This window comes from Xenopus tropicalis, chromosome 1 (genome assembly GCF_000004195.4).
Source record: "Xenopus tropicalis strain Nigerian chromosome 1, UCB_Xtro_10.0, whole genome shotgun sequence".
NCBI lineage: Eukaryota > Metazoa > Chordata > Amphibia > Anura > Pipidae > Xenopus > Xenopus tropicalis.
The window spans coordinates 26,125,852-26,414,209 of record NC_030677.2 but is presented as its reverse complement, the minus strand read 5'-3'; the positions used below and the strand labels follow the sequence as shown (position 1 = coordinate 26,414,209).

Sequence of the window (288,358 nt, the reverse complement as noted above, 5' to 3'; positions counted from 1 at the left end):
TACACTTGGGTACAAATTAAATTAAACATTTAAAGAGAAAGTAAGCCTTTAAAATAAGTTGATGTAAAATTGATGAGAGAGCTATGCTAAGCAATTTACATTCATTATTATTTTTTTTATTCCAAGATATTAAGGGTTAAGTAGTTAATATGAATGCATTTTGTCACAATAGCACCACCTGCTGGTCACAACATGAAGTAGTAGAGGACGTTGTCGAGGAAATTGTCCCATAGTGTTTATACGTTAAGGCCTTTTATTGATGATAAAATGTTATTTTCTTGGATATGCTATGATTTGCAATATTTGAAGGTGATTTTAAACAATTATTTTATCCTTTTTGCCAAGGAAAACTGACCCCGGCGAGCGTCCCTGTCTGTACCCATGGCAACAGAGCTGTCCAGAGCTAGCCAATTGCTGCAATTACAGGTCAGGAGGAAAGAAGGAGTGATCTTCTGTCACCTGATCTCCTTCTCTCCTCCCTTTCACTCTCTCTCTCCTAAACTTCCCACGCAGGCTTTTCTGTTGCTGAAGTAAAAATTATTTTGGAGCTTTTCTAGAAAAATATACTAAGATCAAAATATGTAGCTGTGATATTGCTTGGGAGTACAGTGATGGGGGAGTGGCCAAAAAGTGGGCATGGCATTGGATATCACATTGGAAATCTGGTAACCTTAGTCTGGAAGTGTTGACAAACCCTTGAGATCCCTAAATAACTATCTAATCTATGGAAAGGGTCAGGATGGGTGGAGAATTACATTTAATATCAGAAATTAATGAAAAAAGAGACAGAAAGACTGACTGTGGGGTTAAATCAAGGGAGAAACAGGAGAGATATAGGGAGGCTGGATCAAGGTGCATATTTACCAGCAGGGTTAGACTGGGGTGTGCGAGGCCCCCGCCTGCCTGCTTGCTCATCCACTACCTGCCCCTTCACCCCGCACATATACCTTTTACTTTGTTTAGTGTTATTGGGGGAGAGAGGGTTTTGGGGAAATGATAGCACAGGAGAATTGACCAGCAGCAGAGCAGGTGGAATGGTTCTGGGTCGTCAGGGCCCACTGGTGTCCCGCCGGTCCAGTCCAACCCTGTTTATCAGGGGGTGAGAGTGAGAGATTCCCTCTGTTGAACTGTGGGGAGTTCTATTTTCAGCCACCTATAAACATGATCAGTGACTGAAATGCCCTAAATGGAAACCTGCAGAATGGTAACATGGAAGAGGAAATGTCACTGATCTACATACAATGTGCCCAATGGGCTTGCACTATGGTTTATTGGCATCAAGTCAGTGCTCAGTATAGATACACAGAGCTATGAGCCATGCCAGGCACACTGCTTATGCACACAGTACAATGACAAACAAGACCCAGTGCCAAGGACTCAATGAGAGGCCATCAGGCCAGTTGCAGAGAAGCTGTGGTGGCCATCAAAGCCCTTCCTTGTTCTTGCAGCCTTATTTCCACTGTACCTTATAGATATGGTTATTATTACATTTATTTATATAGCGCCAATATTTTCCACAGTGCTGTACACAAGGATACTGATTGACTGCATAGTTGATGAACATAATATATATGTATATTTACACGTGTATGTATATGCTGGATTTCAAGTCATCAATAAAACTGGACAAAATCAAACCTTGCAAACAAAGGCTGAAAATCAAATATAAAAGTCAGATGCAAATGTTGAGATTCTCAGTTCTCAAACATAAAGTTTTACAGCAAATCCGCTTTACTTGCTAACATGTAGAATTCCAGCTGATTCAGAGCCACAAGCGCCGGAATGCCCTAAATATCGGTGGATCATTAGTTTCAGTGCCTGAAGTCTCTTCACCTGCAGGAAGGCATTGCAGTATGGTTTTTGTATTTCCTATGAACACAAAGCACCTTGTAATAACGTTTGTTCATGTTGTGTTTAGTCTGAGAGCACAGGGGGCACAGCAGGATCCCAAATGTAATGGGAAGTGCACCGGTAACACTGAATGTTGGGCTTCAGGTGTGACCTAAAGTTAGTGCACAAAGCTCTGCCCAGGTGTTACCCTATGAGCCTAACAGACTAACTAGTGCTCAGTGGCAGACTATTTCAGCACTTTTGGAGTAGGTTGATCCCAAGGCAGCTGGGAGGCAAATGCCTGCCTGAGCTCCAGTGTCCCAACCCCACAATCCCTTGTATGGACTCACCTTGAGTATGCAGTGCAGTTTTGGGCTCCAGTCCTTAAGGATGTTAATGAGCTGGAGAGAGTGCAGAGACTGCAACTAAACTGGTAAAGGGGATGGAAGATTTAAACTATGAGGTTAGACTGTCGAGGTTGGGGTTGTTTTCTCTGGAAAAGAGGCGCTTCTGAGGGGACATGATTACTCTGTACAAGTACATTAGAGGGGATTATAGGGGTTGTTCTTTTTTCCCCAGAGGCCACCCCTTTAGACCAAGGAACGGAACTTTCATTTTAAGGGGGTTCCTCACGGTGAGGGCAGTGAGGTTGGGGAATGCCCTTCCTAGTCATGTTGTAATGGCAGATTCTGTTAATGCCTTGTTGCTTGGATGACTTACTGGGGAAGCATAATATCCAAGGCTATTGTGATATAAACATCTACAGTTAGTTTTGTAGTTTAAGAAAGACAATGGGGCAAATTTACAAATGAACCCTGAAAGGATTCCTTGCAGTTCCAATGATCATAATCACAAAACCCTTTCCTGACAATAAAAAAGTACCTAGGAAAACCAAGCAAATCAGTGTGTCTGTGCATCAGATATGTTCAGTTGCCATCAAACACCAGTAGGTTTTATGGGTGCTCTGGAATTAACTACAATTCCTGATAGAGCAGGAACCACCAGTAAATCTGACCCAGTATTAAAATACTATGGGTTATTGGACTGACTCCATTAAGGTTAGATAAGTGGCTCAAACATTAGAATGAATTAATACTCATATGACATGTGAATTACACGTTCCTTGTCCTTTCTCCTTACAGTAGATATTCAATGTGACCATTCCAAGTGAACATTCATAGAAAAAAGCATATGACACACAGAGAAAATACATTTGCAATTCACTAGCAGAATAATAAATACAAATAGCAAACAATAAATATTTGTTGAAAGGAGCATCTATTAGCTTCAATTGTGGAATCACTTAGTAGGGATTAGTGATGTGGGGGTCGACAAGAAGTCAATCCGTGGCTGACCCCAACCCCGTCTGCTGCCAACCCTCACCCATGCCCAACCTGGACCAATCCAGCTCTATTTATAGACCCCTGCCCACTCCATCTCCGATTCCATGAAGGGGGCGGGGCAGGTGCGCCTATAAATAGAGGTTGCCAGGGACCCAAGTGGGGAACAGTAAAGTCGCGGGCAGGGACTTAGCAAGGAAGAGCTTGGCTCAAACCCATCAGCTACCCACAAATATTGTGTGAATGTCGGCCCCAATCCGCTTGACCCGTGGGATGTTCAACTTGTGCCCTCTAGTGGGTTTTGACCATACAAATAACTGGACAGAGACGGATCTGTTGCATGTGATTAAGAGGGAAATTGATTGAAAGAGAGCTGCTATATACAATAAACTATTACGTTCATATAGATGGCTGTCATTGTAAAAGTAATAAAATTAATGTATTATAATTGCATATAATTAAAAATAATAATGGTGGCTTAATGATTTATTATAAACTGCACCTATAGAACTGTCTGAAATAATGACATGTGATATGTTGGAACTGTCTTAAATATTGAAGTATAATGGGGAATATTATGAGTCTTTAGAAAAATACATACGGTGGGATTTATACCCTCAATGGGAACATGAGACCTACAAATGGCTGCATACAGGCAGCAAGAACGCGGATATTGAAAGGCACTTTCCAGCACACAAATGTACCATTCATTGTCTGCCTGTAAACGTTACACCGCATTATTATTATTATTATTATTAGCCATCAATAAGGTCCCAAAATCCTCTTTTTTCCTCTGTTTTATTCATGTTTCAGGCTTTGCAATAAACCTCAAACAGCGAAGATGCAGAATGCATTCGGTAGAAGATGGAGAAAGGCATCGCCAGGTTGACGACTGTAATCCAGGGCTCAAAACCAAAAACAATTTCCTCCAATCCATTGTCATACTGAGGCCGGCATCCAAATGCTGGTGGGATCCAGAGCTAGGGGGAAAAAAGGAAAAAATAAGGGAGCAGTTCAGCTTTCAGTTCAGTCATTTGGCACCGGTCACACCTCTGACCAAGTAACCTAAATACTAGTCTAATAGAACAGAGTAAAGCATTGCTCAATAGGGACCACAGCCCCAGTACAGTAATGTGATATTTGCCCAGGATGCACCAGTTTCCCTTTAGCAACGACGGAACCTCCTACATTCCATGTGCAATGTATACCCTTCAGACCTTTTAAAGATATTTTTAGACTGAAAACATTACCTTTGTCACGAGCCAACCTATATATGTGTATTATCATATCCACTATTAAATGTCTTAGTTGTCATGCTGGAAACAAAGACGCCAGATACCTCTCCCCACACTGGCGTAACCATAGACGAAGCAGACTTCATGGTCTCAGGGGAAGGGGGGGGCAGGGGAACCTGCTTCCCCTATAGTTGTTAGAATTTACCCTGTCCCAGCCGCTTGCTGTGCACACTGATCCCCAGAAAAAAAAATGTTTTGTAGTGGGGTCCGGCATACTGTTGTAACACCAATACTAGTGGTGGTTTTTGGTCTTAAAATGCTTATGCCCCTTAGGGCCAGGGTACAAGGAATGTTGGCTCCACTGCTCTCAGCAAGGGGACGGGCAGAAAAAAAAAAGACACAGGCTGAGAACAGCAGAGCCAACTCCCAGTGTGCCTTTAGCCTTAGTGCTCCTGTACTTCTGCCCCTTGTGTCTTCTTGCGCCAGAACTACAATACTCGTGGTAGTCTACAGATAGCCTTGATTATTTTCCATTGTTATTTGGATTATTCATAAAAACTATACACCCTATGTGCTCTTTGAGCCAACAAAAGACATGTGTCAGTGGCTTAATTCTATATATATATATTTATCCATTGGCACTAGGCAAGGGTGACTCCTGTGCTGGGAATCTATGCACTAGTGCTCTTACTTCACATAATCCATGGCAGGCTGTCTAGTCTCTTCCCAGTATTTAAGGGATTCTCCGGATTGTTAGACTTGTATAAAGTGTGCATAAATGTGAGAATTCCCATCCTACAACATTTAGAATAGACCCTAAAAACATTGCGTTTCTGTAAATATGTTTCTGGAAGGAAAGTTTTACTGCCAAACTTACTGTACAGAATAACAGTGGGCAGAAAATCTCTCATTAGTCTCACTGCCGTGCGTAACATGGGAGAAAGGGTAAAGGTTAAGGGGCTTGTGCCTTTATTATCTGGTAACTTGCACCAATGTACAGATCAATAATAATGAGGCACAGGGCAGAGCAGGCAGAGGATCAAGGGTGCCATGTCTGTCAAATCTGCCAGGCTGTGAATATATTGTCCCAGCTGTAAGGGAACAATGCAGACTAAGCCCAGACTAAAGGTGGCCATACACGTACCGATATTATCGTACAAAACCTCGTTTCGTACGATAATCGGTGCGTGTATGGTATATCGGCGAGTCGACCGATATCGCAGGAACCTGCTAATATCGGACGACTCGCCGATCGGACCAGTTTGAAAATTTTGATTGGGCGCCATAGAAGGCGTCTGACCAAAATTCTCCCTTCAGATCTGAATCGGCAGAAGGAGGTAGAAATCCTATTGTTTCTACCTCCTTACCTGCCGATTCAGCCCTGAATGGTGTGTGGCGGATCTTACGATGTTTCGTGCGACCGATGGTCGTACGAAACATCGTCAGATCGCCACGTGTATGGCCACCTTTAGCTGACAATAAACCCACAAGGCATTGCATAGCGGCAACCAATTCCTTCCTTAATGGAGATCTTACCCCAAACTGACATAAACTCAGGGTGCCTTTTAAATGCTTTTGCAATTTCTGTTCATTTTCTATTTTTAGCAGTTTCCGAGATACTTCCAGGTAAGACTTTTAATCCTGGGTTTTGGCTCAACTGAGAACCAACAATCCAGGAAGTGCACAGAAAATACACAGACAGTTGCTGACACTCTCAGCTGTTGAACTAAAGCCTAGCTGCATAATATGGTCTAAAACCAATATCTCGGAATCCGAGATCACGTCAATTCATTTATTTTCAATATAGATTTACCTTCCTTGTCTTTTTAGGGTGAAGACAGATGGTGCAATTAGTCGCTGTAACTTTTAAAAATCCGATCGTGACGAATCCCAGTGACACAGAGTTCCACTCTGTACAAGTCACCGTGACGTAAATATGTGGTGTGGGACAAACTGCTATTGTACTCGCCATGGCAAATAATTGCCGCAATCGGAAGTTAAAATTTTTTAGCAACTAATCGCCCTGTTTGTCTTCACCCTTAGACTGCAAGCTCTAAGAAGCAGCAGTGTCCCCCCCTATATTTGTAGTGCTCTGTGCTTTGAACTATATAAACTTCTCTTATACATCATTTCAGAATATCTTGCTTCAGTGTGTGCCCCTCATGCACCAAGCAAGGATTAAATAGAGAAGTGGTACATGGCACTAGTGCAGATATGGGCTCCATTATCCGGAATATTCCAAATTACAGAAAGATCATCTCCCATAGACTCCATTATAAGCAAATAATTCGAATTTTTAAAACTGATTACCTTTTTCTCTGTAATAATAAAACAGTACCTGTACTTGATCCCAACTAAGATATAATTACCCCTTATTGGGGGCAGAACAGCCCTATTGGGTTTATTTAATGGTTAAATGATTCCCTTTTCTCTGTAATAATAAAACAGTACCTGTACTTGATCCCAACTAAGATATAATTACCCCTTATTGGGGGCAGAACAGCCCTATTGGGTTTATTTAATGGTTAAATGATTCCCTTTTCTCTGTAATAATAAAACAGTACCTGTACTTGATCCCAACTAAGATATAATTACCCCTTATTGGGGGCAGAACAGCCCTATTGGGTTTATTTAATGGTTAAATGATTCCCTTTTCTCTGTAATAATAAAACAGTACCTGTACTTGATCCCAACTAAGATATAATTACCCCTTATTGGGGGCAGAACAGCCCTATTGGATTTATTTAATGGTTAAATGATTCCCTTTTCTCTGTAATAATAAAACAGTACCTGTACTTGATCCCAACTAAGATATAATTACCCCTTATTGGGGGCAGAACAGTCCTATTGGGTTTATTTAATGGTTAAATGATTCCCTTTTCTCTGTAATAATAAAACAGTACCTGTACTTGATCCCAACTAAGATATAATTACCCCTTATTGGGGGCAGAACAGTCCTATTGGGTTTATTTAATGGTTAAATGATTCCCTTTTCTCTGTAATAATAAAACAGTACCTTGTACTTGATCCCAACTAAGATATAATTACCCCTTATTGGGGGCAGAACAGTCCTATTGGGTTTATTTAATGGTTAAATGATTCCCTTTTCTCTGTAATAATAAAACAGTACTTGTACTTGATCCCAACTAAGATATAATTACCCCTTATTGGAGGCAAAACACTCCTGTTGGGTTAATTTAATGTTTAAATGATTTTTCAGTAGACAGAGATCCAAATTACAGAAAGACCCCTTATCTGGAAAACCCCAGGTCCCGAGCATTCTGCATAACAGGTCCCATACCTGCATAGGTAGGCACGAGTACATATGTGTATGAAAATTATCATAAAGGATAAGTAAACCTTTAAAATAAGCTGATGTAAAATTAATGAGAGTGATATTCTAAACCCTTTTGCAATTTACTTTCATTATTTATTTTTATTTATTCCAAGGGTTGAATTACTGTTAATATGAATGCATTTTGTTACAAAAGCGCCACCTGCTGGTCACTTTCCAAACACGGCAATCAAGCACAGTGTCGACATTACTTCAACCTTTTATTATCTTGGAATAAAACTAAATAATGCATGTAAATTGTAAAAGTGCTTAGAATAGCAGTCACCAATTTTACATAAACTTATTTTACAGGTTGACTTATCTTTTAATAGGCATGATCCTGCACCCATTTTAACTGTGTAAACGAATAGCTACTACTTATTTGGAGAACTGCCTCACATCTGGGAGAAAAACAGAAGCTGAAAAAGTTTGATCACCGATTTGTCAACATTGGTAATTTCCTTGTTCGGAAAGACATTACTTGTTATTTTAGGGGAGTAAGGATTTGGGTGGGAATTAGCGCACAGTGCTGCTGCTGAGATATAATGTATACTAATACCCCATAGGCATTAGCAGTTGAACACTGCTAATCTGACAAACAGATAACTTTACCAGCTTTGATAAATGATAGTGATCAGCTTTTGTGATGATCTAACTTGGGGCTGTCCAACTGGAGGTCCGTGTGCCGGATGTGGCCCTCCAAAGGATTTTTATGGCCCCCAGTTTGCTCTAGGGCTCTATAGACTTCATTGTGTGACATCAATATTTTATTATAATATGGCCCTTGAACATGTATGAGAACCTATTACCCCACAAAATGTAATAAGTTGGACTGCACTGATCTAACTGATGAAGGTGGCAATTCTCAACTTGTATATTTTTTGTCCTGAAGAAGCCACCAAGTTCCCTGTGATAATATAGCTACTGAAACCATTGTTTAAGGAAGCCCTATGGTGTAAGCGATACATACATTCATAAGAAGACTATGCTTTTTAAAATACTTACTGAAATATTGCAAAGGAACAAAAAGGCTGCAATGTTTTTCAAGACTCTCCTTTTTTTGTTGAGTTTTGCTGGTCTGGTGGCGTGAATTGAAACCTTGCATGGCGTGAGTCTAATGGAGTTATTATTATCTTGATTCCTTTGTTCCTCTGCACAGTCTTCACCAATGGGTACTTCTGAATTGGAAATGTAAGGAAACTCTTTGTTGCAGATGGTCACAGAGTCGCTGAAAACATCATACGAAGAGGAGGCGAGGGAAATAGTGCTTCTTGCGGACACAGAGAAGATTCTTTCAACAGAATGGTCGTCTGTTGGTTCTTCCTCTTTGCGATGTATGCATTCGATTATGAACAAATTCTGAATGTATTTCTCTATAATAACCAGTATGGAGTAGGGCAAGTTATACCATGTGTAGTCCGGATGGGTCTCTGCACAGATTATAGCTAATATGGATCCCCAAGATATAAGCCAAGAGCCACATGCAGAGCCAACTAAAAGATCTGAGTCCAGTTTTTTAGCAGGACTCTCACTGTCATCCAGTGACTTGTTTTCTATTCGGTATATGATGAGGCCAATGATAGCTGATGTGCACATAAGAGTTAACACCGTAATGGCATAGAGGTAAAACATATTAAGAGCCAGCTCGCTCTTGCTCTTTGAACGTCCAATCTGGATGAGGTATACCACCAGAACTGCAACAGTCGTCGTAAGGACAATCAGACCCAAAATTGTGCCAATGGTTATGCCATGAAATTTAAAATGGATTTTCTGCTGCTGATGGTGCTTTACTGTACGTCCAATATTTTTCCATAAGACATATAGCATGGTGGAGGCCAGGATATGGTACTCGATTGTAAAAGGATAGAGGTAGTATATTCCTTGTGAAAATATGGAACACACGCTTGAGGTGCAGTTGCATTCTGGAGTGTGGTGGTCTACAAAAGAGGGAGATTAGAAACCAGTAAGGGATAATATATAATTATATAGCTCAAATCAATGAAAAAATTGTTGGATGTGGTAACGGCTCATATATAAGAAACTTATATTCAGTAAAAAACATCAAAATAAAAGGAAAGCTCTTTTTCAGCAATTGTGTGGGGTAGATGGTCCCATAACATTATCATTGCATCTTATTTCATCAACTGAAACCTTCTGATATGCCTCTCTGTCTTACCATTTTAACCTGATCCACTCAATTCTTTTGGAGCTCTTTCCCACCTCTCTCTAGAGGAGACCTCTCTGACTAAATGTATTTACAGTTATACAGTCCCCATACACTCTGTGGCCAAAAGTAGCTAGATACCTGACTGTACAACATCTAATTCCCAAGACATTAAGTTGCCCCTTCCTTTGCTGCTAGCACAGCTTCAGCTATATGGGAAGGTTTATACTAAATTTTGTAACAATCTTGATGGGATCTGCTTCAATTTAGCCACAAAAACATTAGTGAGGTTGGTCACTGAGATTCAGAATCAGGCCTGGGTTGCACATGGTGATGTGCCAACATTATACAGGCCTTCAGGTTGGGGCAGCACTTTCCGGTAGATTACATTTCTGGTAGATTTGTAATACCGGCCCCGGTCCTAGCCGGCAACTTTTCGGCTAGACCAGTCATAAATACCCCATAGCTCCTAAAAACAATTATTTTGCTTACATTTCTTCCAGAGACAGTCTGGAACTGAGTAGCAGGTGTTGGAGCTGAAGGAAGAGGACAGAGATGTCAGGACACGTTTGTCTGTGTATTGTACATCTAACTGCAAAAAGAAACTGCTTAAACTAAATAGATAAAAGTAAAATTTTATTCTGGATGTAGCCCTTCTCCTTAAGTCACACTGACCAAATCACATTCTCTAACTATTCACACTGTGACACAATGCATCTACACCCAACACTTGACAACCAGTAACAAAATATTAGTCCCTAGCTCACCCAAATATGTCTGATCCAGGAAGCTACCACTAAGGAATATGATTCCAGGAACACTGTATACTGTGCTGACTGATACCATTGACTATGCCGGGGATCCTCCATGAAGTTTCCAGCAAGCTACCACTAGGGGAAGCAGCAAAAAATCTAATCCATGTTGAATACCCTTAGTGAGTACTAGGTCAGCTGGAAGTCCTGCAGTTATGAGAAGACTATAATTAGAGGGAGAACTAACAAAAATAAGTGAGAGTGAGAGTATGGAGAAGAGGAAAGCAGAATAAATTGGGAATAGAGAGAAAAGTGGAGAGAAGTCTAGTAGAGAGAGAACAGGGTTAGAAAATTGGGAAAGGGGAAAGAAGAGAAGGAAAGTGGTAGACAAGTGTAGAATAGGGTATAAAATGCTAGGCTATAATTGAATTAGAGACAAAAAAATACGAAGAATCCCTTCTATTTGCCTATTTATTAAAAGGGGCACAATGGCTAATAACAATTATGCACCCAGTTCCCATCCATACCCATTGTAATGTTGGAAAATCCAAGGGTGATCAGCCTCTCCTTGTGTTCATTAAGCTCGTGCTTGGATTCCGTTAGAATTCCATTTGCCCAGAGAAGGAGGTTTGTAAACACAGCATGGATCAAACCAAACCTGAAACACAGATGAGGCACAACATTAAGCGAAATAATGACTAGAATATGATGGGATTATGATATGGATGTGCAAAGTCTTTAACTGGATATATATATATATATATATATATATTACAAATACATGATTAATTTACTATATGAATATTACTGGAGTGCAATTTATATATGTTACACATGGTCTGACAGGTAAGAGATACAAATGTACTTTCAAGTTCAACCCCATAATTGTGACCCGAATTGACTGAACCGGTTTGCAACAGTCTTTTAATTTACTGGCATTATAAGGCTTACATGGTAAACTTTATGTAGGAAGTTTGTGCTTATTTGGGTTTAAGTTTAGAATGGAAATGTGATAATTGTGATAATTAGAATGGAAATGATTCATAGTGATAATTTACAACTGATTTATAAAGATCCTGGTTGATCTGGTAATCCCTAAAGCAAGATGTGTAACAATAACTAATCATATACACACAAAAGAAATAAACAGGGGCAGAATAATGCTGGCATAAGTAGGCAGAATAAAGAATAGGCATTGCAAAACTGCAAGCAAATAAGGGTTTCTTGCGAGTTTTCAGACTAAGCAGCTTATACAGCACAGTCCAGGTAAAGTTTTGTGTTCTAAGAATGGGGCTTAGTTAAAAGAACCAAAACACATTTCCAATAAAGTGAAGTGAAGAAGTAATATATGTAATCTTCATAGGTGCTAAACTGCACAAGTAATGTTGCCAATAGCAACCAGCCTGGTCTTTGTTGTCATTTTCTAACTTGTACTATACTGTACAAAATCAATTATTGATTCTCGTGTGCAGTTTAGCAAATATGGTGTAATTCAGCCTCCTTTTTGATATAATGGAAAACTATATTTATTGTCCAAAGAGTATTTTATAAATCACTAGTAGTTAGGCAGGTTATATATAGGCATTATGGTTGAACGTGATGGACGTATGTAACTTACTATGTTACTATGTTACTTGAATACAATATCAACATTAGACCTTTTTGAATGGGTTTGCAAAGTCATGTCAAACCCATGGGCTTGCAAAGTCACAGTACACTGTCTAAATCCCATTCCTAGACTGATGGCTGTTTTGGCAAAGGATTTTTTTCAGCCATTAAACCTATGGGCAAACACTGAACTGCCAAAGGACCTTCTCACCCCTTCTAACTGTAATTAAGGACAAACCCTAGCTGGCCAAGAACCCTTCTGGGGAAGCTAAATAATTAAATATAGGTAAAACTTTTAACCTCCTACATAGATATCCCTGCTGTTGTACAGGAGAACTCATGAGTTGTTAAGCTACCCTTAAGAATTTGCCAATGGGAAGGTACCATGGCCAGAGCTAGGGGTCACCACCCACGCGCTCATTTGCATGGGGGGAATGGCTTGCTGGGTTGACTAGGGTGCCCAGTCAACTAGTCCTGGCATTGGAAGGTACACATGAAATGGCTCTACATCCAGCTTCCTGTGACATCTCCTGGCCATTAGATCCATTCTATATCTAAGTTTTTGATGGACATCTTGTTCTTCTTTATATTTGCTGCCCATTCTCATCAACATCTCCTCAGACAACATGTTGCCTCATGCAGGTATTTGCTGGTCACTATTAGAAGTATATGCAGATAAGATCAGAATGGACTGCATGACACATGACCGAAAAATTGAAGTTCAGAAGTCACAGTAAGGGCTTCTCTAATCTGTACCGCAGGCAGAATGGTGTAGCTATTACAGACTTACAAAAAAGATCTATGTAGCTTAAGAGAGTTTACAATGACACAATAATAGTCGTGTTGCATCTCTAGAGGTATCCTTAGGGAACCCCTGGGAGCAGCATGATCTGGGCACGGATTGCTTGTAGCATACCAGCTGGTACAAGCATGGAAATAAATCTGGCATTGTGCAAATTCTTACAACACACAACCCATCCTACATATGCAACCCTTGGCATTAGACAACTGATCCACCAGGCTTTAGTTTTAACCTGGTAACCAGTCAATATTTGGTCTCCCTCCCTGTTTTGATTCCTCTCACTACCTGTTGTACTGACATCAGTTGCCAGGGAGGCAATAACACTTGGCATCTCTTAAGATGCATAACAAATATTTGAAAAATAATGTTTTTCTTGCATTTCCATTCTTGACCAAGTCTGGGTCTAAAAGTGACCAGCAGATGGCGCTGTTGTAACAAAATGCATTCGTCTTAGCACTAATTTAACTCTTAATATCTTGGAATTAAAAAAAAATCATCAATTTCACATCGACTTATTTTAAAGGTATACTTATCTTTTAATGATAAGGAACCTGTTTTGGCTTTCACTATCAGAGAGAAACGATCAACGTGACCTAGAGGTAACTTTTCATGCATCATATTTTAGCAGTATTTTAGTGTATTACTTTAAGAAATGAGCTAGTGTTACTGTACCTTTCGAGTGTTTTAAAAGACTGAATGATATCCTTGGCGTGAAACCACAAGAAATAAACCTAGGATAAAGAACAACACAAGTATATGTTATTTAAAAAGATACAGACTATACTGCGAGAGTAGCTGAACAATTTACTGTAGAACAACAAATGCAGTCCACTATACCTGCCCTGTCCATAGCTCACTGGCCTCCAATTTGTTGGGCCCATTGCAGTGCTTGCCGATTACTGTACCGTTGTACAAAATTGTGTTGAATTTCATGTTTCGCTGTGTATGGAAGAGCATGCCCACTTGGAGCTCCAAATGTTGCAAAGGACAGTCACAGTGTGTCTGGGTATGCTTTGTAAAGGTTTCCAGCTGTGTACCTTTTCATATGTCACTTGATATCTCTATATATTAATTATCTCTGCTTTCCACAGTGTACGCAACAAGAAGGTGGCGAGGCACCACTGGGTGCCACATAGTCATAAAGTGCTTCATTCTAGTAATGATGATGTACAAGAACTTATTTTCCGTTTAAGGCCCAAATTTAATCAGGCCGCTTGGGTGATTTTTAATATTGTGCCCGACAGAACATCTTGCAAGAGGGATGGTGGCCCCTGCTAACTTCAACTCCTACTTACTCAAGTTATTACACGTTGCACCTGTTTTTTCCACTTTGCACCTTGCTCAGTTTTTTTATTGTAAATCAGTCCAGATGTCTGGATGATCTGGGTGCCCTGATTTCATGTTAAGGTCCCCATACACGGGCCGATAGAAGCTGCCGATATCGGTCCCTTGGACCGACTCGGCAGCTTATCTTCCCGTGGAGGGGCAGAAACGAGCGGGCTGGCCGACCAATATCTGGCCTAAAATTACCCAGATATCGATCGGCAAGGTTAAAAGATTCAGTCGGATCAGGGGCCGCATCGGCTCGTTGATGCGGTCCCTGAACCGACTGCCCCATTGCCGCCTACATAATGCGGTCGTTTGGCCCCAGGGCCAAACGATCGGATTATTTTTTTTTTTTAACTTCAAGCTCCCCGATATCGCCCACCCGTAGGTGGGGATATCGGGGGAAGATCCGCTCGCTTGGCGATCTCTCTTACCGTGTATGGGCACCTTAATTCCATGGGTATTCAAATATGTTTAAGCATGGGAGCTGATATAATTGTCTGTGAATACCGAAACGTAGGGGCACATTTACTAAAATGTGCTTTTTTCTGGCCTTGAAACTCAATATGGTATAAATTCGAAGTAACCACAATAATTTCTGTAGTTCTAAAATGTCTCAACAATGCTTTTATCGTTCGTACGAAAACATTGCAATTGTGTTCCAAAAGTCACAAAATTTTCAGCCCAAAAAGTTTGTACACACCACGAAAACAGTTCTGGCTTTGGAAGCCTTCCATGGGACTCAATGGCACTCAACAGATCAAACCTGGCGAAAATATAGTCCCGATGAAAGTGTAACCTTTGCAGAAAATACGTTTTTTTTTGTGGAAATCTACTGAAAACCATGAAAAACTTTTTGCATTCATTCCGAAATGTTTTATAATTTAGAAAAAATATGAATTTATCTCAAAATTGTTTAGTAAATGGGCCCCTTAGTGTGTAATCTCTAGGGAACCATGCAGTGCAGCTTTAAAGGTAGCTACAGTATGTGACCCATCAGAAGGCTAAAACACAAGGATACTGTACAATTATCAATATATGTTCAGGCCATAGTAATCAGAGTTGTGTTTATTCATATGTCGATGGACCATAAAGCCACCAACAAGGCGTAATAAAACATAAAACAGTGAAAACTGTGACAGCCTAACTGTGGCGTAACAATAACTGCCAGCGTTCCCTACAAGGACATCTAATATACCAAAATGCTTGTGTAAGCTAAAAAACACAACATCTACTGGCTTGTGAGACTATCCTGACCCCCTGCAGGGCTACAACATTTACAAGCAATACAATAACTCGCTACCCAGTATTCTACTGTTGGCAGTGTCTCAGACAAATGTTTCCTCTGTGACATTAGCCCGAGTCATTTGCAATTATTCTTCTAACTCATTCAACTCATAGTCTTGCTTATTCTCCATAGGGGCAATACATGTGCTGCACCACTATATTTATCCATTCAGGGCCCCTGTGCGGGTGGTTATCACCATATTATAGACCAGGGGTCCCCAATCTTTTTTTAGCCCTGAGCAACATAAAAATATAATAACAGTTGGGGAGCAATGTAAGCATGAAAAAAGTTCCTAGGGGATGACCAATAAGGGCTGTGATTGGTTATTTGGTAGCCCAATGTGGATTTGCACTCTATAGGAGGCTCTGTTTGGCAGTCTTTATACCTCCAAAACATGCATTCAAGTCGATAATTCAAAAATGAGCACCTGCTTTGAGGCCATGGGGAGCAACTTGTTACCACTGGTTGGGGATCACTATTATCGACAATATTGCTGATCCTTATCAGAACACTGATTGCTCTTGTTACACTGGCCATCCTGCCTTTTCCAGCTAAAGCACGTAACTGACAAGACAGATAAAGAATATAGCTCCCCCCCAATCACCATTACAAACTAGGGCAGGAATAAACAATGTGCATGTTCTCAGGGTTCATTCAAGCTTCCAAATGTGGCCCTTGATCACTTAAAAGAGCCAAAATACAATACATTTTGGTAAAAGAGCCATACTTAGTGACTGGCGAAATGTTTTGCCAGGCATGGATTCGCGGCAAATTTCCGCGTTTCGCCATTGGCGGATTGTTTCGCAAAACGGATGAAAAAATTCGCTGCACATCCAAAAATTGTCACCCGCGTCAAAAGAATAGTCGCGGGCATCAAAAGAATAGTTGCACGACAAAAGAATAGCCACAGATGACAAAAGAATAGCCATGTGACAAAAGAATAGCCGCGGATGACAAAAGAATAGCCGCGGATGACAAAAGAATAGCCACGTGACAAAAGAATAGCCGCGGATGACAAAAGAATAGCCACGTGACAAAAGAATAGCTGCGGATGACAAAAGAATAGACATGTGACAAAAGAATAGCCGCGCGCGACATTTTCGCAGTTTCGTGAATCTTTTGAAAGATTTGCGAATTTTTTGGCAAAGCGAAACAGGACAGATTCGCTCATCACTAGACATAATCAACTTTACTTTTGTGCAACATTAAGAAAATGTAGTTGTAATTAATGGTAGCAATGGCCACTATGCTGTAGGAAGCATCTGCTGTGTAAACATCATAGGGCCATCATAGGGCCTTTCAGAACAATTATGTAGAAAAAATATAAATGGATGGACAACACAAAATGAAGTGAGTCTTTTGAGTGTAAAAGCCTTCTGCTTATTAAATCAATCAATGCCATTCAGCACTATGGGGTGCGAGAGTAAATAAACTGTTTGTAAAGTAATTACAAATGCTCTTATTGTTTTTTTTTTCTTATAGGTTTTACTTCCACTTCAAGAATAACCGGAGTGATTATATCGCTTATGTGGCCTTACCCTATAGGAAGGTGCACCAGCTCTGTCAAGCAGGTAAATGTTAGAAAAACAGCTTTAATTGTCCTCTAATTGGCAGATATCTGGATAACATTTCAAAACTACTTGAAACCGGAAAAGACTTTGTATGAAAACAAGATCACACTAGTCAAGCTACAATACAAATTCTCTCTCCCACTGACCTAATATGTCTATGTATTTCAGAAAATGTGATTAGTCCAAAAAGATACACGCAAAAGCAATAATGTTCCAAAATTCATCAATTACCCAACATTTAGGTAAAGTGGGAAGTATCAGGGGTACAGACTCCGATCTCAGATTCATCTGCAAAAAGGTGTATTTTACACTTCTGCACATACCGCAATTGCTATTTCCTTTGTTCCTAGGTTTTAAAGTCTGTAAAATAAACTTTGATGCAAAAGTTTGGAAAATGACATATGCATCATCTATCATGTTCCTGAGTTGTTTCCTGCTTTTCACTTGCAAAATTAAATAAATATGTAATTTGAAACCAAATTATTTTGCAGCACGTGCTTTGTAAAGAATAACTGGGTCCACTGGACAGTGAAACCAAACTGGGCCACTTGACTTTTGGAAACCATACCAGTTCTCCCAGATTTGAAGGATATCTGAACAGTATTTTGTCAATCTCTCCACCAGAGTCCAATGGGATGTCAATATTGGCTCATTGCTAGTTACTACAGAACAGTCTAGTATTTTGTCTTTATCTATTCCAAGCCCAAGTCTGTGCCTTTTGAAGTGCGGTTAAGATCATTGTCCTACTGGAAGACACACGATTGGTTACGTAGAGCCGGCATTTTGACACTGGGCACAATATAGTTTTCCAAAATGGCTTGGTAATCACATGTTCTCTTTTCTTTGAAGCATTTACTCTATAAATAAAGACATTGCTCTGTACCCAGATAATTTTACCAGAAGGATTGTGACTTGTAGGGTGTGTTTTGGAAACTCCAGTTCGGCTTTCTTATATTTCCATGATATAGTGAGGTCTTTCTGGGTCTTCTACTGTACAGACTCCTTTCACTGAGTTGGTGACAGATGGCAGAAGTTGAAATTATTGCACCTTGTGTCCAAAAGGCAGCTTGCATCTGCTTGGAAGCTGACTGAGGTTCACTTACCACAATCCATCTTTGCAATCTGATTAACTTTCTCTTGCATTAATGTTCCAGGAAGGTTGGCGACAGTGCCATGGCCCTCAAAAATGTTTATAACATTTCTTACAGCGGACACTGTTGAGAATGTCCATGTTTTTTTTTTTTTTTTCAGTTTTCTGTCTCGTACCTCTGACATCAACAGGTTAATAGGAGCTCAGTAAGACCATATAGATTCAGGGTTTAAGTGGGTGTATGAGTTTAGTAATTTGTGATTTGAATTCTTTTGACAAGCAGATTGTTACTCAAGTCATATGCAATTTTCCTTAAATAGCATTAGGTACCAGTAGGTAAATACTAACTTAAGTATTTTGCACTGAGTTGACAGAACCTTCTTTTTAGATTTCTTAATGCTCTTAATGGACACAGAGAAGAGCTTAAACAGAAACCTTCAGGAGAATACAACTGCTAGCAGAAAGATTATCCCTAGAGAAGGACTCATTTTCATTGACCTTTTTAGTCTTTTCCCAGGTACCAGAGTGCAAATTCAGGAAGCAACTTAGCTTTGAGTAGTCCAGGAACAAATCTGAGACTTCATTACCGGAAATCAGGCCATCGAGATTAGTATAAGAGGGTTGAGAAAAATTTGCCTTGTAGTAACTCTAAAATCAATCATTTGATTGGTTGCCATGGGTTACTGTCCAGATGCAGATTTGCCCATTGTTTATAAATGACCCTCAGTAAGTGGTAATACTAGCATGTAATGAGTAATAACATTTATTTTGGGACACAACAAATATGTTATAAAAATTAATATAAGACTCTGCCAACCCTCTCTTCACTCTTGTTTCCTACACATAATACTTAAGAGCAGACTGTGTGCATAACCTGCTTGAAGGGATTCCGTTATGATTTTTATAATGCAGTTTCTATTACTAAATTACACTGTGTACATTGCAAATAATTAATTATACCATTTAAAATGTTACTCTTTTAACCGATAAATGTATTTTCTGTTGTTGAAATATTGGTGTGTAGGCAGTCATCTCGGGTCATAAGTGTCTGATTCTGTTATTTCAGAAAGAGCCATCACTTCCCAATGCAATGGCTTTCAGATAAGCTATTGTTTCTCCATAGTCAATGTAACTGGAGGAGTCATGGCCAGACTTGGGTGTTTTACTATATATTTACCACTAGGTGGGGCATGGGAGCATTTTTAGCAATGCAGGTGTCAGGGAGCTGTTATGTTGTTACCTGCCGATTGTTCTGCTGATTGGCTGCTGGGGCGAAGTGAGGGCAGGTAGAATCACGCCAACCTGCAGCGCAGCAGTAAAGAGTGACTGATTTTTTTTAGAGCACAAGTTACATGGCCGTGTAAAAATTGATTCAGTAAGATTCTGCTGAAGCAGCACTATTAACCGATGCATTTTGTGTAAAATGTGTTCCTGTGATAGAATACCTTTATGGTCTGTCTATGTCTAGGCAAGGAAGCACAGGTAAGAGATTCCAAGCAGAAGTCTATAATTAAAAGTATATAATAAAAAAAACAACTTAAACACAAGCATTCCTTATAACCAAAATGGAAAATAAATCCTGTTTAATCCTGGGTTATATTTTTCCTTTAAACTGAAAGGTGTAACGTGTCTCTTCTCTTGGGTCTCCTGGCATTTCTGCGCACTTGGATAACGAGCCCATCACAATGAGCAGCTACATGGAAATAATAGCAGGTCTCGTCCTTAATGAAAGGAGCTTCTATATGAATATACACTACCTAACAATTTAGATAAAGAGACTTTTTTGACCGAACAATGGGCAATTCATTTTGAAAAGGACATCGGAAAAAACACACAATGCAAGTTACTTTAAATGTCGCATACACTTAATGGCCCCCAATTAAATGTACAAGAGGATTGTAAATGAATGTGAACTGTATGTTATTTGTAAATCTCTAGCAAAATATACAATTGTAATCCATGAAATCTTGAATGAATTGCACAGGGCTGGTTCCTACCTGCAGAAGGGTGTGTATCGTGTGCGTGACGGGAAAGATCCCTTCAGTTATGGAGAGGCACTCCGAATAGCCAATATAATAGCCAATTTTGAAAGAATCCAATATAAGGGTGATAACCGCAAACAGGGTGATGCCACCTTCATTATGGATGAAAAAGAGAAATATTTACTTACAATTAATAGAAAATAAACAATTGAATTTGTACAACTTTTACACACTCCAAACAGGTTTTATATGTCACACCACAAGATTTGTTACTGATTTGTTGTGGAAACTTTTCTCTAGATTAGAACATAAGAGCAGACAAAATACACAGAACTGGCAATATATCTATTGTGGGCAGCGTAACAGTAACAAGGTACAGTGCGGAACGTGTAGATCTCTCAACTAAGAATGTTGCCATTTCTGCAGTGACTGTAGACTATCAATTTTCAAATTGTGGGATAAAAATTGCATTTAAATTTAATCAAGCTTTTCCTCAATTGCATTTTTTCTTGATTGTTAGCATTTTATATATTAAAATATTTGAAAACATAGATTTGTAAACATTCAATTGTTAAAAAATGTGAAAAATAAAACTTTAATGCTGGAAATACACTTCTCACTGAGTTCTATAAAAAAAAAGTGGCGTTTTTCAGCCTAGTACTGATGACGTAGCAAATCCCGTTTCCCATGGTGCTAATAGTGCGAAATAGCAAAAAACGCTGCGTATTTCCGCTAGGTCTGGCAGCTGCCTTTGTGTATACATAGGAATAGCTTGCTGTGCAAATACTGGCGTATTTCAGCCAACGCTTGAAAAATCCGTGCTAAGGTGTTTTCTAGCGTATTTACGCTTTGTGTGGTTTGCTACGAGTCTTTTCAAGTTATTTCTATGGATGATGATATCGGGCGTTTTTCAGCCGCTGAGAGAATTAGAAAATACGCAGCGTTAAAACGCCTCGTGTGGCATCAGCCTAAAATTGCAAGAAAAACACATTTCTCTGCAACAGGGTATACTACACTGACATCATTAAGAATTCATTTACACACATTTGTGCAATTATTTATAATATAGCTGTTTGTACCATTAAGGCTTCTAGGAACCTGGTATTTGACCAGAAATGGGGGTATATTTTAGTTTCTTCAATAAAATATTGAATTAAATATTGCTCTAATATGTCTCTCTGTCTGCTCTTTCAGTGGGCTAATAAATGATTTTAACAGTTTCATATATTTACATGCCTCACATTTGTGGTAGTGGAACAAACCTACTGTAGTGGATATTATAACTGCTATATCCTAGTGGGGCGGAGCTAATGAAATGACATATATGCTGGGACTCAAGCTCAGTGAAATGTGGGCTGTTAAATAAAAAATGCAACTCAGTTTTACAAAAAATGTATATATAGGATAGCTTATAAGTGCAGATAGTTTGGGCGCTTGAAAAGTGAAAGAAAATATTTTTAGGGCACATTAGGGCTAATTTCACACCAGCGAAGAAACCACTCATTTGAACCACTACCGACCCATGTGAAACTGCAGTGGCAGAAATACAATCCACCTATCACTAGACACAAGGGGCGGAGTGCATTCTTGTCCTTGCAGCCTAGGATTGGTTCAAGAGCAATGACATCACTGAGGCATGTGACTGCAAGTCTTACAACATATAGCACCATCCAACTGCTGGTATCAGTGTGGATTACTATCAGGTCTTCTTCCTTAAGGGAAATGGCAGACGATAAGATTTGTCACCCACAGAAAATCTGTACTACTCCTGGAAATATCTCTTGCTGCACTAACATTCATATTGCCACATGTAAAACACTTTACATAAAGCAATCTTGCATAATCCGGAAAATAATTAGGCCATGCAAAGCGCTTTACACACATAGATCCAAATGTTAGTGAAGGGAGATGTATTTTCAGGAGACTGTAGCAGTATGGTAGCAGATTTCCCATGCATGACGAATCTTCTTGTCTGCCATTTGAGCACTAAAATTGCTCAGAAGAGCTAATTTATAAACCTAGATGCTAAATAGTACAAGTAGTAGCAACCAATTAGGTTGGGGATTGTCATGATTCACTGCGCTCACCCTAATGCCTCCCCCCTCCCAGCTCTTCATTGCGCTCCTCCATCTGCACGTGCACCCTTATGCAGGGGGGAGGGGCAGGCGCGAACATGGACAGGTTACCTTGGGCCACCTCCCTCATTTTATATTTTTATAACTAACATAGTACAATGCTTTACTTTGGACTCCTCAAACACTCTGCCAGCTTTAACTGCCAGCTAATAAAACTGATCCTAGGGTTTGTATGCTTGTGTTATGAAAATTTGATTGTAAGCTCTACTGGGACAGGGACAAATGTAAATAATTAAACATTTTCCATATACTGCTTTGTAAATGGCACAGAAATAGCAATAAAGTGCACATAAAAGATAAATAAAATCAGATGCATGGGAGGCGCCCAGTTGAGCATGGAGAATATTATTGGTTCTCTAAAAAATATTCCTTCTCAGCTGATCATGCGGATAGTTTGCCCAACCCCTTTTTGCTTTAACTGATGAGATTTTGGGCAACTTTTCTGGAGCAATTAAACGCCAGGGAAAAGTAATCCATTTAACCATTGCCTTTTGGTTGCAAAAGGCAGATAATTGAATTATTATTATTACATTTCCAAAAAGCAAATGCTTGGAATCCTACTATATCTGGCTGCGCACTATAGATTCCACTAAAACCTCTAATAGTGTCTCACATTTAGTTCCTCTGAGTGCGATCATCACAGAAGTAAAATCTTCAATATAACTCACTGACTACCTGCTAACCAATAGAAATTCAATCAAACTGGAAGACTACTGGCCGGCATTGCCCAACGATATGACATGGAGAGGTTAAAACCATTCATAACAGAAACTGTGACATCAAGTTCCAGAGTTAATGAAATTTAGAAAAAAAAGTTTAACTGTTTAATTGGTTGTATTTGTATCTAATATTCTTATTAGATGCACCCAATACAATATAATATGATCTATTTCTGAAACTATATGCAGCTAATCCAATGGCCACCTGTGTCACTTACTTGTATAAAGGCCATGTGGGAAATAATGGTATTCATCAGAAGTTTTGATTCTTACATTCAATCAACAGTAATGCCATGATCACAAAGCATTCCTCGCTGCACTTTTATATACTATTGTTCATTTGCTTGTTGCTTTTGTGAGTCGGGGGGACTTTAGAAATATTTACCATGGTGTTAGGTGTGCTCACCACATTCGCTAAATACAAACTATGTTCTCTATAAAAGCAAAGTAGAGAACTCCCAAATCCCTAAGACATGCATTTCAGTAATGGTAACATATAACGATAATACAGGGATCAATTACCCCTAAAATCATTATGGAAACAGCCCCAAAATAAAGGAATGCCATTTTACATAGAGTCCTGTTTAAACATACAGGTATAGGACATGTTATCCAGATTGCTCGCGACCAAGGGTATTCTGGAAAAGGGGGCTTTCCATAATTTGGATCTCCATACCTTAAGTCTACTAAAAAATCAATAAAGCATTAATTAAACCCAGTAGGATTGTTTTGCCTCCAGTAAGGATTAATTATATCGTAGTTGAGATCAATGACAAGGTACTGTTTTATTATTACAGAGAAAAGGGAATCATTTAACCATTAAATAAACCCAATAGGGCTGTTCTGCCCCCAATAAGGGGTAATTATATCTTAGTTGGGATCAAGTACAGGTACTGTTTTATTATTACAGAGAAAAGGGAATCATTTAACCATGAAATAAACCCAATAGGGCTGTTCTGCCCCCAATAAGGGGTAATTATATCTTAGTCGGGATCAAGTACAGGTACTGTTTTATTATTACAGAGAAAAGGGAATCATTTAACCATTAAATAAACCCAATAGGGCTGTTCTGCCCCCAATAAGGGGTAATTATATCTTAGTTGGGATCAAGTACAGGTACTTTTTTATTATTACAGAGAAAAGGGAATCATTTAACCATTAAATAAACCCAATAGGGCTGTTCTGCCCCCAATAAGGGGTAATTATATCTTAGTTGGGATCAAGTACAGGTACTTTTTTATTATTACAGAGAAAAGGGAATCATTTAACCATTAAATAAACCCAATAGGACGGTTCTGCCCCCAATAAGGGGTAATTATATCTTAGTTGAGATCAATGACAAGGTACTGTTTTATTACTACAGAGAAAAATGAAATCAGTTTTAAAATTTTGAATTATTTGATTAAAATGGAGTCTATGGGAGACAGGCTTTCCATAATTCAGAGCTTTCTGGATAACGGGTTTCCGGATAAGAGATACCATACCTGTACAACCTTTGTGGTTTTACTGGTTATTCTTTGGCTGTAACAATGAAACAGTACCTTTTATTTGTTGGTAAGTTAACTAAAATAAAGAGGGGTTTTTAAATGTTTAAATGGTTTTTACTAATTTTTAGAAATTGTGCTCCAAATAGCTGAAACACCCCCAAGTCTCAGGCATTCCAGGATATATATTCTATACATGCACCATAATTTTTAAAAACTGAAGACAAAGTACTATCCTCTAGCAAATAACAAATGCACCTTTTACTTACATCGGAGCCACCTTGCGCCTGCATCTGTATCTTTCTCTATGATGGACCTTCTAATAGACTGACTCCGAAAGATGTACCACAACATCCAAATCATTTGAATCAACATCAAGGTAATGAGATAAGACAACAAGTCTCTGTCTGTAATTCCCACGGCATGGATCGCCCAAGCGAACATCAGCAGGAGTCCGGCCAAGAATATATTGAAGCCATACTGACTGCTCAGTATCTCTGCGTTCTTCTGGGGGTAATTGTGTACTAAATTAAACTGCAGTTTCTTGCCCTCGGCTTTTGGCTGCTGCTCTGAGACAGACAATACATCGGACTTGTTTTCTTCGCTCATCTTGTTTTATCTAGAATGAAATTTTAAAAATGAAAATTACACATTTTCCACAATTCATTTTAAAATAAGTACTTGTCCAGTTTTTATTTAATATTTTAAAAATGATATTTGCACCTATATCCTACCAGTATTTAAAAAAAAATTTGGATTGAAAGACAACTCAGATTCAATTAAAAATCTTAATTGGTGTTAGAAATTAAATTGTTGTTGCGCTCAGCCTCGTCACAGTTTCTGCTGTGTATTTGAATTTGAATTCTAATGCTATTAAAAGTAAGGATAAAAAAAAAGTTGAAAACAAAATAAACTAGAGCGGTGATAAATGAATGCGTTGTATTCAGAGACATCGTTTCCTTACCACATCCACAAATTGCCTGGAGGAATTGCTTAGTCCTGTGCAGCAGGGAGCAGGGCTGATTGTGGCTACTTGGAATTTCTGCTCACTTTTTTGTTTTCAGCTCTGACTTTGATCCTTCTTATAAGAATAGGTTTGCTGTAGACGTCAGAAGGATCCATTCTGCAGGTGGATAGAATTTCAGCAGCAACACCTCGGAAGAGTTTGCAAGGAAAGGAGGGATTCTCCAAGACCGCACAGACACTCTATGCTCCTTACTGCCACAGGCAGGCTGACTGCTCACTTCTATAGGCAGATGAATGATTTTACAAGCAGATTTAGTGTTTATATGCAGGAACTGTCACTCTTAGGGGAATATTTATTATAGGGTGAAATTTAAAAAAATAAATAAATTCCACCACAACATCACCAAGTTTTGACAAATTAAATTCAGATATCCATACCTTTTTGCCAGGTAAAATATCTCCAGTGAATATTTGCCAGATTACCAATAGAACAAAAAAGAACTTTCGTCTACAGCTATTTTTTCTAAACTCAGGCTGGCAAACTACCATTACAAAGACATTAATGGTAGTTATACTATCTACTTAATCTCCCCTGTGCAATAAAATACAGACATCATTTCTTTGTGGGGTAAAATTTCTAGAAAATTAGACCCACTAGAACTGAATGGGGAAAATACACTGGTAAATTTTCACAGACAATGTATGTCAAGAGCACAAACTGAGGCAAACTTTGGAGAATATCACACAATATCACAGTGAACATGCCCCTTGGAACACAGCTGTGATTTACTAGACATATTTAATGCATATATTATTTATTGTATGTCAGAATCTGTGTCCACATCTTGGACCTTGAATAAATCTTGCAACCGAAAAGATATTAAAAGAAAAACAAGATCTTTTTAACAAAAGATAAAATGAAAAACATACAAGGCTCTCTATTTGGTCACTGATTTTTTTTACATTATAATTCATTCACTTTCTATGCTACCTGTTCTTTGTAAATTGTTATTGGCCACTCTTAGGGGCAGATTTATCAACATTCTGATTTTAGTGCATTTAGAGTCTTTTTTTGAAGCCACAAATAAACTAATTTCCACTAAAACCACGAATGTCTAGTCATTTATTAAAAGATCCAAACTGAAAAAAGCTCAAGCATATACTAATACTGACGAAAACCACAAATTTTTTGTTTTTTTCACATAACGGTAAAAAAACAGAAAACCTCTATATCCAGAAATTAAATAAAGATTCTTACAATTTGCCTAGGGCAACTCTTATTAACTTGTACATAACCTCAACAGCTTTTAGATTACGTAGTTTTGTATTAATGTTTTTCGAGGGCTTACGCTTAATAAATCATGAAAACCTTTTTTTGTATTAATGTTTTTCGAGGGCTTACGCTTAATAAATCAAGAAAACCTTTTTTAACTCAGAAAAAAATGAATTTTAATGCTAAAAAAGAATAATGTAAACCATGAATGTTAGTAACTGCCACAAGAGGCATATTTATCAAAATGTGAGCTTAAAGTTCATTCCTATGGGATTTTTAGCATATTTATCAAAGTGTGAAAGTTCAAAGTTTTTCTGTGGTGAGCTCTAATCTTACATTTTAATAAATCTTCCTCTTAGAGGCTGATTTATCAAAATTCATATTTGTGTAAAATGTTTTTCCAGTTTAAATAACACTGAAATAAAAAAAAGCACAAATGTTACCTTATTTATTACCAAATTGGAATAAAAATAAACATGACCACATAAAATTAAAAAAAAAACTTGAATATCTCAAATTCATAGTTTTCTTGGTTAATGGGTACACTAGCTCAAAAACAAATTGAAAAACTTGAATTAACTAAATAAAATTTAATCTAGGACAGCTCCCATTTCTACATGAACTCAAATCGCGGAAAGAAAAAAAACAAATTTGCTTAACATTGAAGGGGGCATTTACGAAAATATGATTTTGTCTTGGGGGAAAAAAACAATTTATTATGCGCCAAAACCACAAGTCTCAAAGCAAAAAAAAAGCTACAACTTGTTTGTCGCAATCATGTAGAAGTCAATGGCAGATGTCCCTTTTACAACTGGAAGATCTTACTTGCTTTATAGTTTTAGAGGTTTTTTGACGTTGTCATTTGTGCAACTATACGAAAATGTGTCTCAGTTTTCGTTGGTGCTTTTTCAATTCAGATCTTTTGATAAATGACTGACATTTGTACAAATGAGTTTAGTCATGGTTTAAAAAAAACTCTAAAACCATGAAAATCCAAATGTTGGTGAATGCCTCCCTGAGTCGGTTAGTTAAATGAATCTATTTCAGATGGTGCAAAAATGATTAATGACCCTGTAGGGGGGAATGTAGTAAGAGATCCAGTCATCCATAACTACCAATAAAATCTTAATTTTCATTTTTCTAACTTTACTAGAGCATTACAAGACCCATGCTGATTAGCTTCCAGATGAAGTAGGGCAAATGTAATAAATGTCAACATACCATTGACTTCTTTTGGCTTGCTTTCATGCTTGTAGTAATTTTAAACTCATTATGCTTCTATTAGTTTTCTGTTCCAAGCTGTCTGAAATCATATTCATTTAGAAATAAAATGACAAGGAGCCCTACCTATGGTAAGCCTATTCTTTGCATTCAAGTTATCTAGTCTTAACACATAGGATAGGCATGTGCTGTGGTTAAAACACACTCATCTCTTTACTTATAGGTGTTCAGGACGAGTTGAAGTGATTAAAAAGGTGCAGCTAACTGCGAGAAATAGTTAGCATTGTGCTATACATGGCTATTAACATCAATGGCTATAATGGTTGCAGTTGTAAATTGTCACACTTATGATGAGTGCAGAACAACTCTATGGGGCAGATTTAACAATCTGCCCCTTGGAGTTTAACATCTGATACATAAACTTCTAATAATCCCATAGGAATGAATCATATTTTGATAAATTTTCCCCTAGGTAACAAAGAGCAGGGGAACTGGTTGCCACACCAGTACAACACTATGAACTATGTGTCAGCACTGAACATTGCAGCTAATACCAAAGTATTAGTAAGAAATTACTGTATCTTAGAAAACATTTTTTAATCTCCATTACATTAGCAATTATTGCTGAAGCACGTTATAATACTGTGAGTTATGTAACAGGATGCATACAATTGCCAGTAAAGCTTGGTGTCTCCATCTCTCTGTAGAATATATTAATGGGTATTTCACTGTAAAAAAAAAACTCAATATCTTCTTTTAAATTCTGTTAACATTGTGCACAGGAGATGTTCCCAACAGGAGATTAAGTGAGGACATTTTATTGGGGCTGGACAAGTAGCATACTACCTTGCAGGTTCAGAAAGCTGCCATGTGGAGTGTTGGGCATAAGGCCATTTAACATTTACCCCCTCCCTCGGACAATTTCATGTTTTATTATCACAGGACACAGTGGATCTTTTTCTTTTACACTGAATAGAAATAGACATTTGTGAAAGTGATAACAGATCCTTGCTAAAGTGATTTAATGTGATTCTATGTACTGTACACAACCTAAGCTATTAGGGCTCTGGCACCCGCGACAAATCTCCCTGTTCGCGGGCAACTAATCTCCCCATTTTTGGTGGGATGGCATTTCGGGGCGATTAGTTTCCCGCGAACAGGGAGATTTGTCGCGGGCGACTAATCTCCTCATGTGCCAGAGCTCTTACAGAGACATAAGTACCATTATTATGTGTATGTGCATAAAATATATATATATATATATACAGCTGATCAGTAAATTTAAACTGACTGTCCCTTAAGGTGGCCATACACGGACCGATTTTTTACTTACAAACGACCGATTCCCGAACAATCCGATGCTATCGTTAAGTTATCGTATAGTTGGTGGTGTACGAACGATCGTCGGCCCACTAAACGAGCCGACATTATCGTCCCCAAAATCGATCGGCCAGGTTTAAAAATTTTGGTCGTTTAACGATAAAATCTGCCAGTTGGTGTGAGTGTCAGACATTTGTCTTTCAACGATTGTTCTCTGCGCATGTCACGATTGCCAGCAGCGGAAGTCAACGACATTCGATCGTACGTAGATGTACGATCGTACGTATTTTACGATAATGATGCGACGAAATCTTTCCCGAATTATCGTTGCCCGTGGATGGCATATCGTATGGGAACTCGATCGCCATACGATCGTTTGTCGATATAATCGTTCATCGCACAACGAGCGAAATCGCCTCGTGTATGGCCACCTTTAGGTTTAAGCCACAAGAGGATAATTCCCAGACTGCAGATAAACACAGCCCCTACCCTCCAATCAATTTCGGATGTGCCTGCACCTACAGCCACTGAGTCTGCCACGGTGCAGGTATACGGAGCAGATTTCAGCCCCAAAATACCAATATGCATTTTGGTGCCTAAATCTGCTTCCGGGCCAATGCAGCAGCTCTGGGTGTAGGCACATGGAAAGGCTGTTTGCAGAGTAGGGGCTGATTTAAGCCCTTTGTGGCCGTAGCCTAAAATGCACCAAATAATGTATGTAGCAGACAAGCCTTTATTACATTTAAACACTGCAGTGGTTTTCCAGGTTATGGTCAGGCTAAACAGGTCATGGGCTTATTTGATACATATACAACATATAATGCAGCAAGCTATATCTATGGGCCTCCCACCACACCCTAATCCCCCCACCCCACCTCATCCCCACAACTCAAAAGGGAAAGCCCCTTTGCAGACTATGCCAAGAGTTAGAAACATGTATATGGATACTCTACAAAGATTGGGTTAAGCAGGTTTCAGAACCTCACTACTCCATGTGCTTTATATATATTTTATTACAATAACTTTTTTTTTATTCTTTTATTGTAGAACAGGAAAATGAAGTTCAAAAAAATATATACAAAAATATTCTTAAAGTAGCAAAAATAAAGAGACATTGTATTTATCATTTAAGAATTCTGTTAATGTATTTGTTATATTTCTTGTGTTTGAAAGTTAACATTTTAAACACTGATTTAATAATTTATAGTCATATATAGTTATATATCATTCCAAGGAAAGGAACAGTGAGGAAGAACAAAGTCTAATGTTCTTGAGGCAAACCAGCTACCCCTTTTACCAGAAATGTTCTCTGGTACAGAAATATTCCTGAATGTAATAACCCACTAGGTGCCCATTCACTAACAAAGACCAGAATAATAATGTTACATTGTATTACATAATGAGGACATCCATTTATTTCTGCAAAATATCATGGGCCTTTCCTATTAGGCCACTAAAAGAAGTCTATGGTTAATGCCAGACATGGTGGATTCTAGTAACAAATAAATATCACGGGAGCACTTACCGGTCAGCTCTGTCCTGCTCAACGTAATTGCTGACACCCAGACAGCACAAATCAGAAAAGCTTTATTTATTATTATTTATTTATTATTTATTTTTTCTGATGGTGGATTCTTGACCGGCATCTATTCACAGGTCGAAAATTCACCACGTCTGCCATTAGCCTACATCCAATTAAAGCAGACAAAACTCACCTTGATTCTTGATCAATGCAAAAGAAATATTGTGCAACATAAGTTCTATTGTGTTCTACACAAATAAGTATAAAATAGTTTATGGAAATACCAGTTTTCCTTTTTTTCTATAGCTAGTGCACAAGTATTATAGCTTTGCAATATATCAGAAACTTGGACCAATTTGTGCACAGAATGGCGGTTGGCCCTAGTCAGATAATGAATTCTAGTCTGCTTGGGCAGGCTGCAGTTAGCACTAAAATAGATGCCATTTAATCAGTGTAAAGCATTGCGTAATACATGACAGATGGCAAAATGGACAATTATATATATATATATATATATATATATATATATACATATATACACAAAGATAAATAGTCAGATTAAGAAAAACAGCTCTAATTATAAATATGTATTATGAAAAGTTGTTATATTAGCTGTGAACACCAGTTCCTCTTAGTCACTACATGTTATCAGCATAACAATATAAATAATCATTGCTGCTATGATTGACCACATGATACACAGTTTAAAATGAAACATTACTATTCTTTACAAAACAAATAGCAAGAAAGAGTGAACACTCTCGCACATTCATACAGTGGAAATTAAATTTAGAGTTAACTTGTTTAAAATTAAAATTGCTTCAGAATTCCATCACGTGTTGAGACTTTATTCCATGTCCATCCCTTTTCACCAACTGAAATGAAAACAAACAAATATGTTATTGTGATAAAATGCATTGCACTGCAAAACTGTGCATTATATCTCTAGAATAAGAATTATAAAACTGGGGAAGTGTGGCTCCTACCTTCATACAGTCATCCAAGCAGGGACACCAGCATCACCACACCCATGAACTGGGTAAAGAGTATAAATGGAGTGAAAAATGACCAGACTGGCCACAAGGCAACATTGTAACTAGAGATAAAAAAAAAAGTTAAATGTACCATACACAATCTATTCTCTCAGTGCAGGAACAGTGTTTAATATTATATCATCATGGCTTTCATTATAGGTACAGTATGAAAGGAGCTGAATAGGATACTGTAGTGCAGAGATAAATATCAACCTTCTGGGAACTGCAACCCACAACACCCCTAGTCTATCAGTTGGGCTAACGTGGACTATTTTAGGTCTTTGGCAGTAAACCCGCCCCCCAGTGAATGCTTGTGTGTGTATACAAGCAAATTAGTTTTAAAATTCTGAATTAATTGATTAATATGGAGTCTATGGGGGACAGGCTTTCCATAATTCAGGGCTTTCTGGATAAGGGGTTTCCGGATAAGGGATCCCATACCTGTATGTATATATATATATGAGGTTGCCGCATTTTACTGTTAACTACACATCGGACGCATTGAGTTTGGTAACAACACCGATGACCTCTGCACGCTTACACTCTTGTTGACTCTGGTACTAGACATAAGGTAATATTCCTTATTTTGTATATTTTTTCCTTTTAGTTTTCGATATTTTCTTTAGTTTATTGCCTACTGTTCATACCCTGGTCTTGGTGATATATTTTTGATTGCTAGTTCTCTGTCTTGGGCTTTGGTATATACATGGAGTCTGCACATGGAGTCGGGACACTCTGTTACTACACTCTGTTACTACGGTAGTTTTCTAAAATACTTAGCGCGTTTGATCCAATATGACTGATCCTTTTATTAATAAATTAATTCTCAATGTGGTTGATGACCTGTGTATGGTTAATCGACGCTGACAAAATGGATACGGACATTTTGATAATCATTCCGATGTATTGATGGACACTTTGATAATCATTCCGATGTATTTATTTATGTATATTTTTATAAAAAGCGACAGACATTCTTACAGTATTTGATTGATTTATTTGTTCTTTTTTCCGGTTTATTTTATTCTCTCATATTTAAGTACACGTATTATGTATGTATATCACTGAAATGTACGTCATGTTTAAGTCACAGTCTGGGTTTCCTGCCACACTGGATATTTAAGCTTGTTTTATGTTTGTGTGATTACTTTGAAAAAGGCTGCAGGAGTAGCCGAAACGTCAGTTCCTTGTTTTTGCTGAATAAACTACTAAATTTCATGCTAAGACCTGTGTGAAGCGGCCCGTTTTTGTTTGATTATATATATATATATATATATATACACAAACATACATACATACAAGCATCCACAGGTATACAACCCGTTATCCAGAATGCTTGGGACCAAGGGTATAGGATATTTCCATAATTTGGATCTCCATACCTTAAGTCTTAAGTCTACTAAAATATCAATAAAACATTAATGAAACCCAATAGGATTGTTTAGCATCCAATAGGGATTATTTATATCTTAGTTGGGATCATAGGTACTGTTTTATTACTACAGAGAAAAAGGAAATCAGTTTTAAAATTCTAAATTATTTGATTAAAATGGAGTCTATGGGAGACGGGCTTTCTGTAATTCAGAGCTTTCTGGATAACAGGTTTCCGGATAAGGGATCCCATACCTGTACCAGCCGGTGCTAACCAGGATCCTGTTGACAATCCTGTGGGGGTTGAAACGCATTGATATGGTGACTGTATAAAGGACTGTTTTTGCAGATCTGATGCCGTTAGTGCCTTCTATGTATTGTGTGTGTATATATATATATATATATATATATATATATAATGTAAAACTTAATGTGCAACTCTTTTGTACACAATATACGGTATACAAGACAATTGGTCCACTGAATGGGAAACCCTGTACAGCACTGGAATACACAATTTTAAATCTAGACTTACCACACGGCAGCCGTTACGAAGACAGCAACTGTTACAGGCACTAATGCTGGATACTGGTTATCATAATCGCTGATCCTGCAGTACCACTCCAGATAAACCATACAGTACAGTGCAATGGATAAACTGATAGCTAACAATATGGTTCCAGTCAGCAACCACATGCTGCAAAAAAAAAAAAAACAACAAGAAATTTGATGTATTGGATAACATACAGGGAACTGTGGAAGAACTGGTTAAAACATGGAGTATATGTGTATACAATCCATATACTGCAGGACTGGCTAGTAATTAACTGAAATATTAAATATATGGCTGTACAAAATGTAAGGCAGTACAATTAGAACAAATAATAACTTATTTATTACTTACTTTTTACATAGAGCCAACACATTTCTGAAGTGCTTTTACAAAGATGATACATTATTCATATTTAAAGGCCCCTTTTACCTTCACACTCACTATGGTCAATATTATATAGTCAGTTAACCTGCCTGTACGTTTCAGGTTTTTAGCCGGAACTGGAGTACCCTTAAAGGAACAGTAACACCAAGTATTTAAAATATTATGTACTGTTGCCCTGCGCTGGCAAAACTGGTGTGTTTGCTACAGAATCACTACTTTAATTATATAAATGCTGTGAATCTGCTAAGTGCCTGTGCCTTTTCTCCTTTAAATGGCTGCCCCCATGGCTACACAGCATATAAACTATAGTCGTCTTTCAGAGGAAAGCACACCAGTTGCATCAATGCAGAGCCACAGTACATTATATTGTAATTACTTTGATAGACTTTCATTTTTTGGTGTTACTGTTCCTTTAAGAACCCCACACAAGGTGGTTTATAGGCATTTGCCTGAAAATAACCTTATTTTTGCCACACTCTCTAAGTGTCTTCATTTGAATGTCCTCATGTTAAGACTGGGGTTATGTAATAAAAGGCACTAGGAGCAGTAAGCTATACTCACCAATCCGCAAGTAGCATTTACTGGTCACCTGTTTAAAACCAAACATCTTATTCTATAGGTTACTGTTCCTTGGCAAACAGTGCATTTTATTACATATGGGGGTATGTGCATCAACCAGGGTGCTTGTCATTATATAACACCAGGCACAATGACAGGGGAAGACCAATGTTCTCTGCTGGAGGGCAGCATGATTCTGAGGGGCCTAGATGAGTTCTTGAACAAGTATAGGTATCCAAGGCTATTGTGATACTAATATCTACAGTTAGTATTAGTGGTTGTATATATAGTTTATGTATGTGAGTGTATAGATTGGTAGGTGTGGGTTGTGTGTGCTGGGTTTACTTGGATGGGTTGAACTTGATGGACTCTGGTCTATCAACTCTATCAACACTATGTATGATGTGATTTGACAAAAATGTGGTAATGGCCAGCCAAACTGACAAAATATTAACAGAAAACTAACTCAAAGTTGGAAATTTGATATAAGCTTTTTCTCATGGAAATAAGAAAGACGGAAAAGATATGGTAAAACAGTAATTTTATTAAATTATTATGCTGTGTAAAACAAAATTTTCCTTAAAAAAAGGTGCAAAAACCTGCGTAAAATAAATGACAAATTTTGCTGTCCGAACGCCAAATTTTATGCCGTTATTGTAAAAAAGCTCTGGCGGCAGGAAAAATGATTAAAAAATGACCCCGTTTTTTATGCAGCAAAGCCTAGCAATGTGTGGCAAATTTTGACACCGCAAAATAAATAGGCCCCACGAATGCACATAACTGTCAATCCAATCTGCCTCTACTGAGAGGCAGTTACTGAAGAGAAACACAGTAATTTCAGAAATGGTACTGAATGACTGACTGATTATGTTTAGAAAGTTTCTTATTTTAATGAGATGAAGCATGGGTGGGTCCAGTTTGGCAGAATGGGGTCTGACCTGGACCCAATAACCTGTGCTTCCTTATCTTTATTAGGCAAACTGAATGTGGCACATATACAATATTTTAACTTTCCACCCACTCTCCACCGAGCACCACACAAACCGGAACCTGAAGTGATATCACAAGTGGGTCACATCTGGGAGGATCGGTGGACATAAATGAAAATTTGATAGTGTATTTTTTTTTTGTCTCACAACTACACAACCTCATACCAATATAACAACATAGGATACTGTCGTTTGTAACATACCAGCCTCCCTGAAGAATTTCTTTAACAACTTCAAAGAAGTCAATGTAATAGGTCAGAGCCACAGCTGCCAATATCCAGAAGACAGAATGGAGGTTAACTCTGGGAAGGGGTTTTTCTTTCTTCTTTTTTTCATCTATGAATAAATAAAAAAAACACCTTGCAGAATGAAAAATAACCTGCCCAGCTGCTGTAGGCTACAGGTGTATCCACAGTTACACAAAGCTAGATCCACACAATTACATCAATTGCTCAGTTGGACTCCAACTTTCATTCTTTCATTTTAACTAATTAGTGCCGTTGTACCCACCGCTGTCCTCATTCTCCGTTCCCTGAAGCAGAGACTCGGCTTGTCGCTGAAATCGCTGCCTTAGCACCCGTAAATCCTTCTCTTCCAGCAGCGACGCCATCTTGGCGCACCAGAAGTGGCAAACTGAAGGAGGAGTAGGAGGCGCCTGAACGCGTCACTATGGAGACAGAATCTTTTCACTTGCTGTGCTTGTAGTACTGAGTAGAGGGCAGTTGATTAAGGAAGTGCAAAAGTGTGCAAGTTCCTTTAAGATTTATTGCCTGTAGTTTAAGGTTTTGTTTCACATATGAAAATTCAGAGTGCGAGGGTAAGGTAAGAGAATTCCTTTTATTGCAGGGAGCTGTAAGACAAAAGTAACAGTCACTTAGTCCTGCACATGGAAACTGGTGCATCAGGTAAATGTTCCTAAACTTCTAAACATGCACTTCTATACAACTAATTCAGTATACAGGTATAAAGGATCTATCTCACTGCAGGTATAACTGTCTGGCTGCTGTAACTCACTGCAGGTCTAACTGTCTGGCTGCTGTAACTCACTGCAGGTATAACTGTCTGGCTGCTGTATCTCACTGCAGGTATAACTGTCTGGCTGCTGTATCTCACTGCAGGTATAACTGTCTGGCTGCTGTATCTCACTGCAGGTATAACTGTCTGGCTGCTGTATCTCGCTGCAGGTCTAACTGTCTAGCTGCTGTATCTCACTGCAGGTCTAACTGTCTGGCTGCTGTATCTCGCTGCAGGTATAACTGTCTGGCTGCTGTATCTCACTGCAGATATAACTGTCTGGCTGCTGTAGCTCCGGCAGGTATAACTGTCTGGCTGCTGTATCTCACTGCAGGTATAACTGTCTGCCTGCTGTATCTCACTGCAGGTATAACTGTCTGGCTGCTGTATTTCACTGCAGGTATAACTGTCTGGCTGCTGTATCTCACTGCAGGTATAACTGTCTGGCTGCTGTATCTCACTGCAGGTATAACTGTCTGGCTGCTGTGGCTCACTGCAGGTATAACTGTCTGGCTGCTGTATCTCACTGCGGGTATAACTGTCTGGCTGCTGTAGCTCACTGCAGGTCTAACTGTCTGGCTGCTGTATCTCACTGCAGGTCTAACTGTCTGGCTGCTGTAACTCACTGCAGGTCTGTCTGGCTGCTGTAGCTCACTGCAGGTCTGTCTGGCTGCTGTAGCTCACTGCAGGTATAACTGTCTGGCTGCTGTAACTCACTGCAGGTCTAACTGTCTGGCTGCTGTAACTCACTGCAGGTCTAACTGTCTGGCTGCTGTAGCTCACTGCAGGTCTAACTGTCTGGCTGCTGTAGCTCACTGCAGGTATAACTGTCTGGCTGCTGTATCTCACTGCAGGTCTAACTGTCTGGCTGCTGTAGCTCACTGCAGGTCTAACTGTCTGGCTGCTGTAGCTCACTGCAGGTCTAACTGTCTGGCTGCTGTATCTCACTGCAGGTCTAACTGTCTGGCTGCTGTAGCTCACTGCAGGTATAACTGTCTGGCTGCTGTAGCTCACTGCAGGTATAACTGTCTGGCTGCTGTAGCTCACTGCAGGTATAACTGTCTGGCTGCTGTAGCTCACTGCAGGTATAACTGTCTGGCTGCTGTAGCTCACTGCCTGCTGTCTGTGCTGGAGACAGTGTATAACTAGCTTGCAGTGTCATATAAACAATGTTGGATAACTTTATAAAACGTTAGGATAAGAATTACTACCTGTAAGACACAGGAACATTCACTTAGTCCTGTACATGGAAACTGGTGCATCAGGTAAATGTTCCTACCTTAGCTGTGCACTTTGGTTCCCCCTGCAGTAGCAGAGCAGGAAATGTTCCTGGAAAATACAGTCTTATAGGAAACAAAATGTAAGTAAGTACTGAACCTGTTTAAATTTTATTAGGGGGGTGCATAGTAACCTTATACCTCTTACAGTTTTATTTGTTTACTTTATTACACAATTTCTTTTACAGTGCTAAATGTTATTGGTGTTATCTAGCCCTATAGTGGAAATAAGGAAGGGCTGATGGGAATTACCCTAAGCTGGGGTGAACTACGGCCTTTGCCCACTGAGAGATCTAGAACAGAATTAATGCAGGATTTTGTGTAAAATAACCCCTTCGGTTTGTACAATTCCGTATTCAGTATTCCGTATTGATGTCTTAACAGTATTCTAAACCAAAGCAAATGACATTTACAATTCTTTGTAGATTTCTTGTGCCTCTCAGAAGCACCTTGCACCTTTATGAACAAATTCCCTCAGTCACAAAAAGGCAAGTGTCCGTCCAGCAAAACAATCCATATTCCAAACAACTCACTGTTATACATAGCCAGGCATACCTCCCAACATTTTGAAAACGGAAAGAGGGACAAAAATAAACGCAGAAAATTTTTTGACCATGCCCATTTTTGCAATCACACCCCCTAAATACCACTCCCATTTGACTAAATTTGGCAGGTTATTTAAAGTTTGAACACATTTCTGGGGGTTTTGGGGTCCTCTTTTATGTGTTATTAAAGTTTTGCTGTAAAAGCTGAAATTGCCCTTTAGGCTGCAAGTCTCAGTTCCCCCAAGAGACTGGTTTAGCTTATTAGTTACAATTGTATCTCAGTGCAGGGGGGGCATTTTACCTTTCTGGGCTCTCTGCCAAATGCCACTTATTTAATTAAAAGTGAGAAACATTGTATCTAAGTGCAGGTAATGCTCGTTAAGATTTCTGGGGTCTCTGCCAAAAGCTACTTTTAATTAAATTTGTATCTTTTTTAGCTCAGTGCAGGAGATCAAAGGGAAATGAGGGACTTTTCACTAAGAATCTGGGACTGTGGGTTGAGCTGTCAAAAGAGGGACTGTCCCACGAAAACGGGGACAGTTGGGAGGTATTAGTCAGGGTTAACACCTGGCCAATATTTTACGAGCCTGGCCAGTAAAAATTATGATCACAAAGTTATTAATAGGGGAAAAAGATAAATAGGAAGGCCGGTATTTTTTCCAGAGATGGCAACTCTATACATGAGGGCTCATACAATACCCCACAGAGTGTACAAAGTTTGCACTTTGCCCACTGCTGGGGTGGCATTTCCCTTGAATCGAGTGCTCCATGTAAAAAAGTTGGGTGGGGGGCATGGAGCCACAAGATACGGAGCATCAGGTGTTTCCTGTATATCATTGAAAACAGTACTTAGTGATGTGATCTGTTCTAATTGGTGCTTATTGATGTGATTTGTGTCACATGTGTTACTGAAACTTATTAGATATTAGAAGTCACAGAGGAGTTTCACACCTTGTATGAAAACACTCACCCTTGGGCCTTTATATGGTCATGGAACGCCTTATAATATCCTTATATTTTACAAAACGGAGTACATTATTTCCTATATAAATAAGGAAAAAGAAACATTTAACCACACTTAATGGGATCATGTGCAAAAGTAAAAAATATTTATTGAAAAAACACTATTTATTGAAGAGCGCTAACTGTGTTCTTCCTCAGGGACAAACAAAAAATTTTTTTTTATCCCTAAAGAAGAACACAACTTGTGTCTGAAATGTTGGGCTTTAACTTCTTTAAATGATCCCACCGAGTGACTATTTACCTATCACCTTTACCTGCACCCAAAAACGTTGATCTATTGGTGTGCCCTTCTGTGTATTCCCTGCTATATTTTTAAAATGGTGCCCAGTGATGTCATCAGTTATACTTGGTACTTAGTAATGTCATTTGCAGGGCCGGAACTAGGGGTAGGCAGAAGAAGCAGCTGCCTAGGGCGCAATGATTAGGGGGCGCCAGGCAGGAGCCTCTCCTGCCTACCCCTAGTTCCCCTACTTTGCCATTGCCCCCCCTGCTAATGACAAGCGGCGGGGGCAATGACCCACAGCATCGCACCCCCCAACTGCGCATGCGCGCCAACGGAGGGGTCATTTGTATCACATGACTCTCTGAAACGTGTGCATCTGAAAAAATATAATAATAGTAGAAGTCACCTCTATGACCCGTAAGAATGTCCCATAAAATGGTCATAGAACTCATCAGTGAAAAAGCCGTATATTTTACAAACAGGGATATATTATTCATCTGTAGAATTGGGCCGGTACTTACTGCACCATGGACACAATTGTTTTGTTTTTTTTTACCCACAATGCATATTTCCAGGGTCATTGCCTTGTCGGCATTATTTCCTGTGGGTGTGAATGTGACATGTGTGGCTAATTCTTTTTGTGCTACCGTGCTGCGGAGATTGACTGTGGGAATCCTGGAGTTACCGCCTTGTTTGGAAATGGCAGTAGCTCCAGGGTTCCAAGAGCAGCTTGAGTCAGTAGATTCAGTTGTGCTCAATTCAGAACAGGAGGCAAAAAAAGGAACAGAATCTTGGTCACAGGCATTCTGAATCAAACAACAAAAGAATTATTATATTTTATTAAAATAATATAGACATGGTGCATCTGCGGCTACAACAGAAAATTTTTCAAGGTTCAAGGGTATCAGAGCATGAGATAGTTCTTAGAGAAGTTCAGAGTTTGTATGCTATATATGAATAACATCCAGCTTCCCTTTGATACAGCTGCCAATCAGAGCTCCCAGATGTTTCTGACACACATGTGCCATCATAGTGTCTACCTGTTTTATGCCAGTTGGCACCCAGAATACTTTAAAGTCACTAATGAAGTGCCTTCTGTGTCTGCTATGCAGTCTACCCTCTTCATCAGACTGAGCCACCATATTGCTGGTGTATAATAGGGAGTAGTGAAGCTGAATTACTTATTGTCACTCTGTTTCAAACATGCCTTCTCCACCCCCATTTACACAGAGGTGTAACTAAAGAGGAAGCAGACCCTGTAGTTGCAGGGTGGGCCAGGAGTGCTGAGGGCCTAGTAAGGCCTTAATTAATGAGCAATATATGGTAGAATAGGTTAACTTACCAATAGTTTGGGGCCCTAAATTGAATTTACTGTTGGGACCAGTAACATCTAGTGCATCTACCAAAACAACTGACTTCTTAGAGAGCTCCAATGCCTCACATTGATGGAACCAAAGCAATATCCCATATTGAAGAGAACTAACAAGATAAAACTTACTTATGTATAGGTCTTTAGATGTAACTGGTTCATAATTAAATGTCATTTTCATAAGGACATTTACTTTACAACAATACTTTCATTGCATTGGCTAAGCAACAGTTTAGTATAAACAGGTAATCTGTTCTGCAAGGACCACATTCTTTTTCAAGACAAGCTTTTGAGCTATTCTCTCTCCTCCTCTGGTAAGCAAGGCTAATTTACAAAGGCAATATGTTGATGGTTACTCTTTCCCAAAATTGTCGTTTTTCCCTCAGGAATACAATTCCATGACTGGGTGACTCTGTTGTAGTTCTAAAATCAATATCTGGTTACCAACTTAAATCAGATTGAAAACAATGTGTTGGATTTTGTTGCTACGGGAAAATAGGGAAAAAAAAGTCAGGCAACAAAGAACTATAGAGTAGAGTAGACAACCCATGAATGCTTGCAGATTGTATTCAGATAGTGTACAGGGTTTCCCCTGACTCTTTACATAGGTTTTTTGCCTATTGTCTATGAATGCAGTACCCTAAGCTACAACAGAGCTAAATGTAATCATACTGACCTAAACTGTAAATTACTAATGCACTTTCATATGTAATTTAACAGAGCTAAATGCTGTTAATATTTGACGTTGTATGATTGAAACTCCTTTATTAATAACTCCTTTATTTTTCCAGAAACTCCTGATATATGTCCATAAACAATGCAATAATTATACTTTTTAGATGAATTCAAAGATCCTGTTATTTCATGTCATAAACTAAGCACTATCGTGGTACTTAAGTAAACTGAAATTTGTGGCTATATTTTTCACTAGAGGCGCTACAGAAAAGGTTTGTGGGTTTTTGTGGGGAAGGGATGGAAATACAGTTTCATTCTTTTATTATACTTTTATGGCTTAAGGTCTGTTATGTGCTTTATTCTGGAGCTAATAGAAATTCCTAAGGGATATTTAGATAGATGAGGAATTATTAACACTTTATGAATCAAGACAAGTGGTTACAGTTTCCTGGGTTAGGGCTTTTAACAAGCAGTATGGTGGCCTGGAGGTCAGGTCCTTAAGTGAGCCCAAGGGTCTCCAGTGCAACACCGTTACAATTGCAAGAGCTTATATATCACTTTTTATAAATCATGAAAAAATATAGTATACCCCAACATGACAACAGGTCCAAGGAACTATAGTAGGCACAATATAACATATATATTTATTACTTGCAAACCTACTAACATTAGTTTTTTTATTTGTTTCAGTGTTACACTCCAGTGTCCGGCTAGGGTTTCCAACCTTTGCTCTATTTTGTGACTACATACTTTTCTGGCTTCCTCATCCACAGCCTGTTGCCCAGACTTAACCTGAACTCTTACAACCTTGACCTTCTGCCAATAATACCGGCCTAACCATTGGCTTCATTAATTCTTTAAGCTTCACTAACTTGCATCCGGTGGTTTTGTGTAGAGCGAGTTCTAAAAACCCAAGAGTTCCCCACGCAGTGTTAGTAATCTCCTGAAAGGAGATATTGTTCCATCGGTCCTCGAATCATACACTACCTAGTGCATAATGTTACATCAACCACAACTTTATCTCTGTGTAATGCTGAGCTATTAGATTAGGTGATAACTTTAAAAGGAATACTTGTTAAAAGCATAGGCAGCTGCCTACCATAACAGGTTCATGGATTTTAAACATAGGACGAAGCCTTGAGTGGCCTTGAACATCTATGAAATGTTTATAGAGCAAGCAAATTATTTCACACTCCGTTATTAATATCAAAATAAAGGTCCACCAAAATAGTTTTTTGCATTCATTCTGTTAGGGTCAGAATTCAAACAAAAACAGTGTTAGAGTAAGAACCCACAGAGCGAGTTTCTCACACAACTTCAGATTACCGAAGCAATGTGAAGGGCTTTCCACTGGCGACTTCTACTGTTGACAGTGGAAGTCTTTTGGAGCGGTTACTTGCCCGTGATAGCAGAGATCTATCTTGGGCGAGTAACTCACTCCGTGGGTTCTTATATATATATATAAAAATGGATCTTAAGTGTTCCAGCGCACAAATAGTTAAACAATAGTGTGTCTTTCAAACTACCAAAACAGATGCTATAATGCTTTGAAGGGAAACTGCATGCAAGGGAACGTGGAATCTCCTGCTTCTTGATTGTATAGCAGAAATTTACACTTTATCAAACAGGATCCCCAATGGCCAGCCAACAGGGCCAGAGTGATTGGGACACAGCCCCCAGATTAAGGGCAAATCAAACAATTTACCAAACGTATCCCTAACTTTACAAAAGATCAAAAGAAAAAAGTTCAAAAAGAAAAATCACATTTTATTGGAAAATCCATATTAAAAGCATACAAACCCTGAAAACACGCCACCTTATGCGTTTCGTACCCTAATGGTACTGCCTATGACTAAGTATTTTTAGGGTATGAAATGCGCAAGTCGGGGTGTTTTTGGGGTTCGTATGCTTTTAATATGGTTTTTCCAATAAAATGTGATTTTGGGATACATTTGGTAAATTTTATAGCAGAAATGCTTACTTACAGAGCCCTAGCAAAAAGGAAAGCATATCAGATCAATCCGGACCAGTAAGTGCAACAACTTGCTCCTTTTCTATAAAAGCAATTAAACAGCAGGGGCAACGCCCATAGTGTGATTCGTTTTATTATCATAAAAAGTAAAACAAAATATTGTACTAACATGTAATAATGTCTTAAGCACAATCAAAGTCACTTAGCGATGCAGTTCAGCCCAGGGTGCAGTGGAAATTTCTTTCACTTTAGAGTAATGGGGTTGCCTTTGTCCCTACTCAGATGTGTGTTCCACCCGCTTGCAACCAGAAGTGACGTCACGCCTCAATACTAGAACTTCCTCACAGGAGTTTTTGTTTTAGTTAAGGTCAGAATTATTGGAATGAACTAATGTGTAATAACTTAAATTGGGATTTGAGGGGTGGATATAAGTGAGAAATTTGAATGGTTTGTTAGAATATGTGTTACACTATTTATAAAGTAGGATTATCCTTTTAGATTGAAGATTTTTTTTGGCAGGACCCATTTACTACACAGTGCTGCAAAATATGTTAGCACCTTATAAATATATGATAATAATGATAATGATAATCACTTGTTATGGCTTATTTATGAAAGCAAGTGCAAACTGCCTTTTTTTGTACACACTCTACAGTGGTTTCCTAGAATTCTATAACTATAGCCATAGCAGTTCCTTTATGTGGGTGCCTGTGTTTTGCTTGTGTCAATGGAGGTACAATTTGCATCATTTCTGAAGCCCCAATGCACCTTTAGTTGCAGTTTGTTAGATGCAAGTCTAAGTGAAACCTGGAAGAAGCACCTTATCAATATGCAAAAGCAGAATCCATCAGCATTTTGTCCATCATAAATAAGCCCTCTTGTGTTTCTTTGGTAATAGAGCTACAAATTCAAAGTAATTAGGGTTGTAATGCACACTCACTTATGGGTCCCCTGGGCCTCCCTTGCTTTCCCTATAGCTACTGAACTCAAACTAAATCTTGGAGAAAATCAGTACCTATACATCCTTTCTCCTGCTATTGCTCTTGCCTCCTAAAAAGGCTTCCCCCAGTGCAAGCAATTGTACTAAAAATACCATCAATGTGCACAGTAAAATTTATATTGTCATTGGTGCTTTTCTGTCTCCTCTCACCAACATCACTGCAGATGCTACCAATGCCACTGACTGGGTGCAGAGTGAAAGACAGACCAGTTATAGTCACTGATAGGAATAGACCCAAACTTTTGGTTTCTATTTACTCATAAACAGATTGCAAAGAGATCGTACTTTGTGCAACGATAACGAAAGTTTCGCAATTCATTCAAGCTTCGGTATCGTGACTATCTTTTGGCCAGGTTGGAACTGCAGAGTGCCATTGAGTCCTATGAAAAGCTTCTAAAATCATGCATTAAAGTTTCATAGTCAGAAAGGTTTTTGCACCGTTTACGATCGTTCGGATACGAAAATGTAGTATTTTGAATTTTCGTAACATTTTCGAACATCAGAAATTATCGTTATTAATATGAATTTTTGCCAGTCGTACTTAGAAACATCCGAAATTCAGACTTTGATAAATCTGCCCCTGAAAGTATGGAGATCCAAATTTCATAAAATCCCCTTATCTGGGAAACCCCAGGTCCCAAGCATTCTGGATAACAGGTCCCATACCTGTTCTAATAAAGCAAGGATATACAAACAAGAGTATACTAATCTCACATCTCAGGCAAAATGAAGGCGATTAAAGGGGAGGAGGAGTAGAAATTCTTTGTTCCTTCCTCTTGGAGTATTGCTATCTGAAAGCAAGACAACTTTAGATCTGTTTCTGTGATGATTTTTTTTTTTTTTTTTCACTTTTAGGAAGTGGATTGAATCAGTCATGTGAACAAGGTTCCCTTAGTGTGCGCTTAGCATTATCCCTTGAAGTGCGCTTAGTAAACACCAGACTATCTCACATGGTTTTCACCCAAAATTATCCCTTTCTCATGTTAAGTGCACTCTTCTTTAAAAAGTCTTACTTGTTCTCCGTGACAACCTTGTAAATTATACCTTAAATAAATCTGTGGATGAATGCCAGGTTGGTATCAAGTGAAACAGATCCCCTTTGTGACTGGGTGGTCCATGGTAATGAAGTCAATTTGTGTTAAATTCTACGTAGGGCGCATTCCTTGAACTTTCAGATGTGGAAGAGCCCACAGTGGTAAATGGTGGTAGTATTCCTAGCTTGTGTTGTATCTGACGTAACCCGATGATTTTTGGAAGTGTTTTTTTTCGGGAAATGCCCATGACTAAGAACAGGTAATATTGGCTTTGATAAGTTGTGATACACAGATAGAAGTTTCTCTTTATTCCCGATTTGTATACCTTAGTACCAAGCTTTACAGAGCTTTACAGCTCTTTCAATTTAATTCATTTTAGCGCTCATAGAAAATGAGCATTTCCCCTCTTCACAGTCCATGCTTACTCTGGTTTCAGACTGTCCATACACGCCTAGATTAGATCAGGCAGTTTGGTCCATTTTGTCCAGGCAGGTCAAGGCAGGTATAAATCTTGTAAGGGGGTCAGATTCGACACACAAGCCTGTAGATCTCAGTTGGTCGATCCAGCTTGAATATTTCACCTGCTGATGTCCCTTGGAGGATTGTCATATCCCATAATTTTGGCCAGAAGTGAATAATGCTATATTGTGTAGTTGGTGAGCATAATATTTGATGATGTAAATAGAGGGTCATTAAGACAATGGGAGAAATAAAAATATGCACAGTAAAAAGGAATATAAATAAATAATTTTATATATTTTTTTATTTAAAAAAAACACAGAAGACTTAGTTTTTGCTTAAAAAGTAGCAATGTATGCTTAGGTAGGAAGGGCATAAGTATTTGAGGGTTCTAAATAGGACATTTATTTTATGAAGTATTCAGCAGATATTTGTGCCCTATTTTACCAAACTGTGCACATTTACATTTAGCAAAATCTATTGACTGGTGTACGCAAGGCAGTATAAACAGAGGGAGAACACTGTACATTTTTCCTCCTTAATAAAATGCATAACAGTAAAGTTAAAAAGATTAAAATTAATTACAGGTATTGGATCTGTTATCCAGAAAGTTCCGAAGGTCATCCAGGAGTACTGAGAATTGCCTCTGCTAAAACACACGTAGAGACAGTTATCAGTAAATGATCAGCATTGTCTGTTTTTGTAGCCATGACAAGTAGCTGCTACTAGTAGCTCTGTGTGTCTTCCCCCTACGGGTCGTGGCACACGGAGAGATTAGTGACTAATCTCCCCGTAATTCAATCCCACCGGTAAGAATGGTATACATATCGCTTCGGTTTCTCAAAGTCACCTGAGATTTCCTTGAGAGGCAACTTGGGGCGACTTCAGAAAACCGAAGCAACGCGTATGCCATCCCACCGCAAATTTACATTCTTGTCGGTGGGATAGCATTTCAAGGAAATTAGTCGCCCGCAAAAGTGTAATTTTTCGCGGGCAGCTTATCTACACGTGCACCATGATCTTCTTCCTGTGTCTTCTTTCTTCACATGGGTGCCCAGTAGACTTTTAAAGTTTTGCCTGTGATTCAAAAATTAGAAATATTGTTTATAGAAGTACCTACTGTATTGGTACCTAATGTTGCTCCGACACTTTAAAGTAAATGGAATCATTTTATAGAGGACATTTAAGAAACTGTAAACCACATACAGAGAGATCAACCTCTGGTCACACCCCATTGCACCCCATCCATGCCCTGTTAATGTGCAGTTTTTATAGGTGGAAGGTTTGGTCCGTATTATATTCATATTTGCAGTGGCAGAGAAAGCATTCCTTCTGTCCTATAAATGTGGGAAACACATAGTTAAGATCCAATAAAACACTTGCAACCGCGACCCACTGGTTTTCACTAGATAGTCTTGCCCCCTTACATTGGCATTTACCTGGCTGTGTATAAACACATGCTAACATTCTCCTCTATGATGAGATAGAACAGATCAGGCAGAGCTATGCTAAATATATGCAGTTCTACATAAGTCACATTTTTTGTAAGTCAAATAGTTTGCTCTGTCATTGAATGTGTAAAAATGAACCAACTTTCCATGATCTACATCAGTGCTGTCCAACTGACCCCCCTCTGTGTGGCCCCCCACCTGTCTGGCTGCTTTGATGGCTTACTCTTGTGTAAGCTTTAAATGGTGTCAGTACTGAGATTAACTGCCCCCTGCATGGTTCTCACCTCAGATTCAGGCTGTAATCCCTCTGTATTGTTTAAATATGTAATCCCCTGTACTGTTCACACCTTTTAATCTCTGCATTGTTCACCCCCTGCAGTGTTCACACCTCAGGCTCAGGCTGTAATCACCCCCATTGTTCCCCTGTTCACACCTCAGGAGCAGTAGAAACCCACAAATAATCCCTGCACACTACAAAAAGAACATATACTGAGGTGGTACTTCAATTAAAAAGTTTTTTAATATATAGTTATTGTGCAGACTGTAGGAGCAGTGCCAGCATTGTGTCACTGTAGGCTGCCTGTGTGTGCCATACACACAGGCAGCATAGGGCAAGCAGAGTATGGCACACACAGGCAGGGTAGGGAAAGCAGAGTATGGCACACACAGGCAGAGTAGGGCAGGCAGAGTATGGCACACACAGGCCAAGTTTGCACAAACCAGCCAAGAATGGCACACACAGTGAAAGTATGGCACACGCAGGCAGGGTAGGGAAGGCAGAGTATGGCACACACAGGCAGGGTAGGGAAGGCAGAGTATGGCACACACAGGCATGGTAGAGCAGGCAGAGTATGGCACACACAGGCCAAGTATGGCACAAACCAGCCAAGAATGGCACACAAAGTGAAAGTATGGCACGCAGGCAGGGTAGGGCAGGCAGAGTATGGCACACACAGGCAGGGTAGGGAAGGCAGAGTATGGCACACACAAAGGCAGGGTAGGGCAGACAGAGTATGGCACACAGGCAGAGTATGGCAGGTTTTTGCTGTACTACAACCATTAATATGGGTATGGTCATGTGATAACATGGGTGTGGTTTCAAGTGGGTGCGGTTTCAAAAAGGGGAGTGGTCAAAACTGGCTTCCATTATCGGCCATGGAATCGGCCATTATCGAAAAATTCCGGCCCTCGGTACAACAGAAGTTGGACAGCACTGATCTACATGATGGTGCTAGATGTTCCTAGACATTCCTATCCAAGCACCCCACCAAACACCTAATGCACTTCCATAAGATTGTAGAGAGCAATATAGGGGCAGTTTGACCTTGTTGTCTGACCATGGCTGCTTCTCTGGAAACATTAGGAGAATGGGAAATCCTGCTCATGATATGTCTTGTGCCTTTCTCTGCTGGCTTCTCCTCAATTTTGCCCTGTGGCGTAGAGAAGAGAAGCCCAGAACCTTAGCATTTACATCGTCAGCACTGCAGTTCTTTCAGTGGCATAACTAATGTTACTGGTCCCCACAGCAAATTCAATTTAGGGCCCCAAAATATTGGTAAGTCGTCCTATTCTACCAAGATATATTGTAACTGCTGATTAATTAGGGCCTTATGGGCCCCCTACATTCACGGGCCCCTCCTGCAACTGCAGGGTTTGCTTAAAATGAATATGTATAATTACAGTACAAAAAGTAGTGTATGAAGTATGTATTTAGTGCATATATAAAGGAAGAGTGATAATACCATTCTATATAATCTATGGCCTCTCCTCTTTTTGGTGTAAGATATTAAGGGTAGCCTTGTTCCTAATGACTTATTGGTACTTGTTTGGGGCTCCGTGACAGAAAATCTGGTCTGCCAGTGATTCCCATCATCATGTCCTTTGAAGTTCATGAATGCAACCCATGTGTAGCAGGTGTAGATCAGTGCAAACTATCCATTGATGTTTTGCTAGGTCCTACAAGATCACATTCACTGATTTTGTTAAGTTACTTTATTCTTGGTGCAAACTAAGCAAATGACTCATGAATTCAGGCATTATTGTACCTATACCTCCAAATGCAGGTGTTTGGCTGAGTTCTGGCAAGAGCAAAACATGGCAACCCTAGTACTTTTGAAGCTAGAGTTTTCCACCATTCGATAAGACCGGGCCAATGTATTCTTTATGTTACAAGATCTGAGCACTAAATATTTCTCACCGTATATGTGAAAAGAAAAAAGAGTGAATAGAAAGGAAATCATCCATCCTGCCCTCTTTGCTGACCTGTTCGCTACAGATTACAATGCGAGACTGAGTCGAGCTTCAAGTTCAACTGTATGGGGTAAACGGGTGTATTATCAATAACCAAAGTATGTGAGGCATGGTAACCAAGTCCCTGAGTGGTTTTCATGTCAGTGGTCTCAGGTGCATATCAAATCACTGTGCAACCTGGCTTTGAACCTTTAGAAAGGAAACAATAAATTTCAAGAGGAGCATTTGATACCCTGAGTGAGTTTCTGAGAGGGACCGAAGATTCTAAAATGAATCTGAATGTAGCCCAGTGTTCTGAATGTAGCCCTCTGTGTTTAACCCCTTTCCAGACCATTAAAATGCTCTCTGTTTCATGCATAGATAAACTCCTGTACAGAGCAGCACAATGCACAAGGGACGCTGACTGGCCATGAAATGGATTTTAATTAACTCAACATTTGGGGAGAAGCGATATAGATATACAGTATGGCTTCAGTAATCAAAATTATACGGAGAGGTTGTGTCATCAGTCTAGTTAGCTCAGTAAAATATAGTGTACGGGTGCATACAAATGGTTTCATTATGTTTATTTCATTTATTATATTGACTTTCAACTTCTTCCCATCCTCTGGTCCTCACTTTGTGTAATCAATTTAGAAGGATGTGGACTAGAACCAAATGGTAACCTGGACAGGTCGGCTGGGCCATGTTTAATGCAATAAGTTATCCAAAATGTTGGGCATGATAGTGGTTGTAATTTGGCAATAGTTGTAGGGCTGCTACTACACAGGGTTGCTGTATAACTACAGCCAGTCAGCAGCTTTAAACTATTGGGCTATAAACAAGTGTTACTTTGGAGTTGACATCATAATTCGAGTTTGATCTTAAACTGGCCATACACATGAACATCTGTTGGACTGGTAAGGTCTTTCTCTGATATGCCCAATGTAAGGTGGTCAGTATCGGGCTAGAGCCAAATGATTGGATCACAATAACGAGTATATAAGCAGTGAGGGTGAGGACCACATCAACCAGCCAATGCAATCCTCCATCCAACAGAAAAATTAAACCTGTCCAATCAAATCTGGCCAATTTTCAGATAGGTAGGGAAGGCACTTTCGGAGGGCCCCATACACAAGCTGATAAGCTGAACCTTAGGTGGGCATATCGGACTAAGATCTGATCATTTGGGAGACCTCACCAAATTGGCTCTTCATTTATATGGCCAGCTTAACACATGCTATACATGAGTAGATTTTCCCTATAATAACAGGCAAATACATGGACAGTTTGTCTACTCACATGCCAGCACAGACCCAGATCCTCTCCCTGAGATGTTAGAAATAAACTGGATAGCTACACCCAATCAGTTTAATGTCAAGTATTATTGTTCATATTGACCCTTTTCATAAGTATTGCAATATAAATTCTACATAAATATTATAGTGTAAAACTATAGATTATTTTGTACACGTAACAAATTCTTCTCTGCATATACAGATCATTTTCATATCGCTGTCTATAGAGAATATATAACAGTAAATGTAAATGTAGCAGGCAATATTACAACTTACTGTATATGAATAAACGTAGAAGAGAAACAATCCACAAGCACAATACATAAAATTTTACAAATTGCTGTTTATTTAGGGATAAACCTCTGTTTACAAATAGCAACAAACTCAGTGGAGAAAAAATGGTATACATATCGCTTCGGAAAAGAAGCAAGTCACATAAGTGTATATAAAACAAAGCAGATATTGTTTAGCGTTGGTAGTTTTAGTGTTAATTAGCCCATGTATATGGAGCTTTCAGTAATGAAAATCTGTACAAACTTGGGCAGAATGAACACAGGTGATACGCCGGTTCCCCACTGAGTGGGACAAGTCAGGACCCCAGAGTGGGCCTTTATTAACAGGAATCCCTGCTTGCACGCTCCTGCTACCGTGTAATAGATCTTATCTTGAGGTTACTTTCCTCTTACAGTTGTAACAATGTGCCATTTATTCAGCCGCAGCCTTATCTCACGTCTGTATAGAGAAATCGAGACCTCCCCAGAACAAAGATTCCAAAACAGCGTCTGCATCAAAACTGTAAATATTACTTTTTACATTTACACCAATTAACCGAGATTGGCTGGAAAACCGGCCCAAATGTAGGTATAATTTACCAAATACGAAGAGGGGCGGCTAGGATAATGGCACAGAGCACATTTCCCATGCGTCAAGGCAAATTTCCCTGGATAATTACTCGCCATAAGATTTGTGCAGCAGTTAGCATATCCATTAGCACTCCATTTAGCTGCGATACCTAGCGCTGCCCAGGAAATTTCATGTTACATCCCAAAGGGACAGTTAAAGGAGCAGTAACTGTAATACTTTAATAGGTTTGTACTGGAGTGCACAATTAATGCACATTAATGGCAGATGCAAGGCAGTCATGTACTTAGCGCCTCCCACAGGGCAGACAGTAAGGACTGAGCTCATTTGCACCATACAAAGTGTGTCTAAATGACACAATTTAGGGGGATACCTAAAAGTCTTCTAACTAGTATGGAGTGCAACAAGAACCTGTAGTGCAGGGATCCCCAACCTTTCTTACCCGTGAGCCACAGTCAAATGTAAAAAGACTTGGGGAGCAACACAAGCACCATAAAAGTTCATGGAGGAGCCAAATAAGGGCTGTGATTGGCTATTAGGCAGCCTCTATGCACCCTATCAGCTTACAGGGGGCTTTATTTGGTAGGAAATCTTGCTTTTATTAAAAAAAAATTGCCCCCAAGTCAGGAATTCAAAAATAACTACCTGGTTTGGGGTCACTGAGAGCAACACCCAAGGGGTTGGGGAGCAACATGTTGCCCCTGAGCCACTGGTTGGGGATCACTGCTGTAGGGCAAGGTTCCAAGTGTGGAAAACATGGCAACATGCTCCTTTTTTCAGCTTTGCGGCCTTTCCTGACATTGTTATATGTTCCATCAAGCCTGAAGAATCTGTAAATGGTGTAATACATATTATGGAAAAGGAAGATGACAGGCTTTTGTGTTTCTGTTATCTATTTAAAGTTACTCATTTGTCTCTATGCAAAATCTATCCAGAGAGGTGCTTCCCAAACTGTGGGCTAGCCCACCTCTAGCCCAGAGCATTGGCCGGGGGGGCAGCCTGAAGGCTAGTTAGGGTGAGAACATCTCCTTGAATTTATAGATACTGGAGTCAAAGAAGACAGCTTGACTGTTAGTTACGGTGAGATTTTGCCTGAACATTTATTTGCCGTCCTAGATACAGTTATGGGATTCATTATCCAGAAGGCTCTGAATTACTGGAAGGCCATCGCCCATGGACTCCATTATAAGCAAACAATTCAAATTGTTAAAACTGATTTTATTTTCTCTGTAATAATAAAAGAGAACATTGTATTTTAAGCTGGAAAAAAGGAGAAAAAGCACAGGTTACATAGCAGATAACAGATAAGTTCTGTAGAATATAATTGTTTTATCTGTTATCAAACACACAACTTTCAACAGTGTGGGACAACGCTACATCATATTGTAATTACTTTTATAAACTTTGGGTTTTTTTGGTGTTACTGTTCCTTTATGGTATGGTGATCCAAATTACGGAAAGATCCCTTATCCGGAAAAGTCCCAACCATTCTGGATAACAGATCCCATGCCTGTATTCTTTAACATGTAGTTGAATCACTGCAATGTTACCTGGTTATGAGTCCAGAAGGCTTTGGCCAAATGTTAGTCTAAAGACCACTTATCTAGAGAATATCAGAATATCAGCATCTCAAGGGGTGGGATGTGTAACCTACTGCTGCCATTGCTTTTTGTACTGCACCAAATGAAACAATGAAACTTATTTTAGCTGGTTACATATTTTATTAGGCTTTACCCACAGGAAATCAATATCTCTATTTATTCCAGAATACACAATGAGTTATGTCATTCAACCAGCTAATGTTACCAATTAATTACTAGTTAATTTGCCAAATAAACGCTGGAAAAATGATTATGATCTCTTGAGATCTGTCATTTGAAAGATGTATCCCTAATCTCCTAATCCTCTTACAAAAAATATTCTAATATTAAGATAACTGATTTTTTTTTATTAAATCCCAGCAACGAAAGTGGGTAAGATCCCTGTAAGCAGACAAGCTTATCATTCCAATAGCCAGTTTTAAGCATTTTTCCTGGACTTTACATTCCTACCGAACATATTTTAGGCTTTTAATTAATTTACAAATGTTTGCGGTGGAACGCTATTTGAGATATGATAAGAAATATGACATTCTACTGTTTTCAAAACAACGTTCAGTTTAGTTTAGAAAAGGGTGTAGGTGCCCTGACACAGCTAGAAGCTACTGGGCTCAATCAAAATCTTTTTAGGGCCCCCTGTAAAACCCTTAGAAAAATAACCAGTTTCAACCCAACGGGTCTCTAAACATCTGAAGCCACCAGTAGCTGCTGGGCATCTGGCCATACAATGATGACCATTTCCCACACTTGTGCACATACTTCTAGCTCAAGCAACAATACGTTTTTGGCTCCCCTCCCCAATCTAGATGAACCCCATAACTGATATTTGCTATTCTAAGACCAAAGATGATTAATTCTACTTTGACTGGCTACAATGTTCTGCTCTGACTGGCTACAATGTTCTGCTCTGACTGGCTACAATGTTCTGCTCTGACTGGCCAAATGGTTCTGCTTTGAGTGGCCAAATGGTCTTAAGGTGGCCATACATGTAGCAATAACGATCTTTTGTGCAACCATTGGTCGCAGGAAATGGAGGTAAAAGTTAGTTAAGGATGCACTGAATCCAGCATTCAGTTTGGGATTCGGCCAAGATTCTGCCTTTTTCAGCACAATTTGGATTTGGCCAAACCCATGGTCCTGGCCGATCCGAATCCAAATCCTTAAAATCATGTGACTTTTTGTCACATAAACACGGAAGCTGAACATTTTTCGCCACACGCTGCCTGCGCAGTTCTCTTTAGCTCCACCTTATACTAATTTGCATATGCAATTTAGGATTCAGGTTCAGTATTTGGCCTAATTTTTTCATGAAGGATTCAGGGTTTGGCTGAATCCAAAAATAATGGATTCGGTGCATCCCTAGTTGCAGTTTTGTTGCATAATAAATGGCAAAAAATACAAATTGTAAAAAAAAAATAATTATTTATTACTAATTTTTTTTTCACGATTCGTATTTGCTTTGGTCTAAAGTTTAAATTTTTATGGAACAAACCTTATGCAACAAAACAAATCCAAAAATACACCAGCTAAAACCTGTAAAGATCATATAGAAGTCAATGGCAGATGTCCATTTTACAACTGGATCTTTTCTTGCTTCGTATGTTTAGAAGTTTTCGTATTTTTTTAAACTGGCTTTGTGCGATAATACAAAAAAGTTATGGTTATTGTGCAACTGTCGCCAGGGTTGGACTGGGGGGTGCAGGGCCCACCGGGGCTCCTGCAGGTGCCCCCGCCGGCCGCGTCCCCTAACCCCCCCCCTTGCAGGGGCCCCACCCGGCTTCCTCCCCTGACTGCGCGTAAATTCAACGCGTCAGGGAAGGAGCGGTCGGGAAGGGGGAGCGCAGCAAGGGTCAGTTGTGGGCCGCCGGCGCCCACCGGGGTTTTTCCCGGTGTCCCGGCGGCCCAGTCCAACCCTGACTGTCGCTATTTCTGCAGATTCTTTGATAAATTGTGCGACAATTTGAAAATGTTGAGTGTTTGCAGCAACAATTCGAAAAGGGTCGCAGTTGCTGCAACTTTTTCTCACATCGGCTTTTCATCAAATTCCTTTAGTAAATCTCACACATTCAAGGAAATAAGTATAGTCGAAATTTAAAATTAAAAAAATGAGAAATGATAGAGTTTTAGTAAATCTGCCCCTAAGGGGCACATTTATCAAAGTACGACAGGTACAAAATACAAAAAATTTGTATTTGGTCGTACTGTGTGTATTTTCTGTGACTTTTTTGTACTTTGCGTCAAAATTTGTGCGACAAAATCGTATTGTCGCGCAGAGTGAGAAAGTTTCGGATTCATTCAAGCTTTGGTATGGTGACTTTCCTTGGGCCAGGTTGGAGCTGCAGAGTGCCATTGAGCCCTATGGGAGACTTTCCTTGGGCCAGGTTGGAGCTGCAGAGTGCCATTGAGCCCTATGGGAGACTTTCCTTGGGCCGGGTTGGAGCTGCAGAGTGCCATTGAGCCCTATGGGAGACTTTCCTTGGGCCGGGTTGGAGCTGCAGAGTGCCATTGAGCCCTATGGGAGACTTTCTTGGGCCGGGTTGGAGCTGCAGAGTGCCATTGAGCCCTATGGGAGACTTTCCTTGGGCCGGGTTGGAGCTGCAGAGTGCCATTGAGCCCTATGGGAGGCTTTCCTTGGGCCAGGTTGGAGCTGCAGAGTGCCATTGAGCCCTATGGGAGACTTTCCTTGGGCCAGGTTGGAGCTGCAGAGTGCCATTGAGCCCTATGGGAGACTTTCCTTGGGCCGGGTTGGAGCTGCAGAGTGCCATTGAGCCCTATGGGTGACTTTCCTTGGGCCAGGTTGGAGCTGCAGAGTGCCATTGAGCCCTATGGGAGACTTTCCTTGGTCCAGGTTGGAGCTGCAGAGTGCCATTGAGCCCTATGGGAGACTTTCCTTGGGCCGGGTTGGAGCTGCAGAGTGCCATTGAGCCCTATGGGAGACTTTCCTTGGGCCGGGTTGGAGCTGCAGAGTGCCATTGAGCCCTATGGGAGACTTTCCTTGGGCCGGGTTGGAGCTGCAGAGTGCCATTGAGCCCTATGGGAGACTTTCCTTGGGCCGGGTTGGAGCTGCAGAGTGCCATTGAGCCCTATGGGAGACTTTCTTGGGCCGGGTTGGAGCTGCAGAGTGTCATTGAGCCCTATGGCAGACTTTCCTTGGGCCGGTTTGGAGCTGCAGAGTGTCATTGAGCCCTATGGCAGACTTTCCTTGGGCCGGGTTGGAGCTGCAGAGTGTCATTGAGCCCTATGGCAGACTTTCCTTGGGCCGGGTTGGAGCTGCAGAGTGCCATTGAGCCCTATGGGAGACTTTCCTTGGGCCAGGTTGGAGCTGCAGAGTGCCATTGAGCCCTATGGGAGACTTTCCTTGGGCCGGGTTGGAGCTGCAGAGTGCCATTGAGCCCTATGGGAGACTTTCCTTGGGCCGGGTTGGAGCTGCAGAGTGCCATTGAGCCCTATGGGAGACTTTCCTTGGGCCAGGTTGGAGCTGCAGAGTGCCATTGAGTCCTATGGGAGACTATCCTTGGGCCGGGTTGGAGCTGCAGAGTGCCATTGAGCCCTATGGGAGACTTTCCTTGGGCCGGGTTGGAGCTGCAGAGTGCCATTGAACCCTATGGGAGACTTTCCTTGGGCCGGGTTGGAGCTGCAGAGTGCCATTGAGCCCTATGGGAGACTTTCCTTGGGTCAGGTTGGAGCTCCAGAGTGCCATTGAGCCCTATGGGAGACTTTCCTTGGGCCGGGTTGGAGCTCCAGAGTGCCATTGAGCCCTATGGGAGACTTTCCTTGGGCCGGGTTGGAGCTGCAGAGTGTCATTGAGCCCTATGGCAGACTTTCCTTGGGCCGGGTTGGAGCTGCAGAGTGCCATTGAGCCCTATGGGAGACTTTCCTTGGGCCAGGTTGGAGCTGCAGAGTGCCAATGAGCCCTATGGGAGACTTTCCTTGGGCCGGGTTGGAGCTGCAGAGTGCCACTAAGCCCTATGGGAGACTTTCCTTGGGCCGGGTTGGAGCTGCAGAGTGCCATTGAGCCCTATGGGAGACTTTCCTTGGGTCAGGTTGGAGCTCCAGAGTGCCATTGAGCCCTATGGGAGACTTTTCTTGGGCCGGGTTGGAGCTCCAGAGTGCCATTGAGCCCTATGGGAGACTTTCCTTGGGCCAGGTTGGAGCTGCAGAGTGCCATTGAGCCCTATGGCAGACTTTCCTTGGGCCGGGTTGGAGCTGCAGAGTGCCATTGAGTCCTATGGGAGACTATCCTTGGGTCAGGTTGGAGCTCCAGAGTGCCATTGAGCCCTATGGGAGACTTTTCTTGGGCCGGGTTGGAGCTCCAGAGTGCCACTGAGCCCTATGGGAGACTTTCCTTGGGCCGGGTTGGAGCTGCAGAGTGCCATTAAGTCCTATGGGAGGCTTTCCTTTGGCCGGGTTGGAGCTGCAGAGTGCCATTGAGCCCTATGGGAGACTTTCCTTGGGCCGGGTTGGAGCTGCAGAGTGCCATTGAACCCTATGGGAGACTTTCCTTGGGCCGGGTTGGAGCTGCAGAGTGCCATTGAGCCCTATGGGAGACTTTCCTTGGGTCAGGTTGGAGCTCCAGAGTGCCATTGAGCCCTATGGGAGACTTTTCTTGGGCCGGGTTGGAGCTCCAGAGTGCCACTGAGCCCTATGGGAGACTTTCCTTGGGCCGGGTTGGAGCTGCAGAGTGCCATTAAGTCCTATGGGAGGCTTTCCTTTGGCCGGGTTGGAGCTGCAGAGTGCCATTGAGCCCTATGGGAGACTTTCCTTGGGCCGGGTTGGAGCTGCAGAGTGCCATTGAACCCTATGGGAGACTGTCCTTGGGCCGGGTTGGAGCTGCAGAGTGCCATTGAGCCCTATGGGAGACTTTCCTTGGGTCAGGTTGGAGCTCCAGAGTGCCATTGAGCCCTATGGGAGACTTTTCTTGGGCAGGGTTGGAGCTGCAGAGTGCCATTGAGCCCTATGGGAGACTTTTCTTGGGCAGGGTTGGAGCTGCAGAGTGCCATTGAGCCCTATGGGAGACTTTCCTTGGGCTGGGTTGGAGCTGCAGAGTGCCATTGAGCCCTATGGGAGACTTTTCTTGGGCCGGGTTGGAGCTGCAGAGTGCCATTGAGCCCTATGGCAGACTTTCCTTGGGCCGGGTTGGAGCTGCAGAGTGCCATTGAGTCCTATGGGAGACTATCCTTGGGCCGGGTTGGAGCTGCAGAGTGCCATTGAGCCCTATGGGAGGCTTTCCTTTGGCCGGGTTGGAGCTGCAGAGTGCCATTGAGCCCTATGGGAGACTTTCCTTGGGCCGGGTTGGAGCTGCAGAGTGCCATTGAGCCCTATGGGAGACTTTCCTTGGGCCAGGTTGGAGCTGCAGAGTGCCATTGAGCCCTATGGGAGACTTTCCTTGGGCCAGGTTGGAGCTGCAGAGTGCCATTGAGCCCTATGGGAGACTTTCCTTGGGCCAGGTTGGAGCTGCAGAGTGCCATTGAGCCCTATGGGAGACTTTCCTTGGGCCAGGTTGGAGCTGCAGAGTGCCATTGAGCCCTATGGGAGACTTTCCTTGGGCCAGGCTGGAGCTGCAGAGTGCCATTGAGCCCTATGGGAGACTTTCCTTGGGCCAGGCTGGAGCTGCAGAGTGCCATTGAGCCTTATGGGAGACTTTCCTTGGGCCAGGTTGGAGCTGCAGAGTGCCATTGAGCCCTATGGGAGAGTCTCCTTGGGCCAGGTTGGAGCTGCAGAGTGCCATTGAGCCCTATGGGAGACTTTCCTTGGGCCAGGTTGGAGCTGCAGAGTGCCATTCAGCCCTATGGGAGACTTTCCTTGGGCCAGGTTGGAGCTGCAGAGTGCCATTGAGCCCTATGGGAGACTTTCCTTGGGCCGGGTTGGAGCTGCAGAGTGCCATTGAGCCCTATGGGAGACTTTCCTTGGGCCAGGTTGGAGCTGCAGAGTGCCATTCAGCCCTATGGGAGACTTTCCTTGGGCCAGGTTGGAGCTGCAGAGTGTCATTGAGCCCTATGGGAGGCTTCCAAAATCATGCACTGAAGGATCAAAGTCAGAAAGGTTTTCCCGCTGTTTACGATCGCCAATACGATATTATCGGGAGTATTCCGATTTTTTCGTAAGCATTTTCGTGACATTTGCGATCATCAGAAATTATCGTAGCTAATCTGAATTCAAACTCGTATTTTGATGAATGTGCCCCTTAGTGTGCGAGTTTTAGAACTAAAAAACGAAAAAATAAAACTTGATTAAGGTTGATTTTAAAGGTTTTAATTATTCCTATCTTTTCAGCCAATAATATTTTACTTCTATTCTGTAACAAGTCTAGTTTTTAAGTTGAACGGAACCATGGGCGCAGCTAACAGCGAGTGCTAGAGCAGCAGCTTTGGGACATCACTTTTTTAACAGCTTAAACAGGTAAAGGAAACGCTGAACGGTACAATTTCACATTTCCCCCATTGAAGTTTAGAGCGCCGTATAAGGTGGACTTTCATGTAACTACTAATGGGAAACACAATCCTCTTTTCTTGACTGGCAGAGCAGAAAAAAGAACTTAAGAGGACTTATTCTTGTAATTTCTTGAATGCTTAATTGGGAGAAGAAAGGGGGAAATGTTGAATATATTGATTGTGAGATCTGGTAACCTGCGAGTGCAGATCGATGTGTAGAACAATATGCCTTCTTTGCTTATCTTGCACTAAGTTTAATATTTCCTTTGTAAGGGAGAGAGTATTTCAGCTCCGCCAGAGTCTGAATGAAATGATGCATTGCTTCTCGCTATTCTTTAGTCATCAGATCCCGGCCCCTAGACATGTTGGGGTTTAAATTCATTGTCTTGGTGCTGTGGGACTACAACTACAGGCTGCAGGATCATTTTCCCATGAAATAAAGAGTACGAGTGTGACGTCCCTTTCCGCAGAGTTCTCAGAAATGTACGAAAGGGAAAAAAAGTTGCCCAGTCCACGGAAAGCATTTTGTGGTACAGGTATGAGACACATTATCCAGAATGCTCGGGACCTGGAGTTTTCCAGATAAGGGGTCTTAACGTAATTTGGATCTCCATACCTAAAGTCTACTAAAAAACAATTTAATCATTAAATAAACCCAATAGGGTTGTTTTGCCCCCAATAAGGGGTAATTATATCTTAGTTGGGATCAAGTACAGGTACTGTTTTATTATTACAGAGAAAAGGGAATCATTTAACCATTAAATAAACCCAATAGGGCTGTTCTGCCCCAATAAGGGGTAATTATATCTTAGTTAGGATCAAGTACAGGTACTGTTTTATTATTACAGAGAAAAGGGAATCATTTAACCATTAAATAAACCCAATAGGGCTGTTCTGCCCCCAATAAGGGGTAATTATATCTTAGTTGGGATCAAGTACAGGTACTGTTTTATTATTACAGAGAAAAGGGAATCATTTAACCATTAAATAAACCCAATAGGGCTGTTCTGCCCCCAATAAGGGGTAATTATAACTTAGTTGGGATCAAGTACAGGCACTGTTTTATTATTACAGAGAAAAGGGAATCATTTAACCATTAAATAAACCCAATAGGGCTGTTCTGCCCCCAATAAGGGGTAATTATATCTTAGTTGGGATCAAGTACAGGTACTGTTTTATTATTATAGAGAAAAAAGGAAATCAATTTTAAAAATTTTTATTATTTGATTACAGTGGAGTCTATGGGGGTTGGCCTTCCTGTAATTCGGAACTTTCTGGATAATGGGTTTCCAGATAAGGGGTCCGATATCTGTACAGAACCCCCTGCTGCATGTTAAAAGTAAAGCTGTCCAACTAGGTTGCCTTTCTTTTGTCTACCTTTTTGAGCCAATGAAATCACGTTGTAACAAAAGTATACAGACTAAAGGTGCCCATACACAGGCTGATTCTAGCTGTAGATATTGGTCCCTTAGACCGATTCAGCAGCTTATCGGCCCATGTAGGGGCACAAAGGACAGGCCTGCCCGACCGACATCTGGCCTGAAATCCCCCAGATACCGGTCGCCGATTTAAGGCCAGATATCGGTTGGGCAGGCCTGTCCTTTGTGCCCCTACACGGACCTGTCCAAGCAAGCGGATCTTAATGTTTATGGGCACCTTAGCAGTGTGCTGCGGTTATTTGGACTTGTACAACTAGTGGCCCCTAGACTTAGTAAGGACCCCTGAACTTTTTGGCTCCCAGAACTATCCATAGGCTCTATAGATATTTGTTGTATATCTGATATTGGGTCCACTATATGAAAACAATTTGATAGTACAGGTATAGGACCCATTATCCAGAATGCTCGGGACCAAGGGTATTCCGGATAAGGGGTCTTTCTGTAATTTGGATCTCAACACCTTAAGTCTACTAAAAAATCAATAAAACATTAATTAAACCCAATAGGATTGTTTTGCATCCAATAAGGATTATTTATATCTTAGTTGGGATCAATTCCATGGTACCGTTTTATTTCTACATAGAAAAAGGAAATCAGTTTTACAATTCTGAATTATTTGATTATAATGGAGTCTATGGGAGACGGACTTTCCGTAATTCGGAGCTTTCTGGATAATGGGTTTCCGGATAAGGGGTCCGATACCTGTATTAATACAGTATATAGAGATCAGTGAGCAAAACAGATTATAGATAGACAAGATACATAAGGACAGGGGGATTGTAGCACAAAACAATATATGTACTTACAGTTGCTAGAGATGAGGTTTTTCCTTCTAAATGAACAATGACAAGTTAGCCAGCCAACTTTCTTTAATTATGGACAGTACTTAACCCTTGGTTCTCCACATGTTGTTGGACTGCTAAGACTGCTAAGCTAAGATCATAATCACTTTGTGCTCCCCACATTTGAACACTCTCTACAAGATTCTAAAAGTTAGTTTAAAGGTGAACAACCCCTTTTAAATTGTGGAATTTTATTATCATATGTTAACATGAAAATATGGCTTTATATATGATGCATCTGGAATTAAAAAATGATGGCTGTAGTGTATCCCTAGGCAAACCCTTGAATGACTGACTTTCAGAATAGTTTGCATAGCGATTTTTTTAGGGGCAAATCTAGGGGAAATAGAAAATAAAATTATAGCTGCACTAAATCCATTCATAAAAATCAAGCCCAAAATAAAAAAAGCTCCTCCATATGTTGTACAGTACCTCACATGGCCGGGTTGGAGCTGCAGAGTGCCATTGAGCCTTATGGGAGACTTTCCTTGGGCCGGGTTGGAGCTGCAGAGTGCCATTGAGCCCTATGGGAGACTTTCCTTGGGCCGGGTTGGAGCTGCAGAGTGCCATTGAGCCCTATGGGAGACTTTCCTTGGGCCAGGTTGGAGCTGCAGAGTGCCATTGAGCCTTATGGGAGACTTTCCTTGGGCCGGGTTGGAGCTGCATAGTGCCATTGAGCCCTATGGGAGACTTTCCTTGGGCCGGGTTGGAGCTGCAGAGTGCCATTGAGCCCTATGGGAGACTTTCCTTGGGCCAGGTTGGAGCTGCAGAGTGCCACTGAGCCCTATGGGAGACTTTCCTTGGGCCGGGTTGGAGCTGCAGAGTGCCACTGAGCCCTATGGGAGACTTTCCTTGGGCCGGGTTGGAGCTGCAGAGTGCCATTGAGCCCTATGGGAGACTTTCCTTGGGCCGGGTTGGAGCTGCAGGGTGCCATTGAGCCCTATGGGAGACTTTCCTTGGGCCAGGTTGGAGCTGCAGAGTGCCATTGAGCCCTATGGGAGACTTTCCTTGGGCCGGGTTGGAGCTGCAGGGTGCCATTGAGCCCTATGGGAGACTTTCCTTGGGCCGGGTTGGAGCTGCAGAGTGCCATTGAGCCCTATGGGAGACTTTCCTTGGGCCAGGTTGGAGCTGCAGAGTGCCATTGAGCCCTATGGGAGACTTTCCTTGGGCCAGGTTGGAGCTGCAGAGTGCCATTGAGCCCTATGGGAGACTTCCTTGGGCCGGGTTGGAGCTGCAGAGTGCCACTGAACCCTATGGGAGACTTTCCTTGGGCCAGGTTGGAGCTGCAGAGTGCCATTGAGCCCTATGGGAGACTTTCCTTGGGCCGGGTTGGAGCTGCAGAGTGCCATTGAGCCCTATGGGAGACTTTCCTTGGGCCGGGTTGGAGCTGCAGAGTGCCATTGAGCCCTATGGGAGACTTTCCTTGGGCCGGGTTGGAGCTGCAGAGTGCCATTGAGCCCTATGGGAGACTTTCCTTGGGCCGGGTTGGAGCTGCAGAGTGCCATTGAGCCCTATGGGAGACTTTCCTTGGGCCAGGTTGGAGCTGCAGAGTGCCATTGAGCCCTATGGGAGACTTTCCTTGGGCCGGGTTGGAGCTGCAGAGTGCCATTGAGCCCTATAGGAGGCTTCCAAAATCACACATTGAAGTTTCAGAGTCAGAAATTTTTTCGTGCTGTTTAAGATCATTCGGATACGAAAAATTTGTATTTTTGTACGTCCAAAAAACAAATTTTCGGGACATTTTCGAACATCAGTAATTATCGTGGTTACTCCGAATATAGATGATCTTGCTCTCATGTATAAACACAAAGAGATTTCTGTGCCGGCTAATTAATTGCTATACAACTTAAGATGTAGTTATGTGAACATAAAGCCCTAACAGTATAATGTATTTGTTTCCCTATATTAAAGAAATAAATCCCACATACTGTTATAAATATCTGCAGTCCGTATTGTCTGGGATAAGCAACGTTATCTGTTGTCACTCTTTCCTGACTTCAACTCATATTTGGATCCTGTAACCTTTATCATTTCACTGGTATCTCATATGGAGATTGCATTACTCCAGATGATTATTTTTGGATTATTTTTTGTTAAACCATGTAACTATATAGCCTCTCCTGTAATCCTTTCTTAAGTGCCTGTCATATAAAAATTCATTTAAAGCTTACTGTAATATAAAAACAAGATAAGAATTCTTTAGAAGATATTAAGGTTTATATTTCTATTTTATCATCATAACGTTATTGCTACTTAAATGGCTTAAGATGTCAGCACTTTGACAGATTGGTTCGGGCCCAGTTTTTAACCTGTGCAATGCCATGGACCACTGACTCCACCTTCCCTTATAGGTACAGGAGAAGGATGCAGTCACTAATCTACAGTAGTGAGTAGCTATATTGTTCAGGCACAGTGAGGCAACAGAATGAGTAGTAACTACTACATTAAACCACTAGCAAACATCTAGGGCAGAGACCTCAGCAAGAGTTTAGAATATAAAATGATCCCAACACATCTACATGAAAGCCAACCTGAGGTTAGGATAGTCAGGCCCATGGCTTATCAGTTGGGTAGTGAAGCTGCTACTGCACATTTGGTAGGGCTGCCATTTTTCACACATAGGGGCTGATTTATCAGTGATCAAACTGGGGATTCCAGAATAAACCCAAGGAGCCCTACAATTCTTGACAGGGTCAGACTGGGGGGTGCAGGACCCACCGGGGCTGCCGCCCCCACCAGCTGCTTTCCCCGCACCCCCTAACCCCCAGCCGAGCCTCCCTTTCTCCCCTGCAGGGGCCATCACTAAGCCTCCCTTACCGCCCCCGCAGGGTCCCCCACCAGACGTTCTCCCCTGAGCGCACATAAGTTTAATGTGTCAGGGGTCGGCCAGGAGAGAGCCGGCAAGGGTCGGGGTCTGGGCCCACTAGGGCCGGTGCCCACCGGGTTTTTTCCCGGTGTCCCATTGGTCCAGTCCGACCCCGATACTTGATTATCTCTCCACCTGAACACAGACACAATTGTACCAGCTGTCAAGTTGGGTTAGGCCTGGACTGAGGCCCAAACATCCCTCACCAGCCCAATAAATGTCTATGGCATCTAGAACGTACCCTATACCATCTGGCAGAATCCACAGATCGCCAGTCTGGACCTAGATTGGATACCATCTCCTTAGTATGGAACATACAGAGAAGGAAAAAGGCTAAGTACACAGTTCCCTGTTGCCAGTCAGAAACTTTTATTTCCTATATATTTTTATATGGAAAAATATATTTTTAACATCTGCATTTTTAACAGTCATTTCTTACACTTGAACATTTGCACAATTATGTACAAAAACGATTTTCTCTTAAATTATTATTGCATAACAGTATATTAGCAACTCAGATGCTGTAAAGTGGCTGCGCTGCTCTTGCTACAAACCCTCATTTACACCGGGTGCAATTTCTGCCGAGATATTGGAGCAGCACATTAGGAGGGTTAAATGGGTTTGGTAGAAAGCTGGGAAACAGTACATTTATAGCAGCACACAGGCTCATAACAAACTCATGGAATTAAAATGAACAAAAAGACTGCAAAAGGCTGTATGACTGTCTAAACTTATGGAAAGATTCTAAATGGAACCAAGATGCGGGAAACTAGTGCCTTTAGATTATATTATCAGACAGGTCGTGCTGTGCTGGAGAAAATCTCAGAATCGCCCCCCATACAGCGCACTCAGACACAGGTCACATGGACCCCTTACTGCTGCACTTTTGAGCAACAACTCAGTGAAATGGAGAGTAGATTGTGCATTTTGTCCATTTTAAAAAATGCTCAGCATCATCCTGTATGACACTGCCCTTCAGACAAACTCCTTTCCCTTCCCACATACATAGCGGAGTTTGCCGATATGACCCACTGTTCCATTCCTTGACTTCATGGGTTCTGAACTAGTGTTTGTCTGTGAACATGCTCCAGAAGCAAACTGTCCAGACAAGAATGTCTGCAGGAGACAGTAAGGGCTAATCACTGGAGGATGCCAAATGTTAAAGGAACAGTTCAGTTTCAAAATGAAACTGGGTAAAATAGATAACTGTTTTTAACACAGTTAGTTAGGCAAAAATGTAATCTATAAAGGCTGGAGTGGGTAGATGTCTAACATAATAGCCAGAACACTGCTTTCTCCTTTACAGCTCTCTAAACTGTTAGCAGTCAGTAACCAATCAGTGACTTGAGGGGGGCATATGGGACATAACTGCTCAGTTAGTTTGCAATTGAATCTGACCTGCATGTTCACAAACTACTGAACAGTTATGTCCCATGTGCCCCCCCCCCCCCCCCTAAGGTCACTGACTAACTAACAGCTTAGAGAGCTGAAGGCAGGAAGCAGAGTTCTGGCTATTATGTTAGACATCTGCCCACTCCAGCCTTTATAGACATTTTTGCCTAACTAACTATATCGCAAACTTTTTTTTATTTTGCACAGTCTGTCCAATGATTGTAATCGCGTACCTAATCCCCCAGGTCGATGCTCCTATTAGCAGAAAACTGCACAGGGCCGGGGTTCTCAGCAAGCACCATAGGGGTAGGAGAGTGAGAGGCTGAAATTTAATAAAAAAGCAGTTTTTTTCACTCTACTGCGCATGGATCTGCTTGGGGCACTGAAGAAAGAAGAGGAGGAGTGTTCCATGGAGCTCACTGATAAGTACCCCAGGCTGGGGCAGATTTCTGCTAAAAGGCGCACCGGACCAGGGTATCAGGTAAATGATTACAATCACTGGGGAGGTGCATAACATTTCGTTGCCCCTGGTGATTTAAACATTTATTCAGGCTATGAAATCAGATAAGAAATGAAAGCAGTATGTGTAGAGTGGTTTATAGGATGGACAAAAGATTAAATAAAACTAAAATTCATTAATACCCCATTCTGCTGCAAATATAAATGGCACTTTTGTCAGCCTTTCAGACAGTCTTATATCGATGGGAGAGGCATAGCAAAAAGTGTTTTTAAAGTTTGTAATAGCAAATAATAAAAACTATGTACAGTGCAAGTGAGGAATAAAGTCATCCCTGACACATTTCACTTCCCAAGGAATAAACAGAGCTAATACTCGCAGGCTTCACAACTCTAAAACATGTGGGAACTTGAATTTTAAAACAGTTTTTAAACGTTTTTAGCTTATTTTAGGAGTTTAACTCTCTCTTTTAAAACTCGAAATTTAGGATTATTATGAATTTTCTTGTTGAATGCTACCAGGAGGTCTTTTTCAGATTTGTGGTATTCAGAAGATACGGTATGGTACTGAGCAAGAACCTGAAAGGAACAAACAAGAATACGTTAGGTTTACAGACAGTGTATGCACTGTATATAGCCCGAGGCTCTACCATAGTTTTGCAAGGAAAATAAACAGTGTACATAGTTTAGAGAGAGTAGTGTTGGAAAACGTAACTTCAGACCACTTTGGTAGCTTAGTGGAATACGTATGTGGCCAAACAATAGTCACCCAACAGATACCTGGTATCTGGATCAGACAGACATGTATTGGGCTGGAGTGAAGATCCCAATATGCCATGAATACGTTCCTCCCCAGACTGTGCCCCCTACCATGATCTGACTGCTGCCTGTAGGCCAAATAAATGAATGGGCCCAGTCTGGCAAACCCCCTGTGCAGCTTAACCTCAATAAACAAGCGTATGGCCAGCTTTGCAGTTACTTTCACGTTTACTATTAATATTATTCATGTATTGTATATATGTAAAGGTGCTTCTTACCTTCTTTCTCAGTCTCTTGATTGGCAGTTCGTTGTCAGGAGCTTCCTTCAGCAGGGCTTTGATAGTTCCTCTCCAGTTAAATTTACCTGTGAGAGTGAACACCAATCATAGATTCACAATTGTTGTAAATAACTGTGTAACGTTGTAGTCTCTAAACTGTCATATGACTCCCTGCTTGCCCAAGATTTCTCCATATATTATCAGAACTACACTCTCCAGATGATACTTAAAAAAAAAAAATATCCTTAATATGAAAGCTATTTTTAGTATATAAAAGTTGCTATAGGTGTTATTTACAATGCCCCAAATCAGCAATCGCCCATTTTTTTTGCAGTTTGCCCACTGCATGGTCGTTCGTCGATCAGCCGGGTTAAAAGATTTTAATCGGGCACCACTGAAAGTGCCTGAGCAAAATCTATGTTCAGGGCTGAATCGGCAGAAGGAGGTAGAATTACTATTGTTTCTACCTCCATATTGGACAATTCAGCCCTGAACCATCACATGTATGGCCACCTTAAGGCCCTCCATCTCTGCCAATGCCCTTTTACTTGAAGTGCTATGGGAAGATATTTTACTCGGCACAGCTATACAGGAAGCAATACCTCGTGCTGTTCTGTTGCTTTCACCATACACATCAGCAGATTCATCTTCGCCATTTTCTTCTATAAATGAAAACAATCATGTAATGAGTATGTATATATATGTATTTATGTATATAGAACACACACACTATAGTTGGAAATACAGTAGAACCCAAATTTTACATTTCCTAGAATTTATGGTGTCCTCTGGAAAATTAAAATGAAAAATCAGGGTAATACTGTATGCAGAAAAGGAATGTTTGTGCATGCCACAAGCGGTGTATGTTTGGTTAAAAATAAATGAACGTTTTTAACCGCTAATCCTAAAGAGGGTTATGATGTCAGCCTTCTGCTGAAGAACCTGCTATTAAAACAATAAAAAAATCTAGATGTGACTTATCAAAACTACAATGGTTTGCTAAATCTGGCATCAAGCTGACTGAACATAAATGTAATGCCAATTAATCCAGAGACATTTCTTGTGGATAAGCAAGATTGAGCAATAAAGAGGGAGCAATGTATTTGGGAGAAAAGAGATGCCGAGAGACAAACCAACAGAGATTTCCATGGGAATAGGTACCTTCTAAACCACACTGGCCTTCCTCTTCTTCTGTGATTACACTGGTTTCAGCCTGACCTTCGCTGTCATTTTCATCCTCATCATGATGTTTCTTCTTTTTCTTCTTCCTTTCCACTGACACCGCAGTCTCAGCCAGCATCTCATCCTCCTCCATTTTACGTTTCTTGGTTTTTTTCTTCCCTACAGTTTCCACCTGCTCATCTACAAGGTCCTTTTTTTCTTTCTTGTTCTTCTTCTTTCTCTCTTCTTTGAGTTCTCTTTTGCTTTTCTTTTTCCCATGCTCCTCCACTGCTTCTGGAGTTTGTTCAGATTTGTCTTCAGCTACAGAATTTTCAGACTTCTGGTGTTTCTCCTGATTATTAACTGGTGCCTTTAAATGCAATAACAAAATTGCACCAGTCACATTAGAAATACAGCTCAGCAGAATCTATTCTGTCGGTAAAACATAGGGTGGAGTTAAAGATATTTACTGCTGGTTGCTAATCAATACTTACAGAACGCGTAGCCTCAGCAAAAATCTCCCACACCTGGTCATGCAGTGTCTGGTTATAAATTTTCAAGCTGTTCTTCATCCAGTTCTATAAGTACAATTTAATAATTAAGAGAATTGGTCTTTTCAGTGTATGCATAATTCACATTTTATGCCATTTATTTTTTTCATAAGTCTTTTTGCTTTTTTTTTTTTGGTTAATACACTGTTATACATACAAGCACAATGGCATCGGCAACTGTACCAAGTGAGCCCATAATACAAAGATATGGCTGCATCCTCTATGCACTTTTGGCTGTTAAGTACGCACAGGGCATAATTATTTTAAAGGGCAAGAAAGACTAAATTGCAAGTAATCAGGTTACAGTCAGAGGTGTCTCTTTTCAATTATTATTCAACATGGCTAATTTTTCAAGAGCTAAGTTCATGAACTATGGGTCCACATTCAGTGCGCATTCTCCGACCACATCAATCCAAGCTGTGGAATAGATGTGATGCAAGTCAAGGTGGCTCTGCATTTTTCCATATAAACAAACCGCACACTAAAATTCGAGTAAGGCCCTGGCATTTCAGGTAGACTATGGTACAAACAGCCCACCACAGACCCAAAAAAGTAAATATCCTTAGCATGTTATAGCAAACCCTCTGGAATTGGGCAAAATAAACAGACTGCCAGTCCAGGTCTGAGGCACACAGAAAAGTATTCCACTTCTCAATAATGTGGTTTGGGGCAATGTAATGGAGTTATTTTTAAGAATGGGGATAATTTGGTTCCCCTTTAAAAAAGCCAGTGGAAAGAAATTACCTTATAACTACCCCCCCTCCAAAAACAGCACTATACCTGGAATTTAGCTTTTTTTCTTGGAATGTTTTCATATGAACTCATTTGGTTTAAAATGTTTCGAATGTTTGGGCTGATGTTTGGTTTCTTCATAATTTCCTGTATTCTCTGTTTAAAATAAAAAAGAAAAGATAATTTAATGTCATTATGATTTAGGACATAAATGTATGAAAGTAAGGTCCACTTGTTGATGGGCACCTCTAGCCACTGTTGTTGTTTCACATCCCCTTTGTTTGCCTTTGCTTCAAAAGCTTTGCCTCCATATTTTTGGTCTTCACTGATACATTTTAGGTGGTTTTGGTAGTCATCTCCCCTGTTTAAAAAGAAATATAAATCAAGATAAACACCGAGTGATAAACCATTGCCAAAAGAACTAATGGAAATTAGTACTTCAAATCTGGGGTAAAAGAAGCTTAAATAAAAATACTGCTACAAATTCAAGGTACACAATATGGTCTACATGATGTAGACAATGATATTCTACAAATACAAATTATTATTTGTCGTCTTTTAGTTATTTCCAGTTTTGAATTTCAGCAGCTGGTTGCTAGGGTCTTATCTTAGCAACCGGGCAGTGGTTTGAATATAAATAGGAGAGAGCCTAAATCGAAATATAAGGAATGAAAAGGAACATTAATAATAAAATTGTAGCCCCAGAGAGCAGTAGGTTTTTAGCTGCCGGGGTCAGTGACCCCCATTTGAAAGCTAGAAAAAGATGCAGAAGAGGAAGGGAAATATTCAAAAACTATAAAAAATAAATAATGAAGATCAATTGCAAAATTGCAAGGAATAGGCATTCTATAACATACTAAAGTTAACTTAAAGGTTAACCACCCCTTTACGTTACATGACATTTTTATTTTTTGGGGATGTACTTGCTTGATGCTGGGATTAGCCTACCAACTGAAACATAACACATACCAGAAATCTTTTCCACAGTCTATACAAGAGAGACAGCCACAATTTCGACACTTTCCTCTGTGTTTTTCAACTTGTCCTTTCTTTAAAGATTCCCCACAGGCATTGCAAGTAAAGAATACCATGGTGACCTACACAAGAGCAAGGCTTCGATTCCAAGAGAAAACCTAAAGGGGGAAAAACGTACTTAATCCAAGATGGATTCTCAATCTCTGTATCACACAGTCCCAATAACCTTATTAAAGAGGCAGCATAACCCCCCTCCCCCCTATAAACATGGAATCAATGAATTCCAGGGCATGTGCTAAACATACTTTCAATTATTAAATATAATACGTTCTAAGTTCTACAGTCTATGGGTTTGCTCATTATGCTTTGGGTCATGTATAAAATTGCTGGGCAGCGCCAGTCAGTATGTACCGTAGTCTCTTTTCAGGCAGTTAGTCAGTTTCACATCTGCATCATGTGAGCACAGCACCAGTCTGCAATGGGAAATTGCCACAGGGTGACCACCATACAGAATACCTGCTCACTACTAGTCCAGTTAAGAAAGTCATAAGCCTTGTGGGCCGTTAGTAAGCTGAGAAAACATTCTAGTTAATGTCCTGGCAGACCCATAGCTAGCAATTAATCCATACGCAACTAACTAATGCCAACTGACCAACGATTGCACAATTGACCTGACATTCAAGTTACAGAGTGCCAGTGTCACATATTCTACATTTCTGGGTGCCATTATTTTCAATGCATGGATGCAAGTTCCCAATCTACGTATGATCCTGTTCTGCAGAAAAATTAAACATTACAATAGTAGTAAAAAAAAAAAATTGTCAGATATGAGGCTTTGTATGAGTTTTGGAACATGTGGACCCAAGGAACAATTGATAGACATCCTAGTACGGTGCATATTGCTGGGTCAATGAGGCAAGGTTTAACAATTTTAAAGAAACAGTAACACCAAAAAATGAAAGAGCTTTAAAGTAATAAAAATATAATGCACTGTTGCCCTGCACTGGTAAAACTGGTGTGTTTGCTACAGTAACACTACTATAATTTTTATAATACCGTATATACTCGAGTATAAGCCGATCCGAATATAAGCCGAGGTACCTAATTTTACCTAAGAAAACTGGAAAAACTTATTGACTCGAGTATAAGCCTATAGGGTGGGAAATGCAGCCGCTACTGCAAGTTGAAGTGATATCACCCCCCTCCCAGCAACCGATCAGCAGAACAATGAGAAGGGAGCAAGATAGCAGCTCCCAGTAGGTATCAGAATAGCACTCAATAGTAAGAAATCCAAGTCCAGCTTGGGACTCCCCCAGTTACATGGGAGTAGGAGAAACAATAGGTTACCTGAAAGCAGTTCTAATGTGTAGCGCTGGCTCCTTCTGAAAGCTCAGACTCGGGCACACTTTACTGCTGCGCTGCAAGTTGGAGTGATATCCCCCCCTCACCCCCAGCAGCCAATCAGCAGAACAATGGGAAGGGAGCAAGATAGGGAATCATTTAACCATGAAATAAACCCAATAGGATTGTTCTGCCCCCAATAAGGGGCAATTATATATATTGTTCCATTTCGCCTATGGATGGGTATGTAGGGCACAACTGCCTCTGCGTGCAGCTACTGTTCTGTGGGGCTCCATTGAAAGTGGGAACCATGGTGTTTGCATTGGATTGCACCCCACTTTATGGCCCCTTTGTTGGCAATATGGGGGGCATACAAGGAAATCCTTATGTGAAAGTGCCTGCACCCCTCCTATAATATCTGCCTTATGTCTGAGGGATGTGACATTCCCAATGTCAAAATAATTCATTGGAAGCAATATAAGCCGAGCCTTGTAGCAAAGAATGGAATTACCTGCAGAAAAGAATGTAAACTGTAATTGTGCATTCAGCCCGCACATCGTTCCCTTGCTCTGCGCTGTTGGGCTGGAGGCGCCATTAGTTTGGAGCAGCTTCAACTTGCACAAAGCGGCGCTACAGATCGGTGCCCTGAGAGCTCAGCAAATACCCCAATAAAATAATGAAATGGCACAAAGCGGCGCTACAGATCGGTGCCCTAATGCTCATACCTGTAAGGAGAAGCCCCCGCTCGGCAACGATGCCACGCGTCAGCACGCAAGTTAGGGCGCGTGCAGCTATGCATTTAATTCAGATACCGTATATATGCGAGTATAAGCCGAGGTTCACTTTTTAAGCACATTTTTAGTGCTAAAAAACTCGGCTTGTACTCGAGTATATACGGTAAGCTGCTGTGTAGCCCTGGGGGCAGCCATTCAAGCTGGAACAAAAGGAGAAAAGGCACAGGTTACATAGCAGATAACAGATAAGCTCTGTAGAATACAATAGTGTTTTATCTGTTATCTGCTATGTGCCTGTGCCTTTTCTCCTTTGAATGGCTGCCTCCATGGCTACACAGCAGCTTAATTATATAAATTATAGTAGACTTTCTGAAGCAAACACACAACTTTTACCAGTGCAGGGCAGCAGCACATTATATTTTAGTTACTTTTATACACTTTCATTTTTTGGTGTTACTGTTGCTTTAATCAGTTTAGTTCAGGCAGACGATAATCTCTGATCAAGTGTGCTTAATCTGATAAGGTAGTGGCAAAGGTGATGTTTCTAAGGGCTCTGGCACACGGGGAGATTAGTTGCCCGCGACAAATCTCCCTGTTCGCAGGCGACTAATCTCCCCGAGTTACCATCAGTTGCCATCCCACCGGCGAAAATGTAAGTCGCCGGTGGGATGGCACACGCGGCGGCACAATTTCTGCAAATTGCCGAAAATGCCTCGCAAGGCAACTTCGGCGATTTGCTGAAATCGCCTGCGCAGCGTGTGCCATCCCACCGGCGACTTACAATGGCAATTCGGGGAGATTAGTCGCCCGCGAACAGGGAGATTTGTCGCGGGCGACTAATCTCCCCGTGTGCCAGAGCCCTAAGGGTGAAGACACATGGAGCTACTAGTAGCAGCTACTAAAATAGACAATGCTGATAATTGTCTCTACGTTTTACAAGAGGCAATTCTCAGTATTGTCTATGGCAGAGTATTTTCTGGTGTAGCCGTGAGAAGTAGCTGCTACTAAGTAGCTCTGTGTGTCTTCACCCTAAGGACTTGGACACAGGGAGCGGTTTGTCCACTTCTCTCATTTAGCATTTATCCGTCAGGCTGAGAGAAGTAGATCCGCTTCCACACGCTGCTTCATTTTTTCTCCACAGGCCAAGAATCATCCCTGTGTGGCACTAGCAATACTGCTTCCCAAGTGGCACCTTTACACACGGCCAATCCGCTGCCCTACCTTTCTGTTCATTTTAACTCTCCGGTGTTCTAGCTACTGAAAAATCCTTTGGCTGTTCACCAGTTATATGGAAATCTCTCTACTTGTATTGGCAGCTTTACATTAATGGAGAGCACTAGTGCAGTCTGATACCCTGAGTCGGTGATCACTGGCTACTTGGGGAGACTGCCAGGTGTAATAACAGCCTTAAAGAGATTTAACCCCAAAAATGAAGTTAAAGTCCTGTGAGCACTTTTCCAGTTTAAACTGGTTACTGAGATAATGGCAGCTTTACACTGATTCCCAAGCTTTTTGGATCCAAAAAGTGCCAGCAACCCCAGCTGTGCTCTCCCTGCAGTCTCTTGAGAGAGTCAGAAGCCAGTTTATGTACTATAGCTCGGATGAGCACTGTCAGTAAGGCCAGTTTATATTTTGCATTTAGATGCCCTTTAACAGCACAGTTTTGCCAGAAGAGCTAGTGTGGGGGCTTTGCTGGGGGCACAGGGTACTGAGATAACTGATCCATCCCGTTAGGATTTAAACGAAGCTGAAACAGGATCGTTATCCCCCTGATGCCATGGGGTTAGCTGACACAGCCATACCCAGCCCCCCATACACACACACACACAGTGCTAGTCTAACAGCAGCACACCCATAGTGTCTCTCTCTATAGATCTTACAGTTTGTGCGAGTTGCAGTTCAGAAACCCGCTGCATCGGGCACCCCTTACCTCCCACTTCCCGGGCTCGGCGCAGCAGTCCCACTATAGCCTAAGGCGCCTCTCTCCCACCGTACCGCCAGCTATACCCACGTGTAGCGCTCCCGCACTGCGCAGACTATTTACTGTGACGCCACTTCCGCCCGGCTTCCCAGCGCCGCGACCTTGAGGGCGGAAGTGACGTACCTATCGGCGAAAGTCTTGACTCGTTCGGTTGATGGGTTCATGTTGGTGCGGCAGGGATAGAGCCAGAGGGGCCTCAGTGCCCGTACGTACAGACGGTAAGGGGCTCAGTCCGGAATGACCACCAAATGTAATAGTATATGTAAATAAACAACCTCGTATATATATATATATATATATACATACACACACACACACACACACACACACACTTAACCCTTTTACTGCCAGCCATTTTGGTCAAAGCGGAACTTGTATTGCCAGACAGTTTTTGAACATTTTGCACTGTTTCACTTTAGGGGCCTTTCCTCGGGGGGACTTTTAGTTTACCAAGGAAAACAATATATCGTTTTTTTCAGAACAACCTAAGCTTTCAAAATATGGTAGAATTTTTGTGTAATTCCAATTCTGTAACAAGATATAGGCTTCTAAATGTCTAAAAATGCAAAAAAAATCAAATTTTCCATAATATAATCACACATACTAGAAACAAAAATTATTTTATGCACGAATATACAACTGATTTGGAAAGTCCCATGTCTCCTGAACGTGCCAATACCAAATATATATAGTTTTATGGAGATTTCTCACTTGTATAGGTCAAAAACTCCCAGCAGTACACTACCAAATTCCCAAAGCACTGCTCCAAAAAAACTGCATACTTTGGATTTCAAGGCCAAAATTCCACTAACAGAAGGTTTATCCCAGAAAATTGTACATTTTTGGAAAGAACAGATTCTGGGGAATACAGAATAGGCACAACTGTCTGTCTACTCCAAACTATCAAGTTGCAATGCTTTCCTAAAGTTATTGGTTTTTATCAAAATTTGTGATTTTTTTTAAAAATCGCTTCAAAGCTTCTAGTCTATAGTATCTTATCTCCTACAGGTCATAAAGTAACCAAATAAAATACCCTAAATATAAATGCCTGGGGTCCACTGAACAGTTTGATGCCCAATATGTATAGGTTTACCTAAGTATGTGGCATGTAGGGGCCCCAATGTGAACATACCCCATATGAACTGTCATTTCTGTCATTTCAGCTTCTGCAAAATCAACACATTTACATCATTATATGTGGGATGAAGCTAGTAAAAAGTACGCTCACCCCAGAAAGTCATATATTTTTGGAAAGTACACATTCCCCCGAATCTAAAATGGGTACCCATGTCTTTCTACTCCAAAGTACCAAGCCGCACAGCTTTTCTAAAGTTAGCAATTTTGATGACATTTCCAAAAATCCCCTCAAAGCTTCCAATTTGAAGCATCTTATCTCCCACATAGCATTAGGTACCAAGATAAAACACCCTGAATTTGAACACCAGGGGTCCACTGAACAGTTTGATGCCCAATATGTATAGGTTTACCCAAGTATGTGGCATGTAGGGGCCCGAATGTGAACATACCCCCATATATACTGTCATTTCTGTCATTTCAGCTTCTGCAAAATCAACACATTTACATCATTATATGTGGGATAAAGCTAGTAAAAAGTATGCTCACCCCAGAAAGTCATATATTTTTGGAAAGTACACATTCCCCCGAATCTAAAATGGGTACCTATGTCTTTCTACTCCAAAGTACCAAGCCGCACAGCTTTTCTAAAGTTAGCAATTTTGATGACATTTCCAAAAATCCCCTCAAAGCTTCCACTTTGAAGCATCTTATCTCCCACATAGCATTAGGTACCAAGATAAAACACCCTGAATTTGAACGCCAGGGGTCCACTAAACAGTTTGATGCCCAATATGTATAGGTTTACCTAAGTATGTGGCATGTAGGGGCCCCAATGTGAACATACCCCCATATGAACTGTCATTTCTGTCATTTCAGCTCCTGCAAAATCAACACATTTACATTATTATATGTGGGATAAAGCTACAAAAAAGTACGCTCACCCCAGAAAGTCATATATTTTTGGAAAGTACACATTCCCCCGAATCTAAAATGGGTACCCATGTCTTTCTACTCCAAAGTACCAAGCCGCACAGCTTTTCTAAAGTTAGCAATTTTGATGACATTTCCAAAAATCCCCTCAAAGCTTCCACTTTGAAGCATCTTATCTCCCACATAGCATTAGGTACCAAGATAAAACACCCTGAATTTGAACACCAGGGGTCCACTGAACAGTTTGATGCCCAATATGTATAGGTTTACCCAAGTATGTGGCATGTAGGGGCCCGAATGTGAACATACCCCCATATATACTGTCATTTCTGTCATTTCAGCTCCTGCAAAATCAACACATTTACATCATTATATGTGAGATAAAGCTACAAAAAAGTACGCTCACCCCAGAAAGCCATATATTTTTGGAAAGTACACATTCCCCCGAATCTAAAATGGGTACCCATGTCTTTCTACTCCAAAGTACCAAGCCGCACAGCTTTTCTAAAGTTAGCAATTTTGATGACATTTCCAAAAATCCCCTCAAAGCTTCCATTTTGAAGCATCTTATCTCCCACATAGCATTAGGTACCAAGATAAAACACCCTGAATTTGAACGCCAGGGGTCCACTGAACAGTTTGATGCCCAATATGTATAGGTTTACCTAAGTATGTGGCATGTAGGGGCCCCAATGTGAACATACCCCCATATATACTGTCATTTCTGTCATTTCAGCTCCTGCAAAATCAACACATTTACATCATTATATGTGGGATAAAGCTACAAAAAAGTACGCTCACCCCAGAAAGTCATATATTTTTGGAAAGTACACATTCCCCCGAATCTAAAATGGGTACCCATGTCTTTCTACTCCAAAGTACCAAGCCGCACAGCTTTTCTAAAGTTAGCAATTTTGATGACATTTCCAAAAATCCCCTCAAAGCTTCCACTTTGCAGCATCTTATCTCCCACATAGCATTAGGTACCAAGATAAAACACCCTGAATTTGAACACCAGGGGTCCACTGAACAGTTTGATGCCCAATATGTATAGGTTTACCCAAGTATGTGGCATGTAGGGGCCCGAATGTGAACATACCCCCATATATACTGTCATTTCTGTCATTTCAGCTCCTGCAAAATCAACACATTTACATCATTATATGTGAGATAAAGCTACAAAAAAGTACGCTCACCCCAGAAAGCCATATATTTTTGGAAAGTACACATTCCCCCGAATCTAAAATGGGTACCCATGTCTTTCTACTCCAAAGTACCAAGCCGCACAGCTTTTCTAAAGTTAGCAATTTTGATGACATTTCCAAAAATCCCCTCAAAGCTTCCATTTTGAAGCATCTTATCTCCCACATAGCATTAGGTACCAAGATAAAACACCCTGAATTTGAACGCCAGGGGTCCACTGAACAGTTTGATGCCCAATATGTATAGGTTTACCTAAGTATGTGGCATGTAGGGGCCCCAATGTGAACATACCCCCATATATACTGTCATTTCTGTCATTTCAGCTCATGCAAAATCAACACATTTACATCATTATATGTGGGATAAAGCTACAAAAAAGTACGCTCACCCCAGAAAGTCATATATTTTTGGAAAGTACACATTCCCCCGAATCTAAAATGGGTACCCATGTCTTTCTACTCCAAAGTACCAAGCCGCACAGCTTTTCTAAAGTTAGCAATTTTGATGACATTTCCAAAAATCCCCTCAAAGCTTCCACTTTGCAGCATCTTATCTCCCACATAGTGTTAGGTACCAAGATAAAACACCCTAAATTTGAACGCCAGGGGTCCACTGAACAGTTTGATGCCCAATATGTATAGGTTTACCTAAGTATGTGGCATGTAGGGGCCCCAATGGGAACATACCCCCATATGATCTATCATTTCAGCTCCTGCAAAATCAACACATTTACATCCTTTATGTGGGATAATGCTACAAAAAAAGTACATTCACCCCAGAAAGCCATATATTTTTGGAAAATACACATCCCCCCGAATCTATAATGGGTAAATATTTCTTATTGCTACAAAGTACCAAGCTGTAAAGCTTTCCTAAGTTTGCAGATTTATATGACATTTTCGAAAATCGCATAAAAATGTTGCAATTTGCCGCATTTATCTCTCACAATTTCTTGATAAAGATCAGATAAAGACAAATCACCCCAAAAAGGAACACCGGAGGTCTACTGAACAGTTTGATGCCCAATATGCATAGATATACCAAAGTCTGCGGTATGTACTGAACCCAAAATGAAAATAGCGCATAAGGATTTCTCGCCTGCCAGCTCAGCTTTTGCACACAGAGCCCCCTGTCAGTGTATTATGTGCCAAAACTTCCCCTAACCATACAGTGACCCCCACAAAACCATATATTTTTGGAAAGTACACATTCTGACAAATCCAACAAGGGTAAAGAGTCCTTTCTACACCAAAGTACCAATCTGCAGAGCTTTCCTAAAGTTATTGGTTTTTATGACATTTCAGAAAATCGCCTAAAAATGTTGCAATTTGTCGCATTTATCTCACACAATTTCTTGCGTACAAAGGCAAGTCACCCCAAATAGGAACACCAGAGGCCTACTGAACAGTTTGATGCCCAATATGCATAGATATACCAAAGTCTGCAGTATGTACTGAACCCTAAATGAAAATAGCGCATAAGGATTTCTCGCCTGCCAGCTCAGCTTTTGCACACAGAGCCCCCTGTCAGTGTATTATGTGCCAAAACTTCCCCTAACTATACAGAGACCCCCACAAAACCATATATTTTTGGAAAGTACACATTCTGACAAATCCAACAAAGGTAAAGAGTCCTTTCTACACCAAAGTACCAAGCCGCAAAGCTTTCCTAAAGTTATCGGTTTTTATGAGATTTCAGAAAATCGCCTAAAAATGTTGCAATTTGCCGCATTTATCTCACACAATTTCTTGCGTACAAAGGCAAGTCACCCCAAATAGGAACACCAGAGGCCTACTGAACAGTTTGATGCCCAATATGCATAGATATACCAAAGTCTGCGGTATGTACTGAACCCTAAATGAAAATAGCGCATAAGGATTTCTCGCCTGCCAGCTCAGCTTTTGCACACAGAGCCCCCTGTCAGTGTATTATGTGCCAAAACTTCCCCTAACTATACAGATCCCCCACAAAACCATATATTTTTGGAAAGTACACATTCTGACAAATCCAACAAGGGTAAAGAGTCCTTTCTACACCAAAGTACCAATCTGCAGAGCTTTCCTAAAGTTATTGGTTTTTATGACATTTCAGAAAATTGCCTAAAAATGTTGCAATTTGTCACATTTATCTCACACAATTTCTTGCGTACAAAGGCAAATCACCCCCAATAGGAACACCAGAGGCCTACTGAACAGTTTGATGCCCAATATGCATAGATATACCAAAGTCTGCGGTATGTACTGAACCCTAAATGAAAATAGCGCATAAGGATTTCTCGCCTGCCAGCTCAGCTTTTGCACACAGAGCCCCCTGTCAGTGTATTATGTGCCAAAACTTCCCCTAACTATACAGATCCCCCACAAAACCATATATTTTTGGAAAGTACACATTCTGACAAATCCAACAAGGGTAAAGAGTCCTTTCTACACCAAAGTACCAATCTGCAGAGCTTTCCTAAAGTTATTGGTTTTTATGACATTTCAGAAAATTGCCTAAAAATGTTGCAATTTGTCGTATTTATCTCACACAATTTCTTGCTTACAAAGGCAAGTCACCCCAAATAGGAACACCAGAGGCCTACTGAACAGTTTGATGCCCAATATGCATAGATATACCAAAGTCTGCGGTATGTACTGAACCCTAAATGAAAATAGCGCATAAGGATTTCTCGCCTGCCAGCTCAGCTTTTGCACACAGAGCCCCGTCAGTGTATTATGTGCAGTAACCCCCCCCTAACTATACAGTGACCCCCAGAAAACCATATATTTTTGGAAAGTACACATTCTGATGAATTCAAAATAGGTAAAGTTATTTTTGTACACCAAAGTTACACCTGGCAAAGCTACGCTAAAAACAGATCAGGAACACTTATATAGGGATAAAATGTGATAAAACCACAAAAATTGTGCAAATCAGTGAAACAACAAAATAAGTTACATGACAGTGTAATTAGTGGCCAGAATATCTGATCCAATAGTTACGCTGTCAAAATAAACAGTTTTTAGGTAAAAGAAAATAAAAACAAAGTGGTAATATGAAAAAAAAAAAAAAAAAAAAGCAAAACAAAAAAAAACCAAAGTGTTTGTGTATACATGTGTGTACATGTGTAAAAGTTGTGTGATAGTGTGTAAGTGTGTATATGAGTGTAAATAAGTGTATAAAAGTGTGAAAAATGAAAAAAAAAAATAAAATAAAATAAAAAAATGCTAAAATGTGTGCTGTAAGTGTGTGTAAATGTATGTAAGTGTGTATAAATGTATGTAAATGTGTGTATAAGTGTGTAAAAGTGTGTAAATGCAATAAAAAAAAAAAGTCCTTACCTGTTCCTGAAGACCGATCGCCTCCTTCGTCATTTGGGCCGGCGCTGGGGGAGAGGGAGGAAGCAGGAAGCAGCAGATGCGATGCGATCGCATCTGCTGCTTCCTGGAGGGTCCTGCGAGCGATCGGTTCGCAGGACCCTGATGACAGCCCCCCTGGCACATTGCCCAGGGGGGCTGTCATTGTTAGAAGCCCTCTGCAGCGGCGGCACATGCCGCCGCTGCAGAGGGCAGCGCTTAAACGCCAACGACGTATGAGACACGTCGTTGGCGTTTAAGCCCTTTTACTGCCAGCACGTATGCCATACGTGCTTGGCAGTAAAAGAGTTAATAGATATATACAATAAATATATACACATATATACACACATACAAGTAATGCACTGTGGTCCTTCATTAGTGATAAATCTACACTACAATGCCCTCCCCATTAAATAAAAGCAGGCATTGTTTGTCCATATTACAACATACTGCCCTGCTCCTGTATAAACTATAACTAAAGGGAAAGTTATACTCAGCACTATATTGGAAACCATTAGGCGGGGGTGCAGTGAGTGACTATAGAATTTATATGGACAAAGAGATCCCCTGTACTCACCCATTATCAATATATATAGGACATTCTTGTGCATCACCTTTAAGTTAATTTTTAATATGTTATAGACTGGCCACTTTTAATTTGGTCTTCATTTTTTTTTATCTCTTATTGTTTTTGAATTATTTGTCTTTTTCTGACTCTTTCCAGCTTTCCAATGGGGGTCACTGACCCCGGCAGCCAAAATACTATTGCTCTGTGAGGCTACCGTTTTACTGTTACTACTTATCTTTCTATTCAGCCCTTCTGCTATTTATATATCAATCACTTGTTCAAACCACTCCCTGGTTGCTAAGGTAATTTGGACCCTAGCAACCATGAAATTCCAAACTGGAGAGCTGTGGAACAAAAAGTAAAATAATTCAAAAACTGGCAATAATAAAAAATGAAGACCAATTCCACTCTCTGCAGGCAAACAACCCCGTTAAACTACTAAAACAAACAAAAAGGGATTGTTTGTCCATATATTGCAATATATACAAGCTGGCCAACTACGTCACACTCACCCCCAGTCTGGCTCTGGCCAGTTCTACACTTATTTTCATTGGAATTATTAAGAATTCAATTGCTTCTTTATACTTTTTTCACCGGGATTAAGTTTTAGCTTCATCTTGCTTCCCAAGGGTTTCTATATAGGGGAGGGCATTTTCAGTAGCTTATTGCACAAAGAGGACCTGTTGTCTTTGTTTGAAATTGTTTAGTATTTTGCTACACAGACCAATAACCTATCTCGAGTTTGTGGGTTGTTGGCTGAATGTGCCCTTGTTCTCTGTAACCCGGTGCCTTTTCATCACTCGCTTTCTGGTTTATTTTCAGAAATCTAATAATGACTTTCTTTGGATACCTGCTGTTACGCAGAGGGGTCGGCGCCCTGTCCTCCCATACGTTACTTTTTCATTACATTTAATGTCCCATAATGATTAAAGCTTGATATCATTGCTCCTTGTAAATAAGATGGTTGTGATCAAACTCCATAAGTATAGCTTGACATTATTACTGAGCCCTCGCAGCCTGCAACTGTAACAGTAACAATTATGTGAAAGAACATGCTATTGCGTTAAAATACGTTGCATGGAAACTATTCTTTATAGTACTGCCCTACTTTTAACCATTAAATAGGACTGGTGCTCAGAAAGCATACCAAGTCTGTAGAAGATGAAAGCCTCCGCTCTGTTCTGAAGTCGCTACAATGTTTTGAAGCCATTTTAATATTAAACCTAACAATGGTGCCCTATACAGACAGAGTAATGCATCCACAGCCTTTCAGATTGATACCTGTCCTATCAGTCCTGAGGATTGTAAATCCCACTGGGCAAGGACTGCATAAGGGTGTAAATGCATTACTCTGTCTGCATAGGGCCCTATGTGAGGTTTAATATTAAAATGGTTTCAATACATTATAGTGGCACCGGACCTAAATACCACCTTGCCTGTCACCCAAAAATTTTCTCCTATAAAAGGTACGAGCTAATAGAGTGGTGAGGGAAACCATTTTAAGTTGACAGATGTACATTAAGTGAACAAGCTCAAAACTATATAGTAGAACTGGGAATCAAATATACTTGTCTTGATACTTCTCTGATATAAAGCTTTGCTTTGCAGATCTGTAAGCCTGATAATAATTTAATTGGTGAGGTCTGGGGGCAGTGCACCCAGAGTCTGCAAATCTTCATTCTTAATTAACATCTTTCTATTCCTAGGGTAGTTGCGATGCGTATCCAGTATGGACCATGCAGCCAGTCATAGCTGCCACCTTCTCCAACAGCTGCATGAACAGCGGATCCAGGGACTGCTATGCGACTGTATGCTTGTGGTGAAAGGTGTCTGTTTTAAAGCACATAAAAATGTCTTGGCTGCATTTAGCCAGTACTTCAGGTAAGTACCAGCCCTAGATTCTTATTGTTTTCCTTAAAGCAATGCTGACATGTTCCTTAGAAAAGCCACGGAGACGTGACAGCATTGCTAGGAGTGTAAATATCAGTAGGTGTAATTTTAGTCTGACTATAAGGGTAGGGGCACACGTGATGATAATCCACTTTCTTAGCCTGCAGTCTGCTCCCATCCACAGCTCTGTGTAGCCCTGTAATAGGAGAGTGTAAATGTGTGTAGCATACAAATCTGAATTATCTGGAATAATGCTGAATGGGTTAGTGCGTTGGCTGCACTTAGCGCCATCTTTTTGCCAACGAGGATAGCTTTATGCGGAAACCACTAAAACAGATTGCTGGCACAGCTTACATGAATTTAGAAAAGCATTGTCATTCATAACTTTTCCCTAAAGTTGCTGCACTTTTTTTTATTGACAGGTCATTGTTCCAGAATGCTTCAAGTCAGAAAAATGATATCTTTCATTTGGATATTAAAAATATTGGGGGTATTGGACAAATTCTCGACTTCATGTACACCTCTCGCCTGGACCTGAATAATGACAACATACAAGTTATGTTGGACGTTGCGCAGTGTCTTCAAGTGCAAAATGTACTCAACATGTGCTATAGCTTCTTAAAACTGACCAACTCTGTGGGCCCAGTGACGTCTATACCATGCAGTGGTTCTTTGCCTCTCCCCAGCACCTCCCCTACGTACTCTAATTCTGTATCAAATGAGCAGCTCAGCCCTCCATTACTCCAGGACAGTGTAACGGAAGAGAGGCATTGCTGCTTAGCGCAAACCCTTAAGGAGAGCGCCTCCTCAAATGAGGTGTCAAAAGTTGCATCAACTCCTTTAAACGCACCTGACAAAGAAATTCAACTGAAACACTTAAATCAACCCTATAAGTTGCGGGACTTTTACAGCAAGCTTTTCTACAAGGAAAATGCTGATAGAGCAATGGAACAGGTTGCGGGGTCCATCATAGACCAGGCTGCTGGGGCGCCCAATGTAGCCCGGGCTGTTGGAGTGCCCTATGTAGCCCAGGCTATTGGAGCACCCAGTGTATCCCAGGCTGTTGGAGCACCCAGTATAGACCAAGCTGTTGGAGCGCCCAATGTAGACCAGGCTGTTGGAGCGCCAAATGTAGGTCAGGCTGTTGGGGCGTCCAATGTAGACCAGGTTGATGGGGCGCCCAATGTAGACCAGGGTGATGGGGCGCCAAATGTAGACCAGGGTGATGGGGTGCCCGACATAAACCAGGTTGTGGCAGCCAACGTAGAACAGACTGTGGCATCAAACGTAGACCAGACTGAATTGCCCAGCGTAGACCTGGCTGTAGTGCCCAATGTGGAACAGACTGTAGTGCCCAATGTGTGCGCAGACCACAATGCCATAGAAACTCACCCTTGGGATTTAAATCATTCTGAACCCATTTTAGGGCCACCCGATTCTCTAACACCTATTCCTGTGGAACCCCTGCCTGCGTTTTCCCATACATTTGTCATCCACCAGGATCCTGAACCTTTACCTCTGCAGTTTCCAGAACAGATGCAGCTGAAAAAAGCAGTCCATTTAAAAAAATTAAATATTCTCCGCTCACAGAAAGCAGCCGAGGGATCTTCTCAACCAGAAGCTGTCTTGCAAAGTACAACAGAGCCTGTATATTCAGAGGGAAAGGTGTTGGAAGCGAGTGACAGAGGCTATTGGGAAAAGGAAGCGGGGAGTGGGATTTTTGAAGGCCTCCATGAGAATGTGGAAGCCGAGAGAGTGGAAAGCCCTCTGGTTCCAGCTGAAGACGGTATCTCCACAAACAAACACTGTGTCTGTAATATATGTGGGAAGAGATTTAAACACCCAAGCAATCTGGAACTGCACAAACGATCTCATACAGGTATAGTAAGGTAATGGTTTCTGGTGCAAACTAGTCCTGTTTAATAGCAGTATTATACTTGTATAGGTATAGTATCCGTTATCAAAACCAACATTATCCACAAATCTCCGAAATTCCATTTCCTATAACCCCATTTTAGTAGCTATAAGGAAAGCGTTGGGCTTGATATTCTGTGACATTCTGTTGAGCGAATATAGTACCAATGACACAATGTAAGTGCATTAATTTATTCTTTTAATAATATAATTTTACTTACTACACTAGAGAGTGCGCTTAAATGTTTTTTTCAGTAGCCTTAAGGTATGGTGATCCAAATTACAAAAAAAAAAAAACCTTATCCAGAAAACCACCGGTCCCAGTCATTCCAGATAATATTATCCCATACCTGTATATAGTTACCTGAGATAAGAAATACATGGGGGGCTGTCTATTAATTAGTCTCATATTTGTGTCACATTTTGTCCATAGCTGTAATAAATCATTTTATTGTAGTTTACTTATACAAACTGTGCCCTCGGATGCTATGATTTGTGTAGTAACAATATGCCACTGCTTGTGAGGTGTGTGTTTGTGTGTTCAGTCTCTCTATCTGTCTGTATGGCCAATTGGACATTGATCGATTGATTGCATACTGAAACAGAGACCAGTGCACAAAGATTTACATGGTGTGCAGTTCTTTTGCACTGAAATAAGATGGAAATCATTTGTGGAGCCTTATAGTGTTCTTTACGTAGCTTCAATTGCAAATGCTCCTTGTAGGCTCTTGTAAAGAAAAGGACATCAAGTGGTGCAAGATGGCATCCGCCAACCCCACCAGCCTGCTCCTACTATATGACCAGTTACAGCAAACAGGGCAGTATTAGGACAGTTTTCCTTTAATACACAAGTTGCTTTTTCCATTGAGTTTGGCTCCTTTACTCGTCTCACAGATGCTTTAATTCTACTTTCTAATGTACCCTAGGTGAGAAACCGTTTGAATGCAGCATTTGTGGGAAGCACTTCTCACAGGTAGGATCCTTTTCCCTGCAATGTATAGTTATAAGCAAAGAATTGTTTAGTATTATAAAGCCTAGCCATTCAAATGTATTTTGCACTATAACTTGCTCCATGTATCTGCACACAGGCTGACAAAGTGCCAGTTAGTGCTGATACAAGAAGGAGCAGATGTGATTGGCTGTTTCTCTGCCTAGTCTTTTATATATATATATATATATATATATATATATATATATATATATATAAATGCCTGTAGCACATATCCATATTTAAGTGTTATTAAAGTGAATATACAAAATGTGCTCACCTGAGCATTTTTTAAATTAACAAGCCACTTTTTGAGGTAAAGAAGCTAAAATAATCCTTTAAATTCTCTTGCTTGATTCTGCAGCACTCCTTGATTGAGTCTGGGTTGGTTGCCCAAAGGTAAATTCCCTATGTAGAAGCCTTATGCACAGGCTGGCCGCCATCGATTCTCCCACTGTTACGGAGCCCAGCTCAGTGCTGTGACATGGTGCAGTGTCCATGTTAATAATATGAGAGGGACACAGTACATTTAGCTGCATCACAAAAAATAATGGCTTAAGGGGACATGGTAACAGCACCATGGATGGGGCTGAGGGTATCGCAGTTCTGTGCTTGGCTTGTGAACTGGCTACTGGCCTTATACATGTTAGTGCAGCACCATGGCAGCTGGGGGGATGGAGGCCACTCTGTGCACAACGAGGTTGGAAGTTTGCTTTCATTTACTCCAAACCTTTACTTCTCTTGAAACGTTGTGCCTTGTGTTGCAGATGTTTAAAGGGGAAGTTCACCTTTATGTTAACACTTTATTATAGATTATTATTATTAACATGTACTTATAAAGCACCAAGTTATTCCGCAGCACTGAATATGCTGGTCTTATCATCTTATGGTTTTTATTAGTCTTCCTATTGTGTCTGAACTGAAAGTGCAGTCTGGTTGTAGGGTGTCACTGAGCCTGCCATCCAAAATACAGATTGACAGCGAGGATCCACTTTTATTGATTTTGTTTTTAAATTGTGTATTTTATGTATGTGTTAGGTCTGTCCCTTCCACAATGTAGTGACAAAATGGAAATAAGTACATGTTACATCACTCTTAGGTGACATGGATTGGACAGTCTCTTGGGTTGCGTGAGAACAGAATGAGTGCGGAAACATGCACTTTTTTTAACAATAATAGCTGTTATTATTATAGTTACATCAGATCATAGGAGTCTGGAGATTTATGTTTCAGTCTGCCATGTTATTGTGCTTTGCACCCTGCCTTCCAGCCTAAATGAATTGCTGCAGGTCCCTGCACTCCATTTTCAGAGCACAAAGACCTGCAACCATTCAATGAATACATTGCTTCCTGGGTTCAGCAACACTGTATTTATCAAGAGCATATGGGGAGAAGCATGTCAATTATGGAGCAGTGTCAGACGCAAGGTGCAACAGAGCCCTGAAAGTCCTGCATGATCTATGGCAGGGGGAAGGACAGAGCAGAGTTTTATGCAGTCTTATCTTTAGAAAAACCTCTTTCTCATTTTACACACTAACAAGGCATGAAAGGTTTGCTTACCAAATAGATATAATTTAATGCCAGCAGGGGGTGCTCCTCACTTACTGCTCTCCTTGTTATGTGCTGCATTAATACGTTTATTATTTTGTAGGCTGGCAATCTTCAGACTCATTTACGGCGGCACTCTGGTGAAAAACCCTATATATGTGAGATTTGTGGCAAAAGGTATACATTGCATTCTTTCCTTCTTTTTTTTTTTCTTCCATAAATAATATATACAGTTTATATTGAGTATTTGTAGGGATGCAAGTATAACTTGAACCACATACATACTGGAGCTTTGTAGAGTAGCAAATGTATTTAGGAATAACCTATATCATATATTATACCTATATCATAGTAGGGAGAGATGGTGCCTATAGTAGGAGTGGGGGGATAATAGCCTCTGGGAAGGGACTGTGGCTGTGGGATAGCAGGTATAGTAGGGAGAGATGGTGCCTATAGTAGCAGTGGGGGGATAATAGCCTCTGGGAAGGGACTGGGGCTGTGGGATAGCAGGTATAGTAGGGAGAGATGGTGCCTATAGTAGCAGTGGGATAATAGCCTCTGGGAAAGGGACTGTGGCTGTGGGATAGCAGGTATAGTAGGGAGAGATGGTGCCTATAGTAGCAGTGGGATAATAGCCTATGGGAAGGGACTGGGGCTGTTGGATAGCAGGTATAGTAGGGAGAGATGGTGCCTATAGTAGCAGTGGGGGGATAATAGCCTCTGGGAAGGGACTGGGGCTGTGGGATAGCAGGTATAGTAGGGAGAGATGGTGCCTATAGTAGCAGTGGGGATAATAGCCTCTGGGAAGGACTGTGGCTGTGGGATAGCAGGTATAGTAGGGAGAGATGGTGCCTATAGTAGCAGTGGGGGGATAATAGCATCTGGGAAGGGGCTCTGGCTGTGGGATAGCAGGTATAGTAGGGAGAGATGGTGCCTATAGTAGCAGTGGGGGGATAATAGCCTCTGGGAAGGGACTGTGGCTGTGGGATAGCAGGTATAGTAGGGAGAGATGGTGTCTATAGTAGCAGTGGGGGGATAATAGCCTCTGGGAAGGGGCTCTGGCTGTGGGATAGCAGGTATAGTAGGGAGAGATGGTGCCTATAGTAGCAGTGGGGGGATAATAGCCTCTGGGAAGGGACTGTGGCTGTGGGATAGCAGGTATAGTAGGGAGAGATGGTGCCTATAGTAGCAGTGGGGGGATAATAGTCCCTGGGAAGGGACTGTGGCTGTGGGATAGCAGGTATAGTAGGGAGAGATGGTGCCTATAGTAGCAGTGGGGGGATAATAGCATCTGGGAAGCGACTGTGGCTGTGGGATAGCAGGTATAGTAGGGAGAGATGGTGCCTATAGTAGCAGTGGGGGGATAATAGCATCTGGGAAGGGACTGTGGCTCTGGGATAGCAGGTATAGTAGGGAGAGATGGTGCCTATAGTAGCAGTGGGGGGATAATAGCATCTGGGAAGGGACTGTGGCTCTGGGATAGCAGGTATAGTAGGGAGAGATGGTGCCTATAGTAGCAGTGGGGGGATAATAGCCTCTGGGAAGGGACTGTGGCTGTGGGATAGCAGGTATAGTAGGGAGAGATGGTGCCTATAGTAGCAGTGGGGGGATAATAGCATCTGGGAAGGGACTGTGGCTCTGGGATAGCAGGTATAGTAGGGAGAGATGGTGCCTATAGTAGCAGTGGGGGGATAATAGCATCTGGGAAGGGACTGTGGCTCTGGGATAGCAGGTATAGTAGGGAGAGATGGTGCCTATAGTAGCAGTGGGGGGATAATAGCCTCTGGGAAGGGACTGGGGCTGTGGGATAGCAGGTATAGTAGGGAGAGATGGTGCCTATAGTAGCAGTGGGGGGATAATAGCCTCTGGGAAGGGACTGGGGCTGTGGGATGGCAGGTATAGTAGGCAGAGATGGTGCCTATAGTAGCAGTGGGGGATAATAGCCTCTGGGAAGGGACTGGGGCTGTGGGATGGCAGGTATAGTAGGGAGAGATGGTGCCTATTGTAGCAGTGGGGGGATAATAGCCTCTGGGAAGGGACTGGGGCTGTGGGATAGCAGGTATAGTAGGGAGAGATGGTGCCTATAGTAGCAGTGGGATAATAGCCTCTGGGAAGGGACTGGGGCTGTGGGATAGCAGGTATAGTAGGGAGAGATGGTGCCTATAGTAGCAGTGGGGGGGATAATAGCCTCTGGGAAGGGACTGTGGCTGTGGGATAGCAGGTATAGTAGGGAGAGATGGTGCCTATAGTAGCAGTGGGATAATAGTCTCTTGGAAGGGACTAAACTCACATTTTATAAAGCTGTCCCTAAATGTTCATAGCATCTCTTTTAACTATTTTCATTTTTCCCAGGTTTGCAGTTTCGGGTGATGTTCAGCGCCACATTGTTATCCACACTGGAGAAAAACCTCACTTGTGTGATATCTGCGGCCGAGGTAATTTGACTAGTGTTGTAGCAGGGCAATAAGGGACATACCCAAATCATGCAGAACAGGGATCCCCAATCTACTTTTGAGCCACAGTCAAATGTAAAAAGACTTGGAGAGCAACACAAGCACCATAAAAGTTCATGGAGGAGCCAAATAAGGGCTACGATTGGCTATTAGGGGCCTCTATGCACCCTATCAGCTTACAGGGGGCTTTATTTGGTAGGAAATCTTGTTTTTATTCAACCAAAACTTGCCCCCAAGTCAGGAATTCAAAAATAGCTCCCTGGTTTTGGGGGCACTGGGAGCAACATCCAAGGGGTTGGGGAGCAACATGTTGCCCCTGAGCCACTGGTTGGGGATCCCTGCTTTAGAATATGTTAATGTAAAATTGATGAGAGTGCTATTCTAAAGGTGGCCATACACGTTAAGATCCGCTCGCTTGGCATGGTCGCCAACCGAGCAGATCTTCTCCCGATATCCCCACCTACGGGTGGGCGATATCGGCTAATTCAGTCATTTGGCCCTGGGGCCAAACGATCAAATTATAACGACGGGTATAGGTGCAGTCGGTTCGGGAACCACATCAACGAGCCGACGCGGCCCCCGATTAAACTAAATTTTTAAACCTGCCCCGATATCCTTCGGGCAGGCCCATTGTTAGTGCCCATACACGGGCCGATAAGCTGCCGAGTTGGTCTAAGGGACCAATATCGGCAGCTAGAATCAGGCCGTGTATGGGCACCTTAAGCACTTTTGTGATTTACATTTATTATTATTAGAGCTCCTGTTAAATACACATTTCATGTTGCTATTTTATCCATTAAATATCATTCCTGTATGCCATATGTCACTTTGCCGTTGGTCTTATTTATACTAATAGGGAAAGGCCTTTGGCCTCAGAACCCAGCGAAGTGGTACGACTTCCAGACAGTCTCATTCCTTTCTCTGCCCTGTCAGGTTTCAGCAATGTCAGTAACTTGAAGGAACATGAGAAAACACACGTGGCAGATAAAATATTCACGTGCGATGAGTGCGGCAAGTCGTTCAACATGCACCGGAAGCTCATCAAGCACAGAATCCGGCACACCGGCGAGAAACCCTACAACTGCGTAACATGTGGTATGTTGCAGAGGTCTCCTACATACAACATATTTCAGGGGCGGTTGCCATGCGTGAGACATACACGGTGCTACAGCAGTGCAGTGAGTTTCTAAATTGAGTTTCTGAGTGCAAAGTCAAACTGGGTTCTATCTAAGATACTGTAGGGCTCATTCCTGACCTTGGGGGTGGGGGGGCATAAGAGCACTAGGGAGTACTCATTCTAGGAGAACTTGTGCCCAGGAGCCGGCCAAGCCGACTGGGGGCCCTAGGCGACCTGGTTGGCTACATCGCCCCTGCACCCTCCCACACACAGTGACAAGTGGCAGGGGAAATGACAAGGGAGTGCAGACTGGGGGGTAGGCAAGAGAGGTACCTGCCTGGCACCCCCCCTTTATTCTGCCCTAGGCAGGTGCCTCTTCTGCCTTCCCCCTAGTTCCAGCCCTGCCTGTGCCCCCAGTGCTCTGTGACAAGCGCTGTATCTGGAGTCACAGCTAGCCATGCCCTTAACCCCAATGCTGGCTGTGCCTCCTGTCGCCCTATACCAGTGCTATATAAATAAAAGGGTAATTATTCTACCTGTGTAGTTTAATCAACAACAACATAACATCAGTAGTAGTGAGCAGGACTTCATGCACAATCTTTTTTTTTTTTTTGACACTTTGCATACTTCATGGGGAATAATGGCTGCAGGCCTTTGTGCTTTGTGCAGAGACCCATGCCCCTCTAATCAAGCGCTGTCTGTCTTATGCGCCCCCCCCCACCTCTAAATTGCTTCACAAGTTAGGTTCTACCAGGAGATGCAGCCAGCATCAGGGCCCTGTTCTTACCATCTAACCAAAGGCAGGCACTAAAGGCAGGGCTGCTGCGCCTCCCGACTGCTCTGGTACAGAGACCATCAATCCTGGGGATGCAAGGCCATTGTAAGTAAGTGAGCAGTAAGGAGTGTGTTATTGCACTTGCGGCACAGGGGTTAGAAATGACCCCTTATGCCAGCCTAAGGCAAGTTAGGAAAGGAAGAGGAGCCATACAAATGACCAGTGGAAGGTGGCTGCCTATGTGCATGACCACACAAATGGTACCAGTACATTCAGCCCGTGGGCCAGTTGGTCAGTACAGTTGGGAAAAGGGTGTGAAGAAAATCCCATAAAATAAATTAGTCAGTATTTAATTTTTATGTTTTCATTTCCTAGGTAAAAAGTTTGCTGGTTCTGGTGATTTACGGAGACACGTGAGAAGTCACACAGGAGAAAGGCCATACACCTGCGACGTTTGCAACAAAAACTTCAGCCGTTCTGCCGTCCTTAGGCGCCACAAGACTACGCACAGCAAGGCCGGCGAGAATGGGCAGAATGCGCCAGAGGAACCGTCCAACCCCGCCGAATCACCCAGTTTAGGAAAATCTCAAAACTCTGATACCCTGACCCCGGGCATCTCCGATACCTTAATCCCAGAACCTTGTCATTCAGTGGAAAATACCAGAACTGAAATTGAAAGCAGTACCACCAGTACCTACTGTAAACTGCAGGCAGTTATGCACCAACACGAACTGAGCGAAGCCGAAAAACTGCCGGATGATCGGGGAAAGGTCCCCAAAGCCCATGTTCCCGACGCCTCACACAGTTACACGTTGGCAGAGGTGGCAGTTGCGGTGACTGAAGAAAATCTGCATTCTGACATTTCCCTGATTCGCCCTTCTTTAGTATCTCTGGATAACTGCGCCGAGCCCGTAGGTAACCGTGCCGCCGCTAACGTTTACAAGAGCCCCGATGCCCCCTTCTTCTCCAGCATGACACTGTGGGGCTTGGCAATGAAGACTTTGCAAAACGAAAGCGAGTTGGACCAGTAACAATTAGGAAAGTCTTTTTTTTTTTTGCAAATTTCTTTAAAAAATGCAGTATTTTGGTTATTTAATAAACATTACATGTGTTGCACATGCTGTTAATTTATTCTGAAATTCAGAACTGTTTTATTTGCCTTTTAATTCAACCCAAATGGATTTAAAGGAACAGTAACACTTAAAAATGAAAATATATATATATAAAGGTAACTAAAATATAATGTACTGTTGCTCTGCACTAGTATAAGTTGTTTTTTGCCTCAGAAAGAGGTCTATAGTTTATATAAATAAGCTGCTGTGTAGCCAGAGGGGCAGCCATTCAGGCTGGAAAAAAAAGGCCAGGTTACATAGCAGAGAATAGATAAGCTCATAGAATACAATGGTGTTTTACAGAGCATATCTGTTATCTACTATGTATCCTGTGCCAACACAGAATGTTTCCATTAAACGCACCCCCACCATCTGAGTGTATAATACTCCAGGCAAAGTTTCTTCTGTAACCATGTACACATAGTGGGAAAACTAAAATAATTATTGATTCCAGCCCAAATCACACACATGACCCCCAATACTGTCCTGTTTGCCTGTGCCTGTTAATAAAATGCATAGTAGCAGCAGCAGGGTATGTGGCCTCCATGTGTGAAGGCTAAACAGCCTTCTCCTAGCTCTCTGGCATCTATGAGCATGTGCATTTAAAGGAAAACTATACCCCCCCCAATCACTGTAGGTCTCTATAAAAATATTTTGCATAAACAAGCTCAGTAACCAATCAGTAACTGAACAGTTATGTCCTATATGGCCCCCCCTAAAGTCACTGATTGGTTACTGACTGCTAACAGCTTAGAGAGCTGTAAGGCAGAAAGTAGTGTTCTGGTCATTATCTTAGACATCTGCTCACTCTAGCTTATTTTTAGCTTTAGCCTAACTATCTTAGAAATAGTTTTTATTTTGGGCAGTCTATTCATTTTTACACTGATCTGTTCCTTTAAAGCCAGTTCGTTCCCCAGGATGGCTGCTGCCAAACTCGCTGCATTTTAACCCCTGAGTGACACAATGATAATACAGTTAGTACAAAGGACATGTTATGTAGCAGCTGCTGCACATTGTCAGTATATAGAGCAGAACAGCAGCCTACGGGTATTTGTAGGTGTTTACCTACAACTGGGGGTTCACAGGTTGGACATCCCCTATTTACATTCTTATTTACTCCTCACACTGGGTCCCCAGCCTCCCTGTATTACGCGGCCCCAGCCTCCCTGTATTACCCGCCCCCAGCCTCCCTGTATTACCTGCCCCCCAGCCTCCCTGTATTACCTGCGCCCCAGCCTCCCTGTATTACCTGCGCCCCAGCCTCCCTGTATTACCCGGCCCCAGCCTCCCTGTATTACCTGCCCCCAGCCTCCCTGTATTACCTGCCTCCTTCTCCCTAGAGTTCTATATTACAGCCCAGCTTCTCAAGCTTAATAAAGACAGCAATAAAACAGTCTTTCTCTGAGACGGGACAAATTCTCCATCTCTTGGATTTACTACCCCCTTTAGGTAATGTTGTAACAGAAATACAAATACATTTCATTTTGATGGCTCATAATATTCCAGCCTGGGGGCACAGTGTAAATCTCTCAGGCACAGCAGGGTGCTCGGGGATTGGGCCTGGTACAGCACTGCAGATGTGGGAGACAAGTTCAAGTAAAGTGTGTGCTTGCTGCTAATATAATAGGTGCTGTTTGTTGCTACATCTGGACCATCTAAAACAATGTGGCATAAGCCAGCTGATAAACAGACCTGCAGCAGAACTAACCTGCTATATTGTTTCTATATTTTGGGTGGAGTTTCCCTTTAAACTTAAATGGCAGACGATATGCTGCCCTTCCTGCAGCTTCAAGGGCTCCAAAGGTCTTCCAAAAGGGCTGTGTATATGCTGCTATGTGAGCTATAATCATTTCCTCTGCATCTACCACTTCTGCATATTCAGTTCTGGTGGGTTCAGTATTTTGTAACTTGGCTCTGCAGTGAACCCAAATGAGCCCCATGGCATGTTCATAAGGAGAATGAATAATTCTCAGTCAGGTTATGTATTTACACTTATTTGGCAGCAGGGGGAGCAATACTCCTCAGACTTTGCAATAAATCCAGCAGCAACTGAAACAGGAATAAAATTAATCCTTCATTTTTTTTCTTAAAGAACATTATGGCCACGGCCAAAGTAGGCTGCAGCGCCCCCCTGTGCCTGCAGATGGATAGGTAAATGGTCACCTAATTTCCCAGGGAATAGTATAGCTTATATATGAATATTATTGTTTTATGGTCAGTGCTCGGCATCTGCTAACCTTGGTGTGGGGACCCAGCCCTCAGCTACAGAACCAAAGAAGGGTCGGAACTGTGCCCTCTGTAAGGGCCTAGCAACTTTATGCAGTGTTTACAATGGAGGTCTCTATGTTAATCCTAAACTTTAGGAATGGCCCTCAATAATAGGACCCTGAAGCAGTGTGTGTGTTTGGAGGGGGTAGAGAAAGTTTCTCAGGGTTAGTTTGGAGTGAATGTTTATTTATGTGGTACTACTTGAGGCTGCACTGAGCCCAGAGTTTGGCCCAACAGAAGAAAGAAGAAGAGCAAAGTACAAATGGCAGACAATACACAGAGGTACAAACAAGCACTGGGAGATATACATGGGGTGGGCAGAAGATGAAGGACTGACATACAGTCGGATATTGAGGGGATATTGAGTATTTGGGGGTGACTAGGAGGTGGGGCCTGAGCCAGACTTTGCACCAGGGTAGAGATGCCAACTTGCCCAATGTCAGGGGGAAATAATGACCCACTCCTGCCATTTCTGAGACCTTACTGAAGCCGGGGAACATTTTACATAACATCTGAAGCTTTCTTGGCTGAAATAATTTGCCAGCATTTATTTTAATCCTACAGCTCTTTCCCTCCTACATCTAACAGGTCTGTTATAACCTGCTGGGTAAAATTACATACATTTTCTCCAAAAATATGGCATGCAGCAAGTACATGGCGCTACAAGGGATTTTAGAAATTCTAAATCTGCAGAAATCACATTAACTCTTCATCTCTATGTAAAATCCAACCTAACATTGAGCCCTATGTACAATCCAACCCAACATTGAGCCCTATGTACAATCCAACCCAACACTGAGCCCTATGTACAATCCAACCCAACACTGAGCCCTATGTACAATCCAACCCAACATTGAGCCCTGTGTACAATCCAACCTAACATTGAGCCCTATGTACAATCCAACCCAACATTGAGCCCTATGTACAATCCAACCCAACACTGAGCCCTATGTACAATCCAACCTAATATTGAGCCCTATGTACAATCAAACCTAATATTGAGCCCTATGTACAATCCAACCCAACATTGAGCCCTATGTACAATCCAACCTAATATTGAGCCCTATGTACAATCCAACCCAACACTGAGCCCTATGTACAATCCAACCCAACATTGAGCCCTACGTACAATCCAACCTAACATTGAGCCCTATGTACAATCCAACCTAACACTGAGCCCTATGTACAATCCAACCCAACATTGAGCCCTATGTACAATCCAACCCAACACTGAGCCCTATGTACAATCCAACCTAACATTGAGCCCTACGTACAATCCAACCCAACATTGAGCCCTATGTACAATCCAACCCAACACTGAGCCCTATGTACAATCCAACCTAATATTGAGCCCTATGTACAATCCAACCCAACATTGAGCCCTATGTACAATCCAACCTAACATTGAGCCCTATGTACAATCCAACCCAACATTGAGCCCTATGTACAATCCAACCTAATATTGAGCCCTATGTACAATCCAACCCAACACTGAGCCCTATGTACAATCCAACCCAACATTGAGCCCTACGTACAATCCAACCTAACATTGAGCCCTATGTACAATCCAACCTAACACTGAGCCCTATGTACAATCCAACCCAACATTGAGCCCTATGTACAATCCAACCCAACACTGAGCCCTATGTACAATCCAACCTAACATTGAGCCCTACGTACAATCCAACCCAACATTGAGCCCTATGTACAATCCAACCCAACACTGAGCCCTATGTACAATCCAACCTAATATTGAGCCCTATGTACAATCCAACCCAACATTGAGCCCTATGTACAATCCAACCTAACATTGAGCCCTATGTACAATCCAACCCAACATTGAGCCCTATGTACAATCCAACCTAATATTGAGCCCTATGTACAATCCAACCCAACACTGAGCCCTATGTACAATCCAACCCAACATTGAGCCCTACGTACAATCCAACCTAACATTGAGCCCTATGTACAATCCAACCTAACACTGAGCCCTATGTACAATCCAACCCAACATTGAGCCCTATGTACAATCCAACCCAACACTGAGCCCTATGTACAATCCAACCTAACATTGAGCCCTATGTACAATCCAACCCAACATTGAGCCCTATGTACAATCCAACCCAACACTGAGCCCTATGTACAATCCAATCTAATATTGAGCCCTATGTACAATCCAACCCAACATTTAGCCCTATGTACAATCCAACCTAACATTGAGCCCTATGTACAATCCAACCCAACACTGAGCCCTATGTACAATCCAACCTAATATTGAGCCCTATGTACAATCCAACCCAACATTGAGCCCTATGTACAATCCAACCTAATATTGAGCCCTATGTACAATCTAACCCAACATTGAGCCCTATGTACAATCCAACCCAACACTGAGCCCTACGTACAATCCAACCCAACATTGAGCCCTACGTACAATCCAACCTAACATTGAGCCCTATGTACAATCCAACCTAACACTGAGCCCTATGTACAATCCAACCCAACATTGAGCCCTATGTACAATCCAACCCAACATTGAGCCCTATGTACAATCCAACCCAACATTGAGCCCTATGTACAATCCAACCTAACATTGAGCCTTGTGTACAATCCAACCTAATATTGAGCCCTATGTACAATCCAACCCAACATTGAGCCCTATGTACAATCCAACCCAACACTGAGCCCTATGTACAATCCAACCTAATATTGAGCCCTATGTACAATCCAACCCAACATTGAGCCCTATGTACAATCCAACCCAACATTGAGCCCTATGTACAATCCAACCCAACATTGAGCCCTATGTACAATCCAACCCAACATTGAGCCCTATGTACAATCCAACCCAACATTGAGCCCTAAGTACAATCCAACCTAACATTGAGCCTTGTGTACAATCCAACTTAATATTGAGCCCTATGTACAATCCAACCCAACACTGAGCCCTATGTACAATCCAACCCAACATTGAGCCCTATGTACAATCCAACCTAACACTGAGCCCTATGTACAATCCAACCCAACATTGAGCCCTGTGTACAATCCAACCCAACATTGAGCCCTATGTACAATCCAACCCAACACTGAGCCCCGTGTACAATCCAAACCAACATTGAGCCCTATGTACAATCAAACCCAACATTGAGCCCTATGTACAATCCAACCCAACACTGAGCCCTATGTACAATCCAACCCAACATTGAGCCCTATGTACAATCCAACCCAACATTGAGCCCTATGTACAATCCAACCCAACACTGAGCCCTATGTACAATCCAACCCAACATTGAGCCCTATGTACAATCCAACCCAACATTGAGCCCTATGTACAATCCAACCCAACATTGAGCCCTATGTACAATCCAACCCAACATTGAGCCCTATGTACAATCCAACCCAACACTGAGCCCTATGTACAATCCTGTCATCCTGATGCATCTTACAGATACAGTACCCTCATGTGTACTGACCATTGGTCTGTAAATACATAAAAATATATATCCAGGTCTTGTACCATAAAGCCCTTGGTGGCATACTGTATCTGGGTGAAGAATAAAGCCTTTGGTGGCAATCCCTCTCTATCTGGGTCGCGTACTGTAAAGCCCTTGGTGACAGTATCCACGTTTGTTCCAGAAAGCCCTTGGTGAAAAAGTCCTGTATATCCAGGTCCCATACCATCAGGCCCTTGGTGAATCTGTTTCTGGTACCATAAAGCCCTTGGTGACAAGTACTCTGTATCTGGGTTACATACCATGAAGCCCTTTGTGGCAAACCCTTTATATCTGGGTCTCATACTGTAAAGCCGGGTGACATTATTATCATTATTATTACCATTATTGCCGGCCAAACAAACTTCACTTCCCGTTCTGAGCAGAGACCTTTCTATTCACATAAGATGATTAAATGTGATTGAATGTTATGCAATGAGCCAATCGTAGGTTTAGGCTGCCAGCAGGAAGCCCGCTGTACCCGCCCTGCCCAGGGCTACTCCCTTACATTGGTTTGCCTTATTTAGATTAATGTTTTAAATGTTTATTATTATTGTGGTTATTCTGTGCCGTACCTGGATACATTGCAGGCCCCCTGTGCTTTAGCTACAGAACTCATGGTTTAATTAAAGGAATATATTTAGTATGTCTCTTTAGCGCTGGGCACTTTCCCTCCATGTAGGGGCAGAGCCAATGAAATGCTGTAACCTTTGCAGACTTTTAATGACTTCACTGAAATTATCACTAATTAGAAAATGTTGTACAATTTCATACTTCAACGGTCTACAAATAGGATCCTGAAATTGCTTAAAGTTGTTAAGGTTTATTATCTTTATGATGATTATTTTACTTTATCCTCTTAAAAATACATTCATGTTTGGTAAATATTTAACATGAAACATTAATATTTTGCCATTAATTTAATTTGCTGTTGGTCTTCTTTAGCTATTGTTTGTGCCTTTTTATTACAGGTATGGGACCTGTTATCCAGAATGCTCGGGACTTGGGGTCTTCTGGATAAGGGATCTTTCTGTAATTTGGATCTCCATAACTTAAGTCTGCTAAAAATCATTTAAATATTAAATAAACCCAATAGGATTGTTCTGCCCCCAATAAGGGGTAATTATATCTTAGTTGGGATCAAGTACAGGTACTGTTTTATTATTACAGAGAAAAGGGAATCATTTAACCATTAAATAAACCCAATAGGGCTGTTCTGCCCCAATAAGGGGTAATTATATCTTAGTTGGGATCAAGTACAGGTACTGTTTTATTATTACAGAGAAAAGGGAATCATTTAACCATTAAATAAACCCAATAGGGCTGTTCTGCCCCAATAAGGGGTAATTATATCTTAGTTGGGATCAAGTACAGGTACTGTTTTATTATTACAGAGAAAAGGGAATCATTTAACCATTAAATAAACCCAATAGGGCTGTTCTGACCCCAATAAGGGGTAATTATATCTTAGTTGGGATCAAGTACAGGTACTGTTTTATTATTACAGAGAAAAGGGAATCATTTAACCATTAAATAAACCCAATAGGGCTGTTCTGCCCCCAATAAGGGGTAATTATATCTTAGTTGGGATCAAGTACAGGTACTGTTTTATTATTACAGAGAAAAGGGAATCATTTAACCATTAAATAAACCCAATAGGACTGTTCTGCCCCCAATAAGGGGTAATTATATCTTAGTTGGGATCAAGCACAAGCTACTGTTTTATTATTACAGAGAAAAAGGAAATCATTTTTAAAAATTAGAATTATTTGCTTATAATGGAGTCTATGGGAGATGGCCTTTCCATAATTTGGAACTTTCTGGATAACAGGTTTCCGGATAAGGGATCCCATACCTGTACTTGACTTTCTATTGTGAAGCTGGAATTTCTATTTTTATCATTTCTAATCATTTACAGTATCTATTAGAAACTGGGCTGTCATTCAAATCACTGCCTGGTTGCTAGGGTAATTGGGAGTCTAGCAACCAACTTAAGTTTTATTTACAAACTGTGAATCTGCTGAGCAAAAGCAATAAAAAACAAAGAAAGTGATAATTTACTGCGATGTGTTGGTCCCCCCCCGTGAATATAATCGCTGCCCCACTGGGTCAGTGCTCTCTATGGGACCCTACAGGAATTTCCTAGTGGCGCATCAGGCTGGACATGGCGACTGTGGTTGGTTCCTGCATCTATTTCAGAGGCCTGAGACCAGTGTATGAGCAGAACAGCAGCTTTCTATGCCTAAATGAGCAGGTGTAAGTGCTTAATTAGCGAGCAGGATTAGACTTAGCCGAGCCGCTAATGGAACCCCATCTGCACACTATAAGGATATTAGAAGTCACTAAGGAGTTCCATGTTCATGTGCAGGTGACTGTGAGGCGACTTTTAACTCCATTTTATAGGCAGAAAGGGGATGTGTTATTTCTTATTATACAGGGCTTTAGATTTTACAAATAAAGGCAAATGCAGAAGAAAGAGAAGTGATACTATGAGAAGTTCCTTTAGGGCCCCTAATCTTTCAGCTTTCATGGAACTGTCCATTGGGATCCTGGGATAATAGCCTGTAGGCAGATGCCAAGTGGCACTTTCTCCCTGAGATGTTCAGCAATACATGTCTTTGGTCTTCAGTTGTGTTCCCTGCAGTCCCATATCATTCCTGGGTGTACATAAGGGTATGGGTTATTGGGCAAAAAGAAAATAGAAACATTATGCTTCTCCTCAACATACTACAGGTATGGGATCCATTGGTGGGGTCTGTACAAAACAATTATTCAAGGGACCCACACAGAGGGTAACAAAATGGCAGCCAGTTTTGCTACAGGTGTTCTGGCTAGTAGCCAATTGCAATGATCCAATCTGGGATGCTGATTTACCTAAAGCCCACCCCCGAGGAGCCAGGATGTAGTCATTATGGATTTAGTCACCTGTTCAACCATTATCAATGGACAAAGAGCAGAATAAAGCCCAATTTGGCTCCTGGACTTTATCCAAATGGGGGGGAAAATCCTTTGCTCCTCCCATCTTTTTAATACAAAACCAGTTGAGTAATTGCAGGAAGGCAACATATTCATGGCTTTATCTGGAACACTATAGAAAGGGTGGGAGAATAGAATGTGCCCTGCTTTATCCTTTATTGTCGTTTATGGTTATGGGATGTTTTATCTGTATGGATGGAGTGCTCCCCGTGCCTTACAGCTGTTTGCTTGTGTAGTCAGCTTTATGTGCTGCTGGAAGGATCGCTTGGCAAATTTACTGCTATAATAATAGCCAGCGCTGGCTGAATGAGACGGCCTGAAGGCCTGATTCGGCTCTAGTCTCATTTAAAGGACACGTAGCGCCACACAAAAAAGATTCATAATTATTCATTTTGATTGAGTAACGTTGGTTGTATCATTGTGCACTAATAGCGCATCTAAATAATCATTTTCCTTGAAGTCAGGGGCTTTATATCATTTGTTTCTCTGATATCCTGACATTTGTTTTTTAATTAATAGTTCTCAGCACAGTCCCCCCTTCCCATTCACATCAGTATCAGCCCCTTTCCCAAAATGTGTAGAACAAATGCAGTGCATTATGGTAGTTGGCAGCCATGTTTGGCTGTCACATCCATTGCCCAGGCTCTGTGGCAGCGACCAATGACCAACAACATGGACTCTGGGATACGATCTGGTCCTGGTTTCCAGTTGACATGCTGCTGATAAGCAATCATTATACTAATTAATGCCTTAATATTACACCCAAGTAATGTCCCACCCCTGGGCCAATAGCCACACTGTGATGAGATTATGGCCCTGGATGAGGAGAAAAGGGAGGCTGTGGGTAGACAGTAGGTGAACCATGGACAGGGGGTGGCAGTAAGGAGACCAGTATGCATCCCTTTAGTATAAACCCCCACCCCTCTTGTGTCAGTCTAGGCCTATAGCTGGAACTGGGTGCCTGATACAGCCCTTGCCTGGGGCAGCTCAGTCAGAGGAGGCTACTGTCTGTATAGTCAGGAACACATTCAAACAAATGAAATAGGTAATTAGTAATGGTAATTATAGTGGTATGGTGGCCCTTTAATTAACCTATAACTGGTGAGGTCAGGGGCGATTCAGCATCAGGAAAGACCCAGGGGCCCCTGAAAACGCAGGAACGTTAGGGCCTTGCTCATGAAGATAATGTACCTGGAGGCTGCCCATCCAGCTATTGCTGCCCTCTACATTTTTAACCCTTCTAATGCCAGGAAATCTTTGATCTGCTGAACCATGAGCATATGGTATTAGCGCTACGGTCCTTTTACAGTTAAAGCTACAGATTCTACAATCTTAGAACACTAATATGCACCCACACTCATATGCACTGTCGCACTAATATGCACTAATATGCACTGTTGCAGTAATATGCACCCACACTCATATGCACTGTCGCACTAATATGCACTAATATGCATTGTTGCAGTAATATGCACCCACACTCATATGCACTGTCGCACTAATATGCACTAATATGCATTGTTGCAGTAATATGCACCCACACTCATATGCACTGTCGCACTAATATGCACTAATATGCACTGTCGCACTAATATGCACCCACACTAATATGCAATATCGCACTAATATGCACTGTCGCACTAATATGCACTAATATGCACTGTCGCACTAATATGCACTAATATGCACTGTTGCAGTAATATGCACCCACACTCATATGCACTGTCGCACTAATATGCACTAATATGCACTGTCGCACTAATATGCACCCACACTAATATGCAATATCGCACTACTATGCACTGTCGCACTAATATGCACTAATATGCACTGTCGCACTAATATGCACTAATATGCACTGTTGCAGTAATATGCACCCACACTCATATGCACTGTCGCACTAATATGCACTAATATGCACTGTCGCAGTAATATGCACCCACACTCATATGCACTGTCGCACTAATATGCACTAATATGCACTGTCGCACTAATATGCACTGACACACTGCTCCCACCTCACCCTATTTCAGCTTTCCCAGCCTGCCCCAGGAGAACCCTCCCAAACCTCATGAATATTAATTGGCTTGACACATGCAAAAAAGGATTAAACCTCACATATGTTATATATATATTTTTTCATTGTTTTCATAATTAAAATTGATGTGTAAGTAGGGTAGGATAGGGGTTGCCACCAGGCTAGTATTTGACTGGCCCAGCTATGAAATCACCAGCTAGGGCCGGCACCAGTATTACAAGTTTACTGGCAATAGCACTTGTAAATTTTCAATGGCCTATAATTCCCTCCCTTCCCTGACCCTCTCCACTGCCAATCTCCCTTAACCCCCTCACCCCCCCCCCCCATTTGCTCCACCTATAACTCCCCAATCCCACCATTTCCTTGCCAATTTACCAGCCCCAACCACTTTTTTCCACCTGGCCCACCTATTTTCCCGTCCCTTAGATCATAGCCCCACCCCAAATGACGGTGGGTTTTAGCCACAGAAAAAGGTGGCAACCCTAGCCTGGTGGCAACCTTAGCTAGGATGGTAGGAGATGCCATACTTGTTGCTTCTGTTTACCCCCCAACTTGATTTATGCTCTGCAATAGATTGTGTGTTTGTGTGGGCAGAGTGGCTTTAACATTTGCCTCAGGCCAACATATTTATGTTGGGGCTGCCCAACCTTTTACCTTGGATCTCAGAGGATGCTGGGAGCTGTAGTATAAGGGCAGTTATAGAGTTGAGCATAAATAATGGGTCTCTACGCAGGGCATTTTTGTCCCAGGCATGTTTGTGTGCTGTGGTAGAGATAACAGATTGTAAGCTCCTCTGGCACAGGGAGATGTGATCAAACACATGAGCTCTGTGTAATTTGTCTGCACAATGCAATATACAGACTGCCCTGGGTGCCAACATACAACATTCTCAGTTTAGCAACAGGCGTGTTTGTTATATGTATGGGTGCCTCCATGTTATCTGCAGGTTCTGTACCTGAGCAGATCCAAAGCCAGGCCGGCTGTATGAGCAGGACAACTGGCCTCTGCCTGTATGGGCTCAGTGCCAGCCGTAACTCCCTATCTGCCCCCTGATTGGCATTTGTTCTGCAGAAGGCAGGCTATAATGAATCTTTGTCCGACTATCTCTGGCACTGTTATGGCACCTCCAGACACAGACCCATGTACATCTGCTGGGCACTGACTCCCATTTGGATCTATTTATACAGAACCAGGTAATTTAAAAGTAATTGGTTTTATAGGGACCAAAGCACTTTATCAGGCAGGTCCAGGCTGGCAATCTCTGACTCCTGGCAAATGCCAGAGGGGCTGCTGTAAGATGCCATAGTCACTATTTATTGGGCTGGTGGGGGCTGTTTGGGCCTCTGTGTACTTGGAATGTCATGGCTCATTTCAAAAACTGTCTGCACCTGTTTTCACGGGTGCAGCAGCCCCAATGCCACCACCACCACTATAGGTGCCCAAATATAGGCTTCCCGTTGTGCACACAAGAGATAAGCCAGTTCTGTTGACGAATGGGAAGATCAGACAGGCCGCTGCTTTCTCATTGTGATGAAAGGAACTGCTCGGAGCATCTTCACCGCCACACCGGCTGCCAGGCTTGGCTGATGTTCCCTGCCAGCTCAGACTGCCTGGGGATTTTATTCTGTATCACATTGGTACATATCGGCAGCTCCTCACACAGCACAATGTAGTAGAAGGAATTAAGCGTGCAAAGGCAGATATAAATATCTGAACTACAAACGCACATTATGGGAAGCGCTAATTGCTCTGGCACCGTGTTCTCAGCCTCAAAGGGATTCAGTCACAGCAATAAAAAAACAAGCAAGGAACCCTCAGGGAATGAGGCAGCCCTGACATTAAGGAGAATATGGGGGGGGTAATGAGGGACATTGCGCTTCCTGAATCACACTACTCCCTGCTCTATGAAAGCAAGTTAAAGCTGCTCACAAGGCAGCAGTGGTTACTGGGAGCTGTAGTTCTGGAACAAATGGTGACACAGGACACCCCTGATGCACTGTATTCTAAAAAACATCTCCGTTTTCTTCAGGTCTTGTAACCCATGGCAACCACTCAGCAGGTAGGATTTAGCGCTTATTAAACCTCACATAGTTTGTTGAAGTTATATTATTTTCCATAAGTAGCTATTACCCAGACCAGCAAGCCCAATATTCTAGCAGGGTCGGGGGGATGCAGCCATATATTACTTTTTATTGGGTCCATGGGGGTTTGTTTGTGTCTCAGTATACCTGAAATGCCGGGCTGTATTCTATATCTTCATTGCCATCACCAGAAAATACCCTGGAATTAATGTGCTCATTCAGGGGCATTTTCCCTGCAGACCAGTGGCGTAACAATAGAAGAAGCAGACCCCATGAGGGGACCGGGGGACAGGGGGGTCTTCTTCCCCAATTTTACATATAAATCCCCACTCCATGCCTTCTCCAAGGTAGGAAAGCAGGCAGGGAGCTAGGATTTATACACGAGTGGGTGGGGGGACGCGTCAGGGCTGATGGAGGACGGGTCAGAGCGGGGGACCTGGTAAGTTTGCTACTCTGTGCTGGGCCCCTTTGAAGATTTTTTTGCTGGGGGCCCCAGAGTGAGTAGTTACACCACTGCTGCAGACTAAAGGCTTCGTTGTCTGTTCCCTGTTTAATAAATACACTATTAACCCTAAGTAAAATTAAGAATGAACAAAAGCTGCTCATGTATTATTCAGCCAAAACATTAAATATCCAGCCTGTCAGTGTTACAGCAGCCAGAGAATCAATAGTGGAATTAATCAGTGTGTGGAAGTGATTCATGGAACCAAAGGCAAGAGTTCCCGCCCACAATGATGCCCGGGCTCCACCCCTCTCCCTTCCTTGTATCTGATTTGCCTGACATCCCTTGGGAAATAGCTAAAGATACATAATTACATATAGGCCCAAGTACAGCTGCCTCCCCCGACTAGGCTGCCTGGCTAGTACTGATCATTAGGCTTCTGATTTGTTGAGCTGAGCTGCCCAATGTGACCTGCTGGGCAATAATATACTATGGTGTATTGCAAGCTATTGCTATCATTGCACTGTGGGAGGGGTGGCTGTAGCTGTACAGGGAGAGGAGAGGGAAAAAAAACCTTCTGACACTGTGTAATTGGTTGGCCGTGACTGCAATGCATTGCAGTGACTTGCAATGCACTTATTAATTGAGTGGCAATACAGTTTTCTAGCCCAAAGGTAATAACCACAAATGCCCTGTGGAAGTGTTGCTGGAAAACGTGTGTTGCTATGGTTCTGGTGCCACGGCCCAGGGAAGGCAACTCTTTTGGAAATGTCCCATATAATATGCTGTGTAGCCGTTCTGGCCTGAACAAATGGTTGGACTTGAGGCTGAGGCTTGGGGAAAATGTGCCACATCTGCAGATTCAATGCAGCACCCAATGCAGAACACTGAGGGTGCCCAGCATATTCCTGGCCAGACACGTATAAAAGCCAATTAAGTATATTTCTTCTGCAGGCCCGGCAAGATAAAGGTTGCTGTTCCTTGCCCACATTCTAGGCTGTTCATTTGACTCTGAGCATGGAAATATTCTGTAATATTAAACAAACCTGCAAAGCAAGATGGATACATGCAATAGAACCTTCTGATTGCCTCTGGATTACAGGAATTCTGTTGCAGAATTAATAGAGCAAAGAACCAGCTCAGTGCCAGCTCACAGCCCATTGGCACAAGGTGCAGCTTTGCTCTGCCCCATATACATCCATAGTTCTAACCTTAAGGCCCATATTAAGTCCTTTCTGGGCCCTTTTTATTTATATAAAGCCAGACTGTCTGATCCATCCAAGAACTAAAGTGCTGCAGGCTGAATGGCACTGATATAAAAGAGTCACTTACAATACCCCTGAGCAGAAGTCCCCCATTAGGGCTCATTCGGGCAGCATTTATATCCAGCAGAATGGCTGCACTGTGCACCTCACACCGGATACAGAGGGTCTGACTCAGAAGCCCATTGATGCCCAGGATCCCATTATGATCCAATCATTGATCCACTGACCTCACTAAATGAGCAAATCTTTACATAAGATAATAAAGCAATGACCTGATTGGTTGCTAGGGGTAACTGTGCACCTATGGTGGATGATCATTTGCCCCAATATGATACAGAGGTGACTGACACCCCACAATGTACTGCTCATGTCCCTGCTGTTTCCCTTCATTCTCAATATGCCTGGCACATTGGCAGCGGCACTAGGTTTCAAGCTGCTGAACCAAACGGGGGAGCAATAAAAGTCATTTCCTGACCATCCAATTAATCCAAACGCTGGCCAAATACTGGCAGTACCAGCCGGGGCTCATTATACCCTGAGAGTAAACATTTCCGCAAATTGCCGGCCGCCCTGTTGTGGTTGGCATAACGCTGGCACGTTGAGCACATCCGCGGTCATTTAATCTAACAAAGTGTCTGTGTTCTTGGGACTGTTAATAGAACAAGGGAGGGAAAGCTGCCACCCACAGCTGCTTAACCCAACCACAGGCGCTTCATATTGCTCCAATTATACATTTACAGCATTAACCAAATGCTGAATTTTACTGAACTGCAACTCCCAGTGCTCAGTTGCAAAACAGTGTTTCCTTCAGCCCAAAACATTCTACTTGGGAAGGAATAACGGGAGGGGGGGCATTTATCTGCCCCCCAACACTTTCCCAGACATTCAGTACAATGCGCTGGTGGTGGGGAAAAAAGGGCAGAAATGCAGCTTTAACTTTTTAGTTTAGTTGATAGAGATATAAGCAGAATGTATTCTACTGTACAGTGCTGCGTACATAAGATATACATACATACAGTGGGGCCGGATATAGTGGTAGCCCCCAGCCAAGGCAGTGCAGTTACTGAGCCCAAGATGTATATTTAATAACAAAGAACCAGCCATCACCTACACATATGGGTGCTTTCTGAACCCCCTGCCCCCACACATGACGCTTCCATTATCTCAAGGGATTTGCATGCAGCACAGAAACCAATGCAGCCTGCAGCAACACATCAAAATGAGCTGCAGATCTCACAATTACAGCTTGTTACACAGAGGTGCCAGTGACTCCCCTTTGCACAGGATGGCTGAACCCACAGCACCCCTGGGAGGTACCAGCTCCAGTACGCCATCTGCACAGGGTACCAGGGTGCTATCTGAGAAGCAAAACCAGCACCTCTGTGGCATCTTCCCTGTGGCACCTTTATGATGGCAGTAACCAGACTTCCAGTTCTAAAGACAGTAATTACCTGTGCCAGGGAACATGGTGCCAGGGCAGAATGTAAGCTCTTTGGCACCCTGCTGATTTCCAGCTCAATAAAAAAATCAAAAAGCTAATACATAACCCCCTGGCCTGCCTGACATCAAGAAAATCCTCTATAGCGATGGAGCACTCTCAGGAGTGTGGGTTTACTCAGCTCCAGCAGATACACTCAATAGGCCAGTTCTTTGGGGAAAGTATGTAGACTGTATTTTTATTTGGGGGAGACTCGTAAGAAGCATCTTTCTAGTTTGTTTATACAGGTATGGGATCTGTTATCCAGAAAGTTCCTAATGGCAAGGCCATCTCCCATAGACTCCATTATTTAATCAAATCATTAACATTTAAAAACACGTTCCCTTTAACTCTGTAATAATAACACAGCTCCTTGTACCTGATCCCAACTAACATACAATGAATCCTTATTGATAACAGAACAATTCTATTGGGTTTATTTAATGTTTACATGATATTTTAGTAGACAAAGTATAGAGATCCCAATGATGGAAATTCTCCTTTTCTGAAAACCCCAAGTCCCGAGTATTCTGGATAACAGGTCCCATACCTGAACAAAGCTGTTGGGAAATGATAGGAGCAGGAGGGCTGCATAGACCATAAGGAGCACATTGGATAAGGATGCCTACTGGTTGGTTGTCATGGGTTACTAGATCAGTACCAAACTTTGCAGCTGTTAATACATTACCCACTTAAAGCCTTAAATTGTATGCACTGTGCAATGTACTTGTAGCATCGCTGTGCAGCTGTATGAGCCGCTACATACACCGACATAATGACATGATGTGATGGGGAAATGATGCTCTACCTCCCCTATGCGCTCCCCCCCACCCCCCACCAATGAGTTGCACTGAACATGCTTTGGCCCCACAAAATACCAGCTGGGTGGTTGAGTGGGTGAGTCTGCCATGCATAGACTCCATCATCAGAACTGAAGGCAGGGCCACAGTTATAGCAACAAATCATTAGCGCCATAGTATTGCTATGCCCTTGGGGTGCTGGGAGTTGTACATCAAACACACACTGCTGGCGGCACACACACTGTTGGGGGCACACACATACACTGCTTGGGGCACACACACTGTTGCGGGCACACACATACACTGCTGGGGGCACACACACTGTTGGGGGCACACACACACACAATGCTGGGGGCACACACACACACTGTTGGGGGCACACACATACACTGCTAGGGGCACACACACTGTTGGGGGCACACACACACACACTGCTGGGGGCACACGCACACACTGTTGGGGGCACACACATACACTGCTGGGGGCACACACACTGTTGGGGGCACACACACACACAATGCAGGGGGCACACACACACACACACTGTTGGGGGCACACACATACACTGCTAGGGGCACACACACTGTTGGGGGCACACACACACACACACACACTGCTGGGGGCACACACACACACTGTTGGGGGCACACACATACACTGCTGGGGGCACACACACTGTTGGGGGCACACACACAATGCTGGGGGCACACACACACACACATACACTGCTGGGGGCACACATACAACTTTGGGGGCACACACACACACACACATACACTGCTGGGGGCACACATACAACTTTGGGGGCACACACACACACAATGCTGGGGGCACACACACACACACACACTGCTGGGGGCACACACACACACTGTTGGGGGCACACACACACAATGCTGGGGGAACACACGCACATAATGCTGGGGGCACACACACACACATAATGTTGGGGGCACACACACACACAATGCTGGGGGCACACACACACATAATGCTGGGGGCACACACACACACACATAATGCTGGGGGCACACACACACATAATGCTGGGGGCACACACACACAATGTTGGGCACACACACACACATAATGCTGGGGGCACACACACACATAATGCTGGGGGCACACACACAATGCTGGGGGCACACACACACATAATGCTGGGGGCACACACACACACACACACACACACACATAATGCTGGGGGCGCACACACACACAATGCTGGGGGCACACACACACATAATGCTGGGGGCACACACACACAATGCTGGGGGCACACACACATAATGCTGGGGGCACACACACACAATGCTGGGGGCACACACACACAATGCTGGGGGCACACACACATAATGCTGGGGCCACACACACATAATGCTGGGGGCACACTATCACACACATAATGCTGGGGGCACACACACACATAATGCTGGGGGCACACACACACATAATGCTGAGGGCACACACACATAATGCTGGGGCCACACACACATAATGCTGGGGGCACACTATCACACACATAATGCTGGAGGCACACACACACACACACAATGCTGGGGGCACACACACACATAATGCTGGGGGCACACACACACATAATGCTGGGGGCACACACACACTGCTGGGGGCACAATACTCAGCATAAGGTGCCATGGGCTGGGGGAGCCGCTGGTTTTGCACCAGACTCTCTGGTAGGAAGGAGGAGGGAGGAGGAGAGAGGAGGGAAGGAGAGGGGAGGGGGAGAGAGGAGGGAAGGTGAGAGGAGGAGGAGTGAGCTGCGGCCTCCAGGGGGCTCCTTTGTGTTGGATTCACCAGCAGCTGCAGCCTCCAAGCTGCAAACCCCTGGGTCCATGCAAATTCAGCCCTGTGTGAGTGTCAAGCCCCGCACCCTGTCTCCAGCCTCGTCCCACGGCTTCCTACTGCGATCTGACGCTGCGTCAAGGAGACAGATCAGTCGCACCCACATCCCATCTCCCCTGCCAGCTGCCCAGATAGCGCTCCCCGCCCTGATTCACCGGCTGCTCGGAGCTGCTCCTCGGTACCCGCAGCATCTTCCCTCTTTCATTGGGTAAGTGAGCCTTCCTCCCCTGCCTGGCACAGCTGCCATTTATATATCCTCTGCCCATTTATTCTGCAGGCACCATTGTCATACATTGGGCAGCCTAATAGCATCGCCATACATTGTGCCCTCAGTATACAGCATTGCCATACATTGTGCCCTCAGTATGCAGCATTGCCATACATTGTGCCCTCAGTATGCAGCATTGCCATACATTGTGCCCTCAGTATGCAGCATTGCCATACATTGTGCCCTCAGTATACAGCATTGCCATACATTGTGCCCTCAGTATACAGCATTGCCATACATTGTGCCCTCAGTATACAGCATTGCCATACATTGTGCCCTCAGTATACAGCATCGCCATACATTGTGCCCTCAGTATACAGCATTGTCATACATTGTGCCCTCAGTATACAGCATTGCCATACATTGTGCCCTCAGTATACAGCATTGCCATACATTGTGCCCTCAGTATACAGCATTGCCATACATTGTGCCCTCAGTATACAGCATTGCCATACATTGTGCCCTCAGTATACAGCATTGCCATAGAGCATGAAGAATTGTGACATCATTTCATCAGCCTGGAAGACTTTATTTGCAGGAATGCCTGAGCAGTATTGATCCTAATCTTTGAATAATTAAAGGGCTTCAGTTGAATCATTTCCTGATGCTCTAAGGGGGTTACGGACGGTGCCTCCTTAGCCACAACCCCCCCCCAAGGAGCTCTGATTGTGGGGTACCAGGGTCTGTCTGTGCCACTGGGTGCTGATGCGGCACCTCTTTTGTTTGGAGCCCTGGAGCTGAGAGCACCTGGTTCTTGCCATTCATTTGCACGTCCCCGCTGCCTGGCTGAGTGGGGGGGGGGGGGGTGTGGGGGGATGTTGCTCTGGAGGGGGGTCTCTCCTGATCATATTCTGTATATTTGCTTTGCAGGGAGGCTCATTGTGTTGAGAAAAGATGGTGAAACTGGGGAATAATTTCAGTGACAAGGGTGCGAAGCCTCCGATCTGTGAGGATGGATTTGATACAATCCCATTGATGACCCCTTTGGATGTCAACCAGCTGCAGTTCCCACCTCCAGACAAGGTATGTATCATACAGAGGCAGGGGAACATCATGAGAATCCCCAGCAGGGCAGTAACCATGGATATTCCCAGGGGCGGCTCAGTGGGGGAGATCAGTCATTTTGACAATCACCTTTGTTGATGGCAGATCCATCAGTGCCCATGGCAGGGGGAGCCAGTGTTGGGGAAGCTTATCTGGGGGAACATGAGGGACTGGTGATATAGAGATGACCTCCAAAGCCGTATCTGGGGGCAGCATCTGCAGCCCACCTCTCGCTGCCATATGGGCTTGTCAGCCATAAAACATGCCCAGATTCATTGCCTTAGCAGCCATATTTAACAAAAGAAAGTGCACTTTAACCCATTAGCAGCCAGCAGGGATTGTCGTATTATAGCACAGTGCCTGGAAGGGCAGCCTGTTCCTTTAAATAAGATAATTCCACAATATTGTGTCGATTTTCTAATTGTTTATATTCATTTATACAGTACTTACAGTATTCCTTGCTGAATTTGTTTAATTATAGGGAGAAAATAATGAGGCATAAGTGTGTGTCTGTGCAGACTATTCCCCATATTGCTCATTCGTCCTGGACATTATCCACAGATATCCATGTTATTTCCGCCTCATTAATAGGCACTGTTCTGCCAATGTCTATGGAGAAAGCCTGTGCCTGGGAAAACAGTATGGCAGCCCCAATGCACACGCAGTATTGTCTGTTTAATGAAGTCTAAACAATGGCTTTTTTAGTCAGTGAAGTTGTGCAGGGGCCACAGGAGCTACGGCTGAGGCTGTGGGGGTGCAGGGGCCTTAGGAGCTGCTGCTGAGGCTGTGGGGTTGCAGGGGCCACAGAAGCTGTGGGGTTGCAGGGGCCATAGAAGCTGTGAGAATGAAGGGGACATAGAAGCTGTGGGGGTGCAGGGGCCATAGGAGCTGCTGCTGAGGCTGTGGGGGTGCAGGGGCCACAGAAGCTGTGAGAATGAAGGGGACATAGAAGCTGTGGGGGTGCAGGGGCCACAGAATCTGTGAGAATGAAGGGGACATAGAAGCTGTGGGGGTGCAGGGGCCACAGAATCTGTGAGAATGAAGGGGACATAGAAGCTGTGGGGGTGCAGGGGCCACAGAAGCTGTGGGGGGGGGGCCATGCCAGTGTAATGCATGATTGCGCTGCTGATAGGGTGCACACATTGTTCCCCAGTAGAAAGGACCCGGCTGTAATTACATGTGCAAACTGGCATGGGAAAATGGGCACCGGAGGGCCGGTCACTGCGCTCTCAGGCCCTTTAGGCCTCATTACAGCTGAGCCTGCAGTGATAGAATCAATGGGCTCTCTTCAAAGTGCTGTGCCCGTAATTTGCCCATGTTCTCCCCACAGAGGTCGCAGCCAGGGCTTTTTACAGAGGTGGTGGGTCATAGAGCCCAATCCCCTGCTTGGGCCACATTAGTTATAATACAATCTACAATTCCCAGCTCCTTCTGAAAGCCAAAGACTGGGAGTTTAATAACAGTTGGAGGCTTCAGGCTGAAAAGCCCATATATAAATGTATGGGGCACAGAGGGGTTTCTATATTTTTTCACCATGCACATAGACTGGGGCCCATGGTGGTTACCCCCATTTCCCTTCTACCCCCACCCTATCAAGGGGCAGCTCTCCCCCAGAGCAATTATTGTTTACCATTTATTTACTTAATTGCTGGATCTATGACTCCTGTCTGTACGCCCCCGATTCCGTGTGGGGACATTTCTAACCAATGATTTGGGTGACACCCGCACTGATTGGCTAATGTTTTGCCCATTGTGTGTAAGCTCTGGGCTTAATCCCTTACTGGCCAAATATCACAAGACAAAAGTGGGTGCCCTGGCATTATATATTCCCAGCAGCTTCCTGCCAAGCTAAATGCCATGCTAATTGTGCCGTGCCACCCGTTCTACTTGGTATAAAACAAATGAGCATGGGAAGGCGAGTGACTGGCACCAGCAGACAGAGCGGCAGGGTCGGCTCAGGGGCTCCTTGGATGGAAATTGAAATGACAGAACAGAGGGTTCTGTAAAGGGATGAACAGTGGGACATGATTGGCTTATGTGTTGCAACTTCAAGTACACTGGGGGATCTACAGTCAGGGCCAACCCACTCCCCTACACCAACTTACCTTCCTATACACACTATCCCACACTTACATTCCTGTTCCCAATGCCAATGTACCTTCCTATACACACTATCCCACACTTACATTCCTGTTCCCAATGCCAATGTACCTTTCTATACACACTATCCCACACTTACATTCCTGTTCCCAATGCCAATGTACCTTCCTATACACACTATCCCACACTTACATTCCTGTTCCCAATGCCAATGTACCTTCCTATACACACTATCCCACACTTACATTCCTGTTCCCAATGCCAATGTACCTTCCTATACACACTATCCCACACTTACATTCCTGTTCCCAATGCCAATGTACCTTCCTATACACACTATCCCACACTTACATTCCTGTTCCCAATGCCAATGTACCTTCCTATACACACTATCCCACACTTGCATTCCTGTTCCCAATGCCAATGTACCTTCCTATACACACTATCCCACACTTGCATTCCTGTTCCCAATGCCAATGTACCTTCCTATACACACTATCCCACACTTACATTCCTGTTCCCAATGCCAATGTACCTTCCTATACACACTATCCCACACTTACATTCCTGTTCCCAATGCCAATGTACCTTCTTATACACACTATCCCACACTTGCATTCCTGTTCCCAATGCCAATGTACCTTCCTATACACACTATCCCACACTTACATTCCTTTCCCCTACACCAACTTACCTTCCTATACACCAGGGATCCCCAACCTTTCTTACTCGGGAGCCACAGTCAAATGTAAAAAGACTTGGAGAGCAACACAAGCACCATAAAGGTTCATGGAGGTGTGAAATAAGGGCTGTGATTGGCTATTAGGTGCCTCTATGCACCCTATCAGCTTACAGGGGCTTTATTTGGTAGTAAATACATTTTTTTATCCAACCAAAACTTGCCCCCAAGTCAGGAATTCAAAAATAACTCCCTGGTTTGGGGGCACTGAGAGCAACACCCAAGGGGTTGGTGAGCAACATGTTGCCCCTGAGCCACTGGTTGGGGATCACTGTTATACACACTATCCCACTCTTACATTCCTTTTCCCAATGCCAACGTACCTTACAATACACACTACCATACAGTTAGAGCTCTTATCTTGACAACATATTGCCTTATTATACACACTGTCCCCTAGGTTCAGTCCCCATATATTGTCGCCATCTTGCCTTATTGTACCCCAACTTGCATATTCTAATTTTATCACAATACTGAAAAATGCTTGATCTCAGTTCTTCAGTGCTTCACAGTCACTTGACTTTAAGGGCCCCATTCATTTTCCAGCAAGGCCCATAGACCGTTTGGTTGAATCCCCAATGCCCAGCACATGCTGCAGCTGGTATCTCGGGCACCATTAACCCATCAGCAGCTTATGGCTACAAGTAGTGCAACTGCCGGTATCCCAGCGCCACAGATACACAGATAACAGGCAACGGCTGCTGCTGCCCCAGGGCCATGTTTGTGTGAGGGATTACAATGTGCCATGTTAGTAAACGAGCAGTTTCTTGTACTGCCGAAAGGAAGGCTCGCCCTATACTGAGTTATACAGTAACAGGGATCTTGTCACTAGATGGCGCTGTTCCAATGCAGTCCAGAAGTAGAGTTTCTTTTTAGTATATAATCTCCCTATTTGTGCCTTATTACTCACACTGGTTTATGTTTTTATTTTCTAAGGTGGTTGTGAAAACAAAGACTGAATACGAGCGGGATCATAAGAAAGGCAAATTCCGAGCCCCCAAGATTGCTGAATTTACTATCAGTATCAGTGAAGGAGTGTCCGAGAGGTTCAAGGTAAGGCTGGATCAAGCGCTTGCTGGCAGTTTTCCCCTGTGGGGCAAATGGACGTGATGCAATTTGTCTGGCACTTTGGCAATGCTTCCCTTCTGCCTGTGCCCTACCTAAGGCTTTAATAAACTGGGGTCACCACCTACCAATTAATATCAAATTAATATCAATTATGCTATATTTATTCTGAGTAATCATCCCTAGAAGTTCCCTCCGTTTTTTAAGATTGCAGCTGCCATTTAACTTGGTCTCCAAAACTTCCTGATGCAGTTCTAGCTGCTGGTAGCTCAGATCACACATTCTTATGGAAGGGGGAGTGAATTCTTATGGGAGGGGGAGCAAAAAAAGGAAGGGGAGAGAGCTACGCAGACTCGTTGCCCCAAACCTGAAGGAGCCCTAAAGGAGAGGAAGTCTGATACCTAAGAACATGTTTACAAAAAAGGAGACAAGAAATCCTGTGTTTCTTTTGATAGAGGACTCAGTGCAGCATTACTGTGAGTGCTTATGGCTGTATTTCCATAGACATTTCTGATAAAGCTTACTTAGTTTGTACCTTTCCTTCTCTTTTATGGGACAAGTCTCCATGCAGAGTGTGTTTTCTACTCTCTGTGTCGGGGGCCATGGCTTCTTCTGGTGCACAGAAAGTGAGCTTTAGGGTGAAGACACACAGAGCTACTATTAGCAGCTACTTGTCATGGCTTCTAAAACACACAATGCTGATCATATACAGGTATCAGACCCCTTATCCGGAAACCCGTTATCCAGAAAGCTCCGAATTACGGAAAGCCCGTCTCCCATAGACTCCATTTTAATCAAATAATTCAGAATTTTAAAACTGATTTCCTTTTTCTATGTAGAAATAAAACAGAACCTTGTAATTGATTCCAACTAAGATATAAATAATCCTTATTGGATGCAAAACAATCCTAATGGGTTTAATTAATGTTTTATTGATTGATTTTTGATTGATTTTATTAGACTTAAGGTATTGAGATCCAAATTACGGAAAGACCCCTTATCCGGAATACCCTTGGTCCCGAGCATTCTGGATAATGGGTCCTATACCTGTACTGATAATTGTCTCTACGTGTGTTTTAGCAATTCTCAGTATTGTCTATGCAGGGTATTTTCAGCTGTAACAAGTAGCTGCTACTAAGTAGCTCTGTGTCTTCACCCTAAGGGCAGTGCCACATGGGGAAGTTAGTCGGCCACGATAAATCTTAGCTACTGCGGGCGACTATTCTCCCGGAAATGCCATCCCATCGGCAAGAATGTAAATCGCCAGCGGGATGGCATATGTGTCGCTACGGTTTCCTGAAGTTGCCCAAAGTTGCATTGCAAGGAAACTTGGATGCACCTGTCAGTCACAGCTGAACATAAATCACATCCTGTACAACAGGGATAGTCCCGCCCCCTGGCACACTACAGAGCAAGCAGCACAATGTGCATGGAGAAGGGTCAGGTCTGTGCTGAGCCCAATACAAGCATCTGGAGCTGGCCAATACAATGGAAGATTAAGGGACAATACAATCAATCAGATCTTTGCCCAATTTTAGCACCTGGGGGAGGGACATATCAGAGGGATCTAATCATTTGGCTCCCAAGCTTAACCTGTTAGTTACCAATTACAATTAATTTCCCAATATTATTACACTGTGTAGGCATATGTAGATCTTAATGGGGGTCCAATCGGCCCTCCACTTATTGTTCAACTGCAGCTCTCAGCATGTTACCAACATGGCAGTCAGTGGGTGCTCGCAACTGTAATTGCCATCACCCACAGAGTTCAATATTGGCCTCATTTATATATTTATTACCTAGAATAAGGCAGAGACTTGTGGCCCCCTAGTTGTGCCCTCCCACATCACCCCTAACACCATATAGGTTATAACAATGTACATCACAATGTTAAGACCTTCAAAAAGAAAATCTTCCCAATTTGATGGCTGACTGCTCAGCTAATTCCGCCACCCTATCGGCTCCTTTCATACCACAAAAAGGAAATAATACTTTGTTACATGGTAACGCATTGCACCCACCGGCACATCACTATCTACTTGGTGCTGTAATTATAAAATATAAATGATAAATATACCAAGTTGCAACTGATACAAAGGCAGTCCAGCCACCAAAACACATACGCCTGCCAGTTGAATGCACCATATCAGCTGTGGGGACCTTAAATATATTTGCTCTGTTTTTATCATATTCTACATATTCCAGAGTGGAGTTTACAATCTACCGCCCTATCACATTCACACAGTTTGTGGTCAAGTTTATTAACCAGTTAACTGGCCTGTGGGGTGTGCAAAAACCAGAATACACAAAGTAAAGCTGTACAATTACAGGGAAAATATACCTACAGATTGTGACCTGGCTGGAATCAAACCTATGGCCCTCAGCACTGCCATCCTAGGTTTGACTCCAGCCAGGGCTCCATTTGCAGCAGTTAGCATTGTTACCTGAGAGCACTCAATTCCATAACAGCCCCACCTATGAATTCCCAGCTATGTTTTAATGAGTCAGTCTAATTAGTCAGAGTGTAAATTAGATGCCATAATCCCCATTCTAAACATAATTGCCGCCGGCTCTCAGGAGTATTATATAAGGAAAATGCACAAATATTTTTCTCTTTTTTCAACCTGAAATTCTGAATGCCGTCCTAATAATTGCATTCTGTTGTGGCCTTTTTTGAAATAGGAAATATTAAGCCAACGTGCTGAGGATGATAAATCTCTTACCCCCCCCTCCTCCTATTAAGAATGTGTTTTTTTGTAGCTCTTGTCACTGGGGGATTTCAGTGAGGAGACTGCGTTGCTAGGCTGTATCGCTAGGTAACCAGTGCATCATAGAAGGTGCTTTTTTTCCGTGTGTCATGGTGATTGACAAGATAAACATCTCTGTAGCTCACTGGCCCTCATTAGGCGCCCTCTTTGGCTAAGGGAGGCATAAGGCTTGTCGTCCGCATTAAAAAGCATCTCATTGGAGCCTTGCAGGGTACGTGCCGCTCACTCACTGCCCCCACTCTATATTGCGAGATGATGAATAATTGATAGCGCTTCATAAATATGGTAATTAAAAGGGGTGTCGTCTGGCGCTCCCCCCTGGGCCCCGGCTAATTGTGGAGCATCATGTTTTACTGCTGTTGTTGATTTCAAGAGACCTGAAGGATGTTTCTGTAACAAAGACAAATATTTGCTGTAATTAAACGGCTTTATTGCGTTTTGGTCTGCGCGTCGGCGTTGTCTGCAGCTTTGTGTGAAGGTTCTTGAAGGGTAGAGCAATGGACTCTCTCCTTAACCGGAGAGACATTTGGGCTCAGCCTCAGTAAAGGCCCCATTAGTAATAAAATATCCTGTAGAAAGGTTCAAATCCAAGCATTCCCAGCGGATGATAGGCTGTTGTTCTACCCACTCAGTTACAGGGTCACAGTTTGGACCCTGTATTTTCCTGCATAATTGTACTTATTATAGTCATATGTCCATACTATGTGTATTTGTCTAATACAGGCTATGGCTACACTGGTATTGGCTAAACCATAAGGAATGTCGACTAATCGGCCCATGGGCTGAAAGGATGCATACAGTACAAGGGTCCAAACAGGTGTATGGCCACTTATCTATTGGTCTACTGGCCATACATGCCCAGACTGTCGGTGGGTATGGTCAAAATCATAGAGGTACCCCTGTGCTGGTAGGCCCCCAAACCCCTCCAGACTTCCTGATAGGATAATATAACAAAATTGGAGAGTTATCGGGAGGAAGGTTGTTTGCAGGAAGCCTGAGTGATCGTTGAAATTTTCAATTGGATAAAAGCCCAATAATTCAAAATACTGACAGTGTTTGGGCTTAACTAAACTCCTCTGGCCCAGAGCAGAACCCAATTCAAATAGTTTTGGAGGGCACACCACAATTGCTAAAGCAAAAAAAGCTGGCTTTAAAACAAAGACGGCAAAAAAAAGAGAAAAAAAAGGGTGCAAATGAGAATCTGTTCCCCAAGCCCACATAGGGCAGAGCAAAACCCAAACATGTATTACTAGGAGCGGCTTTTGCCAAAATATTAGGACACTATTTATTAACATTAAAGACAAACATCACCAGTGATGTTGCCTGTATCAACCAATCAGCAATTAGATTTGATCAATCACCTAAAAGAAAGCAAAAGCAAAGATCTGATTGGTTGCTATGAGCAACATCACCGGTGATGTTTGTCTTCAATTTTAATAAATACTCCCTTTTTTTAAGGGAAGGATGTATCCTTATGTGCCCTGGCACCTATACAGTTAACTGGGAATGTTGAAAGGACTTGCATAGGATGATGCTACAATTGATGTTGTGGGGTTTCTATGATATGGGTACCATATGTGCAAGCAATATGGCAGTGCGTGTTCTGTATAAATTCACAATTGCTGTACTGCCCCAGAACATGATTCCCTTTAATGGGAAACTTGTACCTATCAGCTGTTCCTAACAAATTGGCACTCAGTCAGTTTAGGTTTCCTTAAGGGCCCCTTTGCTGGTTGCAGAGGGAAAATTGATATGTCTGGTGCCCACAGTGCCATCTCCAAACTGTGCCCTGTAGCTCCCAGGTGCAACTGTTTGCTTTCCCAGAATGAAGGGCAAAGAATTGGGCCCATCAGTGTAGGTAGCACAGGCAGCGGCTGCTGGCACTAAATACTATATGGGTGGCATTTGGTAAAATTTGGGGCCTCTGTGCCAATTCCTGTGCATAGTGCATCTGTTTCTGATACAACTTAGTAGTTCCGGTAACTCTTAGGTTCCTCTTCACCAAAGCACCGCCACCAAGTACCTCTTGCATCCAAGCAGCAACAAGCTCTGATTTGTACAGCAATGGAGAATGTGTCTGTAGGCAGAGACATGGGTTTCACTGCAACAAAATAATCAGACACAATACACAGACACAATAATCATCCAACGTTCCCTCTAAGCTGTGCATCATTTTGAGACAAGCCCACACAATAAATTGTGGTGCTCACAGAATTTGTGTGAAAACATATCATTATGTACTGTGCACACAAGTTTTTTAAAGTACGCACAAAAGAATTTTTCTGCATACACAGTCAAGAAGAAATTAGAGGGAACATTGCGCGAGTCCTCTAATTATCTTATTGTCACCGCTGAATTGGACACCATTGCACTAGAGCAGGTTGCCAAACTGTAGGGCTGCCCCCTTGAGAGGAAGGAGGTTTGGAGAAGTAATTGTTGTTGATACCCCAATTAGGAGTAATGGACAGAACCTGGTCCTCCAAGAGGGGCCTAAACCAAAAAGTGTACGGAATATTGCCCATATCAGGGGCGCACAGCAGTGCAGTGTTGGAATATTACCCATAAGAGGGGCGCACAGCAGTGCAGTGTATGGAATATTGCCCATAAGAGGGGCGCACAGCAGTGCAGTGTATGGAATATTGCCCATATGAGGGGCGCACAGCAGTGCAGTGTATGGAATATTGCCCATATGAAGGGCGCACAGCAGTGCAGTGTATGGAATATTGCCCATATGAGGGGCGCACAGCAGTGCAGTGTATGGAATATTGCCCATATGAGGGGCGCACAGCAGTGTAATGTATGGAATATTGCCCATATGAGGGGCGCACAGCAGTGTAATGTATGGAATATTGCCCATATGAAGGGCGCACAGCAGTGTAATGTATGGAATATTGCCCATATGAGGGGCGCACAGCAGTGCAGTGTATGGAATATTGCCCATATGAGGGGCGCACAGCAGTGCAGTGTATGGAATATTGCCCGTATCAGGGGCGCACAGCAGTGCAGTGTATGGAATATTGCCCGTATCAGGGGCGCACAGCAGTGCAGTGTATGGAATATTGCCCGTATCAGGGGCGCACAGCAGTGCAGTGTATAAAATTGTTACTGTAGAGCTGGGTGAGTTATTGTGCTTTACAGAATACGAGTCCATATTACTAAGCCAATGGGTATTATACATTTGCTGACATACTTACTATTGCATCATGCTGTGTCCTGATATAAACTTCTAAATCTTTCAGCCTGAGGTTTATCTGTTATTACCTCTGATCCATATAGTTACAACATGTAGATATTTTGGGTGTCAGCTCTTCTCCTGCCCTGTCAGTATCTGGTTGTACGGCCTGTGTTACTGATACAGGGTGCAGCTTGTTAGGGACTGGCAGGCAGATGCCAGGACGTGGGCACAGCCATTCTGGTTCCTGTCCGAGTGCATCCGCACAACGATTCAGATGTTCCCAGCGTATGTGGCCCTCAGCCTGGAGCTGGTTAGCAGCGGCACCATATGGTACAAGTCGTCTGCTGTAAGTCAGATCAGTGCTGCCGGATGGCTGTGGGCATTTACATGAGAGGCAAAGCTCAGCATTCCTGCTCTGTGCTTCCCATTAGCATCATTATACGCTCTGACATTGATGTGGCATCAGCTATTCCAGCTGCACTGTCCAACCTGCACCCTCCCAGCTCCAACTCCCAGCACAGTCCATGGGGAGCTTTCAGATGGGCAGGTATAGGGGTCCCTTTGGGCACTGCAACTATAGATTCTGCCAGTTGTACAAGGTGACTAAAAGAAATTTGGCACCTCTGGAATGGGCAAATCAGTGCCCTGACACGGGAGGTGCAAGAACTGATGCACACACATATTGGCATAGTCTGAAATGCTAGGGAAGAATGGTGCATTATGGATAAAGAACTGCAAGTTGCACAGATTTATGTTGCCATATAGCCCAATAACAGCTGCATATTCCATTTGTGGTCATGGCAGTCAGTGCAGGTTATGAAGTTATAAAGCAAAGTTTTCTGGATTCTAGGACATTGGATGAACCAGCTGGGCACCTTTTGGGGTTATCAGGCATCCCGGTGTTCACTTTTGCCAGGTAGTTTTTTATTGATACAGGGTTAGGACTGGCCAAACCATTATTTTTGCCACATTCAGCCAATAGGCTGACACACAGAGGATGCCCTGAATGGGAAGTTGGTTTAAAGCTTGGTATTCAGAGACAAAATTATAGGTGAACCAAGTAAGGTTCCACACCCACTGTACATGGGATACCCAAGGTGGTGTTCTGTCCCCTTTATGGCACCAGCATGTACATATGGTGCACACTAATCATCTTGATAGGAAAAAGTGTGGGGCAGGGTGTGCCTAAAGAACCCCATCTTTACCCTCCGCCAGCACTGCACCTGCATAGTGGCCTACATGGCCTAACAGTGTCTGATTCTTGCGTTGTTGGCAAAAATCCCTTTCTGCCTATAAGTGATAAATGACATCAACCTCACTGATACCCCCATTCCACCCAACCATACATCCTGGCTTTATGCCAGACGTATAAGCTGGTGTGTTGGCATTCTGGTGATACTGGGTGGAGTTTCATACCATGACCCAGGAAGTACAAGGTGAAATTATAAAGAGTTTCTTTATGTAAAGCATACTGAGCTTGTGTAGGGCCCAGAGCATACGCCAGTTACATGCAGCACATACTCTCAGTGCTGAACTAGTTGTCCCAAATGCTTAAAATGAACAAATAAGCAGCAATTACAATTTTATAAAAAGCTCTGACCTTGCCCTTATTGTTATAGGTTTTGTACTTTAAAGGGGAATCTAAGAAATAATTCCAAATACTTTTCTATTAGGTTAGTGAAACATAATAAAATGCACTAAATACATGATTTAAATCTAGTTTCCTTCAGGCTTGGAATTACACGATTACAGCAAGAAGGCAGAAGCCATTTTAACAAAGGAAAGCTTTGCACCATGCCAAAATCTTGTGTATGTGCCAGAATGGGGGACATGATGCCCATGCACTGGCTACACAATAAGGCAGTGAGGAGGGAGGGGGAAAGTGAGGAGGGCAGTGACATCTAGGAAGTGCTGAATGGAAAGTGAAAGAAATTGTCTGCCCTGCCTCTATGCCTAAGGCATTTAGGTGGGGCAGGCAATAAATGACCTTATAATGGAAATGGATTTGTTAATAAAAAAAAGAATTTGGATTTTTGTTATACAGCTTTCTATGTCTGGGTGACAGGTCTCCTTTATTAACAGCATTACATGACATTTGTATAACAAAGCAGCAACTGCTCCTGAGATTAAACACATTCTGCTGCCTCACATGTGCCCAAAGCAGCCCCTCTATGAAGTTATCTGCCCCAGGGAACCCCTCACAGGGCTGTTTGGCAGCCAGTGAGCCCTCTCTGCTCATATCCTATTAGCTTACAAAAACAGAGGTTCTTTTGTATGTCCAAAGTATGATAGGGTAGGAACAAAGGTTTCATCTCACTGCGTGATAATTTGATCAGCGATTTCCCCCCTAGAGATCTGATGAATAAAATCAAAAGGAGTTTAGTTGGGAAGGAATCGCTACGGATACAAAGCGGAAAAGAGCCTTTTGTCATTTCCAGCAAGCAAAATGATTTGCATTAACCTTACATTCATTTGTTGCTATCAAACCTTGGTAAAGAGAACACATGGTGTGTATGGAGGTCTGTAATACACACAAGTCATGAATAGCCTGCAAATGATATTCTTATAAACGGCACTTTGTGCTTTAGTGATGTCATCAGTTATAATCGTGCTTAGTGATGTCATCAGTTATAATCATGCTTAGTGATGTCATCAGTTGCAATCATGCATAGTGATGTCATCAGTTATAAACATCTAATTTCTGTCACATTACTCACTGAAACTTGTGTAGTATAACAATAATACTATATTACAAGTCACCTTGGAGGTCTGTGACCAGCCTAGAAGCACTCCGCCTCCAGCCTTGAACCTTTATATGGTCATGGAATGTAATGTAATGGTCTTTGAGAGAAAACAAAAGGACCTTTTATTGTTATAACTCTTGGCCAACTACCTGGAATATATTGGAAAACGCTGTTCTGTGATGTCATTGGGCATGGCCACATGACTAACATATCACAGATTATAAGGGGTTGAGGGGCTTGACAGTCAGTAACTCTTATATACGGTGGTACTTTTACCAATTGAAAAATGTATCATATTGTAATTTGGACTTAGCATAATTATCGCTCTCTCTCTCTATATATATATATATTTATAGATAATGTATTATTATATTTCTCATTTATCTTTTTATTTTCTAGGTTACCGTTCTGGTCCTGTTTGCTTTGGCATTTCTGGCCTGCGTTGTGTTCTTGGTTGTCTACAAGGTGTACAAATACGACCATGCCTGCCCTGAAGGCTTTGTGCTTAAGGTAAGGAGCAAAATCACCATGTTGAGAGACCTTTGTTACATATAAAGCTGCTTCTGAAAGTATAGTCACATGACCCAACTATGGCCAATACTCTTCTTTCAAATTCCACTACGCACAGGCAAGTCTGGCCCAAAGCCAAATACAGGAGACAAATGTCAAAGCTGTTTACAACTTCTGAGCCTTCACCATCACCTCTAGGTTGGTTGTCATGATCTTGTCCTTAATCTTTAGCTTTAGTGCTGCCTTTGGACTCTCTATGTTCATTTTGCTAATAATTGTCTTCAGATCTTAACATAGTCATCAACATAGTGAAGGTTATTGATGTTTCTTTTGCCTTGAATTCTCATTCATCTTCCATCAGTCTTGCCTCTCTTATATGTACAGTTTGGCTTGGTATTGTCACAGTATCCAGCATTGTAAAGCACTTTTGCTTTGGGTCTGTTTCTCCATTTTCTATCTATTGTGCCTTATGGTCTGATGTAGAGGTTCCTTAGCAGAACAATGAGATACTCAGGGTCATTACTTTTACTCATCCCAACCCCAAAGCCATAGGTATGAAGTTAATTTTGGTTGAGGGTGCCTGTGGGCACACACAGGGGGCAGTGGGGATAGATGGATACCTGAAGGTTCAAGCCATCCCCATTCCCTGTGACAAGGACCCTGAAATTTCTTTGCCATGGTGCATGGCAGAAGAAAGTTGTGGAAGGCAGTATTTTTAGGGGCTTTGTTGCCCACAGAAGAGGTGATCTATCGTGGGCAATAAATCTATCTATCGTGAGTGCCTGAGCCATATGTTGTTAATAATGGGAGGCCCTGTACCCACAGGATAAGCACAGATCTAACACCCAAGGGTTTCAGTGGAGGCTGGGATTAGCAGTTGCACAGGAGCTAGGGGGCTACATGTTAGATGCCCTTTGTTACTTGGCCTTTGGTTGCTGCATCTGCCTTCCCTACTAACACTGCTTAGGGATGTAATTACTTGTTGTGCTTTGATTACTGACGCTGTGGCCGCTCTTTCGGATGACTCGACATGTTTCCTGCTATAATAAATTCGCAACTCTGTCTGAATGAACAGGATCGAAGCAGAGATTTATCATCGGCCTAACTAAATGGAAAGTGCCATTATGACCTTCTCAAATGCACATCTAGGGCCTAGCTGCATTGATTAGAATGCAAGCCCATAGCAGCCCGGTACTGGGACGTGATGTTACCCAGCATCCATTGCTCATATTGCCATATTAGTGTAGTTCCAAGGAATCTATCTGATCCCACAGAGACGTTATTGTATTAGTGAGTCATTCCAGCAGGAACAGAGAGATCAGCAAGTGGCCATTCTGTGGTACAGAGAGCAGCACAGCGTGTTCCAGCCGCTGCCCGAGGCCAAGTCCCACTCACATCGGCACATATAAGCTAAATCTCGTTTTTATTGCGTCAGTAGATAAACATCCCATTTCCTTGGCTTTAAATATAACACAATAGACCATTTTAAAATACTTGTCTTTCAGTCTACATTTTGACACTGCCTAACAAAATAATACACTATAGTTAAGGTTTGGGGCCTGACGTTGCCCTTTCAGTGAATAATTATGTGGGGTAGATGACAAGTATCGAGTTGGGGTGTCCCAGGCCTACCACCCCAGAAGCCAACAATTCTAGTCCGTCAGCCTCCAACCACCATGTGCACCCCAACCTTATTGTTTTATTTAAATTTTCCCATGATCTGGGGTGGAGAGCCAGAAGTCAGGCAGAGACTGGGTCACAGGGCCAATGGTATTGTTCCCGTTGTTCCACTGGCCCTATCTGACCTTGTAGATGACTGTATTCTTACTGTTGTCCCTGCTATGAAGAGTGCAGTGTATAGGTCATAGTTACTAGTCATAGACTAGATGTGGTCAATAGGCCACGCCCCCTCCTGGCCTATTGTAGTGGCACCTATTGTTGTGGTCTGCCTGCTAGTGAGACAATGGCTGTTTTGGCAAGGCTAAACTGGTGGTGAGTAACACCATCATGGAGAAATGGTAGACCAGTTAGACTGTTAGAGAGACATATACTTTTCATATTCTGGGACAGAACAGGAGACATTTACAAAGGAACAGCCCCTGGTTCCATGCTATTCAGATGGGCCTCCTATTCAAACTGTGCTAATCAGGTTTCAGGCAAAAGTCAACACTGCAGAAAGGAAACATAAGGAACAACAGGTATTGAGTCGCAGTCACGATTTGCCCCCAAGTGCTCTGTATTGAGCTGGCATTTTACATTTACCTACGTGACTATATAATATTCTCCTGTCAAATATTTTCCTTTCCGTTGACTCATTCTGCGAGCATTAAACTTGGGTATAAATAAATAGCAAAGGCAATGATATCAGTCTTTCTACAGCCTCTGGCCAACAAAACAAAAACACTTGTTTCTATGAGGTTCTTCCCATGTCTCTGTCACTTTCCTTTCTCTAGTGGGTAGGTAGTCTGGGCTTCTTTTTCTTGGAAGGGACCCTAGCTCGACAAACTTCCACCACTGGGAAACTGAAACAATAAATAAGGATATACAAAGCCACATATAAAAAGGCTAGCCAGGCCTAGCTACCCAAACACATGACTACCATGGCCACTGACAGAGGCCTGAGGCTATGGACGGATGGAGGCAACCAAAGTTGATATTTTTAAGGGGAAATGGCTACAGTAATGTTAATATGGATAGTATAGAAGTGTGTTCAAGAAGGAACCACATACACAGCCTGATTGTGTCATCACACAACACACATTGTCTGCCTTCTCAATGGATACTGCACCAAATTATCAGATGTCTATGGGAGATGCCATGGTTTTGTACCCTCACACAGGCCAATAAACTCCTGCCTGTGCCATGTGTTTATGATCAGGCTTCATGTAATCCATATGCCCTACCATTGTGTGTGTGTTAGTGTTGCCACCCAGCCAGTATTTTAGCGGCCTAACCTATCAATATAGTTGCCCACCCTTGATCCACTCCCAATCCAGCCCAAACTTGACGTTTTTCTTCCTGGATCGCTCCATATCCTGCCCTCTAGCCTTTGCATGTCATAACCCCGCCCTTTTATGCATAGGCCAGCCCCTTTTACATCACTGCGCCACCCCCTTTTGTTCCCCACCACCACCGGGCAGTTAAAGTTTTTTTTAGAATGGTGGCACCCTATATATATATATATAGCGTCATATAAAAAGTGAAAAACAGGTAATTTATTGATTGAGGTTCAATAAATGACTTGTTTTTTCACTTTGCAAGACCTGTGAGTGCAATTTTATATGATGGGTTTTTTGATTCTGGCACCCAGGCAATTAGCTTATACAAATCGAGTACAAGGTATACGCTGGTATATATTAATATATACTGTATGTATCTATGTTGATTGATAAGATATTGATATTGAATGCCATATGTATCCCCGTTCCACACTGTACCAGTATTTCCCTGCATGGTCGCAGCTGAGAGATTACTGACATGAGCTACACGTGCACCAAAACCACTTTTCCTTTGATTTTATGTCACATTTAATTTGCTGACGGATTCCTCTAGACGCCCACAGACTGACATCTCTTTGTTCTCATTTGAAAGGAAATCCACTGCATGAGTTTTATATGCGGCAGTCTCATCCAACAAACCCTAAACAAACATTAATGAATAGCGCCAATTAATATGCAGAGCCGAGCGTTTGACAGAGCCGCTCATGGCTAAATAGTCCCCGGTGGAATCTCTGGCGGCAGAAGACACTGTTACATCAAAACACCAGTTACACAGAGACTTGTCTTTAAAGTAAGAAAGGCCTGAGATTTTCGAGGCCAGATTTTGTGAAATCCTAGCGGAAAAGAATCCAGAGATCATAAGCGCAATACTGGCTCGCCCGTAATTGTATCCCAGGAGTATACTGGATAGTTGCGTTCTGAATAGCCATCCAGAATGATTTTATTATTAAAGGGGAACTCCACCCAAACACTTGAGCTTTTGGGAAAGTAAACATAATCTTAAGCAATATGCATCAGTTAAAACTAGTGATGAGCGAATCTGTTCCGTTTCGCTTCGCCGAAAAATTCGCGAATCTTTGAAAAGATCCGCGAAACGGCGAAAAATTCGCGAAACGGCGAAAATGTCGTGCGACAAAAAAAATTGTCGCCCGCGGCTATTATTTTGTCGCGCGGCTCTTGTTTCGTCGCGCGCGGCTCTTGTTTCTCGCCCGCGGCTCTTGTTTCGTCGCGCGGCTCTTGTTTCGTCGCCCGCAGCTATTATTTTGTCGCACGGCTATTGTTTCGTCGCGCGCAGCTCTTGTTTCGTCGCGCGGCTCTTGTTTCGTCGCGCGCTATTGTTTTGTCGCCCGCGGCTATTATTTTGTCGCCGGCGACAATTTTTGGACGTGCGGCGAATTTTTCCGCGGCGAAATTTTTCATCCATTTCGCGAAACAATCCGCCAATGGCGAAACGCGGAAATTCGCCGCGAATCCATGCCTGGCGAAACTTTTCGCCCATCACTAGTTAAAACCTATGCAGCCTTTTCATGATGTTTAATGTAATAATATGGTTTGAAACAGTTACCTAAGCCCCCTGTTCCCCTGCTGATCTGGCTGACTACTTTGAGACTCAAATAAAATGTAACAGTAGTCGCCTATCCCCAGCCTGCCTTCAGCCTGCATCCTCCCAATCCCACAATTCCCTGCACATGTGATGTCAATAAGGAAACGATGTGATGTCAATAAGGAAAGAAACATCACAGTGCAATGCATTGTGGGTTATGTAGTTCCTGCATGCTGTCTGTAAGCTGTGGAGAAGTTGTTACAATTTGTAACATCAATGTTTTAGTCCCTCCTCCCCTGCAGGAGATTTCAAATGATGCAGAAAGAGAAGAACTTTCTGCATCATTTCTCGCAGCTGGATGTCAGCATAAAAATTGTATTTATTCATACTTTTTGAAGGGACAGATTACAGTGATATATTATATTAGGGGTTTCTGTGTTGTGTGGTTCAGGAACTGATGAGAAGGATGTATGATCTCTGTAAAGTGCTGTTGCATATGTCAGAGAATGTAAATGGTGGAAGAGGGGATGGAGGGTTTAAACAGCAGGGTCTAGCAGTGATACAGTTTAGGGAGGGGAGGAATGGATGTGCAATTACAAATTTAAGGGAAACTACATTGCTGGTTAATTTGTATTACTGCCCCCAGCTCTAGCTTACGGTATAGATATGAAATACTGGCCCAGTGGCAACCCCAGCTGTGCCCTGAATTGTAAACCTGCTGGGGGTACTGGAAGAGTGGATTAGGGCATATCAGGGTTCTTAAATAGGGATACTGGGGAAGCCTGAATTACAAGGTATTATTTTTTTAGTTGATTGTTAGGAGTGTTTTTCCCCTGCAGGCTGTCCCATTTCTCTAGCTCCCAGCCTGGCACAGCACGAGACAAGGACAATATCATTTATGATTCTGTCAGGGTACAAATAATGACAAGGAAATATTTATCTTCCTATACAGTATATCAATTTGTCCCTCTCTGGCTGCATCCGATACAGTCACTATGCGCTGGTCTCTAAACGCTCACTGACTCTGCCATCAATCAGCGTCAGCGGCAAAGTCTGTGCCATGTCAGGCCCAATTAATCACAGTTCTGCAGTTAATGAAGCATATTAGCCGGGCAGTTCATTATAATGCACACACAGCGGGGATGCTTAGCCGCACTGCCTCCCCTATGGACTGCCATGGCGCATCCTATGTTTATATTCATGAATGCAAACAGGGATCATTTGTACATAAACTATACGAGGGGAGAGGGTGGGCTTGCTTGTAGGATAAACTAATGCATCCTAGTATAGATGCAGCACCCATGGGTGTTATGAGTGTGGCTCAATAATATCTAGGGTTACCACCTTCAATCTTAGACAACTCTGGCCAGTGGGGTGGGTTGGTGGTGTCACAGGGGCTGGTACAAACAACATCATGAGTGGGGCCGGTGACATAAGGGACAGGTTATATCAGTCTAATAGAGTCCTGCCCGATTTGCCTAGTTTGGAAAACCGGGAAGGCAGTTTTGACCAGGACAGTTGTCTTAGAAACCGGGCTGTCTGCATCAAAACCGGGCTGGAGGCAACCATAATTATATCTCCAGGTAATCTTACTGCTCCTTAGAGGGGGGCACAGCAATTTGCTGACTCGGCCAATCAGAGCAAGTGAAATATGCTAGTGAGTCACAGCATGAGTGTGTTATTTGCAGACAGAAAAAAATGTTTAGTTGAGGAATTCACAAATACATAGTTATAAAGTATATATGTGTCTGCACTCCGATGCAAAAAAGTCCTACGTAGCGGGGTGCTCAGTCAAATCTATTGCATACAAAATATATTTTCACAGATAATACAGAACACAGAAAGCCATAATATATCACTGTAATCTGTCCCTTTAAAAAGTATGAATAAATACAATTTTTATGCTGACATCCAGCTGTGAGAAATGATGCAGAAAGTTCTTCTTTTTCTGCATCATTTGAAATCCTGGTAGGGGTGGAGGGACTAAAACATTGATGTTACAAATTGTAATAACATCTCCACAGCTTACAGATAGCATACAGGAACTACATAAATTTACTGTGATAACATCGCACAAAAATCCGACGTTTCGGTCCTCATTAGGACATTTCTCCTTGAGAATGAATTCTCCATTATTTTGAAGATGCTTGTGAACGATTTCGCTACAAGTGATAGCGATAAGACAAGACCATTAAAGACAATGGCACAAGTCAATTTTGGTAACTTTGCCCACTACTTTCTTTTATCAACCCAAAGAAGTGGACCATATTGCCCGAAATTGCCCAACAATCACTTGCAAGTACATGTTCAAGGAATGTGCAACTGAAAACAAGCAGTTAAGCTTTTTCTTTAAAGGAGATATAAACTCACAAAACAAATTACTATAATACAGCTCTGCAATTTTTTTTTCTAGTTTTCAAGATATTAGCAGTTTTAAAGAACCTGGATGCAATGGGTTTGAAACATTAACTCCACCTGCTGTTAGGACCCATTCGGCAAAAGATTAAGATAATGAGAAAATAGATGTAAGGAATGGATATGTTTACCATTAGCTTTGCTGTAAATGAAGGTAATTTTTTTAGTGAATTTGGCCTTGAGGTAGGCACAATGACAAGTCTTCTCATAGGACTTTTGCCCCACTCTTGATGAGCATTGCACACGAGTGTTCCATTTTGGAGGGGGCTCCCTAGAAAGCTTCTTATGATACTGCAATTTATCATGAAACCATTAGGATTTTATAGATTTACTAATGATAATTTCACTGGAAACTTTCTGTTTCTTGGTGAGATTATAAAGAGATGGGCAAAAGAATATTGAAACTCACTTGAATACGCTACGGAGTAAGTGCGCTTGCGCATGAAATGTGTCAGGCATGATGTTTTTAATGGATTAATAAAGCTGTTTTTCTAAAGGGATATCCTGCTGTCCGGCGTGTTTGAAGCGTTTTCCTTGATTTTGCCTGAATACGTTATGGTACTGGAACCAGAAAGCATTGTTTTTATTAGAGAAAGGTTTCTTCTTGGGTCTAGTGAGAAATCACTGAGCTGTGCTGCCAGTCTCCGTTGCCCAAGGCTTGGAAAATGAAGCTCCCATTCCTCTTCACTGAATCCGTTTAGGAATATGCAGACCTTTTATTTGAGATGTGCATTTTTCTACCAGCCCCTCATCCAAGATATGGCCTCAATATGTGTGTCTAACAACTCAATTATTACTCTGTTTTAAAAGGCTTAGTTTGCTATTTGGTATTAATAATACACCTAAGAATGCAAAGGACCATTAATACAGTGGTAATGCAATGTTATATAAAAGCTACACCCTTCCAGGGCTGGAGCAGTGGAGCAACCTAAAGGCTGGTCAGGGTAATATTTTAGGAGGATACCTCTTTGCTCTCCAACATACAACAAAGCCCAGCTTAAGGCTCAGTTGGGATAAACACTAAGTTGCTGACCTAGATGTCTTTCGAACTATGACTGAATGATTGATGCACCAACATTTTCCTAAATATGTAACGCTGACATGAGCTAAGGGGGCCCAAACCTTAGGTTTGCCCACCAAGGGGTGCCTGAACTGAAAAAGCCTGATAACCACTGCACAGACTTTGTACAAGGACAATGCATGATTCATGTAGATTATAAACTTTGGAAGTACAGTATGTGCCTTTCTAGTCCACCTCCCACCATACTCTCCAGACAAACAGTTTTAAAACCAATAAACATGTTTCATTTATTTGTATTGTAAGTCTGGGTTTCTAGTGATACTAATTAGTTTATTCATTATTTTTGCAGCCCAGAATCAAATAAATATTTTAGCCGGAGAGACAAATGTGAATTATCCACAGATCTGGTGCTTGGGGCTCTGTAGATAGTCCTTCCTGTTTATTAATCACAGGCCTCTCCAGCCAACAGACTCTTTGTAGGTTCATTGATTGTATTTTTTTCTTTTTTTTCTATTCCCTGTTCCTTCCTTAGAACAATCGATGCATTCCGGCAGCTCTGGATAACTACTACACCGAACAAGATCCCAGCGCTCAAGGAAAGTTTTATACGGTCATCAATCATTACAACCTTGCCAAGCAAACCATCACGCGTTCCGTATCCCCGTGGATGACCGTCCTGTCAGAAGAGAAGTTGTCTGAGCAAGAGACCGAAGCCTCCCAGAAGTCTGCTTAGCCTGATTGGCGCACGTTTGGCAATGTTAGGGGACTGAAATGGAACTTTCAAAGTAACTGCTTGCTTGCCGCTGGTAGCCAAGCGGTTAAGGATAATTTAGAGGTAACTTGTATTTATGGTTAAAAGCGCTTCTGTTAACTGGTATTGCTGTGCACACATAACTGTACAGATCATCCATACAGTAGGTACATCAACGTGAGGGCCCCAACAGTTGTCATTATTTGCTAAATAATTTCACACCGATGAAACCACGGGTTTTCTTTATTTTTTTCTGGTTACGGATATGATGAAAGAGTGATTGAGGAGATGGTTACAAAGCTATAAGAGAGAGTAACGTTGGTTGTGGAACTAAGCCGAGGGCAGTACGACCTGATTTGTCTTGCGAGTAAGCTATGAAAGAAGTAAATATGCCGGAGGATTTCGTAGGATATATAATGTGCTAAGAAAGGTCCCTAGACTATTTATATTAGATTGACTGCAACGATATTGGGCAGAAGAAGACCATGAAGCCCATCTTTTAATACATATCCTTCAGTGCAGAAAAGGAATACACTTAATGGGACTGTTTTATTAGGATATGGGGGATGCACCCTCATCCTCCATTTAACACCTCCTAAATATGAGTTTTACACTAAAGGTCCAATCCATAGCCTCCCCTTTGAATGTACAATGATGAACATTTTTCGATTTGATGTTTTTCTAGTTTAGTCGAGTAGCAATATACTGAATCATGTGTGAGTGTTTTTGGCTCATGTTGTAACGATATATACCGTGGAACCCGCTCCTTCTGCATAGTAGGTCTTAATAAATAATGTTTCCATAGCAGTCATACCTGATTAACGCCCCACGTACCCCAACATTCTGCAATTCAGAACAGTTAATGATTTAGGAAGCCTAGACAGGCCAGTAAACTAATCACTTATGAAGTGGTGTAGCACTTTTATTCCCCATATAAAATGACAATTCGGCAAAGAGAGAACAATAAACATTGGGAAACTTCCCCCCCCCTCACCGAGGAGAGTAATTACACAGTCCAGAGAATACAATCTGAAAGACGCGGTCCAGCAATACATAGTAGGCATTTAAGCCATGGCTGAGGGATTCGAACATGCAGTGAGATGTAACGGAAGAAGAACTGTCAGTGGGATATTGCTTTCTAGATTAGACCCTTCAGGACAGATATGTATATACGGCTTATATAAGGGGGGGCAGCAAGGAAAAACAAAAGATGAACCACAGTGGAAGATCTAGAAGTTCCTTCTCTTGTTTCCAATGCTCAAGAGATGTTTTTGAAAATCAACATCACTACACCTATAGACCCCATAAGGCCTTTCCAATGTAAGAATGAACTGTTTTTTCTTTTGCTTTTTTTGGTATCAGACAGGCAATTCCATGATCTATATAGGTTTGATACCATTGAAAGCAACCCACTTGTTGGTAGGTTTGGACAAAGGGATTAAGGATATTTGAAAATCATTTGAACATTCCTGCTTTAATAGAGCCTGATGGATGCTTTGATTTTCAGAAGCAAAAAATAGTCCACTGTAAAGTGTTTCCAGCCTCTGTAGCCCAAGGCACAGTAAACCCATTTGTTGAGCTTAACTGGCTTAATCCATTTGCCCATTATTATAAAACATAAAAATCTATGTTGAAACACAACCGGAATAAAAGAGAAGATGCTGAATTGACCCTGGACTTAAACATCAGATGTATGTATGTCATTGATATAGAGGTTTCCTATATAATAGTATGGTAACAATTTATTTTTACCTGTGGAAGCTCTAATGTTCTCAGTGGCTGAGGACTGGTGTAGGGCTGTGAATATTGAAAGGCTCTCATTGGTTACTCAGTGGTTTTGTCAACTACCCACATTTAATAAACATGGACTAGGGCTTTTACCCAACTGAAATGTTCTTAAGAATAGAGTTTCCTAACTTTTATAGTAATCACAGAGGTGAATTAACTGTGTATAAATGTGATTTACACTACTACTTTTTATTGTAAGCCCCCCCCTTACAATCTGACTTTAATGCTGCTTTTCTATCCCGACCATTGGAATAAGTTATCCGTTATAGTGCTAAAAACTGCAGATTTACTGCTAGAAATATCAATCTAAATATTCCATTTATTCTGGGCCCCTACACGATCTGCTGGGAGTAAAAGCTGACACATTTCTGTACTGTAATGAAGGAGGTAATACAGAATTAGATAGATTGGCATTATTGGTGTTTTTTAGGCAGAAAAGGGATAAAAAAAAAAAAAACCTCTCTCTTGTAATATAGTTCAGCTTTTTCATTAAACGCCATTTAACAATACAAATACGCAAAGAGTTAGCTGACCGACCACTTAGTCCTGGTTAGGATGTCACTGCACCATAGTAAGGCATTGTAGTTAATGTTGTTGTGCGACCACATCATCCAATTAGAAATGCTCGAATTTGCTGCCCCACCATTGACGATTCCGCAAGCATCGCTTCTTACCATGTTAATAGACTCAACACTGTTCAGTCTGTTTGAGAATATTGTGTGTTAAGGGGACATCATGCTATCGTTTGCATTATTTTATCCTCATGCTGGTTGAATGTGATTTTTTTTTCCCACAGTGGACATTAAGATTTTTTTTCTTTATTAATTAATAAAAGTGAAAAAATATAAAACGGTGCTGGGATATTTCATTTCTACTGTGCGTGAATTCTGCATTGGGAAACAAGCAAATCTGTACCTGTAGGAAGTGCGTGAATCTGCATTTGGAGAATTCCAGAAAAGTTCTTTTAATAAGAAACTTTCTTATTAATTCTGTATCTGTTTTTGCTAATATCACTCATTGCTTCCTTGCTAAAACAAAGAGACTCCTGTCAAGAAAATGAGACGTGAAGACATTAAAGTTGCTGTCCAACCTTCTGAATGATTTTACAATATACATAGTAAGATAGTAAGTTGGGTTGAAAAAAGACATACGTCCATCAAGTTCAACCGTAATGCCTATATATAACCTGCCTAACTACTAGTTGATCCAGAGGAAGGCAAAAAACCCCATCTGAAGCCTCTCTAATTTGCCGCAGAGGGGAAAAAATTCCTTCCTGACTCCAAGATGGCAATCGGACCAGTCCCTGGATCTACTTGTACTAAGAGCTATCCCCCCTACCCCTGTATTCCCTCACTTGTACTGAGAGCTATCTCCCATACCCCTGTATTCCCTCACTTGTACTGAGAGCTATCTCCCATACCCCTGTATTCCCTCACTTGTACTGAGAGCTATCTCCCCTACCCCTGTATTCCCTCACTTGTACTGAGAGCTATCCCCCTACCCCTGTATTCCCTCACTTGTACTGAGAGCTATCTCCCCTACCCCTGTATTCCCTCACTTGTACTGAGAGCTATCTCCCATAACCCTGTATTCCCTCACTTGTACTGAGAGCTATCTCCCATAACCCTGTATTCCCTCACTTGTACTGAGAGCTATCCCCCCTACCCCTGTATTCCCTCACTTGTACTGAGAGCTATCTCCCCTACCCCTGTATTCCCTCACTTGTACTGAGAGCTATCCCCCCTACCCCTGTATCCCCTCACTTGTACTGAGAGCTATCCCCCCTACCCCTGTATTCCCTCACTTGTACTGAGAGCTATCTCCCCTACCCCTGTATTCCCTCACTTGTACTGAGAGCTATCCCCCCTACCCCTGTATTCCCTCACTTGTACTGAGAGCTATCTCCCCTACCCCTGTATTCCCTCACTTGTACTGAGAGCTATCTCCCATACCCTGTATTCCCTCACTTGTACTAAGAGCTATCTCCCCTACCCCTGTATTCCCTCACTTGTACTAAGAGCTATCTCCCCTACCCCTGTATTCCCTCACTTGTACTGAGAGCTATCTCCCATACCCCTGTATTCCCTCACTTGTACTAAGAGCTATCTCCCCTACCCCTGTATTCCCTCACTTGTACTGAGAGCTATCCCCCCTACCCCTGTATTCCCTCACTTGTACTGAGAGCTATCTCCCCTACCCCTGTATTCCCTCACTTGTACTGAGAGCTATCTCCCATACCCTGTATTCCCTCACTTGTACTAAGAGCTATCTCCCCTACCCCTGTATTCCCTCACTTGTACTAAGAGCTATCTCCCATACCCCTGTATTCCCTCACTTGTACTGAGAGCTATCTCCCATACCCCTGTATTCCCTCACTTGTACTAAGAGCTATCTCCCCTACCCCTGTATTCCCTCACTTGTACTGAGAGCTATCTCCCATACCCCTGTATTCCCTCACTTGTACTGAGAGCTATCTCCCATACCCCTGTATTCCCTCACTTGTACTGAGAGCTATCTCCCATACCCCTGTATTCCCTCACTTGTACTAAGAGCTATCTCCCCTACCCCTGTATTCCCTCACTTGTACTGAGAGCTATCTCCCATACCCCTGTATTCCCTCACTTGTACTGAGAGCTATCTCCCATACCCCTGTATTCCCTCACTTGTACTGAGAGCTATCTCCCATACCCCTGTATTCCCTCACTTGTACTGAGAGCTATCTCCCATAACCCTGTATTCCCTCACTTGTACTGAGAGCTATCTCCCATACCCCTGTATTCCCTCACTTGTACTGAGAGCTATCTCCCATAACCCTGTATTCCCTCACTTGTACTGAGAGCTATCTCCCATAACCCTGTATTCCCTCACTTGCTAAGAATCCATCAATATGTGTGACAATATTATCCCCACAGCTAAATACTACACAGGTTGCAAAAGTAAGAAAGACATTATTAGTCTTAATTTCCATAACAGATACTTCAGATCATTTACTAACACTGGGCAAACGTGCAAGTGGCAGTAACCCATAGCAACCAGTCAGTGATTAGCTCTGTTCAGCTGCAGGTAGAACAATAAAAGCAGAAATAAAGACAAACTTCAGGGGCCGACCTTTAGAGCAGATATTTATTTATGTACAGCAGACAGTTATTGGTATATACAAGTGATGAACAGGAAAAGTGACGCATTCATTTGGAGTCTGCTACTGTGGCAGTTTTATTATTAGCTGAATAGAATTCATTAGGAACTAATTAGCTATCATACCAGTCCAGGAACAGCAGTGAAAATGAGCACATTACTAAGAAGAAGAGGATCCAAACACGAAAGCCGGCGTTATTTTTGATAGCCTGCAAAACACAATGGGAGTACTGGTTAGTATTGCATAAACAAGCTCATACGTAAAACCCTGCTTCATCTAAATAAAACTTTTTCATAAAGATATACTTTACTAGTATGTGCCATTGGGTAATCCTAAATAGAAAATTGGCATTTTAAGAATTAAGGGCCGCCCCCTGGGATCATAGGATTCACAGTGCACACAAACAAGCCAAGGCACACATACATGCTAGGCCCCATCAGCCAATGAATGGGCAGAGTTCTGCCTTTTGCTCCCACGCTACTTCCTGTTACAGTCAGAGCTGCATTATTTCCTGTCAGCTGATCTCTGAGGGAGCACACAGCCCATCACTAAATGGCGGCTCAAGAAAAAGGAAGTAAAAGGACAATATTTACTGATATATACAGTATATTCCTGTTTGGCGAGATTCTTTAATATGTCACTTATCATAAAATAAACTAACTGTTGGTTAAGTATTCATTCTGGAAGTATAGTTTTCCTTTAAGGAATAGTGTATGTGTTATTTGGCAGCAGCAAGGAAAATGAGACAATGGATGACAATGATACAGTCCAACAGAAATTCCACTTTACAGTCCTACATTTTACACTTCTGCAATTTACACCATTTTGTAACTTCCTAAAACCACACATGAGGGACAAGAATCACTGGAAAGACAGAATCCCTAGGGGAGGGGATGCCACCCAGTGATACCACCCGCTTAATTCAAGAGCACAGCCTGGGAATGCTTCTTCTCCACCATACTCTTCTGTATGTTTCTCCACTGGCGATTTGCATTTTATCCAGTGGGAGGAAAACAATTTTGCCATGGTAGCCAAGATTTATCACAACCGACAAAATGTCCCATGTGTCACTGCCCTAAATGGTATGGCTTACTGGTGTAAATAATAAAGAACTGATGGGAGTCCGCTGGGATATACCTTGGCACACTGGCATGGAATTGCTATTTGAGGTGTATTCCCATTTGTAGTCATGTTAGAAGGCATTGCCGTGACTGTTGCAGCTGCAACCAATGGAACTATAGAGGGATTAACGGCCCTATCATAAGCAACAGCTATTTTGTATAAAGCAGATAACTTTGTAATTTGGAATTGTACTCAAAGGGCTACAGGCAGAGGCTCTCCCATACCGCTATTAGCGCATGACAGAGATGAATGATTTTTCTGTAATCACCAAAGAGATTGCAGGTATAGAAGCTGTATTTCCCTACCTCTCATTGCTAAAGACAGCTGTCAGGCTTACTGGCTGCTCATCTATCAAACTGCAAAACACTTCATCATTTCTTAACATGAAGTGAAAATGCTCATTTAGGGAGAGGCGTCACGTAGCGGCTGCATATTAGCATTATTTTCAGCCTTTAATGAATTAAGGAAATAATGTTTAAAGGCAAGATTGGATTAGTAATTATGAATCTGGATATCACAGTATATAAATGCATGATACCCTTTTGTACTGGTTTGTAATCCATTAGCACTTCAAGGAAAATCATTATTAGATATAAAATGACTTTCAGTTCATTCAGTAATGACACCTTTATAGGCTGATGCTCTTTCATTCATTTCCCTTAAATGATCAGTGAGGCCTACCGGAATGTCTTATTGTTCACACAAAACCATTTTTCTTTGGGTATTTCATTTCATTCATGAGTGGGAGCCTCCATACTGCTGCTCTCTGCTATAGCATTCACAATAGACTTTAATATTGCATGGACATCTGTCAGTCTGAATGCCAACTAGTGGTGCTGTTGCACTGGTGTCTGCTGATGCTTAGGAGGGATGATCAGAGCATAAAGTATGACCTGTATTCTAAAGGTGGCCACCCATGTCCTTGGCCAAAATATGCTGATCCAATCATCCATTGGGGCTTATAGAGACGCACTGGACTAGGACCATATAAAAGTGCTGATACACTCCTTGTTCAACATGATTTTTAAACCTAATATCTGATCAATTGTGGCCAGATATCTGTCAGACAGGACAATCCGAGGGCCTCCACACAAAGCCAAATAAGTTGCAACTCAGAATGGAGGTTAAGAATCAGCAGCTTTCGTCGGCGTGTGTATGGCCACCTTAACAAAGTGAAAGCAGAGATGATAATGTTACAGAAGAGCCACTGACAACAGGTAAAATGTACCCATACAACTGGTCATTAGGGACACCACCTGTATTGCATGACTCGCTGAAGCTAGAAATTGCTCCTCTTTACTTTAAAACAAGATATTTATACATGTATAAACATATTCTAGGTAAACAAGTGCTTGGCTAAAGGTCTAATGCCTTCTTGTGCTCATGGGACACATTCTTGACTTCTATTAGTCTTATGTCTTTCATGGGTAGACATTGGGTAGATTACTGATTTTCAGATAAGGGATAACGTGATGGACGTATGTACATCAGAATCAGCAGTGCTTATACTGTATTATAAATTCTCTTTGGGAAACCTGCCATCACTATCAATACTCTTAATAGTGTGATCTAAGTTGGCCCACATGCTTTCTATGCATAGTACATTAGAGAAGCAATTATGTTCCTCTCCATAGAGGAATACAGAAATTATATACATGGTTATTTAACAATAATAGCTGTATTTCTGAGAGGCTATTTATGTTCTATAACTTGCGATTGCCTCCTCTTTAGAATGAGTTGCATAGTTATTTCCTTCCAAGAGCTGCATTCATGCTGTATAACCCATAATAGGTTATTCAGAATATTATGAATAGCATTCCTGGACAGGAATTTAAGCAGGGCAAGGTACACCAGGTTAATAATTTGGCCCCATAACATGTGAAAAGAAACATTTTGGCATTCATTTCTCTTTCTGCAATATTTTGTAGTGAGTTCGGCTGAAACTGACAGTAAAACCTACCTCTCGTATATCTTCATTTCCTTCTTTGATATTCTCCGTTGCTCCCACTACTAGTTCGTGAATGTTGTCAATGTCCGTTTCCTACAAAATAAATGGGAATTCAGATGGTCAACTTCACTGCGTAGAAGTACATGGTATTTATTATGCTTTTAAACCTCCAATGGAAACAGCTGTTGACATCACTCAAGCTCTTGCCGAATGTCCACATGTATTCAAAAAATGTCACTGGCTACTAAATTTGCCATTAAAGGCAGCTGGACCTATAAGACACAATTCATATGTATTAATTGGCCTGACTGTCTTCTGTTGAAAATTGACCATAGTGTGTGTATAAATGTGGTAGGGACCTTAGATTGTAAGCTCCACTGGGGCAGGGTCTGATGTGACGAGCCCCAGACTGGGATTCAATGTAGGCCCTGGCATTTCAAATACACAAAGACCCAAAGCAGCCCCCAAAAACCCAATAAATAGTAACTTTTTACCAGAATCCACAGTTACACATCCCAGGTCTGAATGTAACAGATGTTGGCACTATATAAAGGATAATAATACAGACCCCAGCAGCAGCTACATAGAGAATAACAATAAAGGAAAGTAACCCTCCCCTCCAATATCGACATCATGGCTGCCTGATCTGCAGCCTCCATCTGTTGTAGCATCCACAGAGTAACATCGCAAATGTGGTTCAGGCAAGACCTACAATAAGTATTGCTGCATTTGTGATTGTTCATTATTTATACAAAAATATACTGTAGTACTTTTAAATGCCGGGTGTTTTTTTCAACGCAAAACATCATTTTGGGGAATATCTGATATACTGGTATATTAATTGTTCGTTTACAGTGTTATAAGGAAACAGTCCAACCTTCTCACAATTCATCTGCTGTTTGGGGGAATGTGACACTAGTGAGTAGAAACAATAATTAAAAATTCAAATTGACTTTAAAAGAGGCAGAAAAGAAAAAGGGGGAAATATCACCTAACGCACCATTCCTTTCCAGATGCCCTTGCCCTCTCCTTCTGGCACGTACCCCATCTTTTATCAATCTTCTCCTTCCCACCATTCCTTTAGCCTCTTCCCCTCTACCAAGCTTTTTTGCCTCCTACACATTCTTTCCTGATCTCCATTTCCTCTCAATCAGAAACCAATCTCTTTCTCAGAAGGGAAGAAAAACAACAAAGCAATGGGCACTTAATCCTACTATGTATAAAAGTAAATGTGCTATGGATACTACCGGAAAAATTGTTTGATAAAGTGCTTGTTTGCATATTCAGTACCAAAATGCATAGACTTGTCCTCTTGTATACTGGAATTTATCTTTCTTATACATGTCCTTCTCTACTATGCACATTTCTTTAAAAGGAAAGATGTTCTAATTTGGATGAAGTACTATAGTCCCATAATTAAATTATTAATTATTGAGACCTGATTTCAGATTTTCTAAATACACCTGTGTTACTAACATAGACTAAAATTACCCATTAGAGTAAGCAGCAGCAACCAATCGGCAGTAATGATTAATTGCTCTATGGCCTCTGTGGATTCTGTGCTACGCATAGAGCTGTGTAACTAATGACAGGGTTCCCTCTGTGCATAGGCGTGTGATACAGACATAGCCTTGGGCTTTATGAACAAGGAAAGATCAAATGTGCAAACTCCACCCACGCTGAGTATAACATGATGTGTTGGGCTTCAACTTCGCACTTAAGCGAGAGGCACTACTACAGCTGCATGCTAGGAAAGGGAATGCAGATAAATGTCAATACTTTATGCTGATTCAGTAGTCCCAAAGACTACAAGACTGCATTTTAAATAACAGAAGCCTATATAAACCTGTGCTGATATATATGTATAAATGCTGTATTGTCTTATATCCCTTTCCCTGGTTTCTTAAATTGATGGATCTGTCACAGTTTTAGGGTCTCTTCACATTATAAATTTATGAAAAATGTTTTAAATTTATCTTGATTTTGCGGCCTCCATTCCAGCTTCTGTATTAAGACAGCCCCAGGTAAGCAAAATAACATTGGAAGACACTCTCCTATAAAAGCAACAGCAGGGGAGGGTCAGCTTCCGAGACCAAAGTTCCCCCAAGAAATACAACCATGCAAAGGTCCCCTTTTTGCACTTGCATGGATACTAAATTACTAATAAAACACAAGGTTTGTTTTTTGCATGAATCTCACATGGATTTTTTTTTTCTCAGTCTCCTTTCCATGAACATTTAGATCCAGTGTTTTACACAATATACTGACATTAAATAATACAAATACAGGTATGGGTTCTGTTATCCAGAAACCTGGCCTGAAAGCTCTGAATTACTGGAAGTCCATCTCCCATTGACTCCATTATTATCACATTACTCAAATGTTTTAAAATGATTTACCTTTTCTCCATAATAATACAGAGAAATAAAGTCGTTTGTACCTGATCCAAACTATGATATAACCAGGATTTAGTGGAAGCAAATCTATTCTATTGGGTCTTATTAAAGACCCCTTTTATATAAAACCCCAGGTCCCAAGCATTCAGGAATCTAAAAGTGGTTTAGATCAGTAAAAGGCTAAAAAGTGACTGGTACTTCAGTGCACTTGAGGGTGGTTTGCACACAAGTTTATTTGACATTAAATCAGAAATAAATGTGGAAGAAGTACAGATTATTACGCAATTCATTAAATAGCTGATTGTGTGCATACAACTTCTCATCATACTTGCCTTTATGCTCGACAATGTGACTTACCATGTTGTCAGTTACAGACTAAGGTAGTCTCCAAAGACTTTTATAGAATAGCACCTCCTAGTTTTTAAAATGTATTGTGTTATGTTGCTCTCTGCAGATATTATAATGACTGTGGCAAACAATATGGCAGTCCCACTTATAAACCTATATATTTAAATATAGAGAAGCAATGCACTTTTAACAAAATGTATACACACAAATAAATAATGAGTTAATGGTGAGTTTCCTCTAAAAAATGTCCAATGTGGACTGGCAGACTAGGAGCTCTGTTTGGTGGTACACATGGTCTTTATGCCTCCAAAACTTGCCTTCAGATCAGAAACTCAAAAATGAGAATTTGCTTTGAGCCTATTAGGAGCAATGCCAAAGGGGTTTGTTAGCAACATGTTGCTTGCAAGCAGGGTTGCCAGGTTTGTGTTTTTTCCGCCAAATTGGGCTACTAATTTAAAGCCCAGGCGGGTTTTCAAATGAACTAACCCCCCAATGTACAGATTTGGGCTATTTTTTGAAGCCTTGGTGGGTTTGTAGTCTGCAAACGAGCCAAAGTTTTTTCCCTTAGAAAACCTGACATGCCTGCCCCATTGCATGATGGGTAATGTAATTTGTAGCTAACAATCAGCTAGGATTAATATAAAACTACAATACCCAGCATGCAGTTGGACAGTATAGACAGAGGCTCCCATTTCTATTCTATTCAGGCTCAACCTGTCTGCTCTGAGATTGTATCAATACTTTTTACTGTGATGTGGGGGGGCTGCCATTTGTTCCTTTCTGCAGTTGATCCTTAAGGTATAATTCTCAGGATGTCTTGGGGCTTCTGAGAGTTGTAGTTTAATGCATGTTGGGGTTAATGCAGCATTCTGAATCCATTTCTGTAGTGACTTCCCTGCTGGACTGGACACAGAGGGCAGGGAATTATCAGTCATCCCAGTAACTGGAGAGGGGGCACAGGGCTTGGGTAGGAATTATGCTCTTTAAAAAGGCATGCATATCATTTTTTTTTTTTGACATTTTCATTGTGCATATTGGGCTACGTTCGAAGTGGCTTTTGGCTAGTTTTGGGCTGGTTTGGAAAAATATATCTGGCAACCCTGCTTGCGAGCCACTGGTTGGGGATCACTGGTCTATGGTCTTTCAGTGTAATTTACAGTAACTGTAGATACTAAGATTAGAACCTATTGGCCAGATGATTCATAAAGAAATGACATACATTGGTTAGCATTATAATCGGGTGATGTGGCCCAGCTTGGGCCAAAGTCCTAGTGTGCTTTCTCTTCACTCCTTCTCATCAAAAATCACTTTGGAGACTTTGTGAAGTTCTGAGCTTGTCAGACTAATGGCTTGATCCAAGCTAAATAACAGTAGTTATTAGTGTCCTTTATGTAATGCTGCTTCTTTTATGACTGAGGACAAAAATCAAAGCAAAACCGTAAAGGAGAAATCAGCTCCGGGAGCATGAATCACAAACTCTGGCAGTGACAATTTAAGGGCTGGTTGTTTGTGCCAGTACAACATGAAATACTCTCCTGCTGCCACTGTGATCTCAGATAGTGCTAGCACGGCTAATACATAAAGATAGAGCCGTAAAAACATTCTGTAACGTTGAACCTTTGTTCAACTGCAGCCATTTCTCTTTCTTGGCTTGATCATAGAATGCTCCATTGATTCCTAAAAAGCTTGGCCATGTAAGTAAACTAAATATATGAAAGAAAGAAGTAAAATTATTTGTGAATGTGTAGCTAACCATGAGTAACCTTGGTTACGCTACATGCATATATGCAAACATACCCAGATATAAAAAACCGTATAATAAAAGTCCTTTTCAAATTAAACAGGAAACCCAAATTCCTTTTTTTATTAACACATCTTTACCCATTACCCAGCTGTCAATCATACAGTATATTGCCTGCTCTACCTCTTTGCCTAAAGGGGGGGGGGACAATTACCTTCACTTTCCATTCAGCACTCACTTTCCCCCTTCCTCTTCATTATTTAATTGTGTAGCTAATGCATGGGCATTAGGCCCCCATTCTGGCACATAAACAAGATTTTGGGGTGATACAAAGCTTGTCTTAATTACAGTGTCCACAAAGTGGTGCCTGTCTGCTTGCTTGCTGTGATTGTGTAATTCCAAGACTGAAGGAGACTGTGGAGTCCATGAGTGCCTGTCCTTCGACTCCATACCTACTACTTAGTACTGTCCCCAGAGGTGTAAGGGGCACTTTTATCTCAGAATGACCCCCAACTGGCCAAGGAGCTCAGACAGAAGGGGCCTACTACGGATGCACCAAACCCATAAGTATTAGATTTTTCAAATACCAATTTTAAAACAAAAGATTTGGCTGTATAGCAAGCTGAATCCAAACTCTAACTTGCAAATGTAGATCTGAAAAGAAGAAAAACTACATCACTTGAGAACAAAAACATCACAGTCAGTTGTCCAGAGGGCTTTAAAAATCACATTACTTTAAGGGTTCGGATTCAGTTGGACTGAACTGAAATGCTGTAAAAATAGCTGGGATTTGGCCAAATCCTGAACTTCATTTTGAATCCGGTGCATCACTAGCTTCTGCTAAACTGGATCATGGGAGTAAAAAATATATAGGCTACTAACCCAGCACCCCTCTAATCAGTCAGAATACAGCTATCGGCACTTTATAACATGCCTTCTTCATAAATATGGCACAGAAATAAGAATTTCACCAGCCCTAGCCCTCATCTGGAACACCCTAGGTCCCAAACATTCTGGATAATAGATCCCATACCTGTACTGAAAGGAATATTGGGTGCTTGTTTTAGGCCTTTATTGCTAATGATCTCTAGATTTTGTACTGGGCCCTCTCTAGCAGTTGCATTTCAGATGGTGGGTGATTATTACAGTGGAGGAAATAATTATTTGACCCCTCACTGATTTTGTAAGTTTGTCCAAGGACAAAGAAATGAAAAGTCTCAGAACAGTATCATTTCAATGGTAGGTTTATTTTAACAGTGGCAGATAGCACATCAAAAGGAAAATCGAAAAAATAACTTTAAATAAAAGATAGCAACTGATTTGCATTTCATTGAGTGAAATAAGTTTTTGAACCCTCTAACAAAAAAAGACTTAATACTTAGTGGAAAAACCCTTGTTTGCAAGCACAGAGGTCAAATGTTTCTTGTAATTGATGACCAAGTTTGCGCACATTTTAGGAGGAATGTTGGTCCCACTCCTCTTTGCAGATCATCTCTAAATCCCTAAGGTTTCGAGGCTGTCTCTGTGCAACTCTGAGCTTGAGCTCCCTCCATAGGTTTTCTATTGGATTAAGGTCCGGAGACTGACTAGGCCACTCCATGACCTTAATGTGCTTCTTCTTGAGCCACTCCTTTGTTGCCTTTGCTGTATGTTTTGGGTCATTGTCGTGCTGGAACACCCATCCACGACCCATTTTCAGTTTCCTGGCAGAGGGAAGGAGGTTGTCGTTCAGGATTTCACGATACATGGCTCCGTCCATTTTCCCGTTAATGCGAATAAGTTGTCCTGTGCCCTTAGCAGAAAAACACCCCCAAAGCAAAATGTTTCCACCCCATGCTTGACGGTGGGGACGGTGTTTTGGGGGTCATAGGCAGCATTTTTCTTCCTCCAAACACAGCGAGTTGAGTTAATGCCAAAGAGCTCTATTTTGGTCTCATCAGACCACAGCACCTTCTCCCAGTCACTCACAGAATCATTCAGGTGTTCATTGGCAAACTTCAGATGGGCCTGCACATGTGCCTTCTTGAGCAGGGGGACCTTGCGAGCCCTGCAGGATTTTAATCCATTGCGGTGTAATGTGTTTCCAATGGTTTTCTTGGTGACTGTGGTCCCTGCTAATTTGAGGTCATTAACTAACTCCTCCCGTGTAGTTCTAGGATGCTTTTTCACCTTTCTCAGAATCATTGACACCCCACGAGGTGAGATCTTGCGTGGAGCCCCAGAGCGAGGTCGATTGATGGTCATTTTGTGCTCCTTCCATTTTCGAACAATCGCACCAACAGTTGTCACCTTCTCTCCCAGCTTTTTGCCCATTCCAGCCTTGTGCAGGTCTACAATTTTGTCTCTGACATCCTTGGACAGCTCTTTGGTCTTTCCCATGTTGGAGAGTTTGGAGTCTGCTTGATTGATTGATTCTGTGGGCAGGTGTCTTTTATACAGGTGACTAGTTAAGACAGGTGTCCTTAATGAGGTTGACTAATTGAGTAGAAGTGTCTAACCACTCTGTGGGAGCCAGAACTCTTAATGGTTGGTAGGGGTTCAAAAACGTATTTCACTCAATGAAATGCAAATCAGTTGCTATCTTTTATTTAAAGTTATTTTTTCGATTTTCCTTTTGATGTGCTATCTGCCACTGTTAAAATAAACCTACCATTGAAATGATACTGTTCTGAGACTTTTCATTTCTTTGTCATTGGACAAACTTACAAAATCAGTGAGGGGTCAAATAATTATTTCCTCCACTGTAAGTGCTGGGTGGCAGCATTGCTAAAAATGTGGTAGGGGTAGAGCAGGTGATGGATACGTAGGCCATCTAATCTATGAGAAAACACTGGGTACCCATTTCAACCATAAAAGTCACAGGAGCAGTGTATATGTTAGCTTAATAAATTATCATGCGTCCTGGTGAAAACCCCTGTAGGGTCAAAGGAGAATGGCACGTTAATGGCACAGTTATTGGCCATTATGTTTTGGTCCTTGCTATAATTAGCAGCATCAAAATGCTCTGTGTGTCACTGCTCTAATTACTCATTTACAAATGTGAAGTGTTATAGCTTTATAGTAGTTCCACTCGCCATACAAATATTTAAAACATAAAAATATTTCCTTCAATTGCTAGGTTTCCTTTACCCAACGCTGGATTGCTAATTAAAGCACCCAGAGGTGAGGTTTTCTGCGTATCCTGTCCCCAATGCTCCGTATGTGAGCAAAGTTTAGGTGCAGCTGGGCGGGGTGTGCTGCCCCAAAATTTGTGCCGCGCTAGGCCCAGGCCATTGTGGCCTCGCCACTAATTGTAATTTATGTGCAGCTGGGCAGCATACCGTCCCTAAATTTGTGCCGCGCTAGGCCCAGGCCTTTGTGGCCTCGCCACTAATTGTAATTTAGGTGCAGCTGGGCAGCATGCAGTCCCTAAATTTGTGCCGCGCTAGGCCCGGGCCTTTGTGGCCTCGCAACTAATTGTAATTTAGGTGCAGCTGGGCAGCATGCCGTCCCTAAATTTGTGCCATGCTAGGCCAGGGCCTTTGTGCCCTTGCAACTAATTGTAATTTAGGTGCAGCTAGGCAGCATGACGTCCCTAAATTTTTGCCGCGCTAGGCCCGGGCCTTTGTGGCCTCGCAACCAATTGTAATTTAGGTGCAGCTGGGCAGCATGCCGCCCCTAAATTTGTGCCGTGCTAGGCCTGGGCCTTTGTGGCCTCACCACTAATCTGGGCCTGCCATTAGCTACTCTTTTCTCTTGGTGTGATGAAGCAGATTAACCATAGGGGCTTGTGCAAATCACCAGATATACTTTGGTGTCTTATGCAGTGGCGTTCCTAGACCACGCTGGGTCCCCTCTGTTAAATCTTCGGAGTGGCCCAGCGCGCAATGCATGCACTACCTGCCCCTCTGGTTCTGCACCTGCTCCTCTAGTCTCCCTGCCCACCCCTCATGTCCCAACACCCCAACCCTCCCTCACGTCCCCCATCCCCACCCACTAGCTCTCAGGCTGGAGAGCGGTGTGGTGGCAGACCCCCCCTGTCCACCCTCCCTGCGCACGACAGCAGGATCTGCTTCCTTTATAGTTATGCCACTGGTCTTACGCTGTATTTCCACAGATGAAGTCTGGGTCAGAAAGTGAGCACTGCAGCTGAAATTACTGGCTGCTCAGTTTCTACATGCAGTGTCAGTAACGGAATGGCTCTATTGCTCTGAAACTCAGCTTTCATGATTAGCACTACAATAATTGTTGATAACTACATATAAGAACACACAGAGGGCAAATACAGCTGCAGGGGTCTGTTTGCATCTATTTAATAGCCATTTTGTGGATGTGAAATCAAAACGGTTGCAGTAGGACACTGCATGCCATAGGAAACAACACACCTACACACATCAAAGAATACGGTAATATGGAACATTAAATACAGATCTGGCAATTTTTCTTAATAAATCGGGCTATTTATTAGGAGTGTTTCCCCTAACAACCTATAACAGAACTGCAAGCACTTTTCTTTAATGGCTGCATTATTTAAGATGAAAGAAAACAAAACTTTATTTATAGTTTCTCCTCTCAAACTGGTTAGCTCATGTGGTTTCACTTAATAAGGCAAAATCTTATAATTGCCTGGCATTACTTATATTTCCTTTCTTTTCCAAAAACATGCAATTAAGCTACTTTTCCTATATCAATGCGGTTATTAGGCTTTATTAAAGCACATAAAAATCAGAGCGGAAATGCCTGAGGCACAAGAAGAGAGGTTGTATATGAGTCAACTGAAAATACTAATGGGAAAATGTACCCTATAAATAAACTCGTACAGAGTACTCTTCCTTTGGAATCTTATTTATCTGCTGAGAGCTTGTATTATATCACTGAGAGCAGCCCTAGCGATCCTCGGCCGGGAGTAAACCAGTGGCCTTTAGTGGGATAAATAGAATAAAATGCTGAATTACCGCAGCCATCAGACTGCAAGCAGAATGTTAGAAAAACAGGAGACGGCATGAATAAAAATATAGGCAACAAGGTGATTGACCCCCAACAAGCAGAACACATTTAGGGCTATAACCCACTGAGCTACTTGTCGCGGCTACAAAATGCCATAGACAATACCGTGAGCTGTCTCTGCTAAAACACATGTAGAGACAATTATCAATATTGTATATTTTGTAGCGCTACAAGTAGCTCTGTGCTTCATGGCCCTTACAGTTGCAAGGCTGGGAACAGGAAACACAAAATCCAGTCCAGTTGAAAAGTTTTAACATTTAAAAATGTGGAATTCCCATGTAAAGCTAAGACAGAGTACATAATAGTAAATGTGCTCTATAGGTGCTGACTCAGCAGTTGCTGGTGACTGTACTCTATAGATCCTGGGGGTTCCAGACTGGGTCAGACTGGGCCGCTGTCTAAAAACCTGGTGGGCCAGTGTCCCTCCCTGAACGTGTTTAAAGTAAGTTTCACTTATGCACGCTCAGGGGAGGACGTCTGTCGGGCGGCAGGGGCCCCTGCAGGGCGTTAGGTGGGTGCGGTGGGGGCACAGCAAGGACCCCAGTGGGAATTTAGGGGGACGTGGCAGGGGCACCTTGGGGTGAAACCCTGGTTCCGGAGGATTACATAAGTTAGCCACATAAAGCTGTCTGCAGAGACCTTTTGTTTTAGCTTCACGCATCTTTCTGAGCTTCTGCACTGATTTCTCATACTTGTTACTGTTCATGATTGTGTTGGGAAACAAGTCAGATTCCCACTAACATAGCAATCAGACTATTTAGGCTGACTTTGATAGACACTACATAATAATGCCTTAGGCTAATGTCACAATGTGGGGCTTTGGATGCCTACGTGACTCCATAGCACCCTACCTAGGATACCTAGGAAGTCACTAATGGTGTCCCAGGGGGCTCAATACTGCCTGCTGAGGAAATAATCACTAATTGCTGAGGGCCCTTATGCTGGCTCTTTTAGATCAACTGTTTGGAGTAGTTTAAAATTGAGTTCACTATGGCTGAACAAGCTCCAGTTATAGGAAAAGGCAAATGCTTTTTGTGTAGCCTGAGGTCTCGTGCTATTAAAGCAAAGAAGTGACTACAGCCTACAAACCACATTACGCCCCTACAAAATGCTTAGAGGACCCAGGGGCTTTAAATGGCCTTGGAAATTTTTATGTGGATGCAACATGATCACGCATATTCCTTATGTTTGCAGTAATAAGGATTAATTTAGCTGCAGATTAAAGGAGAACTAAAGCCTAAAAAAAGAATATGGGTACAAATGTTTATGTTTTAAACTTACTGCATCAGTACAAAAGTTTAGCAGCCCTATAACAGTAATGATAAGGCCTTCAAGGTTATCCAGTTCCTCATCTTGGATTCTCTTAGGTCATCTTCTGAGTGTCCATGGCATTGGACATGCTCAGTGTGCTCTGGGCTGCTGTTAAAGGAACAGTAACGCCAAAAAATGAAAGTGTATGAAAGTAATTAGAATATAATGTACTGCTGCCCTGCACTGGTACAACTGGAGTGTTTTTCCCAGAAACCTATATAAACAAATGGGGGCAGCCATTCAAAGGAGAAAAGGCACAGGGACATAGCAGATAACAGATAAAACACTATTGTATTCTAGAGAGGTTAACTGTTACCTGCTAGGTAACCTGTGCCTTTTCTCCATTTTTTCAGCTTAAATGGCTGCCCCCATGGCCACACACCAGCTTATTTATATAAACTATATTAGCGTTACTGTAGCAAAAACACAACTTTTACCAGTGCAGGGTAACAGTACATTATATTTTAATTGATTTAAAACTTTCATTTTTTGTGTTACTGTTCCTTTAAAAAACCTACTCTATGGGCCAACTAAAATCAGCAAACCTTAGGTCACATCTGTCATAGCTAATGTATCTATGCTGCCATGCAAATCTGAAGTACTTGTATTGTGAATTTTATAGTGAATAATGTACCCCCTCTCGTAAAATATAAGGATATTATAAGTCACAGAGGAGTTTCAAGACCATATAAAAGCACAAGGGCCTAAGGTCATGGAACTCTGAGGTAACTTCTAATATTTTCATATTTTACAACCGGGGGCACATTATTTATTATAATACAGTTTCAGTGAGTCAGAAAGGACATCACTAAGCACCAATTATAACTGATAACATCACTAACCTCATTTACAAGGATATCATTTACAGGATATTCATGTCTCTTGTGAATGATATATTGCATATTTTCTGTCAGACCCACAAGCTCGGGTCACCACCAAAACAAAGTTATAGATATTTAGTTTATATTAAAAGCATTCCAAGGTTTATTGTTTACACACAATTATACATAAATAGCCTATAAACTTTGGAATGCTTTTAATATAAACTAAATATCTATAACTTTGTTTTGGTGGTGATCTGGAGTTGTGCCAGCCGTTTTTCTGTGAAAATTGCCCAAAGTTTGCTCCCAAAGCTGAAGGTTTGGGGCTTGAGCATCAGGACCCACCATACTAAGGGATAAGCTTTTAACAGAACTGTTCTTTATAAAATCCACAGCTCAGGTAACTGACAGCAGCCAAACCACATGCTGTATATCAGCAGAGAAAATATGGGCAGCTACTGGGGCATCTTTAGAAGCACAGAAGCAAAAAATATAAAGATATAGTATTTCCAGCCTAATTCTTAATTGAGCTTTAGTTCTCATTGAAGCAACACCTTAAAATATAGGAAAAAGGTTACATTCACAAACCAAAGTACTACCTTCAGCGAATGCTAATGATGTGATGCAGTAATGGATGTAGTTGTTCTTTACCAGATCCCAGTTTAAAAGGAAATGAATGCTAAATGCCATCTGCTTGCACATACAACTACATTCCCACTTCTTTTTCTTTATTCTGGTGTCCAGATTGGGGGTACCTGCTATGTCTACAAGCAAAAATAAAGGGGTATTTGTTTCTGTAAAATGGGTTCACCATGCGTAACGTCTACTAAAAAATCATTTAAACCAGTGCTTTCCAACTGGTGCCCCACACCTACCTAGCAGCTACTTGTCATAACTACTAAAATAGACAATGCTGATCTTTTACTGCTCTGCACTGCCTGTGTGTGCAATATTCTGCCTGCCCAATGCTGCTTGTGTGTGCCCTACCCTGCCTGCCCTGTGCTGCCTGTGTGTGCCATACTCTGCCTGCCCTACCCTGCCTGTGTGTGCCATACTCTGCCTGCCCTATGCTGCCCGCGTGTGCCATACTCTGCCTGCCCTATGCTCCCTGCGTGTGCCATACTCTGCCTGCCCTACCCTACCTGTGTGTACCATACTCTGCCTGCCCTATGCTGCCTGTGTGTGCCATACTCTGCCTGCCCTAGGCTGCCTGTGTGTGCCATACTCTGCCTGCCCTATGCTGCCTGTGTGTGCCATACTCTGCCTGCCCTATGCTGCCTGTGTGTGCCATATTCTGCCTGCCCTATGCTGCTTGTGTGTGCCATACCCTGCCTGCCCTATGCTGCTTGTGTGTGCCACACCCTGCCTGCCCTACCCTGTGTGTGCACCATGCTCTGCCCTATGCTGCCTGTGTGTGCCATACTCTGCCTGCCCTATGCTGCCTATGTGTGCCATAATCTGCCTGCCCTATGCCACCTGTGTGTGCAATACTCTGCCTGCCCTATGCTGCCTGTGTGTGCCATACTCTGCCTGCCCTATGCTGCCTGTGTGTGGGCACCATGCTCTGCCCTATGCTGTTTGTGGGAGTTGAACCTGGCAGGGGTCTGTTCTGGGAGTTTGTCAGCATTTGAAAATAGCTGCTTCTGCAATTAATGTGAGTATTATCTTAAAAGCTTGTGTAATAACATGGGTGTAATTTGATATGGGTGTGGTGAAACCTGGCTTTTATGAGAGCCCCTCCAGCACATAGGCCAGAAAATTTCCAGCCCTTGGTACCACAGAAGTTGGACAGCACTGATTTAAATAATAAATAAACCCAATAGTATTGTTTTGCCTCCAATAAGGATTAATTATATCTTAGCTGGGATCAAATACAAGGTACTGTGTTACTATTACTGATAAAAGGGAAATCATTTTTAAAAATTTGAATCATTTGCTTATAATGAAGTTGAGGAAGATGGCCTTTCCATAATTAGGAGATTTCTGGACAATGGGTCCTGCATCTGTAATTGCTGCCAGATAAAGGGGAAATTCTTTTCCAAGTAAGTCCCTCCAGCATTATAGTGCATTTTTGGAAAGCAAGTACCTTGTTAGTCAGCATTTTGGCGCATCTTGCTGGAACAGGAGGTACAGCAGCATAATGTCAGGAGCAGTGCTACCCTCCCTTACTCTTTTGCATAGAATTAATCCAATTGGCTGCCAAACAGACTGGGTAAATATGTGTAAGTAGATTAGGGATTCAGTGTTAAAGAGGTGCCTATATACTGTATGTGTGTGTTTATTAACTGGGCAGCTAGTAACACTGTAATAGTTTAGCACCCATCCTGTTAAATGTGGGAAATAACAGCCTGTTAAGCTATCTCCTTTATACCCTGCTGGTTGGTGTGAGGGCAAGTACTAGTTGTCTGCTGCCTTCCAATTACAGGATCTGTTCTGTAAGAGCTCTCAGTGATCTTATCCCTTTGTGAGAAAGAGCAGCGCCGTAGGTAGAGTAGTACAAGCACACTGCACTCTGTGCAACAGTAACATACTGATGAGTAGTATATTATCCCTTTAATCCCATCTGTAGCCTTCCCCATTCACCTCACCTACATTTTTAAAGTCTTTAAACTAAACTCTGTCACCACAGATGATCTGAAGTGTGGAGTTATTTCATGTTCTGTGCAGCATCACCTCAATATTGGCTACTACAGGCGACTAATCTCCCCGAAATGCATCACGTATGCTTTCCCACCTGGGATTCACTTTATTGCCGTTTGGAAGGCATTTCGGGGGGGTTTTGTCTCCCCCAGTAGCAGAGATTTAACCGCGGGTGACTAATCTCTTCGTCTGCTATTAGCCTTAGAGGAAAAATAAAAACCCGCACTTGAATGGGAATATTATCCTTTATTTATACAGCGCTAACATGTTCCACAGAGATTAAACATCATTCACATCAGTCCCTGCCCCAGTGGATACTAGGGTCAGTTGTATGAGTTAATGTGCCTGTATTTTATTGGGAGTGCAGCAGGAAGCCCACACAAGATGGAAAAGACTGCAGGGCTTGAGTTCTAACCACTGCACCACCAAGCTATGGTTTTTTTTTTTTGTTATTTCCTGGAGAATATCTTTGCACACTCTCCAGTAAATCCTGGCCAATATATAAGTATATAAGAAGCAATCATTTACCTGCTGTAGCACCTTCTCTGTGAAAATCTCCTGAAGTCTGGATATCTCAACCACTTTCCCTTCTATTTGCCTGCAAGGGAAAACATATTTATTTAGCACAAACTTGGGCTTTAATAAGGTAACAGGTAAGCAGTTACTGGTGCGCACTTATCTAAATCAGCAGCTTTAAATCGTGTGGATTTTAAGTTGCCTAAACACAGGCAATATTAGGTATCAACTCGGGTTACTGGCTTTAGGCTTGCCAAGTCCTGCCGCCAAACCAGTGTAGGTGATAAAAACAGCACTGATCAATTAAGCCATGTCAGAGTGTTCGACCTGTAATTAAGGCTTAACTGTAGGTTAGGCAAGAATAAAATAATAATGGTACAGCAACAATCCTATCGTTTATAAGAATGCCAGTATCACTTATTTTTCCGGCTGTGACAAATGTTTCCATTTGCCCGATATTCTTTACTAAGGGAAGTTATAGTACAACGGCAGCTCTGAACTCTAGCACCCTAACTAGATGAACAAATTACAGAAAGATCCCTTATCTGGAAAACCCCAGTCCCTGTACATCTGCCAGATAGCCTTTAAAGCGTTACTGCTTTAGCCCAAGAAATTAGACGCAGGAGTCACTTCCTGTATTGACGTGTGGGGCTGGAAGGAAAGGTTGTATCCTTCCAGAATAACAATATTCTATAACAATTAATATTGAGTTGAAGGTACCCCTAAATTGCATCAGTGCAAAAAATGGCTAATGTTCCAGTAGAGGGACCTCTCCCCTCACTGCCCAGCGTTACACCTGATTCTTTTAACTCTTCACCTCCATCTAAAATTCTAAATCACTGCTGCAATGTTACCTGCATATACGAGGCCTAAACTTTTCATTCACATTTATAAATCATCAATGTTTTTGATGTCTTTAATACAAAAGTGAATAATTGACGGCTCCCGTTAGGGGAAGCCTACATGCATGATAAAGAGCAAGTCAAATATAGCAGTAGTTGAGTGGCGGAAGTATATTAATAGTGATATTGTGGGTGGCAGCTTTGTGTTGTGCAGGATTATATTCCTGTCAAGTTTCTTGCATACGCTGCTGCTGCCATTTATGTACTGATCCCCTGCAGTCATCTGTAACCCTCCAGCCGTGCTTCTCACTAACCATCATGCTTCTTATGGATGCTTAAAGGGTATGTTCTGCCTCTTAGGAAAATGAAAGAACTTGTTCACCTTTGAGTTAACTTTTAGTATGATAGTAAGGAGTAATATTTTGAGACTATTTGCAATTGGTCTTCATTTTTTATTATTTGTAGTTTTTTTATTTTAGTTTTTATTCAGCGGCTCTCCCGTTTGGAGTTTCAGCAGCTGTTTGCTATGATCCAAATTACCTTAGCAGCCAGGGTGTGGTTTGTATAAAAGACTGACTTAACCACCACTTTAAGTACATTTGCTTAAAGATATTTATAATTTATGTCCCCAAAAAAGCTTTGTTGTGTGCACCTCCCACCCTACTTTTCATTAAATGTGTATATTTACTCTCCCTGCCCTACCCTGCTTACGTACGCCATACTCTCCCTGCCCTATGCTGCCTGTGTGTGCCATACTCTGCCTGCCCTATGCTGCCTGTGTGTGCCATACTCTGTCTGCCCTACCTTGCCTGTGTGCCGTACTCTGCCTGCCCTATGTTGCCTGTGTGTGCCGTACTCTGCCTGCCCTATGCTGCCTGTGTGTGCCATACTCTGCCTGCCCTACCTTGCCTGTGTGCCATACCCTGCCCTGCCCTACCTTGCATGTGTGCCATACCCTGCCTGCCCTACCCTGCCTGTGTGTGCCATACTCTGCCTTCCCTATGCTGCCTCTTTGTGTCATACATCCAGGCAACATAGAGCAGGCAATACATACAGGCAACATAGAGCAGGCAATACATAGAGTGACACAATGCTGGCACTGTTCCTACAGTCTGTCTGAGATGTGAACAGCAGAACAATGTTTTACAGTAAGAGTCTGAGGTGTGAGCAATGCAGGGGGTGAACAATGCAGGGATTAAAAGGTGTGAACAGTACAGGGGATTACATGTTTAAACAATACAGGGGTTTACAGCCTGAATCTGAGGTGTAAACCATGCAGGGGGCCAATCTCAGTACTGATACCATTTAAAGTTTACACAAAGGTAAGCAGTCACAGCAGTCAGACAGGTGGGGGGGCCACACATAAGGGGTCCGCGGGCCGCCAGTTGAACAGCAGATTTAGACCATAAATTATCTTAGTTGCCCTCCTCCTGAAAGTATGCATTTTATTAATATCTTTGCCGCCTGTGCCATCTAAAGTGAATGCAATATTCAAGCTAAGGTCTAGCCAGTGACCTATAAAGTGGCAGTATATCCTCCTACTTTCTAATACTAGTACTTTCTATACAGATCAGTATCTGATTTTATCATTGTCCTTGAAGAGCACTTAAGAGATATCAGAGGAAGTGACTGGGCCCTGCGTGAGCATATCAGTGGGTGTTTGTTGGGCTTATAGACAGACAGATTAATGCATGTTAAGTTTACATTATGGCAGCTATGTAACAATGACCTCATATGGACTTATCCCATTATGTAAGTGATCGCCATAGGTACATTCCTAATGAGCATTACATTGAGAATACATTACATGTGCCTTAATGTTTTACTAAAGTGAAGGCTAGAAAAAAGAACTTGCTCCTTATCAGCTCCCATTAGGTTTAAAATTTGCCTAATGAGCAGAAACTCTTGCTTGTTTTCTTCCTGGAACAAGAATGTTAAAACTTTCTTTTAATCTTCATTGAGTTTTGAGTATCTTGAAGCCTTTCCCTACATCTGTTCCTTACAGTGTGCATCCCACGCTGGCTTGTTTCGAGGAGAAAACTGTTTGATTCAGAAAAGTGCACTCCTAACTATTCTCAGAGAAGTAATTGTACCCAGTCTGCAGCAAACCTCCCATACAATGCACATTTGTAATTAAGAGGTGCTGCTGAATACTTGTATTAAGTACCAGGCAGCAATGGAGGAATGTTTCAGTCTTTAAAGAGTAAGCCAAAAGATTTAGTTGGGATATTATTCAATGATATAGCAGGGCAAAGTACAAAGAAAGGGCTCAATAAGAGACCAGAGGGCACCCCAGAGTCCCACGGATACTCCACACTGTCTGCTTTTTCCTCTCACAGAAGGTAAGGACAGGGCTGGCGGGAGCCCGCCTTGGATTTGTTTAATTTGGTGTGAGATGCAAAGTACAGCCATTTCCCCTAGGCAAAAAAGTGCTCAATGCATGTCCACTATGCGCCGTGTGTTGTGCCCAATATGGCCCTTGCCCTTCTTCCTGGAGCATAGTACATGCCCGCAGTGTCAGTAAAGGTAGTCGTACATTGGCAGATTTAAGCTGCCAATTCGGGCCACCTCAAACCAAATCAGCAACTTATCTGCCCGTGTATGGGGCCGGCAGATGGGCATACCTGACTGATATCTGGCCAAAAATCCTGTCAGGATGAGGACCTCATCAGCCATTGTTGTAATCCTAATCATTTGGCCCATCAGCCAGAAACACAACCAACCTTAAGGTAGGCATATGGGGTAGAGAGGTCACCAAACGAGCAGATCTTTTAGTGATGCCCAGCTTTACTGTCTATGCACTTTTTAAGCACTTCCTGTACACTCAGTTAACCCTAGGGTTGCTGACACTATCTGTTGAGCCAAAAGTCCGGGATTAGCAATTGCTAGTATCTCAGAAACAACCCGAAAAGAGAAAATGAATGTAAATTGCAAAAGATCTCAGAGGCGCAATCTGATTAAGTTTGTGCCAATTCATTTTTGGTGGTTTAGATCCCCTTTAAGAGAAATATCACATAGTGGCCACATTGGGCCCAAGTGACAAAAGCAGCCCACATAGACTGAACTGTAAATCATCTGACAAGTCTGCTGTTAGTAGCCTGAAACAAATCACTACATTTATTCAGGCTACTACCCTGATGAAAGCCGACAACTTCTTATCGGGTGATTTACATTTAAGTCAATGGACAGTGCTGCTTCAGGTGCTTTAGGGCAGTGACACATGGGGAGATTAGTCGCCGCGCGACAAATCTTCGTTATTGCGGCCAACTAATTTCCCCACAACGCCATCCCACCTGCGATTTACATTCTAGCCAGTGGGATGGCATTGTGGGGAGATTAGTCACACGTGACAACGCAGCGGTGCCGCGATTTGCCGAAGTTGCCCAAAGTTTCCTCTCAAGGCAACTTAGGCAAATTGCGGCGCCGTGTATGCCATCCCACCAGCGATTTACATTCTTGCCGGTGGGATGGCATTGTGGGGAGATTAGTTGCCCGCAACAACGAAGATTTGTCGCTCAGCAACTAATCTCCCCGTGTGTCACTGCCCTTAGGGCCACTAAGAACCGGACATGCCCTAAGTAGCCCTGTGTGCATTGGCCCTAATGAGGCCTTAGTAGCCCCATTTGTCATTGTCTTAAGATAATTTGCTGCTGTGAGTCTTGTAAAATAATTGCTCAAACTAGGGGTTGGGGGGGGTATAACTGGAATATCTGCCATAAATCAAGAAACTGCTTCAGTTTTCTTTTTTTGCAAAAAGGTCATAAGACAATGTTTTAAGTCATTCTAATTACATTTTCCAAAGCTACTTGACTTAAAGAGAAGCAAATCGTGATTATAATGTTAGGGAGAATAATTACAAAAGCTCAGACTGTGTAACTGCATTCACCCAGGAAGCATATGTAAATGCTAAATTGCACATTATGCCGAGCACTATAGTTAAAAGCTTGCAATTAAGGAGAAAAGGAAGATCGTGGCACGTTTACCTTACTTCGTCGAACAGACTGTTCATTTCGCTGACAAGTCTCTGGTTTTCCTGTTCGAACTGTTTAAGCAGTGAAAAGAAAATTAGTTAGATACATTTTTTTTTTAATGATTTTATTACCTAAGGCAACACTTTTGCTAAATATAACTATACTGTATAATACATATCCAAAAAGCTTGCTGAAAGCACAATTTTTGGATTCAGTCAAAGATAACAGCAAAAAACCCCCCCAATCATATCAAACTAACTTGCCATTAACTGAAGCTACCCCAAGATTAATCCTTGCACAGCAGATAATTAGATTACCAGTGCACAGATAATCCCCCTTTATAACAGACTCCTCCAAACAAAACAGTCACAACAAAGACTGAAGGTGAAGGGAGTTGGTTCACTTTACAAGAGCCAAACAGGGGCGGGCCAAGCTGACCAGGTGCCCTAGGCAACCTGCCGTGCTTTGGCGCGCATGCGCAGTTCGGGGGGGGGTGTGCAATGCGATGGGTCATTTCCCCCACCGCTAATGACAAGCGGGGGGGGCAATGACAAAGAAGGAGGACTAGGGGTAGGCAGGAGAGGCTCCTGCCTGGCACCCCCTAATCGTTGCGCCCTAGGCAGCTGCCTCTTCTGCCTACCCCTAGTTCCAGCCCTGGAGCCAAACATGGAGTAGTGCATTTTTATGTAAAAAGGAGCACATTTGTTTGCCACCTTTTTAATTTTTTGCCCCGGATGAAGACCCTTTACTGGGTTGAAACGCATTGGGGCTAGGTTTCTTATGATGTGATTTTATACTTAATAAATTTTCTTTTTGCATCTACTTTTTCTGAGTGTGCAGATACTTTTTGCTCTTTTTCAGCCCAGTTGCAGAGCGGATTATTATCCGCAGGCCGAGAATCAGTGCTGTCTGGCATTAGCCTTGGTACATCAGCAGTTCTCATAGACTGCCAAGGGAAGCCAGCACTTTAAGATGCTTTCATCTGTGAAGTTATCAGTTGGAAGATGTCAGTGTAAAATGCTGCATGTTTCACAACTAGGAATGTATTCTGGTTTAATCCGTATCTATTCAGATGACCCATGGCTGAAAAACGCAGACTGTATGTATGTATGTATGTATATCTTTATTTATAAAGAGCTACTTATGTACACAGCACTGTACAGTAGAATACATTAATACAAACGGGGTTATCCAGATAATAGATAAATACAAAGTACAACAATAAATACAGATAAATACAGTTGCAACAAGTTAAGAGCCAAAGACACAACAGGATGGAGGTCCGTAGAGCTTACAATCTATATGGGACTGTACTAAAGTGGTTGGAACTGTAAGAGCGAGAGCTAAATGACACCTTGTGCCTTTAGCCATGGTAAATATGGCCTAGAATGTGTTATGCCTCAGGTGGGTTTCCGGCAGAGGGATGAAGGGGGGGGGGGGGGGGTAATTGCATGGTTAAAGAAGCTGTCGGGATAAAAGGAGCACATTATGCTTTTCAGATGAGTAATTATTTTTATAGACAATATTGTTGACAAGGAGCATATGCAGTCAGTGTAGTTAATGTAATTGCAGTGGAAGATCTATTCTCTATCAGAAAAGCCAAGGAAAACAATAACTGTACAACTGAAACAAGGACAGCATCTTGGCTTGATATCTGTGTATGGGATGAAAAGCCATACTGCTTTTGTCTGTGTAGGTGAAAACTAATCAGCACTTATCCAAACAGCAGGTATTAATCTTGGAAAAACTCAATTAAGCGAGCCCAATTTCCCTGTTAAACATATATGGGATGTTGGCAACAAGCAGATTCATCATCAAGAATGATTGTTCTTAGAAAAACGTGTTTCAGCTTCATGTATCAATCTCGAGGAAACATAAAATCTTTACTTCCTGGTACAGTCAACTGTGATCAATCTACTTCCCAGCAATACGCAGCACTGTCAGGTGCAGAGTGAAACATCTTGGGTTTATTTCATGTTTCAATGATTTCTTAGAAGAGTTAAAGTACGTGTAAATTACAGAAACACCCTTTATTTGGAAAACCTTGCATTCTGGATAACAGGTCCCATACCTGTATAAAGTGAAATAAGGTGCAAACAGTGTCAGATGGGGGTCAGTTACATTAAGGGCAAGTTTCCCATAGGTGCAAGCAACCTTTATATTCCTTGCCAGAGTGTCAAGATATGGTCCCATGTCCGTGACACTTCATTAGAATTTATACAGGTATAGGATCCGTTATCCAGAATTCCAGGACCAAGGGTATTCTGGATAAGTGGTCTTTCCGTAATTTGGATCTCCATAATTTAAGTCTAATAAAAAATCAATAAACCATTAATTTAACCAAAAAGGATTGTTTTGCATCCAATAAGAATTAATTATATCTTAGTTGGGATCAAATACAAGGTACTGTTTTATTCTTACAGACAAAAAGGAAATCAATTTTAAATAATCTGAATTATTTGATTAAAATGGAGTCTATGGGAGATGGCCTTTCCGTAATTTGGAACTTTCTGGATAATGGGTTTCCGGATAGGGGGTCCGATACCTGTAATGAAAATTCCCTGCATGCCATGAGCCCTACATTGGTCTTCTTGTCAGTTATCAGATCTGTTAGCTTGCATCCCATACAGATGGAAATGGTCTAATTCGGCCATCCCTCTGGGCAGTTGAATTGTTTATGGCCGGAATGCTGAAGATACAGGCCTCTAGTGGCTACCAATTACCTAAATTGGCTGGGAAAGCTCTAGTACAAGAGCTAGAGGGCCGGCGGGTTTATATGAACCCTAGCTTACTTCATTATCCCTGTGTGTCTGTAACTTAGGCACTGTGTTCTCAGGAAAGCCTTGCATGGGGTTAAATGAGCAGCCGTTTGGCAGAATAAAGAGGATTGCACAAGTTTTGATGCATCCACTGGCACAGAGAACTACTTGACTTTTTTTTTTTGCTAGAGTGAATTATTTGACACTGATGATAAAAGCCAACATCGGGATTAAACAGCAGCGGTGACAGCTCTGTCTTCAGACAGAAATCTTTATGAGCCCTGTCATAACTTCTCTTTATTCAACTTGTTAACATGAGAAATATACAAGGGAACATTCCACTATTAAATCTAAAACAAAGGCCCTGCAATGTATCACCAGGAGAGCAGTGTTGCTGGAAGATAGTGGCAGGAAACCACAATAAAACCTTCCCAAGGTGGAACAACCTGTGCTCACTTATATCACACTCCCCCATATCTTATGACTTAATGTAATTCTGTTTGGGGCAAAAATTATTATTTTAAATATCCAGTTAGAGTCTACACAAGAGAATGACAATTATAACACTCCCACTGCATTTTCCAGTTCATCCAGTACAGCAAAATACATTTATAATACACAACAGTCAAGAATACCCAGTAAATGATATCCTTATAAATAGGGCTTTGTTATGTCATCAGGTATAACCAGTGCCTAGTGATGTAACTTGTAGTTAGGCAGGTTAGGTATAGGCATTATGGTTGAACTTGATGGACGTATGTCTTTTTTCAACCCAACTTACTATGTTACTATGTTACTAATTTGTCACATGACTCGCTGAAACTTGTGCATAATAAAATATGGGGATATTAGAAGTCACCTCGGAGTTCCATGACCTGTATAGAAGTGTGCTTTTATATGGTTAATAAAACCATATATATCCTTTTATCAATCATTTTACAATAGGGGGTACTTTATTTACTATATAAAATACTACACTGCCACATGGGAAAACCAGGTAAATTGTTTTTTTACTAAATATAACCCACTCACATTCAAACAATCTGCTTTAGAGGTGCCTGCTATGCACCCCACTGACTAAAATTAAGAGAAAGTTAAACATGTTGCCCCTGTACTGGTGTGTACCTAGTTAAAAAAGGCACCTTTAGCAACTGTGGGGACTAGGTGACTGTCTGATCAGCACTCCATCTATTTCCACTCACCGCATGTGTCATTGCCCTGAATTATGCAGAACCCTAGTGCTTATGCCAAGTGTCATATGAAGACATCTCTTCCTTTGTCATGTGATCTTTACTGTATACTAGGGGCAGATTTATTAAAAATAAATATGTAATATTTTATATTTAAATATTTATAATAAATGTATTAAATAATTATAAAATTTGGCACACATCATCAGGCTTCACCCTGTACAAAAATGGTGTAGAATCAGCTGCATTTTTTGCACGTTCTTTCTTCCACCGGAACTTACGTAAAATATTCGTGTAAAATCTGGAGTTTTCATGGTGAACGTCTCCATTTATTTTACACAGCTTTTTACACTGTTTTTTCGGCGAATTTCATATTACACAGTATAATAAATAGGCCCCTAGGTGTAGTTAAGTATAAGATCTCTAACTCTCTTCTCTTTTTCACTTTTTCTTTCTGTAGGAAAAGTGTTATCCTCCCCAAACGTAACTATATGCCAGGATTCCATTTAGGATATGCTCACCTAGATGCTACATTAGTAACTATACTGAGCAAGGCGAGAACACGAGAAGCTGCAAGCTCTAATGAGCAGTAAGTAAAAGGGTTATGGTGACCATACACAGGCCGACAAAAGCTGCCGATGGACAAAGTCAGTGGTTTATTGGCCCATGTATGGGGCCCTCAGAAGGGCTTACTTGACCAATATCTGGCCGAATATCAGCCTGATGTCGATCGGGCAGATATAAAAATTCCATTGGAATGAGGAGCGCATTGGCTCGTTGATGCGGTCCCCATCCCGATGGCCTGTATACCATCAATGTAAACCAATCAGCCAAACGATTGGATTAATCCAATACCTCCTACCTGAAAGTGGGCATAGCGGGGAGAGATCTGCTCATTTGGCAACCTCGCCAAGTGGATCTTCAATGTATAGCCAGCTATAGACTCTTAAGACTGCCGTAAGCAGTCAGCGAGGGAAGTGCAAGGAGAGAGCTCATATTACCTGTGTATGTTATCAACATTGCACATTGTATGCTATAAGAGTGCTACCATTTACTTTGTATTTAATTGCAATAAAAAAGAGGTGAATTAGGACTTATACCCTGTAACTGGGAAGGTATACTTTACTACTTCTAATCTGCTAAACACTAATCAATATTACTCATTATTACATCATCTACTATTAGAGAAGTAATTCTGTATTTGAATGTTTGTTTTTATATGGCCTCCATGAACATTTGCCCGATCTATTTACAGTGGAACATTCATTTTACTGATTCGGCTGCAGAGAGAAGGCTAAATAAACAGCTTCTAATAGTGATGCGTATGTCTGCGCTTTATGATTGATATTGCCGCAGCCCTGTCAATGGCGGCAGCAAACAGCGTGTCGTTTCTGATTTCCCCAGGACTTCTAAAGATATCACATTAAAACAAAGATTGTGATCAAACTGAAATATATCATCTCTAGGGCTGATCCTGGCTGCTTGGTTTCAATGGCAGAATTATCTGCATGGATGGAAGGCACGGATGTCGCGGCTGTTCCTAAATACAATACATAAAATTCTCACGCACCATTATTCTGTCTTATCTGTCTTTGTTTTATGTATGGTTTCTATTTATTTTTATTTCAATTGTCCTACATTTTTTTTGTTCCAGCTAGCTGAAATGAAAATGATGATGGATGAAATATTAAATGCGAAAGAGTTCTATTGTACTGCGGGAGAACTTCCTTCCTTTCTTTTATGATTACTGTCTGCTAGTTCTAAAGTGCCCATATATCCTACGGCGCGCCGCTGAATTATCTTATGCATAGGAAAAAGCTGTATTTTATAATCTGCAAACAGAACACCTGTCCTGTAGTTAATGGGGAGGCAAGTGATGCATTTAGAACATATTTCTGCCGCTTTCTCATTTTAAATGAATCTGTGAGACAGCTTAAAGTTACCCCAGTGAGTGTCTCTACTTAATATTCATATCTATGTCTCTACTAACCTTTTAGCATATTCTAGTTTAAAAGAGAATTTAAGAACATGCACACATTACTGTACACTTTATTATAAAGTAATAATACTGTAGAAACAGCAGTGTGCTTGTGGCCGTCCCTCACTGTTTATACAATAAGTGGCCATACATGAGCCAAATATCGAGCAGATGTCGCTCAGGCAGGTTCAAAAATCTCACCAGGACAAGGAGCGCATCATCCCCATGGCCTGGAAATGTGATCCAAATGTTTGGCCAAATGACCGGATTTATCAGATATCGCCGCCTCAAAATGGGCATATCGGGGAAAGATCTGCTCGTTTGATGACCTTGCCAAGCAGGGTATGGCCCCCTTAAAGATGAACCTCTTTGCCCAGCATACATTTGAGGGGTGCAAATTGCAACAAAGGGAAGCAAACCAACATGTTTTTTTGCACCCTGCTGTGTACTTTCCACCTTGTACGCAGGTCTTTATGATCCCAAATGGATCACAAAGGCCTGTACTTCACCCATGTATTCAGCACTGCCTACATTTGACAGCACTGTATTCATGAGAGGTGGGCAGGTATAGGTGCATAGTCCCCTCACTCAAACCCTAACTAGCATATCATTCAGACACAAGAAGGTTGAAGGAGTATATTGGAGCAGGGCTGCACCCAGAATTGGACTGGGGTGTCTGGGACGAACCCCTGCAGTGCTGCACTAACTTGATTAACTGGGCTCCCCTGCTGTCTGTGAGCTGCAGATTTCTGAACTGTTCCTTTTCTCACTGAAGTGTAAATAATGGTAGAGCCACACAGGAATTGAATGGGTAAAGTTTAAACTTCCCATGCATCCCAACCCACTTATTGTATAGTGCTGCGGAATATGTTGGCACTTTATAAATAAATGTTAATAATAATAATAATAATAATCTGATTTGTTACTATGGCTACTATCTTGTAAACTCTGTGTCTACTATTACATACCCAACTAGTATCACAAGGGTCAGCATTAGTGACAAAGCTCACATTGGATTCACCCGTGCACCCTTGTAGACGTTAAAAGTGAACACTTGATCCTTTACAAGGGATTATATTGCACAGTACCAAAAAAAACATTGTTAAGCTTTTTCATTACATACTAAAAGTATCAATGCAGGTGATATGAACAATTATCAAGGTAAAGCTACATAGTCAACCTTTCATTGTTTTGTTATGGCCAGGCTCCTTATCTTCATTTTATCCACCCCCCTCTTGGTCTAGCCTTGCCTCACTCCATCTATCCTTCCTCCCAAAAGCTTCAGCAGCATACTGAAATGATCCTCTCACCATACGGCATGCACAGACCTAGGAACAATTTCATAATACATCCCAAAAATGAAGCCTTTTAGCAGCTTTATTTCGCTAAACAAGGCCCCCGAGACCAGCTCCATTTCCCAGCACAGCACTTCCAGTGAACTGTGGTGAAATATTGATTTCATTTTTTATGACACATCTCTTTTAACACTAAATGTCCCATTACAAATATGTAATTTGTACACAGTCCCTTAACCTCAAGTCCCTGGAGATAGTACAGTCACTTCCCCGGCCATGCTGCTACGTTTACTGAAGACAGTATTTTAAGTTACCAATTACATCAGTGTGTTAATAATGTATTAAAGCACTGACATAACCACAGTTAAGAAAACCCATATTACACATATACGGGTGCTCTTACTGTAGAAACACTATTGTGCTTTACAATGAATAACAAGACTAAAAGGTCCTATAGTGTGCAGTGGTGTGTATATACCACCCCATGAGATGTGGCAATTATGTGACTGTATGATTGATTAAAACTGTTCCTTATGAGGAGCTGCACTGTATCCCCAAGATTGTGTGGTTCTAAGCACAGCTGGCAGATTTATGGATCAGAATTATACTCAATAAAATTAATTGCTGCCATATTTGTAGCCTAGAAACGACAATGGCTTGAAACTTCTAGCATCCTCAGTCATCCATTCTATTGCCTGAAGTGTATTCACCTTCGCCCCCTCCAAAGCAGCCAACCTTGCAACTAAAGGTGGCCATACACGGGCCGATTGTAGCTGCCGATAACGGTCCCTTGGACCGATTCGGCAGCTTATCGGCCTGTGTAGGGGCAGGAACGAGGGGCATGCCCGACCAATACTTGGCCTGAAATTGGCCAGATATCGATTGGACAGGTTAAAAGATTTAGTCGGATCGGGGACTGCATCGGTTCGTTAATGCGGTCCCTGAACCGACTGCCCCATTGCCGCCATTATAATTCGATTTTTTGGCCCCAATGGCGCCCAATCAAAATCTTTTGTCCCACCTGACTGACCGATATCCTAAGCTTTTATAATATCAGTTGTCTCATTGATCCACGCATTGAATATCGCACGAAACGAGGGTTACATAGGATAATATCGGTGCGTGTATGGCCAGCTTTAGCCTATTTCTCCTATGCTTTAAAAATCTGATGTTGTGCCTGAACCTGGAGCCATTGCTGGATTATGCAATTTGCGTTGAATACCACTTTGTGTGCGACTTAGTGTCATTTTTATTTATTTTTTTATTATTTTGTTGGGGAAAAAAATTCTGAGACAAAATGCCAAAAATTGTCTAAAAAAACAAAAAAAAAAAAAGACTGAGAATTGCTCTAACCTGTGCTTGCGGGAGGTTATTGCCTTAAACACTATAATCCCTGTTCTGAAGAGATAACCACTAGGTGAGCCAGAAGCACAATCATTGTCAAAAGCTTTTCTTATAGACAACGCAATTCCTGGAATATTTTTTGTTTCTCTGGGAAAAGTGAAATGCTAGAATACTGTCTTTTTGTGCCATAGGCCTATGTGCTACATTTTCACATTTCCTTCTCGTTCCTTAGAGCTCCACAATCTCACACCCTTTGCACATCAGCTATGTAGGGGTAATGTCAGACCCACAGAGATGTCAGAGATTTACAATTTACAGCCCAAACAGCTACTTGGATTTCACACCTCCTTTGGCAACTTAAAGAAATGCAGAGACAATTCAGTACATATACCAGTGAGCTTGTAACTACTGAGGGGCAGGCTTTTCCACACAGCTAATGCTCTTGGAAGCCTACACTAATGTTAAGGGTACTGGCAATGGAAAAGAGGCATACACGGATCTGCTGGATATAAACAGCACATGACTATTAAAGATTAGCTACAAGGAATTACAGTTACTTCTTTTTCTATTTGCAAATCAAATTGGCTTGACAATAATTTACCATTTGGATCTCTTCAGGCGACAACTCATCTTCACTCCGCCCATCGTCCCACAGACTAGATGTGCCATTTTGTTCTGACGCTGTCCTGTCTGTAGGAATATACAGAATGGAACAAGAAACATAATGATTCAAATGTTTTACAAAACAGTCATTGTTATTCAAATAAATGGTGTTTTCAGGTCATAAAGAAGAAACAGCTTGTATGAAAGTATCCCTGCTTATGAATGGGAGGTGCCACAGATAAAAAAAAATAGTAAATGCTCAGTACATTTCCTAAGGATAAACCAAGTCTTCACACAGTACTAACAAAACAGGTTATCTTTTCAATGGCATTAAAGGGGTTCTTCGCCTTTGCTTTAACCTTTAGTATAATGTAAAGAGTAATTTCTTTATTTTTTTAAAATTATTTCACTTTTTGTTCAGCACCTCTCCAGTTTGGAATTTAATCAGCAATCTGGTTGCTAGGGTTCAAATTACCTTAGCAATCAGGGAGTGGTATATATGAGAGATTGGAATATGAATGGGCAGCCTCACAGAGTAATGTAACTGTAAGGGTGAAGACACATGGGGCTACTTAGTAGCAGCTACTTGTCACGACTACTAAAATAGACAATGCTGATCATTTACTGATAATTGTCTGTAAGTGTGTTTTAGCAGAGGCAATTTTCAGTATTGTCTATGGCAGGGTATTCTCTGGCATTTAGTAGCCGTGACAAGTAGCTGCTACTAAGGGCTCTGGCACACGGGGGCGACTAATCTCCCCGAGTTGCCATGACCCGCAGGTCGCCGATTTGCGCGAAATCGCGCCACCGCGTCTGCCATCCTGCCGGCGACTTACATGTTCGCCGGCGGGATGGCAGGGGTAGGCAACTCGGGGAGATTAGTCGCCCGTGAACAGGGAGTTTTGCCGCGGGCGACTAATCTCCCCCGTGTGCCAGAGCCCTAAGTAGCTCTGAAAATACTTCCAAAGCTACAAAAAATAAATAATGAAGACCAGCTGCAAAGTTGCTTAGAACTGGCCATTCTACAATATACTAAATGTTAACTTAAGGTAAACCACCCCCTTTAAATGGAGATTCTACTTGTCTATAGGTGACTGGCCATAACCAAAGAACCTTACAAGAAGCGAGCCCAGGGGCATGGCTTAGTAGTTCAGGGAGCATGGCCTGAACCACATGTGAAACAAAAAGGTTTGCCAAAGGCATAAGCAGTAAGAACAACCCCCTATTTTATCTTATAACATGTATAAGTCTGAACAATACAATCAGAACATGCAATGCATGACCAAGAAACTAAATATTAAAGGGGCATTTCCTAACACTCGATTTTTTCATGCCGCTATTTGAAACCTGTCAAGATCATGTAAAAGACAATGGCAGATGTCCCTTTTTTGCTTCATTGTTTTAGAGGTTTTCGGGTATTTTTGACGCAGGCTTATTTACAATACGAAAAAGTCTCGGTTCTTGTGTAACAATACGAAAAACTCTGATCTTTTCATAAATAACTGACATTCGTGGAAATTAATTTAGTCATGGTTTCAAAAAAGTATAAAATGCCCCCCAAGTGTAAAGTTATGAGAGTCATTTTGACTCTCCAAAGACAAGCTATACATGTTACACACGTATTATTCTGGACCGGTTCTTGTAGGGCATTATAGCTGACACGTGTGCCATTATATGTGAATACACAAGTGCTTGATATTATTCTTAATGCCTACAAATCTTACCAATATTTTCATCCCCGGCTGGAGTTTCTTCTGCGGCTGCATTCAAATGTGTCAAGGGAATGCTGTCTGTCGTCTGGGAAGATTGTGTTTTGTTGATTTTTTCTGGTTCTAACCTGGATCTGCAAACATTAGAGCAAACACAAGGACTAAAAAAACAATATAAACTTAACAACTAGACATTTTACAAGTCCTTCCTTATGCTATTGCACATATAACTTATTGCTGATGGATGTGAAACAACTGAGATTGCCTGGGAGACATATATTGATGCGGTGATGAACTGAGAACATAGCCAGGGAAAAATGAGCAACAGTTTAGGATCCTTGGTTTTGAACCCAAAGATTAGTCGCCTGCAGTAGTGAAGGTTTATCATGGGCGGCTAATCTTCATGGCCCTTAGGGTGAAGACACACAGAGCTTCCAGCAGCAGCTACATTTTCACTGTTCCTAAATGCCAGAAAATCCCCTGCCATAGACAATACTGAGAATTGCATCTGCTAAACACACATAGAGACAATTTCAGTTAATGATCATCATTGTCTGTAGCTGTGACAAGTAGCTGCTACTAGTAGCTCTGTGTGTCTTCACCCTTATAGGCAGAGATACTGGCTAGAGAGGGGAAGAACACGTTATACAGATTGCCCTAATAATGTTTTGCAAACATTTGCAAGCATTTTGTTCATGCACAAAACAAAGGTGCTTTACACACCTACTGTACCAGATGTGATGTTTGCATGCCTTTGAACTATAATTTTGCTGAATTTCTGATACCTTATACACATTGTGCCAAGAGCTATATAAACATTGGATTTTCCAATATGGCGTACTAATGCACCTCTTATGACTGAAGGTTTCAGTTTCACAGCTTTATGTTGTACACATTATTATGAAAGCTCGTTATACTGTATATTCTGACATTTTTATATGTAAGCCAGATAGGTTGCCATTTCCACATAAAGGAGAAGGAAAGTCATTTTGGCATTTTACTGCCAATAGATTCACATTAGTGCCATCTACAATGCTATATTTATTCCGAGGAAAGCTTTACCATACCTGAGTAAAGAGCCCTAGAAGCTCCCTCCGTTTGTTTAAGAGAGCACCGGCCATTTTAGTTTGGTCTTGGTAGCTTCCTAATATAACTCTAGCCATTGGTAGCTCAGATCACACATTCTTATGGGAGGGGTAGTGAGTTCTTATGAATTCTTAAGGGAGGAGAGAGCAGGACAAGGGAGGGGGAGAGAGGAGAGAGCTGTGCAAACTCATGCAGTGCCCTGAAGGATTTTTCTGAGAGAGGAAGTCTGAACTGAAGAACATGTGTACACAAAAGGAGACAATAAATCCTGTGTTTCTTTTGATAGAGCACTCAGTGCAGCATTTCTGTGAGTGCTTATGGCTGTACTTACACAGACCTTTCTGTTAAAGCTTACTTAGTTTTTACCTTTCCATCTCCTTTAATCCAAAGCCAATACTTCCACAAGCTGGAGCGGCTTCATATGCATAAAAAAAACACCAGTAGAAATATAGAAAATCCACAGGGTGGTAGCAATGACTTACAGTCCAAAGTTATATTTAGCAGTTCTAGTTACAGACTGATGGAGGTTTGTTGCTGATCAAAATGCATGCCAGTTCAGCCTGTGATCCAGTTGGCTGGATATTTTAGAAACCAGCCCACAGATTGCCAGCTTTAGACTCCGTGCCCACGTCTTACTTGCCAGCTTTTAACTCTGAAGATTAAGGGTCTATGGATCAGTTTTTTCTACAGTGCAGTGAAAAATGTTGGGCCTAAATATACCAAATTTCTTCTACTGTACTTCAACTGCTCAGAACATTAATTATCCACAAATTCTTTACTTCAACTTAATTTTCACTTGTGCCAGTCAAATTTATATCCATTTTACAGCATATCTCAAGGAAGCAATTGTAAGATTGTCATTTCTTTTATCTTAACTCCCTTCTTTTATCTTGGGAAGACAATGAGTTGAAAAGCAAGCCACATTTATATTTGTCAAATTAATCTCTATTATAGGGAAGCTGTTGATAAGCACCTGTCTACACAACCTTATAAATATTCATATGTTTCTAACTAGACTTCAAAAGGGGAAATAATCTGAAGGAATTCAGTATTCCAAATGTTTAATAGGGGGAACGTTAAAAAAAAAAAAATCCCCTGTTTCAACTACAAAGTACAAAATGTATATCATCAAGTACCATTTACTGCCTTGAAACTCTGCAAGGGACTGGTTAAATTACCCCCTTCTGAAAATTGTTCATCCTCCACTGCACCAAACTTTTGCCAGCTCCTATACTGTAACTGTTATTTCTAGATTTATTGCTGTCCTAAATTTTTAAACTAAACCCTTGCATAAAAATTCTTAAGGTGGCCATACACAGGCCGATAACAGCCAACAGTCAGCAGCTTATTGGCACATGAACAGGGCCCACAGGTGGGGCTACCCAATCAATATCTGGCCAAAATCAGGCAGATGTCGATCATGCACGTTTAAAAATGCCGCTGGGACAAGGAGTGCACCAGTGCATCGATATGGTGCTCGTCCTGACAGCCTCTATCCTGTCAACGTGATTCAATTGTTTGGCACTCAGACTAAGTGGTCAGATTAATGCGATATTGTCCAAATTAAAGTGGGCATATCAATGAAAAACCTGCATGTATGGAGACCTCCCCATCTTAAAGGCAATGACAAACAACAAGATTCACTCACGACATATCTCCTTTATTTCGCACAACTAATTTGCTCCAAATTCCTACCCACCGGCAATAATGTAAATCACCAATGGGGAAGCATATAAGTCACCTCAGCTTTCCGAAGTCTCCTGAAGTTGACTAGCGAGTAAAAGTGAAAAGGGCATTGTAAGAACCTTTGGTTAGAAACGGATTCAGGGCACTACCTCATTTGGATTTTGCATTACTGTTTTCATAAATATGTCAGCACAAAACCAGTTTCTGCAGTGGGTCCAAATATAGGTCTATAGTTCTAGGACCAAGAAGTATATTTTGGGGTATTAGTCGGGTTTAGAGGAATGTCTCAGAAGCGATGCAAAATCGAAACCCCACAGCTCAACCTCTATATAGTCTATTCTTTTTCAAGGCTATGAGCCTTCATGCAGCATTTGTTACCTCTCCTAGGTCAGTAACAGTTAATAAATATTTCAGTGGGTAATAAAGACGAGCACATTACAATACTTGTAATCTAATAAGAAATAATGGAAGTGCACCAGTGCTTGCAAGACATGAATTTGAAACATCATCATCATTGTCATTTTGCGCAACACAGTCGGTAGAAAATTACGTTTATGAGAAAAGGAAAGCTTTGTGTTGTTGCTCTGCTCATAACCAGATCAATATAACAAAATTGCTACAGAAGAGCACTCGCCAATTTTATGTCAATTTCAAGGGTTCATATTTCTTTTAAAGATTTTATGCATCCAGAGGGGTGCTATAACTATTTAGCTCGATGAACAGAATTAATGGATCTATCTATAGCAGGGACAACTACTTACTATGACAAGACAGGTGTCCCCCCTACACTAAGCACATAGTAGGAACATAAATAGATAAAGTGGTCTTTTACAAGGACACCAATGTGCCAAATGGTCCCAGGAACCTTTCCCACAAGCAAAGGTATTGAAGGTTGTAAAGAAGTTATGGAAACCTCATCACTCTAGGCCCCCCTTATCTTTAACCCAGCAATTTTCCTACTTGGTTGGTTAATTGGTTTTCAAAATATGTAGGATGGCAAATAAGTATTCACCCTAAATCTCACTGTGTATAAGACAAAATATGGGCATTCTCTTAAAATGTCATGCTAACTAGACTAATGGTTGTGACCCACTCCCCATGCCTGACGAAGGGGTACGCCCCCGAAAAGTTGCATTTTGAATAGACACGCAAGGGCTAAGCCCTGCTTGCACTTTACTTGTTGTGCTGGCTGAAATATTTTGACAGGACTGTGTGGAGAGTGCCGACTCTCTAGGCTGTGCACCAAGTAGTAATTCTCTGGAGGAGGTAAGGGTGTGCTGGTGTAAATATTTTTCCCATTGTGTGACCCACTCCCCCCAACCCCACAGTCTGTATGCCAATACCATAACTAATTCTGATGTCATAAGCTTCCAGACTTAATCTAGCTTATAGCAATAAGACAACAGCCAGGCTAAAATGCAAAGATACCTTTTTCCTATAAGAATGCCTGCCTATAAACCAGTACGAGGAATGTGCCTATTTCACAGCACATAATGGGATTTATTTAATGATAAGAATGCGTGGAACTACTGGATAGCCTGGTACCGTGATTGATTTCATTACGAATACTCACAATCTCTTCTTGTCTACTGTTCGCTTCACCCTGATGGCTCTTTGTTCCGAGTACAGTTTACACACTCCTATCAGGAAAATGACAGGTACAGAAATCATATTTAAATTCTACAACTGCAGCACAATGTTTTATTCATGAGCAATCAATGCGAGTATTACAGCCGAATCAACTCCAGCACCTACTTTTTAAATAGTCTTCAATGAAATCCAGAACGGCGTTCCTGTGTTCCTTTATTTGTAGAGAATGGCTCTCTCTGCCTGCTGCAATAAAAGGAAAGTGTTATCATTATGTTACACACCAACACAAATAATCGTCACATTGTATGTTTCCCATTATTGTGGGCCACTGGGTTTAAGCCCTCGCTGTGAATATTGCTTTGAAATGGCCATCTATATTTTAACTGCCCTAAATAGTATTTCAATATGGGGAGTTGTCATATAAAGCACCAGGAAATATATTCTTGTTCAATTGTGGAAGTGAATGTGTTCAGTGGAAAATTCAGCTTTAAAATGATACAGACACTAAAAAACTACTCTTCAAAATATGAATGTACGGTACATAAAAAGTTGCCTATAGGCCATGTTGATTGTTATTCACTGATGGGGCTGTTTTTGTAAGTAATTGTTACTTGAAGTTCCTAAACCTGACAGTTTTGCCAACCTGACTGTCCCTACTCAGCCTGTCAGTTATATCTTCTAAGGGTAACAGACTCCCTGCTGCACAAATATGGCAGCCCCCTCATAGGGGAACATGGGGGATCAGACAGGTAATGTAAAAGCACAGGGCAAATACTTTTAGGCCAAATTATAAATAGCATGCAAAGACAATGTTAAGATAGATGTGAAAAAGGTTTAATTTCTTGTGTCAGTATCTCGCAATTCCATTCTCTCACTAATATCCTTCCTCATATACTATGAAAGAAAATAGCAACACAGTATTTGCTATATACTTACTTGCTGAGCCATTCAGAAGATTTTCATTGTGTATTTACTAGGGATGCACCGAATCCAGGTTCAGTATTCAGATCTTTTGTGATGGATTCGGGGTTCACCCATTTTCAAAAAAAGTGGATTCGGTGCATTCCTAGCATTTACATTTTTCGCTCGTTGAACAGCATCTAATGGAACAATTCATAACAGGGACAACTCCCTAGCTTTTCTCTTAAACAGGTTCTACAGCATAACTATGCCAGGATGGGTGTCCCCCTGTACTAGCAGATAGAATGGTCTTTAATAAGGAACCAATGTGCCATATGGTAGCAGAAACCTGTCCCACAAGCAAACATTTTAAATACTGTAAAACCCAAAAAATACAATTTGCAACAACATAATGGAAACCTCATCCACTCTGAACCTCTGCTCTCCTATGTAACTATATGGTAAGGGTGACAAACCCAGGGGTGGGGAATTTTTAGAGATCATACTTGGGAGCTTTCGTAGCTTTAATGCTGGGAATCAGTATAATAAATTTTTTTAAAATCTATGGCAGTGACTGTTGGACTTTTTTTAGTTTAAGCCCATACTGGAGTTCCAAACTTGGAGGGCAAATAGGCTAAGCCCCCTTTGGCGCTACCCCTCGCCCATAGAAAAACAGTTTTGGGAGCCACCTGCATGTTGACTACTGTATGTCATTTAATCAAATGCATGTGATTAGAACCAGTAAAACATTATAACTAGCAGTTCTGTAATGAGAAAAGGCTGATGTTGCTTCAGATACTCAAGGTTCTATTCCAGTAGATGAAGCCTTGTCTGCTGGTACTGTGATTTTGCTTTCATACCAGGTCACGTAATGTAATCAGAATGAGAAAAGATTCTTTAATTCAAGGTGACTGCACTGAGAAGCAAATCAGCAACGTCTCCCCACAGAATATCATCCTTGGGTTAAATACAAACCAATCTGTGGAAGCTTTGATTTTATGGTTTGCTTATTGAAATTCTGAGCTTGAACGCTGGAGAACAAAAAGAATGCAAAAAAAAAAAAAATAAGATATGAAGGCTTACTGCAAATTGATGTGTAGATTGTAGTAATTAGTTAATTCTATAATGAGTTACACCTAAGGATGGATTTACAGCATGAAGGACATGCCACTAGCAAAGTGCCATTGTGCTGGAAGTCTGTAAAGTTCATGGGGGTTGTATCTTCCTGCTGTTTAGTTGCCCCTGCAGCCAGAGTGGCCAGATATGTTTATAACTTGGGGTGTCAAAGCTCCCTCATATCGTATAGCCCTGCAGGGGAACAGTGACCAGCAGGTAAAACTTAGTTGGCCTCATAGATTTCTCTCTATTTTGGGATGGCTTGCAACTATGGGATAGTGTATATAGTAGGGCAAGATGTCAAAGGAAGAGGCTATTGATTGTGAGCTCAGTACACACTGATGGTTTCAGGTAAAGATGCTGTAACAGTGGAATCGTGTGTATAGCAAGGCAAGAAAGGGTTGAGGAGGCGGCCTCCAATAGCTCCTGTGTCTGCACCACGAGGTACCAGGGCCACCATCGGAACATTTTAACTACTAATATAGTTTTATCACTATTGATGAAGTAAGTATTATAGTGAAACATCAACTCTTTATTTTGGGAGCTATTTACTGAATTTTATTAGCGTCTCCTACATGAACTTTCACCAGGGGAATGACTGGTCATTGGGCCCCTACACTTATGCAATTTATGTAACTTATGCAAAAACTTATGTTACTTTCAAAGAAACTTGCATAACTTATGTATAAGCAATGAAAGCGGAGAACAGGGGCAGAAAGGACATTAAACTTAAAGCAAACTCCACTGACACTTAATGAACTGGCTGTTAATTAGCACATTAATTAATGAAACTCTTTCTATGAACTGCTTATTATAGGGTACATCAGCTGTTTATAATGCATACACAGAGGCCAAACTTTTGGCACCGTGTACTTGGGGGTTCATGGGGTCCCATATAAATAACTTGTATGGGACCCCAAAGTTTCTGATGGCAGCTCTGACTGCCTGGGTGAGGACACATGGAGTGGATTTTGAAAATGCATACTGCCACTAATCCAGTGTCTGCACCAAGCCCAACACATTGCATTATGGTGCAGACACATGAGCCGGTGTATTTCTTGGCAGCCCAAGAATCAGCCCCATGTGGCTGTAGCCTGAAGCTGGCCATACACTAAAATATTTATGCATGTGGCGAGGTCGCCAAACAAACTGATCTTTATCTGATATTGGGCAATTCGATTGATCTGATTGAATCATATTGTACCTTGTCCCAACAGGATTTTTAAAGCTGCTTGATCAACATCTGGGCGATTTTTAGGCAGACATTGGTCCGTTTAGCTCGTATGAGGGCCCTATACATGGGCAGATAAACTGCAGACTCAGACCATTGGCAGCTTTTATCGCTCCCATCTGAGGGCCCCATACATGGGAAGATAAATTGCCAACTAAGACCACTGGCAAAAGGTATCAGATTAAAAGATAGTGACTGTGGCACAGTGTGTATAGTAAGGTAAGACGGAATAAGGAGTAGGGGCTGTTACTGTAGGATAGTGTGTATAACCTGAAGCCTCCATCTACTGCAGGATCCACAGATAGAATAATATTAGGAGGACATGCTGGGAGTTGAAGTCTTGTAAGCCGAAACAGAAGCTGCAGTTTGGATTATAAATAATGGGGCCCACAAAGGATGAGTAGAAACACAATAAACAAAAGCATACTAGTCCAAGGGCTCCTAAGAGACAGTTTATGTTTAGCTGAATGGCCCTGGCTAGCAGCAAGTGCTAGTGTGGCTATGGGTCAGCCTTCCCCAGCACACACTGTGCCATGCCGGCATCCCAATCACACACGGCTTCCATATTATTTAGTCTTTTTGTACAAAAGTCAGACCCACTGATTGTATTTTTCTGAGGGTATTTTTATCATTACAAATGTTATTCATTCGTGACTGCCTAAGCAGAATGATTTCAATAAAACAATACACTAGCAGCCTTACAATACAGAATGCAATCTCCCCCCGGTTCTTACAATTAGAATCAGAATGCAGACAATGGGATACAAGGAAACCGGCGAACATTGATCATCGTGACAGGGTAACAAAATATTAAGATCCCTACCATTGGAATAATATGGGCAGATTAATATGCAGAACACACTCACCCCTGGCTAGAGACAAGGTACAATCCACTTAGTTCTCTGTATTAGCACTTTATCATGCACAGAATATAAAGCCTCCATGTAGCAGGGAAAAGGATATTTTAGGGGAAAAAGAACTGTTCCTAATACAGAACACCTATGCTCATTGTGTGGCATCTCTGTATGGACTATAAGCTTGCTGTTTATAACGTCTGCAAAAGCCTTTCATTTCTTACATGAAAGATACTAAATTATAGTAACATTTTACTCAACAGCTTTTTAAATTATTTGTTTTTTGCTTTCAAGATATTAGAAAAGCTTAAAGAGGACCTGTCACCCTAATAAATAATTCGAAATTCTCTTCTATTGTGTTTGTTAAGCAAAATAAACTTCACTTACATTATATAAGTAATGTAAATCTTGTTTCCTTCAGTCCTGGAATTACACAGTCACATCAAATAGGCAGGCACCATTTTGTGGACACTGTAATTAAGGCAAGCTTTGTATCTTGCCAAAATCTTGTTTCTGTGCCAGTATGGGGGACCTGATGTTCATGTCTGTACAATGGTTACAAAATTAGATGGGTGAGGAGGAAGGGGCAATGAGAGGAGTGCACCAACATCTAAGAAGTTTTGAATTCAAAGTAAAAGTGTCTGCCCCGCCTCTATGCCTAAGGCATAGAGGCGGGGCAGGCAATATATGATTGACAGCTAGGATTTTTAAATGCTTTTATAATGGGTATGGATGTGTTAATAAAAACAAGAGTATGGGCTTCATGTTTAATTTGAAAAGGACTTTTATTATACAGCTTTTTATGCCTGGGTGACAGGTCCACTTTAAATAGCTTCAATATTTACCTGCCCAAATAAAGGACTTGCGCTGGGCACCCATTTTGCCTCTTGATTTAATTTAAAAACATGTACAGTTTTTGATATTTCAGTGGGAATATTTAAGATCTTGACAAGTGACAGTTTCAACTGCACCTCAAAGAACCCTCCATATTAAAAAAACACAGTTAAGGTGGCCATACACGTAGCAATTACGATCTTTCATGTGACCATTGGTATCTGTCACCTCTTCGAGCCCCCATACACGCATCGAATATTGTACAAAACTAGGTTTTGTACGATAATATCGGTGCCTGTATGGCCAGCTTTAGTACATGCAGCTTGTATCCTCTTTTACAGATATGGGACCTATTATCCAGGATACTTGGGACCTAGAGTTTTCTGGAAAAGGGGGTCTTTATCTACTTTGTCTACTAAGAAATCATTTAAACGTTAAATAAACATAGTTACATAGTCACTATAGTTGAAGAAAAGAGTCCATTAAGTTCAACCCTTCCAACTGAACCCAGCACCCACAAACCCATACTGACCTATCTATCCACTCACATACAGACCCACACTGACCTATCTATCCACTCACATACAGACCCATACTGACCTATCTATCCACTCACATACAGACCCATCTATCCACTCACATACAGACCCATACTGACCTATCTATCCACTCACATACAGACCCATACTGACCTATCTATCCACTCACATACAGACCCACACTGACCTATCTATCCACTCACATACAGACCCACACTGACCTATCTATACACTCACATACAGACCCATACTGACCTATCTATCCACTCACATACATAAACCATTTATACCAACATCAATACTAACTGTAGATTTTAGTACAATAGCCTTGGATATTCTGCTTGTTCAAGAACTCATCCACTCGACTGGGAAAGGCATTCCACAACCTCCCTGCCCTCACTGTAAAAAAAAACCCCTGGAACCTAGAGTTTTCTGGAAAAGGAGACCTTTACCTACTTTGTCTACTAAAAATCATTTAAACGTTAAATAAACCCAATAGCTTTGCATTCCATATGGACTTATTATATCTTAGTTGGTATTAAGTACAAGGTTCTGGTTTATAATTACAGAGAAAATGATAATTAATGTCTAATAATGTAATTCATTGATTGAAATGGAGTCTGTGGGAGATGTCCATATTTCAGACCTTTGTGGATAATGGGTTTCCAGATCACAGATCCTATACCTGTACTTTATATCATGCTTTCCTATTCCTCCTCCCAGTGCATCCTAACATTCACCTCTTCTTCCTATCAATTCCTATACCTGTTCGTATCTATACCCCATGCCCATGAATGCAGCATCTATCCTTCTCATTGTTTTGCAGTTACCTTCTGTTCGGAGCTGCTGAATTGCATCGGAGCAGGTTCTCATGAATATCTGTGCATCTTGGTCAATTTGATCTCGCTCGGTGTCGGTCATGCAAGAATACTCCGAAGCTACTTGGCTGCAAAATACGCAAAAATGACACATCAAATGGAGGAATCTTATAGTTTGCCTTTGGCTTAGCTTCCTATAAATAATAAAAGCAGCCATGAATCAAAATCATTAGTAAGATGGAATCAACAGGCTTGAGATTTTGACTAATAAATAATCCCTGCCCCTAAACATGACTAAATGAAATACAAATAAAATTTTTCTTTAACTAAAACTCCCAATATCCGAATTATGGTTCAAAAACTTGAATGTTCGATATTTATTAAGTGCAAAAACCCCAAACGATCAAATGTAAAACAATGGGAGTTGTCCTAGGCAAAAGTGCAAGAGAAGTGACCAATGAGAATGCTGATTCTCAGCACTATACTCAGCAACAGCTGAGTAAAGTTTTGTTGAGCAGTGCAGTGCAGCAGGGTTTAGTGCCCCTTTAAAAATAAAACCAAAGATCTGAATGAATGCCAGGGTTTAAAGCACAGATGAAATCTAGCACTATATATAATGTAAATCTGCCCCTTATATTCATTTCATCCCTCCTAGATTTCTATGTTGGACAGAGAGTAGTGTAACTTTAAGGGGAACAAACCATGCAAGTGGGGGGGGGGGGGGGCAGTAAGTACAGGCAGGGGGTGAACCTACAGTTGAACATTTATGAAGTAATGGGCACTTGGCAGTGGTTGCCATTTGCTTTGAATGGGGCAATTTTGATGACTGACTGGACACAATGGCAATGAACAAAGTGCTGACAAGCCAGTGTAACCTGCATGGGGAATAGTATGCGGTTCTGCAGGACTTGGACACAGAGTCCGACAATAATAAATTCAAATAAAGTGTCGATATGCTTTCAGTTGCTTTTTTAAGCAAAATTAAGTAATTTCCTGGCAAGTATTTTCTCAGGAAATGATTACTTGTTATTAAGTGAGATAGCAATTTATTATCCTGTGAGTAATCCGCAAGATGGGAAGAAACGATTAGAGGAGCATCACAGCATGGTCAATAAAAAAAATATATTGTATATAAGGATTATTCTGGGGAGAGCTTAATATAACAAAAACTCACCCACATTCTGTTCATTCCTATGGGAGTTTTAGAAGTGTATTTATTAAGTTATCACCCATTGATAAATCACTTAGAAAAGAATAAATTGTAGATGAAAGGTAAAAACTAATGTAGGGGATCAGAGAACCCTGTCCCCTGTTTCTCAGTCTGTGATCTCATCCAGCCTAGCTACAGCCTGGGGAGGGATCCGGTTGGCTGGCTGCCCCAGTGCACGTCTGGGAGAGGTGTGCCTAAGTTTTGGAGCCAAAAATCTAGGGGTGGGCCCAGCACCTTATAAAGGGAGCCCCTGCTGTTGTTTGCCAGTGCAGAGGAAGAGTCCCAGAGTGAGCAGCCAGCATAAACTGTGTGAGTTCAAACTAAAAGGAATCAAAGTCTGCTGGGCTGCCAAGGTGTAATAAATCCTCTGTGGAACTCTGTATGTGTGTCCCCTGGAGGAACAGGTATTGCATTTGCCTGCTACGTGGGAGCAGCCACCCCTTTCAACAGGGAAGGTACTCTGGGGCAGGTAGCGCTACCTGGGGGGACTAAAGAGCTCTTGGAGAAGGGACTGAACTGATTTAAGGGTTGGGGGTCTATCCGGATCCAAGTTGGGACTGGGCAAGTACAGAGACTGTGCCAGTTGTGGATAGCCCTCCCAAGTTTCCTCAGGAAAGGATTATCAGTCACCCCAAAGCTGTTCTACTGTTTATGTCCAAAAGTTATATAAAGTTTGATATTGCTGCAAACCGTGTGTTATTTCCTAGTGGAAACCCCCTAGAGGTGTGTTCCTCAGTGTCCACTAGGTGGAGACACTGCACTGTTCCCAGTTCCCAGTATCAATATCACTTTGAGAACACATATCTCCTGCCATACAGCGCAATATTAAGTGAATGTGCCAAGAAAGGGTTACACTAAGTATATCTAGTATAAATAAATTTAAAGCAACTGGACTTGTTTAGTAATCATTGAAGACGTTTCACTACTCATCCGAGCAGCTTCTTCAGTTCAACTGACTGGTATGGGAAGTCCTCAGCATATATACTCTTCCACTAATCCAATCACAATGGCACTATGTAACTCTTCAGGAAGGTGACATCTGAAACTCACAGAGGTGTGAATGCTGTGGAGTTACTTTGAAAGGATTACCCAAGTATCATGCAACTCTTCAAACAGGTGTTACTTGTTAGAGTTGCATGAATGGATGTGTGAAGAGTTCTGAAACTGCCGGGGTACAGATGTTAGAACAGCATTGTATGTAGCAGACAGATGGTGTCGAAGTCCCCCGCCTCTGTTAAGGGATGGTTTCTCCACTTTGACATGAATGGCCTCTTTTACACCTCTTTCAAACCAGCGGTCTTCTTTGTCCAAAATTTGGACATTGCTATTTTCAAAGGAGTGTCCCTTGTCTTTTAGGTGTAGAAAGACAGCAGAGTCCTGGCCTGTAGTGTTCGCCCTCCTATGCTGAGCCATTCGCTTAGAGAGCAGTTGCTTTGTCTCACCAATGTAAAGGTCTGTGCACTCCTCGCTACACTGGACTGCGTATACAACATTGCTTTGTTTTTCCTTTGGTGTTGGATCCTTTGGGTGTACAAGTTTTTGTCTCAGTGTGTTGCTAGGTTTGAAAAACACAGGGATGTTGTTTTTTTTGTTGAAAATTCTCCTGAGTTTCTCCGACACTCCTGCTACAAAGGGGATGACTATATTGCGCCTTCTCTCTGCCTCAGGACGGTTATTCCTTTTGGTGTTCCTGTTGGGCTTAGTTGCTCTTGTTTTGACAAAGGCCCAGTCTGGGTAGCCACAAGCTTTCAGTGCTCCTCTGAGATGTTTACATTCCTTGTCCTTGGACTCTGTATCAGTTGTTACACTTTCCGCCCTGTGGTGTAGAGTTCTAATGACACCCAGTTTGTGTTCCAGCGGATGGTGGGAATCGAACAACAGATATTGATCCGTGTGAGTGGGTTTCCTGTATACTTCTGTTTTCAAGATACCCCCCTCTTGAATGGATATCAAACAGTCCAAAAAAGCAAGTTTGTTCTCATGGACATCCTCCCTTGTGAACTTGATGTTGTTGTCCACTGAGTTAATGTGTTCTGAAAAGGCCGCCACTTCGTTGGATCTGATTTTAACCCACGTGTTGTATACGCAGTCCAGTGTAGCGAGGAGTGCACAGACCTTTACATTGGTGAGACAAAGCAACTGCTCTCTAAGCGAATGGCTCAGCATAGGAGGGCGAACACTACAGGCCAGGACTCTGCTGTCTTTCTACACCTAAAAGACAAGGGACACTCCTTTGAAAATAGCAATGTCCAAATTTTGGACAAAGAAGACCGCTGGTTTGAAAGAGGTGTAAAAGAGGCCATTCATGTCAAAGTGGAGAAACCATCCCTTAACAGAGGCGGGGGACTTCGACACCATCTGTCTGCTACATACAATGCTGTTCTAACATCTGTACCCCGGCAGTTTCAGAACTCTTCACACATCCATTCATGCAACTCTAACAAGTAACACCTGTTTGAAGAGTTGCATGATACTTGGGTAATCCTTTCAAAGTAACTCCACAGCATTCACACCTCTGTGAGTTTCAGATGTCACCTTCCTGAAGAGTTACATAGTGCCATTGTGATTGGATTAGTGGAAGAGTATATATGCTGAGGACTTCCCATACCAGTCAGTTGAACTGAAGAAGCTGCTCGGATGAGTAGTGAAACGTCTTCAATGATTACTAAACAAGTCCAGTTGCTTTAAATTTATTTATACTAGATATACCATGACCTGGATGAATGAAAATCTTCATAGTTACACTAAGTAAGCTTTATCAGAAAGGTCTATGTAAATACAGCCATAAGCACTCACAGGGGCCTTGTTTGTTCTACTACTTTATTCCTCTGCTGCACAGTCATAGGTACATCATTTACTGCTCTGCTGTGCAGTTGTAGGTACACTGACTGCTGTGTTGTGCAATTGTAAGTACATTTACGGCTCTTCAGTGCAGCGCTGGGTAACGTGCCCAATCACTAAACTGACGGATCTCCATAGCACATGTATATCTGTGGGATAGACAGGTAGACATACTGAGCAGTGTGTATGGTCACCTTTACAAGGCGCTAGGTGGGGGTGCGAACTACCTTCCCCTGTACTTCGAACAATTATGTAGGAGAACAAATGGGTATTGTGGGCTTACAGTGACACTATCCCCCCTCTCAGCAATCTGGCGCTTGTTATGCAGGAGGAGGAGTTTGATATAATTATGATTAACGGTCATTCATTTACCTGACAATTAAAATCTGACTGTGGCAGGAAGAAAGCCAGATTTATTGCGGAGATAGGGATATTAAATAATATCTTGATTATACGAGAAAAGGTACAGACATTGCATAGATAATACTCATAAGCTCATATTAAGTTTTGGCTTTTGCGACAGTACGAAGCACAGACATTTGGAATGTGCAACCATAATATGTGGTTTATACCTGTCCCCAAACACACAGCCAGCAACAAACTCTGTAGACACAATGCTAGCTGCCAACCCTCTCCATAACTGCGCTATAGTATGATTTATAGCTGGGAAAGCGCATAGGGAGGGGGCAGGCCGGACACCCCTGATGCAGACAAAACACATAAATAGAATGGAGTTTGCAGCCAGTTTTCCACATACAGAACATTGATTCAAAATACAATCTAAGCGCTGATAAAGGAAGTCCCACTTTCATTTTCTTTTAGCGTTTGGAAGTCTCAACACCAGTCAGCTGTAAAATTAAATGTGCTAGGCAAGCAATTTGTTGTGGCACGCGCCGCCACGAGAGCCGGAGGATGCGACGGATCAAACTGCACAGGCGGAGAGAAATAGCTTTGTGTGTAACTGAATGGCAAAGATGGGGGCGACGTAGCAGGGAAATCAGTCACACTGGGCAGTTGGTGCCACACAAATCATCCTCTTTATAACCTTAGCTTCACTTGGAACGAGAAGATTTGTATTTTCTTATTCCATTCTGTATAACTGAGAGGTTCTAGGCTGCATAGCGCCTCTAGTTATAAACACAATGCATATGGGGATTCCTTGGGGACATAATGCTGCTAATGTAGAACCGGACGTCCTCTCCAAGCAGAGCTCCAGGGCCTGAACTGCTAATATAATCAGATAAGCCACTGATCATTCTGAACGAGGGTTTGCCAGTGTGGTCTGCTTGTCGGAGTCGCTGACCCGGCGAAACAAGGTTGCCATAAGGAATGACGGGACCCATATGCCCACCTGGCCATTCACTTATCCTGCCCATTCATCCTTTAGTCCAATCAAACCCCTCCCCTGTCGTAGAGCACCCCCCAAAATTTGTCATGGAAAGGTTCAGAATATTGCTTTCATTAGCAGGAACTGGCTAACAAGAAAGCAACAAGAAAGAATGGTGGGTCTTGCTAAATTTTTTTCCTGTTCTTAGTGTGATGGTCTTTTTTCACTTGGTCTATCCTGTGACATCCCATATTCTAGTACAGGTATGGGACCTGTTATCCACAATGCTTGGGACCTGGGGTTTTCTGGATAAAAATAAGGGAGATGGCCTTCCCGTAATTTGGAGCTTTCTGGATAACAGGTTTCTAGGTAACAGATCTCATACCTGTATGTGTATTGTGATATATGGTTGACCAGTCTGGTCATTATTAAATCAGATTGTGTTTCTGGAATATGTTATAGTATTCTCTTTGCACTGCTATAGGGATCACATTCATCCTTGACATAGGACATTACTGTGCTGGGTTTCTGTAGATATTTATATAAATGTTTTTCTCATACACAGGATACAAAGCGTTGTTTCTGCAAATTGGCAGTCACTGCCGCAGCCATATTGAGTTCTGGTCTTTTGTCCAACAGCGCCCTCTGGTGCCCCGTTAGGAACATGCAGCGTTTTTCTCAATTGAGGAGTTTCAAACAAGATTACTTAATAGCATTCTTGTGCTGTATTGCATCAGCTATGCGTGGTGTTGTCTACTGTTCTGTCCTGCTCACTGTCTGAAGTAAGATTGACAGGCAGATAACCCTTCTTCAAAACACCACACTGTGTAAGTTGTTAACTTGTTTAATGAGTATTTGAAGATGAAAGGGTAAAACTGAAATACATACAAATGAAATGGTATAAGTGTCTCTGCTGGTGAAACAATATGCATGCATATACATTACACAGATGTAATAAATCTGCTATCAAACAGAAACAAACCTCTCTCTCTCAGATGCAGAAACTGAGTATATTAAGCAAGTAAAACTGTATACACTCACCAACAATGCTGCATAGGGCCTGTTTAGCATGGAGAAAGCTGAAAGCACATGAGATAAACTGCACAGGCTGAAAAACACCTACTTCCTGTGACCTGGAGTTATGACATCAGGGGTCAATAGCTAACTTTATTAAACAAATAACTAACACCAGGAAATATCTACAGGTGTCCAGTAGATGGAGCTGGAGGACTGCTCATACCTATAATCAAATGAAAAGACATATATCTGTCCTGACAGCACACTCCCCGCCTGGTGTCTGTAAGATCACCACAATCATTCTAGTCCAATCAGGGAGCAGGGTCTTCAGACTGAAGAAGAAGGATGAGCTCTGTCACTGGTCTGAAGAATAATGTAGAACTCCCATCTCTGGCAATCTTTATTTCCACTTTGCGAACTTTGCCATCTTTATCAGGGAAAGTCTTTGTTACACAACCCATAGGCCATTCATTCCTCTTGGTTTGTTGACTGGATGTGATAGTGATGAGCAATGAGGGTAGCTATGTAGTGATGACCAGGCACAATAATTGGATTTCTCTCCTCTGGTCCTAGGTCTGCATTTCTCAAACGACCACCTACTCTCAGTAGTCTATTTTCATCTATGAAAGGGTCCAATGCTCTGAGAGGACTATCATTTGGCATGCCTTCCTTTTCTACAATGCTCTGTATTTCTTTTGCAAAAGTCTCTTTTTGAACATTCTGATCTAGCTTTCTTAAAGTCATGCACCAAGTTTAGTTCTCTGCAAAGGTGCCAGCCCTTACAATGATCAAGTTGGCTGTCTCCTTTTTGTTTGAACAGATGAGCTACATGAATGAGGCGTGCTAATGCTCTAGTCAAAGTATTCCAGCTAGAGAACCTGCAAAAACGTTCAGACCCGAGTTCTTTATCTTTGGATGTTGTACTCAAGGTTGTAACTTGTGGACGAATCTCTGTATCTTGAGCCGGATCCACTAATGTAAAGGTTTCAGTCTCTAGTTTCAAGTGGTGAGAATGACTCAAGAAGGGTGGACCTGTGAACCACATAGTATCTTTCAGGTGTGCTGCTGATACAGATCTTGTGGCCAGATTAGCTGGATTGCTCTCTGTTGACACATAGTGCCATTGTTCAGGGAGAGAGGATCTTCTTATTCGCTGAACTCTGTTGCTAACAAAGACATAAAATCTTCTTTTCTCATTGCAAATGTAGCCTAAAACTATTCTGCTGTCTGTGAAGTAGCTGACAGAGTCTATATTTGTGTCGATTTCTTTTGTTATGAATTCAGCTATATCTACTGCGAGGACTGCTGCACAGAGTTCAAGTCGTGGGACTGTAAGTTCCGGACATGGAGCTAATTTAGCTTTTCCTAGCACAAAACCTATGTGGACCTGACTTTCAGAATCTATCGCCTTTAAGTAGGCCACTGCTGCAATTGCTTGCGTGGAGGCATCTGAAAACACACAAAGTTCTTTGTATTTGGCATTTGAACAAGAAACGGATACATAGGGTCTAGTTACCTGTATGTGCTTCAACTGGTGGAGGGACTCTTTCCAATCTTCCCATGACAGTCTCTTACCTTCAGGTAGGGGTGCATCCCAATCTTGAGTCTCCGAGGTGAGATCACGAAGAAGAGCTTTCCCTTGAATGGTTACTGGTGCAGCTATCCCCAAAGGGTCATACAAACTGTTTATTGTAGAGAGGACTCCTCTTCGTGTGTAGGGTCTTTTCTCTGATGACACCTGGAAGGTCAGGGAATCGCTTTTAAGATCCCAGCAGATGCCTAAGCTTCTTTGCATGGGTAAATCATCATCATTGAAATTGAGATCTTTTAAGTCTGTTGCGTGATCTTCAGAAGAAAAAGCAGCCATTACATCACTGCTATTTGATGCTATCTTATGTAAGCGGAGATTTGAACATGCTAGCATTTTCCTGGTTCTGTTCAAGAGGTCAATGGCTTCAGCTGCAGTGGGTACTGACTTCAGACCATCATCCACGTAAAAGTCTCTTTTTACAAATCTTTTAGCGTCTGCACCAAACTCCTTTTCTTCCTGACAAGCTGCTTGTTTAAGACCATATATGGCCACTGCTGGAGAAGGTCTGTTACCAAAGATATGTACTTTCATTCTCCATTCTATGATGTCTTGTGCAGGGTCGTTGTCTTTGTGCCAGAAGAACCTTAAGTAATTTCTGTCTTCAGGTCTAACTAGAAAACAGTAGAACATCTGTTGGATATCAGCCATGAATGCAATGGTGTCCTTGCGAAAGCGTAACAACACACCAAGGAGGTTATTATTTAGGTCTGGGCCTTTCAACAGAATGTCATTCAGGGATACCCCACAACACTGTGCACTTGAATCAAAGACAACTCTAATCTGTTGGGGTTTCTTGGGGTGGTAGACTCCAAAGAGAGGCAGATACCAACACTCTTCTCTTGGATTGAGAGGTGGTGCTATCTCTGCGTGGCCATTTTGGATTACCTTTCCCATAAATTCAAAGAAATGCTGTCTCATGTCAGGTTTTACTTTAAAAGACCTCTGTAAGGACCTGAAACGTTGCAAGACTTGTTCTTTGTTATTTGGTAGCTGCTTTCTTTGTGGTTTGAAGGGTAAAGGAGCTACCCAACTACTGTCTTCTGCTCTGTAGAAACCCTCATTCATTGTTTTCATAAAGGCAAGATCTTCCAGAGAAGGAGCAACCGTCTCATCTTCTGTTGTTCTCTGAAAGATACTGTGGCTTACATGATCCTCAAACTCTTTGCAAGAGGATTTGTACGTAGACACTGTGGATTGCATGGTTACACATACATTCATGTCATAGTTTTCCCTCACATTGTAGAAGTATGGACAAGGTGGAAAGAGGGATCTGCAGCTCTCTTCTGAGGTTCTGGTGTAAAGACAGTGTACTAAGTCTGGTCTATGGACTCCTTTCAGGCATACATTGCCCACTATGACCCATCCTGTGTCTAATCTGTGTGCATAAGGAGCGTTATGTGGTCCGTTGATCTGTTGCCTCACTTTATGGACCCTAATTATGTCTCTTCCTAACAGCATAAGGATAGCTGCTGATGGATCAAGTTTGGGTATCTCACTAGCAAGTGACTTTAGATGATTGTGATGAAGAGCCACCTCAGGGGTTGGGATCTCCGTCCGGTCGTTCGGTATCTCATTACATTCAATGAGTGTGGGTAATGAGATTGTGGTTTTGCCATCAAGAGACTGTAGTTCAAACCCTTGCGCTCTTCTTCCTGAAGTGTTAATCACCCCTGCACAGGTTCTGAGAGAATATGGAAGCTGCTGGCCTTTTGACCCGAAGATTTCAAAGAACTCTGACCTGACCAGGGACCTATTACTTTGGTCATCTAGAATAGCATAAAGTTTGATTGCTCTGTTCTTTTGTCCTGTAGGATAGACACTTACTAAACAGATTTTAGAGCATGATCTGTCTCGAAGATCTCCTCCACACACTTCGGTACATGTTGTAGTTACTGTAGCCTCTGCACCGTTGTCCTTTCCCTCCCCGCCATGATCACTCCCTTCTGGCGGCCTGACTGACCATGGTGCAGGACCAGGATGAAGAGCAGACACGTGTCTGTCACTGTTGCACTCTGTGCAGCTAACTGGTTTGTCACAGTCTTTCGCAAGGTGTGCATTTGAGGCACAGCAACGGTAACAAATATTGTTTTGTTTTAAGAAAGTCTTTCTCTCATCAAGGGACTTACTTCTGAAGCCTCTGCATTTGTACAGAGGATGAGGTTTGTGATGAATCGGACATCCTTTTGTTAAGTCCATGGTCTTAGCATCAGTGAAAGCAGAAGAGTTTCCTGTAGCTTGAGATACTTCAGTCTTGTGCACCCTGATGGAGCTTCTCTGAGGGGTGTTCTTGTAGCGGTATTTCTCTGGCTTGTTGTCACCAAAGGTCTGGAACGTCTGAGCAAAACCTGGGTCATTGTACATCTTTGCTTGTTGAGAGATAAATTGCACGAAATAAGAGAATGGTGGGAATAGTACATTATGTATTTCCTTGTACTTGGTCCCATGGGATGCCCATTTCCTTTTTAGAGAATCTGGCAGCTTTTTTACAAGGTCTTCCATTCCTCTGGCGGAATCAAGATTACCTAGTCCTAGAAAGCATCCTTCATTTTTTGCTGCCAACAGTTCTATTACCAGATCACTGAATTCTCTAAGTTTCTTGCTGCAATCTCTTTCAAAGATATTCCCAAAGTTGTCAATCCTGTCCCACAGGGATTTTTCTATCTTCTCTGGAGCTCCATAATCTTCGTTCAACCTTTGCCATGACATCTGTAGTCCTTTACAAGAATCATTGACATATACTGCCCGAATGCCTTTCACTTGTCTGCTGGACTCTGGACCTAGCCACTTCACTAGGAGATCTGTTTCTTCTTTGTATGAAAGGTGAAGGTCTTCTATAGCATTTTTAAATGACGCCTTCCAAGCCCTGTAGTTTTCTGGTTTCTCGTCAAACTGAACAAGACCTGATGTTATCATTTCTCTGCGTGCCATAAATCTCACTAAGTCTGACATCTGTTGATCGCCAGTGAGTTGGTTTGAATCAGGCTTAATAGGGAGCGCTGGCTTCACATCTGGCGTGTGCTGGTATGATCCCTCTGGAGAATGACTGTCTCTATCAGGAACCCTTGGTCGTGTAACAGGAGGATAGCTGTATGTATTAGTAACAGGTAAAGTCCACTGAATGTCATTATAATCTCTGGCTGCAGGAGTTTTCACATTAGCAGGATACAATTGTTTGAAATCCTTTTGTTCTTGTAACAGAGCACCATCTGGTGGTGAGATGTAGTCACATTTTAAGGGAATGTTCTGGAGAGGTATACTATGATTTTGCTCAGATGATGGGATAACATCACTGTCTCTGTACTCACTAAGCTTTTCTAGGCTTGGCATTGATGGACTGTACTCCTGTGAATGTTTCAGCACATATTCTTTGGTACGTTGCATAGCAGTTTCTGGTTTTACATCAGGCTGCATAGTGAATTTCTGACTTGCTTGTTCTGTAGTGTCAAGAGCTGCATCTAATGCATCTGCTTTGGCATTTGCGATTGCCACCGTCTTATGTAAGTTAAGAATCTCTATTGAAGCTTCTAAGCGTGTCTTCTCTAATTTTAGCTCTGTTTCCTTCCCAGTAAATGTGAGTTGAGCTAGTGCAGCGGCAGCTTCTGCGCGGAGAAGCGCAGCGTCAGATACCTGGGAGCGGTTTGAGAGTCTGGATGAATGTGACACCCTAGATCTGGTTTTGATTGATCGTTCAGACATCTTGCTGTCTAATCTTGATAAGAGTTAGCACGTGGTACTATGTTAACTGAAGCTGTACTGTATCTTTGTGGTACTTGCTAATCCACTCTGCGTGTGGGCCTCTTGATACAAGCTGTTGTTTTACTGTGCTGTATTGCATCAGCTATGCGTGGTGTTGTCTACTGTTCTGTCCTGCTCACTGTCTGAAGTAAGATTGACAGGCAGATAACCCTTCTTCAAAACACCACACTGTGTAAGTTGTTAACTTGTTTAATGAGTATTTGAAGATGAAAGGGTAAAACTGAAATACATACAAATGAAATGGTATAAGTGTCTCTGCTGGTGAAACAATATGCATGCATATACATTACACAGATGTAATAAATCTGCTATCAAACAGAAACAAACCTCTCTCTCTCAGATGCAGAAACTGAGTATATTAAGCAAGTAAAACTGTATACACTCACCAACAATGCTGCATAGGGCCTGTTTAGCATGGAGAAAGCTGAAAGCACATGAGATAAACTGCACAGGCTGAAAAACACCTACTTCCTGTGACCTGGAGTTATGACATCAGGGGTCAATAGCTAACTTTATTAAACAAATAACTAACACCAGGAAATATCTACAGGTGTCCAGTAGATGGAGCTGGAGGACTGCTCATACCTATAATCAAATGAAAAGACATATATCTGTCCTGACAGCACAATTCTTAATACTGACACATAAAATGTTATGTTTGGTATGGTCACCATCTGCCTAAATTATTGCACCCACACTGACACTGATTCTACATGTTATTTTACAATATGTAAAAAATATTATACAGCATTCTTTAGAGGCATGCCAGAGAGATTCATACAGGTACGGAACCTATTATCCAAAATGTCTGAGACCTGGCATTTTCCAGATAAGGGATCTTAGTAATTTGGATCTCCATACCTTTTATTAAACAATAATTAAACTCCATAGGATTGTTTTGCCTACAATAAGGGGTAATTATATCTTAGATGGGATCAAGTACAGGTACTGTTTTATTATTACAGAGAAAAGGGAATCATTTAACCATTAAATAAACCCAATAGGACTGTTCTGCCCCAAATAAGGGGTAATTATACTTAGTTGGGATCAAGTACAGGTACTGTTTTATTATTACAGAGAAAAGGGAATCATTTAACCATGAAATAAACCCAATAGGGCTGTTCTGCCCCAATAAGGGGTAATTATATCTTAGTTGGGATCAAGTACAGGTACTGTTTTATTATTACAGAGAAAAGGGAATCATTTAACCATTAAATAAACCCAATAGGGCTGTTCTGCCCCCAATAAGGGGTAATTATATCTTAGTTGGGATCAAGTACAGGTACTGTTTTATTATTACAGAGGAAAAGGAAATCAGTTTTGAAACTTTGAATCATTTGCTTATAATGGATTGTATGGGAGATGGTTTTCCTCTAAATTTAGAATTTCCAGGATAAAGGCTTCTGAGGTTTTTTTTTAGAGCAAAAATAGGGAGTTATATTAATTACTCGAAAACATGAAAAATTTGTAATTTATTAAGCATAAAAAACGTGAAAAACTCTAATACAAAACTACGCCATATAAAAGCTGTTAAGGTCATGTAGTAGTCAGTGGGAGCTGTCCCAGGCAAACTGTACAAGTTTATGTAATTGGTGGTTTCAAAAGGTTTTGACGATTTTTTTCATTTGTAAGTGCATGAAAATTCTTATGAAAACGAGGATTTCAAGGTTGTTCTTATTCAGATTCTTTTTGGTTGGGGGGTCGTGTTCATAAGTGCTTTCTATATTTGGATGTTTTTTATAAATAGACTTAATCTTTTTTAAAAAGTAAGTTTAGTCATGGTAGAAAAACACCTACAAAATTACACAAATTTGATGGCTCCCTCTTTAGAACAAATACAATACAGGTATGGGACCCATTATCAAGAATGCTCAGGACCTGGGTTTTTCCGGATAAGGGGTCTTTCCGTAATTCGGATCTCCTACCTAAAGTCTGCTAAAAACATTATTTAAACAGTAATTAAACCCAATAGGATTGTTTTGCCTCCAGTAAGGATTAATTATATCTTTGGATCAAGTACAGGTACTGTTTTATTATTGCAGAGAAAAGGGAATCATTTAACCATTAAATAAACCCAATAGGGCTGTTCTGCCCCCAATAAGGGGTAATTATATCTTAGTTGGGATCAAGTACAAGGTACTGTTTTATTATTACAGAGAAAGAGGAATCATTTAACCATGAAATAAACCTAATAGGACTGTTCTGCCCCCAATAAGGGGTAATTATATCTTAGTTGGGATCAAGTACAGGTACTGTTTTATTATTACAGAGAAAAGGGAATCATTTAACCATTAAATAAACCCAATAGGGCTGTTCTGCCCCCAATAAGGGGTAATTATATCTTAGTTGGGATTAAGTACAAGGTACTGTTTTATTATTACAGAGAAAAAGGGAATCATTTTTAAAAATATGAATTATTTTCTTAAAATGGAGTCTATGGGAGATGGCCTTGCCATAATTTGGGAACCAGAGACCTTCCTCGCACACCCTTAGCTCTCCAACTTAGATTATACGCCCGGTGCACACTGATGGGGGGATCGGCACCCTCCAAAAATCCAAAGTAACCACAAAATGCAATGGCACTCAGAGCTGTAATAGGGACAAGCCCTTAAGTTCAAACTTTATTGCGGTAGTGCAACGTTTCGGGGCAAAGTGACCCCTTTCTCAAGCATGCTTGAGAAAGGGGTCACTTTGCCCCGAAACGTTGCACTACCGCAATAAAGTTTGAACTTAAGGGCTTGTCCCTATTACAGCTCTGAGTGCCATTGCATTTTGTGGTTACTTGCCATAATTTGGCTCTTTCTGGATAATGGGTTTCGAGATGAGGGATCCGATACCTGTACTTCTAAAAGGTAGAAGTCCATGTAATATTCCAGACTGGGCAAAACCCAAAGCAAACGAGGGAATTATCCAGCTCCCTCAGTGGGACACTAGGGAGGCCACAGAAACAAATTTCTCTGTAGCAGAACAGCACACAAAGGCTTGATACCCTTCCAAACCTTGGGAATCCCGGTTCACCGACAGATACACACTGAAACCACTGAGGGTTAGAAAGCTTTCTCTGCTATAATTATGGCTGTGGGATTGTATATACTAAACCTGGCGATGCAATGTGCTCTTGTTTATAGGACATTTTAATCACAACCTCAAGAAAATGCTATCACTTACAGTGGGTTTTTGTGATGCCAATGGATATCATCAAATAAGTTCTACACTCGGTTGGATAACTACCGCCGGTCAGTAAAATGTTCCTGTATATAGGCAAGGGGGGGGGGGGGGGTTACAGACTTAACTTTACTCCAAACCTCAGACCACAATCACACACTACAATATTCTGCTTATCATCCACCACATACAAGAGATTATATACCGATAAGTCAATTTAAATGTGTAAATAGATTGGTAAGTGACCCTGAAGTGAGGAAGGAACAGATCCAACTAATAAAGAATACATTTCACACTAGGGGATATCCAGCCCGGGTACTAGATAGGGCAAAGGTCAGAGCTGCTCAGGTAGGAATTATTAGAAATAAACCCCCTAGGGTAGCTTTCATGACACAATATGGGGAACGTAGCAAGCAGATTACGCCAATACTGTGGGAATATTGATATATTTTGAGTGAGGCATATACTCGGGTAGAGGAATGTGCCTCACCCCATTCATTTCGTATAGAAAGGGTACAACACTTCCGAAAAGGGGTTCAGGGTCCCAAAAATGTTTACACTTAGTGTGGTATGTATCCTTGTCTTAACAGTAAACAATGCAAATGTGATGAAAGGGAAGGTTTTTCAACAACCAATCACGGCAATGTTGTGAGTTACTGGCACATATTACACGCCTCTCAATACGCTGTGTATGCTATTGTTTGCCTGTGTCGGTTGATTAACATGGGGGAAACTATGCTAACAATTAAATCCCAGATATAACATAAATCTACAATATATGCTGGGAATGTGGTGTTACCACTATCCATACTGGGGCACACTGCAGATCAGCTTAAATATACTGCGGGACATTTACAAAGTTCATGGTGCATGGTTTGTGCATGCTTTCCCCTACACACTTTTACACATTTTACACTGCTCTGCCCGTCTTTCTTTTTTTGCAAATCACAGTGCAAATTGCAATTGTGCGAACTGCTTACAGACATTCACAAATGAGATTGTGACTTGCATGAGCATGCCGTCTGTGCGTGTTTATTATACAGAATATAGCACTGATTCTCACTTTGCAGATATAAATTTGCAATTTACTTTCCACCACTAAAGCTGTGGCATAACTTGGATGCAGAGTGTGCACATAAATTTTCACAATTTGCAAATATGCCATATTTAAATTGCAAACAATAATTTCACACTTATGTTTGCACATTAAATGCACCAGTCTTGTCCAGCTATATAAACATGGGCATGGCAAATATGTTCACTGTGCAAATGCTTCTGTGCTGTGCGAATTTTATAAATGACCCCCCCAAGAGTGGAGGAGATCAGGAATTGAATCTTAAACAAAAAGAGGTATGGTGGATTAAAAACTGAATTCCCTTCACCCAAATGGTCTTAATAAAGATGATAATCTACCGGTATATCTGTTGGTATGAGCTGACGTACTTGGTACTAGGTACTTTATTGTTTACAAGGCTGGAACCCTGCAAACAGCAGAAATGATAAGGGACTAAGTAATTTCTCCTATGGACTTTAAACAGCAGTGTTTGATGGAGTATAATGGAAGTGCTGTGCACTTGGCCTGAGAAAGAGCCCAGCTGGGCTGGAAACGTTGCTATTGAATTGTGCGTACAGTAAGATTTTGTAACTTTATTATTATGGAATACAAGTTTGCAACTAATTGTGAGTGCTGTGCGTTTTTGCTATATGCATTTCTTTCTTTCTGCTTGAATTTAAGAGGTACTGCCAAGCTGATTTTGACTCTGGGTGACCAGAGTGTCATCACTAAAATGTGTCTGCTGTTTGGACCTTTAGGTTTCCCAATAGCATATTCATTATCTGTTATGTTATTTATTATATGAATATATTGCTTCAGTTTAATGCTATATTAAGGTTTATCCCAAGGTTCCCTGACAGAGTGGAATGGAATAGTAGTAGAAGCAAAGATGGCATCTAATGCCAATATGAATAAGAGCAGCCGAGGGAGTTCAGCTTCAGTCAGTACCATGGACAGAGCAGCAGCCCAGTACTGGGACAGGTATGTGAGTTTCTATGCGACTCATAGATTGGATCTGTGGGAGTGAAGATGTCACTTTTCAGGACAGCCATAAAAGGAAAAGGGTACAGTGTGCCCATTAAATCATTTAACACTAACTTGTTATATGTAGCCCCCCGACTGCTCTACTAGGGCCCTAGAAAGTATAATGACTTTGTATATGATCATAGTCCTGTATCCTTTCAGGGCAGCTTTTTATTTTAATACTAGTAATGTCTAGAATGTTATTTCCTGGGAACCTGGGATTTGGGGTCCTGTACATGGTGTATTCCTATTAATGCTTCATGTACAATCAACACAACTGTGGCCTGATGATGTACAACAATAGAAACATTTGCCACATTGCAGATGTGAGGCCTAAATGAAAAGAAGAGATATTCCCCACAGGATACACTGCATGTTCTGTTCATTATCCTGGCACACAACGCCCGGTCTCCCCAACATGCCCGGCTGGGGTGGCACCCTGTACCCAACCTAACTCATATATAATATGCCAGTTAGATCATACCTGGGCAACTGGAGCATTACTTTTATTTAAGGTAACAAGCAAACAGAATTCAGGTAGAAGCAGAGCATATTGTACTGACCTGCAAGCATTGATGTAATCTTTCCTGTGCTCGAGGAGGAAATCCTTCAGCTTGCCAATGTTAGTGATCTAGGAAAGAGAAAGGCATATGAGCTGGGCTGTGTATGAAACATTTATATCTCACAGGGCCATGATGGTTCATGGCAATCCTCTGGAAATGTATCAATATTGACGACAAAAATACATGTTTATTTAGTTTAAAGTGAGTTGTAAAATGAGTATAACATGAAGGAGAAACTACAACTGCAGGTTATAATGCTGACCCCACACACACTCTTCCCACAGAATAGCATTAAGCTGTTTGATAAGTGGGGCCATGATAAGTGAACTGGCTAACCAAACCCTAATAAGTGAACTGGCTAACCAAACCCTAATAAGTGAACTGGCTAACCAAACCCTAATAAGTGAACTGGCTAACCAAACCCTAATAAGTGAACTGGCTGACCAAACCCTAATAAGTGAACTGGCTGACCAAACCCTAATAAGTGAACTGGCTAACCAAACCCTAATAAGTGAACTGGCTAACCAAACCCTAATAAGTGAACTGGCTAACCAAACCCTAATAAGTGAACTGGCTAACCAAACCCTAATAAGTGAACTGGCTAACCAAACCCTAATAAGTGAACTGGCTAACCAAACCCTAATAAGTGAACTGGCTAACCAAACCCTAATAAGTGAACTGGCTAACCAAACCCTAATAAGTGAACTGGCTGACCAAACCCTAATAAGTGAACTGGCTAACTAAACCCTTGACCAAAATAATAAACACAGGTTGGCACCATGGCAATAATCACAGTGCATATTTAGTTACTTGCTTGGGCTTACACTTTCCCATGTACAACACCCAGCTTATCAGCCCACAGATATCCCCCATGTGGTTGGCTTATCTTTAGCTCCTATTAAAATCTATGAGAAAGTGCCATTAAAGCATAAGCTAGCCCTCCGACTGTATGGCGCAGAGAAGCCCCAGTGCCAGCCATATGGTGGGCTTGTCAGGCCAATAATGGCACCACATGTGGGGTTTGTGCAGACCTGATTGCCACAGCCTGATGTTCTCCTTGGTTAGGATTTCCCAGCCTGCAAGATATCTACACAAGCTCCAATCAGGTTTTGAACTGGGAAGGGCATTGCTTTGGGCGCATATACTTGCCAAAAGGCTGCCAACCTAGAAGACTACATCCGCACAAGCATGGGCACTTTTCTATTTTATCTAACATGCCACACACCAGTGGCTGCAGTGCAGCTGTATGGCCAACATTACACAATGCTTTTGCTTCACCAGCAGAGATGCCTTTCCATAAATGAATGGGATTAGTCTGTCACGGCACGCGTGTATGGATTTTAGCCAGAAAGCCTTGCCTGTGCAATTACTAGCCCAAATGGCTGTTACATACACAGGGTGGCATCAGACAGGATGGCTCCTTTATATTGGTCTTATTAGCCTACAGCAGAGAACATGTTTATCACCACTCCCAACTAAGGTTGGGGATCCCTTGCCTAGCGTTATCCATTATTCGCCTATAGATACAGCATTGGGCAGCTGCCCTGCCACAATGAATGCATCCATGAGAACTATAGATGAGTGGGTCTCTTATGTCACATCAAATCACAGAGGCCAGCATATTTCGAAGTGGCATTTAAAGTGATGGTTTATCTTTAAATTAACTTTTAACATGATGCAGTGAGAGATTTTTTGAGACAATTTGCAAATGGTCTTTTTTTTTATTCCTAGTTTTTGAAATGTGTCTCTTTGTTCAGCAGCTCTCCAGTTTGGAATATTAGCAAGGTCAAAATTACCCTAGTAACGAGGCAGTGGTGTGAATAAAAAAGGAATATGAATAGGATAGGGCAGGAATAGAAAGATAATTAATTAAAGTAACAATAACAGTAAAATTGTAGCCCAACAGATTTTTTGGCTGATGGGGTCAGTGACCCCCATTTGAAAGCTGGAAAGAGGCAAAAGATTTAGGCAAATATAGAACTAAAGTAAATAAAGACCAACTGAAAAGTTGCCATTCTATAACATACTAAAAGTTAAACATGAACTACCCCTTTAAGAGACAATAGTACTTTATCACCCAGTAATCTCCAAGGGATATTGTTAGGTATATTTCTAAGGTGCGGCAAAATGTACAGTGCATTACAGAACTAAGCAAGAAAATTAACAGTAAAGTTCTGGCAGCCATTAGTGTATTGACAACTGGAAGAAGGTGACTGACATAAAACAGTGTCAAGGAATTGTGAATCAGATTTACGAAAGTGCTAAATTGCACAGTTGCCAATACCCTGCTTGTAACTTTAAGAGTTGAACTTAGGCGGAAATGTAGTTGAAGTCAGAAATTGTAGAGTGTACCTGTGAGTTTGCAATGTTCCTACACCATAAAAATAATCTGCCCACTAGGGGGCACTAGATATCTTCAAAACAAAAATTGTACTGTAGAGTGAAAAAACGAACCAATCCAATCCAATCCCTAAACACAGGGGAATAACAGCCAGTACCAGCCAAAATTTAGCCTTAAGGTGACCACACACGCTACAATTATGATCTTTTCCATGGCCAAATTTTTCAACGACATGACAGCCAACGCTTTTACCGATATCGTTTGCCTCGTCTCCCACCAAACACGCACAAGCTTATTGTACAAAACTTCGTTTCGCATGATAATAGTGCGTTATAAGAACACATTGCATGATATAATGAAAGCACATTAATAGGGCTTTGGAAAAATAAAACTGTAACTATACACACATACCCCTTTCATTAACAGTTGAAACAGAGACTCAAATCTCTAAAGTTTGCCATACACTATAAGATTCGCTCGTTTGGCATGGTCACCAAATGAGTGGATCTTTTCACCAATATGCCCTGGCATGCAATATCGTTGTAATCCCATACAATGACGGTATTAGGACCCATCGGAGCATGACTGCATCAATAAACCGATGCAGTCCCTGATCTGATGGGAAAATCAAACCTGTCCAATCAATATCTGGTCAATTTTAGGCCAGATATTGGTTGGTTATGTCCATCGGGGCATCTATACATGGGAAGATATGCTGGCAGCCTGAAGGACCCGGAACAGCCACTTAAATCTTTGACACCTCACTCTCTTTCTCTGACCATATTAACACCACTGTCAAAACCTCCCACTTTTTCTTACACAATATTTACAAAATCTGTCCCTTTCTTTCACAGGCAACAGTTAAGATGCCTATCCATGCTCTCATCCTATCCTGACTAGACTACTGTAACCTGCTACTAACTCCCATCTCTCCCCCTACAGTCTGTATTAAACACTGCTGCCAGAATTCTCCTCAACGAATAACTTACAAACTCCTTCTCACAATCTCCCAAGCCCTTCATTCCACTGCACCTCACTACATCTCTTCTCTTGTGTCTCAATACGTTCCTGTCCGACTCCTTGGCTTGGCTGCACCCCAACCCCCCCCCCCCCCCACTACTATTGCTGTTTCCCACCTTAAACCCTTCTGCCTTATTGACCCTTATATATAGAATGCTATCCCTCCATTTCTCAGGAAAGAAACCTCTCTCAGTCTCTTCAGAACTAAACTCAAAGACTCACAAGGAAAGATTGTTATTGTAACGTGTATGGTCACCTTTAGCATGATGTGGCATGGGTGTTATATAGGAGGATAAGAATATAGCACTGAGACAACAAAGCAATATGGAACACTTTCCATGGAACATCCTGTCTCTGGTACAGTAAAACTATTAACATCCTTCATTTGCTGTATTTGGCTAATCATTAAAGTAACACTGATTGACACTAGTTTTAGCTTACATATCAGTTCAGTTGGAGGTCTGCATCTTGAGGTGGCCCTCAAAGAAAGTTTTGTGGCTTGTGTCTCCATAGGACTTTTCGGTATTAAATTATTTTTTATAATAATCTAGCCCTAAAATTTCCATAATACTGACCAACTGACCCACAACATGGAAAAGTTTTCAAGTAGGAATGTTTCAGGCAGACTGCTTGCCCTCTTTTCAGTGCTTGATACCTCCAAAACCATGCCATCTTAGGGTGGCCACTAGCCTGTAATCTGGAATATTACTGCTTGCTTTGCTTCAAGTTCTGTATGGAGAAATGATGGGTCAATAGCCCCCAAGTTAACTTGGGGTTTGGGGCTGAGAAACTAAGGAACAGGTCCTGGGGTGAAAAAAGAACAAAAAGCGGAGCACCACTGAAGATAAAAACAGTCTTTTATTCCATATTTCTTAAAAGGCACAAGTACATCCCTTGAGAGGACTTTGGCGCTTGACGCGTTTTCAAGCAGGTCCTGGGGTGCCAAACTTAAAAGCAGGGCTACACCCTGTTAGTGCCCACTCCCCATTGGCCATGTAATCATGCCATTCCCACTCATCTGTGACCACTGGAGGCGTTGAAGATGGCTTCAGAGGTAGGTTGGGTGCAAGTTCCCAAAGTGCAGTTAGAGTAGGGTGTGGGTTGTAAACTTACAAACCTACCCATCATTATCTTAAAGAATCTTTTGAAAAGCAAGGAACTTACACCACCTCCTCCTGTACAGTACCGGAATAATGGGTGTAACTCATTACTGGAATGATAAATGTAATCTACTGCCATTAACAGTAGCCACTAAACATTTTAAAAGGGTTTCACTTGCACCACCTTGTTGTTTGAATTATTTAGGGTATGGACATTGCAATGGGCTGTATCTACACAATGAAGGATGGACACAAACAATGTTGCCTTGCCCAGAAGCAGAACCAGTAGCTTGGACTACACCATATCTTGGGGCACTAACACTGCTATCACAGATAAGGGTAACTGCCATACCCCACAAAACAGTAGCTCTAGGTAGGGAAATGAACACCACAAATTTACCTTCTGACTTTGCAAGTTGTTGAGCAGCTTGGATAAAACACTTTAGAAAAAACTTCATGAGTGTAAGGCAGCCATCAGCCCTTCTAACGATTCTGGCATATATAGCTGCCGGGCTTCTGATATTTGGAGTCTAACAAGAAGTCAAGGGCCACAGTATGAACACTTGTACTAAAATGTCTGTCAAAGCTTTTAACTTTTAACATGTGGCCCTGGTGCTTAGCCCCAGTCCTTTGCTTGAGGATTTATATGGCCATTACATTCTTGCCAATAACTTGACATTACTTTTTGACAGTAAAAAAAACTCTTTAAAACAAATTACTCACTGGTTTGCTTTGGTGGTACAGGTACAGCACCCCAGACCCGTAGCTTAGGGATAATGCGATCAACCCAAGCCCAAGATTACACACACTCCAGGAACTCAGGACTAATTACTCAGGCCATAATCGGAAGCTACCATTCACTACTGTATAATCTGTAATACTGCTATATTACCTGTCTTCATTACGACACCACGGTGGTCCTTGCACTGCTCACAACAGCCCCTGCTCTTCTGAGAAGGCTCCTACTTGTTATTTTAACGTTGTCTGTGGGATTTCTTTCCATTTAACTACAAAAGCATTTGTGATGTTAGGCTATCACTTTACCACTCAACTGCTGTGGGTTTTAAGCCCACTTACCAACAGTATTAGCAAAGTAAGTATAAGCAAAGTTTTGTGCAATTTACAGTGTGTACTAAGGGCCAATAAGCGATGCCAGAGGTAAAGAGACCCTGCCCAAAAGTGTAGCCCCTCTTTACTTACTGCTGGTCTAGTCGTTTGTGTTGATATCCCAAATAAACAAAGGTGGTCATACTGGTTATGGCCTTTTGTACAGTATCTGTCCACTGGGTGTTTGTTGGGTTTTTATCTGTCCATTTGGCCCATGGCTCATCGGCTGGATACTGAATGGGGTCGCACCATGTATAGCCCCCTGTAGAGGTTTCCATGTCGCAATCACTAGATTGCTATAGCAGCCCTAGCAGGGCAGACATTCAACAAACTGACTTTTTGGAAAGATGGCATCCTATGCAGGTACCACAATAAAAGTCAATGAGCTCTTCAGTATAACCCATATATCATGACTGTGTGCTTAATTATACACTTGTGTCTGCAATGGGTGTGGCTTAAATTGGCCAATACCACTTATTGAGCATGGTGTCTGTACTTTTGGCCTTGCTGTATTGTTGTCTTGCAAAGGAAATAAATGCCATTATAATACAAGAGACAATGATAAGCCATGTCACAAAACCCTGAAACATTATAATACCCTCATATTATTCCTTTTGCAGGAAAAAACCCAAATGACAATTATTTTAAAATCCTGTTGCAAACAGCACGCTGTAGACTAGATTGCCTTTTCTCAGCTCTGCTACTGGGCCCTTTTACTCAACAGAAGCCTTTGCGTGCAACCTCTGATGAAAGGAGGTAAAAGTAAGGAAATAAAACATTTTTACAGCATTACCCTATTGTAGTACAATGCTACAGTGGTTTAGTGGCTCCAGTCATTCTACCTTTAAAATGTGGCAATTTTAAAGATCAAAAACAATTATGGGAAAATGTGTAATTATTTCAAGGAGAATTCTGGCTTTTAATTAAATCCATCACGTTTTCCAGAGCTGAAAAGGGGTTAATGTCATTCTATCCAGAAAGGCACTTTTTTTTTTTTGTCCAGAAACGAATGGCTCATTTTTTCCCTGAGCTGATCTTTAATTGAAATTCAGCAGTCATGTAAGTGGCGGCAATTAAAACAAAAACGAAGGATGTGATAATTGGACGGTGTTTTCTTGGTCAATTAGACTGTACTTTCTCTGTACGCTCACAAAGCCCAATCTCCTGTATCACAATGACAACTGTCTCCTTTCCAAATCATTTGTCTCCTGGGGCACATGCAACGGGGCTTAGATTTCCCAGACAAAAGTTGGGTTTTTAGACCTGGGTTGCAAAGAGCAATTGATGCCGTAACCTAAAACGCTGCTGCTTGAGCAACATCTAAACAATGGGATAAGGGTGGCCATGTGGGGAGTGAGCTGTAGTTTAGACTGAGGAGACAGTCAGCCTGGCTAGCTGTAATCTCATCATCAGAACCGCTACCTTGTTCTGCCTCTGGTTTGTGTCACTGAAATACCATAGAAAGGGAAAGGGGGAAAGAAGACGACAAGAAAGGGACATGAGATAACAAGCATTGTTACACATCGTAAGGATCTCACAACACAGAGAAAAGAGCTACCGATGGTGGGAATGCAACAATGGGGACGGAATGAAACAAATACCTCAGCGCTTTTCATCACTTCAAAAATAGAAAAGTGACAAGTAAAACTGATTTTTATATTAGCCCCTGCCTAGTACACATAGATCATTTTGTGCTACTGCACTAGTAGCCTTTTGTAACCGCAGCTTTTTCCATGGATAAAATTCTAAATAAATAAAAATTACAACTAAAGGAAACATGTCACCCTATGAAATAATTCCAAATTCAGATAGGTGCAATTTGATAGACACTGTTATTAAGGCTAGTTTTGTATCATTCCAAAATCTTGTTTATGTGCCAGAATGATGACCTTTTGCCTATGCCCATGATACACAATTAAAGACCATGAGGAGGGAGGGGGGGGAACGAGAGGAGTGCAGAGACATCTGAGAAGTGCAAAATGGAGAGTGAAAGTAACTGCTTGCCCTGACTCGATGTCTGAGGCATAGAGGGGAGGAAGGCAAAGTATGATAGACAGTCCAGATTTTTAAATACCTTTAAAATAAATGTTTTAGTTTAAAAAAAATTGTGTTTCATGTTTAATTGGAAAAAATGGCATTATTATACCGCTTTTAATGTCTGACTGTCAGGTCCCCTTTAAAGGAGGAAGCTACTGAGGCAGTTCATTGCCAATAGATTAGCCACAATAGTGCAAGCTAGAACGCTATATTTATTCTGCAGAAAGCTTTACCATACCTGAGTAAACAGCCCTAGAAGCTCTCTGTTTGTTTAAGATAGCAGCTGCCATTTTAGCTTGGTCTGACATCACTTCCCTGCTTGCATCTCTCCTGCTGAGGGGAGGGGGAGGTGGGAGAAGGGGGCAGGAAGTCGAGCAGGCTCGTGTCATCCCCTGAAATGTTTTTGCTAATAGAAGGAAGTCTGACACAAAAGCTCATATGTACTGCATAGAAGAAAGGGAATGTAGTGTTTCTTTTCACTGAGGACTCAGAGCAGCAGTACTGTAAGTGTTTTTGGCTTTATATACATTGACCTTTCTAATAAAGCTTACTTTTCACCTTTATTTCTCCTTTAATGACCCATGCATACAATTACCAGAAGAAAAACAATATTGGTATTATTGGGCTATATGTGCTCCTCAACTAACACATTCATTAAGGTCAGCCTTTCCCTCAAATATTTCTAGGTTCTAGTTCAGGCAAAGGCAGACTGAAGTCCCACTGTGCCATAACACAGTCATTATGATCAGCCCTTTTCTCACACATAAAGGGCGTTTAGCATTACTTCTCCACGTCCTCCGTATATTTGTAGAGTTTTCTCATAGGCATGTATCTGACCAGTCAATACTGATGAGTTGGATTACCACAAACAGGTTCACTGTTCTGGTTGTGCCACCCGCGTGACTGTACTCTAACAAAAATATCAATACAGGTATGTTTGTGGCACCACTGCCTTAGTATCACAACAGGACCATAGCATTTGTGTGATTTCACGTATGTCTCATTTTTACTCACTAAAAACATGTGTCGAGATGTCCAAAATAACCAAGACACTTGGAAAGAGAAGTTAAAATGCTGGAGAATGCTATTTTGTTTTTCCCCTTAATACAAAGATTACTTTAACTTATTAGATAAATGCTTGTCCAATAGCAGATTGCAGGCATCATTAGGTACATATACAACTTCAAAGAAAGTGTGGTCACCCTGAATAGACCACACTTCACTAGTAATTCTATTACATGATTTAATACTCACTTATGATTGCTTTCCTGGGTAATTACTAACATTACAACTCAAGCGGAACATTTTCTTTCCCCTTTGGTCTTTACCACCAGTCTCTGACTTATTCTCATACTGCAAATTTCTAAACCAAGCTCTTGAGGTTTCACTAATGTGCAAAATAGTTTTTATAAAATATTAATTGTAAGTATATAGGGTCCCTGTTGCTGGCATGACTGGCTAGTGCTGGGCGGTATGACCAAAAATTTATATCACGGTATTTTTCAAAATTATATCGGTATCACAGTATTTGACGGTATTTTTTTTTCCCCATGCATGATTAGGTGACCACCCCAAACACCCGCCACCCGCACCCCCCCCACCACCCCAAACACCCCCCCACCACCCCAAACACCCCCCCATCCGCACGCAGCCCCCCACCCCCCCATCCGCACGCACGTCCCCACCCCACCCCAAACACCCCCCATCCGCACGCACCCCCCCACCCCAAACACCCCCCCATCCGCACACACCCCCCCACCCCACCCCAAACACCCCCCCATCCGCACACACCCCCCAACCCCACCCCAAACACCCCCCCATCCGCACACTCCCCCCCAACCCACCCCAAACACCCCCCATCCGCACACACCCCCCCACCCCAAACACCCCCCTCCGCACACCCCCCCCCACCCCACCCCAAACAGCCCCCCATCCCCTTCACATAAATATAACCCCCCACCCCACCCCATCACAACCCCCCCATCCCCTTCACATAAATAACACCCCCCCATCCCCTTCACATAAAATATAATTACTTGCCAGGCACCCCCACCCCCGACAGCTCACATTGGTATCCGACTCTGAATGCGATGGCGCTTTTGTAGAGTGTGCGCGCTGACGTCACGTGCGCGCTGACGTCACGTGCGCGCTGACGTCACGTGCGCACCCGGAAGTATTCAAGCACACCGGTATGGGGGTATGTAGAAAATGCATATCGGTTTCAAAGAAAACACCGGTGATCGGTTTTTACCGGTATACCGCCCAGCACTATGACTGGCAATGTTTTAATACACCTCTACCGGATTTCCCATGTAGTCTTACTTTGTCCTTTACGTTTAGTCACTGTCCTGTTACTCATTTTGTCCTTCTTATGGAGAGAGAGATCACATTAGAACCTGGGGATGTGGTCAGATCTTTCTCCTAAAGTCAAATACTCCTGACTATCATAGGGTGGAATTTATATGATGTTCCCAACCAGCAGCAATTAGGGACAAAAGTGACCCCTGCAGCTCCTGCTCAAAGTGTGTCAATCTTTGCAAGACACAGAAGTGCTCTAAACAGTCAATAACATGGCAGCTACCAATTCAATGACTCTATTACTGTCAACTGTGGTTGAGGCACACCTCTTCACAACAAAACGCACCTCTGCACTAACTTGAAAAATTTGCCAATGTCTTCCCTGGAATGCCTTTTTCTTTAAAGACATTTGCAAAGACAAAAACTACGCAAAAACATTAAATGGGACATGGAGGTGTCACATGAGTGGAGTTAGGGATAAAGCAGGCTGCAGGAGCAGGGCCAAACTTCAAATGTACAACTGTGCTTAGTACAGGAATACACATGCTGTCAGACTTGCAGACTGGTATTTACCTGTAAAGAGTTTGAGAAAATCAAGGCAGTTGTCCCTACTGACAAAGTCAGTTACAGCCATTTGCTGGACCCCGACCCCCTTGACTATAAAACCATGACCTCTTTTGACTTCTTGTTAAGGGACTGTAAACACAATGGGTGAGTGTAATGAGTAGCTTAAGGTCAACCTGCCACACAATGTCTCCTAAATAAGCCAGGCCTACCTTCATAGATGCTTAAAGTATTGAGATAAATATAAATATATAATGAGGGCAGCAATGCTGCTTTGTAGCGCTGGGGTCCTAAGTTTAATTACAGCCAGGGCATAGGGTTTTTTTTTATTCTTGCCGTGTCTGCATGGGTTTTCACTGGTTGCTCCAGTTTCCTCCTACACTCCAAAAGCATACAGGCAGATTAATTGGCTTCTGATAAAATTGGTCCTACTGTGTGTGAATGTCATAGGAACCATAGATTGTAAGCTCCACTGGGGCAATAACGGATATGAATGACGTATAACCTCTTTAAAACGCAGTGGAATATATATACTGTAAACATCAGGAAATAAATACACTCCTAGTATTTCACACAGGTAATTTCTAAAATTATAGTATAAATGAGCATTTAATATTGCTGCAGGGGTGAGCTTCCTACAACATGCTATATATTATGCACCCCAGCTCATTAAAATCACAGAGCTTTGCTTTACTAAGTTATGTATTTAAACATAAAAGTGGCCACCATTATTTATCTATGGCCATTTGGGGTGCACTTGCAGTTGGCGTCTATGGAGTATTTTAAATCTTAAGAGAAAGCTCCCACTCACAAGTATAAATAGAATACATAGAATCAGGGTGGGACTGGGCCTGAAGGACATCAGTAGAAAACCCAGTGGGCCCCCGCTGACCCAGGCTCGCACCCCTGGCTGTGTAGCCCCATAAAAATTCAGACTAAGGAGGCACAACTTACACATTGCGCATGCACACACTCACTAGGAAGGCAGGGGTGCAAACGCCGGGAGGTGGGCCCTGGAGATTACGAGGGTCAGAGCCCCAGTGGGCTTCTGCTGCCCCAGTCTGATACTGTATAAAATAAAAAGAATGTTCTGTGTAGCTGCCTCTGCCCTCTAGGAACACAGTACAACACCTCTAGTATAAATATTTACTTATGGCTGCTTATTGACCCAAGGGAAAATTAGATTCATATAGAAACATATGCAGTACCCACTAAAGAAATAAACAGAATATAGCGTATAATATGAGAAGGGGCATATTGACTGACGGTATTATTTTTAGCAGGTTAGAGGTGTTTGTGGAACTGCCAGAAGTTCTGCTTTGCATGATCATTTGGAAGCTTGGCTGCTCTCTCTGAAGGATTAATTTGTGTGAATGTGGGATATAAGTACCCTACTGACATTTCACATCCTTTCAACAAACATTTTTGTATTTACACAGACAGAAAGTGGTTTCTTTGCCAAACACGAAGTTCAGTTAGTACTGTCTGCCATTCAGCAGTTGGTTACACATACGCTTATTACAGACATTTACATATCAAGTCTACAAGGTCCTTGTATATAATTATAAGTGTAATCCTATAAATGTCAGCACTAGGTCAGGGTAAATATACATAACCAACCTAAATTTGTCTTGAGGAAGAAACAGATGCCAGAGGAATCTTTCTCCGTGCTGGTGAATGGCTGAGGAAATGTAATAGTAATGACTCCTACTGACTCAGTTTCAGATAATAGGAGAATGGTGAGCTGGGAATGGGACAAGTTTGGCAAAAGTTGGGGAGATGTAAATTGCCTAGTGAAGAGGCCAAACTGTCAGCACCCAGGAATCACTTATTAAAGTAAAAGCCAAGGACTCATTTAAAGCACAAATAGCAAAATCTCAGTAAGGCTACTTCCTTTCAACAAAGTAAGAACATTTCTAGTTTACAGTTTTAGAGGAAAAGAGGCAATCATTGTTTCCTATGGATATTCCCATATTCCATGATGGCAAGAATAAATACTACAGAGAATTTCAACTGTCTGAGCTCCACAAACATGTATTTATGTTATTTATATAGCCAATGCTTTTTAGAGATTATACGACATTCACATCAGTCCCTGCCCCAGCGGAGTTTACAATCTAAGGCCCCTAAACAAACCTCCACACACAATAGGGTTAAGGGTAATGTTATCAGGAGCCAATTAACCTGCCTGTATATTTTGGGAGTGTGGGAGGAAACCAGAGAAACCCCATGCAGACTGGTGGAGAACATGCTTCGTGCAGCTAATGCGTCCTGGTAGGAATTTAACTCGGGACCCCAGCGCTAACAGGGCCAAGTAAGGCACTGTTCCGCCAATACATTTCATTGATCCTTTATGGGGAATCCTTGAACTCTATAATTTTCTCTCTTAGAAGAGGATTGTTTTTGAGTACCTAGAAAACAACTTTTGCACTATCAGAAGCATTTTCCTGAACTGACATTTATCCAAGCTGATACCAGTACCAATTCCTCAGAATATGTTTGGCTGCTCTAAGTAGCCAAATACAGTTATTCTCTATTGTACATTGTAGCTCTAAGTGGAGTTCAATAGTAGCGCAGAGCATTATTACCCACCCAAATGCTTATACCCCAATATGTCTCACATGCAGGGAAAAAGGGTTTGGACAATTTTTTTCCCCACTTGGATCAACCATTCCAGGCCAAAAAAAATTGTTAGATCCTAAACTGTTACTGCTTGGTAGGGTTGCCACCTAGCCTGTCCGGTAAAAATGATGCTTGATACCAATGTCATTAGTAGGGAATGACATGAAAGTTGGCAACCCTACCTCTTGGTAACCTTGATAAATAAAATAAGCCCCCTATATCTTCACACAAAATTTGTCTGTGTGGCTTCCTTCAAGTACATTTTAGTGCATTCTACCACATGCCAAAAGTGGCTTATGCCACTACTACGATGCAGCCTACCTCCTGGGCGGCACTACTAATTGGTTCCATACGTCCCTGTAAGTCAGTGACATGGGGAAAAAAATGCTGAACGCAGAAAACATTGATCAAGGACTATTTTCTCCAATTTCAGCAGTTGTCTCCCATTGTGAATGACCAGAAAGAAAAGTGGAAGTCCATGGCTAAACTAAAAAATAAAAATATCCTCTTTGGGGGTCATGAATCACAATTTTACCACTAAAATAAGTATAACTGAAGGAAATAAGATGGGCACTGGGAACATGAATCTTATTAATACAACAGGGGCAGCCTTTTGCAGTGGCACCTAAGGCCAGGTTTACATCTTGCCTTATTACAGAAGTGGCATTGTTAAGAGCTAAAAAACACTAATATTTCGGGCACTACTGCTAGTGCGTACACTTTCTTTCCAACATAAGCAGCTAGCAATTGTAAGCACGTATACAACTTCATACTGTAGTCAGAAATAAAAAAAAAAGAAAGAATGTAAGCATAAAAGAAGAAATTAGCTGTACATTCTTCCAACATGCCCGTAACAGTAAGGTTATCTTCACCTACATGCACAGCACTGACACAAGATCCAACTTGCCAAGAAAACTAATATATCATTGCCCCAAACTCACTGAGGAGGAACATTCTCCTCTTAATTGGCTCTGAAATAAAAGAATACCATAAAGTATAAAATACATACTGAAGCTAATTAAGTACGCTAAGTGATTCATATCTCTTATTTTACATTTCATTTTTGGATGAATTATGCCATCTTTATACATGGGAGGAATGGAAAAGGTTGTGCGCTTTACTAAAAAGCAATAGAATATGTTGTTGGACGTGTAACACTTCTGCCATGTAACTCAAGTGACAGTCAGGATGGGATTTAGCAGTGATATGAAAGCAGCTGCTCGCTATGGCACTATTTGCTAGTGGCAACCAAGCCGTAAGCTTTATTACTCCCTTGAGTGACCTAGCTTTTAATCTTGCAGTTGCCCCTGCTTTTATATTTTCAAGGCAGAACACTTTGGATTTAATATAAACAAGCTCATATGTAAAACCCTGCTTCACCTAAATAAACCATTTTCATAAAAATATACTTTTTTTTAGTAGTATGTGCTATTGGGTAATCCTAAATAGAAAATTGGCATTTTAAGAGTCAAGGGCCGCCCCCTGGGATCATAGGATTCACAGTGCACACAAACAAGCCAAGGCACACATACATATGCTAGGCCCCATCAGCCAATGAATGGGCAGAGTTCTGCCTTTTGCTCCCACGCTACTTCCTGTTACAGTCAGAGCTGCATTATTTCCTGTCAGCTGATCTCTGAGGGAGCACACAGCCCATCACTAAATGGCGGCTCAAGGGAAAGGATGTAAAAGGGCAATATTTACTGATATATATATATTTCAGTTTAGCAAGATAGTTTATATTATGTTAAGTGACCTATTTAAGTTTCTGCTGGTTAAGCATTCATTCTGGGGGTAAAGTTTTCCTTTAATTTGCCAAATATTTCTGCTTTAATGTGACAGATCCCTTATGGCTTTAGAAGCATCTTAAGAGAAAAATCTCAGAGACAAAATTGTAAATATTATATTTTATAGATAATTCTGTCCGCTGACAACTTATTATCATGGAAATTATTCCACAGCATCCAGTTCTGCAGCAGAAAGCCCAGTTACTTTGAACCGGTTTTACTGAATTGAGCGGCTAGGATGTGCTGTAGCCTCATACTGAATGCAGCAATGGGATCTGCTGATCATGGGTTACATGTTATTGCTGATGGCTAGTACATTATTAAGTATAGCCTTTAGGGTCAGGGGTCTTACAGGGCAGTGACCTACTTGACCTTCAATCTATATGCATGATTTTGTTATTAACACTGACAGAATATGTCATGAAACAAAGCTCTAAGAGTGCTTAAAGGTAAAATGTATCAATACATTGCACCCTTTCTGCTTTAAATTAAACCATTGTAGTAGAATATACTAATTATAGCAAACACATACTCTAACTGAACACAAGGCAAAATGTGTTTCCAGAAATTAGTAGAAACTAATTCAAAGCACTTTTGAGCAGGTCCTTGTTTAACTCTTGTAATGGTTATCATTTTTTGTATGTAATATGTTTGTTATGTAATGTATATGCCCCTTAAAATGTACTGCGGCATTTGTTGGCATTTTTTTAAATATACAAATGAAGGTGGCTTAATTAAAACATTTAACATGCTGATACAAACCAGTGAAACGAATGGTAAGCTGTTTTCAATCGTGTTGGGGTTTTCTTTGCAAGGTTTGCAATCTATAGACAGTGGCACAGAGGGCATTTGGAATTGTAGAAAATGGCATGGTATGCCAGGTATTTTCATCTTCGGTACCAGCAGATATTATGAAAACATAGTGCAACTTTCCCAATTTTTGCGGGACAGTCCCAATTTTGACAGCTCAGCCCACAGACCCGGATTCTTACTGAAAAGTCCCTCATTTCCCTTTGATCTCCTGCACTGAATGCTAAAAAAGATACAATGTTACACAAACTTAATTAAAAAAAGTAGCTTTTGACAGAGAGCCCAGAAAAGTCAACAAGCAACACCTGCACTGAGATACTACTGTAACTAATAAGCTAAACAGGTCTCTTGGGGAACGGAGACTTGCAGCTTAATGGGCAATTTCACCTTTTTTAGCAAAACTATAATAACACATAAAACAAGACCCCAAAACCCACAGAAATGTGTTCAAACTAGGGATGCAACAAACGAAGTTTTTTGGGTTTGGCCAAACCCCCCGCATATGCTAATTAGGATGGGGAAGGGTTTCATAATTGGCGCACGCGGCGCAATTTTTTTCTCCCCTAACATTTAACCCTTCCAAATGCCAATTAGCATATGCTGATTTATGCTTATTAGGATTCAGATTTGGTTTGGCCGAAACCGAACCCTGCCAAAAAAAGGCCGAACCCTGGATTCAGTGCATCCCTAGTTCAAACTTTAAATAACCAGCCAAATTTTGTAAAATGGGAGTGGTATTTAGCAGGAGTGGTTGCAAAAATTGTCAAGGTCAAAAAATTTTCGGCATTCCTTTTTGTCCCTCTTTCGAAATGTTGGGAGTTATGCACTCCCCACTGATAACAATGGGAAGCACCAAGACTAGGTCAGAAAAATACCAGCCACATGGGAAATTCCAGCCTTTACTATCCCTAGAATTGTGACTAGCAATTGAATACAAACCCTTTGAAAGTGGAGAAAAGTCAAAAGTCAAATCTGTTACGTGTGGTGCTAAACATAACCTTCACTTTAGGGAGGGCAGGTAGATAGGCAGATATTGGGCAATTAAGATCTGCTGTCCATAGTACAGCTGGGTGACATCTCGGCAATTATGTTACCATTACAGCGCACACTCCTGCACTATTTTATGTAATTGCGGCTCTGACTGCATTTGTCAGGTTGACATCATTTCACCGAAGAACGTTTAAGATAAAAGAAATGAGACAATCCAAAGGGAAGGGGAGGAAATTGTGTCATTTTTTTCCAGTTTGTTCAAAAGCCAAAAAAACATTTTGACAGTAAAGGTGATCCTTAAATTCACAGATTCAGCCACTTTCAGCCTAAGTGTGTGGAAAATATTTTTTTTCTTGATTTGTCATTTGTAAAATATAACGCTATCCCCCTACCATAAATTCCTAAGCTAGATTTTGCCATTAAATAACATTATTTAGGTTAGCCCCTACATAAAACAAAATAGGAATCAATACAATTAATTTGTTATCTTCATAATTTTTCCATAAGTAGACAGAAATCATCCTAGGGTAACGATAAACTTTATTAGCCCTCCCATACAGCAAAACTGAACTAATCTTTTGCCATTAAATCACCCAAGACCTCCCTAGCATCAAAATTACTGCAATACCATTAGATTTTGATTAACAGTATTTCTCCCCATCTTGACAGTGTTTTCATCTATGGAGAAATAACCCTTCACAAATCTTTTAATTAGAAACAAACTTCCTCGTTATACTAACAGGGAAGGAGAGCTTTCAGAAAAGATTAGCCACGCTCAGAAAAGTTATTTTTAATTAATAGTCCTGGAAAGAGAAAGGAGGAAATATTAGTCATAAATATTTTTAATTAAAAGTTTGAAGCACTTGAAAGCTTTCACTTAAGATGATCAAGTTGACAAAATTCATTGCTGGGAGGATTTTATTTAGCTTTATTACACACTGTCAGCGCAGTCATTACATGCCCAATCGGTTTCATTTTCCTTTATGATGAGAGCTGGGATTTAGTTAATTTGGGTTTACGGTTAATATGTAACTGGAGACTTCTGAAGACATCATAATGGAATTCAATTGTCCAGACATAATGGGCAATATTTTCAGATTTGCAGAGTACTCTGCAGACTGCAGTAACCACGCAAGGAAACAATCCAGCAAGCAATAGTCGCTTCCGTTCTTGCCACTCTGGTGGACATTCTTGTGCCACACTGAAATGTGGAAATAATGGAATGTCCTTTTAGGGTAAAAATAGTTTTACAAAAATAATATTTGTGTTGATTGTTATGATCACAAGTAAACCGATCTTCTAATAGAGGAACAAAATATTAAAATGTATTTTTTATATAGTGAATAAAGTACCCCCTGAATGGGTTACAGAACTAAAAAATAGGCAAAAGTGGTTTTTCTGTACAACTGCCTGGCTAAGCACTTGATCTGATTCCATAAAGCCAGATGCTCAAGAAGTGGACCTGACTAAAAAAATTGTCATTCTGGCTTATTAGGACCACATTTTTGGCTAATTATTCACAATCTCACAATCACTACATGAAAAATGTTATACTTGCATATACTGAAAAACTAAATCCCGATGGAAGTTAATTCCAAATAATTTGTATGATACCCAACTACTGGGAGAACTGTACACCACCATGAAATATATCAGAAAAGGGGTACTTAAGGCTAATGGCATAATGGTGAGAAATGTCCATACTGTCAGTAGAGGTGGCAGTTAGCCTCAGAGTATGCTTTAAAGTGTCGTTAGTCGGAGAACTGTCTTATACTAGTGGTGCCTGATCAATAGAAGTCAACAGGAGGTATCCGTGCCCTCTTTCCAGTTTAGAATACGTCAGTGAAGTACAAACCTTGCGCGCCATAGCCCATTATTTTTCTACTTTTCATTTGTTTTATTGTTATATCGCTGGCCAATGGTGTTAGTAAACCAAATGATGAAACGATGGATAGTGCTGCTAATCACTCCTCTTATGTATATGCCGTTAGCCATCATAACGAAGCAGGACTTCATTACTCTGGATAAAGCCTAAGCTTTCCTGAGGCAAGAAAGGCGGTGTTTGTGGAAAAATATCCGAACATTTCTTTACAAAACCTTTTAATTACATATATTATTTTTTCATAAAAATAGAACACATATTTAAGATAAGCCTGTTTTTATTTGTACTTCCATAAAAAAACGCCATAATGGTTTTTAATAAATATTAAATATAGAAACCACATATGGCTTCACTCTTGCTGATCATTGTTCCTTTAATCATCAAACATTAGAAAGGGCTTCATAATCACTTTGCCGACTGTTCATTGAGGGGAAAAAAAATGAATAAAAACGTTAATTAAAAGGAAATGATTAGAGACCTACGCAAAGGTACACGATTCGGCCACAAAGTAGTACCTCTTGTAGGTATATCAAGGTTACACAATGAAACCAAATCAAAAAGGGGGGAGCAGTAAAAAAGCCTTGTATGTAAAAATCAGCCCCTAAGATCAAACTCCACGAAATAAGTAAATAAATAAATAAAATTAGAAACAAATTCAAGCTTTAGACTGTGGTCAATTGAGGTCTAGACAAAACCCTGTGTTTGTTCACTGAGGAGTCTCCAGGCTGCTCCAAGTTTGAAAAGGTAATTGAAGTCAGTCTATAATTACTGGATTAGACACAGATGGGCTCTGTACATTTCAAGGGGGGAGAAAGAACTGTTTTGATTCATTTTATGATTGCATGTAAGGTCAGACTTTTCAAAATGCACTTTCATCTGCTAAATGGTTTCTCAAGCTCCCTGGGGTATCTCTGTAAAAACAGTGATGTTTTAAGCAATTTGGGTCTATCAGATCCTGTCTTTGAATGTAATAGGTTTGCCGATTTTCTGGTATTAGAGATGGGCATGTAGGTCAATTACTAAATCTTTCCCAAAGTCCAGCTGATTGGTAAATGAGCGAAATTTAGTAATGTCAATGTTTCATGGGCCACTCCTTAAACTCATATTTTCTGCAGGCATAAATGCATGTCTTATTGAAGGATTAAAATGAGAACGGAATCTTTCTTGTATGTTTAAAACTTCTTTTAAAGTTCAGGCTACGTCAAAAGTAAATTAGCAATTTTAAAATTGGAATTCTGAAGGCCAGCAGTAACTCTAATGTTACAAGCCCCTGTAAAGCATCATGCTTACGTTAAAGATTCCTCTAGGGCATCCTTTTTTCTTCTCAAAGCTCAAATATTAAGAAAAAGATTGAAGCTTTACTGTGCCTTTAGTAGAACTAAATCAAACATAATATGTTTCATGTAAACTAAACTGTATCAGTACCACATAATCTTCTAGAATTTCAGAATAAAGATGGCACATTGGGGCAATTTTGATACAAAAATTTTGAAAAAAAAATGGAGATATGTAAACCCTTTGGGGCACATTTACAAAAGCACGAACGCGCTGATTTTTTCGGGCGTCCGCAGGACTTTTTCGTACGGCGCACGACTTTTTCAGACGTTTGCACAAAAAATTGGAAAGGTTTTACCGTTGTTTACAATTGTTCGGTACGAAAATTTTGTGACTTTCGGATCGCCAATACGATATTATCGTAACTAATACGATTTTTTCATAAGCATTTTTGTGATATTTTCGATCTTCCGAAATTTTCGTTTCCAATGCGATTTTTTCCCATTCGGATTTGTGGATTAGTAAATGTGCCCCTATGTGTGGGACGCTGCAGTTTGCCAAGTGTAAGCAAACACAATATACACATTTAAAAAAACCCAAAAGGTAAAAACAAATCTTAACATTTCCGTTTCATATATAATGTCTTTGATTCTTTGATGTTGAAAATCTACAAACTACAAACATTTGGAGGGGCATGGGCTAAAAGTATTTCAGCCACTAGAGGGCATTATAACAAATATTCTTTAATTTTCCATAAAATTGTAAGCAACCAAAATCTTTTGGTTTATCATGAACTTCCAAATAATGTGACCACAAATTTAGTATGCACAGTTTAACACTAAAGCTCAGATAAATTAAACGCAGAATAAATTTTTTCTAAATCTGACAAAAGGAACTATTAAGAGGTGAGCACACTGTATAATTATTGCCCTTCCTTTGCATTCCCTAGCAGTTATGGCATGTCGCTGTTTCAGCCTTGTATAAACATCCACTGTTCTGACTAGCCACAACCACAATACAAAGCCAGAAAGAGGCCAGTCAAGACCAGTGGTTGTCAAGACTATTTGGATTCAGTTCCTTTATTAAAGACCAACAGGGCACCCCTTAGCTCAGTGTTCCCCAACCAATGGCTCATGAGTAACATGTTGCTCCCGAACCCCTTGGATGTTGCTCCCAGAGGCCTCAAAGCAGGGGCTTATTTTTAAATCTCTGTTAAGGAAGCAAGTTTTGGTTGCATAAAAGCTTCTGTAGTCTGCCAGTGCACATAGGGGCTATTAAGTAGCCAATCATAGCTCTTATTGGCACACCCAGGAACCTTGCTTGTGTTGCTCCCCAACACTTTTTCCATTTAAATGTGGCTCACGAGTTTAAAGGGTTGAGGATCCCTGCCTTAGCTCATAAAGTTACAGATACCTAAAACATTGTCATTTCAAAAATATGTTTAAAATAATATTTAGGACAAGACATTGTATTACCTTAACTGATCCTGAAGTTGGGTTTCCATGGCAATCTTGCATAGCAAAACTCACACTAAATGGCCTCCAAATTAAGCCCAAGTGTTCCCAAGCCCAAGTGTTTAAGAAACATTCACTTAGAGAGACATAGGGGATGATGTCTGGAGAAGATAAAATAGGGCTTATTCATAAACATGAATCGTCAATTTTACACCAAAACCAAAAAAGCAAAAACTGTGTTAAATTATTGTTTTATTTGTGAAGCTGCTGGTGCGTAAAACATGCAAGTGTCATTTGCAAGCAATATCTATATGCAAATGTCAACTTGGGCCTAAATACAAATGTGAATGTGCAAGAGATACACCAGAATTTGGGCCACCCTGGACTTCATGGAAAGCACAGAGGTTTTTTTTGTTCCTTTCTCAAAGAGCTACCAAACTCACGAAATCAGCATGTGTGCCATCGTCCTACATGTAACATAAAGCTGCTGGTGCAAAATCTGCTTTATTCTAACTGGTGTCTGCACCACAACACAGTAGAGCAGTTTACCCCCTATGGGCAATGACAGACCCAGTAGCAGTGGGGAAAGAAAGGATGTTCCTGCAATAGAGTCCTGCACATTGCCTCTGTAAAGGGATACTGTCATGATTTTTATGGGATACTTTTTATTTCTAAATTACACTGTTTACATAGCAAATTATTCATTTAAAACGTTATTCTTGAACCAACAAATGTATTTTTAGCTGTAATATTGGTGTGTAGGCGCCATCTCCATCTGCATTGTGCCTGAGTCTGAGCTTTCAGAAGGAGCCAGCGCTACACATTAGAACTGCTTTCAGGTAACCTATTGTTTATCCTACACCCATGTAACTGGAGGAGTCCCAAGCCGGACTTGGATTTCTTACTATTGAGTGTTATTCTGATACCTACTGGGAGCTGCTATCTTGCTCCCTGCTGGGGGGGGGGGGGGATATCACTCCAACTTGCAGCGCAGCAGTAATAAGTTTACCAAGACCAAGAACGAGAGCACAAGCTGTGGCACCCTGGGAAATAAAGAATATGGCTAGCCCCAAGTGACATTTTAAAATTAAATATAAAATAATCTGTTTATGTTTTTGAGAAATAGATTTCAATGCAGGATTCTGCTGGAGAAGCTCTATTAACTGAGGCATTTTGCAAAAAAACATGTTTTTCCATGACAGTATTCCTTTAATAAAGTAAACGTTCTCAACTATGGAAGGAAAGTATTGGGAAAGGCTTTGGTAAAACAAATACAAAGCAAATGTTTTGTTCTGCTCACAGTAAATTATATGCCTGACTTACTTATGGCTCATTGTCTGTGGAATCAAATGAATTTACCAATCCAGATTTTTTCTGTAGTCTATAACAGATTGTGGTTTTTTTTTTGCTTTTTGCCTTTTTTTATACCCAATTCTCTCATTGTAAACATTTGAAACGCTGAATGTAAACCTAAAATCTGGCAATGAGAGAATTGTGTAAACTTGTGTTCCAGCATTCACTTCTAGAACATTCTTTATCCATCATGTTCTCCTGTTGCTTATTCATTGTATTCCTACTCATCACCCATTGCTGTTTTGTCCCCTTATAGTCATTTTTCTAACTGACCATAGGGTATAATTCAGTCTTTTCCTTTTCTTCCCCCCAGTCATCTTGGCTATTGATAGTTATGGTCTTCAAGTCTGGTTGCCTTTTCTTGTAACCTTGAGTCCTGTTTAGGGATTATCAGCTGTACAGTGCTGGGTACATAAGTAGCACTTTATAAATACATAAATTAATTAGTCTCCATGTTTTATCGTCAGGTTATTTAAATCCCTGCTCCATAGAGCTTACAATCAATCAGAAGTTTGACATTCATTCTTTTATCTTTTTTCAAGGCTAAAGGTGACCCATAAGACTATCATGGTATCAACCCTTAAAATGAAACAAAGCAAATAAAATGAAATTTTAATTAATAAACTTTCACTTATTCTCTTATTTTACCCCTCTCCACCAACTCTACAATAACCTCCCATCTGTACTAGATGTACTTTTAGACCTATGACACATACAATCCTACTCCACTGGTTAAGTCCAGCAGTTGGCACAAAGAGATAGCTGTTTTTCTGTTAGCTAAAACACACCAGTTCCATCAAGGAAACATTACATGTACCATAGGCCTTAGTACAATGGCTGGTAGCATTTACTCCACCAACAGTTTTTAGACAGTGGAGAAACCACCCAAATCTGTCCAAGCCCTCTGTCATTGGTTTAACTGAAACTGCTGTGCAAACTGATGGCATTCTGCCAGCTGCATTTTAAGTGCCTGAAGAATGTCAGCGGTGGCACTTATATTTAATCCTTATCGAACAAAATAAAAGGCTACAGAAAAATTGGCCAGAGGTAAAGTGGGAAACAGCACTATAAAAACAGAACCTAACCATACTTGAACATCTACGTTGAACATCTAGGAGCAGTGAACCCCAACCTTTCTTACTCGTGAGCCACAGTCAAATGTAAAAAGACTTGGGGAGCAACACAAGCACCATAAAAGTTCATGGAGGTGCCAAATAATAAAATTGGCTATTAGGGGCCTCTATGCACCCTATCAGCTTACAGGGGCTTTATTTGGTAGTAAATCTTGTTTTTATTCAACCAAAACTTGCCACCAAGTCAGGAATTCAAAAATAACTACCTGGTTTGGGGGCACTGAGAGCAACATGTTGCCCCTGAGCCACTGGTTGGGGATCACTGATCTAGAGCCACTGGGACTTTGAGGATTCCCCATACAGACTTATTTCAGTGCGGCCGGCCAGTTCACTGTTAGACTATTTTATGTGCAGGTTTTAGAAAAAGTTGTAAGATCCCATATTAATAACAGTGTCAGCAAAGCAGAATGTCTTAAGTTGATCTCCAACTGAACTTGACAAGTAAAGGGTATTACAAATGGACAATGAACGGTAATTAAATTTTGAAAGAGACTAAATTTGACCTATTACTGAGGCAAATCTGCAATGAACTGTAAATTGCATGTCTGAGTAACTATAGAAAGAGTTTGGTTACAAAGTATAGGCTTATTTAAGTCTCTTGACCATGTAAATGTCCTAATCCCTGCAAAAATCATCATAATGAGCCTTGTGACCTGTGAGAATTAAAAGGGTAAAAATACAAGCTGGATGCCATTATTCCAGTAGCAAAAACATGACTCCAACTCCCAGATAACACGAGGAGTCTTGGCATTTCAAAGGCATCACAAGGCCAAAAGAAAAAAATGGAGATTGCTAAAACAAAGCTCGTATTACGAACCATTAAATCATTCAAAGCTGATGATCCATTATATTGTTTAGTTACCAGAAAAAGCACCAAAGCAATTCTTTTACATGCATCAATGGATCATTCAAAACAAAACAATTTGCATGTTACTATCAATAGTAGGAATCATGTCAGTAGCACTAAAAGTACCCATAAACTGAAAGATGGGCATATCATATAAAGATCCGTTCGTTTGGCAGGGTGGCCAAATGAGTGGAGCTTTCCATGATATGCCCATCTTGAAGTCAAAGGATACAGGACGTCGGAACAAGTACTGCACAGATGCGCTCCTTTGCCTGATGGGATTTCTTAACCTGCCCAATCAACATCTGCCCAATTTTTGGTCAGGTAGGTCCGTCTGAGAGCCCCATACATGGCGGATGAGCTGCTTACTGGGTCCGCTGGTTCTTATTGCCCTGTGTGTGACTACCTTAAGAGATCCAAGCACCTCCAGTACCCCTTCACCCAAATCTAGAACTACTGGCGGGCTCAGACTCCCTGATTCACTTGTTGTTTCAAGGCTACTGATCTTTGTGTTTTTAACAAAGTAACATTCCTTGCATTTTTACTTTTATACTTTATTTCCAGTCCTCCAGTATATCATATAAGTTCCCCTATGCTAACACTTGTACAGCAATGTCCTAAATGAACGCAGCTAATATTAATATAATAACATGTACCTACTTATATAGGGCAGGACTGTATTTAGGGCCTGTTTCTATCTACTAAAGGGTTTGGAAATGTTACATCAGCATATTTTCTGACAGTCAGTAACAGCGTCATTCAGAAATGAACACTCTGTGAGGGGTAGCCAATAGATATGGAAAGCAGATGCATGTTAAATAACAATATATTCAGTATTAATGGGTATATATTTGATGGTAAGACTGTTAAGTATCTACTACTAATGAAAAGGTGTTTGTTTTTCACTGTTTTCCCTCTAAAAAAAAAAAAAAACCCTGGAGGATAAAACCAATCATGAAAATGCCAGCAGCCCCATCCCAATCACTTGAATGAGAAATACGCTTTCCATGGAAGATAGTTAATCCATTAAATTGCACTCAATATTTATATATTATACATATAAAACCTATGCCAAAAAAAACCGTAGTAGCAGAATGAGTTAAACTGTGTTTTTCAGAAAAAAAAGACAAGGGTCAAAAAGATTAGTTTTCATCATGTGTTTTGCCTACCACCCACACAGATCCCTGTGATCTTCTTAACACATCTGTCTAGAAAGAATAGTTATGGCCCTTGAACAGTGCATTCTGAGAGCTGCTGTCTCCCAGTGACTGACAGGCTAGGGCTGAGAGATAATGCTCTGTGCTCTGTACACTGCTACATATGTTTTCAATGAAAAAACAACACAAGCAGTCATGCCACTTAAAGGAAAACGTACCCTACATACAAGGAGATATACAAGTCTCCTTCAGTCCCTTCCCCCCACTTAAATACATTATGATACAATCTATATTTGAATTTGTTTCAGATTATGGGAGCTCCCATATTATTAATCTTAAAACACCTACAGAAAACATGCCTATACCTATGGTCAGAGTTGCCATCAGAAATCACGGGGCCCCGTATAAAAAATTACCAGGGACCCGCGGAGACCTAATAGTTAAAAACCAAAACACATATTGGTGGCCAGGGCACTCTGTAACCAACAAGAGGGAGACGTGGGACAGCAGTGATAATGGTTATGGCACAAGAGGAGACCTCTTTACCTGGAGAAACTCTTTGCTACGTGGGTGACAAATCTCATGAAAATACCTCTCCCTTCTTACACATTTTCAGCAGTTATGCTGGATTGCCACAAGTTAGGTGTTTTATATGCTGCAATCTGAATGTTAGTGAAGGGAGAAGGTAGTTTCAGAAGATCTGTCACCCGCACGTAGGGCAAATTTTCCACGGGCAACAAATCTCGTCAGCCCCATGTCCCTAAAGGGTCCCATACACACGCCGATAGTAGCTGCCGATATCAGTCCCTTGGACCGATTCCAAGAAAACACAAAAGGGAATATTTATTAACATTCCAGTTTGATTTTTTTTTTCACAATTCAAAATTTTTGTGCTAAAAATACTATAGAAATCAATAGTCAATATTTAAAATTTAAGACATTTGAGGTATGAGTTTTTTTTATTCAAACAAGTTTTCCTTATTAATAAATAACTGAGCATTTGATATGCGAGTTTATTCAATTTAGAAAAATAAACTTGAATTCACAAACTCAAAAACTGATAAATAAGCCCATAACTGAGTGCATTTCAGAATATAAAAAGGACCACTCTACTTTGAAGTAGCAATGCTAGCCACTGTGTAGCACACAGCTCATTTCCAAATATTTATCAAACAGTGGCCATCTCTGAACTGCCGTTTCTGTCATTAACACTTTTTACATTTAACAAGTAATGTTATTGCCCTATCCAATTGTGCAACACTTTAGACTGGAACAAACTTTATGACAGAACCTATATATAATAAAATATCAAGGTAACCGATATGCTTTTTAAACAAATATACCCTTTAACATATGTGTCCAGTATTAATTTATAAGTATTGTTTACATGATATAAACAAAATTATGTACAGTCTCAAATCTTACATTACCTTGAAAATAGGTTGGTAATAAGTAATATGAGAGAATGACACTTGACTAGAATTCCTCATATTTAATGCGTATTTTGTAAGAAAGGATACATTTATAAATCAGATCCTAATTTCCTCCTCTTGATGTTATCTATCTTGTTAGGGAAACATTTGCAATATACGTCAGAGGGGAAAAAAAATGCTTTATTTAGTTTGGGCTTAATTTTATTACAAAATTAAATATAATTATAGCAACCATTAAATTAAAGTTCTGATTTTATTAAATGCAGTGTAATAAAAAATATGTAACTGAGTTTTCTAAAAAAAAAAAAAAAATAATAAAAAAAAAATGTATGTATGTATGTATGTATTATATATATATATATATATATCAGTCCTGATGGTGTCTGCACTCCAAGGCTTTTAGTATTCTGTGGGGTGCACAGCCAAAATCTGAGTATTTAGCATGAAATAATCCATGGCCGGTACACCCTTAATTTTAAGGGTGTGCCGGCCATGGATTATTTCATGCTATATATATATATATATATATATATATATATATATATATATATATATGTTAAAATTTTATTAGCTATAAAATGTACAAAATCTGACTTGCTAAACAGCGGTGCAGAACCCAAACACGTATTGTTTTGTCTCCTAGTTTTTACAGTGTATCTGTTTCGTACAGTTTTCCTCTGTCCCTCTTATAATACTATATTCAATTCTTTAATCATTTCTAATAGTAATTACATAGAAACATTATAATTTTGCTAAAAATGCAATTTTGTTTTTCTAAAAAATAAGTTTAAAAGCAAAAATGTTTGAAAATTAAATGCATTTCCTCACATATAGTCTATAACATCACAACAAGAAGACTCCAATTCCAACTGAGAATAGAAATCAATACAGTGGCTTGCAAAAGTATTCGACCCCCTTGAACTTTTCCACATTTTGTCACATTACAGCCACAAACATGAATCAATTTTATTGGAATTCCACGTGAAAGACCAATACAAAGTGGTGTACACGTGAGAAGTGGAACAAAAATTATACATGATTCCAAACATTTTTTACAAATAAATAACTGCAATAACTGCGTAATTATTCAGCCCCCCGAGTCAATACTTTTTAGAACCACCTTTTGCTGCAATTACAGCTGCCAGGCTTTTAGGGTATGTCTCTACCAGCTTTGCACATCTACAGACTGAAATCCTTGCCCATTCTTCTTTGCAAAACAGCTCCAGCTCAGTCAGATTAGATGGACAGCGTTTGTGAACAGCAGTTTTCAGATCCTGCCACAGATTCTCGATTGGATTTAGATCTGGACTTTGACTGGGCCATTCTAACACATGGATATGTTTTGTTTTAAACCATTCCATTGTTGCCCTTGCTTTATGTTTAGGGTCGTTGTCCTGCTGGAAGGTGAACCTCCGCCCCAGACTCAAGGGGTTTTCTTCCAAGATTGCCCTGTATTTAGCTCTATCCATCTTCCCATCAACTCTGACCAGCTTCCCTGTCCCTGCTGAAGAGAAGCACCCCCAGAGCATGATGCTGCCACCACCATATTTGACAGTGGGGATGGTGTGTTCAGAGTGATGTGCAGTGTTAGTTTTCCGCCACACAGTGTTTTGCATTTTGGCCAAAAAGTTCCATTTTGGTCTCATCTGACCAGAGCACCTTCTTCCACATGTTTGCTGTGTCCCCCACATGGCTTGTGGCAAACTGCAAATGGGACTTCTTATGGTTTTCTGTTAACAATGGCTTTCTTCTTGCCACTCTTCCATAAAGGCCAACTTTGTGCAGTGCACGACTAATAGTTGTCCTATGGACAGATTCCCCCACCTGAGCTGTAGATCTCTGCAGCTTGTCCACCATGGGTCACCATGGGCCTCTTGGCTGCATTTCTGATCAGCGCTCTCCTTGTTCGGCCTGTGAGTTTAGGTGGACGGCCTTGTCTTGGTAGGTTTACAGTTGTGCCATACTCCTTCCATTTCTGAATGATCGCTTGAACAGTGCTCCGTGGGATTTTCAAGGCTTTGGAAATCTTTTTGTAGCCTAAGCCTGCTTTAAATTTCTCAATAACTTTATCCCTGACCTGTCTGGTGTGTTCTTTGGACTTCATGGTGTTGTTGCTCCCAATATTCTCTTAGACAACCTCTGAGGCCGTCACAGAGCAGCTGTATTTGTACTGACATTAGATTACACACAGGGGCACTCTATTTAGTCATTAGCACTCATCAGGCAATGTCTATGGGCAACTGACTGCACTCAGACCAAAGGGGGCTGAATAATTACGCACACCCCACTTTGCAGTTATTTATTTGTAAAAAATGTTAGGAATCATGTATGATTTTCGTTCCACTTCTCACGTGTACACCACTTTGTATTGGTCTTTCACGTGGAATTCCAATAAAATTGATTCATGTTTGTGGCTGTAATGTGACAAAATGTGGAAAAGTTCAAGGGGGCCGAATACTTTTGCAAGCCACTGTAAGTATTGAAGCACTCAGTTTGTACACAGAAGTGACTAAGGAACAAATTTAAATGACCTTCATTAATATCAAACTAAAAATTGCAACACAGTGATGGGACACAAACATTTTAAAATATTTATATTTATTTACACTTAAAAACAATGACTCATTTTTACTATTCTAGATAATTTGTACTGCCACTTCTACTAGCACAATTGATATATTTATTGCAACATCCTGCTAGTCACCGGATTCTTGCTGCCTGTATAACCAACAATTAGGCATGATCAGTGGTCCTTAACTAATTCCTAATGATTGCTTTAACCCTTTCCTGCCAGCAGCTGTAGCTGCACCAGGACTGTGTATTTCCCAGCAACGCACATAAGAGCCCAGAAGTATATCATCTGTATCACCTTCCAGCCAATGAAGTAGATTACTACATTTGGAGCAAAGATTAGCTTTCAGGAGCACTTTTGCCATTTCAGCGCAGCAGGTATCTCCTTGTTGTGGTAAAATTCAACTAAAATATTATTTTTAGCATGGGACTAAATAAATGGCAATACATGGTAGTAAAACACTACCTTTTGTGTGTTCTGGGCCCCCTTAAGGGGACTGTACATGGTCAGATTTAAGCTGTAAAATGGTCCCTTCATATAGAGTTGGCAGCTTACCTGTCAATGTATGTGGCCCTCCGAGCAAAATCAGGCAAGTTTAAAAATTATGTTGGGGCGAGAATTGCATTGGATCTGCTGGTTTCTCTAACTCACCAAATGAGCGTAACTTTTAATTCATGGGGAGATTTATTGTTATTAACACTACCAAACTGAGTCATTGCACGGTTGACATTGGCTCATATACTTATATATAGATATATAGCAGATTTTTGGCACTCTATTAATTGGGAAGACTGTCAGTTTGCCCCCAAACATGTGTGAATAAACTACTGAATTAGTTTTGATGGTGTGAGACAGTAGCTTATACCAGCCTGTGAATGGCTAGCTTACAGGCAAGAGAAAAAAAAAAGACCAATGTTTACAAAGTGTTGCAATATAAGAGAACAAAATCTTTTTGTATCAGTGATAGGCTGTATTTTGGAATGTAATCTGTATGTTTGATGTATACTCCCATGTACTGTACAGTGCTGCAGATTATGTTGAAGCTTGATACAATGATAACAACTAGAGCACTTTGGTGCAAAATTAAAAAATAAATAGTGCTTCCTTCCTTGTTTTGGTGCCTAAGATGGCATAGTGTATTCTGGCCTTGCTAAAGCTCACATTGTACTGATTTCTGCTAGTTTGGACCTTTGCCTGTCCCTGACTTACGAATCTTCGCTGCCTGCCGCTGATCCATTGCTTGACTTTGCCTGATCCTTTTGGTACCGCGCATTCGGATTAGCCTTGGCTGTGTGTCAGATCCTTGTCAACTCCGCCGCAGAAAGTGCCGGGGCCCCAAAATGGCGTGGGTGAAAAAGGGGGTTGGCAGGGCTCTTCTGCTACACCTAAGAGGTTAGTTCTGGCAGTTTATGGGCTTCTCTACACTACAGTTTGTGACACCAATCTAATCAACTTGTGGCACATGTGGCCACGTTTATATTTAAATTTGTATGTATTTATTATCATTTTATTTTCTAAACATTTTAGCATGTTTTTTAACATGTTTTGAACTATAATAAAAACATAAATAGAAAACAATCCCCTAAAGAGTATAAAGTTCAGAAATAACAAAATGCGAAAAATGATGTATACTTTCTGGGCACTGTATTTAAGCCTACAAAAGAGCATTACATGTTTAAGTTTTTGCCATACTACATTAGGCTTTTGATGGGCTCCAGTAAATCTGACGACACAAACGTGTGTAAGGCACACGGACAGTGAATTCAAAACTGAAAACACAAAACAATCAAAAATTTGTAACCGTCGCCAGTTATAACCATTGCATGTTACATTTAAAAACAGATTATCTAAGTAACAGGAACATCTGTTTAATATTATGTCTTAACTGTCAACATTCTGAGTAAAGTTTTAATTCAATATTTTTTCTTTCATTTCTTGATGGTCTACCTTTAATCAATGCCTTGTGAGAGTATCAGCTTTCTATAAGTAACTGTTAAATATAGAGAAATGTTATTGTAGCATGTTTATAAAATCATACTTTCAGATTTTTTTTTCCAAAGGACAACCACAACTTAATTACGTACAGGACATTCCAAAATTATCATTTTTAGCTCAGTTCCCAAGCAATTTTAACAACATCAACTGTAATGGACGCTGGATACACAGTTCACCACTAAACGCTTAGATTCCCAAACGTCAGCATTGGGATATTTGGATTGGAGTTTTCGCCTTCATAGAACAATGGAAGTTCTCACAGTAATCATTAAATGATTTTCATCACTGTAATGTGTTTTGTTTTCCATGACAGATATTAGAATTCACGGCAAAGTGAAGTAGATATAGTTAACAAGCCGTCAAAATAGGCCTGTATTTCTGCAACGTTACACCCTGTTAATTTGTAAATGAGAGCTGGTTAAGCTATTTTGTTAGCAGCTGGAATGAAAAATTTAGATTGTGATGCTTGAATAAGGCAAGTGGCAAAAAAACTCTAAAAATGACACAGGGTTACTCATTATATACTTTTACCATCTACAAGGAAATTCTTGGCTATAACTAAAAATCAAATATTTTAACCTGAAAAAAAAAAAACCACGGATGAGATCAAAACAGTCCTGGATATCTATGGGTGATTACATTTGAAAAATGAGCCAAATCCTTAATTAACATTGCCCTTTTTCTTGCATTAAAGATCTGATTTTCACAATAAATATATTTAAAAAGTAATCTTGACTTAGTTTCTCTGCTTCTATCTCAGACATTTGTCTAAAGCCTTGCATTCTGTTATTGACCAACACTATTGGCAATTCCTTGTGGTTTTATAAGAAATGTAAATTCTGCTGCATTAAAGGGGTAATATACTAGCTTATTCAGTGCAACAAATAGTGCTTGTGCTTAAAATATTTTTGCCTACTGTTTTATATACAAAATACATCAGTGGTTATTGTTATTTCTTAAGCTAAAAAAGGCAAACGTGGATATTGAAGTTACTACATGTTGGGTCCTTGCAAGGTAGACACAACGCCTCTCCCTTCACCCTGTTTATTAGTAGAAGCCTTTTATGTAGGGATATTAACTGTGTACTGTCTGTGTAATCAACATGGAGTAGCTTCAAAGGACCAAACATGGAAGAGCTTTAAATTTCCTTGCATAGCTCAAGGAGAAATTGGATTTTTCGATTACATTCAAATATTTGCCTCAAACTGATTTTTCTTTGTGTTCAAACTCAAAAATTCAAATCATGGTTTAAAAACTCGAACGTTCGATATTTATTAAGTGCAAACAATCCCAAAAATTTGAATGTAAAAGTTTGCTTGTGAGTTCATGAAGAAGTAAAAGGGAGTTGTCCTAGGCAAAATGTATTTTTGAGAGCTTGTAGATCCACTGAAAATAACTGGTAGAATATGAATTTGATGCATTCATGGTTTTTTTCTCATGGTTTAATTTAATCAAGTTATTTTATATTCATTTTTTTTTTTAATAAGCAAGCACACATTCCAGTTAAGTAAAATTTCAAGTTTATTTGATTAAAAAAAACTCTAAAATGTACAAATTCAAAAACTGATAAATAAGCCTTCCCCTCTTAACTCATGTCAGAACACAATAAGACATTGGAGGTTGATTTGAAAAATGTATTCCAATATAGTTATGTTTGTCCACTTCCTATTCATGCTACAGAGGCTTTTTAACTGGACTTATTCTACAAATCCAGCACTATATTTGAAAAATTATTATTCTATTTTATTTTTCAAAGATTAATTTTGAACTTATTTTTCGATAACAAAAAAATGGCAAGACCATATTGAATCTTTTGAGCATGGCACACCTGCAATATCTTTAAAACTGCACTATTTAAGGAGTTACAAAAGCCCACAATCCATAGCAATTTCCTTCAGGACGCTAGGCTGCACCTATCTTTAACAGAAAAAAGGAAGCAGCAACTTCCATTTTGGGTCTGGAAGCTTTGTGGCTGTAGCCTCAAGCCCAGGGCGGCTGGAAAAAAAGTGCTATTTCAAGGAGATCAAGTTCTGGACACGGCACTGCCTTTACGAGGAGACTTCCATGCCATGAAAGCTTGCAACTTTTTATTCTTCCTCAGGCTTTGCCCCTTTTTCGGTCAGGTGTTCCATCAACAAAAGGGACAGTCATAACAGTACCAGAGACATTCAGATTTAAAACTAAATGGATATCAAAATAAGAGAATAATTCTGCTTAGATTTTCCGTTACGGTCTGCATATATAGAGACATTACTTGTTGAATTAATAAAGAATACGCTTCTCTCATATACACCTAATGTAGATTTATGATTGGCAAAGGATAAAATTGGCTGGCTATGGACTCAGAATGAAATTCAATCTGCAAATGTCAGAACTAGCAAAATATTAGTTTGCAGAACAGTGTGAGCATTTCATGAAATATTTTTTAGAAAACAACACAAAAAGGTTTTTCATTTCTAAAAATGATTTTAATATCTACAAACAAGGCATGTTTCTCTGCCAGAGATAACATCTTTAAATGACTAAAGCAATTTAAATGTAGAAGTCATATGATTAAAGCAGACTTTCACAAATTACTTGTGTAAAGCATGATTTTTAAATCTAATCACTGACGCCACATATTATGAACCTGGAATTCTGTTACTACATTAATTCAATATGTAACTCGTGATCACATTAAACCTCACCATGGTCCACCATAGTTTTTTTTTTGTTCTTTTTTAAGTTTGCTCGATTAAGGACGTTAAGTGAAATACTGCTATTAAATGTTTCTGCCTCAGTCAGGTAATTAAGTTCCATGTAAATTCAGTCACATGGGGCAACATAAGCCACGTATCTGAATTGCTAAGGTATTGTCAAATCGGTTATTTAAGGTTTGGTGAGCAGATGATTTTCAGAGACATGCGCCATACAGCTAGATAGGGGTTTTGTCATATACTGAATGATCTTGCACATTTGGCAATGTCAAACAAGACTATTTCTGCCTTATTTAGGCGGCCAGATTGGGCTTATTGAATCCTTTAGTCAACTGGATCAACTACTATGCAGCAACATAATAAAAATATAAATAAATAACATAGGGCTTAGCTGATAAGTCAGAAGAGGACAGTGTCAATGGCCTACTGTGATCCTTAATAAAAACACAAAAAAAACACAACAACAAGGGGCTGCAGGACCAGTTATAGCTCAAGATATGTCCTTACAATGCAACATCCATAAAACACAAAAGTCAACCATACATGTCTCCAATTTAAATAAAGAATAATGAAAAGAGTTAGTGGCATTAGTTTGTTAGGTGAAGGCAGACATTCATATATTATATATATATATATATATATATATATATATATATATATATATATATATATATACACACATACATACATACATACATACATACATACATACATACATACAATCTAAAGGAAAGGTCAAAACTACCATAAGTAAGCTTTATCATAAAGGTAAATACAGCCATAAGCACTTACAGAAACACTGCACTGAGTCCTCTATCAAAATAAACACAGGATTTCTTATCTTCTTTTGTGTACACATGTACTTTTGGGATCAGACTTCCCCTCCTTCAGTGCTCCCCTCTGTGCAGCTCTCTCCTCTCTCCCTTTCCTGCTTCCTTTTTTTGCTCCAACTCCAATAAGTATGTGTGATCTGAGCTACCAGCAGCTAGAGCTGCAGCACAGAAGCTACTGAGACCAGCTGCTATCTTAAACAGAGGGAGCTTCAAGAGCTGTTTACTCAGATATAGTAAAGCTGTCTCAGCATAAATATAGCATTCTAGGTGGCACTAATGTGGCTAATCTATTGACAGTAAAATGCCTTTCCCTCTCCATTAAATGAAAATCATTTTGAGATCATCTCTTACGGTGGCCATTAATAGGCAGATGTAAGCTGTCGATTTGGCCCCTTCAGATCAAGTCATCAGCTTATCTAGCTGTTTATGGGGCCCTCGCCTGGATGGCCTGTATTCTTTTCACTGTAATTCGACTGTTTGGCTCTCATGTTCGGCACATTGAGGAAAGACCCACTTGTTTCGCATCCACATCAAACAAGCCCATCTTTCAATCTAACTCTAAGAACAACTTTTTTCTAAAATGTCTGTAAAGCCATGTTCTTTTAAAGCGTACCCTTATGAGTCTCACACCTATTAGCCCATGCTTACTAATGTCAGCATACCCTTGAGTATAGCTGTCGGCTGCAGTCCTGATATGGCTTCCCAGTGGCTCTTAATCAGCCCAAACTTGCCATAAGACTGCACAGACTTCTTCACACAACATAATGTCAATGCTATATATCAAGCTGACCAATTCCATGCCAACAGTTAGACAATGATGCCTAGTCTTATGAGACACATTTACATGCCCAGATGTATTTCATTGAGGGAGCTTGCTTGATACAAGACATAATGACACTATTGCGTATATAATAAAAGATATAGTTCCTGGGAAACCCAAGTCCTCCGAATCCTCCACACTGCAGGGTCTCATTTCATATTCACAAGAGACCAGCTATATTATTAAGTGAATGAGTCACACGGCTAGGAAAACAGTGATGACCTTGTGGCCTGACACCTTAGCCTGCTATAAACACAGCTTAGTTGAAAAGGCAACACTATACTATTAAACTATTTGAGAGAAAGGGGGCGGGATCCATACTGCCTTTGTCAAAATCATTACATTATGGGCCAAAAAGCATTTAAGATGATTTATGGAGACTAGTTTGGGATAATGTCCCGGTGGTCAACATACCTCCACAAATGTGACTAGTTGGTGGTCATTTATTGCTGATAGGTGCGAGCTGCTATTATACTGTGGTTCTCACAGAAAGGTGCAGAGCCACTAGCCCCTAATAATGTCCTGTAGGTTTGCTGTGATTGGCTCAGTTAGGTGAGTAAATAATACCCGTTTGATGAGTAAATAATACCCGTTTGACATGCTGGAGACTGCAAACCCGTAAGAGGCCCTAACCTTATCATTCATTTCACATACAATAAGATAACTTATTAGGCTACAGTCTGACAATTTTGAAATATCCTTCAACTGATATAACATGCAAACCCTGCATACAGATACTTTTGCTGAACATATATGAACAAATGAATGAAGATATGTTATTACATGTTTATTATTCTATTACAGGTATGGGACCCATTATCCGGAATGCTCAGGGCTTGGGGTTTTCTTGCTAAGGGGCCTTTCTGTAATATGGATCACCTAACATTAAGTCTGCAAAAAAATAATGTAAACATTAAATAAACCCTATAGGACTGTTTTGCACCCAATAAGGATTAATTATATCTTAGATGGAATCAAGTGCAAGGTACTGTTTTATTATTACAGAGAAAAATGAAAGCATTTTTAAAAAAATTAATTTTTTGCTTTAAATTGAGTCTTGAGGCAAGATGGCCATGCCATAATTTGGTGATTTCTGTATAATGGATCCTATACCTACATAAACAAAAAATTCATATCCATGCTGCTTCTCTCGTATGCCACAGACTCTAATGAAACCAAGTCCTACAGAATCCTTTCCCATATCCAAAACCTTCCAATCTCTGTTTATATGAACCTAAAGTGTCTCCTTGCATTAAGTACAGACCAAATAACAGCACCGGTTTACCAGTAAATAAGTACACACACCAGCATAATGGTATTGAGTACTGCAGTTCTTTTAGAAAAGTCAAATTATTTTCCCCTTTAAAGAAACAGGATTCTAGACAGGATGTCTCAAAAAGGAAAGATGCCGAGGTTCCGGGAGACTTCAAAGCCTCGCGGAATCCCCTATTTAATCAGATCCCAGTTCAAATTTAATTTGAAACATAAGGCACACATGGGACTCTTCACAGGATTTCCACCATTACTAGCCATACACTAGAGAACCTGAATTAACATTAATACTTCTATTTCCAATCCAACCGAACCCAGAAAAGAAGCATTTTGGCAGTGTTAATTTTTAATTACTTAAACCTTAAATGCACATTCAGATATAGAAATAAATACACACATGGTGCGCTTCTATAGTCAATACACACTGAAATAATGTTATATATAATAAGCTTTAAATAATTCAGCAAATACTTAGATATAAAATTCTATATAATGCACTCATAGTACAGTCAGTACTCTCACTTAAAAGGTTGATGTAGCTGGGATAACTGCAGTTTCTAGCAGACAAAAAAGTCCTTCAAGAATGGCCCATTTAAAAAATAAATAAATAAATAAATGTAAAGATTGTTCACCTTTCAGTTAATTTTTAGTTTAATGTAGAGAGTAATATTCTGAGACAAACTGCAGCTGGTCTTGAATTTTCATTCCAGAAAGAAAAAAATGTCAGTGTTTTTGACACCTGCAACCAACATATTGGCTGTGAAGGTTCAGTTGCTTTTTGTGTTAAAAGACTAAGGGGGAGATTTATCAATCCACGAACGGTCCGATTGTTCGTTCGTTCATTTGTTCGATCAGACCGTTCGTGTTTTCTGCGACTTTTTCGTACCTTGCGTATTTTCGTCGATTTTTTCGTTATTTTACGTGACTTTTTCGTTCTGTGCGTAAAAAAATATGCAACAAAATCATATTGTCGCAACGAGTACGAAAGTTTTGGATTCATTCAAGCTTCGGTATGGTGACTTTCCTTGGGCCAGGTTGGAGCTGCAGAGTGCCATTGAGCCCTATGGGAGACTTTCCTTGGGCCGGGTTGGAGCTGCAGAGTGCCATTGAGCCCTATGGGAGACTTTCCTTGGGCCGGGTTAGAGCTGCAGAGTGCCATTGAGCCCTATGGGAGACTTTCCTTGGGCCGGGTTGGAGCGGCAGAGTGCCATTGAGCCCTATGGGAGACTTTCCTTGGGCCCGGTTGCAGCTGCAGAGTGCCATTGAGCCCTATGGGAGACTTCCTTGGGCCGGGTTGGAGCGGCAGAGTGCCATTGAGCCCTATGGGAGGCTTTCCTTGGGCCAGGTTGGAGCTGCAGAGTGCCATTGAGCCCTATGGGTGACTTTCCTTGGGCCAGTTTGGAGCTGCAGAGTGCCATTGAGCCCTATGGGAGACTTTCCTTGGGCCGGGTTGGAGCTGCAGAGTGCCATTGAGCCCTATGGAAGACTTTCCTTGGGCCGGGTTGGAGCTGCAGAGTGCCATTGAGCCCTATGGGAGACTTTCCTTGGGCCGGGTTGGAGCTGCAGAGTGCCATTGAGCCCTATGGGAGACTTTCCTTGGGCCAGGTTGGAGCTGCAGAGTACCATTGAGCCCTATGGGAGACTTTCCTTGGGCCGGGTTGGAGCTGCAGAGTGCCATTGAGCCCTATGGGAGACTTTCCTTGGGCCGGGTTGGAGCTGCAGAGTGCCATTGAGCCCTGTGGGAGACTTTCCTTGGGCCAGGTTGAAGCTGCAGAGTTCCATTGAGTCCTATGCGAGGCATCCAAAATCATGAACAGAAGGATCAAAGTTAGAATGGTTTTCCTGCATTTTACAATCGTTCGGATACGAAAATTTCATGACTTTCGAATCGCCAATACGATATTATCGTGAGTAATACGATTTTTTCGTAAGCATATTCGTGATATTTGCGATCATCAGAAATTATCGTATCCAATCCAAATTTTTCCCATTTGGGATTGGAACTCGTGTTTTAATGAATCGGCCCCTAAGGATCATGATTTGGAACACAGAAGAGAGAATATAAAAAGACTTTGCCATGAAATGCATTAAGCCAAATACAGTAGCACTGCCATAAATGCAAAAGTATATACAGCATTAAGCACAACAGGAGATGTATCCATGGCACTGGCATAGAATTTATAGAAGAAGGAAAGGCATTTTGGCATTTTACTGCCAATAGATTAGCCACATTAGTGCCACCTAGAATGCTATATTTATTCTGCTGACAGCTTTACCATACCTAAGTAAACAGTCCTAGTATCTCCCTGTTTAAGATAGCAGCTGCCATTTTGGCTTGGTGTCAGTAGCTTCCGTGCTGCAGCTCTAGCTGCTAGAGCTCAGATTACACAGAGTTGGGAGAGGGAGCAAAACCTGATGGAAGGGGGAGATGGAAAGAGGAGCAAACTGAGCAGACTCTTGCCATGCTCTGACACTGAAGAACATATGTACACAAAATAAGAAAAGAAATTCTGTGTTCCAGTGCAGTATTTCTGTGAGTGCTTATGGCTGTATTTACATAGACCTTTCTGATAAAGCTTACTTAGTTTTTACCTTTCCTTCTCCTTTAATCTGGTTACAAAACCACACCTGGGTTCAACATAAACTCAACAAACAGACAAACTGGAAATTTGGAACCTTGTGACAATAAAGTGATCGAACTGATGAACACGCTGAAGCACAATTCTGATTCTGTGTAAAAAGTGTTTATTGTGCCAACAAAGTGACTGAAAATCCCTTTACATTATGTGGCATGCCAATAATCTAAAAGGAAGCTTATTCACATGATTAGGCAAATGGAGAGGCATACATACATCAATTCCAGTGTCCTCCCATGAAGATATTTCTGGCTGCCTTGTCACCCGCACGGACCCTGATTTCCCTTGGGTGACAAAGTTGTCCATGTGCCCTTGCCCCAAACCCTCTATATAACAAGCTCCTTCTTATCCATTAGCATGAGATACTAGCAGTAATTATTAGAAGGGAAAAACCTATTATACAGAATAACTTGTTATTTTCAAAGGAGAACTATCATACTTTAAAAAAGCACCCTAACTGTAGTGGATGGTTAATAATGGAGTTCGTATCAATCTGCTTCACAAGATTTGTTTCTTAAGGATGCTAGACCAGATTAAACAGATAGTGGCGTGTTCCTGGGATTTAACAGGAATATGTCACAATATCTGAATATAAACCATGCCATTGTGCATCTCTTGGTTACAGGTGCCCCTGCCTCCTTTGAGCCCTCCAGTCACTAACATATCAATCTATATCACAGTTTCAAGCACAGTGTATTTAAGTTTCTGGAAAGGAGGAAGACAAATGTAAATTGGATATCATCCTGTGTAGCTGTTTTTGAATTGGTGATGACATGGTTTAAAGGGCATGTATCAGTGAAAAAACTTTGCCCCACTGGAGGTGCAAATAACAGAGCCCACACTGCAGCTTTTTTTTAAAGAAAATGTTCCCCGCCAGCGCTATGCCACATATACAGGGAGGGAGCTGCCACTGTTGCAGTTCTTTTTGGGACGCAAGAAAGTAAATTAGGCTTACTGTGCCAGATTGTCAAATATGTGCAAAACAGTATTGGTTCCCCCAACTGGAGTGCGGGCTCTATTATATGTGCCCTTTAACAGGAACGTATCCCTATCCCATAAAGGACATGTAAACCCCACACACAAAAATGTAATCAGTGAACAGCCTCTTTGAAACCTTTCAATACCTGCCACACTGGTTGTCCAGAGGTAAATAGTAAGGCTGCAGTGTCCCCTTAATCACTTAGATTTCCTTCTCCTCCTGTAACCCACTCGCCGCCGCCCCACCCTCGGGAATTTGCTTTGATTTCTAGCTTGCCAGACATGCTCAGTTGTTCTAAGCTCAGATTACTAAACACGCCCCCCAGTCTAGCAGCCAGTGAAGAGATGGTATTGCTGGTTTTCATAGAAACTCAGCTCTAGCTGTCTGCTTTAATTTTTTTCTCCTAACCTCCTCTCCTGAGCTCAGCTCAAACAAAGCAGAACTTTTATCAGAGACAGTTCTGCCTGTATTCTTGATGAAATGTATTCTGAATAAGGGTCTGTGTGTGTGTGCTGCTTGCAAATTTAAAATGTAACTGATTAAGTATCAGAGGAAAAATGGCCACCGGGTGAAAGCTGCTATTTGCTTTAGAAAAATGTGATAGTGCTGGCAAGTGGAGGGGGTATATGCAGTACAAATGATGCCATTTGGGTGGGGGAGACGTGCCCAACTGAAATACATTGTAGGCAAATGTAGGCTTTACATGTCCTTTAAAATCAGATTGTGACTCCCAGCACAAGCAAACTATTAGCGGTCAGAATAGTAAACCTTGAAAGTAATACCAGGCTCTATGTATCCCTGGGAGCAGACAGTGCTGTTCTGTGACCCAGACCCTGTAGCCCCAGAGCTACTGACACTACTGTGGCTATGCACATACATGAATGACCTAGAGTACAGTGTGCCGCCAGCCGTGATTACACCACATTACACATCATGCCCAACCACTGATTAGGACTGACCTGAAGGCAGTAATCCACAGCAACCAATAAGATTCTAGATTTTGAACAGGTGACCAGTAAATGCTACCTGCTGACTGGTTAATATAGGTGATTAGACCTGTGACAATATGTGCACTTTTATTAAAGGAGACATATAGGATACATGGGAAAAACCCTAATTTTGTAGGCAATTATGAATAATATCCGGTGCTGGTTTCCCTTTGGGCTAAACATTAACCCTATCTGTAACAATGGCCCCTTTATTGGAGCTCCCTATAGATCGTATCACTTCTCCCTCCAGTGTGAAATGAAGAGTGGGCGTGTCCTAACGGTCCCTGCCAGAAGCACAGTAGGAGGGGGAGAGCCAATCACAGCCCTGCACTCCTACAAGCACAGACAGGCTTCAGTTCCCTATCAGGTCAGCCTAGCTGCTGATTGGTTCCTATCCTACAGTGCAGTGTACGGAGGGCCGCCGGCTCCCCAGCTCATCCAGAGAATTCAGCCAGCAGGAAGCGGCACAGATGGGCGGGGCTAGTGGGGTTTGGGGCGAATTTCTCAATAAATCAGTGTGAAACACAACTTTTTTAGCACAATCCTTCTATATCTAGAGGAGTATAATTCACTGGTACATTCATAATATGTCTCCTTTAAGGATTACCTGCAAAAAAACCACTAATTGATGGTGCTGAAAGGGGCATGGAAACTATCAGGGAGCTGTCTGGGAAAGCAGAAGGCAACAGGTAAATCTGTATAAGAAGCTTGTGCTAACCCAGGTGATAACTAACCTACCCAGTGTATAATTATGAGTTATGGAGTAGCCTTGCTTCTCTCAAGCCAGTCTGGCTATTAATGCCACGTACTGAGGGGCAGCTGGTAGAAAGGAACCAATAAACAGCAGGTTAGAGGCTGGAGTTGATAAAGCAGCTGTGTGGTACCCAACAGGTGTCCCTCCCCATCCTGCACTCACCACTTCCCGCGCTTTCCCGCCGAACTCCCCCCTCGGGCGGCTTCTCCTCAGCACGTCGCTCTCCGGCAGGGACACCCCCAGCGCTTTGTTCCGCGTCTTTACTGTTTTAACGCTGGCTCGGAATAACAGTGTGATATCAGCAGCCATGTTTCCAGCTGTACACGAACGCACCGGCGGCGTCACTGCCTGGAGCAGCGGCAAAGCCTTCCCCGCACAGCCCGGCCCTGTAGTTCCGCCGCATATTAGTTCCGCCGTGGGAACTGCTTAGGGGAAACTCTCTGGCGCTGGGATGGTATTGTAAGTTTTTTTTTTTTTTTAACAGGTATTAAAGTAGTCAATGTGTGTCTCCCCTTTATAGTATGCAGGGCTGGAGAGGAGTTCTAGGATATAGGTCCCCTGGTAATGCAGGGAGACACATGAGGGCATGGCATTACATACATGAAGGAAAAGTGTCCAACCTTCAGCCCTCCAGCTGTTTTTCCACTACAATTCAGCCTGCCCTGGATATTATAATATAATATTACCTTTGTCATTGTATCTTTCCTTTTCATCGAGGGACCTTCATGGGGAGCCTCAAACAAATAAGCCCTGTCCTGAAACTGGTCCTGCAGCTGCAACAGAGAAGCTTGAAAGGAACAATAACACCTAAAAATGAAAATATATTAAAGTAATTAAAATATAATGTACTTTTGCCTTGCATTGGTAAAAGTATCATGTTTGCTTCAAAAAGACTTATATTGAATCCGCCAGGGTGCAGGCACATACAGCCAATATCCGCCAACTAACGCAAGACATTTGCTGACAGATATTGGCTGCGAGTGACTGCACCTGGGCGGATTCAGTGCTTCTGGGTGCAGGCACAACTAAAAGAATTTTTATGGGTATGGGTGGATTGTCAGCCTGCACACATCCCCAGGGTCAGACTGGGGGGTGCAGGGCTGCCGCCCCAGGGGCCCTGTACCCCCCAAGGTGCCTCCTCCAGCCATGTCCCCTGCTGGGGCCCCGGCCGCACACCCCTAAACCCCCCCACCCCCACAGGGGCCCCTGTCCGACGTCCTCCCCTGAACACGTATGTGAAACGTGTCAGGGGAGGACATCTGAAGCCAGAGGAAGCAGCAATAGGGTCGGGTCTGGGCTGCTGGGGCCCACCAGGTGTTTTCCCGGGGTCCCGGCAGCCCAGTCCGACCCTGCACATCCCTTAGAATAAATGTGTCTTTCTGCAAATGCTGCTTGGTGTGGCATTAGGACTTTCTAACAGTTAGGACATTTTTTGTATGCTTTTTTTTTATTTACCCTTTGGTAAAAATAGCACTGGCTGCCACCCTAAAGAAATAGAGAAATTGGAAGGTGCACACTCATACAGTATGCATACTTTCAGCCCGCCTGTCCAATAGGTGGATAGCTTAAAGAAGTGGCTGTAAATAGCCTTCTCGGCGTTCCATCTTATAGCCAGGTCTCTTCTTAGTTCCTAACAGAGAGGAATAAAGATATTGTTGCATCAGCCATAGTTTCAAGTAAATGTAGGGCATCTAATAAGTATTCACCCCAAATCTCAACCTAAGTGACCTTCAATCTGGGCTTTCAGGTGTATCCTAAAGATGCTCAGATCTCACCATAAAACCATTCAGGCTGAGCCCAAGTGGGCATAGCAACTACCAAACATGGTCAGCTAGTGTATGGCCACCTTAATTTATTACACCTTTATTTTTATGTGATTATACTGATTCCAGTGTTACCTTGCAGAGAGAAAATAACAGTAGGGGCTTCAACAGGTTTAATATCTTTGAGAACTTAATCCATCACATCTCACAAGGCATTGGTTATTAGCCTGTAAGAGGCAAAGAGTCATAGCAACCTTACACTGAGCCGAGTGTGAGGTACATTAGACTTGACACACATTAGAGTGTGCCTTGGGGAGAAGCTGCCTGTTTATTGTAGACAGTTCTGGGATAAAAGATGAAGAGCTGTTTTAGTTGCTGCTCTCAGTAGTTATGCTGATCCATTACAAGATGGTATTAGGAGAAAAATAAAAATGTTATGATCTAGGAACTGTCGGACTTGGTTTGGTAGATAAGTCAAACATATGTCATACAGGTATGGGATCTGTTATGCAGAATGCTCAGGACCTGGGGTTTTCTAGATAAGGGATCTTTACATAATTTGGATACATACTTTAAATCTACAAAGACATTTTTGAATCATTAAAGGAAAAGGAAAGGCTAATAAAGAGTTAATGTCAAGCTGCAGGCATACCTTCAGTTCTCTCAATAGTGCCCTTAAGTCTCCCCATATTTCTCCCGTTCAGATGATCAGAAGCCTCATAGGAAAAAAAACGCCGAGCTGTGTAAAGAAAGTTCCCATAATGCCTTGCTCCTGCACCAAGACTAAAACTTGTGTACATGCTCAGTTTGTAAGACTATGAGGAAGCTTCCTGCTGATCCTTCCTGCTCGGATCACAAATTTCTAAGGGGGGGGTTCTTAGCATTGTTAAGGGAGGGGGGAGTAGGAGAGAGGATAGAGCTGCGTGTCTCTGGCACAGGAAAACAAAGAGACAACAAATCCTGTTTCTTTTGACAGAGAACTCAGTGCAGCATTTCTGTGAGTGCTTATGGCTGTATTTACATAGAACTTTCTGAGTTACTTAGTTTTTACCTTTCTTTCTCCTTTATATAAACCCAATAGGATTGTTTTGCCTCCAATAAGTATTAATTATATCTTAGTTGGGATCAAGTACAAGGTACTGTTAAAACTTTGAATTATTTGATTAAAATGGAGTCTATGGGAGATGACCCTAATTTGGAGCTTTCTGGATAACGGGTTTCCAGATAACGGATTCCATACCTGTACACATTTTTGCAAGGAGGTTGCACATTTTCTGTAATCCCTTTTACAGCTCTGCTGATATAGAAATTTATGTGCGAGAAGTTGTGTTAATACATTACAGGTGTTGGGGAGAATCTGTGTTTAGCCATATTAAGAGTGAGGGAGAATCACTGTTGATACATTGAATAGGCTTTTTAGGGAAAATGTGTATCAAAGCAGATTAAATGGAAAAATGGGGCTGGTGGTGAAGCCTTATCAAGAGGGAATGGATGTTATATCCAGTACATTTGATGCTTAACTTAAGCCGTTACACATGGATATCCACTCGTTTGGCTAAGTTAGCAAATTAATGGATCTCAGCTCATTATGATGACCTGCACTCTGAGGTAGATCGGGCAGATCTGATCATTGACCCTAATGGTCAAACATTACATCAATGTGCTAATGTGGTCTTCATCCAAAGATAGATACTGTATAATGGCCATCGGGAAAGGCTGCAGCTTTACTTGGACTTATGTGCCAGCTTCACATCAACCACTGAACCCGAATCCCCTCCCCACAGTAAGACAACAGCTCACCTGTGAGTGGGAAGATTTGTGCATCAGACCAAGAAGGGACAAGTGTAGGAGAAGGCTGGGAGAAGAGGTACGTGCCCAGCACCTAAACACCCATTTGTTGCCCCCCCCCTAGGTCAGCAGCTTTTATGGCAAGCTTCAGAAATTGCCCTCTCAGTCAGGAGCCTTCTTTTATTTTTCTAACTTCACTAGATCGATAAACGCTAACTACTGATCCACTTCTATGCATGACATTGAAAGGGCAAACGGTTACCTATTGTTAAAAAAAAATCCCCTCACGCATATCATATTTACCAAGCTTACACTTGTTTTTATAACTTACATCCTTGTTTGCTCTATAAATATACTGTAAAATTGCTCAGTGCTACATCCTTTCGGTGACGCTATACGAAGAAAATGCTACAGGCATGTGAAAATAAAATAACATTATTAAAATATCTGATATTATCAGTTACTCCATATATTGGGATGCAGTGTTTCCAGGGCTATGGATGTGTGGATCTGCCTCAAGATATGCTTCTTTTTTTTATGGGAGTAATGTTTAGTGTTGCATAAGAGAAGTTCTCTGTGGGATAGGATCTTAACTCCCACACTCACAGAACCTTCTTTGTTTTCCGGATAAGTGATTTTGCATACACAAGATCAAAAGAAACTGTTATCTTTCTCTGTCTCCTGCATTGAAGTCAAACATCTGACAACAACCTAGGAGCCTCAATCCCAGGGAAGACTGTTCTTATATAAAAGAAAAACACAGAGATGAAGCGCTGTATGAGATGATGGGTATTGGATGACTGGGGAGGAAATTGCCATGTGGCGCTTGCAGAGGCTTTAATAATAGCAGGGTGGCATGCCGGAGGACTGTTGCCTCTGTTAATTATTGGGTCAGCTTTGTCCAATTCAGAAGGGTCCTTAGGTCACAAGCCTATTTGCTAATAACACAGAAGATAAAACAGCTTACTGTTGATATTAGGAAAAGTGCCTGATGACATTTCTCCTGGAACATTGCTAGTTTCTGTTGTAAATGAACTCTTTAGAGGTTCCATATGTCAGCTGGCACCAGACAAAGGGATATTAGGCTAAGAGGTTAATTAATTGAGAGCGTTTCTTCAAAAGATCACACCCTATTATTACTTGGGATGTAAAAGAGGCGTTTTTACATCTTTCAGAGCACTAGCATAAAGCTGATTGTGACATATATTGAAGTCTCATCGCATATTTCAAAACATATATTTACATATTAGTGTGGCAACATATGGTTTTTATTTTCTGAAAGTCAAATAAAGGAAACCCCTACGGTTCAGTCATAGCTTGTCGTTCAGCCAAGAATATAGACTGATGATGAGCAAATATCTAAAAAAAGATATTATCCTTGTGAATAAAAACATAGAAAAATCCCCAATAATACTCCAGCTTTAACTTCAATAACTTGTGTTAGTTGCCATTAGACAGATACCAGTTTGAGTGATAGCCCTAATGGACAGACTCACTAGAGTATTTTTAAGGTGGACTGCCTAATTTGCTGCTAAAGGATCACTTGCAGCTCCCACAATTGAAAGGTGCACCACCTTAATCATCTGTGCACAGAGATGCTACCCTTTGTAAGAAAAGTCAGCTCTAGGAAGCAGAAGAAGAGAGTTTTCCTTTGTCTGTTGGTGTCCCCCTCTGTTAGCACGTAGCCTTTTGCAATATTCACTGTTAAGGCAAAGACACGTGGCCAGCACAGTTCTGGATGTTTAGATCCCTGCTGGACCCTTGGGTGCTATCACAATTCAAGCAATAGTTGCTTGACACAGCCATAAACAGGTAGGCCCACCAATTTTAAAAGGTCACCAAATGAGCACATCTAGTCTAATATGACTGCTGATCCAGGTATTTACTTGGAGTGCAACATTGTAGTGGTCAGATTGGCCCCCAGGTCAATGATTGAAACAAATCAGAGATTTATACAGACCCACTTGTAGGGGACAACATCCACAACCCAATGGGGTTTTTCAGCCCTTCCCAATGAGATATCTGTTGGCAAAGCCTTCATTCTGGCTACATACATCTGCTCACTTGGTCAGAAGTGGCTAAGTTATACATGAATTCATGTATGGGCAGATTTAGGGGCTGATTCATCAAAGTACGAGTTCGAATGCCGAAATGGGTAAAATTCGGATTAGATACGATAATTTCTGATGATCGCAAATATCATGAAAATGCTTATGAAAAAATCGATTAGTCACGATAATATCGTATTGGCGATCTGAAAGTCATGAAATTTTCATATCCGAACAATCGTAAACAACAGGAAAACCTTTCTGACTTTGTTCCTTCTGTGCATGTTTTTGGAAGCCTCCCATAAGACTCAATGGCACCCTGCAGCTCCAACCTGGCCAAAGGAAAGTCACGATACCAAAGCTTCAATGAATCCAAAACTTTTGTACTCAGCGAGACAAATACGATTTTCTTGCACAAATTGACACGTTTTTTGCTGCAAAGTACGAAAAAGTTGCGCAAATTAACTAAAAAGTCGCAAAAAATACGCACAGTACGAAAACTTAAAAAAAAACTATTTTTTTGTATTCGGAAGCGATCGTACTTTAATAAATGAGCCCCTTAATGTTACAAAAAGCAATCAAGAGTCCTAATGTAAGAAAAATAAAGCTAACTCAGTCTACCTCCATAACTAAAATCCCGTATGAATTTAACTGCTATTCTCTGGTAGTTTCCAGTTTTAAAATCTAATTTAGTATCTAATATAGTCTAATATAGTATTAAGACCAAAATATATTTGTAAATTTTAGAGCACGGGTCCCCAACCTTTTTTATCCATGAGCAACATTTAAATATAGAAAAAAACAGTTGGGGAGCAACCCAAGCATACAAAGGTTCTTAGGGAGTGACCAATAAGGTCTGTGTTATTTTGTAGCCCAATGTTGACTGTCAGACTACAGAAGGCTGTCTTTGCTAACTCAAATTTGGATTTACAATTGTTGCTGAAAAGAACTTGAATTTGGTAAAAGCTTGAATTTGAATGGTAATACATTTTCCCTTTAGAGATTGAACTTCTCTAGAGTGAACTGCCAACCAACTGGCTAGTCTGTGGGTATAAACTAGTCACTGTACTGATAAGTATCTGATTGGGACTCACTTACTTATTAAATTATCATTGACCCAAGGGATGAATGTTTAGCCAACTGTGTCACTGCCTGAGTAGGAGAACGTACATTATGGCACACATAATGACATTATAATATAGCTGAAAGTAGCCATGACCAAAAGCACTTATAAGCTTGTCATTTCTTCTCATGGAGGATTAACGTGAATGATACGTTATGAATAAGAAACCCATTGGCCACTGCCCAAAGCACATGCGCCATTAACAGTCAAGCCCAAGCTCAGAAACCCTTTAGGCAGTGTGTTTTACCCTCGTTCTCTATGACAGACAGATTGGAGCATTCTGTTTTCAGGCTGATTACAATGTCATTTAAAATGGCCCCATATGCAACTAGTCTTAAGCTGGCCACACACATCAAATTGCACTCATTTGCCCAGGTCACCATACAAGAAGACCTTAATGTGTATGGTCAGCTTAACACTACTGTCTGCAAGTACTACTTAATCAACTTGGTACCATTGCGGATGTAAGTACCATGTGAATTGACCAATTCCTAACTAATACCTATATTTAAATTTATCTAAACTGAATTTCATCTGCCACTTAGTCTCTTATATGTAGGTCTACTAAATATTTTTTGTAAATTTCTTACAGATTATAAATGCGACAACTTACAAGACACTTACCCCAGCATAAATGCATATATGCAACACTAAGGGGCTGATTTATCAAAGTCTGAATTTCAGACTTCAAAAAGTATGCATGGGAAAAAAATGTATTAGATACGAAAACTTCAGATCGCATAGTGGTTGTACGAAAATATCGTGGTACGATCCGAAAGTTCCAAAATTTTCGTATCTGAACAATCGTAAAAGGCACAAAAAACTTTTTGACTTTGAACCTTCTGTGCAAGTTTTTGGAAGCCTCCCATAGGACTCAGTGGCATTCTGCAGCTCCAACCTGGCCCAAGGAAGGTCACGATACTGAAGCTTGAATGAATCCGAAACTTAAGTACTCGTTGCGACAAATTGTCGCAAAGTACGAAAAAGTTGCGGAAATTAACGAAAATTTTGTAGAAATTTTTTCCATTTGGACTAAGTTGTACTTTAATGAATAGGCCCCTAGAGGTTTTATTTCATTATTTTACCAAAAAGTCAAATAAAGTGCCATAAAAATATGCATTTTTGTTGGCCAGTTTTAGCTGGAAAGCTAATGGGAAGTCTGATCAATGTAAAAAGGAAAAAACTAGTTATACACATGATTCTTAGTTCTTAAAGTATCAAAGAAGAGAGGATATTGGGGTTAAGAGAAGTCATAGTACAGATGGGGCCCTGAGGCTACCAAGCTATTGGAATAAAGCTCTATAGACAAGGGCCCGCGATCTCTAACATGCAACGTTTACTAAATAATATGCAGGGAATGGCATGCTAAAAATAGTGTAGTCAAAGCCAATTGTCTGTTTTAGTTTGAATTTTCTACCCAGTAACTTACATCAGTTAAGACTTGAAGAAGTAATGGAATGTTTATCTTCTGCCACTACCAATTTGAGATAAGATACATTATTTATGTCAAAACATATATTAGAGGGGGTATTTACTATTATTCGATTTTTTCGGTTCGGGTATTTTGACGTCAAAACCCAGTTTTGTTGCAGGGAAAAAACAACACTTTTTTCCTCAATTTGTTATGCAACAAAGCTGAGACAAATCCAAGTGGAAAAATGCGCCATCTGAAACCTGTCGAGTCAATGGTAGATGTCCCTTTTACAACTGGAAGATCTTTCTTTGCTTTGTGGTTTTAGAGGTTTTCAGGGGGAAGTTGACACTGGCCTTTGTATGATAATATGAAAAAGTCACGGTTTTCATGTGACAAAACGAAAAAGTCATGTTTTCGTGTTTTTTTCACAACTTTTTTTCTTTCCTGCTCTTTCAGTTCGGATCTTTTGATAAATGACTGCCATTCATAAATGTTATTTTTTGAAGAATCATATCAAACGAAAATACATACATTTGATGGGAATAAAACATAATTTTAATTGTCCTTTCCTCTTCAGAATGTTGAAGAACCTTTTTTTTTTTTTATTAAGCCTCCTCTACTCAACCATCCACCAACACGCTTCCACACTTTATATAATCTTAATGGCATTGTAATTATTGCACATTTTACTGATTTTTTTGGTTCTTACATTGTTTAATAATTATTTTAGAAAATTATATTAGGGTGCTTACTTATCATTATATCGTGTACTCAATTGAAATGTAATTGACATTTTAATACAATACAGGTATGGGACCTGTTATCCAGAATGCTCGGGACCTGGGGTTTTCCGGATATGGGATCTTTCGTTATTTTGATCTCCATAACTTAAGTTAAAAATCATTTAAGTATTAAATAAACCCAATAGGCTTGTTTTGCCTCCAATAAGGATTCATTATATCTTAGTTGGGATCAAGTACAGGTACTGTTTTATTATTACAGAGAAAAGGGAATCATTTAACCATGAAATAAACCCAATAGGGCTGTTCTGCCCCCAATAAGGGGTAATTATATCTTAGTTGGGATCAAGTACAGGTACTGTTTTATTATTACAGAGAAAAGGGAATCATTTAACCATGAAATAAACCCAATAGGGCTGTTCTGCCCCCAATAAGGGGTAATTATATCTTAGTTGGGATCAAGTACAGGTTCTGATTTATTATTACAGAGAAAAAGGAAATCATTTTTAAAAATTAGAATTATTTGCTTATAATGGAGTCTATGGGAGATGGCCTTTGCGTAATTCAGGGATACATCACAGACATCAATAGGCAGGCACTCCGGGATTTCAGGTGTAAAGAATGGCAGAAGTTCACGAAAAATAAAGTAAAATCAAGGTATATTTATTAAACTAACACATGTTACAACAAGCCTTACGCGTTTCGTACCTTGCGGTACTTAATCATAGGCTATGATTTTCTTACTTGTAGATAATTTCAAGATTAAGTGGGTTTTCACCAGAACTTGATTTTTACATTATTATTCCCAGAAAACTCAGAGTTTTTCAAAAATAATGCCCAGAATTCGTGATTTTTTTTAATGTTTTTTTTTTTTGTAAAATAAAAATTCAGGTTTGATCTGACGAGTACCATCGAATCCTATGGAGGCTTAGAATAGTAGAGGAATAGAATAGTCAGTGACAGCCTGTCCTTGACACATTTTCAAGGACAAGTTAACTCATTGTTTTTAGTTTATAATTGCCCATTCTATAACATACTAAAAGTTAACTTAGAGGGGACACGCCCATTTAAGGCAATGAAAGTATAATAAACAACCATTTGAGTAAGGTCAGCAGCAATTGAAGTGGGGAAACACTACCCGAACTGAACCTTTCCCTGCGGTTTTGCTTCATGTGTAACAGATGAACACGACCCACCTATGCGCTACAAACAGCAATCTCGGTGTTGCAAATGCTTTGTGATTCCACAGCTGTGAAATTTGCCATAGAAATGCTGGCTTTTTTTCTCATTGCTTTAACAAAAACTGGAAATCCACACTGACTCGACACAGAATAAACCAGGGCTATGTTTCTGCCAAGCTTGCATTCAGCCTTTAATATCTGATTTCGTAGGCCAACCAAAGGCAGATATCTAAACATGGGAAGAATCAGATTCCAAGTCCCCTCCTACTCTTCCCCGTTACACCCTTAATGCTACATGCACTAAGCATGAAAAGGGCAGGCTTGATCCAAAAATCATGTTGTTTATTTCAAATTTAATTGGGAATTTTGAATTTTATTTTTTTTATAAACATTGAAAAATAAACATGTAGCGTTTACTTACATATTTGAGAAACAGATACAATTTGTTTGCCATTTTATACCTGTTTTAAATTAAAACTGCTGTTGAGGGCTTAAAAACAATAGGACATCCAAAGTTTTCCTTCGATTATAAGGGATAGTTGTCAAGGTTTATTTACCATAAAGACACATTCAAAAAGCCCATGGATATCCCATAAAATGAATTTTTCTTAACGTAATTAATAAATTAATGTTAATATATAAATTAATAATAATATAAATAACATTACACTTTAGGGCACATTTACTAATCCACGAATCCGAATGGGAAAAATTCGGATTGGAAACGAACATTTTGTGACTTTTTCGTATTTTTTGCGATTTTTTTTCGTCGCCGTTACGACTTTTTCGTAAATTGTCGCAACTTTTTCGTAGCCGTTACGACTTGCGCGAATTGTCGCAACTTTTTCGTAGCCATTACGATTTGCTTGTATATTGGCGCGACTTTTTCGTATTGAGCGCTCGTAAACGGCGGGCAGAACTTTCAGACTTTGCATGATTTTTGAAGCCTCCCATAGGACTCAATGGCACTCTGCAGCTTCAACCTGGCCCAAGGAAAGTCTCCCATAGGGCTCAATGGCACTCTGCAGCTCCAACCTGGCCCAAGGAAAGTCTCCCATAGGGCTCAATGGCACTCTGCAGCTCCAACCCGGCCCAAGGAAAGTCTCCCATATGGCTCAATGGTACTCTGCAGCTCCAACCTGGCCCAAGGAAAGTCTCCCATAGGGCTCAATGGCACTCTGCAGCTCCAACCTGGCCCAAGGAAAGTCTCCCATAGGGCTCAATGGCACTCTGCAGCTCCAACCCGGCCCAAGGAAAGTCTCCCATAGGGCTCAATGGCACTCTGCAGCTCCAACCCGGCCCAAGGAAAGTCTCCCATAGGGCTCAATGGCACTCTGCAGCTCCAACCTGGCCCAAGGAAAGTCTCCTATAGGGCTCAATGGCACTCTGCAGCTCCAACCTGGCCCAAGGAAAGTCTCCCATAGGGCTCAATGGCACTCTGCAGCTCCAACCCGGCCCAAGGAAAGTCTCCCATAGGGCTCAATGGCACTCTGCAGCTCCAACCCGGCCCAAGGAAAGTCTCCCATAGGGCTCAATGGCACTCTGCAGCTCCAACCCGGCCCAAGGAAAGTCTCCCATAGGGCTCATTGGCACTCTGCAGCTCCAACCCGGCCCAAGGAAAGTCTCCCATAGGGCTCAATGGCACTCTGCAGCTCCAACCCGGCCCAAGGAAAGTCTCCTATAGGGCTCAATGGCACTCTGCAGCTCCAACCTGGCCCAAGGAAAGTCACGATACTGAAGCTTGAATGAATCCGAAACTTTTTTACTTGGCGCGACGGCTCTGAAAAAGTCGCGACAATTCGCGCAAGTCGTAACGCTACGAAAAAGTCGCGACAATTTACGAAAAAGTCGTAACGGCTACGAAAAAGTCGCAACAATTTACGAAAAAAACGCAAAATACCGATCATAACGGAAAAAACGCATTCGGACGCTTTTCGGACGTTCATGGATTAGTAAATGTGCCCCTTTGGCTCGGCTTGCAGCCCTTATACCTTTACAGTCATGCGTTCCTGTGCAGCTTCTAATTCTTGGACTTTGATTATTATTATTTTTTCTTCACACCATAGAAAAGGCTTTTGCATGAGTCAATTCTCTTAGGTCTTGATAATTAGTAGATATATATGCTATACTGTATCTATCTCTCAACAACCACATTCATGACCAAATCAAATCTATGAAAAATTGTCACATATACAATATATTTTTGACACATGTATATATGCAGTTTTACAACATAATAAGGGGAGGACACGCTACAAAAGATCAATAAAATGCCTGGGTGCTGGGTAAGGAAATAAACCATATGAGCAACAAAGGACTCAGAACACACAGGACTTAAGGAAATGTGCAATATATGCAGTTTTATGTATTACTCCTCCACATACCATCCCAGTATGATTCATCACTAAAACTGTTACGTAAAGGGTTTCCATTGTTAAGGTGGCCATACTCTGGCCAACCCGCATGGTATCTAACCAATCTACCCACAGGCCAAACAGGCAGAGACCATACATACAATGGACAATGCACTTGCTTGGCCACCTTTGCATTATTGCATTTGTTCTGAGCAGCAGGAAGTAAAGAGGATTGGCTACTTCCTTTTGGCTTACCAATGGAAAATTTTGGTCAGGGCCACCATGACTGCCCATACATGTCCATGTCATCAGGTAGCATGGTTGTAGATGGCCCAACTGCCCTACCAAATCTGGCCATGTATGGTCTGCTTTTACTCTAGCTATAGGATTGAAAATTACCACTGAAAAATTGAATTTTTTTTATAGATCTAGGATGAGATCCCACATCAAAGGCTGATCACTTAACCTTAAGGCCAACTTCCTCTATGCTGCTTCCTGTGAGATTAGTTTTAAGTATATCACTTGGTAAAATGTTGTGTTACATCATCATGACATCGCAGAGCCATGACATCAGTGACCACGTGAACTCCAAATCCCTACAGCAGCAACATTTCTTGGATATGACCATAGTGGCAATATTTATTTCAATGGAAAAAATATTTACACCAGCACACCTTTACCTCCTCCAGAGAATTACTACTTGGTGCACAGCCTAGAGAGTCGGCACTCTCCACACAGTCCGGTCAAAATATTTCAGCCAGCACAGCAAGCACGGCTTAGCCCTTGCGTGTTTATTCAAAATGCAACGTTTCGGGGGCGTACCCCTTCGTCAGGCATCGAATATTTATTTCAAGCAAGTTCAGAATAGTGATGTGTGCATTGACCCCTGGGTTTATTCTTAGGTCAGACGGGTTAGGGTTGAAATTTGGGTGACCAGACTGGGGAAGTACACTTTTCCTTTTCTCTCAAAGTTTTCTTGTCATGGAACCTAAGGTGAGCACAGAATTAGAGCAAGGAAAGGAAAGATGTGGGTATGGGTTAGGTGTGAGTCCAACTATGTTCTTCCTGACCTGCACATCACTATTTTAGTAAGTTCCACCTCCATTCGTTACAGGTGATTTCCTTGGGCATGCTGAAAGAAAATGGAGTTGTCCAACAGACAGCTGCCATGGTATTCCTCTGACCTCTAGGCAGGACATTCTTAATTATCATTTCCTACGAGGTCATTAGCTTTTCTCAACCCGCACCCAACCCTAGCCCGACTGCTCCCAGCTCAAACCCTATCCAACCCGGCTATTCTCCTCTATTTATAGACCCGCGTCCAACCACCGCTGGCGTCACAAAAGGGACAGGGAGTGGGTGGGCGTGTGCTTCTAAATTAGAGAGCTGGAATTGGGAAGGTTCCGGCAGTGTAAAGTCGCGGGTGGGGAGGGCAAGCAGAGGAGCTTGACCCGAACCTGCCTGCGACCCAAAAATGTAGTGCGGAGGTCGGGCCGAACCCGTCATCGTTCTGTTTGCACAGACTGCCCTTGGGTATCTCAGCTGAAGTTATTCATGGGTTTCTTCTTCCTTTGATTTCAGAAAATACAAAATGTCTTTAATTATAAATGCTAATTTCCACTTATGGCTGATTAATAACATAAACTGCATTAGCCATCAAGTGATCTTTCATTTTTCACAAAGCACTGTATCCTCAGCTTCATCAGTCATTGTTGTCAATGAATAATAATCCATTGTATTCACTGACAGAGATATTTTTTTTCTTTTCTTTTATTCTTCCAAAATAAAGGTCCCAGTCAAGGTGCAAAATAATGCTGTGGAGACAAAGGATAAAAAATAGTGAAACCGTCATTTGTTTCTTTTAATTAAAGAATCATTAAAAGTAGAACTATGGCAGTTAACATTTTATCTGCCCCTTAATTCTTAATAATTTTTTCCTCTTCATTGCCTCAAATTAGCTGATTAGAATGGCAAAGCCTGCAGTCGGATCATACAGCACTTGGCATGAAAGACTTGAAAAAAATATACAGGGCTGGAAGATTATGGCCTTCGGGCTTAAACTTTGACTTTTGCATTAAAGTTTTTTTTTTAAAGGAAAATGTACATGGGGAGTTCTGATCTTCAAAATTGTCCTGGGGTGAACCATTATGATTAAAAATGCCTTTAACTGCTCACAGGAGCTTCTGTTTGTACTAAATGGGAAATTGCTATGGCACACTGAGATTGGATGCCTTAAGAACACAAAGGCCAGCATTCACATCTTTCTCACCTCAACAATTATTTTCTGTAAAAATAGATACATAAATTCATAAATAGACAGTAGTGATGAGCAAATATGTCCCATTTTGCTTCACCAGAAAATTCTCAAAACTGCTGAAAAATTCACAAACGGCCAAAAATTTGCAAAGCGCAACTACCGTGCAGTTTTTTTGACGCAACTGCAACTTAATAGACAGATTTGATGCAACTTAACAGATCACTTATACAAATTATATAGAATTACTGACTGATACAGGAGGTAAAGAGGGCCTTGTTCAAGGTTAAGGTGGTATGAGACACAAGAGACCTCATTTGTGAAGCCAAACGCAGAGAGAAAAATGTAAAAAAAAACTGCATTCAGCTGTGTGAAATTGCCTTGTGGCCCTTGGATCCAGCGCAGACTGCTTTAGCACACATTTCAGGAAAGACCGGTAGCACGATTCAGCCCTAAACGCAGATTTTGCTCATGCGCCTTCAACGGCGCCCGATCAAAATATTTTGACCCACCCGATCGTTGAGATGACCGTTATCCAAAGCTTTTGCGATATCGGCCGTCCCAGTGATCCACCATACATGCACTGAATATTGTACGAATTAAGGTTTCTTAGGATAATATAGGTGCATGAATGCCCAGCTTTAGTGCTTGGGAACGGAGAATTCATTGTCATGGGCACTTGCTCCCATCTCCATGATTTCCATGATCTTCATGATTTTTACAGAATAATAGATTCACAGTGCACCAAAAGCAAGTTTTCCTATGTTTCTCTGAACATGTTTGTTTGTTTACCACCTGCTGAGAGCTTGAAAGAATTGTACAAGTTACCCTAGAGTTCTGTGATCTTTTATTGAGGTATGTTTGCTACAAGGTTTCGCAAATCCTCTGTCCTCTAACATCTGATATTGTGTAAAATATCCCATACATATATAGGGACCCATAAGGTTATGCACATATATTGTACATTAAACACAAGTTAGCAACTAACCAACATCAGTCATCAGATCCCTTCTGAAATTCATTGCTTAAAGCGAGCCATAGATGCCAAGAATTGGCAGTTTGGGAAATTTCAAACATACTTTCCATTCAAATGTGTATGGATGGACAGACAGGGTGGGCTTTTTAGACTGATGATACTGCAATCCTTTGCCTGTTAGTTAAAAATAAGTAAAGAAGCTACAATCTACAATCGTGTGTTTGGACACATCCAAGTGGCGGTAGCCCTAGGGTGCTCTTTTGTCAAAAGGCGCACTTCATCCTATGAAGTTGGGCAGAATGTGCAAGTGCAAGGAGTAGCATTAGATGCGATTACCTTTAATGAACTGCGGTTTCTTTTAAAAATAAGCACATAGGCTTATATGTTATAATACAAATATAATTAAATATTATATTTAATTATATTTGTATTATAAAATATAAGCCAATGTGCTATTAACACAGGTCATGGAACAACAAGATTACTTTTTATTATTCTTTATATAGCACCAACTGCCAACATGTTCCACAGCGTTTTGCAGAAGTTACACATCAACCACTGCCCCAGTGATCCCTACACAGGGGCTCATAAACAATCTGTTGTGTACCACCTCATTTGATGTTGCTCCCAGGGGCCTCAAAGCAAGTGCACGTTTTTAAATTGACCTGGAGGAAAGTTACGGAGGCATAAAGGCACAGGTTTAGTCAAAAGAGAAATTTCTGCTATACATTGTTTTTAAAAATTTTAATTATTTGCTTATAATGGAGTCTATGGGAGATGGCCTTCCCGTAATTTGGAACTTTCTGGATAACGGGTTTCTACATAGCTTTTCCTATACCCAAGGCTGTATTTATATATAGGCACCCAAGGTCCTGTGCCTAGGGGGGCAGCCTATGGGTGCTTATATAATCAATATTACAAAAAGAATAGAAACCTTCCCAGCTCCCAGATGTACCCTTCCGAGATCACTGGCGCATATAACATCACTTCCGGCAGAAGTGACATCATGTGGAGGGGAAGTGACATTATGCATGCATGACGTCATTTCCACAGCCTAGGTGCACATTTAGGTCCGGTGCCCATGGTGGCAATTGATCTAAATACAGTGCTGCCTATACCTGTGTAAGTATAGCAAAAAATATATTTTGCCATATTATCATCCTGCGGAGTGCTATACTTACTCATCTTATTATCTTTCATTATCAACACCCCAGGATTTGGTTTTATTAAATTACTAAATATTCTAAGCAGACAATATATTACATTTGGCTATATACTGAATTATTCATTATAATGGATCTTTTGTTACTTTATAAATGTTGCTGTCACTAACCAGAAGAGTTTCCTTGGACAAGAAGCTGCCATGTGGCAGACTGACATTGTTGTGGTTAAACAGATGCAGAAGGAGAGAGGATCCTAACACTGATCTGTACATACAGTGCACTTTTATCAGATAGCTCCCGTTAGAATGCAGCGCGACTGTTTATTGTTCACGTAGGTATATAACGCATTGTTTTTCCCCATTTGCTTAACAAATAAGAAATCATTTTACTTTTGTAAATGGGATCTGTGGGTTTATTGACAGTGGGATAATTACAGCGTTACCTTGGAATACTTCAGCTTGTCAAAGGCCTTTTATTGCTTTGTTGTCTTTGTGTAACTTCCTCCCATTGTGCTGGGCTTGAACACTAAACAGAACCTATATTAACTGTCAGTTAATTACACAGTATTTTTCTACAGTTTTTACCAGTCAAAGGGGCAGGTAGGCTACAATCATTCAACTCCATCACTGTCACCGCCAACAAAGGAATCAATAAAGATGAGTCAGTTAGTGTCACCAATTGCCTGATACTCAAAGCCTCCCATTCCTAATTGCCTTTAGAGACGGCTGATAATACAAACTTTGAAGTGAAAATCAGTCTAATGAGTGGCCCTGCTGAGAGGGTAGATCATATGTCAAAGCAGTCTGCGGACGCTTGCAGGCAAACAAAGCCACCGTTCCTTTAGGAACTGAAGGGACCAATGCAAGTCTGGAACTCGGAGTTCTACTACAATGATAGAGACTGGCTCTCAGCATGGAACCCCGGCATGCTGATCCAGTCTGCCTCACTCTCTCTCTTCAGTTTTACTCATTGCTTTTAACTACAAAGGGTCACATTTTAAAAAGACTACATATGTGATCCGAGTTCAAAATCGCAAGCCCACAAAAAGTTCCTGTGGATTGTATTGGCAAAAGACAGGGAACTTGGAAGCCAAATAGTGATTATGTGAGTGACTGCCTGTAACTGATATGTCTGACTGCAAATTCAGTAACTATCCATGGGTGGAGCTGTGTTTGGGGGTGTAAGTAGGGGTGATTGCCCATGCACATGATGGAGCTAGACACCTGGGTGGGTCTAATCGCAACCTGCTTGCATTTTTATCTGCTCACACTCGCTACCTACTGACCAACGTAATTCCTCTTGAGCCAGGCCCAGACTGGGTTTCAAAATAGGTCCTGGCTAGTGATGAGTGAATCTGTCCCGTTAGCGACACTATTAAAAAAATAGGAAACTGCCGAAAACTTTGTGAATTATGGCTACTGCTTTATGCGCCCAACATTTTTGATGCAACCGCACCTTTTTTTACATGACTGTGCCATCTTTTGACATGCCGGCAAATTTTTCGCAGTGACATTTTGCGCCAGTTTCGCTAAAAATTTGGCAAATGGCAAAATTTTGCAGTTCCTGGCGAAAAAATGTACCCATCACTAGCCCTGGCATTTCAAGTACACAGAGGTGAAAGTACACCACTATTTGGTAAATACACTTCTAAAAATCCTATAGGAATGAATAGAACATGGGTGAGTATTTATGTTTTTTTTTTTTAATTTAAGATTTTTATTGATTTTATAGAGAAAAAGAAGACAATTAACAGGTCGCTATACACGGAGGCATTCACATATACAGTTTTTCATCTTATATACCGTATTTTTCGCCCTATAAGACGCTCCGGAATATAAGACGCACCCAATTTTAAAGGAGGAAAATCTAGAAAAAAAAGATTCTGAACCAAATACTGTAGTAAAATATTTTATATCAACTGTATAAAGTTAATTGTCTCTGGGCTCGCACATAATGAGGCTTCCCCCAGGGCCCCCCCCCCAAGCATCCTTCAGCTTCCCCCAGGCCCCCCCCCCCAAGTATCCTCCAGCGTCCCCCAGGGCCTCGCATCCTCCAGCTCCCCCACGGCACCCCCAGCATTCTTCAGCTTCCCCCAGGGCCCCCAAGCACCTTCCATTTCCCCGTGATGTCTTCCTCTCTGTGCCGCGGCTCCCAGCTGCTTCTGTGCTTTTATAAGGTTGCGCCCTGTGCGCGTGACGTCAGTACGCACGGGCGCAACCTTATAAAAGCGAGGATGCGGCAGAGAGCCGCGGTACAGAGAGGAAGACAGTTCGCCGTATAAGACGCACCAACTTTTCCCCCCCAGTTTTGGGGAAGAAAAAGTGCGTCTTATATGGCGAAAAATATGGTATATCGTAACCTTAATACATATTGAATCAGTAACATTGTGCGTATCCGCTTTTGCTGTTTAAGTTATTTCTCATTTTTATTGGGTTCGGTAGATTGCATAGTGAGAGTTAGTATATTAGATGGGGTAGAGATAAAGTATGGGCTGGGTGGGAATAGAAGGAGTAAAGAAGTGGTGAGTATTTATGTTTTAAGCGCTAAACTCGCATTTTAAGAAATCTGCCCCTAAGACTGTGAAAGTGCTGACTGCCGCTATAAGTAATCACAGCTGTCACATGTAGGTGACAACTAGGCTTCTGTCCATTCCATCCCCTTAGCAGACAGTTAATTGCTGTGTGATCACTGTCTGATCACTAAAACTGCTTTGTGATCACTGTGTGATCCATAATTCTGAGTAGCAATCACTCTCTGGTGACATTTTAGGGTAGTGTCACGCTGATTGACTTCCTAGCAGCACTAAGGCACAAAATCATGTGCATCCCTGGCTATACCATGAGAGTCTTTAGGATTTAGCTTAAAACATTTTGCATAAAAGAACTTGCAGTCGGATAATCTCATCTTTGTATTCCCATCTCTCTCTGATATTACAGTAAAGATATTGGATGGCCACGGAGCAGCTGATCACAAACAATAGGGAGACACCTTATGACAACACTGTGTTTGTATATTATTGTTTATACAGGTATGGGACTCATTATCCAGAATGCTTGGGACCTGGGGTTTTCCGGATAAGGGGTCTTTCTGTAATTCAGATCTCCTACCTTAAGTTTATTGAAAAAATTATTTAAACAGTAATTAAACCCAATATGATTGTTTTGGCTCCAATAAGAATTCATTATATCTTAGTTGGGATCAAGTACAGGTACTGTTTTATTATTACAGAGAAAAGGGAATCATTTAACCATTAAATAAACCCAATAGGATTGTTCTGCCCCCCAATAAGGGGTAATTATATCTTAGTTGGGATCAAGTACAGGTACTGTTTTATTATTACAGACAAAAGGGAATCATTTAACCATTAAATAAACCCAATAGGGCTGTTCTGCCCCCAATAAGGGGTAATGATATCTTAGTTGGGATCAAGTACAGGTACTGTTTTATTATTTCAGACAAAAGGGAATCATTTAACCATTAAATAAACCCAATAGGATTGTTCTGCCCCCCAATAAGGGGTAATTATATCTTAGTTGGGATCAAGTACAGGTACTGTTTTATTATTACAGACAAAAGGGAATCATTTAACCATTAAATAAACCCAATAGGGCTGTTCTGCCCCCAATAAGGGGTAATTATATCTTAGTTGGGATCAAGTACAGGTACTGTTTTATTATTACAGAGAAAAGGGAATCATTTAACCATTAAATAAACCCCATAAGGACTGTTCTGCCCCCCAATAAGGGGTAATTATATCTTAGTTGGGATCAAGTACAGGTACTGTTTTATTATTACAGAGAAAAGGGAATCATTTAACCATTAAATAAACCCAATAGGACTGTTCTGCCCCTAATAAGGGGTAATTATATCTTAGTTGAGATCAAGTACAGGTACTGTTTTATTATTACAGAGAAAAGGGAATCATTTAACCATTAAATAAACCCAATAGGACTGTTCTGCCCCCAATAAGGGGTAATTATATCTTAGTTGGGATCAAGTACAGGTACTGTTTTATTATTACAGAGAAAAGGGAATCATTTAACCATTAAATAAACCCAATAGGACTGTTCTGCCCCCAATAAGGGGTAATTATATCTTAGTTGGGATCAAGTACAGGTACTGTTTTATTATTACAGAGAAAAGGGAATCATTTAACCATTAAATAAACCCAATAGGGCTGTTCTGCCCCCAATAAGGGGTAATTATATCTTAGTTGGGATCAAGTACAGGTACTGTGTTATTATTACAGAGAAAAAGGAAATCATTTTTAAAAATGTGAATTATTTGATTAAAATGGAGTCTATGGGAGATGTACTTTCCGTATTTCGGAACATTCTGGATAATGGTCTCCGGATAAGGTGTACGACCTTTCCCTCTGTTATTTATAACGTGGTATCAAAATAAAGATTTTAATTGAATTTTGGACTAACGCAAAACCTTGTTTTCCTTGAAGAGAACCATAAAAATGGGTCATGTGGATGCAATAAACAGTACAAAGGTGATCCCTGAGGCCAAAACTGAAAACATCCCTAGTCTTTCATGTGCAAAATACCCCCCTTAGTTAAGGTGCTAAGAAAGAATAGATCACATGATACCCTGACTCTTTGCCTGCTGTCCTTCTGACAATATTTACTAACCCTGGCTTCCCTTTTTTATTCCTCTGCCAGACTAATATGAGCTGCCTCTTTCTTATTGAAATGATTCCATAAAAACCCAGCCCACGGACTGACACTCAGCCACAAAGAAGAGTCACAGAGAGTCCTATGGACAAAACCCAGGGTATAGTAGTTACTGCCCACAGCACCAGCAGTGGTAAATAACTTTTTAATTATTTAGGGGAGAGCCATCTGTACAGTGACAGAAGTGTCCTGAATGCCGCAACTAATGGTTACAAAAAGAAAGGGAAAAAAAAGTAATTAAAGGAGAAGGAAAGGCTAAATCACTGGGGGGTTGCCGGGAAAAAAGCCAGCATTTTTGTAAAGTTCAGCTTTTCACTTCACTGCACATGTGCGACGACCAAAGGAAGAAAAAGGGGCGCTCGCTTGCGTACACCCCGGCCAGTGCAGTTTTCTCCTAACAGGAGCACCGGCTGGGGGTTTCAGGTAAGCGATTACAATGACTGAGGGGTGGCTAACATTTTGGCACCCCCCACCGATTGTAACGTTCCTTCACCTTTAACAGAAAGAAATCAATGTGAAATTTAATAATTGACACAGGTGTGGGACCTGTTATCCAGAATGCTCAGGACCTAGGATAAGGGGTCTTTCGGTAATTTGGATCTCCATACCTTAAGTCTGCTGGAAACCATATATAAACATACATTAAACCCAATAGGATCTCCTGTGGTCCATTGCCCTTAAATCACATGCAGAACCCCTATAACCAAAGCAGGCCATACACCTTTAGAACCCTTTATTTGGCGTGGTCTCTAAACAAACAGATCTTTGGCTAATATGGGCACCTATGTGCTGGGTCACATTGGGTTGGTCTGATAGTTTGGCCAATGCAGGCCATTGGGGGAGGACTTTATCAGTGCCCAATGCAGTCCTCACACCTGCCTGATAGATACCTGATTGATATTTAGCCAGATATCTGTCGGGGAGGGCAGGTAAGCTGCCAACTCAAAATCGGTCAAAATGGCAGCAGGGTTGCCAATGGCTGTTATTTTAATGGCCAACCAGTAAATATTAGATTTGATCCCAATGTTATGAATATGCAGTACTAACAAAATCTAACTTGCCTTGGTAGTAATCCTTGTTAAATATTTATTGGGGAATTTTCATGATTTCATAATTTCATATTATTTATTGAATTTGTATACTAAGCCATAGAGCACTGCATTATGGCAAAGGATAAGTTCTCATATTCTAACATTATACTCAGCATGATGAAGGATAATTGAAAGTGAGGTTCACAAATATTTTGCATAATGTATAAAAGAGAGCCTATAGCAGTAGTGGTCTGGAAAGTGGGTGTGGTCACATCCAGTGGTTGGGATTATGATGGAAGGAAGATGTCTGTACATATAAAGCAGTAGTGGTGTATTGTGGTGTTGTATGAATATGGCCGCACTGGCTAGCAGGTGCTGTTTTGTATATTATTAGGGACCAAACAATCAGCACTAGAGCAGAGGGACACAAGCCCAAGGGGGATTGGAGAGATCTTTCAGCCTAACAATAGAGCAGGTGCTGGCTGTGGCCTGCACTGATGGTGCTTGCAGATTTGTATGGTAAATCCCAGGGCAATTTTTCTATATAGGCACCTGAGGGCCTGTTCCTATGGGCAAAACCAAATACACAAGGACATGGCTGCAGTGAGTAATTTTGGGGCACTGTACAAGTAATTTGCCTGCCCCGCACACCCATCCTCCCCCTACCACAGCACAGTACCAAAGGTTTTAGATCAGGTCAGGCTACAGGTGCTTACTGACCCAAAAGAGTTCCACTGCCCTAAACATAGCAGCAGCAGCCCAGTCCTGATGTTCGGATTGAGCTCTATGGCAGTCCACTAAACCTTCACACCAGTCAATTGCAGGCACTTTTTCATGTGTCCTACATGTGGGGAGTCAAAATGGGTGCTGGTTGGACCAATAAGATTCAGCCTTCAGAGAAGCTGAATTAAAACGGTCCAGGTCCATCCTGCTCTTAGTGCACAGCAGAGCCTAACTGGCAATGTAAATTTCAGCACTCATTTGCTCCTACACATGTCCCACTGCCCTGACCCACCTGGTAACCAGACATACCTATGGCCAGAGTCCATTCACCTGAATGTCCCAGAAGCATACAGAAGTCCAGAGAAATATGAATTAATACAAACCTGTATCTTGTGTAATGGCATTTCTGTGCCTATTATTGTTATTTCATGGAATCCGCAAAATGTGGGGTTAGACTGGCAGTTTCAGTGGTAAGTCAGCGTATCTAATGCATAATTATTAAAACAAAATTTGTATGTGACTTAAAATTTTAATGGGATTATATTAAATGAATGGGTTAAGGAGGGGAATCTAGGAGTCCAAACTTAATTGGAATTATGTGATGGGGAATGAATAACTGGCGAGACAGGTGTCTTTTTTGAAACTCTAATAACTATGTAAAAGTGACTGTTCAGAGTTGACTCAGGAGTAATAGGATTTCTACCTTCCTTTGAGGTATTTGCCTGATTGTTACTCCACAACCTGATAGTGGCGCCCAATGCTAATATAACCACCCAACTACTCCCAGACAGCTTTCTTAATATGATGCTGGGTGTAAATAACTACTTTTTTATTTAAAGGGCTTTTCATAAAAGGGACAAGGGTTTGCCCTAGTCCTGTAACCCATAGCAACTCATAGTAACTCAAGTCAACTTTTAATACTATGTAGGCAGCACTATTCCAAGACAGCAATTGGTCCTCATTCTTTGTCATTTTTGAATTACAGCTTATTTTTATTTTGTTTCTGCTGGAATTGGGACTGCTGATTGGTTGCTAGAGCCAAATCACCCTAGCAACCAGACTTCAGTTTAAAAGATGAATACAAAAGGGCCTGAAAATAAAAGAAGAAATAAAAAAAGAATTAAAATAAAATGTAAGCCTTTTGTTTTTTTGTTACCAAGGTCAGTGACCCCAACAATCGGATGGCATTTTCAGTTGGAAAATAGGTTGGAAAGAAGACCAATAGACCTATAATGACCTGCAGGAGAAGATGAGTGCCTTGCAGTGATGGGGTCCTGAGTTCAGTTCTGGCCTGGGCGCTATCTGCAACAAGTTTGCATGTTCTCTCCACATCTGTGTGGGTTTACGCCGGGCCCAGATTGGCAATCTATGGATTCTGGCAAATACCAAAGGGGCTGCTGTAAGATTGACACTCACTATTTATTGGACTGGCAGGGGGCTGTTTTGGGCCTCTGTGTACTTGAAATGCCTATTTTGAATCCCATACAGTCCTGGTTTCCTCAGGGTTCTTTGGTTCCCACCCACACTCCAAAACCAAACACAGCAGGTTAACTGGCTCCTGAAAAAAAATAACCATAGTGAATGGGATAGGGACCTTAGATTTGGACAATGGATAATGTGAATATGTTTGCTCTATATATATAACAAAAAATAATAACAAAAAGGCAAACATGTTAAGTTAAATTCATTTTATACGCACATTTATGGATGCTACTGGTGAATGTACTCTTGCACAGGGGGGTAGCTTTCATATCAGGTGTAGATCCCTTTAATGACTCCATGCCATCTGTATGGATCTGTATGGAGACTGTTGAGGGTGTTTTGCAAATAATGAGGGACTATGTTCTTCTCCCTCTCTCTGTCACTTTCAGTTGTGGCTAACCCGCTTGACCTATGTGATCAGCATTCCTTCACAAAAACATTCTAATTAATCCCTTAAGCAAGACGCATGGGCTTGGATGTCACCAGAAAATCAGGTTTTCTAAGTCATTTTAAAGGAGTCATTACACAGGTCATCAGTCAGGTCAATACGTTTAAAAAAAAAAAGTCAATTTCAACAATCTTCTTTATAATCTTCCTATGATGTGAAACCTATACTTGGGGAGGAAGGAATGTGAATAGAGGGGGATAAACATTTGAAGCTTGGCAAATTCCAATGACACAACAAAATTTGTTTTTAGCTAAGACTGAATATGGAATTATATAAATATAAACCATGAAGTCATATAAATCAGCAAAACATATCATTTATTGGTGAATATTTTTTTTATTTCAATTTATCCCCATTACAGAAAGTTGTAACTTTTGGTTTCAGTTGTAAAAGATGTCTATGAAGGCATTTCTGGCTCATCTTGCTCTATTGAGGTGAACATATATCTGTGGTTGGGCAGTCAGCTGACTATGAATTTATTGCTTGACCAATGGCCATTCGTGCCATTGAAACACCTTAGAGCATGGCAGTTTTATGCCCAGAGAAAAAAAAATAATGTAAATGTAATGTACTAAGATTCATATTAAGTTTGCCACAATTTGAGAAAATTTCAGCAAAAAAAACACAAGTTCTCATATTTTCTTGGGAAACTGGTGGACCTATTGAAGTCAATGGGAGGTGTGTTTTCCGCATTCAAGCTATTTTGTTTTTCAAGTTTTTGGAAACAAATTTTTATAAACTCATTGAAGATGAATTAACAATGCGTTTTCCATTGGGATCAAGTTTATTTCCACAAATTCAACATGACTGAACTTTTCTGATTCAAGTTTAATAAATATACTAGTGATTGCCAAAGTTCATTGGAGAAATTACATTGCAGTTAAGGGGGTTTTAGCTCAGCATTAGCATATTCATTGCTCTACATTGTTAGAGAAGCTCCTTTATACTATGTTATAACTGTTCTTCATAGAAAAAAGGCTCCCATGTTGCCAATTTCTTCCAAACACAGTGCCCAAACAAACAGCTCCTTACATAGAAGGGGCGGACTCTAATCCCATTGGTTATGTGTGGGAAGGCTTTAATCCCATTGGCTGATGTGGAAGGCAGTGGGTTGATAATAATGATGTAGGTGTTTTGTTGAAATTCTAAATCATCCCTAGCTATCATGTGCTCCTCCTATATCTAACGGGCTCCATAGACTTACCCATACAATCATTAACATAGGTTATGACTTCAGGTGCAAAGGTGAAAACTAAGAATGTTACTCCTAATAATTTAATTTGCTTCTTAAAGCCACTAAAGCAAATGGTGTGCCGCAGCCCATTGGATTGCCCTCCTTGACCATGCTGAAGTGATTAGCCAACAGCTGAGCAGCATGCAAGCTCCATAAATAAATGTCATATGTAAAGTCATTTGTATCACTACACTCATGTTGTACAAGTAACAGATGTACTGTGGGAGCTAGCAAGCAGACTTACAAATGCCTCTTGCCCTCTGTTACTGTCGGCTATATGAAACATCCCACAATCAGCCACACCGGCCAGGATGTATATTGCTTCTGCCGTGGTAAAGGTTGCAAACACTGCTTGGTTATTGCAGGAGATAGTATAAATTCTGTATGTAAGTTTTATGTAAAGTTCTAAAATATAAATAAAATATTCTGACAAAATAGGTGCAGTGGTTTGGGAAATGGAATTAAAGAAAGAGGGACCTGCCCAGTTAAGTGCCATATAAAATGGTACCCCAAATTAAAGTAATTTCTTGGTAGAGAATATCTTACCTGAGCCATTAACTGTAATCATACATTTTATCTTACAAGTATCTTCTCCAATATTTGTAGAAAATTAAAGATTTATGTTAAGTGGCTTCGGTATTTACAAAAGACCAGCAAATAAAAAGACATGCTTGTTGTACATGTACCATTAGAATACCCTGACTATACACGGACTGAAATTGACCAGTCCTTATCGTGGCTTTCTATTAAACAAAGAATATTTTATAAACTCCTTCTCTTAACCTTCAAAGCCCTCCATTCCTCTGCTCCTCACTACATCTCTTCCCTGGTGTCTCCGTATGTTCCTGGCCGACTCCTTCGTTCCTCGCAGAGCAATCGTTTGGTTGCGCCCCCCACTACTACTGCAATTTCCCACCTTAAACCTTTCTGCCTTGCTGCCCCTTACATTTGGAATGCCCTCCCTGATTTCCTCCAGAGAAAATCCTCCCTCAGTCTTTTTTAAAACCAAATTAAAAGACTCCCTTTTGGAGCACTCGCCCAGCACCTGACCAGTGAAATAGCACTTATATTGTAATGTCACCCACTGTGACCTTCAGCACTTATATTTGCCTATTTGTGTCTGTAAGTTACCCTACCATATAGATTGTAAGCTCTATGGGGCAGGGACCTCCATCCTCTTGTCTTTGACTCTTAACTTATTACAATTGTATCTTTTATTTATTTGTGCTTATTGTAATACTTTGTATTTATCTATTTTAATACCCCTGTTTATATTAATGTATTCTACTGTACAGCACTGCGTACATAAGTAGCACTTTATAAATAAAGTTATACATACATAAATACATACACTAGATAAGGACTGTATGGGCAATATTATGGCCCCCCCTGAATGATAACTGATGGCGTTGGTTGGAAATAAATCAGGAAATCTAGAAAAATCCATCAAGTTTGCCAGGTGAGATGCAGTTCTGTCCCGGCTGACAGACCATTGGGGTCCTATGTGTTCTGATCTTTGTTCTAGGAACAGAGGTCGCTGTATGTTGCTTGTCACTGGCAGCAATAGGTAGGGCCATAGGTACTCCTCCTTTGGCTCACTGTGCCACAAATTAGTGAGCAACAATCAAAATCGAATCACTATACACAAATATATTCAGGGTCATTATAACTACAAGTTTTATTAACTGTTCTTCTGCAGGACACTACTAGTTACAAAATGCATTATGTCTGGAGGAAACATTTGGAGACATGAAAGAATATATACTCTGCTTAATGGGCTCCACTCTTTTCTCCACATATATTCATTATATGTCCATATATTTCACTGACCCAACCTGGTAAGAATTTAAAAGACTGGATTCCTAAAAAAGTAAATCTGCTTCCTACCACCACTTCCCTCATATTTTATTTATTTTGTGATGAAAAAGGAGAAATAGCCCTTCCTCTGATTCAGATATCTCCCTACTATGGGTAACCCTGCCAGTTTGAGTGAGGCTACGGTGACTTTCACTATCTTAAGATATTTTGGTGTCTTAGCAGAATGAATGATTTTCCTCAAATACATTCAAAGTGTTTCACTTCTCATTGTATGTGTCTCTTCAGGCAAGATGTCCAGAGATCAGTCATGCACGTTGATCTCAATTGCATACCTCTGACACAAGCAAAATGAAAGACTTGCGTTATCACTCAGCCAAGCTGTCCAACGCACGAATGATTAATGCACCTCAAGTTGTTATTAAGTGGCATCTAATAGGTATAAACAAAGGTGGGTGTCGGTCATTGTAAATGGTTTGCACAGCCCTATTTGTAATGTATAGTTTATCAAATCATATTCTTTATCAACAAATATTTAAGTACCTCAAAGAGCTTCCAAAATGTTGCATATCGGATTTATAATAACATATAATATTACTGTATAATAAATACTAATTGTTAGAAGTAAGACAGCCCTATCCAACTTCATAGAAGGGTGGGCCATATATATGAATGACTAGGTTGGGGCAGCATGGTTGTACAGTAGGTAGCACTGATGCCTTGCAGAGTTAGGGGCCAAGGTTTAATTCCAGCCAGAGCACTAAATGCAATTTTGTATATCCTCGCTGTGTCTGTGTGGGCTTCTGTATACTCCAGTTCCTTCCCACACTCCAAAACCATGCAATTGGCTAAGCTTTTCTTGTTAATTTCTATATTTTCAATTTTGCCTTCTTTCAGTTTTTCCACTTTCTTTACCAGTGATCTAGACATTTTTCTCATCCTCCTTCCCCTAGTATTTCTGTTGTTTTCTACTTCTCTCAGTGCCTATATAGGTTCAATAGTGAACCTTACCAATAAAGACTCGAACTATGATTTGGAGGAAAATGTATTAGTTAAATATTAAGCTTGAACACCAACTTTGACACATTATGCCAGCTGCACAGTTCAGGGGGGTAACCGCAACCAAGAGTCTCTTATCACAAAAAAAGGCTATAAACTGCCCCTTAGTTTATCTTGTCAAATGTGGGCCCCCCCATCTTAAACAGGCAGTGAGATAAACCCCTCAAAACGTAGTCAATATAATACATACCAAGTGGCACATTTACTAAAACATTTCATTTTCATTTTTTTTATTTTTAAAAATTTGAATAAACTCATCTCCATTTGTAGATTGTAAGCTCTTTTTGTAGATTGTAAGCTCTTTTGGGCAGGGCCCTCTTCACCTCTTGTATTGGTTACTGATTGCTTTATATGTTACTCTGTATGTCCAATGTATGTAACCCACTTATTGTACAGCGCTGCGGAATATGTTGGCGCTTTATAAATAAATGTTAATGTAATGTAATCTCCATGAATGTCTAACCTTTACTTAAAAGTCTGAACTGAAAAAGTCAGTAAAAAGTTGCAGAAAAGTAAAAAAACTGAAATTGTCGCACTGAAACTTCTACGTTTTCTAATTATCACACAAAATAAAGTTGGCTATACACGCACCTATACTATCGTACGAAACCTCATTTCGTACGATATTCGGTGCGTGTATGGCATGTTGGCGAGTCGACCGATATCGCAGGAAGCTGCTGATATCGGATGACTCGCCGATCGGGCAGGTTAGAAAATTTTGATCGGGCGCCATAGAAGGCGCCTGACCAAAATCTGCCGTCAGGGCTAAATCGACAGAAGGAGGTAGAAATCCTATTGTTTCTACCTCCTTATCTGCTGTTTCAGCCCTGACAGTGTGTGGCGGATCTGACGATGTTTCGTGCGACCGATGGTCACATGAAACATCGTTAGATCGCCACGTGTATGGCCAGCTTTACAGTGTCAAAAATCCTAAACCTCTAAAGTTTCAAAGCAAAAAAAACCTCCAGGTAAGGGAAGGGGTATCTGCCATTGGCTTCTACATGATCTTTGGCAGGCTTTAGCTTGTGAATTGTTGGATTCGGATTTTTTGCCATTTTGATGCATAGTAAATCTTTAAATATTCAAGTTTTTTTGTCTGCTTGATTCCCAAGAATAGTCTGTTGACAAATGCACTTTCAGGACAATATGATGGGTTCAACCATCTGCCTAACCTGTAAACCCAGCAATAAAATGAACTTGGAGGTGGCTATTTGGCAAACTTTCATATTCTTACTTGTTTCCCCTTCTCATGTCGACCCTTTTTTTTTAAATATTCCAATCCTATAAATATTTAAAAACCAAGAACATTAAGAAACAAGGTTGATTGCCAATTACCCTGGAATATTGCTGTCTGCATCAGCCTAGGGAAAATTTTCTCTTTGCATTTTTAGCCTTGAATAAACTTATCCTATTTTATACCATTCAGTCTTTCCTTTCGGGCTCCCCATTAATCCACATAAGGAAACAGATATTTTATTTTCTACATTTCAGATAAGACACTGTACTTATCACATTGCCAGAGAAATAAAGAGAATGTAGCTTTTTTTTGTTAAACAGGGTGTGTCCCTTTTCCAAAGGATTGAGTGTTTCATTGACATTAAGCCAAAATGTAATCACATCTTTGCAGGGTTCTTTAATGGAATTTGCTTTATAACATTTAAAGTCTAAATTTTCATCTTGTTACTGATATAACGATTTATTGTGAGATCCTTCAAGCAAATTGCTTGGGTAATGTATCCGAGATAGAGGGGGAATGTGGAAATACACTTCATGTGTAATTATTCCTGTTTGCTTGAGCTGTTTGCCTAGGAGTGTGCTTGCTGTTCCTTATTTCCTATTACATTTCACAAAATACTGTCATGGGATACAGTGCTCCATACACAAAAAATGTCAAGACAACAAACTAAAGGACCTAAAGGTGGCCATACACGCACCGATATTATCGTACGAAACCTCGTTTCGTACGATAATCGGTGCGTGTATGGCATGTCAGCGAGCCGACCGATATCGCAGGAAGCTGCTGAAATCGGTCGGCTCGCCGATCGGCCAAGTTAGAAAATTTTGATCGGGCGCCATAGAAGGCGCCTGACCAAAATTCTCCCTTCAGAGCTGAATCGGCAGAAGGAGGTAGAAATCCTATTGTTTCTACCTCCTTACCTGCCGATTCAGCCCTGAATGGTGTGTGGCGGATCTGACGATGTTTCGTGCGACCGACGGTCGTACGAAACATCGTGAGATCGCCACGTGTATGGCCAGCTTAAGGTGAGGACTAGCATGTATGCTTTGAAGATAGCCGTTTAGGGATTAAGTAGGTGGGACTGGTTGGTATGGTTACTAGACCAGGAAAAAACTATGCCCATGTTGCTGTATTACCCCAACAATATCAGCTGTTCTAGAAGATGTGGATCTTGGTTTCCTTTAGAGCAGAGGTCCCCAACTTTTTTTTTACCCCAAACTATATTTAAATGTAAAAAGAGTTGGGGAGCAACACAAGCATGAAAAATGTAGCTGTGGTACCAAATAAGGGCTATGATTGGCTATTTGGTAGCCCCTATATGGACTGGCAGCCTACAGGAGGCTTTGTTTGGCAGTACACCTGTTTTTATGCAGCCAAAACTTGCCTCCAAGCAAGAAAGGCATGTATGCAAAACAGTAGGACCTCTGGGAATAATCACAGTTGACTTTATGTTGTCATTAAAAAAAGGATACTTACATATTGTGTTTTTATGCATGGCTTTGAACCAGACAGTAAGTCCCTAATTCAAGCAAATGTAGAGCAGCATAATGTTGGTGAAGGTGTTTTGACCTGAGAGAATTGTAGAGATCAAAATATGCTGAGTGTCATAGCCTCTAGGCATGGGGCTCTAAGATATAGAATAACCCCTTAACCTGGAAACCTCAGATCCCTAGAAGAGCCACTACATATATTTGTTTTCCTAGTTGGATAGGTTTATCCCCTAGACCTTACATTGGAAAGGGACAATAGAGAAGTGAAGGAGTCAATTATTTGTATGCTGACGTGCAACAAAAACAAAGTCACCGCTTGGCCTCTGCTCACAAGAGAAGGATACATTTTGGGGGAAAATATCAATGAATATATATCCGTTCAATGGGATACAGATATTGTCCGATAGATGGCAGCTGGTCTCTATAGCATCGACCAATCCTTTATTATTCTCAACTTATCTCTGTATCCAAAACAAGCACAGGATGTATCAGTGGAGATAAGGAACACAATCATGGCCTCATATGTCATGGGTGAAATATAATCAAGCTATGGCAGGATTACATTTAGAAGGGGGGAATTTTTATACCAAAATTAAAACAAGCCATCAGAGAGAAAGACCATACGTGAGTACTTAACAATTCTAGAAGGGGGAAAAAAAAACCGCTGCTCATGTGTTGATGTATCCCTGCAATTTCCCTGCTCGGAACACATTTTGTTTGCATGTTTTTTTTCTCACATTACCTTTAATAAGACCACCGCAGCTGCAATGAGTGATGCATGCTAACATTGTCCCTTTTCAATATGGCCTTGACAAAAGCTTTCACCAGTGCCATTATCCCTTGGAAAATGGAAGGCCAAGTGCTGAATAATAACAGAGTGAAACATTAGGAAACTTAACTTTCACTGCCATTGCTTAAATTACGTGTACTTCTGGGATTCAGTAACATGACCCTTATCTAGGTAAAAGACATTCAGTGATGGATAAAAGAGGTTCAGAAAAGCAAAGTACTTGATCTAATAATTATGCCGGGCATCATTATTTAGGCTCATCACAGGCGGATATGTTGCACAATATTTAGTTCACAGGATGCCCAAATGGGGTATTTCCAGCAGCTTTGCCTTTATACAGATTAGGGATGATGGGGGATGTGGGTCATCAGTACCCTGAAAGGCATGTCTATCAATGCTTTGCTACAGAGGGATAAATAACAATGAGGGGTAGGCACTAGCCATATTATTTGTGATTCCTAAGCTCTTACATTTGACTACTGCATAATATCCAGGAAAGAAGGATGATAAATATGGGTAACATAAGCCCTAGTAGAGCCATAAAGATCTGTAGGTTTGTATATTTTGGTTTTGTTATATGTTTGCCACTGTAACTGTAGTGCTAATATACAAATTACTTAGGTTATGGGCTGGATTATGTCTGCTAAAAAAAATAATTAAACAATAATTAAACCCAATAGGATTGTTTTGCCTCCAATAAGGATTAATTATAGTTACCATCAAGTACAAGGTACTGTTTTATTAGAGATGGCCTTCCTGTAATTCAGAACTTTCTAGATAACAGATAAGGGAGCCAATACCTGTATGAGTTATATCACAGAATTTAAACATTTTGGCAAAGGGCCCCAGGACCCACCCACTGACCGTTGGGCTTTATTAGTTAATTATTTGTGCTGCTTATTTTGTAAAGTGCTACAAATAGGGGCTAATTTTTCAACATTCGAGTTTGATTCTTTTTCACAATTCGAGTTTCTTTGCACAAAACTTTGAATGTCTGGTATTTATTAAGTGCAAAAAAAATGAAATTTGAATATAAAACTTCACCATCTAAACGCTTGCAAGTTTCTATAGAAGTCCATGGGAGTTGTCCTTGGGCAAAGTCAAGCCATATTTTCAAATAAAAGGTATTCAAGTTTTTTATTCAAACGAGTTATCCTTTTAATAAACAAGCCAGCATTCCATATGCAAGTTTCTATAGAAGTCCATGGGAGTTGTCCTTGGGCAAAGTCAAGTTTATTCGATTTAGAAAAACAAACTAAATTCACAAACCCGAAAATTGATAAATAAGCCCAATATGTCATTAGTGTTTTTGTCTCACAGGCTATTATTTAAGCCAGTGCAAGGCAAAGTGAGCCATAGATCCCTGCAGCTTTCCCTGCTACAATGAAGCTACTGGGTTGGCAAGCTAAGAATCAGGCTCTACAGCTCTATAAAGCCTTTTACATTATTTTGGACCTTTATCTCCGTCGCAATGGTCTTTATATAAATTTTCCGGTGCCGCGTGGTAGAACTGCAATGACTATGAGCCAATGTCCACTTAGCTAACCTGCTCTCTGTGGCTGAAAGTAATATTTACTGACCCACAGAGTCCTGCACAATAGGGAGGCATGTTAACACATCATTAACAATGTATTAATATGCCTTCACTCCTCTGAAAGATAATGCATTGCTAATTACCCGTTAATTACTTACCACACTGGAGGGCAGAGGGCTTGTTAAAATTACAAATTTCCCCCCCCAAAAAAACATTGTTTGTGTTCAATAGGTCGAAAACAAAATAAATATGTAAATAAATAAAAAGTGAAAACGTTCCAGTGCAACTAAAAAAATTAAGCTAAAGTCCACAAATGTACAATTTTTCAACTGGAAAGTTTATTAAAAAAAATGAATTAAGGAAAAGCTAACTTTTCTGTCAATTTTTTTTACGCTGCATGTGTTTGCCTTTTTTCCGGCTATTTACTATTTTTGGTCTGTTCTGGGGCAAAGCTTTTTGGCAAATTGATCAAGGTGAGGGGGCAGCGGTTTGGCAGCTTTACTATAGTCTGACTGTTTGAGCTTTGTATATCAAATGTGCCAATATTAGTTCTTGTTCAAGGAGGGGGCATTTTGGTGATGTGCATAGCACGGCCTTCTGATACTGAAGCTAAAATACCTCACCATGCTTAGGTCTTTCTGAACATCAAAACATGTCATCACCCATACAGTATTGCTAATTCTTAAGAGATTAGGGGCATAACCCCAAAACACCATATGCCCTACCAACACCATCAGTCCCACTTCTACTAATATCCCAGGATATCACTTCTCCTTTGTTCTTTTAATTCTTTCATCTGTATTAAACCTACTTTTACTTCTCTTAACCAGTATTCTCCCCCTTCTCCCTGTCTTCCTCTACTGCATTCCCCTCTTTCTTTCTGTCTAATTTTAGTCCTGCCATACTCTTTTCCCTCATTCATCTTCTTACACATTTCCACTCGGCTCTTATTAACACCCCTTTCCATTTTCCCCTTTCAGGGCACTGCTGCTCAGATTGTGACTGGTTGTTTGGTATATTTTATATATTTTTCTTGCCATACATGTATTGGTCTAAAGGACCCAAATTGTAAGCTAAAATCTGGCTGCGTATGGCCACCTTTAGATAGGCCTTCCATTCCGTACTCCATTGAATGTTTTCAGCTGCCCAGCTGTAGGTAGCTGCCTGATTAGACTACAGGTGAGCAGCCAATAAAAGGGCTCACTCAGAGCAGGAATGTTACCTGCGTGTGTTAGGGTCTCCCAGAGGGGCTGAGGGGTGCTGCTTGTCACTGCAAGGAGCAGAAGGAGCTGTGTAAGAGCAAGTGTTTGAGAGCAAAGAAAAACCAGAGTGTTCAAGAGCCTGGTGAGCTGGTATCCCAGAATGGGAGAGTAAACAGGACTGAGTGAGAAGCCTGAGTATATGGGGATAGTGAGAGGCCCCGAAAAGATTGTGCGAAAGTTACCCTGGATGGTGAGAGTCCCAAGAGGGGACACATTTTGTATAAGTTTGTTGAAACTGAACTGTGTTTCTGTGATCTTTATGTTGGGAAGAGTTTGCCCAAATAAACCTGTGTTTTTGCCTAAGATGTGGTGTCCCTGTCTCTATGCACCTGTTCCTGTTCAGGCATGTGATATATTATTCAGAACTTTCAAATTACAGGATGGCCATCTCCCATAGGCTCAAATTCTACGATACATATATTCCGATAAGGGTTTTTTTTTGTCATTTGAATCTCCATAAACTTTTGAACATTACATAAAACCAATAGGATGGCCATGTCAGAATTCAGAGCTTACTAGATATGGGGTTTTGGATAAGAGATCCTTTGCCTGAAAACAAAAAAAAAGCTGTGCTTTATGCCCCTGTACAGCACTCCCTTGCCCCATCATTTCCTAGCGGAATATACAGTCCCCGCACTGATGGTTTGTACTGGGCAAAGCAGGCAACGGAGAGCGCCCCCATGGTACTTGTTCTACAGTTACGTTTTCTTCTGGAAGGAAATGTTTCCAAAAACTTAAGCAGAAATGAGCCCTAAATAAAATTATCTCTTCAAAAGTAGATTTTTTTTATTGCCAAACAAGAACATTTGATTTAAAAATAAAAAAAATGATTGATTAAAACCCCATGCTTTTGCCTTTATTCTTCTCTTTTTCTGTGTATCGTGCTTCTTCTGTAACTGAATGCACAATAAGCCCTGTCCTCTGTACCAGTGATTTATGTCAATTATATGCTTTTAGCTGTAAGTGCCGGACAGAAGGTTGCTTTCTGTTAAATATTTCAATGGTAAATGTTTGGTACAAACTTTTCTTAGAAAAATAACCATTTTGTTCCTGCAAGCCTAGGACCAAAATATAAATTGTATATTGTCGGTAACACAGAAATCACTTAGAGTCATTGTGTGTATTAAATCAAGATATCAAAGCCTGTTAGCTACACACAGGTAGTGGTGGGTTTAGCAGATATGATACAACCCTAAAATAATTGAAAGAATAGCTATACCCTTGAACAGTATAGGTCTTTATATAAAATATATTGCATAAAACAGCTCATATGTAAAACCCTGCTTCATCTAAATAAACCATTTTCATAAAAATATACTTTTAGTAGAATGTGCCATTCGGTAATCCTAAATAGAAAATTGCCATTTTAAGAATTAAGGGCCGTCCCCTGGGATCATAGGATTCACAGTGCACACAAACAAGCCAAGGCACACATGCATGCTAGGCCCCATCAGCCAATGAATGGGCAGAGTTCTGCCTTTTGCTCCCACACTACTTCCTGTTTTTTAACTACTAAAAAATTATTTAAACATTAAATAAACCCAATGGGAATGTGTTGTCTCCAATAATAATTAATTATATATTGATATCAAGTACAAGGTACTGTTTTTTATTACAGAAAAAAAAGAAATCAAGTTAAAAAATGTGAATTATTTGATTTGAATGGAGTCTATGGGAGATGGCCTTTTTGTATTTCATAGCTTTCTAGATAATGAGCTTCAGGATAAAGTATCCCATACCTGTATAAAGAAAACATGTGAAAACATGTAACAGCCAGAGGCTATCCCCCCACTGCTACTATAGGCACCATCTCTCCCTACTATACCTGCTATCCCACAGCCACAGTCCCTTCCCAGAGGCTATTATCCCACTGCTACTATAGGCACCATCTCTCCCTACTATACCTGCTATCCCACAGCCACAGTCCCTTCCCAGAGACTATTATCCCCCCACTGCTACTATAGGCACCATCTCTCCCTACTATACCTGCTATCCCACAGCCCCAGTCCCTTCCCAGAGGCTATTATCCCCCCACTGCTACTATAGGCACCATCTCTCCCTACTATACCTGCTATCCCACAGCCCCAGTCCCTTCCCAGAGGCTATTATCCCACTGCTACTATAGGCACCATCTCTCCCTACTATACCTGCTATCCCACAGCCACAGTCCCTTCCCAGAGGCTATTATCCCCCCACTGCTACTATAGGCACCATCTCTCCCTACTATACCTGCTATCCCACAGCCCCAGTCCCTTCCCAGAGGCTATTATCCCCCCACTGCTACTATAGGCACCATCTCTCCCTACTATACCTGCTATCCCACAGCCCCAGTCCCTTCCCAGAGGCTATTATCCCACTGCTACTATAGACACCATCTCTCCCTACTATACCTGCTATCCCACAGCCCCAGTCCCTTCCCAGAGGCTATTATCCCCCCACTGCTACTATAGGCACCATCTCTCCCTACTATACCTGCTATCCCACAGCCACAGTCCCTTCCCAGAGGCTATTATCCCACTGCTACTATAGGCACCATCTCTCCCTACTATACCTGCTATCCCACAGCCCCAGTCCCTTCCCAGAGGCTATTATCCCCCCACTGCTACTATAGGCACCATCTCTCCCTACTATACCTGCTATCCCACAGTCCCTTCCCAGAGGCTATTATCCCACTGCTACTATAGGCACCATCTCTCCCTACTATACCTGCTATCCCACAGCCCCAGTCCCTTCCCAGAGGCTATTATCCCACTGCTACTATAGGCACCATCTCTCCCTACTATACCTGCTATTATCCCCCCACTGCTACTATAGGCACCATCTCTCCCTACTATACCTGCTATCCCACAGCCACAGTTCCTTCCCAGAGGCTATTATCCCCCCACTGCTACTATAGGCACCATCTCTCCCTACTATACCTGCTATGCCACAGCCACAGTCCCTTCCCAGAGGCTATTATCCCACTGCTACTATAGGCACCATCTCTCCCTACTATACCTGCTATCCCACAGCCACAGTCCCTTCCCAGAAGCTATTATCCCCCCCCCCAGAGGGTATTATCCCACTGCTACTATAGGCACCATCTCTCCCTACTATACCTGCTATCCCACAGCCCCAGTCCCTTCCCAGAGGCTATTATCCCACTGCTACTATAGGCACCATCTCTCCCTACTATACCTGCTATTATCCCCCCACTGCTACTATAGGCACCATCTCTCCCTTCTATACCTGCTATCCCACAGCCACAGTCCCTTCCCAGAGGCTATTATCCCCCCACTGCTACTATAGGCACCATCTCTCCCTACTATACCTTCTATCCCACAGCCACAGTCCCTTCCCAGAGGCTATTATCCCCCCACTGCTACTATAGGCACCATCTCTCCCTACTATACCTGCTATCCCACAGCCCCAGTCCCTTCCCAGAGGCTATTATCCCCCCATTGCTACTATAGGCACCCTCTCTCCTTACTATACCTGCTATCCCACAGCCCCAGTCCCTTCCCAGAGGCTATTATCCCACTGCTACTATAGGCACCATCTCTCCCTACTATACCTGCTATTAGCCCCCCACTGCTACTATAGGCACCATCTCTCCCTACTATACCTGCTATCCCACAGCCACAGTCCCTTCCCAGAGGCTATTATCCCACTGCTACTATAGGCACCATCTCTCCCTACTATACCTGCTATCCCACAGCCACAGTCCCTTCTCAGAGGCTATTATCCCCCCACTGCTACTATAGGCACTATCTCTCCCTACTATACCCAGGGCCGCCATCAGAAACCATGGGGCCCCTCACAACAAGATTTTCTGGGCCCCCCCCCTCCTCCCACACTCCCAATGGCCCCTCCCCCAGTGACCCCTCCCATCAATACAAAGTACATACAGAAATTGGTAGCCAGGGCCCCCCTAAAACATTGGTGGCCAGGGGTTACATTTTGCATTGGTGCCAGGGCAGGTACCCCCTAAATCATTGCTAGCCAGCCCAGGGCCCCCTAAAACATTGGTGGTCCTCCCCCAAATTACTCATACTATGGCCTGCTCTTCGCTACTTCCTTCCGCATCCTTTGGCTCCCCCCCAGCGTCCTCCTGTTTCTTCCAAGGCCACCCAAGCATCCTCCTGCCCCCCCCCCCCAGCATCCTCCTGCTTCCCTCCAGGCCCCTCCAAGCATCCTCCAGCTCCCCCACAGAATCCTTCAGCTCACCCCCCAGGGCCCCCAAGTATCCTTCAGCTCACCTCCAAGGGCCCCCAAGTATCCTTCAGCTCACCCCCCAGGGCCCCCAAGTATCCTTCAGCTCACCTCCAAGGGCCCCCAAGTATCCTTCAGCTCACCCCCCAGGGCCCCCAAGTATCCTTCAGCTCACCTCCCAGGGCCCCCAAGTATCCTTCAGCTCACCTCCCAGGGCCCCCAAGTATCCTTCAGCTCACCTCCCAGGGCCCCCAAGTATCCTTCAGCTCACCCCCCAGGGCCCCCAAGTATCCTTCAGCTCACCTCCCAGGGCCCCCAAGTATCCTTCAGCTCACCTCCCAGGGCCCCCAAGTATCCTTCAGCTCACCTCCAAGGGCCCCCAAGTATCCTTCAGCTCACCTCCCAGGGCCCCCAAGTATCCTTCAGCTCACCCCCCACGGCCCCCAAGTATCCTTCAGCTCACCTCCCAGGGCCCCCAAGTATCCTTCAGCTCACCTCCCAGGGCCCCCAAGTATCCTTCAGCTCACCTCCCAGGGCCCCAAGTATCCTCCAGCTCACCTCCCAAGGCCCCCAAGCACCTTCCATTTCCCTCCTTCCCGGCCCCCAGCAGACCCCACCTCCGGTGATGTCCTCCTCTATGTGCCGCGGCTCGCTGCTACTTCTGTGCTTTTATAAGGTTGCGGCCCGTGCGTGTGACGTCAGTACGCACGGGCGCAACCTTATAAAAGTGGAGATGCGGCAGAGAGCCGCGGCACATAGAGGAGGATACGGCTAAAGACAGGGCCCGGGCTTGATGAAAGGGGGCCCGAGCTAAGGAAACTCTAGCGCGGCCGGGCCCCCTTTAAAGCTCGGGCCCGGTACGATCGTACCCCCTGTGCCCCCCTGATGGCGGCCCTGACTATACCTGCTATCCCACAGCCCCAGTCCCTTCCCAGAGGCTATTATCCCACTGCTACTATAGGCACCATCTCTCCCTACTATACCTGCTATCCCACAGCCACAGTCCCTTCCCAGAGGCTATTATCCCCACTGCTACTATAGGCACCATCTCTCCCTACTATACCTGCTATCCCACAGCCACAGTCCCTTCTCAGAGGCTATTATCCCCCCACTGCTACTATAGGCACTATCTCTCCCTACTATACCTGCTATCCCACAGCCACAGTCCCTTCCCAGAGGCTATTATCCCACTGCTACTATAGGCACCATCTCTCCCTACTATACCTGCTATCCCACAGCCACAGTCCAATTCTCAGAGGCTATTATCCCCCCACTGCTACTATAGGCACCATCTCTCCCTACTATACCTGCTATCCCACAGCCCCAGTCCCTTCCCAGAGGCTTTGTTCCCCCCACTGCTACTATAGGCACCATCTCTCCCTACTATACCTGCTATCCCACAGCCACAGTCCCTTCCCAGAGGCTATTATCCCGCCACTGCTACTATAGGCACCATCTCTCCCTACTATACCTGCTATCCCACAGCCACAGTCCCTTCCCAGAGGCTATTATCCCCCCACTGCTACTATAGGCACCATCTCTCCCTACTATACCTGCTATCCCACAGCCCCAGTCCCTTCCCAGAGGCTATTATCCCCCCACTGCTACTATAGGCACCATCTCTCCCTACTATACCTGCTATCCCACAGCCCCATTCCCTTCCCAGAGGCTATTATCCCACTGCTACTATAGGCGCCATCTCTCCCTACTATACCTGCTATCCCACAGCCACAGTCCAATTCTCAGATCTTTAGTGAAAAGAATTTGACCTTTCCATCTCAACTAGTATAATGGGAAATTTAATTACCCTGAAAGCAGTCTGGAAATGAAAATAAATATGTATACAAATATAACAAAATCTCTTTCATGTTATTCCCTTTAGCTTTGTAAGTTAAATGCTCAATTAGGTGGAGACACATGAAAATGAATTGTGCATTCCAAAGTGTCAGATGCGACCTATATTGGTGTATAGCTCAGAGCAATGGAACACTGGCGCCACTCATTATCCTACATGCCTCACCTCTCAGAGTGCATGTCCAAAGGCAACGTCTTGCATGTCAGCTTGCTCCCGTGCAACCATGTGTATTTGAATTCAGAAGTTATGGGCAGGGAATTAGCAGGATTTACATGACAGACAAAATTTTTAAATATTTATATCTGTCAGTTTAAACATAGCGTATATATCGACTGATGAGAAGCTGCTGTCGTATTTGTTCTGTCCACTTTTCTGCCCCATTGTGCTCCTGGGGACCCTTATTCTATTAGCATATCTGAAGGATACTGGATCCTACAGCAACATATTTTACCACTGGTTATACAACATTATTAACTGGTATGAGTTGAAACTGTAAAACAGTGGGGGTCCCATGGCCCCCCCCAGCACGCGCTCACCTGCTTCTGGAAAATACATTCTGCTTCAGAAAAAGTTTAAATTGTAAAGAGATAAGTACATAATCAGGTGAGACCAGGTCAGGACTGGAATTTAAAATAGGACCGGGCATTTCAAGTACATAGAGACCCAATCAACCCCCCCCACCACCAACCCACTAAATAATTCATGTCTATGGCTCCTTTCCTCTGCTCCCTCCACCCCCTGCGTGTGTGC

The 288,358-nt window shown here is 41.4% G+C and overlaps 7 protein-coding genes across 12 annotated transcripts; 2 read left to right on the top strand and 5 right to left on the bottom strand.

Moving 5' to 3' along the window:
- Window positions 1–2,464: 2,464 nt before the first annotated feature.
- otop1 (otopetrin 1) lies at window positions 2,465–25,848 on the bottom strand. Its single transcript, XM_012955716.2, has 7 exons — window positions 25,625–25,848; window positions 24,930–25,279; window positions 20,338–20,474; window positions 13,738–13,796; window positions 11,183–11,313; window positions 8,745–9,676; window positions 2,465–4,150 (listed from the first exon to the last, which is right to left on the bottom strand). The coding sequence occupies exons 2-7, from the start codon at window positions 25,267–25,269 to the stop codon at window positions 3,980–3,982; spliced, it is 1,770 nt and encodes a 589-aa protein (XP_012811170.1). The 5' UTR covers window positions 25,270–25,279; window positions 25,625–25,848; the 3' UTR covers window positions 2,465–3,979.
- Window positions 25,849–30,433: 4,585 nt separating this feature from the next.
- On the bottom strand, window positions 30,434–38,168 carry tmem128 (transmembrane protein 128). Of its 4 annotated transcripts, none has more exons than XM_031895338.1 (7): window positions 38,145–38,168; window positions 36,362–36,701; window positions 36,055–36,187; window positions 33,903–34,064; window positions 33,623–33,661; window positions 31,949–32,058; window positions 30,434–31,837 (listed from the first exon to the last, which is right to left on the bottom strand). In XM_031895338.1, exons 2-6 carry the CDS (start codon window positions 36,459–36,461, stop codon window positions 31,959–31,961), a joined length of 534 nt encoding a protein of 177 aa, XP_031751198.1. In that variant the 5' UTR covers window positions 36,462–36,701; window positions 38,145–38,168; the 3' UTR covers window positions 30,434–31,837; window positions 31,949–31,958. The 4 variants fall into 4 exon arrangements, with proteins under 4 accessions (XP_031751198.1, XP_031751197.1, XP_031751196.1 ...); XM_031895337.1 differs by having other exon boundaries at window positions 38,077–38,160; XM_031895336.1 differs by lacking the exon at window positions 38,145–38,168 and having other exon boundaries at window positions 36,362–36,742.
- A 28,890-nt stretch (window positions 38,169–67,058) lies between these two features.
- lyar (Ly1 antibody reactive) lies at window positions 67,059–75,867 on the bottom strand. Its single transcript, XM_002939044.5, has 9 exons — window positions 75,767–75,867; window positions 71,756–71,919; window positions 71,033–71,147; window positions 70,835–70,942; window positions 69,998–70,081; window positions 69,504–69,873; window positions 68,945–69,004; window positions 68,343–68,428; window positions 67,059–67,884 (listed from the first exon to the last, which is right to left on the bottom strand). The coding sequence occupies exons 2-9, from the start codon at window positions 71,875–71,877 to the stop codon at window positions 67,750–67,752; spliced, it is 1,080 nt and encodes a 359-aa protein (XP_002939090.2). The 5' UTR covers window positions 71,878–71,919; window positions 75,767–75,867; the 3' UTR covers window positions 67,059–67,749.
- Window positions 75,868–76,001: 134 nt separating this feature from the next.
- Window positions 76,002–94,749, top strand: zbtb49 (zinc finger and BTB domain containing 49). The gene is given in 8 exon segments (NM_001102939.1): window positions 76,002–76,035; window positions 84,640–84,814; window positions 85,246–86,712; window positions 87,462–87,710; window positions 89,377–89,450; window positions 91,626–91,708; window positions 92,660–92,821; window positions 93,994–94,749. Coding segments are annotated over 3 exon segments (1,629 nt in total). The 5' UTR covers window positions 76,002–76,035; window positions 84,640–84,662; the 3' UTR covers window positions 87,472–87,710; window positions 89,377–89,450; window positions 91,626–91,708; window positions 92,660–92,821; window positions 93,994–94,749.
- An 18,592-nt stretch (window positions 94,750–113,341) lies between these two features.
- On the top strand, window positions 113,342–139,211 carry nsg1 (neuronal vesicle trafficking associated 1). Of its 2 annotated transcripts, XM_012966091.2 has the most exons (5): window positions 113,342–113,639; window positions 114,570–114,722; window positions 118,519–118,635; window positions 127,734–127,844; window positions 136,355–139,211. In XM_012966091.2, exons 2-5 carry the CDS (start codon window positions 114,594–114,596, stop codon window positions 136,553–136,555), a joined length of 558 nt encoding a protein of 185 aa, XP_012821545.1. In that variant the 5' UTR covers window positions 113,342–113,639; window positions 114,570–114,593; the 3' UTR covers window positions 136,556–139,211.
- A 2,255-nt stretch (window positions 139,212–141,466) lies between these two features.
- Window positions 141,467–246,334, bottom strand: stx18 (syntaxin 18). Its single transcript, NM_001016709.2, is given in 11 exon segments — window positions 141,467–141,705; window positions 144,580–144,660; window positions 159,339–159,408; window positions 164,152–164,210; window positions 173,307–173,395; window positions 175,033–175,151; window positions 179,363–179,429; window positions 179,545–179,622; window positions 185,684–185,799; window positions 203,219–203,286; window positions 246,137–246,334. Coding segments are annotated over 11 exon segments (990 nt in total). The 5' UTR covers window positions 246,284–246,334; the 3' UTR covers window positions 141,467–141,609.
- On the bottom strand, window positions 191,677–198,037 carry LOC101734699. Of its 2 annotated transcripts, none has more exons than XR_208258.4 (2): window positions 192,091–198,037; window positions 191,677–191,924 (listed from the first exon to the last, which is right to left on the bottom strand). XR_208258.4 is itself a non-coding variant. In XM_004911241.4 (2 exons), the coding sequence occupies exon 2, from the start codon at window positions 197,351–197,353 to the stop codon at window positions 192,719–192,721; it is 4,635 nt and encodes a 1,544-aa protein (XP_004911298.1). In that variant the 5' UTR covers window positions 197,354–197,633; window positions 197,800–198,037; the 3' UTR covers window positions 191,878–192,718. The 2 variants fall into 2 exon arrangements, 1 of the variants encoding a protein (XP_004911298.1); XM_004911241.4 differs by having other exon boundaries at window positions 191,878–197,633; window positions 197,800–198,037.
- Window positions 246,335–288,358: the final 42,024 nt, after the last annotated feature.

What these genes read in the sequence shown, in the direction of transcription:
- otop1 (XM_012955716.2), bottom strand. Translation starts at nt 25,269, where the DNA reads ATGAGCGAAGAAAACAAGTCCGATGTATTGTCTGTCTCAGAGCAGCAG. An exon ending in AGGCGCAAGGTGGCTCCGAT is followed by an intron (nt 20,475 to 24,929) that starts GTAAGTAAAAGG and finishes TCCATAATGAAG; the next exon opens with GTGGCATCACCCTGTTTGCG. An exon ending in ATTTTCCAACATTACAATGG is followed by an intron (nt 9,677 to 11,182) that starts GTATGGATGGGA and finishes CCTCTTTTGTAG; the next exon opens with ACCACCACACTCCAGAATGC.
- tmem128 (XM_031895338.1), bottom strand. Translation starts at nt 36,461, where the DNA reads ATGGCGTCGCTGCTGGAAGAGAAGGATTTACGGGTGCTAAGGCAGCGA. An exon ending in AACGGAGAATGAGGACAGCG is followed by an intron (nt 36,188 to 36,361) that starts GTGGGTACAACG and finishes ATTTATTCATAG; the next exon opens with ATGAAAAAAAGAAGAAAGAA. An exon ending in GTTAGCACCGGCTGGTACAG is followed by an intron (nt 32,059 to 33,622) that starts GTATGGGATCCC and finishes TTTTATCTCTAG; the next exon opens with TTACAATGTTGCCTTGTGGC.
- lyar (XM_002939044.5), bottom strand. Translation starts at nt 71,877, where the DNA reads ATGGTATTCTTTACTTGCAATGCCTGTGGGGAATCTTTAAAGAAAGGA. An exon ending in AAGCAACAGAACAGCACGAG is followed by an intron (nt 68,429 to 68,944) that starts GTATTGCTTCCT and finishes TCACTCTCACAG; the next exon opens with GTAAATTTAACTGGAGAGGA. An exon ending in TCAAGAGACTGAGAAAGAAG is followed by an intron (nt 67,885 to 68,342) that starts GTAAGAAGCACC and finishes TGTTCCTTTCAG; the next exon opens with GTTCTTGCTCAGTACCATAC.
- nsg1 (XM_012966091.2), top strand. Translation starts at nt 114,594, where the DNA reads ATGGTGAAACTGGGGAATAATTTCAGTGACAAGGGTGCGAAGCCTCCG. An exon ending in AGTTCCCACCTCCAGACAAG is followed by an intron (nt 114,723 to 118,518) that starts GTATGTATCATA and finishes TTATTTTCTAAG; the next exon opens with GTGGTTGTGAAAACAAAGAC. An exon ending in GAGTGTCCGAGAGGTTCAAG is followed by an intron (nt 118,636 to 127,733) that starts GTAAGGCTGGAT and finishes TTTATTTTCTAG; the next exon opens with GTTACCGTTCTGGTCCTGTT.
- LOC101734699 (XM_004911241.4), bottom strand. Translation starts at nt 197,353, where the DNA reads ATGTCTGAACGATCAATCAAAACCAGATCTAGGGTGTCACATTCATCC.